At 43.0% G+C, this 288,358-nt stretch overlaps 1 protein-coding gene across 1 annotated transcript; it reads right to left on the bottom strand.

Annotated features, from left to right (window-relative positions):
• Positions 1–114,377: 114,377 nt before the first annotated feature.
• On the bottom strand, positions 114,378–257,532 carry EPHA4 (EPH receptor A4). The gene is made up of 17 exons (XM_047084238.1): positions 257,442–257,532; positions 254,308–254,375; positions 249,352–250,015; positions 187,238–187,393; positions 170,142–170,480; positions 142,973–143,097; positions 141,788–141,947; positions 140,491–140,602; positions 131,846–131,904; positions 129,932–130,045; positions 129,485–129,670; positions 125,030–125,091; positions 124,364–124,573; positions 122,323–122,472; positions 118,686–118,879; positions 114,930–115,085; positions 114,378–114,582 (listed from the first exon to the last, which is right to left on the bottom strand). Exons 1-17 carry the CDS (start codon positions 257,530–257,532, stop codon positions 114,468–114,470), a joined length of 2,961 nt encoding a protein of 986 aa, XP_046940194.1. The 3' UTR covers positions 114,378–114,467.
• Between the last annotated feature and the right edge of the window lie 30,826 nt (positions 257,533–288,358).

Here is a 288,358-nt window from a genome sequence, read left to right as displayed (position 1 = left end):
TTTTTTTTTTATAGAGGGAATAAAAAGATAAATCAGTCTTTCCTCTAACATGGTTAATTAAAAAAAATTAAGTTGATAGGCTAGAGAGTTTTATTTCAACTTCACAACTTAATATTGGTAATAACATGTGAGATTTTAGAATTGTTGTCAAATTTGAGAGAATAGTTTCATTTTTAGGTGAGTTGTAACACTCGAGCACACTTAAAGATTCTCTGTTCTAGGACGTGCCCTTAAACACTCTGGATAACTATCCCATATGACTCTCCACGCTGGATCGTACTAACGAAGGTGAGGAATTGCAAGACCATGAGAATACACTGCTAGGGCCCCTCATGCAAGAGAAGGACCCAAGTACTCAACTGCTTGAGCGTTGGAACCCTTAGAAAATGCCTTTTGCTGGTGGTGTCTTTGTCCCTTGGCAACCTGAAAGAGCCCCAGAGACACCCATTCGATGCTAATCTGATGACTTCTCAGAAAAATATTCAAACACATCTCAGGCCGATCTTACACGGTCCCCTGGCTACCAGGAGTGGTTGACAGTGTAAGCTCTGAGGAAGAAGGAGTCATTAAAACTTCCTGGTCTAGACATTTCTTTCCATTTGTCAGCAGAACCTTCTATGCCAGTTTCCTTCTGTGTATTTGTTTGTTTTTTCTTTCTTATTTCAGTTCATTTTCAACCCTTCCAGCAGCCAAACCACTCTTAACACCACACACACACACACACACACACACACACACACACACGTATGCTTCTTGGTTGTACAAAATGCTGGAATTCCCTGTCCTTCAGTTTTTACTGAGTGAAAACCTTTTTCTTTCCTTATTCCCTTTTCAGTGTGTGGAGACCAACACATTTTGTTTGCCATGATATTGTTTTTTAATTTAACAGCTTAAGCTATTGCTTTTTAACACATATACACAAGACACCTGCATTGTTTTCTAGTCCAGAGCATTGATGAAGGGATTTATCCGCCTCCCAAGCTCCACCACGCCTTCCTACTCATAGAACCTGGTGCGGATGTCATTTTTTTGTTAAGACCGTAGGTCTCGAGCAGGAGAACATAGCAAGCCTATTTCAACTTCAACCAGATCATGGTTCAATGAGCCCATAGAGTGAAAGTATTTAGTACAATGTACTGTTCAAAGTAAGAATTCAATAAATGCTTACGCTTTTTCTTGTTCCTCTGGTTCAAAGGTACAAAATATATGAGAGATTGACATTTTAAATGTCTACTGAAGTTTCTTTTCTTGGAGGAAAATGCGACCCAACTTTCACCTGCAAGACTGATGAAGTTCAAAAATACTCATTGTCTCATTTTCATTTATCTCTAAGTCATTCCAGAGCATACTTCTTAATTCCAAAATGTGCCGAGTAGCTTTAAATGAAGTTAATTGCTGGAATCGGTCGAAATATTTCACGAACTCGTCCCACCGTATTATGGCACGCTGGTTTTAAAGCAGTTAATAGTTCTCGAAAATAATGTATTAGCGGTTGAAAATATGAATCAATGATATTACTTTAATCCTATTTCAGAAGCAACCAGAATGGTTGAATTAATAGCGTCCTATTATTTTATTATTGCATAAGAATTTATAGCTGTGCTGACACCACACTAGGACTAATTCTCCCTTTTACGGGACTTTATTAGACAATGTAAGGCAGGGCCTTCTCCGGTGTCCCCGGGGAACCCACAGTGGCCCAGGCAAGGTCACTTCCCTTAACCCTCAGCCACTAGTAGATCACTCTTTCGCCTCTCCAAGTTCACACAAAGTTCATGCATAAAAACACCTGCCTAAACCAGAGGTCAGCCAATCAACAAGGTGGCATTTGAACACTTAAACTTCAGATCCGACGTGTACCTGATGAGACATATATTATGGGCTTTCTGTTAGCAACCAGCTTCGACAGGGTGATCTATCTTTAGATTTATACTTTTGAGCATTGACCAAGGCTGCTTTTCTCTGGCTGTACTGAACCTGAATTTGCCAACCTATCAGCCAAAGGTATGTGGGAAGAAGACTCCAATGGATTATAAACCGAACAAAAAATTCCCTTCAATGCCTCTTATTCAGCAAGGGATTTTGGGGAAATTTGGGGTGTCCGTACATTGGAAAGCTCACCCCAGTTGCCTTATCCTGTGAGGTAAACTTTAGGTTGGGGATTGTTACTGCCTTCTGGACCTATAGGACCTGCTTGTGGTCCAAGCAGTTGATCACAGAAACAGATCATCCCAGCTACCTACTCATTTAAGTGATTTTTACTGAGCACCCAACATGTACTAAACATCGTTCCAGTTATCAGGGATATAACATGAACAAGACATTATTCTCCTGGAGATTATATTCCAGCCTCCCTAACTAGCCCACTGATATAATTTACAAGACCCTGTCTTAGTCAGAGGTAGAATGAGCCGTTACAACCCAGAAACTTCCAGTGCCCCTTGTTTCTAACTTTAGAGGAGTCTTTTTTTCTTAAATTAAGTTTATAGACCCTTCATACTGCACAATGTTCACAGTCCACCCCCCACCCCCAAAATACAGCAATAGCCACTTCAAACCCATTGTCACGCTTTACATAGTTGATAAAGTTGTATTCATAGAAGAGAATGAAATTGTGGATGTGTCCGTTGACTCGCGTAAAACCTGAGAGCCAAAACAAGAGATGCCGAAATGGCTGTGGACAGCTCTACCGGCACAGACTCTTTCTTTCTACTCTTTCTTTCTATTCTTGGTTTTGATAGCTCTCGGGAAAATAAATACTCATGCATTTTCCAAAGAAACAAGACAAGCAAATACCGAATGACACGCTGAAGCTAAGAGAGGTCTGTGAATCGCCAATCCAAAACTTCCAACTTACATAGGAGAAAATGTTTTTTTCATGCCGTTTCCTCTCCTAGGATGGCCCCCCTCCCGCTTTTCACCTAGTGAGGCAGTCCTCACCTTCAGCATTATCTCCTCCAACTCCAAGACCAATTCCAGGGCTATGTTCTTTGCTATGTTCCCAATTCTTTTCTATGTTCCCATTGGTCCTGTGTGAACCTCCATCAACACGTAGACAATACTGATCCGGAATAATTTGTTCAGATAGCTCTTCTTTCTAAGAACACTGAAGTTTTTCAATGGCAGAAACGATAGTTCTTTGCTCATCTCTGTGTTTCAGGCTGCAGCAGAGACTGATCCATGGTGGGCACCTATGGGGCCTCTAAACTGATGTGAACTACTCAGCTGTATACGAGCCCTTAGCTGATGGAGGGCTAAGACACAGTTCTCCTAATCCTTGGTCATGGGTTCTTTCTACAACACCACACAAAGGAGTATGTGAGAGGAGAAATGCTCATTCATTGAAAAGGGAAGTTTTGAACAGTGCTCTTGAGGCCAAATTAACGAAAATGAATAGATTCTTTTGCCTCAACTCCTATGCCACCCACATGATCCCATGACTAGTCCTCAGCTGCTTAAGATGAGCAGTCTCAGCTCCAAGGGAAGAAAAACCACGGAAATCAATAGTTGTTGAGCACCTGCTATGTGTCAGGAACTTATCACATACTATCTCATGTAAAGCCAGGTTGCTGTGGAATTCAATGTTTTGATTTGCTTTTCTTTTATCTTTCCCAGTGAAACTCTTTTTAAATAGTGACAAAGGGGAAAAAAGAAATGATACCAAAAAGGTGTGGAAGACCCAAGGTTTCCAGGTAGCCAGTAGAAATGATAATCATATAACCTGCTAGAGGATTAGGTCAAAGTTAGAATGGAATAGAACTGGAATGGTTAGAACTGGAATAGAAGGAAAGGGAAAACCCATGAAAATGTCAAGTACAGCCAGATCAATGATGAGATAGAGTTCGTCAAACTTCACCTGGCTTAGAGGGCCTTAAATAAATAGCACACAGTCTCAAAACGGTGGGTAATAGTGTTAGTTGAGACAGAACCTGTTACTCTCTTGACTTTTCCTTCTGGATTATCAATTCACGATCTCAAGATGGCACCAGGTGTCCCCACTTGTTCAAGACAGAAAGACAGCGTGAGAAGTGCCAGCCACTTTCCTGTCTTCTATCAGGAAACCCCCTTCCCTTCATCAGGTTCTTCTGATACCTCATTCGTCAGAACAGTGACACAATCACCCCTGATTGTGTGGGAAGATGTAGGGGGAGAAGGACATTGAAAATAGCTGTTGGGTTAGCAGATAGGGAGTTTGTGCCTTAGGCTCTTCATAGTGAATTGAGCCTGGAGATTCTTAAGAAGCCTGTAAGTTTCCGAAGGCGAGTATTTATAATTTCCTTTTCCTTTCCTTGTGCCCTCAGCACACAGCAGGACTTTAATAAATGATGCACCCGTGATTCGATGGATGAATAGAGCTGGGAACCAGAGAAAGTACAACATAGACGCTCGAGAGAAATGGAGTATGCAATAGGAAGGAAACCAGGCTGAGGGCCGAAACTGCCAACGGGAGGTACTCGGAGTTGATGGGAAAGTTCACAGCTCATCTATCAAATCCCACCATGACACAGCGTTGCTATGCCATCAGTTTCCAGTGCAATCAGAAACCATCACTGGCCTACACCCAAAGCAACAAAAAGAAGAAAGATATTAACATCTGAAACAGAAATTAACATCAGCACAATTTGAATCATTCTTACTAGGTGAACTGGTGAACCAGTTAGCAGTTTCCAGAAAGCCCGAAGACACTTTTTGCTCACGGTTTTTTTTTTTTTTTCCTTCCCTTCCCTCTCTCCAACCCAACACATACTGGAAATTACGCGTATGCAATTATTTTTTTTTTTTTAATTTCAGTTCTTTTTATTCTGACTATATAGAAATGTGCTTAATTGGGCTTTTGTAATTCAGAGAGAGTGAACAGATGGAGGAAGGAAAATTATTAACTAAATTTCCCCACCTCATTGATTGAGCCCATCACAATGAAGATTAGAAAACTTGAGATTCCTTATCATACTTTAGAATATAACCATGTAAGCCACCCAGCAGTTTTAGGAATTCCTGAAACAAAGGTATTTAATTGTCATTATAACCAGCCTGAGCCACCTCCCCAGCTTGAGGATCAAAGACAATGTGGTTTTTTGCTTTTTTTTTTTTTTTTTTCTGTCAAATGTACTTATTCAACTCTGATTTTCCCACTCATTCCCCCAGAAGGCCAGTATCTCTGCATGGGTCTCCACTTGCTACTAAAATAAGCAAAATCAGAAGGTTACTTACTCAGTCCAATATAGAGTCCTACCTCTAAATACCTTCTAGAGAGGGGACTGGGTTTTCCCCTAAATCTACACATCAGAGATTCTCAACATTTTTTTTTTCAAAGTCATTCGTTTTACTTGTACTTTGCACCTTGCTATTTCCTACTACATCATATTTTTATTCCAAAAATATACTGGTTTTTGCTCACTAAAATGATTTTATTGCACCACCATTTCATTTCGCGGGGAGGGACACAACTTTCAGCTCTTGGTGTCACATGATGTTGCTATTGAGAGTAAACCCAATGGTGCAAGGACACCATCCGCCATTTTCCAGACGTCACAGACCATAGTGCTTCTTCACTCCTGGACTCCCATGGTTAGAACCCTTGAGTGCATTATCTCTGAAACATAAACACCATGCTGGGGTAGGGTGGGGGTGCAGGGTTGGGTCACCGGAGTAAGAGCCTGGCTTTAGTCACGCACTGGCCAAAACACGAGCCGTTCCCTCACAATCCTCTAGATCTGGGGTTGATCTAAATAGCATTCTGTCATGGTCAATTCCCTCTTGGGGGCCCACAGGAGCTTTTCCATGATGAGTGTAAAACCAGAATAATATTAAAACTCCCAAGGTACCTAATATTTACATAGCAACAAGGAGATGGGTCAAAATCACAAAATGGTAGCCTGCCAACGGGAAGCAGGGAAGGCACATTTTATTTTGCAACTTCACTTGATTAAAATAATAATAGTAATGATATTTCACTCAACCAGGCTTCCTGCTCTTTTTTTTTTTTTTTTAAGATTTTATTCTCGAGTAATCTCTACACCCAACTTGGGGTTCGATTCACAACCTTGAGATGAAGAATTGTATGCTCCACCAACTGAGCCAGCCAGGTGACCCTCCAGGCCTCCTGCTTTGCCACAGAAAGCCAAGCAGGGAAGGAGCAAGACTCCATTCAGTAAGACTCTATTCAATAAGACAATTACCCGATTGTCTTCAGTAATTCACATTGGTCAAGTCACTTCAGCTTTTCATGTTGCGCTTTCCCCACATCTCAGACGGAGATCATGAGATCTTTGCTGCCTAACTTCAAGGTTATTATAAAACCGGTGAGCTATCAGCGGTCACAGTGATGGAAAAAGCTTTAAAAATTATCCCGATACAAATACAATCATCAGTGTGACCTTTCAACTCTGTCTAAGGAAACTCTTCTACAAAAACATTGAAATGGGTATGGAAGAGGCCTTGTTTCTAAGAATTTACTTGGCTTAACTTTGGAAACCACCTTCCTAGCTGTGAGAATTCTAAGGATTTCATCATTATGACTTTTTTTTTTTCCCCCGGAATCAAAACTGCCTTCCCTACTCACCCTTGAAGCCACTTCAATAAAAGCTCTTCCTAGTGGGCACTCAGAGGAAGTCATTTGTTTGATGTATATAGTTAATATTGTGTACATTTTTGTGCCTCATCTGCAAATCCCACTTTCTATATTTATCCTGAGGTCCTCTAAGGACCTGCTGATTCCTTCCAAGCAAAAAGAATTCCATGGACCCAAAGGGAGGTTTAAAAAAAAGGGGGAGGGGGTAAATAGCAGATAGAAATTAAGGTCAAGGACAAGGTTTAATATCATCTTATTGCCTTTAAAGCTGAACTTTATAGTCAAGGCAAAATACTGGACTGATTTTCTTTCCCCCTTGATGACTTCATTGCTGGATTGGATATATAACATCTTTGCTTTGAAAGAACGAACGCTTTAGAGCAAATTTTCTCTAAATCATTTTTCAAGATTTCCTGTTACTTCATCTAAAGCTGCTTTCCATTAATAATTCCTCAGTACAAAGCATCTAGACACACAGACACCATAATTAGGGGGATTTCAATTACCTATGTGAGGAGGCAGGTAATTGACAATCTAATTAGTCTCATTTCAATTACCATTTTTCTCTTCATTAGAGCAGTTAGTTAGAGAGTGGTGAAGGTTTGTAAAACATTCCAAGACCACAGAATTTTCAAGCTAGATTTACTAAAGATTAAGGCTGGACCTTTCCAAGACCAAGGGAGCATAAGCTCTAGGAAGGCGGTGTCCAAGCAGCCGCCGTGTGCAAGAACCAGACAAGCGTATTGGAAGTTCGTCAACCAAGAATGTGATTCAAAGCCCTGGGGTAGAAGCTGGCAAGCGATTCAGATAGGACTCGTTCATTGTTCAAAAGAGAGGTTCTTTGAAACGGGCGTTATTTAGTGAATTCATAATCATTGTCATTTAGGGAGTGCTTGCTCTGGATCAAACATGCAGTGGTCTCTCATTTTCATGCAAACGTCAACTCTCTGAGGTTAATAGTATCATTCCCATTTTGCAGATGAGGAAACTGAATGGCAGAGATTGTGCAATTTTCTGCATCCAGACAAATATATTGACCCTGGATCTCACGCTCTGAAATTTTTCATTCATTTCCTGACCCGTGGAGGAGACCTTGGCTCTGGATTTCAACAAACCTGGGGGCCAACTCCATATATATATGTATATATATATATGTATATATATGTATATATATGTATATATGTATATATGTATATATGTATACATACACATATATACATATATATGCATATGCATATACATATATAATCACAAATACATACAGAAAATTAAAAGTATCTAAAGGACAAAAAAACCCACGGAATTTCTATGGACTTTAGGTAATAATGACGCATCTCTGCATGTTTATGGACTGAAACAAGTATGTCCCTCTGGTACTGGATGCTAATAGTGTGGCAAGTTGTATATATGTGGGCACGGGGGTTATCTAGGAAACTATGCTTTCAACTTAATTTTGCTGTGAAACTAAACCTTTTCTAAAAAAAAAAAAAAAACAGCTGATTGGAAAAAAATACGAAAACTTCAAGGTTAATGGCGACAGGAGACCTCTTAGAAGAAAACCCAAGATTAATCTAAGCCTGTAGCATCTCTTTTCTGAACACTACTCCTCAGTTGGGTACATCTTGCTCCCACTCACCCAGCACCCCCCGCGTCCCCTGTCATGGCCGGCATGCTGGGTAGCTTCTTTGTGCTTCGTAGCTCTTCTTCCCCTTCCCATCAGGACGTTCCTGCATCTTCAAGACACTTTCAAACTCCATGTTATCGTTTTAACTTTAAAGAACAGTTGACACTTAACAAAGCTAATCACTTCTGATGCAGTGTATATAGCTGTCGGGAACATACTGGTTTGTTTCTGGGAAATGCTAATCCCAGGGGCACCGGGACTCTCGACCATAGATCGAGATGTGTGTATTTCATCTAAAAAGACACTCTTTAAAAGAGGGAAACCAAGTCACAAAGTTGCGGGGCCACTGCTGTGCAACAGAAATATAATGCAAGCCATACACGCACACCCTGTACCTAAATTTATATTTTCTAAAAGCTGTGTGAAAAAAAAATAAAGAGAAAAAGGGGAAATTAATTTAAAAACATTTTTATGTAACCCAGGATATTCGAAATATTATCAGTTTAATATGTGATCAATAGAAACACTATTATTGAGGTATTTTCCATTCTTTTTCTTTGGACCAAATCTTTGAAATTTGGTGTGTTCTTTACAGTTTCAGCATGTCTCAGTTTGGACCAGCCGTATTTCAAGTACTCAATGGCTAGCTACGCCTGGCACCTACATAGCGGACAATACAGGTCTAGACTTCTCATAATTATTTTTTTTAAAGTAGGTTTCAAGCCCAACATGGGGCTTGAACTCAGAACCCCGAGATCAAGAGTCCCATGCTCTACAGACTGAACCAGCCAGGCGCCCCCCACCCCCGACCCTCCCATGATATCTTATGGATTCCCCAGTTAGCCATAGCCCGCAGGGGCAGGGAGGGGGGCGGTTATTCACCATCCCCTGCATGGGACAAGCTCCTCTGACACAGGGCCGAGTTCCAGCTCCGGCTGGAGTGCAGAGGAGGCAGGCTTGAAAAGAGGTGAACATCTACACGGAGCTGGGACGCTCTTACAATGCTTCGTCATGCGGTGTTTCCCTCCATCATCAGAGCCACCTCCCATTTTACAGTTCCCATTTCACAATTTAAGTTTCCACTGATTACTGATGCGTTCAAATACCACGTTCTCGCGTTGTGATTTTGGAAAAATTACTGAACCTCTCTGAGGCTCAGCGTTTGCACCTGTGTGATAAAGACAATAACCCCGGCACAGAAGCAAACAGTGAAGGGTAAGGAGATTGCATATAAAGTACCACCGAATAAATGCTCCAGAAGGGTAGTCAGTATCCAAATTGGGCAGACTCCTAGTCACATACTCTTTGCCCTAGATCATGCTATCTGTGGGAGCAGACAGGTCTGGAAGATTTCACCAAAAAAAAAGACAAAAGAAGCCCAGAATCCGGCAGAGCAATTTTTCAGCCAGATGATTCTTTGATGCTGTAACCATTGTTTTCTAAAAGTCCTTAGGGCTCAACCCTTCTACCTAGTTTATGACCTAACGTTTTAAATGCTCTGGCTTGGGAGGCTTGGACGGTGAAATATGCTCATGTTGGAGGACTCTCATTCTGATATTACCCTTGATGGGTCCGGATAGTTCAACTCTGTTAAGTGTTCAATTCTCTTCCATTGCCTGGACCATTAGATACCTTTCACCGAAAACCAAGAGTCTGACATTTCTTGACACAGCATCTGCCCTATCCCACTGAAACTGCCTCTGGGAATCAGAACTCTCTGTGGCATTGATCAGCTCAGAATAAAGAGCTCAGAAATCAGGGTGACACTGGCCGGTGGCAAAAATGCTCTGTGGACTCGAAATACTACTTCTACACCCAATATTACCTCAGGTGGGCGCCTGCTTATTTTAACGACACAGGAATCTTGTTCTAAGGTAATAAAAACCCTGGCCCTGGGCTTGACCTTCTTGGGTTTCATCAGAAATTTAAAATAAAACAAACAAACCGTACCCTGAGTGTTTATCTGTGCACTTAGTCTATACACGTCAACTTCTGAATGTTTGACAGTGTTTTTGTTACTTGAACGAGGGGGAAAAGAGGCTGGAATAAAGTGGATTTTGAACCTTCTTATTTGTAAATCCAAAATGCCCTCCTTTTCGTCACAACAGACTCATCTTGGATGGCAGTGGAATCTGAGGTACCAGGGGTAGCTGGGAGGAGAATAGCGTTTCAATACTGGGGGAGCCGTAAGAAGAGGTAAGGGCATAATAAAGTCAAGCTTGAAAGTTGGCAAGATTAGGGTAAAGAAACACGTAGTACAGACAGGAAGTCAGAAATCTAGGTATTCAAGATGAAGGTTAAATAATAATTAGCCTCTCAGATGAACTTCAGTCAGTTTTGTCTTTTTTTCTTTTTTATGCTACTGTTGCCTTTTTAGATGCTCTCAATTCTTCTCCATAGACTCCATCTGTAAGAAGCATCATCATTCTTTAGCAGGTGGTTCTTTGAACAGCAGCGTAAATCAGAGGTTGTTCACCTTACCTAAGCACCCCTGAGGACCGATATTTCTATTAATGTATTTTCGAGGCCCTGATGATTCTGAATAATAATCCCAGGGTTCAGATGACTGGAGATTTCTGACCACCTTCTTGAGCGAGACAGAAGCTCCTTGCTGTCTCCATGCAGAGGCTTGAAGTTGGCTAAGATCAAGCTGTGACCTTGGCTATAGATTTCCTGAACTTTCAAAGGATCAGCATGGATCTTCCACTATTGACCATGGCTCACACTAAGACTATCTACTGCTCAACTAGTATAGTTCCCCTTCTCAAGTACAGTCCTGGAACTCTTACCTAGTGGGTGTGAGGTTTCCAATGCGCTCTTTAGAATATGCTGTATATTATTTTAAAAAATGTGATTGAGCGGGAGACTTTCTTCCCTTTAGAAATACTTCAAAAGGGGAAGAACAAAAAGAACAAATCCATACCCAACAAAAAGACAATGTTCAGTTAACCTTTTTTTCCTTCAAATGCCCATGGCTTCTTTGGTTCATCAACTGTCATAAATTTGCTCCCTCCAAGCACAAAAGCCTTCTTTGAGGTTCAGAGGTTGAGTTTTATCTGCCCCCAGGGATACAGGGTTGCTCTCCTCTGCCTCGGAGAGCTCTGAGTACTGTTGTTGGTCTCTTTTGAGATGGGTTTGGTTTTCTAATGGATGACTTGTGAAATGAGTCCTGAGGCTCCCCAGGAAACGGACGGGGCTGCCTTGTCTTACCAACTTCGTCGACAGCATCTGTCTATTGCACATCAAAGCGAAACCAACACCTAAGCAAATCAATCCACCCCTAGAACTTCTGTAAAACATTAACTCCCCAGAGCAAGGCAAAGAACAGGACGGTGGAGTGACTCACACTTTAGGTAAAGAAAAACAGTGCTCAGTTTGCATCCTGTTGAAATTATTTTCAGGTGGTGAATCCTTTCTCTTGTTTGTTGTAACCGGACTGTTAACTAGGATGAACTTTTGGTGAAGTTAAGGAGTCAACATTTCAAAGGCATTCTCAGAATTAGAAAAATCAAGTGAAAATATGTAGGTTTCTATGGAGAATTCTGTACCACCAGGTGTCTTCTTGCCAGAGGATTTATATACCCTAGTATTTTTTTTCCTAAATTCAAGGGTAAGCAATAGAAATAAGGATGGGCAAAATCACATCAGGGATAAGAATAGAAGAAAACCTGTGATGCTTCTTGAGGTTCAAGTTCACTTTGCAGAGATTTCTGTTATTAAAAGTCATGGCAGGAAGGCACTGGGTGGCTCAGTCGGTTGAGAACCGACTTCGGCTCAGGTCATGATCTCATGGTTCGTGAGTTCGAGCCCCGCATCGGGCTCTGTGCTGACAGCTCAGAGCCTGGAGCCTGCTTCGGATTCTATGTCTCCCTCTCTCTCTGCCCCTCCCCCACTTGCACTCAGTCTCTCTCTCTCTCTCTCTCTCTCTCTCAAAAATAAAATAAACATTAAAAATGTAAAAATAATTTTTAAAAAAGTCATGGGGGTACCTGGGTGGCCCAGTTGGTTAAGCAACCAACCTCAGCTCAGGTCATGATCTTGCGTATTCGTGAGTTCAAGCCCCACATCGGGCTCTGTGCAGACAGCTCAAAGCCTGGAGCCTGCTTCAGATTCTGTGTCTCCCTCTCTCTCTGCCCCTACCCCACTCACACTCTACCTCTCTCTCTCTCCTTCTCTCTCAAAAGTAAATAAACATTAAAAAAAATTTTTTTAAGGCATGGAAATTAGACGCCCTGGCTGGCTCAGTCAAGTAGAGCATGCAACTCTTGATCTCAGGGTTATAATTTCCAGACCCACCTTGGGTGCAGAGATTACTTAAAAATCATGGAAAGGGGCACCTGGGTGGCTCAGTCGGTTAAGCAGCCTGACTTCGGCTCAGGTCATGATCTCACGGTCCGTGGGTTCGAGCCCTGTGTCGGGCTCTGTGCTGACAGCTCAGAGCCTGGAGCCTGTTTCAGATTCTGTGTCTCCCTCTCTCTGACCCTCCCCCGTTCATGCTCTATCTCTCTCTGTGTCTCAAAAATAAATAAACATTAAAAAAAATTTTTTTAAGTCATGGAAAATAGAAAGAAAAACAGGCAAACTGTGAAGAAAAGATAAGGGCTATTCACCTGTCATTCCCAATGGGGACTAGAAGATACTTGAAAATTGCAAAGTTGGGATGCTTTAAGCTGGGCTGCAATCTCCCATTGCAAGCTGCCATTAACAGACTAGATTCACTGAGCTCAACACTTAACCTGTGTTTAATACTTCCCAATCAAATACATTTGGGCTGTAGTCATTGCCGTCAACTACGAAACAGATTAGATTCTGTTTTGATAGCTGAAATAACAGAAACCAAACAGGAGCAATCAATACAGTGATTTTGGTCATTTCATTAGCCATGTGACTTCTCGATTGTTCAGCGATTGCCAATTATCACAGCTGAAGGAAGACTGAAATCCTCAGAGAATGGTTGCTTCCAAACTCTCATGCAGGGCAAGTTCAATTTCTCTGTACCTGCTTCTGGAAAATGTGAGGCGTATGGCACCATTTGCCATTTCTGGAAGCACATGGAGGATGTCCTTTCATTAAGCTTTCTTTTTTTTTTTTTTAAGTTTTTTTTTTCAACGTTTATTTATTTTTGGGACAGAGAGAGACAGAGCATGAACGGGGGAGGGCAGAGAGAGAGGGAGACACAGAATCGGAAACAGGCTCCAGGCTCAGAGCCCGACGCGGGGCTCGAACTCACGGACCGCGAGATCGTGACCTGGCTGAAGTCGGACGCTTAACCGACTGCGCCACCCAGGCGCCCCTCATTAAGCTTTCTAACAACACTTGTCAGAGCTTTCCCAGGGTTTTACCTGTTTCTTCGTCATTATATAGAAAAATTTCTATTAGTGGGACAAAGATGATTAAATACCTTCTGGTTTTCCCTATTTTTTTTTAATAATAAGCATCCGCGTTATTATTTTTCTGTTGTCCGTGTTTCTAGTAAGTCTCTTGCTTCAAGGCCCCTTGGGAAACTAGGGGTGTGGCTGACTCTTCAGCTAGATTATAGGTGTTGGGGGAGCCAGGCCATTTCTCACTTGTCTTCTATTGATCATAGAACCTGACACAGCACCTTGAACTCAGAGGGCAGTCCAATTTTTGTCAGATGATTGGATGGGTTTTCAACCTGGACTGATTTTCACCAGAGAATTCCAACTAATTTAAAAAGTAAGAATGATGGTGTTTGGCTAATTGAATAACTGTAGGATTATCTGGGATGAATAGCTCTCCCCAAATGAAATGACACCAGGGACCTCTCATTTCCCACCGGAATAGAGAAGAGGATGTTAAAGTACTGCAAACCACCGTGGCTTATTACATTTTTTATATTAGGATAACTTGGGTACTTTTCCTCAGTGATTGGCTTCATAAACTAGGCTCTACTTCGGGAGGCCTTTTAATCAGGGATAAGAATAATTCTTAGAAGACCGACTCTGTCTCATTTTAAACAATGTAAAAATATTCAGGTGACTGCAGCAATGACAAACCTCCATGATTATATTATGCACAATCAATTGTATGAACTACAGGGATATCAGTGAAGAGAATTCCAAGTCCTGTCAACATACAGCTGCCTCCGTTGATTAGGAATTCACAGGCTCCATTTTCTTATAAACTTCCATCTATGATTTTGCCTTATAGCATCTGCATCTGATACAAGTGGTTAGAAATATTTTGGAATCTTGACATTATAATACATATAACATTTACCTATCAAGCTAGAACTTTAGCATATTAAGGACTTTGATAATTCCTGCAGTTAAAAGGAACTGTCCCTGAGCACATTCAACCTACAAACTTGTTTATTTTCTTGCATTTTTGTAAAAACATCATTCGAGATACATTCTGTGCGATTCCTACTCTATACCAAGCCCTGTGCTCTGTGCTGGGATGTGGGATTGCATGAAATAGACAAGGTTCCTATACGCATGGATCTTACATTCCAGCAGGGAGAGGTGGGCTGTAAAAACACAAGAAGTCACTTTAAGGAGAATGAGACAGGCTTTGGGATGGGTTGCCCTACAATCTAACTAAAAAAAAAAAAAAAAAAAAAGGGCATCCATAGCATAAAATATTATTCAGCACTAAAAAGAAACAAGGGGTACCTGGGGGTGCTAATCTGGTTAAGCATCTGACTCTTGATTTTGGCTCAGGTCATGATCTCATGGTTTGTGAGTGTGAGCCCCACATCAGGCTCTGTGCTGATGGGCACAGAGCCTGCTTGGGATTCTCTGTCTTCCTCTCTCTCTGCCCCTCCCCGCTCATTCTCTTTCTCTTAAAATAAATAAATAATAAAAGAAAGAAAGAAGAAAAGAAAGGAAAGAAAGAAAGAAAGAAGAAAAGAAAGGAAAGAAAGAAAGAAAGAAAGAAAGAAAGAAAGAAAGAAAGAAGCTATCATACCACATCAGGATATGTAGGAACGTTTAAAACATATTGCTCAGTGAAAGAAGCCAGCGCGTAAGGCAACATACTGTATAATTCCAGCGAGATTACATTCTGTAAAAGGTAAAACTATGAAGACGGTGACATGATCAGTCATTGCCAGAAGCTTGGGGAAGGGAGAGAAGAATGAATAGGGGGAGCCCAGATGATTGTTAGGGTAGCGAACTATTCTGTATGACACCGGAATGGCAGTTCCACATCATTATACATTTGTCAAAACCACCAAACTTTCTGTACGACAAGTAGAGGGAACCCTAATGTAAACTATGGAGTCTACTTAATAACAAGTTAGCGATAATGATTCATTGACGCTAACATATGCCACGTTAATGCAAGATGTCAACAACCCCAGAAACTGTGAGCATGGGAGAAAGGAGGTATATGGGAACTCTCTGTACTATTTCCCCGATTTTCTGGACACTTAAAACTTCTCATTAAAAAAATTCTCCTTGGGGGTGCTCCTGGGTGGCTCAGTTGGTTGAGTGTCCGACTTCAGCTCAGGTCATGACCTCACAGGTCATGACCTCACAGTTTGTGATCTCACAGTTCCTGAGTTCGAGCCCCACCATGGGCTCACTGCTGTCAGTGCAGAACCTGCTTTGGATCCCCTGTCCCCCTCTCTCTCTGCCCCTCCCCTGCTCACACTCTCTCAAAGATTGAATAAACGTTTATTTAAAAATGTTCCTGGGGCACCTGGCTTGCTCAGTCAGTAAAGCATGCAACTCCGGATGTCAGAGACATTTGTTTCAAGCCCCATGATGGGCACAGAGCTTACCTTAATTAATTAATTAATTTAAAAATGAAAACTAGGGGTGCCTGACTGGCTCAGTCGGGAGAGCGTGTGACTCTTGATCTCAGGGTTGCAAGTTCGAGCCCCACCCGGGGTGTAGAGATTTCTTCAATAAATAAATATTTTTTTAAAAAATAAAAAATACTCCTGATACATCTTTTAAAATAAAGTATAACCGTGGCTGCAAAGCCCTGTGATTCTGCATGTGTATTCCGTATAAAGGAGCCCAACAATGTTATGAACACTGTGTTCTAAGTTCAAGGGGAGTGTTTGAAGTTGAGTTTCCTGACGTCTGACTGACCCCTTCCAGGAGGCGTTAGGCAAAACGGCTTTTCTCTTCCTTCTACCTATCCAAATGCTTAAAGGTTGAGGTGAGTTCTAACTGCCTCCTGTGTTACGTCATTTAAGGATCTTATAGTCCTACACTGTAGCTGTTTTGTTGCTGCCCTGGTTTTTAAGACCAGCTTACAAACTCTTCTATAGATGTTCCCGCTGCATTTTCTAGCAGGGTCAGCAAAATAGTCTGTAAAGGACTACATGTTTCATGTTACGGGTAGAGATCTACATGTGGTCTCAGCCACATACTTTTCTTTTTCTTAACCCTTTAAAGATGTAAAAACTCAGGGCGCCTGGGTGGCTCAGTCGGTTAAGCGTCCGACTTCAGCTCAGGTCACGATCTCACGGTCCGGTCCGTGAGTTCGAGCCCCGCGTCGGGCTCTGGGCTGAGGGCTCAGAACCTGGAGCCTGCTTCTGATTCTGTGTCTCCCTCTCTCTCTGACCCTCCCCCATTCATGCTGTCTCTCTCTGTCTCAAAAATAAATAAACGTTAAAAAAAAAATTAAAAAAAAAAAAGATGTAAAAACTCATTCTTAGTCCAAAGATAGCATCTGCACTAGATGTGACCCACGGACACAGTTTGCTGACCACTGTCTAGATTGTTCTAGAACCGTCTCTGTGACAGGCAGTTTTCTAAGAATGAGTGTAATTAGACTCAGGGCTTGTGCACGCTCACACAGGGTTGTTGACACACACAGATACACACACTCACACACCTGCCATGGAAGAATTTCATGTAAAGAAACAGATGTCACAGCAGTCCTCAGCCCTGGCTACACATTCAAATAATCTGAGAAGCTCCTTAAAAATATCCATGGGCAGGCCCCACTACATACTAATTGAATCAGAATGTCTGGACGGGAGCCCGGGCATCTGTGTTTTTTAAAGCTCTCCAGGTGATTTTATTTTGCAGCTTAGTTAAGAACGAATGTTTTAGGGCCGTGGTTGTCAAACATGAACTTGCATCAGAATCACCTGGGGCTTGTTAAAACTCAGCTCGATGCCCCGCCCCTACAGTTTCTGACTCAGTAGGTCTGGGGTGGGTCCTAGAGTTTGTATTTTCCAACAAGTTTTCCAAGTGATGCTGACGTGGCTGGTCTGGGGACCACACTTTCAGAACGTTGTCACAGACAATGGAAAAGTGATCTAGGTAAGAGCTTTCCTCTTTTCTCTAGGTGGATTTTTTTTTTTTTTTTTTTTTGGTTAGTTGTGTTGGTTGGTGAGTTAGTTGGTATTTTATTTTGCTTCTTCTTTTTCCTTAACTTAGAAGTTTCTGGGACTCAAATAAAAAGAAGTTAAGAGAGCAACCAAAAGGCAGGGACCGTGTGAAGGCATAGAATAAATACTTAACAAATATTTGTTTAATTTAGGACAAGGCAAGGGCTGACAGGAACGGGGGGGAGTTAAATGGCTTTTACTTTCTCGGTGGAGAAAGAAGAAATCCTGAGTAAATAGCAAAGACATTTCAAAGACTGCCTTGAACATATTTCCCAATCACATTGAGAATGCCCATGTCGAAGGAAACCTACCAAAGCCAACAATAGCAGTCGAAAGATTTAGTTGATTATATACTCTGGGCCCAAAGTTTTGAGGAGTCCATTCAAGGAAGAAAATACACTGAGAGTCAAGAAAGTCAATGCCATGAAAACTGGGGAAAGTGCCTTCTCTATTAAAAGGTTCAAGTGGGAGAATCTTACCTGTGCATGTAGACTTTATTTAATAAGTAGAGAATCCCAGAAATGCTACATGGCTTTAGATATTCTTCTCATCATCCCCTATAAGAAAGAGAACCTGATAAAAGCTTGCTACTCGGGGTGCCTGGGTGGCGCAGTCGGTTAAGCGTCCGACTTCGGCCAGGTCACGATCTCGCGGTCCGTGAGTTCGAGCCCCGCGTCAGGCTCTGGGCTGATGGCTCAGAGCCTGGAGCCTGTTTCCGATTCTGTGTTTCCCTCTCTCTCTGCTCCTCGCCCGTTCATGCTCTGTCTCTCTCTGTCCCAAAAAAAATAAATAAACGTTGAAAAAAAAAAAAAAAAAAAGCTTGCTACTCAAAGTGTGGTCCCTGGACCAGCTGCATTGCTATCACGTAGAAGTTAGAAACAGCTTTTCCTCATGACTTCACTGGGCCATCGGTGCGTCTGTTTTCATGGGTCCCTCTCAAGAGGAAAATTGAGAAGTATATTTTTACGATTATGCTAATATAAAGACAGATACATTAATGTTATATAGAAAACCTTTTCCTTCAACCTAAAAGTTCAACTGTTTTCCTTCAGATTTTAAAAGAAATTAAAACATTGTCTGAGGCCCCTTCGAGAGTATCCAATGGCCAATTTGGCCCTGGTGAGAAGCCCAGACTCTTAGGCTCCACCCCAGAATTACCAAATCAGAATCCACACTTTAATAACAAAATCTCCAAGTGACTTAAATGCACAATGGAGTTTGGGAAGCACTGTGTAGAAAGTTCTGGCTTTCTCACACTTTCTGAATCCTGAAAATAGGCTACCATATTCCCTGGTATATGGGCTACATATCAGCTGTGTACCTCCAAAGCCCCCAGTGGCCTTGGGTCTGTGCTGTCTAAATTAACCCAGGGCTCTACATCAGGGTAGACACAGAGAGTGTAAGGGGAATCACATCACAGTTCTCATCTTTTAACGTCACTACGTGGTTGCGGAGGCATGAGATTCTAGCACTCAGTATTCTAACTGCCTAGAACAGTTTCACAGAAACTAAGTGGAACCCTGATCCTCATTTTCTGATAATCCTGGTAATTCTAGACATTATTACAGGTAATGCTGGCAGTTATAGGTGAGTCTGAGTTGAGGTACCCGTTCCTCACTGACCATAAAATGGACTGGAGTTACGTAACAGATCTCAACATTTTCACTCTATTTTTCCGATAACATTTGCGACCATAATGAAAACACTGCACATTTGTGTTGAAATATAGCTTCACGGAGAAGAGAAAAAAAAAGTAGCAACTCAAAGTATGGAACTTACTACCCATATCTAAGACCTCTGTTCTCAAGCTCCTCTATCTCAATGATTCTCAAACCCTCTCAGTAGTAAACATAACTTCAAATTTTTAAATATCGGGGCACCTAGGTGTCTCCGTTGGTTAAGCATCTAACTCCTGAGTTTGGCTCAGGTCATGATCCCAGAGCTGTAGGATTGAGCCCTGCATTGGGCTCTGCGCTGAGCCTGCCTGAGAGATTCTCTCTCTCTCCCTCTGCCCTTCTCCCCTGCTTATGTTCTCTCTCTCTCTCTCTCTCTCTCTCAAAATAAAAAAAAAAAATTTAAGAATGTAAAACTAAGCAGAAATTAACTCCCAATGGGTCACAGACCTAAACATAAAACACAAAACTATAAAATGTGTAGAAAATAGAACAGGAGTAAATCTAGGTGACTCTGGATATGATGGCAATTTTTTTAGATATAACACCAAAAAAGTGTGTGCCACGAAAGAGAAAATTGATAAATTGGACTTCATTAAAATGTAAAACCTCTGCTTTGCAGGAGACACTTAAAAGAATGAAAAGGCAAGTCACAGACTGGGAGGAGACGTTTGAAAAGCACTTATCTGATAGAGAACTGCTGTCGGAAATATACAAAGAAGTCCTGAAACTCAAGAACAACCAGAAAATAAACAACCTAATTTAAAAGTGAGCAAAAGAGCTGGACAGACAGCTCACTGAAGAAGATACACGGATAGCAAATAAGTCTATGAGAAAGATATTCAATATCACATGTCATTAAGAAAATGCAAATTAGGGGCGCCTGGGGGGCTGAGTCGTGACGGAGGAATCTTAGATACATTTTGCTAAGTGAACTAAACCGATCTGAAAAGACTACTTACCGTATGATTCCAACTATATGACATTCCAGAAAAGGCAAAACTATGGTGACAGTAGAAGATCAGTGGTTTCCAGGGACTTAAAGGGAGGATGAGAAGGATGAATAGATGGAACCCAGGGAACTTTTTGAGCAGCAAAACTATTCTGTATGATCCTGTTGTGGCGGCCGTATCCACTATGACAACTGACATTATTCATTTGTCAAAATCCTTTGAACTCTACAACACAAAGAGTGAACCCTAACGTAAACTATGGACTTTAATTAATAACAATGTGTTAGTATCCTTTCTTCCACTGTAACAAATATACCACACTAAGATGATAACAAAAGGAGACGTTAATAATAGGGGAAACTGGGGGCGCTTGGGTGGCTCAGTCAGTTGGGCATTCAACTTCGGCTCAGGTCATGATCTCATGGTTCGTGAGTTCGAGCCCCGCGTTGGGCTCTGTGCTGACAGCTCAGAGCCTGGAGCCTGCTTAGGATAATGTGTCTCCCTCTCTCTGCCTTGCTCAGCTAGAACCCTGTCTCTGTCTCAAAAATAAATAAACATTAGCATGAAAAAAATAATAATAGACAAAACCGTGTAGGAGGAGAGAGATATGGTAACTCTACTCCCTGCTCGCTTTTTCTAGAAACCTAAGACAGCTCTAAAAAATAAAGTCTACTCGTTAAAAAAATGAAACAGCCTTGCACTACATGACAGAACAGAAGGTGCAGAATCTTCCGCCACTAACTCCTCCCGGAAGCCGTTACTCCATGTAGGCTGTTGAACTCCTCAAACTCTTTATAGCAAAACAAAGTGAAAATGACCTTCACTGAGTCCCAGATTTCATTCTTGACAATCCCTGGACCTGGCCCATGTACACAACTATTGTGCAACAAAACCCGTGTGAACGCAGCAAGTGTAATCACAGCCAGCACCTACGACGCAATAGAGCAACTATTTTGCGTTATTTTCTTTAATCTACACAATAATCTGTGACATGGATTGTAATATAATCCTCTTATAGGAAAAATAAAATAAAATAAAACAACCTCAGAGAGAGAATGTGATTTCCTCAGAGTTACAGAGCCGACTCTTGAGAATCACGTTTCAAACTGACCTGCTGTATATCCGTACGCTCTTGTATACCCATGCTCTCTTCCCATCATGCAAACTTTTTTTCCTCGAAATTCTGTGGGAGTTCCCCGTAGCTCTAACCCCAAGGTGCTTTGTGCAGGTTATTTTACATTGGCACAATCTACTTAAAACATTCTTCCAGCAAAACAGTAACATGTCTCCTCCAAAAATTTTGTGTTTGGTTGGTTGTGTTTCACGTGGGGGTCGGGGGGTGGGGAGAGGGTTCTTTACTTTTTAAAATTTCCTCCAAAAATTAACATTTGCATCCTACCTGACCTGTCTGTTGGTAATACACGTGAAGGCTAACTTGTCAACTTTCAAACATGCCCCTGCTCCAATCAAACATAACCTGGTATCTTGATCTTTTCGGGCAGGGGCAGCCACAAGCCACAGCAGAACAGAACAAGCCCAAGTTCTCTGTTGGAGATCCAAAATGGTAGCATACTTTCAAAGAAAGAGGTGAGTAAAGGAATCAGTCAGTAATATCCAAAAGATAGGCCAAAAAAAAAAAAAAAAATCAGGAATCCAGAGATCCACCTTCCGTAGGAGATGAACAACCCAGGAATATGCAGAAATAGAGCAAGATAAAGACAGAACTCAAGCCAGCCGGGAGATATGCCCAGCGGATGTGAGGTACCGAGCTATACTTCCTCGCGCCTGGAGCTTTTATGCCCTTCTGGGGAAGAGCTAATTCACAGATTGAAATATATGAGACGCACCTGGCTGGAGTGAACACATGGAGAAGAGGTGAGTTCCTACGATATTCTTTTCTTTTCCTAATAACGAGACCAATGATGGTTCTAAGATTTAACGATATGCTAAGCGCGATGCCAAATGATAGTCCCTTACGTCGTCCGGCGGTCATAGGAACCCAATGAAGGCGACAGCGTTTATCTCCACTCTATCGACGGGAAAGTATGTCTCCAAAAGCTTGAACAACTTCCGAAGAGTATGACCAGAGATGCAGACGCAAATCCTGTTCATCCTGAAAGGGGTCACGCTGTCTTGCTCACTGAATACTAGGCGGTTTAAAGATGTATTTCATTTATTTCAACAATAGTCATAGCTCTAGTTAAAACGGGATAGGCCTTCTGGGGGATGAAGCTTTAAGCCCTTAGAAAGCATTGCAGAATTACAGCCAAGCTACAAGCCTCTATATGATGCCACAGAGACCCTGTGTGGCCTGCCAGGCACTCTGGTAGGTGCCAGAAACCTCATCTTGTTCCCCTCCTGTGCCTCCAGCACAAGTACTTGCCCAGAACTTAAGTGTTTAAAAGATGTTTGATAAAAGGGTGGTAAACGTATACTATTCTCATTATAGTCAAGAGAGTGAACTCAAGGTCCAACATACTTGTGTTCAAACCCTAGTCCTCCTTCCACTTATTCAGTGCACGACCTTGGTCAAGTTACAGTCTCAGTGAGCCTTGAATTCCTTGTATGTAACATGGGCCATCATAATACCTACCTCATACTATGCTTTACTAGACATGTAAAGCATTAAATACAGTGCCTGCTATATAGAGAGCAATAAATAGTAACTCCTTCTTCGTCGTCTTTTCTATACAACCTGTTGTTTGAAAGATTCAAAAAAAAAAAACCCCACAAATAAACAAGCAAACATTCCCATGAAATAGAGAGCACACTAGCTTTAACATTAAACCATATACTCCTATGGTTGCTATGAGCCTAGTTTACTGAAGGTATGAATTTTCGGATACATTCGATGATTTCCTCCATGAATGTTAAATTACTGAAGTAACAAAGTCATCTTTGCAAATTAGAATCCCTGTCTCACAAATCTGTTATCTGTTCATCCTCTGAATCATCAAGCCTCGGTTCTTCAGGTTGTGGCCGTTTTATAAAAGTCACAACAAAACAGAGCTCTGATTTGTCGGTTACACTTCACAGATAGGAGGGCGCACAGATAAAATCTATTAAGCCAGCAGGGCACCCATTAATGTTCCAGTGGCAGTAATTAATTCCGGATGGAAAAATAACTACAAATATTTCCCCCAAACTGAACCAGATGTTTTGGCAACTGGAGGAAGGCACAAACCTGAAAAACTCCACATGCCACGGACAAAGGATCTTCAGAAGCGGACCTGATGTGAACCGTAGGCTGCACGCTGTCTCAGCCTGCCGGCAACAGTAAATAACAGCAAAAAAAAGAAAAAAAAAAAAAAAAAAAGAGTCCCCCTCCTGTGTAACCGCAGTCCCTCCCAGCAGACAAAGAAAGAACTGGAAGACCTGTCAGTTTATTAAAAGCTCCTCTAATAGTGAAGCAAAATGACTAACATATTTATATTTCCACGTGTAAGGCACCATCAATTCACAGTGGGGAACTTAGTCATGCCTCGTAGATCATCTTTCTAGGTAGCTTACGCAGGCTACAGGTTCCTAATTAATAAGCAGTAAAAATATTAATTATCACCATATTCATTTAGTGTTCAATTAACAAGTGAAAACTTAAAATGCATTTCCACGGCTGGCCAAAGGTGACCCGGGGGACCCCTGAATAACTAGCGTCCTTTTATGTCCTTATTTCTTTTACGTTGTTGCTTTTGCTTCCCTTTCCTTTCCTTTCCTTTCCTTTCCTTTCCTTTTCTTTTTTTTTTTTTCTTTTCTTTCTCCCCTCCTAGCTTGCTTCTCCGAAAACACCCACTGTGGCCCATTTCCCCTCGCAGCACATTATTTCAATATTTTGACAAAATGCTTTCCAGAAAGGCAGAGCTCACTCTGGTCATGGCATGTATATCTACCGTGAAGCTGTCATGATATCCTGTCATGAAATGAGATGAGAAAAGTTATTTGATCCACGGAGACTCAAATTAATAACGGTGGCGCTGGTTTCCATCAGCAGGGGCGGCAGAGGAGGGTGAGACCAACCTTGGGTCAGCTGGACTTTTCTTCAAGGCAGCGTCCTGAACATCAGGAAGGCAGGAATGAGCCGCTCGCCAGCCACGGCGTCCACACAGCACGGGGGAGTCCAGCAGAATGACACCGGCTACCGCCTCCTTAGGCTGGTGAATTTCATTCTGTCAAGTCAATTGCTACCCTGGTACCTATCTTATTAGTGTTAATTTATCTCCAGTGCTAAGGAGGTTAACGACACTGTTATTTTCTCTGCTACTGAGCTTTACTGCATGTCTTGTCGGCAGGATCATATTCCGAGTAACCTCGTCAGAGGAAGGAATCATAGAGAGGACCTACCTGAGCAATAAATAACCTTTAAAAAAGAATGTGTCCTTCCAAGAGAGGAAATAAGCAATATCACGTTAATTGTAGACACTGTGGAGGAAACATTTTTCATCCATCAAAAGAGACAGCATAATGGTTGCATTCCTTAAAACACAATATCGCACAAAATTCCACGTAAAGAACCGAAGCTACGCTTTCAAGCAGCTCCTATCCGTTCAAACTGAAATTCACTAAGGTAAGAGTTACAGACGTTTTCTGATTAGCCTTCATAGGTCTTCTTGCTTTATTTTCCTGTCTACCCCTGCTTTATAGACCTGAGGCTTCCCGAATGGAGAAGCACAGGCAAGGGACACATTACGTTACCTCCCTCAGTGCCAAGAAGCCATGTTTTCCAAATCAAAGACTTTCTTCAAGTGGAGATCAACTAAGTAACCTCACCTCACCTCCACCCACCCCAGATCCCTTACCTCCACCTCATGGGTTGTTTGTTGATCTGATAATAGCTAGCTTCCTAAAATTCACATGTATAAGTATTGACAGAATTATAAACACAACTTAGAATCTTCAGGTAAAATTATCATCTGATATAACTAGAGAAGACAGGTCGGGGTGCTCCATGGCTTTGTGATTTGATGATTCTCTTTGAAAACACTGTTCTTGAAATCCTTGAGGAGCCAATCCAGTTCATTATTATTCCCACTTTTGTTTCCCTTGTAAAACCCTGACCCCTTAACATCATATTAAATTCTACCCACGGAAAGAAAAAAATACATATATCCATCGTTCATGAACTTTTGCCAACCAACTATTTCCCTCGTACTATGACAGCAAACGATCCCAAACACAAACTGCAATGAAATGTGAATATAAATGTTAACTGACCTCTCTTTCAACATTCTCTCACCTGAGGAACAGGGTTGAGCTGGCTGAAGCAATTGCTAAAATGTTTTCATGTAGCCCTCCTTCTATGGAGGATAACCGTGGAACTTCACCAACTCCCAGCCAAGCCGTCGTGAGGTCCGATTCAACTCTAAGGCATCTGTTCTTTGGAAAACTCAGGCAGCTGTTGTTTTATTGGCTTTTGGGTTTTGTTTTGTTTTTTCTTGCACTTCTGCACTCTCTCTTGCCTTGTATTACCTGTATCTCTTCTCTTCTGGAGGTCTTTTCCCAGAAAGAAACTGTAATTCGATCACCTCCTAAGAATTGCAATATACAGGAGAAGTTACTAGAAAACAAGAGAGATGGGCTGAATTGCTGATGCTGGGAAGTCAGCTGGGTTTGTTCACTAGCTAAGTGATTTGCTCTCCCTCACCACCTTGGCAGGATACAGTTCGAACATTTGTATACTTTATTAAAACTACGAAGCACCTCATGTCATGGACCTCTGGGATCACGCTTAAATAATCAAAATTATAAATACTGGTTACGTGCATCCCAGTAGGCGCACGCAGACACACATATGTGTGTGGAATGTTTCCCCTGGTGTTCTGACGGGCAGCTCGTTGAGTGATCTTTCCCTCCATTTTCCCTTCCATCCAGACGGTGGTTTCCACCACACGCAGAAATTAACAGAAGTCGTAACAGAAGGGGAGACGACTTGGCCAACGTTTCTTCGGTCTCGACCAGGTGCTTTAACCTCATGAACTCTTATTACAACGAAAAGAGTATACGGGCTTCTCCCGGTGAACACATGAGGACAGTAAAACTTCGAGAAGCTGGATGATGGCAGGGATCGCACAGCTGTTGGTGCGGACCGACACGACTGCGAAGCTTATACGCTTCTTTCGGCGTCTCCCTGCCTCCCAATTTTGTGCACCTTGTGCTGATGTGCCCCCCCCCCCCCCCGGGAAAACAGCCAACATCTCCAGGCCGAACAGTTAGCCCAGACGGCAAGTATTCATTCCATCCATTTTGACAATGGTCGTTAACACTGAGCTCCCAGAAGAATCCGTTTGGGCTGTGAATCACTGTTTTGAAAACCATCCACATGTCCCCGGTAAGAATCGGAGACGTGAAGATGAACTTCGTCATTTCCCTTAGTACTATGGTGTGTAGGGCAGAATGTACCATCACATCCGTGTGTTACCGGTCGCGAGACTCCCACTTAAGTTAATTGAAGCTCTACCGATTTCGAGGAGGGACTGCTAAGGGAATCAACAGCGGAGGCGACAGGATCAGGATCAGAAAACGGGATGGAGGTCACGGAGGGTAGGGATGGAAAATGGCCTGGGATGAGCATTGTCACGAGTGCCACTGCACAGTTCTGCCGCCACTGAATACAGACTCCGACGTGTCCACCGCTTCTGCTGGACTGGACCATCTTTGAGGTGATCCACCAGCTCGACCTTCAAAATCCTGGGTGAGGGGGTCAGACCAGCTGAGCCTAGGTCACCTGCCTTTCCTCCGTCTGGCCTCCGGGGGATGGGGAGGAATTGGGTACATTGAGTAGTAAAGGAGTGACCCAGCTTCCCAGCAAGAGCTATAGAGCAGAGACGGCAAAACCAGAAAGAGGGTTCTTTCGCCGAGCGACCCTCCAGCCAAACAAAAAAGGCAGGTATCCACTGGAAATAGCCTTGAAATATTCGCCCAAATGGTTCTATTCCCCATAAATAATATTCGCATGTATTTGTTTATTTGGCTGAGTAAGAACATAGACGAGTCACGCTATCTTTAATTCTTGAACCGGCGACGTGTCTTTGTTTTAAACGCATCAGTAGTTAGCTTTCGATATTTGTTTCGGGTCAGCAGTGCAACTCATGATCGGTGTGTATGAGAAAGAAGGTCTTAGAGGTAAACTGATACCTCTTTTTTATTGTTGCGACTTGAAAACATGGAAAAAAATATTTCTCTTGGAAAAATCAGCACCCCGGGTGGAACTGTCACCTGATGCAGCTGAAGTCAAGAGACCTGCTTTTCCAATGCAGGTTCTTCAACCTACCGTCTCTGGACTGCGCTCAGAGCCCGTCTTCCTCATTTTTTTTAACGTTTATTCACTTTTGAGAAACAGAGACAGAGCAAAAGTGAGGGAGGGGAAGAGAGAGAGGGAGACACAGGATCTGAAGCAAGACTCCAGGCTCTGAGCTGTGAGCACAGAGCCCAACGCCACGGACCGCAAGATCATGACCTGAGCTGAAGTCGGACACTTAACAGACTGAGCCACGCAGGCTCCCCTTCCTCATCTGTGAACTAAGGTTAATGATGTCCTGGCAGGATGTCTCTGAGAACGAAATGTGGCAGTGCCTGGCAGATAGTAAGCACTCAATGTTTTTTCAATCTAAAGGTTTGTCCTTCTGCAGGATTGCATCCTGTGATTGTAAGCTATTAATCATCACTATTTCCTCCCGTAACTACTGTGTGCTCATAAAGGCGACTCTATATTCTCAGTATTTCCAAACCAGCAGCTCAGAATAGGGTTGTGTTTATTGCACTCTAAAACTTAAACTACAACTATAAATCACATTCATTTCAAACATCTTCTCTTCCAACCTTACTGTCATTGAAATTCTCTCTGAATGGACTCACTTTGCCAGGGGGAGCTCCATCAATGCATAAGCCGTCATAGTCATGGTGCCTGCTGTGTTTGAAGCTTTAAACAGGATAATGGTGTAGAAGGCAAGCACCAAAAATATAAAACATACTTCCTGCCCTCTTGGGAGCTTACAGTTCAGCTTAGCGAGGACCAAAGGCAGACACGTATGCATCCATACCAAGAGTAAGTTAGTTACGCATTTAAGTACATTAAGTCAACAAAGCCATTTTAGCTCAAGGATCATGAGAATCTAGAACAAGCAGAAAAGAGGGAGGTTGGAATTCATGGAAAATGTTTGCTCTTGAGAAAGAGGTTAATATTCGAATACACTTTAAGGAGGAGAGGAGAAAGAGAAGGTTAGCCCAGTAATCCAGGTTCAGATAAAGCAGGATGGGATAGGAATGTTTTAGTGGGTGGCAGAGAAAACCTTTTTTTCAATACCCAGAGCTTTCAGTCAACCAGAGAAATCCACGGATTTCCCCCTTTTCTCCCCTGTACGGTGAATTTCCCAACTCCTTCTTCACTAGGCCACCTCAAGATTAGTATTGATGTGTCATTTGGTCCTACAATCCTTTTGGTAACCTCTCTCATCCTGAATCTACACACTGATCAGAACCATGAAACCATTTTTGAATCCTACTACTATACTTTATATAAATTATCTTACCCAGTTTCACGAAGGCATGTCTCAAACTGTTCAGTTTTCTAAAAATCATTTTCCCCCAAACGGTTCTAGAATCACTGGAACCATTCCATGCATATTCCCCCAGGGCTTTTCTAAGTCGTTGAGTTTCCTCGTCCATACAGGGCAGAAAGGAAATATACCAAAAGGACACTTACATTTACAAAATAGAAGGTACCTCAGGGACTTTAATTGAGAAACCAAGAGGATACCTAACAAAAAACATTTCGTGAGCCTCTGTTTGAAATGTTATTTTTATGATGCCAGCTAGGGTAATTGTGCTGTCCCTGAAGTAATAGGTGTAGGTGGTTAATTTTCACTGTGATTCAGGCCATCATTGTTAGACTAGGTGTTCCTTGTCCTGACCTCATCAGATGACTGCTGATTATTTTTCTCAGTAGAATCATAAATGTTTTTCTTCCTCTTGGTACATTTTATTTTCCTTGCTTGGAACGTCTACTTATCTTTGATCCCATGGGACTTAAAGCCTACCTTTATCCTAAGTCCTGGTTATGGTCACGTTGAATGGGTTTGGGACGCCTGTGACCATTCACTTGCCAAATGTTAATTCCAACCCTCTCAACGTTTCAGTCTTTAGCTTCTAGACTCATTTTTCACACTGTCTACCTCTTTTTTCTTTAAAAATAAAAATTGGTCGTGTGGAGTAATTTTGCCAATAACACCCCTCGGGTTAATGAAATTATGCGTCTATTCTAATGGATTTCATCAAGACCTTCTGGGCTTTTGCTACTATGGCAAAGGGGTATTTAAGACAGCACAGACTTACTCTCATCGTGGTAGAGATGACACATGTACCACCATTGTTGGAGAAGCTCTCTGTTGAACTAGAATTCCATAAAGGTTTACTGAGTGAATATGGGTGATGAATGCTCTGAGACACAAACCGATGGCTTTGTTCAGTCACACTCTCATTTCATGAACACTAAAGAACCGGAGTAAAAGGCCTGTGCTCACAATTCAATATGCCCACGGCCACCGATATACACAGAACCGCGGTGAGTGAAGGCAGAGCAGAATCGATGTCGGAGAGAGAAGAAAAGAAACAACACAAGAAAATAAGTTGCTTTCAGTTTAAACACCTCTCCAGAGAGTTCTCTGGACTTTTCTGTTTATGCTGAGGAGGTATTCTTCACTCAAGTCTAGCCATCTGCTGCAGGTGGGTGGAAGGAGGAAAACTTTGCCTGCCTTATATTACTTTTTACTCTTTTTTTTTTTGTCAGCAAACGTACGTTGAAAGTTTAGCGTCATTCAATCAAGCTACATGCTGGCCTTCCTATACTGTAGAAGAAAAAAGACAAAAGAGAAAGAAGAATTGAGTCTGGGGAAGATGGGCAGTGAGGTAAAATGCTTGCATATCAACACCTACGTCCTTAACATTTTGTTAAAATGACCCCTTGAGTAGTCCAGATATATTAGTCGTCTATTGCCGTGTAACAAATTACCCCAAAATGTAGTAATGTGAAACAGCAAACATTCATTACCTCCTAGCTCCTGAATGTCAGGAATCCAGGGGTGGTTTATCTAGGTTCCTCTGGCTCAAAATCTCTCCAGAGGTTGCAAACCATTGTCTGTTGGATCAGTCTTATCTAAGACTTGACTGGGGGAGAGTTTTCTACCACACTATTCACACAGTTGTTGACAGTCCCCAGTTCCTTGTGAATTGTTGGACTGAGGGCCTCAGTTCCTTGGCCAGAGATCTACCTCAGTTCATTGTCCTATGGGTCTCTCCATGAGCTATATCACAGCATGGCAGCTGGTTTCTTTCAGAGCAAGCCAGCAAGCAAGCAAGAACGTGTAAGATGAGAGTTATGGTCTCTGTGTAACCTAATCTAGGAAATGACATCCTATCGCTTCTGCCATATTCTATTTGTTAGAAGCAAGTCAATAGGCCCAGCCCACACTCAAGGTGTAATAATTACACAAGGGCATGAATATCAGAAAATGAGACTCATCAGAGGAACTTAGAGGCCATCCATACACCTACCTAAAGGCTTCCGATGTTGAGACCGTTTGCTTTACTCATGTCTTGTGAAACAAAGTTCCTAACGTGGTCAATCTAGCTGAGGTGTCCATATGTCCTGGTTTTCCCAAGACTGGCATGATTCAAGCCTGTTGTCCTGGTAGGATTACGAATCACTCACTTTCAAAATGCCCAAATGGGAGTGATAAATTACACCAGTGCTGTTCAGTAACACTTTCTGTTCTCGTGGAAATGTTCTATATCTGTGTTCTTCAATATGGTACCTACTGGAAATGTATGGCTCTTGAACACATGAAATACAGCCAGTGCAATTAAACAACTAAACTGTAATATTTTATTTCATTTTAATTAATTTAAATAGATGCATGTGGCTAGTGACTACTGTATTGGACAGTGTAATATTCTTCGGTCAAGCCAAGGATAGCCCTCTTCAATGGGCTAGAGACTCTGAGATTGGAGGATGTCCACTTTGATCTCCTTTTGCTCAATGTGGTGATCTGGAACACATCACTTTAACCCTCTAGACAGCAAATGACGAACTCATATCTATAAAGGGAACTTGGCATAAGCTCTTACCTCTGATCTTCACTTTCTCTCTTGCCATTTCCATTACTCCGGTTAAACAGCTGTCCTCTACCATGACCTCCTGCACAAACCTGCTCTTTCAAAGGCCACAGATGGTCTCTAATTCTAAACATCCCAAAGAGGTTTTTAAATATCATCTTTCTGGAGCACGTTGGTGTCTCAATTGGTTGAGTGTCCCACTCTTGATTTCAGCTTGGGTCATGATCCCAGGGTTGTGGGATCGAGCCCCACATCGGCCTCTGCACTGAGGATGGAGCTTGCTTCAGATTCTATCTATCTCTATCTCTATCTCTATCTCTATCTCTATCATCTCTATCTCTATCTCTCTCTCCTTCTACCCCTCTCTCCCATTCACACGTTCTCTCTCTCTCTCTCTAATATAAATAAATAAATAAATAAATAAATAAATAAATAAATATTTACAATTTTTAAAGAATATCATCTTTCTACATTTCTTCTCCCCCCCCCCCCGGATTTCTGATCATTCCTTATTCTTGAAACATTTTCTTATAATATCTACTACACCCCTCTCTTGACTTTCCTCCTATGTCTCTGACTGGTATTCCTGTCTCCTTCATTATCTCTTCCTTTTCTCCTCGTCCTCTAAATTCAGCCATCTGGGTGGATCATGTAGATTCTAACTGAAAGATGTATCTCAAGTCAAGTCAATTCTTTCCATCTCTACGGCACTCAGAGCAGTGCAAGCTGCCGTCATCTCTGGTATCATAATAGTTTCGTAATTGGTCTGATGGCTTCTGTTCTTTTTTTTCTCCATTCAACAGTGACCTTTGTGAAATGCAAGTAAAATCACTCCCCTTCTTAAAACCATTCCAAGTGGATGTACAAGCCCCACATGACCTTGCTCCAGGGATTTCTAGAACTTCATCTCATGCCATTTTCCTGACCTCCAGCCAAAGAGGACTCCTTTGAGCTTCTCAGACACACCATGTATTTCCCTGTCCCGCGATCTTTGCCTGGTCTGTTTTCTCTGGTTGGACTATCCTTTCTTGACCTGGGTAACTCCTCTTTCTCCCTCCCTGTCAGGTTCAAGCTTCACTTGTAAAAATACTCCTTGTAAGATCACTTCAAACAAATTTATGTCCTGATTATTCTCTCAGAACAGCCTGGTCTTTTCTTTCATAACATTTATTACAACTTAATAGCTTTATTCATTTCGTGTGTGAAATTTTCCTCTAGATTATAAGCTCTAATTAGTAGGATTTTGTCTGTTTTGTTCCTTAGTGTACAAAATGTTGAGCACAGTGCCTGGCACATACTAGACGCTCAATAAATATATTTCAATTGAATAAACTTTCCTCCACAGTGTAGTGCACCATTTGGCTCAGCAACTGCTAGAAATTTTTCTGAGGACAGTTAAAGGTTGAATGCTCTTTGATGTTCCATCAGTATACTTTTCTAATTTATTCTTAACTTTTTGGCAGTTCTCATGATTGGAGAGTTGATGAGGGTTCTCTGGCCTCTTGGGGGATAAAAAGGACAGAGCAAAAGAATTCAACTTGAGTCATAGTCAGACTATGACCATCATTTTGTCCCGTTAAGACCATGGTCTTAGTTCCAAGAGAATCACCAAGCAGCTGATAAGAATAATGTGCTAAGTACCTGCTGAGTTCTTACTCAGACTTCAATTCGTCTGATTCTTATTACATCTCTGGCCATTCTCTTCTAAGCTGGACTTCTGTCCTTGCTTTTGTTGACTTCCTGAACAGTTAGATCGGTTCACTTGGATATAGACCTTGCTCATTTATATTTCAGATGTGACTACTTTAAACCTAAAAAAAGGATATACAGTCTACTTTGGTACATCCCCAAGACCTCCCACATCTCCGCCTCTCTCTCCACTCTTCCCTACCCTCTTCCCAACACAACTCCCAGTGTGTTGACTTTGCAGGCAGCTTCGGCTTGTTTTGGTATGGCCAAGCCCTGCCTCCCATCACCTAATCTCAAAAGGTGTCTTAAGCATTGTCTGCAGAATTCCCCCTCACTTACATAAGGTTTTGGTTTCATTAGTTCCCAGAGAAAAACTAAAATTCTTCTGTAAAAGCTAAGTATTAACCCATCAATAATTAGGAGATTGGGAAGGAGACTATTATTTCTAGCAGGAGTTTCTGCTATAGTTCATGTCACACAGACTGAATGTTTCACTATCCAGAAAGCCTCTGAGATCCTTCTCCTTAATCTTTCTGCCTGCAAAGGCTGACTCAAAGGACTCTAGAAAATTCCACTGGTTTCTTGTAATTTCTCATTGTTTTTACTAGAAAGAGCAAGATCTTGTTTAAAGAATGTTTCCAAAACAAATCCTCCCTTCGTTTTTTTTTTTTTGTATTCTACTACTGCAAAACATATTTCTATAAAAACATATCCATATGAATATTCATTACATATTCCATTAATACAAAAGTATCTAACCAGCATGCATTCTCTATTACTCCATAAGGTTTATATGCTCTACAATTCCCGGCACTGCTGAGCCCTCTATCCCTTAGCTAATGCCACTGTATTGAGATGTCGAATTATCAGTGTGTAACTTTGAACAACTTACATAAGCTTCCTGAATCTCAGTTTCCACATCCATGAGATGGACATAAATGGCACCAGCTGCCTCTCTGGGTTATGTGTACAAGATGCGGATACCAAGAGAGATACCGGAAATTCTGCAAGCCCCTCTTATGTCTAGAGATACAGACCAAATCACTTGGGAGCAAACCTTCTGTATTCAAGGAAAAATCTCTTAAATGTCTGACTTGAAGACATATTGGACTGAATATCCAACTACGAAGTTGGATAAACATAGGGTGAATAGATTCCCATTGTCTGGGATAAAAGGTGTAACAAAATCTTGCATGATTCAGCGAGGACTGCCCTTCCTTGAGACCTGTGATACAAAAAGCTGGTCACTGTGGAGGTACAGAGCAATTTGCATAAAAATTCCAGGGTCTTTGGGAGAGGAAAACCCAAGACCATGTCTCAGTAATACCATGTCACAGAGACACTGTTGGGATGGGCTGAGGAAACATTCAGGAGTCAGCATCAGGGAAGCGTGGGAATGTCAAGCTAGTATAATGGTAGGCTTTGGGCAAAGCAGTAAAGCAAGAAAGTATGAGTGAAGGAGCTCCCAACCTGCACCAAAAGAGGGTCACCACTGTGTCTGGGAAAGGACAAAGGGAGCAAGAGTTTTGCAGTAGCAGCAGCAGCAACAGCAACAGCAGCAAGCAAGCCTTATCTTTGGATGTGCATGACTGGTCTTGAAGGGAAGTTCTGACATTGCAACAAACAATAATAGTGGTTGACCTGATCCTATTCTCAACCCCTCTTCCCCTCCTCTTATTCTTTCTCCTCTTCCTCCTCCTCTGCTTCCTACCATCTTTAGTACCGTAAAAAGTGCCAGATCTCTTTTGACTAAATATACCCTAGTGTTCTTGGACGATTTTCAGGTAGAAGGTCCCATAAGGAACATACTACATTTCATGCGATTAATTTGAATAAGTAATTATTTGAAAACACATAGAGGTGACTATATTTATACCTTGAGCTGGGACAGAAGCCCACACTGTTTATAAGAGTAAATGAGTTTTGGGGCGCCTGGGTGGCTGAGTCGGTTAAGCGTCCGACTTCAGCCAGGTCACGATCTCACGGTCCGTGAGTTCGAGCCCCGCGTCAGGCTCTGGGCTGATGGCTCAGAGCCTGGAGCCTGTTTCCGTTTCTGTGTCTCCCTCTCTCTCTGCCCCTCCCCCATTCATGCTCTGTCTCTCTCTGTCCCAAAAATAAATAAACGTTGAAAAAAAAAATTTTTTTTTAAATAAAATAAAAAAAATAAAAAAAAGAGTAAATGAGTTTTAAGAGACTCTTGGATACGGAGAACAAACTGAGGGTTGATGGGAGGTGGGAGGGAGGGGAAAGTGGGTAATGGGCTTTGAGGAGGGCATTCGTTGGGATGAGCACTGGGTGTTGTATGGAAACCAATTTGACAACCAATTACATTAAAAAAAAAAGAGTAAATGAGCTTTGTAAATAATAACGTTCTCTATAAAACATGAGGATTTTTCCCAGCTTCTCCTGTGATCTTTTCCTGAGACCCAGTGTACTCCTAAATTGTCCCAGGTCATTGGCAAAGCTTTCAGAGATCAACCAAGATCTAGAATAAAAATAAATCTTCTCAGAAGTATGTAGAAGATGTTTGAGACAACAACTTTAGGCTAAGAAACACCATAAACCACTCAGCTTGGAGTTTGTATGGTAAAAGCTATATCAAGGCCTTTGTAATAGTTCTCCAGCTCCCATGTAAGTGCTAAAAAAGTAGTAGAGGAAACTCCAGATATCACTACCTCTTGGGTCTTGCACATCACTTCTGCTCTAAAGTGGCTGCCATGTCCTACGTGTCCATGAAAAGGGATCCAACATTGGGATCGGCAGATATCCATTCTGAGCCAAGATTCTGGCCTTCAGCTAGCTTCCCAGATCCCTCCCCAAGATTGCATCACAGAGACCACCATCTTTAGCCGAGCAACTCTGGCCACATTGCAGACACAGCCCATGGCTCAGTCATTCATTACTCAGTCCAGCCCAGCACTATGCCTCTGCCATGCAGCAACACAACTTCCATCTTTTTTTTTTTTCAATTTGTGTTTTCATTATTCCCTTTCCCTTACAAAACAACATAACAGTCCAACAGCACCTCTCTCTCAGTCTCCATATCCATGACCCTCTGTCATACCTACTCTCAAATTCCAATTTCTAAAACCAATTTCCTGTACTCTGCCAGGTATTCTGAAATTATCACCATGGTCTTATCGCGATAGCAATAGCCGTGTCTGGCACATATCACGTCTCCGGAAATATTTTTTGAATTAACTACTTTTGTTGATGAACCCATTATACGAAATGAATTGTTTGTATCCATTTTAGAATATTCAGCCTCGCTGTGATATCAATCATCTTCTTCCGAAATATTTACTGCCTTCGTCCTTCTCTCTTTCTAGCTGCACCTCATATTTCTACTATTATTATCAATAGTAATGATGGCTATATAGTATTTGTTTGTTAATTTATGTATATGCCACCCTGGTTATCCGTTCTGCCGAAGAACTTAAGATGAGTTATAAATAAGAACACCCGAAACACAGCAATATGACATCAATTTACAATAAGTGAAAAAAGGTGTGCCTGGGTGGCTCAGTCAGTTAGGCATCCAATTCGATCTCGGCTCAGATCACGATCTCGTAGTTTGTGGGACAGAGCCCCACGATGGGCACTGCGCTGACAGTGCAGAGCCTGCTTGGGATTCTCGCTCCCTGCCCTTCCCCCACTTACTTTTGTTCTCTCCATCTCTCTCAAAAAATAAATAAACTTAAAAAAGATCAAAATAAAATGAGTGGAAAAAAAAAGTCAGAAAAACAAGGGTACAGAAATAAAATGGGTTTGGAATAAAGTAAATGCAAAGCTTCATACCATAAGGACCCACATGCCTGCTCCGGGTAGATTACAGATTCGGCTTGCAATGTCCTAGGCACCAGCCCCAAAAGGTAAACTCAATCATTTTAACAATGCATCGTATTTTAAGAAAAAAAAAAAAGAAGAAGAAGAAGAAGTTACTCTGAAGAAACTATTATTTGAAATGTTAACATCAGGTAGGAAAGTCTCTCATGGGAGCTACTGCAGAGTCTTGAGTCATGGAGTGAACCACATCCACAAAGCACCCTTACAGAGCGCGTATGGAAGTTTTCCAGAAGTGTTTGAACAGTGTTCTCCACAGAAAGCCCATGACATCTTTCCCAAAGACAATGAAGGGTAAATATCCTGGTGGGCCCCCGATAGGAGCGATACGGTTCAGACAAACGGATCTTTAGTGACCTGACTTAATCCAGAAGTCAATATAAAATCCAGAAGAACAGATGCAGTGCGTAAGTTCTAAGAAGTTTCCCCTGGAGATTGTTTCTCTCAGCTGAGTTTTGGTTTAAAGTTGGATGCTAACCACTACCAGTAGAAAAACCAGCCACGTGTCAGGCACCGTCTACATTATCTGGGATCCTCAGATCAACCCACATGGTGGGTATTTCTATCCATATAGTGATGATGAAGGAGGTGAGGAGCTGAGAAGTTAAATAACTACTCGAGCTTCAGAAGAGCTAGAAAATAAGGTGGTGGGGATTTGAAACACAAGGCCTAATTCCAAACACATACACATTTTATTTAATTTTGAAAATTCTCAGACATTCAGAAAGACATAGAGATCAAAATAACAAACAGCCATATACCCACCAGCCAGATTTGACAGATGTTAACATTTTCCCCTGTTCTAGCCAGTATATCAAGTTTCTTCCTCTTAGTGTGTCTTTGGTGGCTAAGAGTTGGAAATTGACTTAAAAAAATTGGCAAGTGGCTTCTTTCCAACCATACCAACAGAGAAATTTTCCAGCTTTCTCTGTTACAAATCTCTAACTGCCCCAAATGGCTTGGGCTGCATTATTAAAACGCATTGTGCCTTCCCACCCCCTGCACCCCATTCCTTGGCTTGCATGCAGGTACAATTGCGAATAAAACTTTAATGCTTCTCTGGAGAAGAAAAGGCTCAGCTGTTGGTTCATCTGCCAACTTCTGATGCAAGTAAGTGCCATCTGCTCCACCTTCACCCCTAAAACATCCTTTGTAACTCAAAGCGCAATGTGTGATTGGCCCATTTCTTTTTTCTTCAGCTTGGCTGAATGTGAAAAAGACATGTTGTGAGAATATTCTTTTCAGAGGTGCCATTTTCTAGGGAAGTGAATTTTTTCATCTAAGTTCAATAGTGAAAGTTTTAATTTAGAAGATAAAGTGGATTCAGGGTCTCATAATCATGGGTATGTGTTGGTTTGAAATACCTTTTCTGGGCAGCCATGAAGAGTGGTTTGGAATTTTTCTAAACCAAAGATGGCCTAAATTTCAGAAATAAGAATGAAAAAATATTCTAGTTGTTTAACCCCTTAACTCACTCCTTAACTAACACCACTGGGAGAGGCTGAAGATCTAGGGAAGAACCTTGGCAGATAATAGATAGATAGATAGATAGATAGATAGATGATACATAGATGATAGATAGATAGATAGATAATAGATAGATAGATGATAGAGAGAGAGAGAGAGAAATTGAAATAGGTAGATAAGTAGGTAGATAGATTCTCTTCAAGTAACTGATATGAAACTGCACAAGGTGACCTACTTCTTGTTAATACATTTAAATTTTTAAAATGGTACAGCTTAATTCTCATAACTTTCATTGTGACTATTGTGTCTAAATCACCACAAATTAAGGAACTGTGGTAGATACAATTAACATTTGGGTTGGCAGTCCTGACTTCCAAATTCCTCACTATCGGCACCCAGAAAACTAACAAGAAATATCAACAACAGTCCTCAAAGAAGTCAATGTGCTTATCAATGTCGTATGCTCCAACTTGTCTCCACAAATATTTGAAGTCCTTTGCCTACTTCAGCCAAACTTTAAAGATTTGCATTCAATTCAATTTTTTAAATGTATTTTTAAAGCTTTCCCACAGTTGGCTTGCCTGACCTTAAATAATTTTCTTTTAGACCCTTTTTCCTTCCCAGGCAAGCAATAAATGCTTCGACTTAGCACCTAGAAATGACATATAGTGGCAGCTAGACATAGCATGCCTGTGTCTACTGAACTAGAACCGAAAAAAAAAAAATTATATGGATCATGGGGACAAAAAAAAGTCCTCATTTTGTGTGTATGCATGATTGTGTGTTTCCTGAAAATGTCAATTTGGAATTATAAATATTTGCAATTAGGAAGCCTTAGGAAGCCTTAGTGAGCGTAACGATTTTCCTTCATTTTTTAGAATTGTACACGGAGGCCAGAAAGTTTAAGTGGTTTGTCCCAAATCACATGACATGTCCGTGGCAGTCAGCGCATGAAGCGATCTTTGGATTCCACTCATCTCATCACAAAGCCTGCACTGGGTATTTCCATTTCCTGGGCATATTTCATTCTGTTTCCTCCTCCTCCTCCTTCTCTCCCTCCTCAGCCCTCCCCCTCCTCCTCCTCGTCCTCCTCTTCCTTCCTTTTTTTTTTTTTTTTTTTTTTTTCGATTTTCTACTTTGCCCTGTGTATGAAGACAAAGACGTGGCTCTGGTTTAACTCAAATTGCAATGACTTTTTGTAGCTGTTTAAAAAGAATAAATCTTCTATTGGTTTCTACTGTCAGGTTTATTCCTCCAGCCCTCGCAGAAGCAGCCACTGACCTCCTCTTTTCTTGAACCCAATAAAAAAGATGGTTAAGCCAGACGAAATATTTTTAATACCTTCCCCATCCCACCTCCCCCCAAAATAAAAGAGTATATGCAGACACCCATGCCCGCAAACATCAACACCCACACTGGGACAACAAAGAAGAATCACAAGAAACACACAAGACAATCACAAGAAACAATGCAGTAAAACACACAGAGAATCTTCTGACAAGGCCAGCAAAAGTCTTATTTCATCCCTAACTTCACACTCCTGAACTCTGGTTGATCCTGGCCTCATGGCCTCCCGTTGCCATTTCTTAGTGTCTTTGCTCCAGCCGGACACTGGATATGGAGCATGAATCTGTCCATTAAGGACACCGTGCCTGTAATCAAATACTAAGACAATATTATCTCAGAGTGTACATAGGGTATCACTTTCTTGCTCTTCTCAAGTATTCATAGCTAAATGATTTATGGGCACACAAATGGATATAATGTCCCATAATACATAACAGGACTAATATTTAATGTGTTTCTTTTTTACTTTGTTTGAATAAAATTCCCCAAAATACTTTTAGCAAATGATCATTAATTATGTGCATTGTCAAATGCTCTCGGGTTCTAATAAGCAGACCTCAGAATTTACGGTCCCCGGCACTCTGCCAGTGCCCATAAATCCAGTGTGGGTGATGGTACTCAATAAAAGAGCCCCATCACCGGAACAGAAACCTCAAATGGTTCACTTTTGGATATGACACAGATTTTTTTTTTTTTTGTTCCAATGCCTATAACACAAGCAGAAAATACCCTTTCCGGATGTTATTCCAAAGAAACTCCCAGATTATCTGAAGTTGTTTTTTCATACCACTCGATGACCCACAGGGGCTAAGTTTGGCCTTCAGCCTGTAGATTTTATCAAGTGCATCGTTTGGACAGATGGGTTACCTGGGACAGAGATGAAAACCACAGAGGCTTCTTAGGGAATATTTATCAGCAAATATATTTTCGCCAAAAATAAAGATGTTAAAGGAAAAATGTTAACATAGAGTTGTGACATCATGGTCAATTTACTTAATCTTCGATGTCTCTGCAAATCCATTATGCACTTGGGATGTCAGAGGGGTCTACAAATTACCAAGTTGTTTGAAGTCTGCTGCTTTCTGAAGTGGCTTTGGTCATTTATTTTCATAGAAATGTTATTTCTTCAACTTACAAGGTATGTAACAGCAAAGTCTTTGGAGACGGCTGTCTGAATAGAAAATGATCGTCCATGTTTCTAAAGAAAGACGATTTGTTCTTTAGATGAAGTCCTCCAAGGGGCATTTAACATTTTAAGAATATGAAAAGACCAAACTTCAATTTTTGAAGTCTGTAAGAAGCGTCCATGCGAAAAGAGAGAAAAAACAATGAAAGCATATGCTGCTTTGATCTGAGACAAGGGAGGAAACTGTAGTGTATTTAGTCTCGAATTACTTTTGTCTGAAGATCTCCAAGTACTGTAGACCAATGTAAGAGGGTACCTTCTTACACGGATACCAGACTGGGGACTGGAGAAATATTCGGTCCTCCAATTTAAGCTAAAACTAATGATTGGGTAGAATCAACTAGGTATTAGGCTAAGTGATTAATCCTATCGACATGTATTTTTTTCTTTCTGGGAGATCTATCCTGGAGAGGTTTAAAGTATCCCAAGTACAGGAAAATTCACCTACTGCCCTGCTTTTTATATGCCAGGAAACGGCATGATGCAACGTAGCAAGGAGCATTGCCACTAGAGATTTCATCTGAAAGATACACTTCTAATCAACCTCCAACCCAAACCAGCACAAGAAGCAACAACACAGCAAAAGAGGAAAGCACATGAAAGGTGGAAAGGTAAAGGAAAGGGACAAGAAACACCACCTGTCAAAAAAGCTTAAAGAAAATGCATGGAATAAAGAGTAAGAGAAATGAATTTAAGATCCCCCAACTCCAGATATAAGAATTTTCTGGGGAAACCCGCATCCAAGGGTGCAGAACACAGGTTTCCTGACTCTCTGGCAGGGGTTTTCTGCATTACAAGAGACTCAACCTTTGTAGAGCTCTGTTGCACGGCAAACCACAAATCATCTGGGCCCTTAGGTCAAGACGGCCCAGCTTCGGCTGGGACACAGCCTTCCAGCTTCTCTCTCCTGAATAACAGGCCTTTCCTGGTTTCATTCCGGTGTTGCTTAATGTACTGATACCAACTTCATCCGAAGAGCGACTCCTATCCCTGAAACTGCAGGAGCTCATCTCACCGACTGGGCATATTTGCATCAAAGCCATGGCAAACCTCCCGCCTTTTGTGACCAAGAAGGGACACGCCTCCCACCCCAGGAGAGTGGTTCACTCTGGTTTCCAGGACAGACAAACCTCTCTTAGGGCAGACAGGGTCATCGTCTATCATTATCCGCTACACCCTTTCTTTTCTCTTACTGGACCTGAAAATCAAGAATTTTCCTGGTTCCTTGAAAGAGCATCTGTTGTTCAGCCTTCTCTGTGTCCATTCAAGACAGTTTTAGATCTTTTAAGGAACCTGCTTTTAGAGTTCAGTGCTGCCAATCTGTCTGCATCACCGTCTCCGCATCTTGCTCGGCTTTAAAGGGACCGTGTTGAATTTATCTGGGACAGTCGGTCTGAAGGCACTGTGTCCATTGTTTCCCCCCAAAGCATTTTGTTTCCGAACTCTTTGATGGGAGAAGTTATTTATTTGGGTTTGAGGTTGTACTTTCAGAACGGGAAGAGGGGTTATGGGGGTCAGATGTCCCCATTAAGGAAGGACTTGTATCATTGAACAAGGGCACCAGAGTAGGATTCGTTATTTTCCGAGTGATTCACCCTTCAGGAAGGAAACATTTGCCTCCGCTTAGCAGAAAGGGATTGTTTCATAATGATCACTGTCGAAACTAAGGTAAAGAAGCAAGATTAAAACTCGACAGCTCTGAGTTGAGATATCGCAAGGAGATTTTTCTTTTGATTCACACAGTAATGATCAAGAGGTGCATTGGGGCTCAGAGTGGGTTGGAAATGGCATAATAATTCCTGTAGAATAACAGGAGGTAATTGATCCTGAAGGCAAAAAAGGTGCTTTGAAGTCAGGGTTTTATCTCCCCTATCCATGACGCAGAGAACCCCTTTTGGGTGTAAATTGTTCGAATAGTATCATCTGCCTGCAAAGCTTGAAAATGTTAATTTGTTTAGAGGGATAAGATCAGAATGATAATTCAATTCCTATCATGTCCACCCCTAAAGTAGGGACTCACGAACAAAAGCGTCTCCATATTTTGTCAAGTAGTCACATCTGGCAATTTCATTAGCCCGCAAGTTTTTCATCTAGAAATGGATCCAGATGTTTCGGGAGAATTTGTATTGGATCTGAAAGAATCTGGATCTTTTGGCAAAGTGCTATTTTGTAGACTGATATCAGACCCTTCAGCCCCATCTACATGAAAGGGTCCAGATTTTGTTTGTATATGATTTAAACCCATTGGAAAAGGAAAATGCTTTTTGCAACGTGTGTGCTCCATTCTGATGATTCTGATGTTTTCCTGGCTCTATAGACCACCCATAAAAGAAAAGAGAGAGACAGAGAGAGAGAGAGAGAGACAGAGAGAGAGAGAGAGAGACCATCCCTAGAGTTTAATGCAGAGTATAAACTTCCACTACTTTATTAGCTACGCCCTCCCCAAAATTGAATATTCTCCACTGAGCTAAACGAAAAGAACTTCAGTGACTCGGAAGGACCCAAGGACATGATCTATCACATCTCTCTCCTCACCTTTGGAACAGATTATATTTATAACTCTAACCAACAAAACCTTTTAAAACCTAGAGAGGCAGTTCTGAAATTATCATCGTTGTCCGATATAGTTCTTACAAACCCTCAATGAGAAGGAAATTCTCTCTACTGTGGTTTCTGAGGTATTCCAGAAAGCAAGAGAAGTATTTATATGGCTCGCTTCCCCTCTTTCCTGACCTTTAAGGCTATCTGATCCCACAGCTCAAGACATTGGCTACAAGAGCAGCTACTGGGTTAATCTAAGCCCATTGGCTAAGCTAAGCACTCCCCTGCGACTTTGGATGGTTGAAGCTCTGGGGTCAAACCAGACTCCCATTTGCAAGCCACGTGACTTTGGGCAAGTCACACAGTCGATGGTTCCATTTCTTCATCAGAAAATGGTGGTTAGAGTTGTATGTACATGTCTGATCAAACATGTTTTAGGGAACAAATGAGATTATTTATGTAAAGTGCTTCCTGTGATAAAGGATCAAAATGTGTTAGCTCTAATTACGTGTGTGTGTTTATAAAACTACCATCACTCACTGTGTCTCCCTTTACCCCCCGGTTCAGATGCCTCTCACTCAGATCTTAGATCCTTGACCACAAAATAGAGTTACCCTATAAAACCCATTTTGGGGCACCTGGGTGGCTCAGTCGGTTGAGTGTCCAACTCTTGATCTCAGCCCAGGTCTTGATCTCAGGGTCGTGAGTTCAAGCCCTGCATTGGGCTCCATGCTGGGTGTGGTGCCTACTTGGCACAAAAACAAACAAGCAAACAAACCGCAACAACAAAAACAAGAAACATTTCAGGGCAAGTGACAGTCCCAGAGCTCAGTCACGGGAAACTTGACATGACCCTGTACCCCACACCTTGGGGCTAACTTTTTACACCCTATGTCTCCCTAGTTCTCAGAACAACTCTATGATATATAAAGAACCAAAATAATCATCTCCATATTGCCAGCGAGGCAACTGAAGTTCACAAGAAATCGATAATTTATCCAATGCCACACAAAATAATGGGATCTTCCATGCGGTTTCACGTCTCTCAGACCAAGGCTTTTTCCATCCCTTTCCACAACCTCGCAATCATATCTGAAACTTCCAGTCTTCACGGTAACTTGGAGCCCTGGCACACCTGAGGGAAGGAGGTGTCTAAGGGGCACGAGGAAGAGGAGGAGGTGCCTCCCTCGTACTTCAGAGGACCTTGGTGTCTCTCATGCCTTCCTCTCTACCACAAAGTAAAATATGTTCTGGTTTAACTCAGCACATGCTGAAAGTTCCCCATTTCTTGGATTGTCCTCACTTGGGATATACAGCCCATAGCAATAATTCCCGAGATAAAGTGTGAATGAGAATCACTTACATTCAACTCAGTGGGTCAAGGACTGGGGTCCAGATATTTGAATATTCAGTGGACCCTCCAGGACATGTCGCTGCATGGACTCTCATTCCCCCATTGGAACAGAGGCTGCTCGAACCCTAGGACATTATAAATTCTCTATTCTTAGTTTCCCTTGGTGGTAGATACACTGTAATTCCCTTCTGCTGATTCTGCACCCACTCGCGATATTATTTTTTCACATTAAACTTGCTGATTATGTAATACGTGTAGGCATCGAGCATGTATATTATGTAGATCACTTTCCTCCAATATAGCAAGTCTGACATCGTCATAAAAGAAAATTAGAGTGGTCTGACAGGATTTAAGCAGTCACCAGCTATTTCTTAAGGTGATTTTAAACCAGATGCATTATCTACAGGGAATATTGGACGGGTCCTAAATTATTGCACTTGGTAATGGATAGTTTTATTTTATTATTTCTAAGATATATGGATCTGATAATATAGTGCAGGAGACAGTCAACAAAATTTGTTCCTTTATAGTACTACAGAAGTAAAAGGAACACTAATTCGGTTTACATCCAAAACCAGTGGTGTTCCAAACGCGTCTGGTCACAGCCTTCACCACTGTGCCCATCTTTGTAGAGCTGGTTCTCCTGACCCTTCCTTTGAGTTTTCCCAAGTGACCCCCAGGCTCAGAAGTTTGTGCAATCTGAAGGCTAATCTAAAATACAAGTCCCAGAGGGTGCCTGGGTGGCTCAGTCGGTTAAGTGTCCCACTCTTGATTTTGGCTCGGGTCATGATCTCACAGTTCATGAGATCCAGCCCCATGTAATTGCATATCACTGAATGTGTGTGTGTGTGTGTGTGTGTGTATGTATATGTGTCACACATATATATGTTATAACCCCATAACCCCCATGGGATTCTCTCCCCCTCTGCCTTTCCCCCATATGTGCTTTTCCTCTCCCTCTTTCCAAATAAATAAATGAACTTTTAAAAAATACAATTAAAATAAAATAAAAGTCCCTGCAGGTGTGTGTGATTACCTGTTGTGGGTCTCTGTGTTTGTGTTTGTTAATGTATTATAAAGGAAGGGAAAAAACGTAATCACAAAAATACCCGGAAACGTTTTATGAGACTACTTCTGATGAAAAATAGCGATGGAATGCCTACATAATATAGCACATAATAACATATATATGTGTGACACATATACATACACATTCATGTACATGTATACACACACACACACACACATATCCAGTGATATGCAATTACATGTTTAAGTACTTCTTTGTGGGGGAAAAGCTCTGGTTTATAACGTTTGCCAATTTCCATGGTGTAAATGCCCCCACGACGGCTGAATGAAAACTAGCCACTGTGACTGAACACAATCTGTTTCCCCGAGCTGAGGGGCTCCTACCACGCCACTGCTGTTTACCTTTCTCAATTTCTCTCTGTCAAAGAGGAGGATTTAACTAGCTGACCTCATTTCAACATTTAACATTATACTTTCTCTGTGTACGTATACGCGCTATAATTAATTGCCACGACTTAAGTAGGAAAGTAGGTGGTCCACCGTGCTTCTAATCCCACCGAAGGGGGGGAAAAAAAAAAGTTTATCACAGCAGAGATTTAAAAGCCACCACACAAATTTAGGGCTCTGAAATCCACTGAGATCCATTGCTTCTCCCAGCATTTCTAATCCCCTGTGTTGGCAGAAAGGGATTTTCACCTGGTCTATTTATCACGGCAATCATTTCTTCCCATATGATCTACGTATTTTGACGTGTGTCTTTTCCTTCAGGATGATTTCCTTTGTTTCGGAGGTGAAGTAAGAAATGCTATTCCACGCCCCACCAGAAAGAAAAGAGGAGACCAAGTTAATTGTATATGAACTGAAGTGTAACTATGGCCCTATTAAAGAGGTATAGTGATAGGCTATTGATCGCAGCGCACAGGAAAAGCTTGTCATGTAAAGTCAAGAGGTTAATGTAATTACAAGAACAGGCAGCAGGATCAGCTGTAGCCCAGAAGTGGCGAATAACTAAAAGCTGCTTTAGAGACACATAATGTTGTCAAAGCATAAATAATTCATCCTAGCATTCGAGAAGAAATTACTCCTCTGTTCCAGCATATTATTCCACCATTAAAATCTTGCCTTCTAAAGACTTTTGATGTAGTCCTATTTTCAGTTCTAAGTCACTGTGAGGCATGCCACCTTCATTAAGCCTCGTATTGCGTAGTTTTCAACGTATTAGGGAGGATGTGGAATAGACCCACCATTTGTTTAATAAACCACAGTACAGTTCAGATAAGAGGGAAGGGGCTGGGAGGGTTTAGGCTGCATCCAGTAGCTACGTGGAGACGATGAAGCCACACGGGGAAATTCCTAATTCTTGACCTGGGCCAAGTTCCATTTATTCCAGGTCCTGGCCAGCACCAGGTCCTTGCTCATCCAATCCCAGACACGTTTCTCTAGAGCCAAAGAATAAGCATGAGAAATAGTGGCCGGTCCCACACCTTCCCTGTGTGTATCATCAACATCAACTGCCCATTAGCTTTGCTCAACATCTTCTGGCAATGTGGTTTAGAATGGAATCTGCTTTGTTGTTGTTGTTGTTGTTACCGTTTTTCTTTCCATCTGTGCATTTAGAAGCAAAGTGTTGTGCTTTTATGGCAAACGGATAGCTCCAAGCCCCTCAGAATCATCAGTCAACTACTCTCTCTATAGTGATTACAACTATTCGTCCAGGTGTGCTCAGGGCGGAAAAGGCAGGACGTAAAACAATAGAAAAAGAGTGAATATTGAACGTGAAATCATAGCATGAAAAGTGACTTTAGAAGAACAAACGTGACTTCAACCCCAAATCTATTCTGTACCCTTCTCTGCCCTGCCCTCTGCCCCAAGAGAGTGAACCTGGATCCTTGATCCTCTGACTTACTTCTTTTTGGGGATCAGCCAGTGAAACACTCCAGCAGACCATCAGAGCGCAGGAGGAAAAAGGTGGGAACATCTCTTATCTCTTCCCTCCCTGCTGAAGTTCAGTTCTGGAGTGGCCGTGGCCTCTATAGGTTCTATTGAATGGCGCTTCTTTAACATTTCTGTTCTCATTCAAGCTTGGCAGTATTTTTTTTTTCAATGTTTTTTATTTATTTTTGGGACAGAGAGAGACAGAGCATGAACGGGGGAGGGGCAGAGAGAGAGGGAGACACAGAATCGGAAACAGGCTCCAGGCTCCGAGCCATCAGCCCAGAGCCCGACGCGGGGCTCGAACTCACGGACCGCGAGATCGTGACCTGGCTGAGGTCGGACGCTTTACCGACTGCGCCACCCAGGCGCCCCCAAGCTTGGCAGTATTTTTTGCCATCCCTTGCTCCGTAGACTCAGAAGATCTTACCACCATTGCAGGACTCTGAGTGGTTCAGCGTCACCGGTTGGTTCTTCTGTCAACAGTCCCTTTATTGAAAGTCTTCAAAACTCCCAGCTCAGTGTGCTGAGCATTTTCCCCAAGGATTCTGACCGATATGTACAACAAGACAGGGAGTCTGAGGACTGCTTCTCCTTAATACATTCCCTGGAAGAAATTCCTCCTCTTCAATTCTTAAGGCATCATGACACTTGCCAACCCATGATGAGAAAGCCTCAAAGTCATGTCAAAACAAGAGTCTGAAACACTCAAGGTCAGACACTCACTGAAAGGTTGTGTCTTTCTAATATTCTAAGTCATACCTCCGACCAGTTGGTTATCCTCTAACCACTCATACGGGGGGCCCTGACATCAGACCAGTTCCCTCCCCAATCGTGTTAGAACTGGATATCCCTCTGTTTCAATGCCAAGAAGCTTAACCTCCCCACCAGGGGAATCGACTGCATATCCTGCCCCTGGGTGAGCCCCACTAGTGACAGGCAACTCATTGTGTATTTTGATGCATTGTGTAGGACTCATTCTATACGTTGAATATCGTTTATTTCAATCATTAACAGGTTCCTCTGCTTACTTTTAAAGTTTATCCATTCTGAGAGAGAGAGAACGTGCCTAGGACAGGGGCAGAGAAGAGGGAGAGAAAGAGAATCCCGAGCAGGCTCCCTCCACCCTGTCAGCACAGATCCCCACACAGCGGAAACCAAGAACCAGACGCTCAACAACTGAGCCACCCCGGCGCCCCTCATAATCTTAGTTGAAAAGTAGAAGAATCTAGGGCGACTCTTGGTTTTGGCTTACAGCTTCACGGGTTGGAGCCCCATCTTGGGCTCTGTGCTGAAAGTGAAGAGCCTGCTTGAGATTCTCTCTCTCTTTCTCTCTCCCTCTCTCTCTGACCCTCCCCGACTCACGCTGTCTCTGTCTCTCTCAAAGTAAATAAACTTAAAAAAGTTAAACAAAAATCGTGTTCGCCTAGATTTCTCCTGGTTTAAATTTGCAAGAAAATAACATAATCCTCATCACAAGGAAGACGTATAAAGTATGTATTCAAAATGTCCGAGGCATTCCCACGTGTGGAATTTATCAGCGGGAATATCCTGGGCGGTACACGCGACAGCCATGACCCCAGTCGATGATCGCTTCAAACTCTGCCTAGCTACTCTCCCAGGACTAGTAAATATCTCTAGCATCAGCAACTAGAAGTCATCTTGTATTCCGTGTTTTTGTCACCTCCTTGGCAAAGCCATTAGCCTATCAGATCATTTTCATTTCTAAAATATAATCTACATCTCTCTATATTTCTACTACCTTTAATACCTGGCGCCATCTACCATCAGCTGTCGCCCGGATTAACATAAATGGCGTAACCTCACTGCTTCCATGACTGCTTACCAATAATCCCCTTCGTACACAGAGGGACTAGTGCGATGTTTCTAAAATGTAGATCGCATTGCCTCATCCCTCCTGGTGAAAACTTCCAATGGCTCCCTTGATCTACGAGGCCCTGACGTAAACTTGTAGTTCCCTGTCCTTGTTTCCCTCACTCGTGAGGGAAAGGCTAGCCTCACTGGCCTTCTTTCTAAGCCCCAAGCATGGCTTCCTCCCCCTCCGCCCCGCCCCTGCCCTGGCCCCCAGGTCTTCTTGTTCTTCCAACAGGGACAATCAGCTTCCAATCTTTACGTGGCTGACTGTCTTAATATTCAAATCTCAACTCAAGGGCCACCCCTCAGGGAGACCTTTGTTACCACACTCTCCAGCGCCCTGTCCTCAAGCTACGTCCCATCACATCTTACTGGGTGGCTTTCTTCTAATATTTATTACTATCTGAAATATATCATCTGTTTATTTATTTGTACTGCCTGTCTTCACATTTAGAATGTAGCTCCGTGGATTAGGAATCTTGCCTCCACTGTTTACTCCTTTCTGTCCAGTCCTAGAATGACCCTGACACAGAGGAAGGCCTCAGAAGCATTTGTTCAATTTGTCCTGCCTGTCCACTGTCACAGAGTGAGGCAAGGTGGAGTGGCTTCATGCTTATTGTTTTTTTTTGTTTTTTTTTTTTTTTTTTTTTTTTTACCAAACTTTATCAATCAGCTTCACTTTATGCTCTAATTATTTTGCTTCCCTCCTAGTAGACATCAGCTAAACCTTAACCGGCTCTGCTCAGTGATAGAAAATGCTAGAATGTGTGCAATGTGATATTGTTCTCACTTTCAATGACTGTCTCACGCGTGATTTCTAAAACTTTGATTCTTATACACAAGAGTAACCTACTTCTCAAGCGAAGAAGCGTTGGATTTAAAAACACACAAATGTGACAAAAGGAAAGAGGGATGACAAGAACAAAAAGACCCGAAATATGAGTACTTTCCGGGATGAGCAAATCCTCCTCACCCAGATCACCAAAGAGGAGCTGGAAAGGATGCCTCTGTCTGTGAATTTCAAAATCAAAAGGTTATTGCATACGATTGGGGATTTTTTTCATCTTGCTCTCTGCTCATACAATCTTTAACTTAGCAGCCAGTGGGAAAGTCTGAAGGAGAATATGCCTGAATCAGAACCCTCTATGGCATTATTAGACCTTGAGCATGTCACGAAACCTGGCTGAGACTCGTTGTCCTCATCTGAAAATGGGGCGGTGCTGATCCTCGCCTGCTGCTGGACAAGCGGCACAAGTGTATATGAAGTGCTTTGTGACATGTCAGTCATTACCGCTATGAGAGAGACATAAAGATGGAGACCAGGGGCGCCTGGGTGGCGCGGTCGGTTAAGCGTCCGACTTCAGCCAGGTCACGATCTCGCGGTCCGGGAGTTCGAGCCCCGCGTCGGGCTCTGGGCTGATGGCTCAGAGCCTGGAGCCTGTTTCCGATTCTGTGTCTCCCTCTCTCTCTGCCCCTCCCCCATTCATGCTCTGTCTCTCTCTGTCCCAAAAATAAATAAACATTAAAAAAAAAAAAAAAAAGATGGAGACCAGTGGTAGAAACCTACACTGGACATCACGAAGGATACTCCCCAAGTGCTAACCATTCACAGAGAAAACAGGGAAGACAGCACACCTTTGAGGAGGGGTAGGAGCTGGAAGCGCTCGGTCGAGAAGCTTCTCAGAGAGAAAATGACACTCGAACAAAGACCTGAAGAAGGAGAGAGCCGCCATTTTGTGGACAGAAACAGGAAACGATGATTTGAAAGAAGTGCCCAGAACGGCCCAGAGGTCAGGAATCTGAAAAAGCAAAGCAGAAGCAGGTGTAGGGAAATGCACTGCAGGTTTGTGGACGGGAAGACAAAAGCCTGAGTGTAACCAGAGATGAGATGAATTAACCTAGAGAGGAACTGAATGGTGGGAGGGCTTAAAGTCCCAGACAGAAGGGTTGTGACCAGCTCTGGAGACAGGCAAGGGCTTGATCAAACGAATACCCAGGACCGCTGAGAATCCTAACACCCTTCTTCTGCTGCAAGAGAAGACGTGTGCCTGGATAAAGGGGGCAAGAGAGCCCCACTGCACTCGGTCAAATCAGCCTGCATCTGAAGAACTGGGTTTTGTCTCAGGTGCCACGTTTTTCAAAGGACATGTCTTGAAAGCACCCAGAGGAGGGTGACTCGAGTGGAGAAGTTAACGGAAAGCATACCAGACAAGAAAGGGAGAATTGAAGAGTCTGGTTATATGCAACCCAGAAAAGTCAAGAAATGCGATAGAACCATTAAAAAAAAAAAATCTGGTTACACTAGAAAATCTCTAAAATGTTCACATAACTCGTGGCCGAGGCACAAGAAAATACCTCGATAGTTCGGTCTTGTACTTACCAAGTTAACCGGAAATATTAATTTTCCTGTTCCTCATTTGAACGGACCGAAAAGGATACAAAACAGAACAGCAGTTGATTTTTTTACTTTGAAATTTTGAAAATTAGCCAAAAGAATAAACACTTGGGAGTGTATCAGAATCCCTGTACCCGAGAGATCGTACCAGAGTCAGAGACGAAAATAAGGCACCGCAAGCGTGTCTCAGAGGGAGCGTACCTGGGAAGCCAGGTAAGAAGAAGTCACTCTCAAACTGTGTTCAACAGACATTTTGTGCTACAGACGGAATGTCTGTGCCCCCCACAAATTCACATGTGGAAGCCCTAACCCTTCGGGTGATGGTATTTGGAGGAGGGGCCTCTGGGCAGTGATTAGGTTTCGGTGAGGTCATGAGGGTGGAATTCGTGTCTTTAAAGGAAGAGGAAGAAAGGCCAGGGCTGTCCTTCTGTCTCTGTGCCATGTGAGGACATAATGAGAAGTTGCTGTGTACACGCCAGGAAGAGGACCCTCACCCCAAACCCAACCATGTTGGGGCACCAATCTCAGGCTTGCAGACTCCAGAGTTGTGAGAAATAAATGTTGTTTGAGCCACCTGGTCTATACCTTGTTACAGAAGCCAGAGCTGACTAAGACATCAAGCGTGTCTGGATGCTAAATGTTATTACTTCTAAGGGGAAGAAAGAAAGAAAGAAAGAAAGAAAGAAAGAAAGAAAGAAAGAGGGAGAAATAGAGGGAGAGGGAGAGGGAAGGAGAGAGAGGGAAAGGGAGAGAGAGACAGGAAGGAAGGAAAGGAGGGAAGGAGGGAGGAAGGAAGGGAGAGAGAAAGATGGAGGGAGAGAGAAAAGGAAAGGAAAGGAATGAAGGAAGAGAGAGAAAGGAAGAAAGGGAGGGAGAAAGGAAGGGAGGAAGGGAGAAAGGAAGGGAGGAAGGGAGGGAGAAAGAAAAGGAAAAAGAGAGAGAGAAAGGAAGGAAGAGAGAGAGGGGGAAGGAAGGAAGGAAGGAAGGAAAGAAGGAATGGGGGAAGGAGGGAGGAAGGAGAAAAGGAGGAAGGAACAAAAGAGTGGTAAAATAAATTTAGTAAATGATAAGTTCAACAAAACAAAAGTTTTCTTTATTGTAGGATTTTTCAACATGTTTCATATGTTCAAGGGTCTTGTGACTCAGGAGGGACATCGTACAAAGCAACTTCTTTTTTTTTCAAACCACAAAGGTGACCTTCTTCTTCACAATACCCACTACCTCCCCCTGCAAGCATTTTAGCAAAATGTTTTTCAAACAATACTTTACAGAAACCCCAGAGAACTCTGCCTCTGGGTTGGATGGTCCCAGTAGAGGTGGTAAGAATGGTGAACTCACCCCGTGGGACTAGAGCAGGGATCCCTAAATCAATCATTAAACACGAACAAAGTCCCTGCTACGTGTCCATGGTGGTAGCAGATACAGAGACTGAAAGCTCCTCTCACTATTCTCACTTTTCAAGATACGAAGAAAATAAAAATTTGCTCACATAAAAAGATAAATAACGGGGGGGCGCCTGGGGGGCGCAGTCGGTTAGGCGTCCGACTTCGGCCAGGTCACAATCTCGCGGTCCGTGAGTTCGAGCCCCGCGTCGGGCTCTGGGCTGATGGCTCGGAGCCTGGAGCCTGTTTCCGATTCTGTGTCTCCCTCTCCCTCTGGCCCTCCCCCATTCACGCTCTGTCTCTCTCTGTCCCAAAAATAAATAAATGTTGAAATAAATAAATAAATAAATAAATAAATAAAGATAAATAACGGTGTGAGACTCTCTTACTTGCCAAGTGTCCGAAAGAGCTGCGTGGACTGAGAGCATTGCAGGAGCATGGAAAGGTGGTGGGAGCCTCAGCAGTGAGGGCAGGGGAGGGGAGTGCGGTGGCGGGCTCTTGGATGATGAGCAGGACCAGACTGGTCTACGGCAAGAGTCAGACATTTTAGCAGAAAGAGGAATATGATCAAAACGATAGACAAACACCAGGGATGCTATGGGGCACTGAAGAGATGAGTCTGGGGCTGAAAGTTCTGGAACAGTGGCACATGATGCCACCGGAGGGGCAGGGAGGGGAGCTTATTAAAAAGAAACTCAAATACCAAACGTGGGACGTTCCAGCCACGCCATACAAGCAATGGTAAGATGCTAAAATTTTCGAGCAATTGTGTGACCTGATGGGAACGTTCATGCCAACCTCAGCTGCACAGAGACGACTCAAGTTGCCAACTACTCACTGGCCCCCCCATTTAGAGGCAAAGAATTCTCATTTCCGAAGCAAAGCGTTCACTCAGTTCCAGAAGGAATCCAGGGTGAAGGGGGGAGTTTCTGTTTTCTCTCTTCTTCTGGCAAATAAATGATCCCTCTGGTGGAGGAAAGGGCTGGGTGGGCTATTTTTAGCCTCCTGCCAGTGGACCCCAGTGATAGAAGACATAGATATGTTCTAATAAAAGATTCAGCTAGCTTCCTAGGCCGGCTCTGCACACTGTTTAAGCAAACATTCTAAAAATAATACAATAAACTTATATAACCAGGAGAGACAAGCTGTGGGTTGCAAAGTGATTTAAAGTGCTTCCTACTTCAGTTTGGAGATTTCTTTGAATTTCAGCCAAGACAAAGCCACGATGGTGTCTAAAGGAAGGAGCCTCAAAAGAAGTCTGGAGAGCCCTTCTTCCTCATGATTTCTAGATGAGCTGGACTGCAACACTCACAGCCTTCTCTGGCCCAGCAGAAGCCACCCCTTCGTGAAGGGCAGAGCAGGGGGGCCCCGGGCCCTCTTCATTTCCGTCATTCATGTCACTGCTCTGCCTGAGCCCAAAGAGAATTCCAGGGGGTGACTCAAGTCAAGCAACGGGGATGGAAATGGAGGAGAGAAAGAAAGGTGTGGAGCGTCTGGTCCTGTGTCATCCTTTTCCTCCTGCCCCATCCGACTTGGCCTCCCCCACCACCTGGTCACAGATACGGTAGGGCCGTGAAGCCAGTAGCCGTGCTCCGGGGAGCTCTTTCTGCCACAAAGGCTTTCCCAGGTGAGGGGGTGAGGGAAAGAGGTGGTCTAGGGAGCCAAAGCCTTACGCAGGGGGGCTAGACCCCTCAGTTCCTAGTTCTACCATATTGTCAAGGGTTACTTCAGGAATCTAAGTTTTTTCTGCGAATGGCCCTGGAGAGTACACATCGCTTCCACTTAAAATACCATGCATCCACATTGGAAAGGTTTCTTCTTTTCAAACTGATTTATGAAGGTCTGGGCTCCTCTTATACTTTAGTTAACCTAAGACTTAGGAGATCATTCCACTGGCACGTCCCGTCAGCGATAAAAGAAACAACAACAAACAAGAGACTGGCGTGGCTAGAAAAGTGAAACATCAGACATTCCGAAATTCTTTTTCGGGCTGCTCTGCTGACCTCCCAGAAAACCTCCAGTTTCCTCTGAGTGCCAGTTAAAAACCACCACTGCCCGCTGGGCCTGGGACTGCTCCCTCTCACCCCTCTGGCCAGCCCCCCAACCACAGAAGGCAGCCATCTTGGCAAGTGCCCGCGTTTAGCATCATGGATGGAGGCAGCTGGATGGAACCTTAAGCAAAAGGAAGTCCACCTAGCACAGACTGTGAGCTGAATATGCAGGTCTCACTCCCCCCCTTTGGAAAGGGGACTGCCTTCAGCTCCCCTCTTTTGAAGGATAAGCCTGAAAGTCAAGCACTGCACTGTTTCTGGGTTGCACTTGCTCTAAATAATGCATTCAGTCCAGGGCTGTCCGGGGAAGAGAGCACGGGGGGGTGACAATATCCAGCCCCGTCACTAGTCCAGACTCTATCCCAACGGAGCCCGAGGCTCCCCTGAAAGCTCATTTATGAAAAAAAAAATACAATCAAGCGGGGCTGCGAGGGGCTGCCCCTAGGGACCTTTCGTGTCATTGCCTTGAGGAGAAAGAAATTCACCTTGAGCTGCGCCGCACTGACGTTCTCTACATGCTGTTCTGTGCCTGATTGAATGCAGCGAATAATAAATCCAGGCTGCCCAGCTTCTATCCGCTGATGGCTATGTTGGAGCAAGGAGGCAGGCGAGATGATGTTGTATCCTAAGGACACCCAGCATTCATCTTTCTAAGACGATGAATCAGGAGACCCACTATTCACCCCGTTAGAAACAAGAATCTACAAACCGGGGAAGAAAACCAACAGCTCATTATCATTTCAAAACCACAAACTGAGCAGGGGCGGGGGAGGGGTGGGGAGGGGTGGGGGGGCAGGGAAGGCAGGAAGCCGAGGGGCAGCTCAAGGACACGTGCCCTCCCTGTAAGGGCTTGACAGAGTGAAATAAATCAGCCCCATTGAAGACACACAGCAGCTCCCACGGGCAAGGGAGTGGGGAGTGCATTTGCTCAGCCTGAGGTTTCAGAAGCATCTCCGAGGCTAGTCAACTGTGGAAGAGCCCAGACGAAAGAGAATCAGGATCGGGAGCGGCTGCCGGAAACGGTGATGAGCCCTCCTCTCCGTGAGCGCAGGGGCCAAGGGGCGGCTGTGTCCGAGTAACGCAGGGCCACGGATACTGAGCCCTGAGTCCTGGCACCCCACAGTTCTCTCCTACCGCGGCTGGGCTCTAACCCGGCTCAAAAGTGGATTCACCCGAGCACATGATTGGGGAACTGGCGGGAGTCAGCTACCTTAGGGGAGAACCTATGTATTAGAGCGCAGAGAGCGAGTCGCTGGCACTAAATGAGGAGGAAAGTGGGGGAGTGGAGGCCAGCAAACCGCTACCAGCCAGGCAGGACAGATGTAAGTGACCACGTGATCTGTCATCCGCACAGGGACACGTGCTATTAATAATTTTACCACCGGGAGTACCGGGGTGGCTCAGTCGGCTCGGCGTCCAAACCTCCGCTCAGGTCGTGATCGCACAGTTGGTGGGTTCGAGCCCCACCGTCCGTCGGGCTCTGTGCTGACAGCTCGGAGTCTGGAGCCTGCTTGGGATTCTGCGTCTCTCTCTGCGCCTCCCCTGCTCGCACGCTCTGTCTCTCGAAAATAAATAAGCATTTCAAAAATATATTAAAAACTAATTCTACAACCGGAGGAAAAGTAAAACGGTGCCAGCAAACTGGATAGCTTGTATGATTTGGGTCCTTCTTTCTTTTTTTTTATTCTATTTTTAAATTTGATTTTAAATCCAGTATAGTTACCACGCAGTGTTATGTGAATTCCAGGCGTGCAATATAGTGATTCAACACTCCTATATGATACTCAGTGCTGGTGGGGATAAGTGTACTCTTTTTTTTTTTTTTAATGTTTATTTATTTTTGAGACAGAGAGAGACAGAGCATGAATGGGGGAGGGTCAGAGAGAGAGAGAGACACAAAATCTGAAACAGGCTCCAGGCTCTGAGCTGTCAGCACAGAGCCTGATGTGGTGCTCGAACTCACAGACCTTGAGATCATGACCTGAGCCGAAGTTGGACGCTTAATCGACTGAGCCACCCAGGCGCCCCAGGGATAAGTGTACTCTTAATCCCTTTCACCTATTTCACCCCTGCCCCCCCACCCCCCTCCCCTCCGGTGACCACCAGTTAAGAGTCTCCACGGTTAAGAGTCTATTTTTTTGTTTATCTCTATTCTTTTCTTTGTTCATTTGTTTTATATCTTAAATTCCACATATGAGTAGAATCATATGGTATTTGTCTTTCTCTGACTTAGTTTACTTAGCATTATACTCTCTAACTCCACCCATGTTGTTACAAATGACAAGATTTCATTCTTTTTTATGGCCAATTAATATTCGGTCACACACACGTACACACTTCCTTATCATTCATCTCTCAGTGGACAGTTGGGTGCTTCGATATTTTGGCTTTTGTAAGTAATGTTGCAATAAACATAGGAGTGCATATATCTATTTGAATTAGTGTTTTCATATTCTTCGGATAAATACCTAGTAGTGCAATTGCTGGGTCGTAGGGTAGTTCTATTTTTAATTTTTTGAGGAACCTCCATACTGTTTTCCAGAGTGGCTGCACCAGTTTGCATTCCCACCAACAGTGCTTTTTTCCTCCACATCCTCATCAACACTTGTTTCTTTCCCGTGTTTTTATGTTAGCCATTCTGACAGGTGTGAACTAATATCTCATTGTGGTTTTTATTTGCCTTTTCCTGATGATAAGTAATGTTGAGCAATTTTTCATGTGTCTGTGGGCCATCTGTAGGTCTTTGGAGAAATGCCTATTCATGTCTTCTACACATTTTTAATTGCATTATTTGTTTTTTGGTTTTTTTTAGTGTTGAGTTGTATAAGTTCTTTTTTTTTTTTTTTTAATTTTAGAGACAGACAGAGAGAGAGCACATGAGTTGGGGAGAGGGGCAGAGAGAGAGAGAAAGAGAGAGAGAGAGAATCCTAAGCAGCACAGAGCCCAGTGCAAGGCTCAATCCCATGACCCTAGGATCATTGACCTGAGCCAAAATCAACAGTTGGACGCTCAACTGACTGAGCCACCTAGGTGCCCCTGTAAGTTCTTTATATATTCTGAATACTGGCCCTTTATCGGCTATATCATTTTCAAATATCTTCTCCCATTCAATAAAATTATCTCTGTTTTGTTGATTGTTACCTTTGCGTGCAGAACCTTTTTTTTTTTTTTTTTGAGTGTAGTCTTAATAGTTTATTTTTTCTTTTGTCTCCCTTTTCTAGGACTTTTATCGTTTCAGGTCTCATATTTATGTCTTTAATCCATTTTGAGTTTCTTTTTCTGTATGGTGTAAGACAGTGGTCCAATTTCATTCTTCTGCATGTAGTTGCCCAGTTTTCCCAACACCATTTGTTGAAGAGACTGTCTTTCTCCCACTGCATATTCTTGCCTCCTTTGTCAAAGATTGATTGACCATATAATCATGGGTTTATCTCTGGGCTCTGTATTCTGTTCTGTTGATCTAGGTGTCTATTTTTGTGCCAGTACCATACTATTTTGATAACTACAACTTTGTAATAGAACTTGAAATCTGGGATTGTGATACCTCCAGTTTTGTTTTTCTTTTTCAAGATTGCTCTGGCTATTGGGGGTCTTTTATGGTTCCATATGGATTTTAAGGGTTTTGTTGTTGTTGTTGTTGTTCTAGTTCTGTAAAATATGCTGTTGGTACTTTGATAAGGATTGAATTAAATCTGTAGATTCAATGCTTTGGGTAGCATGGGCATTTTAACAATATTGCTTCTTCCAATCCATGAGCATGGAGTCTCTTGCCATTTGTTTGTATCATCTTTACTTTCTCCCATCACTGTTTTATAGTTTTCAGCCTTCAGATCTTTCACCTCCTTGGTTAAGTTTATTCCGAGGCATTTTATTATTTTGGGCGCAATTCTATATGGGACTGTTTTCTTAATTTCTCTTTCTGCTGCTTCCCTATTAGTATGTAGAAATGCAATGGATTTCTTATATTGATTGTGTATTCTGCAATCTTACTGAATTCATCTGTCAGTTATAGTAGCCTTTTGGTGGAGTCTTTAGGGTTTTCTGTATACAATAGCATGTCTTCTCCAAATAGTGGAAGTTTTGCTTTTTCCTACCAATTTGGATGCCTTTTATTTCTTTTTCTTGTCTGGTTACTATGGTCAGGACTTCTAGTACTATGTTGAATAAAAGTGGTTACAGTGGACATCCCTGTCTTGTTCCTGACCTTAGGAGAAAAGCTCTCAGTTTTTTACCATTGAGGATGATGTTAGCTGTAGGTTTTTCATAAATGGACTTTATTATATTAAGATACGCCCCCTCTAAACCTACTTTGTTGAGGTTTTTTTTTTGTTTTTTTTTGTTTTTTTTTTCAACATTTATTTTTGGGACAGAGAGAGACAGAGAGCATGAACGGGCGAGGGGCAGAGAGAGAGGGAGACACAGAAACGGAAACAGGCTCCAGGCTCTGAGCCATCAGCCCAGAGCCCGACGCGGGGCTCAAACTCATGGACCGCGAGATCATGACCTGGCTGAAGTCGGACGCTTAACCGACTGTGCCACCCAGGCGCCCCTGAGGGTTTGTTTTTTTTTTTTTTATCATGCATGATGTTGTACTTTGTCAAATGCTTTTTCTGCATTTATTGAAATGATCATATAGTTTTTATCCTTCCTTTTGTTGATGTGATGTGTCACATGAATTATTTGTGAATATTGAACCACTCTTGGATCCCCAAAATAAATTACACTTGATTGTGCCAAGTGATTTCTTTAATGTATTATTGATTCTGTTTGCTAGTCTTTTATTGAGGATTTTCGCAACTATGTTTATCAGGGATATTCACCTGTAGTTCTCTTTTTTTTCTTTTTTTTTTGTAGTGTCTTTATCTTGTTTAGGTATAAAGATAATTTTGGCCTCATAGAATGAATTTGGAAGCTTTCCTTCCTCTTTTATTTTTTTGGAATAGTTTGAAAAGAATAGGTATTAACTCTTCTTTAAATGTTAGGTAGAATTCACCTGTGAAGCCATCTGTTCTTGGACTTTTGTTTGTTGGGAGTTTTTTGATTACTGATTCAATTTCATTGCTGCTACTCTGTCTGTTTAAATTTTCAATTTCTTCCTGATTCAGTTTTGGGAAGTTATATGTTTCCAGGAATTTATCCATTTCTTCTAGGTTGTCCAATTTGTTGGCATATAATTTTTCATAATATTCTCTTACAATCCTTTGTATTTCTGTGGTAGCAGCTGTTATTTCTCCTCTTTCATTTCTGACTTTGTTTATTCAAGTTCTCTCTCTCTCTCATGAATCTGGCTAAAGGCTTATCAATTTTGTCGATCTTTTCAAAGAACTAGCTCCTGGTTTCATCGATCTATTGGGGTTTTCTGTTTGTTTGTTTCTATTCTGTTTATTTCTGCTCTAAACTTTTATTATTTCCTTTCTTCTCCTGGACTTGGGTTTGGTTTGTTTTTCTTTTTCTAGATCCTTTACATGGAAAGTTAGGTTGTTTATTTGAGATTTTTCTTGACTTTTTATGTAGGCTTGTATTGCTATATACTTCCCTCTTTGAACCAGTCTTGCTACATCCTAAAGATGCTGGACCATTGTGTTATCATTTTCATTTGTCTCCATGCATTTTTTATTTCCTCTTTGATTTCTTGGTGGATCCATCCCATGCCATTTAGTAACATGTGATTTCACCTCCATGTATTTGTGCTCTTTTCAGATTTTTTTCTCGTGGTTGATTTTTAGTTTCACCGTATTGTGGTCAGAAAAGATATATGGTATGACCTCAATCTTTTTGAATTTAGTAAGACTTGTTTTGTGGCCCAATATGTGATCTATTCTGGAGAATGTTCCATGTGCACATGAAAAGAATATGTGTTCTGATGTTGTAGGATGGAACGTTCTGAGCGTATCTGTTAGATTTATCGGGTGCGATGTCTCATTCAAAGTGACTGTTTCCTTATTGATTTCCCACTTGGACGATTTATCCAGTAATGTAAGTGGGGTATTCAAGTCCCCTACTATCATTGCACTATTATTGATTACTTCCTTTATGTGTGTTATTAGCTGCTTCATGTAGTTGGGTGTCTCCACATTAGGTGCACAAATATTTACAATTGTTACATCTTCTTGTTGGATTGCCCCCTTTATCACTGTATAGTGTCTTTCTTTGTCTCTTGCTGTAGTCTTTTTTTTTTTTAAGTCTATTTTGTCTGATACAAGTATTGTTGGCTTGGTTGTCTTTTGACATCTCTTTGCATGATAAATGTTTCTCTCCTCTCACTTTCAATCTACAGGTGTCTTTAGGCCTGAAATGAGTTTCTTGTAGACAGCACATAGATGGGCCTTCTCTTTTATCCCTTCCATCACCCTATGTCTTTTGATTGCAGAATTTAGTCTATATACATTCAAAGTAGATATATATTATTGCCATTTTGTTACTTGTTCTGTGGTTGTTTTGTAGTTTCACTCTGATCCTTTCTTCTCTTGCTCTCTTTCATGGATTATTTGGGTGTCTTAGTGATATATTTAGATTGCCTACTCTTTATGTTTTGCATACCTGTTACTGGTTTTTGATTTGTGATTAGCATTCAGCTTGTATATAGCATCTTCTGTATATATCAGTCTATATTAGTTTGATGATTGCTTAAGTTTGAACCCATTCTTTCATCCTCTCCCCCCTCCATGTTTTAGATATAGGATGTTATGCTTTACATCCTTTCATTTTATGAGCCTCTTGACTGATTTTTATATGTACACTTATTTTCACTGTTTTTACGCTCCATATTTTTCTTACTCCTACTCATAGGCTTTCCTTTCCACTCAAAGAGTCCTTTAACATTTCTTATAGGGCTGGTGTAGTGACCACGAATTCCTTTAACTTTTATCTGTCTAGGAAATTCTTTATCTCTCCTTCTATTCTGAATGATACCCTTGCTGAATATTCTTTGCTGCAGGTTTTTTCCTTTCAGTACTTTGAATATATTATGCCCCTCCCTTCTGGCCTGCAAAGATTCTGCTGATAAAGCAGCTGATTGCTTTATGGGATTTTCCTTGTGTGAAACTGGTTTCTTTTCTCTTGTTGCTTTTGAAATTCTCTATCTCTACTTTTTGCCATGTTAATTACTATGTGCCTTGGTGTGGATCTCCTTGGGTTAATTTTTCGGGACGGCTCTCTGTGCCTCCTGTTTGTAGATTTCTGTCTCCTTCCCCAGATTTGGGGAGTTTTCAGCTATTATTTCTTCAAATAAATATTCTGCCCCCTTTTCTCTCTCTTCTCCTCTCTGGGATCCCTGTAATGCAAATGGTATTATGTTTAACAGTGTCACTCAGTTCCCCAAGTCTGTGTTTCATTTGGCATTATTTTTTCTCTCACCTGTTCAGCTTGATTGCTTTCCATTACTGTGTCCTCCAGATTAATGATCTTTTCTTCCACTTCTTCTGGTCTGCTATTCATTTTATCCGGTGTATTTTTAATTTGATTTATTACGTACTTTATCTCTGACTGTTTTTTTTTTTTTTTTAATGTCTTCTCTCTCTTTGGAAAGGGTCTCACTGAGGTCCTCCACCCTTTTCTCAAGTGTTGTGACTATCTTTATAATCACTGCCTTAAATTCTCCCGCAGGCCTATTACTTGTCTCCATTTCACTTAGGTTTCTTGCTGTGATTTCGTCCTGTTCTTTCATTTGAGACGGCTCCTTCCCTCTCCTCCTTGTGCCTCACACTCTGTGCCTGTTTCTGCGTTAGGAAAGTCAGTTGTGTCTCCTGCTCTTGAAAGTAGTGGCCTTATGAAGGAGAGGCCCTGTAACGCCCTGCCGTGCAGTGTCCCCTGCTCGCCAGAAGCTGGCCCTTCCAGGGTGTCTCCTGCGCGTGTTGTGCGCGGCCTACTGTGGTTGGCCGAGCTGCTGTTTTCCTCTCTGCCTGCGGTGGGCGGGGTTTGGCCCCTGTGTCGTTAGTGGGCCAGTCGGGGGGCCACCTTGGGCTTGAATCGTGCCAGACCAGCCATTTGCCAGAGACGAAGCAGCACCAAACTGCAAGGCGTGTCCCTGAGAAGGTTTTGTTGATGGGTGGGGCCTGCGGTCAGACCAGCTGTCTGCCCCCAGCCCACTGCTGAGCTTGTAGTCAGACTGGTGTGTGTGGTTACCTTCCCCTCTCCCCGGGGCGGGAGTCACTTTGGAGTAAGACTCCCCTTAGGGGTGGGGCTGGCAGTGTCTATGTAGGTTTGTGACCATCGGCTGTGGGAGGGGACCTGGAAGAGGGCCTGGCTGGAGGGGGTGTGTCTGAAGGGGAGCTCCGAGGGCGGGGCATATTGTTAGGAAGTGAGGCAGGGAGTGTGAGCACTGCCCTGGTTCTCTGTGTTTGGACTGGCAGGGTAGAAGAGGAAAAAGCCAGCTGCCTCGTTTTTGGAGAAGTCTCCCAAGGATCCCTGCCCCTCCAGTACATGCTCTGAGATGAGTAGACCAATCTCCCTCCCCTATGCCCCCCCCCCCAGGTGCTCTGCAAACTGCTGCTGCTATGCTGTGTATCTGAGGGGATGTTTGTTGTGCTGTCTCTTTAAGTGGGGGTGGGAGGTGCTCAGTTTCCTCCTGCCGTCCCAGCTCCCTCAGTGCCAAGGTGAGTGATTTTTAAAGTTCCAGATTGTAAGTCCTACTTGTTGTAAGAACTCACGACATTTAGAGCTCCGGCTTTCAAACCCAAATACTATGGAGATTTGTCTTTCCTGGGCAGGTCCCCTGGTGTCATAGTCTGTTTCTCTCCCTTCTGCCCCTGTGGCTCCCTCCCTCCAGCAGCCAGCCCCAAGGGGTTTGGTTTTCTACTGCATCTCTGCCCTTCCTACCCTCTTCCATGTGGCCTCTCTTCTACATTTCGTTGTGGACAGTCTGCCCTGCCAGTCTTTGGGCCATTTTCCGCGTTATTTACCACCGATGGGAACGTTGTCTAGTTGTATCCGTGAGGCAAGGTACACTTAGGGTCCTCCTACTCTGCCCTCTTCCCCCAGAGTCTGTCCCTCCTTCTTTCTTGGCTTATAATCTGAACTATTACGGAAGCATGAAAAACGCAGTCGTGAACCAAATACGGTAGTGATCACTGCCTGAAGGCCTCGTGATCAAATCACGTCACAATTAGACACAAAAATACCAACTCTGAGAAGTCACGTGGAGGAAAACAATGCGGGGCAGGATGAGAGAGAACCACGGGGTGAGTCTACTTTAGACAAGGTATTCAGGAAAAGACTCACAAGGAGGTAGTGCCCATAGCCTGTGTCCTAAATGACAAGGAGGAGGCGGCCCTGGGAAAGTGGGGCAAGAGCATTCCAGGAAGAGGGGAACCGTAGGTCCCATGTTCCTGACCCAGGCAAGAACTTGGCACATTCAAAGACCCTGAGGGAAGGTGGAAGGGGAGAGAGGCAGAAGGCAAAAGATTGCCCCAAAGTAAGTTTCCAGCAATGGGTAGTGGTCACACCGCAGAGGACCTTACTAATCATTCCATATATCTGTATGTACGTACACAATGTGTGCCTACTGTGTGCGTTTCTGGGCACCGTGTGTTTGAACTTCATAGAAAAGTCATGAAAAGCCATTCATGAGTTTCGAGCTCGGAAGAAGAGTGATCTATTTACATTTGAAAAGTATCTATTACCATTTGAAAAGTGGAAAATCAGTGGGGAGGGGGAGAAAAAGTTGAAAGGAGCAATTAGGAAACTCCTGCTGTAATTCAGGAAGGAGTGGATGGTGAGTTGGATGACAGCCATCCTGTCCTGATGGGACTGGAGAGGAGTGGTTGGACTAAAGATGTACTTGGAGCGGGTGCTGAGAGCACTTGGTAATACTGAGGGTGGAGAGGAAAAAGGAAGGGATCAAGAATAATTCTACTCTGAGACGGGGATGAATAAAGACCGGGAAAGGACCAGGCCTGAAAAGACAATTAAAAGGGCTCTGTGGATATGTAAATTTTGAGGTGTTTTTCAGATAATGAAGTGAAGAACTCAAGTAGGGAGGGGTGTGTATGAATCTGAAGCCCGAGAAAATATGTACATAATTGGGAGTAGTTGGAATGTAGGTGATGTTTAAAGACGAAGAGAGCTGCAATCATATGGAAAACCTGTAGAAAGACAAAAGGGCAACGTGTTAAAAGCATTCATTTCCCTTCAGTGACCCTAAAAATTATTTTTAGAATAACAATCAGTTTGATCTTTGGCAAAAAGAAGGCATCTCATCATTGGCCACTTGATTTTTTACTACCTGCCTTTTCCTGTATTTCCATTAGGATGGTCCTATTTGTGCTTCATGAATGTTCCCTGTACATTGAGGATATAGACTTTCACTACTTATGTTGAAACAGTTCCAGTCTGTCATTTATCTTTTAAATTTCTATACAAGATTGAGTCTGTTTCCATCCTTTTTTCAGTAGTATGATTCTGTTTGTTTGTTTATTGGTTTTGGTAAAGAAATTTAGACTTTCTCTTCATGATTTGGCCTTTGGCATAATATTTGTAAAATTCTTGCCCATTACCAGGTCTTTAGATCAAAAATATAGAACTTAGAAGTTTATTACAGCATGTTTATAACTAATTAAAAAAAAAAACTAGAAATGTCCTAAGAATATATCAAAAATTGATTTATTAAATGTGTAACTTTATAAAACAAAATGTTTCAGCCATTAAAAGTAATGTATGTCTATTTAACGACATTGAACTATCTCCAGTATGTATTTCATAAAATTTAAAAAGAGAGAGAGAATAGAACATCTCAGTTTAGGATGACTCCCTTTTTGGAAAACTTGTATTATTAACAGCTATATTTCTGTCTATTGCTATTTCTATAACAAAAGAGTAATCAAGGGGCGCCTGGGTGGCTCAGTTGATAAGCGTTTGAATTTGGCTCAGGTCATGATCTCACAGTTCATGAGTTTGAGTCTGTGTGGGGATCTGTGCCTGGAGCCTTTTTCTGATTCTGTGTCTCCCTCTCTCTCTGCCCCTCCCTCGCTTGTGCTCGGAGCTCTCTCTCTCTCTCTCAAAAATAAATTAACATTAAAAAAGAGTAGTCATCTTACTTATGTATATCTTATCTCCCAATTAATTCTTGAGATTGGATACTCTCCTCATATGCTCCGTACTCAAAAAAATAATCATTACTTTTTATATACATTAATAAGAGATCATTTCTGATTTTTTAAAAAAATGTGTACTATTAATAATGATGCTTCTCGTTTACTTAGCACATAATATGTGCCAGAGGCTGCACACACATACATCAATTTAAAAGGGTAGAGAACTGGCAACAAATACTTCAACAAACACAAAATGAAGTGATCATTGGCTCACACCTAATGAGCAAGTCAGAAATTTGGACGGATGCTGACTGCCTTTCATAAAAGTCTTCCAGTTTTTTTTTTTTTCCTTCAGACCATCAGGCTGGGAATTTTCCTCCTTTTCATGGCCAGGGGCAAACACGTCAAATAACCCATCCAAACCTGACATTGACAGCTTCCCACCTGCCTTTTTTTTTTTTTTTCCTCTCTCTCTCTCTCTAGACCCCTCTAGATACCCAGAGCCAGCAAGCTGCCCTAACCCTAGATTCTGTTACCTACTTAGATCCTGCTGTCCTCCCTTGTCTCCCTCCACCAGAGTCCTCTCCAACAAAGCCCCTCCGGCTGGTGGTCTCATTTCTTTAGCACAGCTGGTCTTATCTAGGACTTCTGGGGAGGCAATCTGAGTCAGTTTCTTCTGGAGAAGTTAACAGCTGACATACTTTTGATCTTCCAGGAGTCATCTGCATCCAAAATAAAATCAAGATGTATAAAAGGAGGGAACCCTGTAGCAAAAACGACTCTCATTGGTGAAATGTTATGGCCAATTGAAGTGGGAAAAAACATCCAGCAAATATCTCTGGACTGTCCTGCTCTGGCTGAGGGTCTAGCTGGAAGTGAGAGCGAGAACACAACAGAACTGGGAAAGATGTCGGGGGGTGGAGAGAAGAAGGGTCACTTTCTTTATGATGCTCTTGACTTATTTTATAATGTCTTCCTTGTCTACCTTTTGAGAACCATGGATCCTCTAAAGTCTCCGCATTTGGTCTTGTCTTGTTTTGTCTTTTTGTTTGCTTGTTTTTGTAGACCTTTTCCCTCACTTTGGTGGCAGTGAGATCTCCAGCCACAGAGGGGAAACAAGCAAGAGTTTTTGGCTCCTTGTGCCTGATAGTACCTCTCATGGGGAAGGTCAAGGAGATGTACCTTGCAAGAAAACCCCAAGCCATTTCACCCATTTTTACTCTTCATCCAACCTCACATTTCCTGTCTCCAAAGAGTCTCACCATATCCTAAATTGGCCAGGCCTTGAGAAAACTGAGAAACCACACTGTCTTGGTCCAAAGAAATAGAGACACGGGGCTTACATTTTTCTCTTCCATTAACATTCAAGTATTTTAATGAACACCAGATTTTACTATTTGTTCCTAGGGGAGGACGTTTGAGTTTTCTGTGGCTCATTTTATTTTTAATATTTAAAAATCTTTTCCCTCAATGAGGCATAACCATAATTGCATTTGTAAGAAGTAGGCTCTATTTGGTTAGTGGAACGATTTCATAAATGCGGTGACAAAAATTAACTTCATGTTCCTTTCGTAAGGTGCTTTTCTCTCCGTCTTTAAAAAATATATATATCAAAACCTGGAGGTTTTCAAGCCAACCCAGATCTTGTTATGTGTGAATACCAATGCAAGCCGGTGTAATACCAACGTAAGCAGTTCTTAACGACTGATAAGAAGCCATGTAAGCAGGTAGAGACAAAGAAAGACTCATGTGCAAAGGGTATTCAGATTGTTCCATCTCACCACAAAGAAGAGCAAATCATCCCCAAAGTATAAAGCGGTTTAAAGACAGGGAATTGAGAACTAAATTTGCAGCTGACATCTTGACAGTCGCATGACCTAGTTTCAGGCACAAAGCTATGCAGGAGAGACAAGTGAGGAAAAGGAAGGAGAGGCAGATGGAAAGAGCCAGAGAAAAGGAAGAAAAAGAGAAAGAGGGCGATGTGTGTCAGTGATGGGAAGAAAAGCCATCAAAAAACAATTAAGAATGAGAAAAAAACCAATTAAGGATGAAATAGTATAACAGAATATAGCAGATAGACTATCAACCTTATAGTTGTCCTTTGACAGGCAATTGATTCATGGGATAAGTCTTATACATTTAAAGATTTCTGATATATATTTATGAATATAAATTTACATTTTTCAATACACGAGTGACCAGTGCTCTATCGGGACAATAGCCCAGTGAAAACTGAGGGAAGGGGAAGAAAATTTTACATTAATTTTTCCAACATCTCAGATCGTGAACACCAAGCACTCCAAATATCGGAAGTTTTTTCCTATGTCTATGTTCTGTAAGGCTACATCTGTTCTCATGACAGATTCAAACAGGCATCTCTGAGTTCATAGAATAACCCTGACCGGGACCAGATTATAGGAAACAAAAGAGAGGCCCCAGGAGTAACCTCAATGCAAGGGCAGGAGGGGATACATCTGCCGGATACAACACGAAGGCCTGAGGATCATGGGAAGAAAACAAAGAAATGTTCTCGATACAGTGTGCAGGTGGTCTGAGAGCCCGGCCTGGCTCAGTCACCCAGGCAGCTACCTGGGATGGGGGCTGGAGGAAGATTCTCTGGCTGGTACCCACCCACAAATAGCAGAGATGGGTCTCCCAAACGTCCCATAGAACAATGGGATGAGAGAGAGGTAAGTCTTGCCTCAGTGAGACAAATTCATAGCATCGTCCATGTTGGGGTGCAGGGAACTGGGGCTGAATATTGCAGCTTGCTGGGGCAACAATGCCCAGGGTTGATGTACAGACTTTACGGGCAAACTTAGGAAACCTCAGAAATATTAAGGGAACGAGACGCTTAAATATGCTATATCTCTCAACATCAATCAGGTGAGGTTTTATAACCAATGAAAACTGGATATTAAAGTCAATGTAAGGCATTCATAATCCCAAATAGAGAAGGGTGAGTAAACTGGTTCCATTTGTATTGTTTTTGTTTTTGTTTGTTTTTTTGTTGGTTTTTTTTTTTTCCTGTTGCCTATTAGACAAATCCACTCAACAAAGGAAATCCTGAAGACTTAACTCTGAGTGGCTATTTTAAAGGCCCGAAATCCCTTTCGTTAATAGTCTCCAATTCACGCCTCCGAGATAGAAGGTTGTGTTTTGCTTTTAAAGATAAACTAGGATTTAAGATTTAAAAAATCTATGTATCTTCCGGATTAGGTGGTACCTAGGACCCTCAGTACTCAATGCTCATTCTTCTAGTTATGCTTTTCCCATCACTTCAGCAAGGCTGGGCATAGCAGGGAGCGTCGATGTTTAACAGTTTTGTGAGTACTACCTGTGGATTTCATTGTGGGGACTCAGCCCTGCCTTTTCCACATTCGGGCGTTGATAAGCACTATCTCAGTGGATTTGTCCATCGCTTCATTTCAAATTCCATTTAATGCCCTCCCAAGGTGTTTTCAAAAACGATAAGCCGGGGTTTCATTTAAATATAACTTGAGATTGTTCAGTGTTTTAGATCAAATTTGTCATAACATCAATGAAGCACTGGCTGAGATAAATGTTCTGTCTGGGGCACCACACACATTTTTCTGTAAAAAAAAAAAAAAAACAAAAAAAAACAGATTGGTAAATATTTTTGGCTTTGTGTGCCATATGGTCTCCACTCAACTCTGCCATTGTACCATGAATTATACAATGATAATATATAAACAAATAGGTGTGGCTCTGTTCCAATAAAACTTTATTGACACAAACAGGCAGCCAGCCCACGGGCCCTAGTTGGTTGCCTCCCATCCTAGGTCTTTACATGCTTCCACAGATATCTTTGTTTTGTTAACATCGTGTTCATAACAATGGTACCTGTTTTTAGAAGTGACGCATGAATACAGAAGCAACAACAGATTTCAGAAAATGAGAGCACAGCCTTAGAACCGAAATGCCAGCTCTGTACGAGAGCATTAGGTTGCTAAATAAACAACAAATGAAGCTATTTTAGTAAATAAATTACTCCTCCGTGTTAAGAAAAAAAGAAATCACAAAGCGCAGACTCTTGGTATTAAGTTAAAATAAAGATCTGGTACATTTGTAGCCTAATTATGGTTTTTTAAGTTTATTTTTATTTATTTTTGAGACACAAGCTTTTTAGCACTCTGTCAACACAAAGCCCAATGCGGGGCTCAATCTCACATCCCGTGAGATCACCACCAGAGCGGAAATCAAGAGTCAGATGTTTCTCCAACTGAGTCCACCCAGGCACCTCTGTGGCCTAATTATAAAAGCACATCCATACACACAGAGAAAAAAGGTGATGCCATACAAAAATGATCAAGGAATTACCTTATTATGTAGACTGATGAATATTTGAAATGCCTAGTTCAGAAAATCCCATCTCATCATATAAGCAACAAAACTGTCCCCTAATTGCTTATTAAGCCCATGAATTCTCGGGAATGATAGGCATGAACGGCTAAAGCCAAAGAGAGAAGCAAAATAAAAAGAATTTGCCTCACTTTGCTCTGGTGTCTGTCCATGACAACCATGCTCAATGTCATAAAAGGTAGGGAGAGACACCTATTAAAGGAAGCCAATGGTTCTTCATCAGCAAATGTCATTTCTAAAGATAATATGCCGATTTAAACTTTCAACTTTTGTCAGAAAATATTTTTTATAGGCCCACATTTTCGTAAAACCTCTTTTTCAAGCAATAAATATGCAAGGGGGGAAATGTGGCTTCTCTGTGGTTTCTATCATAATATAAACATAAATTCCTCATGTAATTCTCTGTTCTGCAGATCAGAAAACCGGTTTTATTCAAACTTGACAAATAAAACAGTAAATTCCTGCTAGCTCATCTGGTAGGCATTCAGTAGTTTCTGTGGCTTCTTTGTGCAGCTACGAAAAAACCCTTTTGCGCTGGTTTCTTTTGTAAAAATTACACTTGAGTTTTAAACAAAGAGTGGATTGTGTCAGATACTCTTTTCTGTGCATCTTCTTACCACTTTTTTAAAGCTTTAATTTTTAGGGGCGCCTGGGTGACTCAGTTAAGCATCTGACTCTTGATCTCAGCTCAGGTCGTGATCTCATGGTCTGTGAGTTCAAGCCCCACATCGGGCTTTGTGCTGATGCGCACAGAGCTCGCTTGGGATTCCGTCTCTCTTTCTCTCTGCCCCTCCTCAGCTTGGGCTCTCTCTCTCTCTCTCTCTCTCAAAATAAGTAAGCTTAAAAAAAAATAATAAAATAAAATAAATAATTTTTAATCAACATACAGTAAAGTTGACTTGGATGTAGAATTCTATGAATTTTAACACCTCTATAGATTTATGTAAACACCGGACAGTTCCAGCAAGCCCCAAATCCCCTCCTACTGTCCCTGACTGATCACTCCTTTCTCCATCTCTGTTCCCTGGCAACCTCTGATCTGTCTTCTGCCATGACAGTTTTGTTTTTTTGAGACTTTTCCCGTAATCCAAATCACGTAATCTTTTGAAATCGCCTCCTTTAACGTAGCATAATGCTATCGAGATCCAGCCTCATGAAGCAGTAGGTCGTTCTGTTTTATTGCCAACTAGTTTTCCATTATTTTGATGCACCGTGGATCATTTATTCACCCATTGAAAGACGTTTGGGTTTTTCCCAGGTTTTGATGATGATGAATAGAGCTCTATAGCTCTATAGCTCTGCTCACGTGCAGGTTCTTGTGTGAACCTAAGTTTTAACTTCCCTTAGGTAAATACCTAAGAATGGGATGCCAATGGATACGGTAAGTGTATCTTTAACTTTATCACAGATAAATAAAGTTATCTTTATTCATAAAAATTATACTTGAGCTCTAAACAAAGAGTAGTTTGTGTTAGATATGCTTTCCGCCCATCTTCTTACCACTTTTTTTTTTTTAAGTGGCTTTTTTTTAAAAAGCCGCTTTCCAAGGTGGCTGTACCATTTTGCATTTTCTCACAATAGGAGAGTTCCTGTTGTTCCTCAACCTCACCAGCATCTGTTCTTTTTAGTATTTTTGTTTGTTTGTGCTTAGTCATTCTAATTGGTATGTAACAGTGTCTCATCATCCTCCTTTAACAAAAATTGTTTTCTCTTTTTGGGTTTCTATTTTCTACTCTTACTACAAACTATGTCTTCTGACTCTCTGTTTTGTTCTAGTGCTAAAGAGTCTATGCCTTAAGGAACATTACACCCGTTCCTTCGGCATCTGTCTTTCCTTTTCCCCATTCTTGGTGGTTCCAAGCTGAGTGTAGATACAATTCCTATTTCCGAAGGAGTAGTAAGTAAGTGGTTAATAGACAATGAATCACCTACTTTGGAGCAACACCCTATTGGCCAGGGATTGGCCATGTTGATTCAGGTGTGTGTATAGTATTTTTTTAAGAAGCAGAACTGGATTGTCCCAGTAAGGTAATTCACCTACGAATTATCATATATACCCGGGCTTGCCATCCGAAGGAGATTCCTAACAAATACATCTCCATACTTGTTGACAATGTACCCTATGATAGGGTTACAAAAATAGCTAAGCACTAGAAGGTCAAACTTGCCTTTGCAACATCTGATTTTGGGACTGAACCCTTGTAGGCTAATAATCAATGGAAATGGCAAGAGGGTATAATTGGGGATTTCAGTGCAAGGATTCGTTGTGAAAACTGCCAAGGTAGAGAGGGTGGAGGGGACTAGAGTTATGAGAAGGGTGGGGCTGAGGGACAAGCCAGGGAGTAACTAAACCTGGTTCTGGATCCAGTTCCTTGGTTATGCAGTCTTTTAAAGTGGGCTTGGGGTAGCCTAGAAATGGACCAAGAGCCCTGGGGAAGAGGTGAGCTTTGCAGAAGTTTGGTGATGAGGACACACGTGGGGTGTTGTAGAGAAAGTGTGTTCACTGCACCCGTTGGAGGTTGTCAAGCCAGCAAATAACACACAATTAAAAAATAGTTTCAGAGAGGGACAACTCGACAGCTAGGATGGCTTGGAGAGCGTAAAACAGAAAGAAAGGAAACTAGCTGGGAGACTCTTAAAATAACCTTGGTCCCAAACTCTTAATAGAGACTCTGCTTTTTCTCTGCTCTCCCGTCAGTGTCAAATTCCTCTCTATTCTCTTCTTTTATATTCACATCAATCCCACCTCACCTAGCACCATGATGCTTCAATCTTGGGTTACTAATGGTTCCATATTTCGTCTGTTATTGTCTCCTGGAGAATGTTTGGAACAATTATCTCACGTAGACAGCATACATATGGATTACATTTAGATGGTGAAGGGGCAGTGGCTTAAAAAGTTTTCTCAGGATCTTGAGTGTAAACTTTTTGTTTTATACTTTGTTGTTTCCCAGTAAAAGAGAGATTCAAGTTCAGTGTGACGTGTGTCTGCCAAGCCCTTCAACCACTCCTGTCTACTGGGGCAGCAGGTTGCTGATGCTGCCTTGATTCCCTGCAGGTCCCCCAGAATCCTTGGAATACACTACACACTTTTCTCAGTGTGTTCGTTCGTTCTTTCTTTCTTTCTTTTTTAAAATTTTTTATGTTTATTCATTTTTGAGAGAGAGACAGAGACAGAGACAGAGCATGACAAGTGGAAGGGCAGAGAGAGGGGGAGACACAGAATCCGAAGCAGGCTCCGGGCTCCGAGCTGTCGGCACAGAGCCTGACGCGGGGCTCGAACCCACAAACCGCGAGATCATGACCTGAGCCGAAGTCGGCCACTCAACCGACTGAGCCACCCAGGCGCCCCAGGGCTACTTTTTTCTTGATGAATTTTAAGAGAGAAAGCTGGACTAGACTTGGACACTCCCAGGATCAGAATCCCAAGAGCTGTACAAACAAAGTCCATGAAAACGACCGGACTCAAAATTCCTGGTACATTTGGAAATTTGGCACAGGGCCTTGTACATAGTCGTTACTTAATGTGTACTTAATTGAATTGGATCTCACCACTTTATTTGATGTAACACTTTGCTCTATTTCTTCCTGGTGATAAGAGTAATTAGAGGGAAAGGTTTCTGAAAGAGAAAAATACTAACCAACTACATGCACAAATTTAAAATTATTATAAAACTCTTGGCTTGTGGAGACACAACTGTCATGGACCCAGATGATGATGCACTTTATGATATGTGTATACAATTCCCGGGTGTGAAGTTTGGTGATACACAATGAAATGTACTTTGATTTAAAGTTCAGAGGGAAATTTTCCATTAGAAAGTCTTCTGATAGGCTGCCACTGTCAGTTATTCATTCACTCGTATTTTCCACCTCTCAGTAGCTAGAGGCAATAGATCAGAAAGAACAAATCTTGGATCAGCCTATCTTCATTAGACCATCCTTAATTACATACACTTGGTCAACAGTTCATTAAATAAAACTACTGGAAAGTCAGCTAATGTTAATGCTACTCTGTAAGTATTACTTGGCTGTAAGCACTAACCTTCACCCGTTCAACGATTCCTTCAATCCATGACTTAATCCTTCTACATTTTTCTGAATGAATCTGTCCATCTAACTGATTGAAAACCGGAAAACATAAATCAATGTATTAACATCCGGGAAGAAAGGTGTTGGCATGGTCTTTAGAAAATATGTGGAATCAGACCTAATCTCGCTTTGGAGGTAAGAGGCTTTGCTTTTCTATACCTTCTTTATTATTATTTTTGTAATTATTTGTATTATTTTGTATTAATTATTTTATAATTAATGTATTATTTTATAATTAATGTATTATTTTATAATTATTTTATAATTAATGTATTATTTTGTATTAATTTGTATTTTGTAATTATTTGTATTATTATTTTGTAAGATGAGTGAACTAGATCCGCGGTTCATCTCTCTCTCTGGGGCGGATATCAGACGCCGGCATTCCTACAAGATAACCTAACCCGCTACCATACTGCCCCGAACAACCCACATTGGTAAATGGTATCTAGTTTTCCTACTTACTAGGGAGAGCGTTTTTAATTGGCCGCATCGTTAAAAACTTCTGCAGGACCCATTCTATCATTTTCAGTGTTATGACTACAATTTTCTTTTCTTTTTTTTTTTTTTTAGGCTCCTTTTTTGGAAAATCACAGCGTTTCTCTTACATTTCCATGGTCAGAATCTGAGTTGGAAATTTTAGAAGCTTTGCAAAGAACTACTCCCCCATGCATTTCCCCTGTTTCTTTATCCCATTTGTGTCATATAATTGTATACCTGAATATAATCTATCAAAAAGATTACCAAATATAACCCTGGGAAAATCCAGGATAAGTACACTTCCACAAATATTTATGGGATTTATGCCGGAGGCATTGCGCACAGACGTTTCCCCTTTTCATTCGTGCCAAGTTGTAGTAGGTCTGTATTATCAGATTCTAAAAGAAGAATTAAACAGACAAGGATTCTGAGTGACTTTAGGCAAATACGTCCTGACTCCCAGTTTCTATCTATAAACGTGGAGGTGGGTGGGAGATAGTTCTACGAAGGGGTCTTCAAGGCTCCTTCCGCCAGCTGTCTTCTGAAACTCCAAAGACAGGTCTCTTTCTGTGGTCGACCGATTGGTAATTATTACCCTTTAATTGGTAATAATTACTGACTGGTAATTAATTACCTGTAATCGTTTACCTGCGCAGCAGACAAGCCAAGACAGCGACACGCACAGCTTCATGGCACCATTTTTACGCTTACGCGCCAGCCCCTGGTGTCTCTGCATCATTTCCAAGCGTCGTTTGTCAACCGTAAGATGGCTCCCCCGATGAAATCCTGTGCTTAGCTCTTTCAGGTTGTTGAACTCATGCTTTTACGTCCCCCTCTGCCTCCATTTCATAACCTTGAAACTAGCCAGGTGGCCTACTCTAAATCACCGAGGGTTAATTAGTCACTGTTTATTTGTAAGCGTCGGTCCTCTCTGCTCCCAACATCTGCTTCTTGTACTCAATGTTTAGCATCTATCACGGCTCATCGTTACCTCTGATGAAGCCGGTTGGTCACGGGGGCAAAGTTTCAAGCCAAACTTTAAGTCAGTTTTCTTCACGTTGGCACATCGAACAAATATTTGTGGAATAATGACTGGATTTGGTTAGGGAGAAACCATAGGCTCATGTTGAGGCCGTGGTTTCTACTAAATGGAGTGTAAATTTTCTGTGTTTATGTTAGTCACTACCGTTGCATTGGCATAATAGTTGTAAAGAAAGATAACACAGTATTACAGGGTTCTTTTTCTGTCAGCTGCAGCGAGTGACTACTGAATCGCCGGGCATCTGCAAGGGGCCTTCATAAACCTGAGAGAAACCTGTGAAATTGACCCTCAAAAGATTTCTATCCTGGGACGAGACACACATCCCATCCCCCTCCAAAGAACTCTTGCCTGGCCTATGAGGCATCTTGGCTGCCTCCTGGATGGGGGAGTGCCTTGTCCAGGTTCCCAAGAATAGGTTGGTTAAGGTATCCTCCGAGAGGCACACGGAAGGATGATTCTCAAGAAACTTCATTTCTGCCCGTCATAATGTGGCTCAAAGTGGTAATCCCAAAGGATTTTGTTCTCTACTCTCACCAAACACGGAGCCGGAATCCTCCCAAAAGGAGAGAGTGGGAGAGAGAATAAATACTACGTGTATTTCCAACACTACATTTTTTTTTTTTCAGTTGGTGACCGAATAACTGCCCTCCACCCACTCCTCTCGGAATTTTAAAACCGTTGACCAAAAATGGAAGGACTTCTTATTTGCTCTATGCTCTGAGTTATTAGAAGTCTCAACTCCAAAGAATCAGGTCTGAACTAGCAGCCAATGGTGAACCCACACTTCTGCCCAGATAGCCTCAGCCCCGAGCTAGGAATTCAAACACAAGTGGAAGTGGACTCCATTTGTCTCAACATCAATAAACGTGTCTTTATAATGAAAGACAAGACTTGTTTTCCCAGACCTGTAAGAAAAACATATCTGTTTTGTGTACCGCAGAAAACCGGTCCATGGACAGTGTCGCTAAATGAAGGCAGAAGGTTTTCATGCCACAAAGAGAGGCCTAATGAATATCAAGGCCCTTGGCCATGGGAGGGTTGCCTGATTGTACCAAATGCTCTCAGCTGTTGCCTTCAAAAGAGGAACTTTTTTTTTTTTTTTAAATATACCAGTGATTTTCCCTTTTTAACTGGTCTTGAAACTTGTCTCAGCTTTGCCAGCCACAATCCTGGGGACTGATACCAAATCAAGACAGGCTGATTGACGCTGATTTGGAGTTTATACAAAGCAGGAAGAGTGCATACGCTTTCCATATGATTTTTTTTTTTTTTTACAGAAAAACATCTGACCCTGGATATGTTAATTTATAAGCGACGTCTTGAGATTTTTTTTATTTATTTATGCATGTTTGTCAGTTCTTTGAAAAGAAAGGGAGAGAAGCTGATTGCCTTTGCAACATGAATTTCGCAGAGACTCTCTAAAACGGAGCGAAACGTGCTGTTTCCAAAAGCCAAAATGTTTCTGTCGCTAAACTGTCCCGGTTGGCTGGAGTAAGAGAAAAATAATTTAATTAGGAAAAGGAACTAAGAAATGGCATGAATTTCATGACTCAAGTATGAAAATGAAGGTAAGAAAAAAAACAAACCCAAACGTGCATCAGCCAGACGCATTTTTCCTATTCATGAAATATACCATTTTCTTGTTTGGGCTTTTTAGAGAGTTACAGGAGCTGAGTGGGAAGGACTGACCTTGGTAGGAGTGGGAGCCTCAGTCCCGTAGGAACCTCAGTCCTGTAGCTGGGTTGAGCTGATTTTTTTTGCCTCGCTGCTCTACGTTCTCTGCTTTGAAATTCAACTATTCTGTCTTTCGTCTCTTACGAGAGGCATGAGACCCTGACACCAGACCTCTGAACTTAAGACAGCAATCATGTGTCTGTCCCTTCTTGTGAAATGAGTTACACCAGTTGGCCAGTACAGTATGATGGTTAGTGCGTAGGCCTCAGAAGCACAAAATCCTGATTTTTTTTTTTTTTAACGTGTATTCATTTTTGAGAGACAGAGAGAGACAGAGCGCAAGCGGGGGAGGAGCAGAGAGAGAGGGAGACGCAGAATCCCAAGCAGGCTCCAGACTCTGAGTTGTCAGCATAGAGCCCGACGCCAGGCTCGCAATCACGCACCGTGAGATCATGACCTGAGCCAAAGTCAGACGCTTAAATGACTAAACCACCCAGGCGCCACCCCACAAAACCCTAACGTAAATTCTGGCTCAGGCGCTTCTGTCTGGTTGAACTCGGGGAACATGTTTTTAGCTACGAAATGGGCGTAGTAACTCCCATCTCAGGAGGCATTGGGAAGACTGAACAAAGCTCAGTTGGGTTACTTGTGAGGTACTCCAGGATATCTGGCACATGTATTAGGCTCTGAATTTGGCGACGATAACGGAGTGTGTATTGTTTTATGTCATTTCAGAGAGGAGCATGTCAGAGACTCTACTAATCCTTTCTTTTCCATACTAGTCTAGAGATTAGTGCTTCTGTTCTAGCTATTGTTTATTTATTTTTAAAAATTTTTTTTTTACGTTTATTTATTTTTGAGACAGAGAGAGCATGAACGGGGGAGGGTCAGGGAGAGAGGGAGACACAGAATCCGAAGCAGGCTCCAGGCTCTGAGCTGTCAGCACAGAGCCCGACGCGGGGCTCGAACTCGTGGACTGCGAGATCATGACCTGAGCCGAAGTCGGTCGCCCAACCGACTGAGCCACCCAGGCGCCCCGCTATTGTTTAGAATATCAAGCAAACTTACTCCGCGAGTCACGAAAAAAATAAGACCTGTCATTGGAGGTGCCCTGGAGAAGCAACGCAAATATAGGAAATACAGCAATCCTTGAAACAGGAATAATCAAAACGAGACTGAGTCTTTCCTTTGTCACAACTTAAAATAATGGGAAAAAACAGAAGCGGATTTCTCATGAAGACCAAGAAGCTCAATTCCTGAGCCCTCGCTTCCTAGACCCTTCCTCAATCATCTATTTTCAGGCCTAACTTTGCATTCTTTTCCTCAAGGAAGACGCTCAGAATTGTATCACCGTCAAGCGGCCCGACACCCGGCTCCACCCTGCTGACGTTGTCTCTGATTAATTTTCCTCCTAGAATTCCTGCTCCTCTTCCCTACTGAGCTTTTGATGTAAAATGTGAACGCAAAGTTTGGAAACTGACGTGCAAAACAAACAAAAGACAACTGATCATCTGATTAATTGGCAAAACCCTCACCCTCAAAACACCCTGAGCACTGGCATATGTTCACTCAGCAGTATATTTGGGTGTTTCACACCCAATGCATCACATTTGGGTGTTTTCTTGCTCGATTATAAAGCAGCGTTTTAAATCATTTGGACTGACAAACGGCATACATACCAAAGGGTACAGAGATTATAAGTGAAGAGCTGGGCGGAATCTTAGAAATTAAAGACATCTTTGCAACAATCCCCCATGTCGAAATATATGACGTTCCCGACTTCCTAGAAAGCTCTTTTGTGCTCTGTCATTTGTTTATTTTCTCCAGTTTTTTTTCTACGTAAAAACTTCAAACCTGCAGAAAAAAAATGAAATAAGACAAAACACACAAGCACGTGGCTTAGCTAGATCCACTTAACCATTTGAGAATCGTCATAACACCTGACTCCTAAAAATCGATGTATTCCCCAATGGCAGGACATCCCCCGAATGGCCACAATACCATTATCGCAATAAATGACACGTCAATTAAGTGACATCACCTATTGTCAAGTCCATATGCAAATTCGTTCCCCAAATTTTCCTTAGACTTTTCTTCCCATCCAAGATTCAATCGGTGTTTCTGTGTTACTTCTGTTTGTCGTGTTAGCGTTAGTCATCTTTATTCTGTAACAGCCTCGCCACCATTTTTGCCTTCGGTATATTGAAAACACAAACAATATGTCTTACAGAATGTCCCAGAGCCGGGCTCTGAAACTGGGTCTTCCGACTGTTTTTCCTTGTTGTTGTGCTTGTTTTGTTTCTACTCCTGAGGGCGGTACGTCAAATGTCATGGGCAAGACCGACTACATTATTTCTGGCACCTGTGCAAAATGAAAACGCGGGGCTCTTGTTCGTAAAGCAGGAGGGGAAATGCTGTTTAAGAGAGGAAAACAATTACGTTTTTATCTTTAAAATTAGTTTACTCCTATGAAACATAACGAGTGATAGTATTAATACATGAATAACAATATCAATTTGCAAAATGCAAAATCATTGGTATCATATTATATAATAAATAATAATCCAAAAAAAGTCAGAACTTTATGAAATGTTAACATGCTATCTGGAGTGATCCTAAAAATGTTTCTGGCTGTCTTCATTGATTCAGTTTATTAGATCAGTCAAATTTATACTTTTAGCAAATTCACTTTCAGTCAATAGAATTGAAAGTAATTGGGGCGCCTGGGTGGCGCAGTCGGTTAAGCGTCCGACTTCAGCCAGGTCACGATCTCGAGGTCCGTGAGTTCGAGCCCCGCGTCGGGCTCTGGGCTGACGGCTCGGAGCCTGGAGCCTGTTTCCGATTCTGTGTCTCCCTCTCTCTCTGCCCCTCCCCCGTTCATACTCTGTCTCTCTCTGTCCCAAAAATAAATAAATGTTGAAAAAAAAAATTAAAAAAAAAAAAAAGAAAGAAAGTAATCAGTCTTGCCAGATGAAAGACAGCAACTGATTTTTGATCATTTTTAACCCTGACGAGGATCTTACGGTGATGTGTTACCAATAACTATTAAGGGCATCATTTTATAGACTGTGACAATATTGGGTGGAATTTTTGATAAGTTATTTTGAAATACAAATTTTTGTACATTTAGAGCTAATGATTCTTGAGAAACAATTTTTCTAAAAAGATGTAACTCTTCATACAAATAGGTTTTACGTAAGTTTAAATTTAGCTGTAAGTGTGAATTCATACAAAGGCATTCTGATGTTTCCTCTGTCATTTTACATAACGTGCGAAGGTCATACGAGAAACCAAAAGCGGCTTCACGGTTTGTATGTAATTCAAGTGCCTATTTATGCGTTATATCACTGTATCTTCAATTACAAGGAAAGACTCATCTTGAAATTGTTTTCTTTGGTTAATCCAAAGCTTCATATGAAAAGAGTGCTCTTTTTAAGTTTAATTTCGGTTTCTAAGCCTGTGGCTATTTGCTTTGCAATGGCACAGCGGTTTTTCAAACCCGCAGGTTCTAAACTCTTTTAAGAATAACTCCTTGATATCCTTTATTGCAATGTCCACGCATGTGCCTCTATCTTGTCTTAATTTACTGACGAAGTTGGCTGAATGCATTCCAGTAGTCCTGTGCTGGTTATATATAATCAAGTTGGCTGTTGACGCATTCTGTTGCCTCCTTGGGGACCCATGGTGCCCTGGACTGCCCCGGGCATGCACGTGTGCACCGGGTGGCCGAGCCAACTGCTCAGCGTGCGTGTCACCTGCTACCCTTCCCCGCCCATCCACCTGAGCCCATACATGCCCCCAACTGGTGTATTTCCTCTGCTCACACACATGGGTGTGTGACCTGTGAGGTCACATGGCCCTTCTCTCTCTGCTCACCCACATGCCCAATTGCATTCACTTACAAAGCACAAATTCAAAGGTAAAATTATGACCAATTTCTTTTTTTTTTTAATGTTTATTCATTTTTGAGACAGAGAGAGACACAGCATGAGCAGGGAAGGGGCAGAGAGAGAGGGAGACACAGAATGTGAAGCAGGCTCCAGGCTCCGAGCTGTCAGCACAGAGCCCGACGCGGGGCTCGAACTCACGAACTGCGAGATCATGACCTGAGCCAAAGTCGGACGCTTAACCGACTGAGCCACCCAGACGCCCCAAATTGTGACCAATTTCAAGACAGACTAGCAAAGCATTCATCCCAACTCAAGCCTGTCCTGAGAGTCGGACCATGTGACTGCACAGGTCACCCACTCATGAAGCTGACTGGCCCTAGGAACTGGCTAGGAGATTGTCCCCTAGGAGGTCGGGGGCAAGTGAGTATGTGTCCACACATTATTTCCACCACGGGGTGGGTGGCAAGCCGGAACTGAGAACCCTGCCCCGGGTACAGCAAGACCAGTTGGCCTGGTGTTCCGTTTTTGTCAGGAAAACACAAAAATCCAGATGTTATGTGAAATATTCCAGTTTAAAAATATATATATATTTTCTTGAAAGTTTTTAAACACTGAGCAAAACGTTTACAGGTTGAAGTCGGCCTGACTGTTGTTGGTTTACAACTCTCCCACTAAGAAATTTTGCTAGATTAGATGGAAATAGCACTCAAAGCCGTAATGTTTAAAAGTCTGGCAGGAAACTGGGTGGCTCAGTCGGTTTAGCGTCTGATGTGGGCTCAGGTCATGATCTCACGGTCTGTGAGTTCGAGTCCTGCATTGGGCTCTGTGCTGACAGCTCAGAGCCTGGAGCCTGCTTCCGATTCTGTGTCTCCCTCTCTCTCTGACCCTCCCCCGTTCATGCTCTGTCTCTGTCTCAAAAATAAATAAACTTTAAAAAAAATTTTTTTTAAATAAATAAATAAGCATAAAAAAATAAAAAGTCTGGTAGGAAATTGGGTCAGGGATACAATTTTTAAAAAGCCAGAACTAGTGGAAGTAGAACTGTATTATTTATTTTTTTGGATAAAACTGCCGTATGCCGTGATTTTCCCTCAGACTCTAGAAGAAAAAAAAAAAGCATGATGAGTAAATGCGTGGAATACCTTCAGACTTATATTATCAAGTTAAAAGGAAAACACACCTCACAAAGTAGACAGTGAGTGTCCCACTGCGGGTAGGAGTCCCAAGGGAAAATAAAGATACATTGTCTTTGTCTCAGTTTCATCTGAAATGTGAAAAGCCTAACATTAAGCCCTCTCTCCCCCACACCTCGACCTGCCTTGCCTTCTCACCCCCAAACTTCCCTTTATCACAAATCCTGTACATTTGCTTTCACAAATCCAATATTCAGCAGTTACAATTAGGGAGAAAAGAATGGAGACATCTTTCCCTGAAAGTGAAAAACTACAGCTGAATTCATTTTACTTAGCACCAATGAAAACACACTTATGAATTTATAAATATTTTGCAGCACGATTCTGCAAGTGTTTCTAATTTGGGCAATGACAGGTGTTTGTTGTTTAAAATGAATAGTGATCCTGGGGTCTTTTACTTAGGATTCAAAATAGGCCACTGTAGAAGAAGAAAATCGGATGCCAAGTTTTCTTCGGCAACAAGTTGTGGGGTGCCCTGCTTCCTTAACTCAGTTGACACGTATCAGGCTAGCAGGTGAAATGCCTACTATGTTTCACCTGCTGTTTCACCTACGTGCTGACTTCTTCCGAACAATTCTGAGACCTAGGTCTTAACCGTCCCATGTTATGGAGGAGAAAGCTGGGCTCGGAAAGGACAAACGACTTAGCCAAGATCGTACCATCAAGAAGCGGCAGAGATGGAATTCACACACAGAGCCTGAGTCTTACCCAGAGGGGTGCTCGCCGACGATCACCCTCGTCTTTGCCGACCGCAGCTCAGCTGAATGCCCGCAGGAGTCACCACCACAGAGCAAATGCCAGTCTTACATGCAGCTTAGGGGAGGGGAGACGGTGGGCTTCGAGTGAATGGTGTCCAGATGCCTCGTTGTATGTATTTTCAGGGGGCAATTGAGAAATTAAATCCTAGGGCGCCAGGGTGGCTCAGTCGGTTAAGCGTCCGACTTCAGCTCAGCTCGTGATCTTGCGGTTTGTGAGTTCGAGCCCCGTGCCGGGCTCTGCGCTGACAGCTCAGAGCCTGCAGCCTGCTGGAGATTCTGTGTCTTCCTCTCTCTGCCCCTACCCTCCTCTCTCTCTCTCTCTCTCTCTCTCAAAAGTAATAAACAAGCAAACAAAAATTAAAAATAAAGAAAAAAAAAGAAAAATTCAATCCTAGACTCTGAGGTCAGACTGGTTGCATTCAAATCCTATCTCTGTAACTTGGTTTATGACCTTTGGCAAGTTACTTGGCTGTCAAAAGCCTCAGTCACCCCCCTTGGTAGAATGGGAATGGTAACAGCACCCACACCTTGGGGCTGCATTGAGGGTACAACCAGGTAATGAGTAGAACTCGGTGAGTATTGTACTTGGCACGTTTGTGAATGTTCAACAAATCTTGAGCATCGCGAGGCTGCTCAATTTAAGGAGACCCTTGGGAGCACGCCCGCTCCCAAATATCTTACCTGCCCAAGAGTCACATCTGAAGTCCTGACAGGACAAATTTAGTCTGAGAGGTCACTAACCCCTCCTCCTACTTCAACAATCAGTTCAGATGTTTGTTTGTTTCTTTCTTTCTCCCGGGAAGCTTTCGCAAACATACCATACTCATTTGTCTAGCTTATCAGATTATACACCGTATTAAAGAAAACTATATTATTCTGTATTATGATGTATGCTATCATACTAGATAGGGTGCGACTAGAACTAGATTTTTGACCTACGAGACTGTGTGGTCGTTGAGGGCACATATCATCTTTCTCTCTTACCCACCCGCGGGTGTATCTATGAGTGCTGACTCTTGCCCTAATCTGCTGACATAGACTCTTACCTCTGCAAACCACTCCCTCTGGTGCATGCAAAGCACCTCTGTGAATCACTACCAATGTCACTCTTTCTGGCAAGCACCATGGCCCTACTAATGTCTGTGGACAACCCGGCCCTCCCTCTGGGTACCATCTCCTCTGTCCACCACAGTCACCACCTGTCAGGCACCTGCTGGAATCATCTAAGCAGCATCTAAGGAGTTGCCTGTGAACAAACGGGAATTTTCCTCCCTCTGTCTGCATTTTGCCATGTCCTAAAATATTCCAGAATAGTAGTGGGGCAGGAATGGTAGGAAATGGCAGTGGTTCACCTTAGGTAAAGGCAGTACGGGGATGAATTGCCTGTGGAGAATTAAAAATAAAGCTATCTAAAAGGTCGATCTGTACTTTATTATCACTGTGCCCTGGCAGTTTTTTTTTTTTTTAAGATTATTTATTTATTTTTAAAGAGAGAAAAAAAGCGAGAGAAAGAGAGAGAGGGGGTGAGAGACAGACAGAGAGGGAGAGAGAGTCCCAAGCAGGCTCCATACTATCAGCACAAACCCCGAGGCAGGGCTCAGTCTCACAACCATGAGATCATGACCGGAGCCTAAATCGAGATTCGGCCACAAGAGCGATAATCACATAGGCTTAAAAATTAGCAAGTGTTGTTACTTATATTTTAAGAAACATAGTACTCTACATGAAAGTTAATTCAGAGAACTCCCAGCTGTAAAATCGCCCTCCAAAAACACACACTCAACCGTACAATTTCATTTGAAGAGCTGAGAATCCTTTGAAATCGGTCCAGTTCACGTTGGGTGTGGTTTGTGTCTGCGATTTCCTAAATACTAAATATGTCTGCATTTAACCAGTAGGTTCAAATTAATGACCACATCGTGCTTGGAAAGATGCAGAGATAGACTTTGAGCTGCTTCAACTCTGTCATTCTATCTGATCACTTAGATTTTTTTGTGTCTGGTACCTAAAAGCAAGGAAATATAGTGCAAATAGCAAGCGTTGCCTCGTGGGTACAAATTTTAGTTCGTACATTAAATAATTTGTCGAATTTTAATATTAGCACTAAGGTGACGTTTCTTTTTCAATTGCTTTTCAAGCAAAAAGAACAAATCAAGAAAATAACGCGTTCGTTATTACAGAAAATATTTTTTTGAACTGGGGAGACCAAAGAAGTAATGCGCTCCAGGTATCAGGTATGTTGGGGATGTCATAAAAAGTTGTGCTGCCCAGGCCATGATATTTTACAAAGAATGATCTTTCAGATATTACTGAAAACCAGAAATCCACATTACAGAACAGAAAGAGAGATCATGTTACTGAACACACATATTACTGAAACGTATCATACTGGATGTACGTTATTACTAAAATCTAGACCAGATGCAACAAAGTCTGAGCTGGAGACAGAGGTCAAAACCTTTGTTTCTAGGTCAGGCTTGTCCTTCTCCTGGTCTTCCTCCACTTCCAAGGTTTCTTGGGCTTTTTTTGGCAAGGTCTCCTGCCCCACTCGTTCTCCCAGGTGCTCGGATATGTGGGCGCAAGGCCAATCATTCAGCTTAGCCTCAGACTGGGACCCCTCCACCTTTGTAACCGGCTTAGGTAAGTATACAGCCCAGACAGAGCAGGTGTACGATAAATGTCAAATGGATACATGAAAGAATGAAGTGCATGAAATTAAACCACATCAACATGATCCCACTGAATCAGAGCTATTTTTCTCTTGGCTGGATGGGGAAAGGGAAGGGAGGCTGGGTGGGTGTCAGGGAGTTAGGTGAAGGGTCCAGCCTAATGCTAGGCAATGGGGTAGTTTAGCTCACTTCCAGCCTGCCCAGGTTGGAGCCTGCGTGGGGTCATGTTTCAAGAACTGCTCTGCCCAGTGCTGGAGTTGAGCAACCAACAAGGAGAGTCCCTCTATTGTTGCTTTTCTGTTTCCATAGCACTTTAGGTTTCATGCTTTGCAACCATTAATTATTTATTCCGCGAGGCACTCCAGAGAGATTATAAACTAGGAAACATGCAGAGGAAGATCGAGTGCCATGCCAGGCCTACGGGACACTTCAGAGACAGTGAGGATGGCTGCCTCATGATTTCCACTCCTGTGCTCAGATCCCCAAGGCCCTTCCACCAGCCTTTTCAACCACAGGTGAAAAAGCGCAGCCTGGCCTCCAGAAGCCATTCAAACATTGACTCCACTCACTGTGCTTCATCATAATTGAAGACTTGTAGGAAAATGACTTTAGCTTTTGAAACTCATTTATTTTTGTTTATTTTTAATTTCTTTCTCCGAGAGCGTGTGTGCAAGCGGAGGGGAGGGGAAGAGGGAGACAGGAAGAATCTCAAGCAGACTCCGTGCTCCGCACGGAGCCCGACGTGGGGCTCGATCCCATGACCCTGGGATCATGACCCGAGTTGGACGATCAACTGACTGAACCACCTAGGCATCCCAAAATTAATTTAAAAGGAAACTAATTAAGAGGGAAAAGAAGGAGTCGTATATAAAATATCGAGCTTTGACTCAGTTTTTCTTTCCTTATCAAGCAGTGAGCAGGGGTGAAGCAAGATTTTATGGACTCTGCTATTTTGAGCCCTGAGGATAGGTGGTATTTTGATCTATCAACAGGGCAGGGAGTTAGTACTCAGCAAGCTAGAATTTCAGCAGGACTTCCAGAGTGTTCTGGACATCTCCAAAAGTGGATGGATGTCCTGTCATTTGGGCTGTGGCATCATCCATTCCTCTAGAGTGTCGTCTGTAACCCCTTGCACCACTCTAAGCAGGACTCAGGGAGTCCCATGAAGCTCCACGTGCTCCTAGTAAGATGGCCTCTCCTGCAAACATATCACCATCCACCTCCTACAAACTGACCAAGAACTTTTTTTTTAATTTCTATTTAATTTGTTTCTTTAATTAACATCCAAGTTAGTTAGCAAATAGTGCAACACTAATTTCAGGAATAGATTCCTTAGTGCCCCTGATCCATTTAGCCCCTCCCCCTTCCCACCCCACCCCTACAACCCCTCCAGGAACCCTCTGTTTGTTCTCTATATTTCAGAGTCTCTTATGGTTTGTCCCCCCCTCCCTGTTTTTATATTATTTTTGCTTCCCTTCCCTTATGTTCATCTGTTTTGTCTCTTAAAGTCCTCGTATGAGTGAAGTCATATGATATTTGTCTTTCTCTGACTGACTAATTTTCTTAGCAAAATACCCTCTAGTTCCATCCACATAGTTGCAAATGGCAAGATTTCATTCTTTTTGCTTGCCGAGTAATATTCCATTATGCATATATATATATCTATATATCTATATCTATATGTATAGATATAGATATGTCACATCTTCTTTATCCATTCATCCATCAATGGATATTGGGGCTCTTTCCATACTTTGGCTATTGTCGGTAGTGCTGCTATAAACATTGGGGTGAATGTACCCCTTCGAAACAGCACACCTGCATCCCTTGGGTAAATGCCTAGCAGTGCAATTGCGGGGTTGGAGGCTAGTTCTATTTTTACTTTTTTGAGGAACCTCCATACTGTTTTCCAGAGTGGCTGAACCAGCTTGCATTGCCACCAACAGTGCAAAAGGGATCCTCTTTCTCCGCATCCTCTCCAACATCTGTTGTTGACTGAGTTGTTAGTGTTAGCCATTCTGACAGGTGTGAGGTGGCATCTGATTGTGGTTTTGATTTGTATTTGCCTGATGATGAGTTATGTGAAGCATAATGTGTTGTTAATGTAATGATGAGTTATGTGTCTGTTAGCCATCTGGATGTCTTCTTTGGAGAAGTGTCTATTCATGTCTTTTGCCCATTTCTTCACTGGATTATTTGTTTTTTGGGTGTTGAGTTTGACAAGTTCTTTATAGATTTTGGATACTAATCCTTTATCTGATATGTCGGTTGCAAATATCTTCTCCCATTCTGTTGGTTGCCTTTTAGTTTTGCTGATTGTTTCTTTAGCTGTGCAGAAGCTTTTTATTTTGATGAGGTCCCAATAGTTCATTTTTGCTTTTGTTTCCCTTGCCTCCGGAAACATGTTGGTAAGAAGTTGCTGCGGCCGAGGTCAAATAGGTTCTTGCCTGCTTTCTCCTTGTGGATTTTGATGGCTTCCTGTCTTACATTGAGGTCTTTCATCCATTTTGAGTTTATTTTTGTCTATGGTGTAAGAAAGTGGTCCGGGTTCATTTTTCTGCATGTCGCTGTCCAGTTTTCTCAGCACCACTTGCTGAAGAGTCTGTCTTATTCTATTGGATATTCTTTCCTGCTTTGTCAAAGATTGGTTGGCCATATGTTTGTGGGTCCATTTCTGGGTTCTCTATTCTGTTCCATTGATCTGAGTGTCTGTTCTTGTGCCAGTACCATACAGTCTTGATGATTACGGCTTTGCAATACAACTTGAAGTCCTGGATTTTGATGCCTCCTGCTTTGGTTTTCTTTTTCAAGATTGCTTTGGCTATTTAGGGTCTTTTCTGGTTCCATACAAATTGTAGGATTGTTTTTTCTAGTTCTGTGAAGAATGCTGGTGGTTTTTGATAGGGATTGCATTGAATATGTAGATTGCTTTGGGTAGTATCGACATTTTAACAATATTTGTTCTTCCTATCCAGGAGCATGGAATCTTTTTCCATTTTTTTTTTTTTGTGTGTGTCTTCTTCAATTTCTTTCATAAGCTTTCTATAGTTTTCAGTGTATAGATTTTTCACCTCTTTGGTTAGATTTATTCTTAGGCATTTTATGGCTTTTGGTGCAATTGTAAATGGGATCAATTCCTTGATTTCTCTTTCTGTTGCTTCATTATTGGTGTATAAGAATGCAGCCAATTTCTGTGCATTGACTTTATATCCTGCTACTGCTGAATTCATGAATCAGTTCTAGAAGTTTTTTGGTGGAATCTTTTGGGTTTTCCATATACAGTATCATGTCATCTGCGAAGAGTGAAAGTTTGACCTCCTCTTGGCCAATTTGGATACCTTTTATTTCTTTGTGTTGTCTGATTGCTGAGGTTAAGACTTCCAATACTATGTTGAATAACAGTGGCGAGAGTGGACATCCCTGTCTTGTTCCTGACCTTAGGGGGGAAAGCTCTCAGTTTTTCCCCATTGAGGATGATATTAATGTTGGGTCATTCATATATGGTTTTTATGATCTTGAGGTATGCTCCTTCTACCCCTACTTCCTTGAGGGATTTTATCAAGAAAGGATGCTGTATTTTGTCAAATGTTTTCTCTACATCTCTTGAGAGGATCATGTGGTTCTTGTCCTTTCTTTTATTGATGTGATGAATCACATTGATTGTTCTGCGGATATTGAACGAGCCCCTGCATCCCAGGTATAAATCCCACTTGGTCATGGTGAATAATTTTTTTAATGTATTGTTGGATCCGGTTGGCTAATATCTTGCTGAGGATTTTTGTATCCATAATCATCAGGGAAATTGGTCTATAGTTCTCTTTTTCAGTGGGGTCTTGGTCTGGTTTTAGAACCAAGGTAATGCTGGCTTCATAGAAAGAGTTTGGAAGTTTTCCTTCCATTTCCATTTTTTGGAACAGCTTCAAGAGGATAGGTGTTAATTCTTCCTTAAATGTTTGGTAGAATTCCCCTGGAAAGCCATCTGGCCCTGGACTCTTGTTTTGGGGGAGTTTTTTAATTATTAATTCAACTTCTCTACTGGTTATGGGTCTGTTCAAATTTTCTATTTCTTCCTGTTTCAGTTTTGGTAGTCTATATATTTCTAGGAATTTGTCCATTTCTCCCAGATTGCCCATTTTATTGGTGTATAATTGCTCATACTCTTCTCTTATTATTGTTTTTGTTTCTGCTGTGTTGGTTGTGATCTCTCCTCTTTCATTCTTGATTTTATGTATGTGGGTCCTTCCCTTTTTCTTTTTGATGAAACTGGCTAGTGCTTTATCAATTTCGTTAATTCTTTCAAAGGACCAGCTTCTGGTTTCATTGATCTGTTCTATTGTGGTTTTGTTGTTGTTGTTTGTTTGTTTCGATAGCACTGATTTCTGCTCTGATCTTTATTATTTCCTGTCTTCTGCTTGTTTGGGGTTTTATTTGCTGTTCTTTTTCTAGCTCTTCAAGGTGTAAGGTTAGGTTGTGTATCTGAGACCTTCCTTCCTTCTTTAGGAAGGCCTGGATTGCTACATACTTCCCTCTTATGACTGCCTTTGCTCTGTCCCAGAGTTTCCTTGGCTTCCCTGCACTTTTTAATTTCCCCTTTAACTTCTTGGTTAGCCCATTCATTCTTTAGTAGGGAGTTCTTTAGTCTCCAAGTATTTGTTATCTTTCCAAATCTTTTCTCGTTGTTGATTTCGAGTTTCATAGTGCTGTTGTCTGAAAATACGCACAGTGTGATCTCGATCTTTTTGTACTCGTTGAGGGTTGATTTGTGTCCCAGTATGTGATCGATTCTGGAGAACCTTCCATGTGGACTGGAGAGAATGTATATTCTGCTGTTTCAGGGTGAAACGTTCTGAATATATCTGTTAAGTCCAACTTGACCAAGAACAATTCTAAGAAAAGGCTACAAGCAGAGTTTGTTAATCACCTTCATAGAAAAAGCCACCACAGCTCATCCAATCATGCTTTAAATTTCTGCTTACCTCAGCCACTTCCAGAAGGTTAGGACTTCTGGATTCCATTGTTACTTGGGCTTTTATGTCTCTGTAGCCTCATAATCTCCTCATCTGACCCAGTCTGCCACCACTTCTCTGCCTCTCAAACCCTTCCACTCTTACATCTGGAACTTAGAGGCTGTTATGAGCCAAATTCCTTTCATCACAACATTTACTCCAAGGGCAGAGGTTCTTTTTCCTTCTCTCTCTGATGGAATCTGGCCATTGTCTGACAGCACTACTTCTCCAACAGACATCACTACCAACAACAATGTTTTTCTATGGCTCCCTACTACCCTAGGGCCTGGACATGTGGTGTTATTTAACTTGCTCCTCTTGGTTATTTCCACATAATTTCTCATCCCTTCTTCTTCAAACACACAGACTCCTTTGAGCCACATCTATCAGGTAGCACCATCAACTATCCCTCCTTGTTTTACTCGTGTAATAAGTATTCAATTAGGCCTCCACATATATTGAAAATATTAGCACCCAGCTCACTGCCTTTCTTGCCAAAATTAATCCTGCCCCTGTCATCACTCTTGGCAGCTTCAACATCTAACAAGATAATCCATTCATCACTTTAGCTTCTCATTTCCAACAATCTTTCCTTCACTTCACCTTAGCCATCAACTCTCATGATCTTAACAACCTGGATCTCATAATCTCCATCTCCATAATTATATTACTTCCACTATCTTGACTTGAAGCATTGTACTCTCTGAACATCTGCTCTGTCTTTCTAGTTCACATATTCTAACACCTTCCCATTCCAACAATTCTTTGATCTTTATTGGGACTTCCACTCTATTGACTTTAACACACCTATCAGTCCCCCTAATGTAACGGGCTTACATTCTTTTTTACCCAGTTAGATTCTGTGGATCACACAGGTTCTATGGATCACAATCAGAGAGAGGTGGGTATTTCTGCCTCACAGTCTCTGGTGAAACTGTAGTCAAGACCATGGTCATCTGAAGGCTTGACTGGGGCTATAGGATCTGCTTCTAAGTTGGCTCAACCACATGGCTGCCGGCAAGAGTCTTCAGTTCCTCACCACGTGGACCTCTTCATATGCTGTTTGTCTTCACCAAGGGCAACTGACTTTGTCCAAAGGAAAGAATCCAATGGTGAGAAGAAGAGGAAGCCGCAATACCTTTTATGACTGAGTCTCAGAAGACACACACTGCTACTTCTACTATATTGTTAGAAAACAAGTCACTAACTCCATTGTACGCTGAAAAGGAGGAAAATTATACTCCACCTTTTGAAGGGAGAATAGCTAAGATCCTATGTTCATATTTTTACATACTGTGATGCGACAATGTGCGTATGTTACGTGTTCGTAGGGAGAGGGTGGCAGGTGAAGGAGCAGGTAGGATCATGAGTTCCTTTTACAAATAGAAGCTGTGTATCTTTTTAGGATAAGATGACAAAACTATATTGCATACTTTCAAACTGCTTCCATTGTTTAAAATTGTTCAATTGTTTGTTGACTAAAACCACCAGTGGATGCACATACCCGTTTCATTATGTGTCTAAAAATAAGCTTTCTAGTCTGTCCTAGATCTAAACATGTAGTTTCAGGCCAGACATGTTCTTTTCATCTTCACAATATGGATATGACTTATTTGGGGCTCTATTTTAGAACCACCTAGAAAATGGATCCAATCTCCCACGTGATCTATGGAACACAACGTTCAAAGGCAACGAATACAAATTAATCTGTACCAATTATCCTGCTTGTTCAGGCACTGAGCACCCCTGAAACTCTCCCCTACCCAGGCGTTTTTCGGATTCCCCAGGGGTAGTAACATCTCATGTGTCCTCAGCATTAAGTGCTCTCCTGCTCCCCTGCTCCCCGGCTCCAGCATTGTACCGAGGTAACTGGTCCCTGACTATTAGGCAAGAGGCCCCAAGAGAAATACTGCTTCACCACACATCAGGTCTCCACTGATGGCTTCTCTAAACGCTGGGAATACCCAAGCTGCACTATGATCTATGGCACTGTTTGGACCCTGAAACTCATAAATATTTCATGAACACGTGTCCTTTACTTTCGGGCTTTACCACCTGCGGTAGGTGATAATACCGTTCAGGAAATATTTACGCACTTCCCCCTCCCTCATGACAGGAGAATATGCCCCCCATCCATTGATGTTTGTCTCCGCCATGTGACTTGCTTTGACCTCATGGTGGATGGAAGGTACTTCCCTACCTCTGGCTCTTGAGCTCAGTCATGTAACGTGTTTTTGTTAAAAGGATGTTAGTGTGTATGACATACACGGAAGCTTGAAATGTGAGTGGCATTTTAGAGTGGCACGTATGCAGATCTTATGTGGCAATAGCCAATTTATAACTTCTTCTGTGATCTGAAAGTTAGTCTCTCAGGGGTGCCAGGGGGGTGGGTAGACACTAATCTGTCCCTTCCAATGTTTTGGCACACACTCTGTCCCCTTCAGACACTCCAGGACCAAAGTAATCAAAATGAAAGAAGGATCTAAGTCCAGTTTGAGACTCAAGTCAGGTATCTTGGTACATTTGATACTTAGCTGTCCTTGTTCTTTGTGAATGAGCTTGTAGCATTTCTTTAAAATAACATTTGGAATTAAAACTTCAGAACAACTTTTCACTACCACCTTCAAAAAGCACCTTTCCTATAGAGAGAAGTTTACTAGAGTTTTCTCTATTTAATTAGGCTCTCATGAATCACAGGATTTTCATATACGTGACCTCACCCTGCAGGGTCAGAGGTATCTTTGCTGGCAAATCTTTCACAAAGAAGGCATTTGTTTCAGAAACACACATTTAATTTAGATGAATTTTAACAGCCACAGTGCTTGATTCTGATGAAAATGTTTACTAGCAGCATCTCTGCTTTGGAACGATTTGTTTCTATTATTTTGACAGAAACAAAATTTGGTTGGTTGTTGTCTGGGATGTGAAGTGGTTTTGTAAGCATTTCAGCTTGATGCCCAGGCAGGCAGTCACAATAATTCTTCTCCAAATAAATGGGAACCACCGTTTTTCTATTCATTCCTTCAAGACGAAAAGTTTAACCAGTGAAAGGATTTGCAAAACACGGCCTTACAAAAACCCTAAAGTGAATCTCAACAAAAGTTAGCACATTGTAAATATTTTGCAAAGGACGGAGCATTCTTTTCCTTCAATAAATAGTTGTCTGCACAGTAAAGAAATGAAAAATCCACAGACGAAAGCGTGTCGTTTCTTTTATAGTGGGGAACAGCAAATATTATTGAATTCGGCAGGACTTCACGGTACGCCTTATGAGTTATACGTAAGGTGGAAGGGGGGGTAAATTTCATGCCAACATATTAAGTGACATAGAAGTGACTTCTGTAATTAAATCATTTTTTTTAATCATCAAAATTGAAAATAAGAGAAAACAACTTCTGAAGAAGTCCAGGGTCAATCAGCTAAATAAACTAAAGTCATTCAGTCAACTAGCATTGATTGGATTTTAGCAAGATGAAATTGACTTTGCTCCAACTCCACCCACTTCACGAACTAATTAAAAAAGCACATCAGCAACATCTTCAATCAGCGAAGCAAGATAAGTGGGCTTCAAAGCAATCAACTACAAAACTCTGTCAAGAATAGCAATAGATCCTCAAAGAACCTCCGAGAGCTTTCTGAAAGTTACTTGCGTCAATCGGAAGAATAAACCCTCACAGACATGGGCTTGTGACTTGGGGGGACCCTTTTGGACAAGGTGGCTGGCAGATAAAAAAGAAAATCACACACCAGCAGGGCATACGTTAGCATCCAAGATCTCCGTCGACTTTGGCCCACCGAAATTTCCATCGAGCACGAGTGATAACAGTGCTTGGATCAGAAGGTTTTGCAGGGTCATTGGACAAATCATTTAAAATGTCTAGAAAGGTACGAGCTCCTATAGGCCTTAAATGGAATAGAGGATTATTAGATTACCTTTTGCAAGGAGCACTAGCTGTGGGTCAGTAAAAGACCTTGCATTGTGAGTGTCCCACTCTCTCTCCCATCCAAAATACCACAGAATATTTTGTTCATTTTAGCATAGAGGAAAGAATAAAAGAAGCACTTTGAGTTCACTTAATGGCACAAGAAATGTTTTTCTTCTTTCCGTGTGTTTCCATTCTCAAAGTACTGGAAATCTAATTTCTTGATAAAAGATATCTAACTAGTCAAAGCTCTGTTCTATTGACGATCCTAGGTAACAGGTTCAGGAAAAATCTAAAAATAGAAATTTCTTCCCTTGAACTCTCCGATGAAGAAAAAAAAGAAGAAGGAAAAAGGAAGGAGGGAGAAAAAAGAAAGAAAAGACACAGAATGACGTAAGAGACCGTCCACGACTAGTACGGTGTTAAGTTTTCTGGTCAACCTTTGGGTTGGTTGGGTGGTGATCTTTCTTTTCTCTCTCTGTCTTGCTCTCTCTTTCTATCACCAGTGATTTGTTTGTTTGTTTGTTTTGTTTTGTTTTTTATGGTCCAAGTCTCTATTCACAATTTTTATTGCTTTATATGTGTGAAGATATTTTTAAACCTTTCAAAAAATAAATTTCTATGAAATACATGCATTCAATGATTGCAGGGCTGCATGGGTGATAATTGGGACAGCTCAGGCAACAGGGACCAGTCAGCGTGTCGTAGAACACGAACCATGCACCAGACAACCTGAAAGTACTTAAATATCATAACAGCTGCTACAGCAGTACCAGGGAATCTGCTAAATATCAGTGCTGCCCTTCTTTTCTGTGACTGTATATAAACACTCTTGCCTTCAGAAACTCATATCTAGGAACCAAGACATTTAAAACATATACTGCATTTTTGAGCTGGAAGATAGTAAAGATTGGGAAGCCCAAGTCCTGGTTTTAGAACAAAGAGTCAGGAGTGACATATTCCCACTTACATAGCTCTTTGTAGCAGAGTTCAGGCTAGATCTAGTATCTTCTAAACTGCATGGTATTATTTTCCAACAACATCAAGCAGAGAGTACCTATTACACTAAGTAGATTTCCTATCATGTCGGTGAATAGCTGGGGGAAAATCAATTTCAGGTCATCGATCAGAGAGTTAAAAGTCTTACTTAAGGTGTGAAATGTTACTGGTCCTCATGAAAACACAAATTTCCCTTACGTCCCACTCCTCCATCAAGGCGGTTAGACAGATAACAATAACGATGGGCATCTTATACCAAAAGAGCTCGGAAACGAAGAAAAGGCAATGTTTTCACAGGTCTGCTTTGTGGAAATGCTGTAGGAAGTCAACCAGTGAACAGCATCCCTCTCCAGCTCTGTTCTTCAAGAAGCACGATAGTATTTTAGGAACAGCATCATCTTTGGAGGCAGGTGGATCTCATCTCTTCCCAGCCGACTCCTGGCTGATAGCCTTCTCGAAGTTTTCTAAGTGTTTCCCAGCATCCTGTCTCCCGTGTCGTCCAGAACAGATCTTCCAGGTTCCTTTTGGTTTTCCTGTGCTGCTGAAATACTCATGATACCACACCTCTTCTGGGCAGGTACTTTTCACAACAAACCCTACTGCCTCCTCCCTGGTCTAACAGTGAACTTACGGCCTACCCAATTCCCCATATCACAGTTGGGAAAGGATTAGGGAAGATGTGGTTCACCCCAAATGAATTGAAGTTTAGGGTGACAGGGAATAACTCCCAACCGCAACCATCCCCGTTCCCAGATTTCTCATTAGATCTCCTTAATTCGGTTAACACTCTGCCTGTCTCCAGCTTGTTTCTTTGTGCAGCGACCCCATCCTTCTCACCACTCAAATACTCTAAACACTCCCATGGCTCAACTTTATTTCACCACTTAAGGCCTTAGGGAAGAAAATGTCCTCTCTGCTAGTCCCAGGGGGAGCTTCTGTCCAGCCCTGGAACTTCCTCCTTTCAGGAGGACTGACAGTGATCAACCTTCCATCCAGGGCAAAGTTGCCACCCGATGCATGTGACCTGGTGTCATAGTTCAGACGTGGCATTCACGAGAGTCAAAAGGATATTTCCCAAAGTCTGGCATATTCAATTTCAACACCACATGTAGGACAAGAGTCACTCATTCCCAGTTGCTAAGACTAGCCCAGTTTTTTTTTTTTTTCCTTCCCCAAAGTATGTCTTCCAAATTAAAACATGAAAATATGGCAATTTGTATATCATTTCTGTCATGGTCTGGCCTCACGTTCTGATTTCCTGTGAGCAAGTTTCGGTGCTCTGTGTGTGTGTGTGGGTGGGTGGGTGTGCATGGATCTAATAAAAAGGGAAACAAATTGAAGGGATCCAAAGACAAATCATAGCCTGACCCTGAAAATAAGAAACTTCTTAGAAACCTGTAAGTGATAGGGTTTCAGCTTGAAAAAACTGTTTTTGCCTCCAGTCCTCATGGGGGTATAGAGCAGTGTTTGTGGCTATTGTTAATCACAGTTGGATTAGTAGGATGAAACAGTAGTTTGAAACATCCAAACGAAGTAAACGGACATCAGATAATAAATCTCAAGTGATAGTTCTTAGGAAAAAAATAAAGCAAAATATGGCTAAGCTTGTAGGACATGAAGGTAAAGAGCCACCATTTCTTAAGTGCCTATTACCGTGCATCTGGCCATGTACCAATGATTTACTTCCACGTGGCAACCTTAAATGTTAGACCATTCCTATTTTACATGAGGAAAGCATGTAATTTGCTTAAGACTTAGGCAGTAAAGAGCGGAACTGGAATTCGTATCCTGTCTATTTGATACAAAACCCAATGATCTTTCTAATAGCCCTCAACACGCTCTTCCATTTGCCTGACACCAGGGCAAACGATACATGATGATAAAGATGGCAATACTAAAGATGAGAAAAAAATGAAGAAAACCAAGAGGTCAAGGAGTTTTAATAGCTTTTGGATGATTCACGTATTTAGCGTGAGGATATGTACTAAGGGTAATGACAGAGTATTTCTTCTTTCCTTGAATTTCAATGCAGTGAAAACAAATCATGAGGCTTTGTTAATTCATCCATGCAAGTAACCCGGCCAGCAGTGATTGAGAACCTATAATGTGGCAGGCATGCCTATATGCATGAAGATATAGACAAGAAAGTTAAAGATTTTTTTCTATTATTTCCAAGATTCTGTTGATTGTATAGTCTAGTAGGGGAACCGACAAGAAAATCAATAAGCACTCTGCATTGCTAAAAGCACTCTAGACAAGGTAGGCAAGGGGTGATAGGAGAAGTGACTTAGTGACTCAGACTCATAGGATAAAGAAGTACTCCATTAGGCGCTGACTCAGGATCCTGAAAAACGAGTAGGCATTAACTAGGTCGACAAGGTATATAAGGAGAGGAAACAGCATAGGTAAGGCACTGAAGTGTGGCAAGCCTTGGTGTATCTGGAAAATTGTAAATAGGTCTCTTTGAAACTTGGATAAGTGACACTTGTACTCTAAGGTTTAGTCTCTTCATGGGTGTGTTAGAAACCATCAAGGTATCTTCTCTGTGCAAGTGGATGGTTTGTTTGAGCGAAGCAGATTCACACTTAGCAGAGTTCTTGGTCCTTGGCAAAGTCTTCATTAATGTGAGCTTTTGTTACGGAGAAGGTTGCAGACAATGGTGGATTATGGTTTGGGTTAACAGTCACAGAAATCCTCTGGGTCAAACTGACGTAAACAATGGAGGAGATTTCTGGGCCTCCGATAGGAAAAGCGCAGAAGCAGGCCAAGCCTCAGGCACGGTTCAGTCAGAGGCACAGCTAGTGGAAAGCTGGGAAATGTTTGACAACCAGCTCCGGGGGAGAAAGGAAGGAGGAGGAGGAGGAAGAAAGAGGAGGAAAGAGAGAAGGAGAAAAAGAAACAGCAGCCCTCACTTTCAGTGTTTGCCCATGATTATGGTGTAAACACTACCACAGTGGCCAGTTGCAAGCTCTATGCCCAACGGGAGGCTTGAGCTCACATGCTCTACTGACTGAGCCGGCCAGGCGCCTCACACGCATCCTACAACTTTAACAATCAGCTCTCGGGAGCTGGTCGGTACAAACCGGCTCCAGTACACCCTTGGATACGGCTCTGTTTCTTTGAGATTCTCTTCATCTATGTGTCTGCCATCTTCATCCGGAGGCTGACTTCTCTCATGATTCCAAAATGGCTGCCAGAGCAAAAGTTGCCCTTTTTTGTTCACGGGGAGGAAGGGGGGGGCGGGGTGGGAGTTCAAGAAGGATTGCTTCCCATACTATGGGTAAGAAGTCTCAAGTTTCACCCTGAATGGACCCCTCTGGAGCAGCCATTGGTTCAGAGGTTTACTCTGGTTCAGACCCACGAGGATAATATAGCTAGGGATGGGTCAGTCCCACCCTAATGACATCAAGAGAAAACCTGGATCCTCAACAGATAGCTGTTAGGTGCTATCAGGGGGAGACCCCAGGGGGAGTGAATGCCACGCGAGCTACCGGAGTTTATACCCGGGGAGTTTATACCTCATTATGAGGAAGTTGCCCCCGGGGAGGCAAATCATTGAAAAATGAGTCTTTTAACATCAGATGCCTATCCTTATTTAACAAGCTAGCTCTGCTTTTACTATCGCGGCAGATGACATCAGGGAAAATTGTGTAGTACGTTAGCCTAAGTTTTAACTTCATATATTTTATAAACAGTCGGGACCTAACTTATAAAGAGGCAATTTACAAGGATCTTCTCATTTTGCAAATGAAAATTTGTTTTGATTCTCTAAGTTCCTGGCCATTTTGAGGAGGGGAAAAAAAAAAAATGAACTCAATTAAACCTTGACTGAATGGTAAATGAGGTGGTGATTCTATTATGTCATCCACAAGATAATGCATAAGCAAGAGCGACCTCCAGGGCAATTAGCCCCCTGAGAGATTCTAGTATTTCAATAAGTCACAGAAATAAATTCTGAGCAATTGAAAGAATAAGAGGTCTATTCATTGTAATGTTCTTTCGCCCAAATTTAAAAAAAAAAAAAATTGTTGTGCATGTGTGTCTTTTTGCCTTTTTCTTTTCAAGTATTTCTTGAACTTCTTCGCAACTTTTCAGCCCGGCACATTTTGCCTCGGGCTGATTTTAAATTATGCTAATTGGAAGAGGGAAAAATGCTGGTAATGGAATAAAACGGAACGCTATTTCTTATAGCATCTGGTGCAATCTGAGCCATTTAAAAGTGCATCTTACGGAATAGAGCTCTGAATAAGCGATGCCAGTCTGATTACAAACAACATGGGTCTCATTAGAATCCGTCAATCTGATTGCTAGGTAGTGACATACTGCAGATTACTAGGCCATAATTGCCTCTTACATATTATGTGTATAATATATAGTTTCTCTGGTGTATGTTTAAGCCACTTTCTCTCATGGCTATCTTTTCCAGCTCTACACAAAGCAATGACTATGTTCTACTAAGTTGATTTTAACTGGGTCCTTAGGTCCTAATTCTATTTTCTCCTAAGTATTCATCAAGTTTTCTACAACAGCACTGTAAACAAAGAATTATGTTCAGGGCGATCGCCAGAAACAAGATATGTCAGGGGTCTATTACCCATTCAATGGGGAGCCGTCCATGGCTGAAGGCACTTCCTCCAAAGGGAAGGGTGAACTAACTGAGGCCAGAGCCCACGGTGTAGCTACACGTCTTAGGTTGGTGATTGAAGCGTGTCGTGCATTTTTGCTTTGCCAAAATCTCTTTGGTTCTTTACTAGGACTAGAAGAAGTCAGGCATCTTAGCCCTGGTCATGAGTCCGGTGCAAATAGGTACTTGGAGTATGCCTTGGGTGGTGAAGGTAGAATGCATGTGGTGGGTTGGGGATCAGGAAACTTGAGCTAAAATCTGTACTTCAGGGGGTGCATCCCTTTGCTTTTCTCTCCTTCAGTCCTCATCTGAAATCCCAAAGGATAGACAGAGGACTTTGTTCCAACGAGACATGAAGAGGGTTTCGTTTTCAAATGTGTTTGGAAAATGCTACGTTAAATTGGCAAAACCAGTTTCTTCACAGCAGGACTTCTCAAAGCCCTCAATGTGCCAATGTGCTTTATGAATCTCCAAAAGAAGGTGATGGGATGCATCACGGTTTTCCCATCTTAATTGGCTGTAGAACCCTTCTTGCCCCAACCTGTACCATCCACTGGATAATATTCGTGAACGTCTTACCCATCTAATGTTTTATCAAAATATGCGTTTTCTCAGGGCACCTGGGTGGCTCAGTGGGTAAAGCGTCCCATTTCGGCTCAGGTCATGATCTCACGGTCCGTGAGTTCGAGCCCCGCATTGGGCTCTGTGCTGACCGCTCGGAGCCTGGAGCCTGCTTCGCATTCTGTGTCTCCCTCTCTCTCTGCCCCTCCCCGGCTCGTGCTCTGTCTCTCTTTCTTGCTCAAAAATAAACAAACATTAAAAAATTAAAAAAAAAAAAAAAACATATACTCTCGTGGTACATCTGGACCGCACCGACATTCACATGACCTAACTGGCTTGCGTAGACACCCATGTTTGCGGCTCCTGCTTCTTACGGAATTGATGACACTGAATTCTTGCAAGACCCTGACCAAGTAGAGAATTCTTCCTCTCGTTTCAAAGGTGAGTAAACTTAGTTTCGGGGAGATGAAGTGATTTGCTCAAGGTCGCCAGAGGGAGTGAGCAGCCAAGGTAGAGTTCACGTTAAATCTGCGTACTTTGTGATTACGTGATGCTCAGGCTCCACTTTCGTTCATTTTTCTCTTGCGCGTGGGGCCGTCTTTTGTTTCTGTTTGGTTAATGGTCAGCCTCTCTGTCACACACTGTCATCAAAGTGAAGAATGGCTCTTGAGAAGTGCCACCATCCGTGATTTTTATGCCTGGAACACAAACGTGATTATTACAGAAAATCACTACTTCCTCCCCCACTCCGTATCAGATAGTCGTATTTTAGTGATAATAGACGACACTCTGTTTTTAAGTGAACAGTAGACTTTGGAGATCAATTCTTACAAAACACAGTGCGTAAGGTGAACACTGTATTTCGGTTACAGTTTCTTTCAACTAGAGCTTACCAAAAGAAAAACAAAAATCAACATGACAAACCGATCAAAAATAAGCCACCTGGCAACAGAAGGGGAAAACAGTGCTTAAGAAAGAATGTACTGGCACCAAGGGGCGCGCCTGAGTGGCTCAGTCGGTTAAGCACCGGACGCTTGGTTTCAGCTCAGGTCATGATTTCAGGGTTTGCGAGTTCGAGCTCTGGGTCAGGCTCTGTGCTAACAGCGTGAAGCCTGCTCGGGATTGTCTTCCCCCCTCTCTCTGCCCCTCTTCTACTTGCATTCTCTCTCTCTCACTCTCTCTCCCTCTCTCAAAATAAATAAATATTTTAAAAGAAGAAGGCACGCTTACCTGCTAACAATGGCTTGTGGCATCAGTATCAAGCTGGAACATACCCGCCTGGAAAGCTGCTCAATCGGATTGAGTTTATCATACATGGGTCAGGGTGATGTAGAAGGTACAAGCAAATTGCTGGAGTCCAACTACTTGGGTTTAAATCCCAAATTCCAGCCCTATCAGCAAGGTGGCCTTGAACTAATTGTCTGACCGATCTGGACGTTAGTATTTTCAATCATGAAATGAACGCATGAGGCCTTACATCTCAGACACAGGCAGTTGCATTTAAACAAACAGAGCGTAATCCATGTCTGGCATGTAGGTAAGTGTTCAAAAATACTAAAGGGGATGGAACCCTGTAAGCCTGAGCTTTAGCGCCAGTTCTCAGGATGCTTCAGGAAGGACTTTAATTAAGGTCTTGCCCATCCGATCAATGTCCAGGGGTTAAGGTGTTAGGGTTTTGCACATTCTAGTCGTATCTAGTTGTATCGTTATTCAGAGGAAAAATAATGCTTCAAATCTCTTGCCCAGGATTAGGGGTTTTTCTATGTTCCCCACTCCCTTGCCTCATCCTAGGAGCACTGAGTGGCTAAGGCAATTAAAAACCTGAAAAGGCAGGAACTTTTGTATATAAACAGAAAGCTGTGACTGGAGAAAGCATAGAGATCTGTGTTATAGAAAGAAAGATGTTATCGCCGAAGTATCTGGGTAGACGAGGACAAGAATGCAAATGTGATAGCAAGTCTGAACATTGCTCATGCTTCTCTGCATTTCTGGGGAAATGAGCATTAGACACATTTATGGGAGAAAATCAAACCGCTTATAGATGCACTTGACTTCCCCAGGAAGCCTTCCCTGACCTCCCGTTGGTGCACGGTGCTCCTTTGTACTTGTGGTAGAGACTGGCTAGCTGCTCAGCTGATTTAATCCCTCTTCCTGTGCACACAAGATTCTTATTTCCGGCCTCCAAACAGTAGCTTAGGCCCATGTGATGTTTTGGCCAATAAGATAAGAGAAGTAGAAATACAAGCCCTTTCCAAGCCTGGCCATAAAACAATCATCTACCTTCTCTTAGGTGGTGTCCTTAGATGCCACAGATTGAAATAGCAGCCTCACAGGAGGAAAGGAGCTTGGATCCACGTCACTGTTTGCAAAGTTGCCAGAAAGATCCTCTGCATCCTCATCAGGCTATGATGATGTTTTCTAGAAACAACACTTCAGTGTGTTAAGCCCTGAAAATCTGGGGCCATTTATTACAGAAGCTAGCATTCATGACCCTAAATAATACAAATGTCTCATATGACACTACACTGAAATCGATCTCAAAATTATTTTTCAGATGACATGTGGCAATTTTGATACCATTCTGCCAGCTCATTCTAGAAAACCTAGGGGAGAATATTGGTCGCTGAGATGGCTAATTACGCGTCAACCTGACTGGTCATGGGGGGGGGGTCCAAATTAAACATTATTTCTGGATGTGTCTGTGAGGGTGTTTCTGGATGAGGATAGCACTTAAATTGGTAGATTCAATAGAATGCCCTCTCCGGTGTGGGTGGGCATCATCCAATATGTTGAGGGCCTGGATAGAATGATAGGCAGAGAAAGGCACCATTCCCCTCTTGTTTTCTGCCTTAACTCTCTGAGATAGAACATCGCATCTTTTCCTGCCCGCAGATTGGGATTTATGCCTTTGGTGTGGCTGGTGCTTAGCCTGTTGGAGTTGAACGGAACTACCCCACTGAATTCCCTGGGTCTCCAGTTTGCAGATCATGGAACTTCTCAGCTTTCATAAATCCATGAGCCGAGTCCCCGTAAAACGTCTCTCTCCATATATTTATAGATATAGATATAGATATATTTCTAATACAGTTGACTTTCTGTCTTGTTAAACAAGTGGGACAGAAAATACCAAGCCCAGTCAGTCTCACAAATATCTTATTGACTACATGTTAATATAGCTGAATCTCGAGAGATACTTAACTGAGAAAGAAACACAAAATAACCTGTTTTACATACCCCAGATTCTTTTTATTTCAAGATCTGTTTTAAAATGTCTCTGATGACACTAAACAGCATGCTCTCGTTCTCTGAAGCCAGCTGCTCTTAAGGGTTTTCATTAATACATTGTAATAAGTCTTGGGACTGATTTTCAATTAACAGGGGCTCAGCCAATTGATAGTTTGTTTAATGAAATGGTATAATGAGGAGAGTATTCACCCTTAAAAACCATGGCCCTTATTATTTTTGTATGCCACATTCATGTAGAAGTTGATGAAATTGATGGGCTTTCTCCCCATGAAAACACACATAGACATGTCACTATTAACATTGGGACCATCTTTTAGGGATACTCTTGGACCCCAATGCACTCTCAAAGATCCAGGAATAAAAGCTTGTGGTAAGGATGGGTAGCTGGTCACTTGGATCAGTAGCAAAGATGTTAGAGAGGGTATAGAACTGAGGATGTTACAGAAGACAGGTTATATCAGTAAAAATGCTCTTGAGACTACTGTAGTCCCCTCTTAGCCACGGGAGATACATTCTGAGAACCCCCAGTGGACATCTGAAACCATAGATAACGTCAAACTCCATATCTATGATGTTTTTCTTTCTGATGCATACAAGCCTATGCAAAAGTTTTTCAAATGTTTATTTATTTATTTTGAGAGAGAGAGAACACAAACAAGCGGGGGAGAGACAGAGGGAGAGGGAGGGAGAGAGTGAGAGAGAGAGCGAGCGAATCCCTAGCAGGCTTCATGCTGTCAGTGCAGAGCCTAACACGACGCTCAATCTCACGAACCGTGAGATCGTGACCTCAGCTGAAATCAAAAGTTGGACGCTCAACTGACTGAGCCACCCAGGTGTCCCTAAAAGTTTAATTTATAAATAAGGCACAGTAAGATATTAACACTAATAATAAAATAGAATGACATTATATATACAGTAACAAGAGTTATATGGATATGGTCTCTCATTCTCTCAAAATATCTTGTTTTCGGGGCGCCTGGGTGGCGCAGTCGGTTAAGCGTCCGACTTCAGCCAGGTCACGATGTCGCGGTCCGGGAGTTGGAGCCCCGCGTCAGGCTCTGGGCTGATGGCTCAGAGCCTGGAGCCTGTTTCCGATTCTGTGTCTCCCTCTCTCTCTGCCCCTCCCCCATTCATGCTCTGTCTCTCTCTGTCCGAAAAATAAATAAACGTTGAAAAAAAAATTAAAAAAAAAAAATCTTGTTTTCTAATAAAAATTTTTCTTTTAGTGTTTATTTATTTTGGGGAGAGAGAGACAGAACATGAGCGGGGGAGGGGCAGAGAGCGAGGGAGACACAGAATCCGAAGCAGGCTCCAGGCTCCGAGCTGTCAGCACAGAGCCCGACGCTCGAACCCACGAACTGTGAGATCATGACCTGAGCCAAAGTCAGCCACTCAACCAGCTGAGCCACCCAGGCGCCCTCTCTCGAAGTATCTTATTGTAGTACACTCACCCTTCTTCTTGTGATGATGTTGAGATTATAAAATACCTAGGTGACGAAGTGAGCTGAATGACATAGGCACTGACATAATATTAAGTTACTATTGACTTCCTGATGCTACACCAGAAGTTGGGTCATCTGCGCCCAGGCCATGGTGGACCGTTGGTCACTGAGACCACAGATGAAAGGAGGACTACTGTAATTACCATTTGCTGAGTTCTGGCTAGATCATCTGGTTAGACACTGTGCTAACGTTCTAATATATTTAGTCTTTATAAAAGTTTGTGATATTATAATTGCCACTCTACCAACCAGAAAATGGGCCCAGGAAGTTAAGAAATTCACCCTAGGTTGCATGGTAGGAGGGGACACTAAATTCCAACCAAAGTTCATTGTCTTAATTACATTGGGATAGGGGCAAAACTCATAGAACCTAAGTCCGATTTGCTAATGCATGGTTCTCAAGGGCCAGGGCCATTTGGAAGTCAACGTTTTTTATCCTCTAACTAAGCACACTCGATTGGAATTTAAGATCTTGTGGGCTAACCAAAGGACAACCAAGAATTCATGGATTTAGAAACAGCATGCATGTTGACAAATTATTGAAAAGAGACAACTAGATTCCAGGTCTGTATACGGCAACTACTTTATTATTTTCAAATGCAAACTCTTTGCATTTAGTTTGCTATTTTACAATTTTACAAACTAGGTATAAAAGACCATAAATAAATGACATAAGTTATGTGTACCTAAAGTTCATGAAGGGAAGAAAAATACCTTGACAAAATAAAACAAAATAGAAAAATCTATGTCTAACTCAAGAGAGCGCTCAAATTTTGGAACATGTACGAACCAAGCAGTGTTCTGTTAATTTCCTTTATGGCATGAACTAAATTATAATAGGCCTTGTACATTCTAATTTTAACCACAGTCCTTGCATATTCCAACATACTTGGAGTGATACAAAAAATAAATGCACTCTTCAGTGTGTATCAACGCTTGATGTTTGGAGAATGTTAAGTGAAAATATTGCTTCTAGAACTTTCCTTGACTGGTCAGAATTTGCGTGTCTTCGGACCAACATTGAGGCTATGAGCGTGTATGGATTAATACACATATCCTTCACAGATCGAATACAAGAGTTCTCAAAACATACACACCAGTAGTGTCGTGAACACAACCTGTCTCCAAAATAACTCTTTGAACACACCAGAACGTTTCATCCATGACTGTTAAAAATAATTTGGGGCCGGCAGACACATGGTGAAGCTACTCGATTTGGTGCAGGGGAACAGCTTAATACTGCCCTAATGGAAGATCTGAGCAAGATTCAGCATCTGAACTCACTAGGCCAGCACTCATGGGGCTAATCCAGTCCCTGAAGTTGGCCTCCTGCCCTGACCTCTGGGGAAAGATGACCAGCTCAGAGATTCAACCTCATTTCTTTATACATATTTTTCAGGCATCAATGCATAGGCACATCCCTTTAAAAATATAGTAAAGTCCCCAAAAAGGGGTGAATTCACTTTGTCACTCTGGCATAGCTATGAGAATACAATGCCACACACCCTGTCAGAATGTAATAAATATTTATTGATGATTTTCTCTACTTCTTCAATAGCATAGGGTTCGGAATCTTTTTTTTTTTTTCCCATTTTTCCCTGATTTGATGTTATAGCTTATGTAAATGGCCACAGTTTCTGCAACCGTAGCTGAGAATACGCAAGGCAGCCACTCAGATTATGAAAAAATGGCAGTATGTTGGCTGGAGTTTGGTACACGTGTCCTATCAGAACTGAATCTTCACACACTGGACCTCAGATTCTAGAAGGCTAAGGGCCATAGGAGTTAGCTGCATATGAATTAATTGTAGAACTCATCCTCTAAACTGGGAACCTGAAATCACTTGAGGACGTTTAATCCCAACTATGCCAACCTCAAGAGTCACTGGCATGTATTTTTCTGTGACATTGAGAGACAAAGTATTAATCCGGGACACATCATCTCAAAGCTGACACACGCGTCTACGTTCGTCTCCGAAAGCGCATGGGTTGCATATATTTGTTCGCATTCAACGAGTCCATTTATGCAGGAAAACAAAGGCTACTTCTATTCCACTTGGGGTCACCAGACAAATTCCATCCCCTTCTCTCTCTCTCCATCAAGAAATTGGTGATTCAGATGGGAAGTTCAGTCCGCATTAATGATCTCGACGATGGGTCGTCACCCGCATGGATTTATATTCTAAAATTACCCCCCTGCTAAGGTGAAAATGCCTCCATCCAAAGCTGTCGAATTACTTACTAAGGTTAGTGTGGCAGTTAGGAAACACACTTCTAGATACAGGGCATTGAACACTTCCGGGCTGTCTTTCTAAGGGGACGGGTGCGGTCTCCAGGCCCACTGTCGCACGCGGCTCGTAATCTCAGGACCGGTGGAAAAACCAGCACTCTCCGGGTGTAGCATTCCACAACATTCGCAGGCAGGTCTAAGCATGAGGTTAGACGCTCACGCGCGCACACACCCCCGCGCACTCGCACACTCACACGTATGTACACACATCAAAAGAGATAGTCAGCTCATATTTAGTCTAGGAAAAAAATATATTTATATCACTGCAATGGCACACCCTGGGTAAAATGTGACTTCAGCAATGCATATCATAGGCAGCTCAAGGGAACTGGCTTTGTTTTGCGTAGTGGCACCTGACCTGGTGTCCGTCGTAAGACCTGTAGCCTTGGGTCACTTGCTGTCGCACCAATGCAGCAGTGACGCACAGGAATGAGATACGGAAATACATATAAATAAAACCACAAGGAGTTTAGGAACAAGGGCTCTGCGGAGTTGGTGCCGCGAGGCAGTCCGTTCCTCAGTGCAACGGGAGAACAGGTGCTGAGCCTCGCACGTTTGCTGTTTCTTTCACTGGGAAAGGAGATTGGAACGTCAGCCGTTTGTTCTTTTCAGGTACGGGTGTTGTTTCATCAGGGTCTTTGCTCCAGAACTGGCAGAGGGGAAGCAGAAGAAACACATCTCGAAGGGACGGAGGAGGGTGTGTTCTGTTTTCTTCTGTGGGCTTTGTGATCGACAGGAAGGGCTGTGAGGCCAAGATAGCAGAATCTACTCCCTGTAGAGAAAGGAGCAAGATTTTAGACAAAACATCAGCCAATACGGCCAGCCAGTTGTCAGCCAACGTTACGGGCAAGAACAAAGCACGTAAGGGTCGGTGTGGCTCAGTAAGCAGCAGCTCAGGAGGGAGAGCATGAATTCCTGCTTTCCTCCTCTGAAACAGGACCACTATAGTAACAACAGCAACAACAGAAGTGTTTATTAGTAGCTTAATTATAACAACTTGGGGAAGGGACTCGTCTTCCTCCTATCACACGGATGAGGCCGTTGAATCTCAGCAGAGCCGAGCCATCTGCTCACGGTCATGTCACACATGGCGAAGGAGCAAAGCGGGGATTCGAACCCACACAGTCTGAGTCTATAGCCATGCCTGATCCACTGTGCAAGCAGCCTCTGTGGGATGAAAATTCTGACTTGGGATGATTCATCTGTGTCAGAGGAGAAAGGTAAAATGATGTGAAAGGCAAACTGTGTTACAGGTAAAGCCCCGGATACTAGCTCCCGGTATTTCCAAAAAGGGAAATTGTGTGTCGTGGGAACAGATCTGGAAATGCCACGATCTGCCGTTATTCAACGACATGATTGGCAAAAATGCAAACGAAGAAATAAAAATCACTGAACGTTTTTCTTACAAAGGAACTTCTAATGAGGGAGAGTATCTGGTAAAGGAGTCATACGAGTTGCATGGACCAGGCGCCGAGAGGGACCCTTTGGGCCGTGGCACGGGGAAACATTTGGTGTGCCAGTGAGAAAGGTTTTGGGGGCTCAAGCCCACCAAGAACTAATCAGTCACGACTGCCCCATCAGTCTAGCACTGGGCAGATCAGCGCGATGCAATGGAATCATCGTGGCTCTCCACTGTCCTCACAATTATCAACGTAAACCCGAATAAGCAGTTCCTCTTCTTTCTTTTGTGACAACTGACAATCAAGGTAGTTTTGGGGACTGTGTCTTCCACCACAACGGCCGTGTTTGGCAGCGAATGACCTCAGGTATCGAGAGAGCAAGGATTAAGGCCGGAACGTATCTTCAAAGACAGTTTAGCTCGTTTTATTAAACCAATCGTTTACATGCTGGTTTTGTACCTGTGTGTGTTTGACGTGTGTGAGATATAAATCCAGGTTAGTTTCTTTGAGGTCAATAACCATGATTTGGTCTTGTAGAGAACACTTTAGTCTATTTGGAGAGAGAGAAATAAAGTTTTCTTATAAAATACTCAGAGATTACTTCTTAAGCAACTTAAAATTATACATGTGGGTACGGTTATAACTAGCAAGCCCTCCCTTCAAGAAGCCTCTTGTCAACATCATTCATTTTGACAATTATGGGGGGGGAAAGAAAGAAAGAGAAGGATTTGGATCTACTTTTCCAACCGTGTCTTCTCTGGAAATTAGTACGTCTGTCAAATGTAGTTCCTGAAACCTGACTGTGCAGAGACTTAATCAGGCAGGCATGTATTTACATGCAGGACAAGGAGAACAGGAGTATGACCTTAAGACTGTTGGAACACAACCAACGCCATATGGATAGGCACACTTTTGGAAGGTGATTTTGTTGTACTGCTAGAAATCCCACTCTTAGAGGAGAAAAAGGAGTCCCAAAACACTTTTGCCCCCTTTCAGTTCCCCAACCCTCTTCTTCACTAAATGCCTGGATATAAATACATGTTATGAAAATAGTTTGTAATAGGAAGTGGGCTATTTGGGGACTCACTGTGTATGTGAAAAGGGTTGGATGTTTGAAGTGACAAGGGTAGGAAATATGAAGGATTGTATCTAGCTGATGCCAGAATATTCTAGGGTGGAGAAAAATAAACGTTAGCTCCTTTGAATGGAGACAACCTCTTTATCATGGGGAAGTATTTGGACAAAGACCAAAGCATGTGGTCTATGTGGCATCATGAGGGAAAGATGTGACTTTCACTGCACCTAAATAAACAAAGCATTGTTCCTCTGAATCCGTTATGAAGGCATCAAAGTGTCTTTACCATCCAGTTCCATTCGTTACAACGGGATCTGACTTGTGCATTTCATTTTTTTTTGTTTCAATTATAAAACAATGTCACGAATTTCAAGGCTAAGTGACAAAGGAGTATTTGGTAGGTCTACAAAGGTAGGTGTACCTTTTGTACAGACACACTTTTAAATCACATCCTCACGAATCCATTTAAGGTGAAGCGGCTTCGCGGGCACGGCTCCTACCACTGAACTTCATTTCACCTCACTCCAGCATGTCGCAATGCAACATTTGGGTTCGCGAGTGAAAGAGGGATGAGTAGCACTTGGAAAACCTTGGAGGAGGAAGAGCGCACCTTCCCTCCATGAAGTCCAGCGCGTTCTACATAAGAGCGTGTCACGTACGCTTACGACAACGCCGTGTGTTAGGAAAGGTGTTATTATTGAAGTTATCACCATCTCTAATTTACAGGTGGAGGATCTGAGTTATAAAGAAACATGGAGTGAATTTCCCAGTGTCAACATCTCAGCTGGCTTTCGAATCCATAGCTGTCTGGATGCCAGAGCCTGGCTCTGTGCCCTGGGAAACAATGCAACCTTCCCACTGTCCTCCTGTTTCTCTTCTAGAATGTGTAACTTCGCAGAAGCAGTGAGGTTTCACTTTTACAGCTACTGGATATTATTGTGGGCACTCGGAAGGCCCTCTGTTGGCCTTTCCACTGGCCTGGACTCTACCTCCTACGCTGTGTTAAAATGAAGATTCGGGAGGCAACCTTTGAACGTCGTAAGATTTCACGTCCCACCTTGCAATCCTTGCCTGATGAGCTCACGTACACAGATACGTGCTGAGAAAACAACACAACGACGGCCGCACAGTGTCCAGCATTAACTCGTTAGGGTATCTTAGAGCTGACACGTTCTCTTTTTAGAAACGTTCTGCTTTGAGTATGTTCAGCGTTTAGAAAAATAGCTCAAGTCTTAAGCTGCTGCCTCGAAGAAAGCAAGACTTCTAATTATTCGGTGTATGCAAGGAAACACTCTTTTGACTTACAAGATAATGTCATAATGCCACCTTATTTGAATTGCACCGTGGAGATTGAAAACAAAATACTCCACAGATTCCCTGAAGGAAAAAAATAAACATATACATTTTTTATTTTTTTTTACAGCAAGCAAAAAACCCCACCTACATTGTCAACTTTGAACATGAATATCCGGAACTCTTAGGGTTCAGCAAAAGTGGTGATGAAACAGAAATTGTTGGAGTAGTTTAAAAAAAAAAAAAAGAAAGAAAGAAATTTCACATTCCTTCTGAAGAGAAAAGCTTTTACAACCAGCGTGGCAAAAAGGTTTTTACTAAACTGTCATGATTTGACAGCATCAGATTGAACATGCCTTTTGCTCTATAAGAAATAGCTTTCAGCATAAAACCAAGGGTGGGGGGGCGGGGGGAGGAAGGTCATTAAAATCAACCAAGTTTTTGTTTAAAAGCGCAAATGGAAGCGTTTAAGAAGTTAAAATCTGTCCAGGCAAAAAAGAGTTAGGTCGTTTGTTTCTGACAATACACAAAGCCATTTAATTCACGTTGCACGAGGAAAATTCTGGGATTAAAATAGAAGGATCTAAGGCTCGCGGCCTTTACGGATGAGAAGCCACGTTTTCCGGTAGGTCACATTCTAATAGCGAGGACATCAAGGTAAGTTCCAAGTCTCACTCCTGACTTCGAGGTAAATCCTCCCTGGCTGACCCTGTCTGGTGCCGGGGCAACAGGAGCAGGGCAGAAAATAAGAATAATGGATGGACCTTCCAGGATTTCTCAACTGCAGCAAAGTCTCCAAAGAATGAGGCATGATCCCAGATTAGAGGTGATTACTTGGTACCCCAAAGATAGGAAGTATTTGTGGCCTGAGTGACGGGCACCAAAGGGTAAAAGGAACTCAGCGAGAGAGAGAGCCAGTGGGGGTCTAGGTGCCATGTTCCCAAACCTGACTTCGTATAGTTCCTATTTCACTTCTCCCCGAAGGAACAACAGGGAAGAACCTACTGGCTTCCATACCGGTCTCTACTCCCACAGTCAAGAGAGGACTAACATCCCAAAGGAACCCCTAACTGCCTGACAGTCATGAAAGAATATTTATTGGTTGGTGTTTCAAGTTGGATCGAGTTAAAAAGAAAACCAGAAAAAGAGTTTTCACTGGAGAAAGATCCATTTCGGATTCTTTTGCCTTACCTTGTAGGTCTGGGTTTGCTTCTTTAAAGGAGGGAAGCGTGAAAGTTCCCTATTCAAGATTGTCACGGTCCACTATCCATAAGGTAGTTACAAGAAGTTTGTAGAGTCCCAAAATACGACTTTATATGGCACAGCCTCAGGCCCAAAGAAACAGACCTTGTTTGTCCAGTGAGGGGGAGGTGTTTGGGTTTTATTATTATCATTCTTATTATTTTTAGTTTTTAAAATCCACTTTCCTTTTCTTTCCAGCCCCTTATGATGACTTTCAGGTCACCATAAGCCACCAGGTGGCCCGATGAGCTACGCGGTTTTCACCTAGGTTGTTTTCCGTGGTAAGAACCAAGCCTTAGAAGCTACGACTGAGTCCTTCCCAAATGTTCCTGGGCATGGTATTCATTCCGGTGAGAGCAAGAGGACGGTCATTTACACCACAAACAAAATACTGTAGTTGTAATTCCAAATGGAGAGAGGATCAAGGATGTCTCAGAGAAGCTCAGTGTCTGTCAGCAAATACTCATCAAAACCCGGAGGTGGTGTTCTATTTATACAGGTACGTGTATTTTACAAACTGGTGACGGACGGAGTACTTCTGAGACACAATGGGTTCCAGGTCTCGATTCGAGCGACGGTCTGTCATTTCCGTAAGCCCCGCGATCTCAGCAAAATCTGTACACCGGGCGACGCTGCAGGTTATTTTACTCTTTCTTTCATTTCAGAGGGCGAAGACGGAGTTAAAAAAAGTGCAGTTCTTCAATTAAAGTGCATGGATGAGGTAAACTAATTTCAAGAGTTCTGAGTTTATTCAACAGCACTGGCTCAGACAGGAACCATTCGGCCGTGTATCTGCTGCATTTGGGTTCTCATCGCCTGGACGCTGCTCAGAATCTTATTCTGATGTGTGACGGCTGTGATGCCGATTCTTGCCAGGTCACTGGATGTAGGGGGAGAAGTGAGAGGGAGAGAAAAAGGCATGAGGGCCGAGAATCTCGTTTCGGGGCTTCATGCAGACACACATTTGAATCAGCCACAGCTCATACGGCACAACAAGGCAGGTATGTTCTAATGTCTAATTAAGCAATTTAATGCAACAATGTAGGTGCTCGAGAGGCTGTGCAAAAATTACACGCGATCAAAATGAAAGGCATTCCAGTTTTTTTCTTTCTTTCTTTCTTTCTTTTTTTTTTTTAATGAGTAGGATGATAATGCAGCTCAAAGCAAGAACGGCAAATACTATTAAATCTAGATTTACCCTTTGGTGTTACATCGCTGAGTACTTACTCCTGGTTCATGTGTACTATAGCCTCTAGTGTGGTATAGCCGGCAGCCGTGAAGTTATCCTTATACCGGTCCATTTTAATGGCCTGGAGCCAGTCGCCAACGGATACCACGGCGGAGAACTCGGGAGAGCTCGGATCCAACAAGGCGGTGTTAGGTCTGGCGGTGGAACGAGAAAGTGTGGACAGACGAGAACCATCAGTGAGACAGCAAGACTCAGAAGTCAGATTGCCTAAGATAGGCATTGAAATGCCAAGGACGGGCTTTTTAGAGGACTGCCTGTTGTCAAATGTCATCGTGTGATGTTTTTTTGGGGTGTTTTTTTTTTTTTTTTACCCCTCATCGCACAAAGTCGCTAAAACATGTATCAATCGCCTTCTCTGCCCTTGATTCCACTTCCCACATTTGTTTCATGGGGACCTCTTGGTATACTAAGGATCATCCCAGTCTTTTCACATCTCAGCCTGGGGGGAAAGATTGGGGGAGACCTTGTGGCTGATACCCGTTGAGTCTTTGCAGGAAGAGGGAAATTCCTGCCAGCACTATTACATACCTCAGGACAGCAGCTATGGAAACCCTAGTGAAGTAGGAGTAAAACAAAAAAAAACAAAAAAACAAAACACTGTGAGCTTGCAACTCGCCAGACTTGATGGAGCGGAGAAAACAGCAAGAGTTCAAGTCCAGCGTGCTCCCAGCCAGGTCTGCAAGGCAGGCTCAGTGCATTCAAACAAACTTGGGGACAGCAGGGAGTTAATGCCCTCTTTAATCAGCCCATGCCTGACCAGCACGTGTGCCAAGACGGGAAGGAAGAATGGCCACTTTGATCACCGCGTGGATTACGGAATGCGCTTCTCGTCTTCCCTTGCTGGGGCTCTTAAATAATCATTTCAATGAACTCTAGGCACTTTTTATGAACTTATTTCTTAGTTTACGCATTTCTCAGGCCAGGTGTCTTACGTTAGGTCATTGTCAAGAGCGACTACACTTCAAGGCGGGAATTTTGCCATTCCTCGTGATACTGATAATACAATAATTATTATCAAGAGAAACGTAGTCCTCTTTATCATCAAACTACTTAATAATTATTGGGTAGACCTTCACCAGGTATTTTGTACCACCTTTACTTTAATCACCTGTAGAGCAACACGGCTACTTGTTTATTATATTTCCTGGAGCTCCCGTTTCCCTAGAAATTATAGAATGGGGTTGATCTTCACATTCTGACCTAGTTTTCCTCCTGAGGCTGCGCTGCTTAAATAGAAATGTTTAAATAGGAATATCATCATTACTGAATTTTTAGCCAAAAAGAATATATTCTCTTGTGAAAACAAAATTAAGTCGGTATAATGCCTTGATTAATTCTCTGCATGGCAAAATTAATCTAATTCCATTGTTTATTTTATAATTTTTACCTGTTATTTTGGTTTGCACAAATTCTTTCTTATGTAACTATTTCAAACAAGACTTGTTTTATCAATCAGTTTTGTGTCCAAATCGTAGCTTGCCACTGTGAATTTTTATGTCCGTTATTTCAATTAAGTCCAATTTTCTGAGTAAAATTGTGTGAATTTTTATGACAAGAATAATCAAGATTTAGCTCTTCCCCCAATAACAAGTAACATCACATAGAATTTTAGACATTAGTGTTCATGTTTATCAATAATATTCATCATTAGACAAGACCAATAGTTTGCATTTCTAACTTTAAGCCAAGAGCATGAATAGGGCAACATGTAGGCTCTAGGTACCCGACAAGGTCAAAATGACCTTAGGATGAAAATAACCTCATTCACTATCAATGAACTCTAAGGATTATTTGCAAGCTTGCTCTGGAAGTCTTTGTGCTCTCTGTGGAACACCATGACATCTGCCTAATTTTGTGCCGAATCACATACAATGTTATACTACATCCCATTATCAGCAAGCAGTAATCAGCATCAAAGCTACCGAAGTACCATCAGCGAGAAGAATTTAGAATTCTAAAAAAGTGTATCCAATAACTCAGTTTGTTCTCAATTTGTTCTGCATAATTGTACGAAGCACACATTATGCAATATCAGTGGCTGAAGAGTTTATACCAGCAGGAGAAGCACCAAATACCAATGAACCAGCCTTAGGACCTTCAGACAAAATTCATGGGATCCGGAGCTGGAGACCTAAAAGCTGGAGGAAATTCACCTTGGAATAGAAGAGGCCAGAATTGAACTGGATATCGGAGAATTAAAGAACAAAAAGTAGCCTGGCGATGCTAGGGAAAAAAAAAAAAATTTTTTTTTTTTTTTAGGTCACTTGGCTATCAAGTGGCAGAAATAAGATGTGAACTTAGCCCATCCCAAGAGTTCTTTCAGAAGAGCTTGATCATTAAGCTCTTGGGCTGTGGCAAATGCCAAGAGATCTGAAAGCCCAGAAGAGAACAGAGGGTGTCTCTGCTGCTTGTTCCAGATTCTTCGTGCACTGAAATAATCAGCGTATATACCTTCTCTTCCGCAACCATTAGGCTAAGTCTGCAGAAGACTGGAGGGGGAGCTCCCTGCACTGACCGAGACTGGAAGGTCTTGGACATTGTGGGGAAAAAAAACATCCTCCAATTTTTAACTCAGCGTCATGATGAAAGAGGAGCCTTGGAGAATTGCAGATTTGGAAGTGAGTAGATACCTTACTTCTTGCAGGCTCGAAGCAGCTGATTATCTTATGCTAGTCTTCATTTAAATCATTTAACTACCAGGGGCGGTCTATACTCTTTGGGGTGGGACCGGTATCAAGGTATCCGGAATCTTACACCAGGTTGAAAAGTTCCTATTGAATTAAGAGCACTCGGGAGTATCTGGGATCTTCTTTCTGGACTGATCACGCTTCTTCCTTTTGCCCTTTCCAATGAAACAACTACCTATTTTACAGATGGTTCAATTATATTCATTTTTAAAACCCTTCTCAAACATTCAGCCATATGCTTTGCAACTTGATCAGTTTCTATTTTGGTCCTGCTTCCTTCTACTCTTGAAAGACTCAGTAAAGAGAAATGTTAGGAACTGAAACCGAATGAATTTTGTGCTTTGTAAGCTTGTATGCGCCTATAACCCTTTAGAAGTCAACCTAAAACAGTGCCTGAAGAGGGGCGCCTGGGTGGCTCAGTCGGTTGAGCATCCGACTTCGGCTCAGGTCACGATCCCCCAGTTTGTGGGTTCGAGCCCCATATCGGGCTCTGTGCTGACAGCTCGGAGCCTGGAGCCTGCTTCAGATTCTGTGTCTCCTTCTCTCTCTCTGCCCCTCCCCCGCTCATGCTCTGTCTCTCTCTGTCTCTCAAAAATAAATAAATGTTAAACAAAAAATTTAAAAACAGTGCATGAAGAGCTATCCTCTACTCCTCATTTTTTACTAATCCAGTGTTCCTTTCCCTTCCCCAAGTATAGCATCTAGTGACCTGAATGTCTTCCCAAAGTACATTTTATCTTTCTTCCTAAATGTTCAGGTCCAGCATAATAAAGTAAGCACTTTAGCTATTTGTTGCTGGGTTTTTTAATTTTTTTTTTTTTATGTTTGTTTTTGTACTACTTTTTGAGGCCCGACAGGTGTTAGGCTCTGCGAAATGGTGAACAAAACTACCATAAATACTCCATTAACTGAGACAGAAGCCACCCAGGCTGCAGAGAGCTGTGCAGTGGCCTCTGACTAAAAGGCAGGAATTAAAAGTGAGCCACCGCTCGCCTGCCACCTCTAATGTATTATTTCATACATCACTATTAAGAAGGCATGGCCGACCTGGAGCTCTCGGTCCCCGTCCTCTTCAAGCTGTTGGGGTTGCGGATGAGTTTGTCCAACATGTTGACAATCTGCCCAAATTTCGGCCTATCACTTCTCTCCTTCTGCCAGCAGTCTAGCATCAGTTGATGGAGTGCAATGGGGCAGTCCATTGGAGGAGGTAGCCGGTAGCCTTCCTCGATGGCTTTAATCACCTATCAGAGAAAACAGAACGCTATATATTAAGCGGTCAGGGGAAGCTGCTGTCAGAGGTCCATCCTCCTGACCCGCAAGTTCCCCTGGATGTTCAGCTGCCGGCAAGCTCGAGCATGGGAACAGCACCAATTTCTTCACAGAAGCCAAAGCTGGACCTGAGTGTTGCTGGCAACGGGACAGGGAAGCCAGCTGTTGCCATGAGCTGTTCTCAGATGACAGGCAATGCCAATCTGAAATTCTAAAGTGAAGAACGCATCAGTGTTCCGAAGTGGTTACAACACAATCAGATCAACAGCCTGGTGTTGGGCTGGCTCTCGGAGATCACATGGTGACCGCCCTCCTCCTCCTGCTATCCAGCATCCTCTGAGCCCTCGTAACAAAAGACACTCTAGCCTCGCGTTACAGATCTTCCTTCAGAAGCATTCATAGTTGCGTCCAAGATGAACGTCTCGTTGTATCCTTTTAAGTCTGTATCCTCTTGCACAGACAGTTCATGGGTCAGTACAGGAGCCCTCCTTCCAGACCTCCCAATCCAGAAGACACTCCTTCTCTCTAAAATAGCACTCTCCTCAAACCCTCCACATGGCCAACCATTTTTTCTTTTGGAAGACCAAAATACACCAATATACCAACGCTACATCACATTCTTGGGTCTCAGCTGTCTGACAGTTGGCCCTGTTAAAAGGTGTTAGTAAGTGGATTAAAAAAAAAAAAGTAGTAGCAAAGAAAATTAAAAAAGAAAAAAATTCTTTTCGAGCATTCACATTCTGAAGGGGACCTCTCCACATCTAAGGAAAGAAGTTATAATGGTAGACGGTAATTGTCTCATTGCCCAGAGTTCTCCCTGCTTAATAAGACGTGAGTTAACTCTCTAACAGTCTTTCTTCTAATTCAAAATTTTTGCATCTGTCTTCACAGGTATTACAGTAGTTTTCTTATTGGCCTTTTGCAAAGCCCCCCATCTTTAGGGTATGAATCCCAGTAATGTAATATCGTAGGACTCATGCCAAATTTAAGGAGGGGGAGTATTTCATAATTTCTTGGCTACACATTAGCATCATTTATGGGAATCCGATGAAATTCTAAAAGTCCTTTTTTTTCTTTCTTTTTTTTTTTTTTTTTGGTCTGGAGATTTTTTAAAAAGTTTTATTCATTTTAAATCAGTTTCGTTTGGTTTCTATCAAAATGGGTAGCTGCTAATGAAACAACCAGAGCTCTAGCCATCTCAGTGGCCACATTGGATTCACCCCGCAGTGGGGTTTATATTTCCTGTTCAACAACTGGCCTTCCACAGCAAACAGTTCAGCTGGGTCCAGTTTCTATGTATGATTATTGTCTTTTCAGCTGGCACACAGTTTGACAGTCCTCTTGTGATTGATTAAGCCCCCTGATCCTTTTTCTCCCGTGTATTTTTGCCAACATCCTGTTGTATTCGTATTATTTACTACTCCTTGTAGAGTAAACTTCTACATGCTATCTTACTAAACATTAGTCTCTTTATTTCTGGCAATTACATGAAGTCAGTTTGATCTTCTGACTTTCTTTTATCTTCCCAGGTGCATGGTGTTGACTCTAGACTTGATGACAACATTTTACATTGAATTGATGAGAATGAGAGAAATATTGGGCTAACGCCAGGATAACACAATTTGTTACGAACCCTCAGACTGCTTAATACTCTTTCATTAGCCCCCTCTCCACTGCCAGCTTGGAAGATGGCTTGTGGGTTAACAAAGCATATTTTCTCAGTTTACTGCTGAATGCTTTTGGGGGGCTGAAGAGTAAAACAAACAAAAAACTTGGTAAGTTTGCCATATTTGCGACAGTTATTTTGAGTCCATTCACCATATGCCAAATGAATTCTACTCATGAAAGTGATTTCCCAGTTACATTTCCTATTGATTCCTGTCCTACGCAGAACCCAACGGAGACAAACACGCGGGAACGACAGCTCGACGTGATCTGTGGGAGAGAAATGGCTTCAAATGCTCCTCACGGAGAAAACCAGACAACTGAAAAGTTTAAAACAATAAAAATTATTTTAACGTAATATAGAAACTGCCAAAACCATGGGTCTGAAAATATTCAGGGCAGGGAAACGGACAGGATCTTGAGAGTCGATGCTCTTCTGAGCATTTGGTCACGACCGCCAACCGAAAGAGTTTAAGTATCACATCGTTAAAGGAGTCAAGGTATGCATTACTTGCTCATTTAGGTTGTTTTTGTCCTTCCGTCAAGTCTCTAATCCGAAAACAAATGTTGTTACAAGGTAGGTACTGGAAGGTGTCTGTAGCACAATCACATCAAACAACGCATTACACACCCCTCACTTCTGTAGTTTTTTTCCAGCCTGCAATTACCTACTAGTTATGGTAGCTGCTGGCCTTCTTCCTATCCGCTATGAACTTTTCTGTATAACTTAACAGATAACACAATGTCAACACCATCATTCCTCTTAATCTGGCTAGCGAATTCTTTTTTGCGCCCCTCGCCGTGGAGTGCATTAGTTTCTCTATCGCTCTGAACATTATTTTATTGATAAGGCAACCAGCATCCAATTTCTCGAGTTCTTCATCTAATAGCCAAGGCTGTGCAACCTCTTGCTGTTTCAGGACAAAGCAGATGGTCAGGTAGCATTCCACATCAGAGAAAATTTTTGAAAAGGAGATTTTTTTCTAAGCTGTAATTTTTACTGAGAAATTGAAGGCCACGCCTTTGGAAGCCCTGTGTGCTAATATTTTACTTCACACGTACAACTAACAAGTGTTCTGGGAAGACCCCTTGGTCCAAGTTTTTTGTTTTTCTGTTTTTTTCCTTCTTTTTCACTGGAGATGTTTGTAATTAAATTCTATTACTCTGGAATCTTATTAGTGTCATTATTGAATGCTTTTCTGAAATTGCAGGCATTGTGGATACTCCCTTACGCAGTAGTCCAGATGGTACATTTAAAGGGATGTGCATAATTTACAAAGGGTCATTTAGTGAAGCTTTATTTTAGAGTCCTCAAGGGGCAAGCTCTAATTACAACTATGCCAGCTTTAAAATATTCACTAGTTCTCTTCAGATAAACCCTTGGTGTCCATTTTTTCACATGTGAAATTTGCGTTTTTCATATATCCTTGTATTTTCCTAGAAATCAAAGTTGAATTGCATGCCACTGTGGATTGGAGCATTAATCACGTAAAAGATAAATCTATCGAATATAAATCTATAAATTTATAGATAAAAATATAAATCTACTGAGTTGGTCTCTCATACTACCCCCATTGAGGCGACGTAATTTTGGTCCTTGAAATCCGTGACTGTGAGGTTTAACGAGATTATTACACACATTTGTATTGAGAATCTTGAGTTTCAAGCTCAAGCCTACTCCGTCATACACTGATGCAATCCTTCCTGAATCTCAATGCAGAGACATATATTTCAGAACATAAAGACTCACGTCTTGATTGGACATATCCCAGTAGGGTCTCTCTCCATATGACATAACTTCCCACATAACGATTCCATAGCTCCATACATCACTCGCTGATGTGAATTTACGATAGGCAATTGCTTCTGGCGCGGTCCACCGGATAGGAATCTTGCCACCCTGTGAACATTCGAGCCATAAGTTATTCCCTAAGTACATCACTGATGTGCCATTTTAGTCCCTGAATGTTCTTACTGTTTGCCAAGCAGGACAACAGCATTCCTGAGATAGCTCTCCAAACAATAATAAGAGACTTGTTTATTTTAACTAGTCTTCTAAGTTGAGACACTTCTCATGTGTTTTCTTTGGTCACAGGGAAGTGAACAAGTAGTCTGTTTAATTATTTTTTAAAGAGCCTACCTATTTGAGTTCTGCTTCAGGCGATATTGTAGGAGAAAGGAAATCGCAGGATTTACAACATGCATATGTTATGACGGTATATCAGTGGATGCGTAGCTGACGCTCACTTTGACTTCTTGCTGAATTCTCTCACCCAGCAGCACAATAGCGATATTTAATATTGCTTCTGGAGTCATGAACTAAGGAAGTTAAATATGAAATTTTCTATCCTCCACACTGCCATCCTACTTTTATATAGCATGAGAAAGATGCTTAACATGGTTAGAAGATAACACATTACGCAGGCTCTTAGAGGAAGACAAGTAGCAGATGCTAATGTCATTACTGACTTTAATGGAGGGAGGGCACCTGCAAACGTGGCAAAGGAACTGACTATTACCCAGAAAAAGTTTAAAATTGGTGCTTGATTTTTTTTTTCTTTGCCCCAAATGTCTATTGTTTGGTTATTACACTTAGGTGAAAGGGGTTTTGAATCAAGTTTCAAATTTCCTCAGGTTCCATCTGGGGAAATTAATACAACTTAACTTGAGACTCCAGCGTTTCCAGAGAACATCATTTGAAAGCTTGCTTTACTGAGGCTGCTAAACAAGACACTAAACAGTACTAGAAATTACATTGATTCACTGTAGTGTGACTGAAACACTGAAAACCCAGCGTGTTACATTTCTACTTGTTCTATACAGAAGGACACTTGCGCTGCCTTCCACCTTCCTTAACTAGTTGGCTAAGGTTTAATCTACGTAAATGGATCATTCTCAAAGCCTCCTTTAATCTTCCTCTCCAAATAACTGGTAAAAATACAAGATCTTCAGTATTCACAAAGATGCATTCTTTCTTACATGAATGGACTTAGAATTCAAAAGTGGATATATGTGTCAGATTCAAAGCTAGAGCCACGGCCATAGAACACTACCAGGGAAAGAAAAGAAACCCACCCACCCACCCACCCACCAACCAAACAAACAAAAACAATGCTTAGGATTGTAAATGCAAAGTGAGCATCAAAGGAGGAAAATGTCTGCTTTCCGTTGATTTCAGCAGTGCCCAGCCGTAATGGCCAAACACTTTTAGGATTCTGTTTATTCCATTAGTATCTTATATTCAGATTGTCCAGCTAAGAGAGGATAGCCATTAACTGTATACTGATAACTCTTAACTGTGCCCTAATCCGGCCTATCTACCAGGAGTAAAACGAAGGCCATTAAAGTTGAAAATTCCTTCCACAGCGTAAATGATTTATAAATCCTGTGTACACATCCTCAGACTCAGTGGCCAACCAACTAGAAACGTTGCTCTACCTTGTTTAAAATAAGAAGACTTTTTAATAATAGAAAAGAATCAAATGGAAAATCTAAAACAGGAAGGAAGGAAGGAAGAAAGGAAGGAGGGAAGGAAGGAAAAGAAGAAAAATTAAGTGCAATAAATACAATAATTACTCAAAGCTCTAGTTTGCCGTTTTTAAAGCAGTCACACATCTTAAGGCGGTTTCAAAATCCCTCTCAGAAATACAGCTTGAAAATGAATGCGGGGATATGAAGAGGCTCGGAAGGATGAGGAAACTTACAAAATCACAAAGGGCTTAAACATCAAAGTGAGAAAAGAGGAACAGTTTCATCAGAGTCAAAACCCAGAGGTCGCAAATCCTCCTTACCCTGGTGGTGTAAGCTGCTTCCGGATCATCCTCAAGTACTCGGGACATGCCAAAATCAGACACTTTGCAGACCAAGTTGCTATTTACCAGAATATTCCGTGCAGCCAGATCTCGATGCACATAGCTCATATCCGATAAATACTTCATCCCGGACCCAATGCCACGAAGCATGCCCACCAGCTGAATGACAGTAAATCTGCCATCATTCTTCTGCATAGGAGAGGAATAAGGAAAAATCTCATTAGCATTAGGCCAAATTAATTTTCACCAAAGCATTTATTATTACTTAGATCTTTTTTGATTTCTGTATCAAGCCTGCAATGAAATGCCACACTATTTCCGGACCTTTCTGACCGAAGTCACTAATTCACTAGCAGAGTGTATCCTAAGAACTGGGTTTGCTTCCTGTGGTAGATGGAAATTATCCAACTGTAATGAATCTACGGCTCACATAGCCCCACAATGCAAGAATAAATCAAATACCACCCTCATTGAACATGGATTATTTAATAGCCTTGAAAAATCACATCATTCTCTATTTCTCCTCTTCTTCCCTTGCCCCATTAAAAAATTCCACGAATACAACTAAACAGAATGGACGCGAGGAGTCTGTTAGAGTTTTCTAAATACCGACATTCTTGGGTTTAATATAAAGTAGTCACGTACCCTGAGGAATGCATCCAAGGAGCCATTCTCCATGTACTCTGTTATGATCATTACTGGTTTACCTAGAGTTTTCAGAAAGAAAAACACAAACCCTTGATGAGCACTGCAGTTAATGAGATAAAAATGGGCTGTGCACAATTTTACTGCCAAGACACCTGTCTTGTGCGATCTAATTTAATTAAAACAAGCCAAGCTTATGCCTCAGCTGTGGGGAGCTAGGAATGAAATATTAAAAGGACGGGTAGGTTTAAATTCCATCTGGAAGGTTAACCCTTTGGGTGGCCTGTTGACAAGGTCTTTAACTAAAGTGGCCTCCGGTATCCAGGGAGCACATGAATGGATAATTGCTCTCTCAAGCAAAAGGGGAGGAAGATAAATGGGCCGGCCTGTTTAAAGGCGAAAAAATCTTTAGGATAATTAATTTATTTTGTCCCCAGAAGAGCCACTTGTGTGATGCTAAAGGAATCAATGGACAGAGAAACTTTTTTACTTATTTAGAGAAACTCAACTTTCTAAGAGCAGTAACTACGCGGGATACTTCATTACTCAGACACATCTTAAAGCTCAAGCATGCACAATATTAACCCCTCTCCTCCCCTCCCCCCCACGCCACCTTACTCAGATCGGGAGACATCTCCTTTCTTTTCCCTTTCCTATCTATAAAAAAAGTTATCCTATTTGGTCCTTTAAGCGGACAACTTCAGCAGCAGCGACAACAGCAACAACAACAAAAAAAACAAAAATCAGAGAAAAGCTGCAGGAAATTATTTCAACCGAGACAAGTTAATTCAGCACTAGGATATCCTTGCTCCCCCTTCACCTGTTTGTGTGTGTGTGTGTGTGCGTGTGTGTGTGCGTGTGTGTTTGTTTTTAGCAAAGAGAATAACATGAATTTAAGGTTTGGGAGAAGTGGGGGGGGGGGACTATACTTTTATTTTACTTTAGTTTTCTTTCTGAGGAACTTAGGAAATAGGAATCATTCTTTGGTTTCTTCATGGCTGGCAATGGACTCAAGATCTGAAACTCCTTCTTTTTAAATAGTGTTTGTGGGAGGGAATTGGGGTGGGGACGTAAATCCTCAATATTGTACTAAGGGAAAGGTTAAAGCAAAGAGAACATAAAAGATTCCCCGGGAGGAAAATAAAATGCTCGTTTGATAAATCAAAAATATTCACTTTCATTGCTATACCTGTGGACGGTTTGGACTTAGACATTCAGTCAGGGAAAATGGACCGGGGTAGGTCACTGCTGGAAAGTTCCTGTAACCATCCTAACTTAATACCTTTCCCACCCAGAATACACTCCGTTCTGATGTGCGGAGGGGGGAAATGTCTTTATTTCAGAGGCAAAAATTAGGAAGAAGAGAAATTTTCAATCTCAAAACAGTCCAAGTTATCATTTTTTAAAATCACTTGTTTATTTTTAATGTTTTTACCTTAAAGTTTATTTACTTATTAAACTTGTAAGAGAGAGAAGGGAGGAGGGGCAGGGTGAGAGGGAGACAGAGAATCCCAAGCAGGCCCCTCACAGACAGGATAGAGCCTGACGGGAGGCTCAAACTCACCAACGCTGAGATCATGACCAGAGATGAAATTGAGCCATCCAGGAACCCCAAACATTTTTTTTTTTATTGTGTTTTTGGTATCATGTCTAAGCAATCTTTCCGAGGTAAAACTTTTGGATGAGGAAATGATACCACGGAGAGTTTATTTTCAGCGATGAATGAAAGAAAGCCGGCAGAAAAAGGGGAAGTCGTGGCTTCGATCAAAGGGTGAGGAAAACCACTTCTGGTCTTTTCCCTCAGCTGGAGGGAGTCGTCTCTGAGCACCTTTTCTGTCCTCCCTCAATATAATAAATAGGAAGCTCTTTGCTTTACTTGTTTTATAAATTATTAAATAACTTTGTAATAAGTTAATTTTATTAATTTATTCTGACAGAGAGAGAGTGAGAAAGTACAGAGGGTGTGGGGAGAGGCAGAGAGAGAGACTCCTAGGCAGGCTCGGTGCTTGAGCCCGATGGGGGACTCGATCCCACAAACCCTAAGGTCATGACCTGAGCCGAAATCAAGAGTCGATGCTTAACCCACTGAGCCACCCAGGTGCTCCGAAGCTCTCTGTTTTAGATTCATTTACCCTCTACATCTGCGGCCACGGACATACCAAATGCATCCAAGTGAGTTGTAATGAACCCAACTCAATCAAAAGATACTTCGTCAGCCAATGAGTGAGATGGACTCTCTTGCATTAACACCTACTTCTACCTCACCAGATCCCTCTGGAGGTGTGGACAAGAGAGTAGAAGCCCCAGAAGAGAGTTGCAGGGGGAGGGGTGGTGGAGGGAATGTATCATCTCCCCATCAGTTTAAAGAGTTCTTCAAGTAACTGCTGGTAATGAATTCACACGCTCCCACATCACCTTTGTGCCCTCGCGCCTCCCTCCTCTGACTGTTGGCAGGTCTTCACGATTTTTCTACATTCCTTCTTCTGTTTATTAAAAGTATCCATTTGTCAGAATCTTTATGAGCTCTCCAAGAGAAATAAAGACGAATGTCTCCGTAAGCAGAGGGGCTTATAAAATGGGGCTCAGCTGGGTTCACGGAGGGAAGGTGGTTCCTCCCCTGAAACAGGCAGGGACGTGGTGGGGGGGGGTGGGGGGGGTGGAGTGGGGGAAGGGGCCAATTCCTCTGGTGGAAATTTTAAATCATTTTAACTCAGTGACAACTGCATTATGCAAATGCATCCAGTCGTTTATAACAGTTACAGCTGTAATAGCTATGGGTTTTAGAGGCGCGGTGGGACTTTAATACAGAGATCCCCTGGTTCTTCTCTCTTCTGCAGAGGTGCTACGAAAATCACTGTCTGCAGCAGGAAAAAAACACCCCAAGCTGAACAGAGCCTCCTTTTGAGAAACCGGACCCCTGCAGAAGTATTTAAACAGAATGTTATCTTTCAATTAAAGTAGTGAAGGGCTCTGGGCAGCTCCGAAGGCCAACGGGCAACAGAAAAATATCCTGTCTGCAAAACTAATCTTAAAAAGCAAAGAGAGGCATTCTGTGCTAATCATAGCCTTCGCCTTAGGTGGGAAATCATATACCCTTAGCACCAAGGTTCCGTTTTTGAGGGATTCTGATGATGGGGAAAGGTGTACTTCTTAAGACATAGCGTTACCATTTAACACTGAGGGAAGTTTTCTGTTGTTTAAATTCGCCAAGCATTATGCTAAACACGGGAAGTCTTTCATCCAAAATAACCTTCTTGGGCAAGTTCTATTTTCATCTCTATTTTGTAGATGAGGAAACTGAAATCTTGAGCAACTAACTGCTCACGACCACATGCTTTCCTAGCAGTGGCGTGGACACGGGAGTCTCCAAGTCCGGTGCCCTGAAGCCTTTGCCTCACCTCCCAGATCTTCAGAAATGTGAACGCATGGGCCCCACCCCACCTGAGGAATAAAACCTGCTCCAGGAAACTGTTTGAACACGTTTTCCAGAATTCTGATGGACGTTTAAGCTCGAGGAGGACCTCTGAATGAAGGCACACTTTCTCTCACTTTTTAGGAACCTCCTTATTGTCTCTTCTTAAAAGATGATGTGCTCTTGGGTCTTACTTTCTGCTCTACCCCAGAGCTAATGGCCAAAGTTTTACTCTTTTAACCTACTCTTCTCTCCCCACGGCTCCCTCTTACCACTCTGCACGTGTTCACTGAGGGTGCTTTTCACAGGCACCTTGAATCAAGTGAGAGGAACCTTGGCCTTCCTGGAGACACGGCCCCGGGGCTTATAAGATCTTTGCCGTGTAGTGAAATAGTAGGTACTGCGGCTCCTGGAACAGAGCCACCCTTCAGTAGTAACCGCTTCAGCTCACTGTCCATGTGGTGCCTTAAAAATGGGTCTTAGCCAGCCTTACAGATGTATTCAGGGTTTGCTTCACAAAATGCATCTGTTGAGCTGTGTCGTATTTTAACCGAAGCGTGGTTCGCAGGCTCCGCGAATGCTAATGGGCTAAAAAAGGAAGGTTCAACCAGGTGTTACTGTAAACAGACTTCCAAGATTCACTCCCCGCATCTGGAACTGAAGGTTCGAGCACGAGGCGTGGCGAGCTTTTGTTGTGTTTCATACGAAAAGCACTTAAATTTTATTTTGCTTACCATCTGCTTGCGCCTACCCTGTGACAATCAGTTGGGTCTAGCAAAGGTTTGAAAGATGGCGAGGCATACCAAAAATCTGCAATATTAATTTCCCTAAAATCTCACACAAGCTGCCTTGGAAATAGGGTATCAGCCTAAACCATAGACCCATTGAGAGCTGACGGCAAGATTAATGACTTGTCCTGCACTGATTTCCTCCCATTAGCAATCAGTGGGTCTGCTCCATCTGTCATTTCCCTGGAAAGAAAATGTGTGTTTAATTTGCCAGGAACTTCTAACGTGGCTTTGTAAAAGGAGCGCCCCACGTACATTTGGTGACAACGCCTTCCAAGTGAATTATATTCGGGTGGTCAAACTGTCCCATGATGCTGGCCTCACTCAGGAAGTCTCTCCTCTGTTTATCTGTATAACCAGCTTTCAGGGTCTTGATGGCCACACAGATCTCTCTCTTGCCAGGCACTTTGAGACGCCCACTGCATACTTCACCAAATTCACCTTTGGGAGAGAAAACGAATCAACGATGGGCCAGAAACACATTCAAGATGAAAGTAAGAGCTAACATTTGTTGCGTGCTACTTACATGCCAGGCACTCTGCTAATGTTTTACATAGATCAAGGGAATTTCACGTACGCAGATATTTACATATATACCTGTACACGCGATATGTTCGTACACATTTGTATAATCCGCATAGGTATATTTAACGTCCACAGAGAAAATAGGCTTGCTTGTTAGAGAGACACTCAAACACCTACCAACTCCTATGACTTTTTCAATCTTAATGCAGGATGCGTCGATTTCTTTGGCAAATTCTCGAACTGCTTGGTTGGGATCTTCATAGGTAAAGGGGTCCACGTAAGTTCTAACACCTAAGTAATAAACACGTGACAGGTTGGCAGACTACTTCTCAGAAACCGCTAACGAACTTAAGTTGTCCGCGTCTAAAAATATTTAGCAGAGGAAGTTTGCTTAGCATGACAAACATACTTAGCGATAGACATACAGAAATGTTTAAACTCTTGCTCTGGTTTTCATTAGTGGGTAAACAAAGAATTGTTAGCTACTTAAGAGGCCACAGCTCTACTGACTTCCTGGAATGTCTTCACCCTTCAAGGAGGAAATTTTAAAAACAACCCATCCCATGGAGGAAAAGAGAGTCTCTACAAGAAAATTTGGAATGTGTTAAGCTGAATACCTTTGTGCAAGTCGGTTGCTCGTGTCCCACCCACCATCTGCAGCTATATTCGCTCAGGGAAGATAATGGGAACTTCCTTTCTTAATCGGCCATGTTTACACGGTGTCCAATGTCTGGACCAATTAAGCACGTGACCAATAATTAACAAATGAAGATGAAAGCTAGGTTAAAATAGATAAGAGGGACAATGCTAGCTAGCTGACTGGAGAATATACACTCTGTATTGGGCTTCCACATTTATTCTGCTTTGGAAAGAAGGTGTTATAAGACACTGAACGTCATCCGGAAGCTGCAGTTGGAGAAAGTGTTATAGCCTAGTTGTGAATGGTTGGAATATCAGGAAGTGTCATTCAGCCAAACCCCACAGACAACTCGCAGCCGAAATTCAGAATGTCCCAGGGCTGCTGGGACAAGAAGCATCAGTAATTACTGGGAACTCTCCTTTCCCTGCCGGAGCTCCTAGGGCTTTGGGGCACAGAAAGGGTGTAGGGCACTGGTTGGCCTAATCTCCTTGATTTTCCGGAACTATCAGTCTTGTCCTCATCATCTCATTCAAATTAAAAAAAAAAAAAAAAAGTCATGTTTGTTTTTAAAAATATATATACCACATGCAAATTTTAAAAATATGGTTTTAGAAAGAAAATAAGGTGACTAAATGGAAGGTTGTCAGACATTCCATAGCCTTTATTGCTTTATATGCTGTAGCCAAGAAAATCTTTCTCAAGATGATTCTTCCTACCCCTAGTTTCTCTCTTCCTTCCACCTCCCTGTGCTGCTGTCCAATAGGGCACTTATTAGCCACACCTTGCTATTTACATGAAAATTACTTAAAAATCAAAGAAATTAAAAATGTGCTTCCTCATTCACACTTGCTCCTTTTCAAGTATTCAATAGTGCACGTGGCTACTGGCTAATGTGTTGGACAGGGCAGGTAGAGGACAACGCCATCATCTCAAAATGTTCTATTGGATCTTAAGAATCTTCTACCTCGTCAAGTCATTCTAGGGCCAGTTCTTTGAATTTATTCTTTGACCCCCGAATAAGCAGAACCCACTAAAGAGATATTAGTAGTCCTGAATGCCACAGCACATATTGTTGGGGGTAGAGCGATTACTGTTCGTTCCTTGTTCTTTTCCTCTCCAAAAACTGTATCTTACAAACATGAGAAAAACTGTCACCTGTTAAACCTTGTCACCCAGCTACACAAATGACCAGCAAGACCAATATTTTTCAGGGTAGACAGTAAAATAAGGAATAAGAAGAATCGAAAGGAAGTTTCCCCAACCCCCATCTTTAACCTCACTCGAAACAATCCCAAATCACTTATTTCAGTGGGAAATAAGTACATTACTTAGATAATTCTATGAAAGAGCTATAATACTGATAGCCACATGAATTTAATGCAGGCATTTCTAAACTGAAAACACGAGACAGAGTCTAAAAATAAAATTTATTCTTAATCCAATTGTTGTACCTTGATTCAAATGTTTCTCTTCATCTGCTTCTTGTTTAGCTTTACTGTATTTACTCCGTCTATTAAAAATTTAAAAAAACACACACACAATTATTTTCAAAAGTAGTAAGCCACAAGATAAGTTCTTTGCTACCATACTATATATAAGTCAGGCAAATAAAAATACTGTGCACATTTCACAGGCAAGTAAACCGAGGTTTATGGAAAGTTTGCTGGTGAATAATGGTTTCAAACACAATCAGAACTGATTGTGTCTCTGCCTTTTTTTTTGAGAGAGAGAGAGAAATCATTAGTGGGGGAGGGGAGAGAGACAATCTTAAGCTGAGGGCCGTGGAGCCCTCAGCAGAACTTGATCTCACCACTGTGAGATCATGACCTGAACCAAAATCAAGAGCTGGACGTTTAACCAACTGCACTAAACAGGTGCCCCAGAGTCTCTGCTCTTACCCACAATGTTAGAAACTAAGGTGATAAAGCAAATATTTTATAATATAATTTCAAATCTCCAGAATCAATTTCTCTTATTGAAGATAGATTATAAGTTTATTGGCTAGTTTTCCCATACATATTCCAAAGTAAAATAAGTTTCCATGGGTGAATTATGGATAAATCAAATGGCGATAATGTTCAGTATGTGATAAGTAATAGTAAGTCCTGTTGCTACAACCACAAAAACCACTACCAGAAAAAAACTCATTATCATATTATATGATATTCTTAAAACAATAGTGTTGTGGTTATTGACAAAAACCTCATTATCATATATGATATTCTTAAAACAATACTTTTGTGGTTATTGGTTTCAGCTGCTGCTTGCAAACTCCTAAATTATTAATGAAAATTTAAAAGGTAAATATTTGCGCTTTCTACTTGATCATGTTCCTTAAGAGTTTGTAGAAAACTTGAAAGAGTAAAAATGAGAAGTTTCCATTTGTAGCCGAAATCTCTTTCCAAAAAAATGGCGTATGGTCTCACATTTGGTATTCTGCTCTAAATGTCCTAAAGAAATGAGCTTTGGGTGTTACAAAAGTCTTGGGAGTCAGAAATCTTGAATACGTATCAATCTTAAATCAATAATTTTGATACGTTATATATGCATGCATGTGTGTATATATATGTGTATGTGTGTATATCACTGAAATGAATCAAAAGCTCAACTCAGTTGGTACGACGGATTTCTAAAGTTTGGGGGACGATGAGGTCAAATAAGTGAATAAGATGTGTACGTTTGTGTTTCTGTCCCAAATGTAAAGTGCACTGGAGTTCACTGGAGTTTATAATCATCTCCTAGTTTCTAGGAGCTTTACAGACAAGTTAAGTCCAGATTTCTCACAATGAGGAAACTGAGGCCATAAAGCATCTCGGCAGTGTGGTCCTATCAGAGTCTGGACCCCTGGACCCCTGAACTTTGAGCAAGTAGAGAAGGGTGGGACGATCGCGTAAAAGAGAGAACAGCAGAGAACCTAACGGGGCCGAACTGGACAACCGGAGATGCAGTCCCATCACGGTCCCCCATCAGCTCCTGATTGTCCTCGGTGCAGGATCCAGCTCTGCGATCGGGCCCTCAGGGCCTGCAGATGTCTCTCTGTGCGTTGTCATTTCCCTGCAAGTAATACCACCTTCCGCTTGTACACCGCATTTCACTTTTCAGAGTGTTCCGCACACGTTATCATCCCCTCCGCTAACTGTTTACAAAGCAGGAAGCAGCTTGGTCAACAGAGACCTCAGTCACTAGAGTTAACTGCCAAGCGTGTAGAATTCTTGCATTTTTACTTTGCTTTCAACTTTTTAAAGAGCGATCGTGTCTATTATTGAATCCTATCTTCACGACAACCCCAGGGAAGTAGGCAGCCAGACAGACATGCTCAGTTCCACAGCACACGGGGCAACTGATTCACCCACGACCCTCTTAGCAAGGACAGGAGTGCGTCTCCCCTGATCTGCTCACTATTTCACATGCCCCTCGTAGTAGAGATGAAGTTATATCAAGATATCTGATGAGAGTTATTGTAAGTAATACTGTATTTTGTATCAGTATATCCACTTAAGTTGGATTCCACTGCTTTGAAAAGCCATTGCTTCATCAAGGAAACACAACACATCGAAATGTCCCAAAACCACGCGTCTGGATGGGAGATGTAGTCCCCTCGGCCCCTCCCCACCCCCTTCCCCTTTTAAAGGAAATAGAAGTGTTAGTTCAGGGACTATGAAAACAAGATTTTATGTCAGGGAAACGCGTGGCGGGGTCCCGGGGGTGTGATAGGGTCCTGCCAGTCTGTGCGATTGTATCTTATCAGCATTCCTAAAAGCATGATCTAAAATTACAAGTATATCTCTCGAACCACTTAAGATTTCCGATACTGATTTGAATGTCTTTCCTTTAAAGAAGCAAAACAAGGCATAGAGCAGAGGAGAGCTTTGGTACCAACTTTAAATGGCCAGCGAGTCTGTCAAAAAGACCCTGAAATATCCCAATAGAAACAAGGGCCTCCAGCTGTCCAGGAGTGCAGTTATCTGTTTTACATCAAGCACCTCCATTAAATATGTGCAAAGCCAGAGGAAATGCAAAATGGCAGGGATCATTAATTATGAGGTGGCCACGCCCACCCCCTCCTCAGACTTCTAAACATAGAAGGAGGAAGTAAATTAGAGGGGAAGGTGTAGTTTTAAAGAAACTTCTTGACTTGCAGTGTTCCTTGGCGGAGAGGACCCTCCAGGAGTCCAGAAAATGCTGGGAAAGAAACACAAGAAATTACTGTTCAAAGACGAATGGTAGCCTGATTAGCTTTTCCATGATACACTGGAAACGGAAATGCCCAAGTCAGGATCCATCTGTGTCACCTGATGACTCTTTTTCCTTGGCTCAGGGTTGGACAAAGTGTACGTTAGCGTTCCAGGGAAGCCCACTGAAGTTGGGTTGGCCAGGCTGGAGGAAACCACACAGCCTAAAGAAGTGCTAACTCTAAACTGACATCCGAGGCCGATCACCTGAATGGCAGAAGGAATCCTTTGTTGCTGAAGATCTTCTAATTCCTGGGATTTGGGCAATCTGATTGTAACAGGGCGGGGTGGGGGGGGGAGGGGCTTGTTAGTGAATGCTCCAGAAGGAAGCCGGGACCTTTCATCTGCAGGAGGGAGAGGAAAGCCTCCCCTTCAGGTGGAGCTGGGAGGCAGAGCTGAGCCCTCCCCAGCCCTCCGTCAAAAGGGGGGCGGAATCAGCGTATTAGCAGGCATTGTTGAGGAACAGCGTGAGCCCCAACCACTGCCCTCCCAACCCATGTGTCCTTTTGGCACCTTGACTATTCAATAAAACAAACAAAACCTTGGAGGGGGAGCGTGGCAGGGGCCCAGCACAGGAAAACCCTGCTTTTATTAAAATACTAACTTCCCTGATCAAGTGGATGGATTTGATTGATGTGGTTCACTGTTCCAAAACTAATTAGCAAAAGGTAAGTAATTTATTCAGCTAAAGTGCAGATTAAAGAAGATAAAGCAATGTAATAACCAGCACGGCTCCAGGAGGACCCTTTGCAGCATTTAATGGCATCACCCATGAAGATTCATAGAGGCCATCCTTCTTTTTCCCCTTCCTTAAGCTGTCATTGTTCTTGCACCAAATGATGTCTAAATGTTCTTCATGAGCAACATTTTGAAATGGTTGGAATTGAACCGTACAATTGCACGCAAGTTGTTTAGAAATGTTCCCAGAGTACCATCTGCCCCCTCATTGTATGAATTTACATGACTCCATCAGAGCCAATTGAGGCTAACATTTGAGTGCATTCATTCTTATGTGATCATAATATTCCAATTAGGACACCAGGCAAGATAGATACAGACTGAATGGGAACTGGCTCAGCGTTACGCGAACAGTTAGCTCCAAAGTGGAAAATCGTAGCCTTCAATCGAAGACAAAATCAACGCGCCAAGTCTGACTTTATGGTGTGTGTTAGGCGTGCACATGAATTCACAGACTGCGACTGCTCCCACCAGCCCTGAGACTCCTGAAATCGGGGTCCGCTCGGACCGTCCACGTGGGCTTTTGACGTAGGTCAGTTTTTTTCAGTTCGGAAGACATGAAAATAATCTATGCCTGTATCGGTAGCCAGGGAAGATGGATTCCTGTCCTGATCAGGCGACTAAGTAGCTGTGGGACCTCGGTTTAGTTAATTGTTTAACCTCCTCGCCAGGCCTCGAGATCCTAATGCAGAAGATGCCAGTGTTAGAATTAAGCAGTTTCCTACACCAGAGCCACGGGTATATATGTTTTCAGAAATCTTGCGGCAACCACCTCATTTATTTTCTTAGAATCATTTCACTTGTTTTTTTTTCTTTAATTCTAATAAAAAGGGGACAGTCAGCATACCCCAACATGAATGGACATAACAATAACCCAGTAGAACCAGCCATCATTAGAAAGTCAGTATAAAAACCTCCATGCCTGGTTATCAGGCAATACTTGTCTCTGATCACCAAAAGAGAGAGGAGAGACTCATCTCGTATTCTAGCCTCTTCTTAGAAGTTTTTCTCGAATAATCAAATATCATTTGGGGGAAGGGCACACTGGCCTAAAGCAACCCAGATTAAGAGTATTTGGGATAACCTGATGAAATCACGAATAAAGGAGCAGGGATCAGAGAAACGTAACACATTCGATCATCAGTCCCGGAGGTGATGACCTTCTCGCTGCATTTTATGATGTCATTGTTAACAGTCCTTTCAAAAATCACTTTAGCTAGCAATAAAGTGGTTCCACTGCGGAGACCACAAATAAATACCTGCAGCAGTATGGGGACACGGTGTCATGCTTCTGAGAGAACGCACACGCGTGGTTTGGGAGAAACTTTCTAGGGACAGCATCGCATAGATACAAGGCGAACAGCACGTAAACGGCCCCGCAGCAAGGACAGTGTGTGCCCACAAAGCTGACACGGTCTTCTAATTACAACTCAAGGGCCGGAGGACACACGGACCGTAGACGCTTCTAAAAAAATGTAAGGTAATTAGCTTAAGATCACGTGGGTGGTAAAAACATACAATACGTCTTAAGCCAACGTACTCGGCGTATCATTTCAAATACGTAAATAAAGTTTATAAATGTGGGGGTTTGATGCTTTCCCTGAGCTCCCTGAATGGTTTATACACGCAAGTTGGCCGAAAGGAGAAAGGGGATCTTCTCATTGAGAAAGGAATGGAGATTACCCTGGCTCGCCTACAGCTCAGGCTTCTCAGTAGAAAGGAAATATAGTAAATGAAACAATTGCTATCAAGGGAAAAAAAAAAAAATTCTAGCAAGATACCAGCTGTGAGCCTGAGGCCGTTTCCTCTTTCCTCAATGACAAATTAGCACCAGACAGATTTTTCTTTGAGGTGATCAGAAGGGCTGAAACTTTTCTCGCTGTGTGGGTCCCTGCCCTCTACTTCTTAAAAAAAAAATCTCACATGGCATCATGTGGGCCTCCGTTGGAGGGGGATCACCTTAAAAGGGGGTCTCTCCGTCTCTAGCACTGACTCCGCCATCAACATTCTGTGGCTCTAAAACGTTAAGCAGCAGCCCTATCATTTTCCGGCCAGGATATTCCACGGGTTGGTTTCCAGACTGGTCGGCGAGATCATTTGGGGGTGCCGCTTACTACCTTTCGCACTGAAAGCACGGACCAGACTTTTGTCCGCACTACCCGTCTCCTCCCTCTTCACCTGTTCTTGTCGCATTGAGACATCTGTACTGCGGCGTGACAGAACACACAGCCTGCGTGCGGAGGACAAGCAGCTGAGTGTGCATCAGCGGGTGCAAAGCCTGTCAGCTACCTGGCTCCAGGCGGCTTTCCCGTGACAGCTTTATGGCCGACACTAAAGAAGAATCAATAGGAGGGCAAGGGGTTGACATTTCATTTTCTAAAAAGTGATCCATTGAGGACCAATCACCAAGCGGTGTTTATCAGCCTTGGGAAGTGACATTTTTTTTTTAATGGGGGAGAAGGGACAAGAATCATCGCTGGGTAACTCGACAGGCTCAATTCTCGAAGGTGGGGATTCGTAATTGGAAATCCGATGCATCCTCCTATCCATTCTGTCCTAAAGAATAAAGTGATCAATAAAGGCAGCACGGAAATCAAGTCATCAAGTTTGCGATTCTATGTTCTATAGCTCCAAGCTTTTAATGAGCCTGTCTTCCTGCATGACATTTTCATGCGCTTTTCCTTTCTTTTTGTCAAAGCAGAACATCCGGAAGAAACTTAGGATGGGGTGACTTCTTCCTAATCATTCCCGTTGCTTTGGTGTCGTTAAGGTAACTTGAAAAGACAAAGGTAACGCTAAAGAAACGCTGGTCGCATAGACGAAGGCTCCCATCAACATCAAAGAGGAGGTTGAGACACAAGACGAGACCCACTTTCTGCAAACGAGTATCCTCTCAGATGGTTCCGAGCATCACATGGTGCTGAATTTTAGCCAAATGTTATTTTGAGGTGGAGGAAATTAAGAATTTTTTTCGTAGTTTGAGACTTTTAAATGTCTTTCCTTTCTGTTAAAAATTATTGCGATGCACCGTCAAATTTTCAGAGGCGGAAATGTGTGATAATGAAAGCAAGAGCCCATGTGATTTTCATAACCCCCCCATCCCACCATCAGAAATGGATATAGATTATTGCACACAGTTGCCTGTGTGTTTGTGTGCCCGCCATGTGGACATACGCAAGACCCAAAGGCAATGGACAAGCAAGAGGTTCATCCTGACTGACTTCCACAATCAAATGCCAGGAAAGGTAAGTCCGTCTGGAATTCAAATTCTGGGGGTGCCCGGGTGGCTCAGTCGGTTGAGCATCCGATTTTGGCTCAGGTCATGATCGCGCGGTCTATGAGTTAGAGCCCCGTGTTGGACTGGCTGCTGCCCAGTGCAGAGCCTGCTTCAGATCCCCCTTCCCCTGCTTGCATGCTCTCTCTCTCTCTCTCTCTCTCTCAAAAATAAACATTTTTTAAAAAAATCTTAAAGAAAAAAAGTCAAATTCTGTTTAGGCCAAATTGAAGTTTCCAAAGACTGAGATATAGCAATATATGGGTACCACAGGCACGTCTATGTATGTTTCATGTGTGTAACAGAGCAAAAGGAATAAGCAGTTCGAGGTTCTTCGGGATGGAACTCACGGCTCTAATCAAACATGCTGCTGTGGACTTTGCACCGAAAAGAACAAACACAATGACAAATGTAGGTGGTGCCTGCTCACGATGAGTTCTTGTTCCATACTGTAGGAGAGTGACCGTGATTGATTTCTACAATACCGGACATTCGGGACAGTGGGAGAGGAGGCATGATATTAATAAATACATGTGACAACTGAGACCATCCAGGCAAATTAGGATATACAGTCATCACCCTAATTATAAAGTATCACAAAGTGAGGAAAAAGCACCATGGCTTGCTCAGGCCAGTGGCAATGGCCAGAGGCATTGTCGTGATATCACCGAGTTAGGTCACCAACAGCAGAGGCAGAGAGAGACAGGATACAACGGACCCTAGCCAGGGAGCCGAGCATGGCTGCTGGGTAAGCCAACAGTGGGTCTCCTATTAAGGCAACGCAATGATCCTAGACCAGTCCTGCGCCTTTCTGAGATCATTTTCCTCTTCCATTACATGAAAGCGGTTATGTTTAAGATGATCGTTTTTGACATCCCCAGGTTCTGCTTTTTTTTTTTTTTTAGTTTTTTAAATTTGTTTTGCCAAAAGCTCCACCTTGTGAAATAGTGGACAGCATAGGGGAGTGAAGGCTGGAGAAGCCTAGAAGTGGGCACATATTGGAGCTAAGTGGCCGTCCCTCCTCTCCCCTCCTCCCCCCCCGCCCATTTCCTCGGGAGCCTCTGGGGAGGGCAATAAATCAAAAACATCGGCTGCCTGGTCATTTTCATTTCTCCCTCTCTTTTCTAGATTGTTTTTCAAGTATCAAGTTAGTTTGTAGACTTTCACAGAAGAACAAGTAATCTGCTGTTTTAGATTCATCTCCAAGAACAGTGCGATGCCCACAGCCTACTTAACGGTTCTCCTTGTTGATGGCCTTTCCTGAAAGAAGATTGAGCGCGGAGCCCAATTATTTGCTTTGGTTGCAATTATTATTCACCGAACTCACATTGAAGCACCTACTGTGTGCTGACTTCTCTACTTTACCCATCAAAATTCTGTCAGTAACTCTTACGGGCAGATCTTCTAAGATCCTCTATCCCTACTTTATAAAAGGGGAAAAAAGACGGAAAGAGTTTAAGTAATACAGCTGACCAATGGTAGGGCTCAAATTTTGGACCCACGTTTTATATGGCTTCTTTTTTGCTTTGGCAGTAAGTCCGAGCTTAAGAGAGGTATAAATGTAACACCTTACAGCTCAGAGTATCTAGAAATCTCTCATTGGCTTGCTTTTCGGCTGGGTTTCCAGGAATTAGCTGGGTCTTTCCAGGACTCTCAGCTGCCACCAGTCACAGCCAACAGCTCCAGCAGGGACGTGGGGAGATCAAAGCCAAGAGCAAGGAGCTGGCCACCGCACATGCCCTGTTTATGATGTTAATCAAAAGCCTGGGCTTTGTGGGGAGGAGACAAAAAGCTCCCTCATAAAAACCCGAGATGGGGGGTGGGGTGGGCAGTGAGTGGCTTAAGTGCTTACCTCCTGCTGATGACAAAAGCCGCAATGAGAATGACCACCAGCACCACACTGCCTGAGACGGAGACCAGGAGGACTGTGGAGTTAGCCCCATCTCCAATGATCCGGGAGGGCACTGGGAAAGACAGTGACACAACAATCACTTCTGGGAAGGTCCCAGGAGCTAGAACGTCTGTCTGCCTGGGGCACAAGTTCCAAAGTGCTGAAGCCATGTGGACCGCTCAGAGCCTCTCTTGCCCTTCGGTAAGTGCTTACACAATGGGATTTCTAAGAGAGCTTTAATGGGATGAAGACGTTCTCTGTATAACTGCGTGAAGAACTTCAACCAGAAGATTCTTTTTAAATCCCTGGTAAACATTACCGCCCGTTGTTTTTTCTTCTTTCCGTTTCTAGTTTCAGCCCTAACGCTTATTTAATGATCTGGTGCGTTCCTTAGTGAGAAGCACACTTGGAAATTTCAAAAACGACAAGCAGGTTTGAATACTTACCCACCCCTCACCCCAAATCTATCAAAACCCTGCTTACTATTGCCCAGCTCAAAAGCCACGTCCTCTTTGAAGCCTTCCAGGAATATCCCCCCAAAATGTCAAAGCCCTTCAGATTCAATTCTAGAGTACTTCCTCTTCTGTTTTTATATTCATATTTTGTTTCACAACTTGTGAATAAAATTACTTTCTAGAACTGACATTGAAAATTCTTCTCCACCGTCTCCTTCTCAAGTAAGCTCAACTTTGGTTGGTTAATTACACAGGGGGAGCCATCTTATGGAAACTGCTTATTCATCGGGCATGTCCTTTGTTAACATTTTCCATTCAATCAATTAGTTGGTCCAACTCACAATGTTGAAAGATTTGATATATTGGTCCAAAGAGGCTTTTAAAAAAAACCAACCTGACTTGGTTAAAACAGATTCCCAGAAAGAAATAAAAGGGGTGGGGGGAAAGGGGCCCCTTCTTTACTCTTCCCAGGGAGAAAACTTCCTATCTTAATGCAAGAGAGCTATGCAAGGCTCAATCGGTCCACTTAGCAGCCCTGTCTTTCATCATTTATAGAAGACTCAAAATAAAAAAATAAAGAAGAAGAAGAAAACATTTTCAATCATACAAAAAGACAGGTTAGATAATAGGAAAAATGCTCTTTTCTAAATAGCATGGGATTTTCCAAGTTACAGACACCTTATTTCCAGGCAGTGTTCGTTGCAACAGAATGTTTGCCTGACCAAAAATGAGGTACAGCCCCTTGGATTTCACTGTAATGTGATTTCACCTAGACTGTAAAAAAGGGCCTCAGCAGCTGATACCTGTGTTGGTCGTGACCTCTAGGGGCTCACTGAAGTCTCCATAGCCGGCTGCTGTCCTGGCTCGCACATGGAACACGTAGGAAGTCAGAGGATTCAGGCCTTTGATATCCGTGTTTCTGGCAGCCGTCCGGACGATCCGGTAGCTTCGCTCATTCTGATCCTGCATCGTGGGGATGATAAAATTGGGGAAGGTGGTAAATAAATCCCTCACCTATTCTAGGCCCAATTTTAAAGGAACCAGGCCAGGGCACTCAGAAGTTGAAAGTAAGTAGAGATTGCTAAACTCTCTAAACCTTATATTCTCTTTGATGTGGGAAGTACCACTGTTACATGTTGGATGTGGAAAGACACGTGGAGTTCAGGTATGATCACCATTGACGCGGACCATATCCAGACCTTTACTTATAATCTTTTTTTGAAAAGAACATCAGACGATGGTTGGTGGCTTTTCTCACTCCACAGTTGACAATTTAAGAGAAATAGCTGTAAGAAGTTCTCTTGTCTTTTTCTATTTTCTGTCTAGAAAATGTCAAAAATGTTGTAATCTGGTTTCAGTGAAAAATAAATCCTGTCCCTTTTCTGCTTTTAATAAAGAAGCCAATAAGTGATTATCTTTAAAAAGAAAGAGAAGTCAATTGTTCATTTTCTAGACAATCTTGAATGCAAATAGCTCTCTTCAGAATCCTGTCCTTTATGAGAGACAAGTTATTTGTAAAAATAATGTCTTTCTATAACTTTAAGAGGCTGAAAAATGTAATTTTCCTTCCCCGATTTTCTATTAAAAGTCATCAAAACCCACACCTTGATTCTGAATAGCAGTGATCTACTTAAACAGATCATTATTTCGACTTTTATGAGTCACTCTCACTGATAGAAGGCTTATATATAAGAACTTCTTCACTATCTTGATTCCCATTACTCGAAAGAAAAAAAAAGTGGTTATATTAGAACACAATGTATTTTTCCTATTTTTCAAGATAACTGATTTAATACATAAAATTCATAATTGGATTCGATTGGGGAACAAAATGCATTTGGTTTTGAAATTCACTGGTACTCTGGATTTACAACTGGCTAAGAACTAGAGAGACAAAGGAAGAAAGGAGGGAAGGGAGAAAGGGAGGGAGGGAGGGAGGGAGGGAACAGAAAGAAGGAAGGAAGGAAGCTTGCTCATCCAAGTAATACCTTCTCGTAATACTTGACTTCATACTCCAAGATCACCCCATTGGGTCTATCTGGTTCCAGCCAAGCCAGAGCAACACTGTACCTTGTGACTTCTTTAGCCTGGACCAAAGCAATGGACGATGGTGCTATTGGGAAAACAAACAAACAAACAAACAAATGAAAACAAAAGACATCTTGCTTTAACGGGGAAGAAAATGGCGGTCTCAGTCAATAATTTCATTCTACTTAAGAAGAGTGTCAAGGATTGTCTTGTCGTCCCCCCCCCCCCCCCCCGTCCCCATTTCACTCCTTCCCAGGACAGAGGCGTACCAGTCGTATGATTCTCTTGAATACTGTGGCATACGGTTTGTCTTAGAAAGATAACCTCTGAAGTAAGAGCCTGGTCGGTCCACAGGCCTGTGGCGTCACCTCCACAGAGTTTGCAGCCATGTCTCACAAAAGGCTGGAGGTACAGAGAACACCGCCTGCTTCTTTATTTTGGCAAGCCAGGAAAGGCACTGGAAGAGCTCCTCTTGAGCTGAGGAACACTGCACCTCATCCCACCTCCAGAGTCATCTTACAGATCTTTAATTTTATACCAGCAGGGGAATTTGCAACTCTTCCCGGAGTACTGCAGGACACGCAAAGAATCTATATCCTTTCCAACATAGATAAAAGTACTGTTCCATTGTAGCTACGTCTGCCGTGTGGCACGATGATGCAAATTATGATGAACCCAAATAAAGCGACGATGTTCTCTCTGCACATGTGTGACGTTTGGCAGCTATTTTTACAGAAGCTGAGATCTTGCTTTTGCCACTTGAGGAGCAAACTTTCTTCATTCCCCGAAAACAGACACAAAAACGGTCCTCTACCGGGTGTGTTGTCGGTGGCGGGGGGGGGGGGGGGGTATTTTGAGATCTTTAAAACCAGGCTGCCCTCTTCTTCCTTGTGACGGTCACATCTCCAGCCCGCTGTTGTCGAGCTCTGCTGTGACTGACAATGACACAAATGTGCCATTACAGGGAGAAGAGGGGCATTCATGAAATCTGTAATCTTACCTAACAAAGCTGGTCTGCACAACCAGAGATTAGGGGGATCTTCCTAAATTGAATGCGTATTCTTGTTTGTCACCAAATCGGGGGAAAACTCGAAAACAGACATCAAACAATGGCCCCTGGGGAGCAACATCATAGTGTCCTGCTCTTTCCCAGCACACACACGACAGCCAAACCCTAACTCAGAGGAAACAAGAGAACAAGTGAAAATTAATTGTCACTAAAAATGAACTGGGGCTAACTTCAAACACGCTTGACCATATCTGACAGGTATCCTGATGGAAAGGAAAGCAACCAGAGATGCCATCATCCCACAAGGGAACCTTCCAGCTCAAGTTAATCCAGCAGGGAGCACCTCCGGGAGGCCTGGATTGGGCAGCCTGGCATCTCCCCTTAGGGGTGCTTCAAGAGGGCGCGTGCGCGTCCCCACGCGCGGGCACACGCACCCACCCTGCCCTATTTCTCTCTCCCTCTCCTTCTCCCCGGAAGCTATTCCAGACTGAATCTCAGGCATAAACACAAGTGAAAGATACAGTGGATACACATGTCCTCCATCAAAGGCAACCCCAAGGTTACTAACAATACCCAACTGGATGCATAAAGAGCTGTGTGCCGCAGCCATATGGAAGCCACTGAACATCTGAAGAAAATGAAAACCGGAAATGTGCTCATTAGCGGCATTAGGCTTCCCTCCCCCAACACACACAGACGCACACGCACGTTTTTCCTCTCTCTCTCTCTCTCTCCTTCCCGGTTGACACGGAAGCATTGTCCAGCAAAATGCCAGCAGCGACTTTCTGAAATACGGAGATCGCAAGAAGGCTAAGAAAGCTGCCCGGCTGTGAAAAGCTATTTCACTCCAGGCAATAAATACATTGCCTAACCGAGCACTTTAGCATACACTCCATAAAAAGGGGCTCTTTAAACTCCGATGTTCGGGATTGGAAAGTGAAACAGAAAAGCAAGGACTTTAGAAAGAAAGCGGTGGGGGTGGGGGTGGGGGTGGGGTGGGGGGGATCATAAAGTTATAAAATGGACTTTCTCTCAGAAACGGCCTGGGTCAGATCCTGATAAGTGGCAGATTCCTCGGGAAAGAATTGCGCGGCTGCCCTTGGGGCGCCCTGACGAACTGAGCTGGGTTTCTCTGTGGTTGGGTTACCGCTAAACTGCTGCACGTGGGCCCTGAACCTGATTTCCATTTTAGAAGGTGGGGCGGCAGGGTTTCCGTGCCCACTGAAGGGGAAGATGAACGCAACCGAAGTGCTCACAATATCGCAGGCAGGGAGTTCACAGCACAATCACGTGCACTAATAGAATATCCCTAATGCGGCTCGAGGCGGGGAATCCGTGCGCACAAATGTGCAAAGAAACCAACCGTGCGCGCTCTGGCTCGGATGTCGAAAACACGGGAGAAAACGAAGACAGAAAGAGAAATGCAGCGGCCCTCTAATTCCCGAAAGGTATTATGCCGTGTGGCTGTCATGTCTGAAGTCTTTCTGAACGGACGTGTTCAGGAAAGCCTGTGTACCAGGCCACAGGGACAAAGGCATTCCGTCGCCAAGTGAGACTGAGGGAATATACCAACTGCACAGCAGTCTAACAGGGCAGCCCTTCCTTCCCCGGAGGAGAGCGTCTTACCTTCGCTGGCACAAAGAACACCAGTCTGGAAAACTCTGGGCTTCACCGCACTGCCACTCTGGAGGAAAGAGGCAATCTGGGCCACATCGTAAGCCACGTAGGGGGTTCTTCCCTCGCCCTTCCTACCCTGCTTCCAAGCCAGCCTCCAACTCCACATCTGGAAGCCATCGCCTGCCACGTGGGCCCGGCTGCAGCTCGCTTCCCCAGATGAGGCAGTTGGCAATGGCACTTCTCGATCGTTCTCCTACCCCAGTGGTCCCCGAGCTCGTTTTCTCATGCCGTCCATGTAGCTGCTGCCGCATCCCTCTGCGACGGGTACTGTGCTTTCGGCGATATTTTTCATGAGCCAACACCCTCTATTGACTCGAGTTGTACTTAGAAAGAAAGCCCCATTCCTGATATACGTGAAATCTTGTTACCACTGGCAGTTAATAGCGGGTAGCCATAAAAATGAATATGGAAATAAACAATGCTATCAAGGTTGGCTGGACATTCTTGCCTCCTCTCCGTGCCTTACCAAAAATAGAGATTAGCCCCGGGGTGAGAGACGCATTGAGGATAATCCCCGCACCAGGTTGAGATTCTGGAGTCACTGAGAGAGAACTGGGAAGAAACAAACTTTCACACAGGGCAACTCAGTATTACAGAACGGTCCACGTGGACTTTCACTAGCATGATCTCTGACGCCACCATTGGGATGTTTCCACATTTTGGTAAATCCTGTCGAGTCCTTGTCAATTAGAAAGGTTTCGGATCCCGGGTCCAGACACCCCAGGGCTCTGTCCTCTGCTAACAAATTTGCAAGACGATCTACTGATAGAATAACAGATTGAACACTCTCCTCCCTCAAAGATAACAAATCGGTGCCTTAGTTCCAAAGAGGGCCCCTCACCATAGGGGAAATTTGGGTCAACATAAAAACACCAAGCAGGGGGTGGCTGGGTGACTCAAGTCAGTTGAGTGTCCACTGTTGGTGTCAGCTCGGGTCACGATCTCAAGGTTCGTCCGTTTGAGCTCCACGTTAGGCTCCGTGCTGTCAGTGCAGAGCCTGATTGGGATTCTCTCTCTCTCTCTCTCTCTCTATCTATCTTTATCTCCCCCTCCCTCCATCATTCTTTCTCTTTCTCTCTTAAAATAAATTAAAAAAAAAAAAACTTAAAAAAATAAAATAAAACACCAAGCAGAAAAAAGGTCCTGCTTGCCTCTCAGTTCTCTGGCTTACATTCTGAAAACCGTGGACACATAGTCTTTCCTCAGTACTGACTAACTCATCCACTAAGCACATACTTAGTGAGCACCAAGAGAACAAGGAAAAGCTAGGAAGGGGCAGACAAATCGGAATCAAATCCAGTCCTTGGTATCAAATTAAGACCCATCGTATCCATCAGCTTGTTTTTTAAGTTTATTTATTTTGCGAGAGAGAGAGAGAGAGAGAGAGAGAGAGAGAGTGCGGGAGGGGCAGAGAGACAGGAAGACCCAGAATCCGAAGCAGGCTCCAGGCTCTGAGCTGTCAGCACAGAGCCCGGTGCGGGGCTCGAACTCATGGACCGCAGATCATGACCTGAGCCGAATTCCGACGCCTAGCTGACTGAGCCACCCAGGAGCCAAAGGAAATTTTTATAATAGTCTCACAGAGAAGACACCCATTTTCTAGAACTCAAGAGGAGACAGTTCCTGGTAACCTCTTCTTTTCCAGATTCTCCCATAGTGACGGACAGAAGTACGAGGTGAGGTGGGTGCTTCCTTACCCCACTGTGGTTTTAGACACGCAATACACCTGCTGAAGAGTCAGAGGAAAAGTCGGGAGGAAGCGGAAGGCTGATGAAAGTATCCTCAGTTGAAGAAAAAGACACGTCTTAGGTTGGAAGCATTCCTACCTACCCACAGACTTCCCTCATAAAACAGATGTTTGCTTTAAGGAAAGTTTTGTGCCCCCGGACATAAGGAAGAATTCTTCCGTGGCTAGAGTTTTGGAATAACACACAACGAGGACAGCTGGTCATGCTAGTCAACAGTAACATGGTTGAGAAAGATGACTGATGGATGTGAAAATCACAAAGGCAAGAACTACTCTGGGGTAGTTTGAAAGAAAGGTTTGTGACTTAATTCAATTAAGTCCTTAATTTTCACGTGTTAGGAGCAGTATTTCCAATGACCGACAGATGTCCACTTTCCTGTCCTGAGATGCTGTCTGTCATCTGAGACCACATCCTATTAATCTCAAGGGTATTCGGTAGTTTTTAATCCAAACCATATTCTCTATTTCCTTTCCTTTTCGCTTACAAATCGCGCTGACATAACCGTTCAGTCATTCGACAAATGCCCTTTAAGCCTCTGCTCGAAGAACTTAAAATCCAAAGAGCTAAGGAGGCATTTATGTTTAGACAGTTAAGCGCTCTCTGGCCAAATAAAGATAGTGGCTGAGATGAGGAGACAGAATAGGTAGGAGGGCATCGCAAATTGCAGAAAGAACTCTGGAAGGATTTGGAGTAAAGCTGGTGAAACATGGTCAAGATTAGGAGGGACCGACGAGAGGCAGAAAGGGGAAAGACGGCTGAATAGAGGTGTACCTGCTCCAAGTATGACTGGAAATTTCAAGAAAACACTTAGCACTCTGACTCTGTGAGCACGGAGGGCTCATCTAGGACATGTGAAATGAGATAACGATGAAAATATATTTGATTCATATACTTACAACTATTCTTTGCTTTAGTAATTTGGTGGGAAGACCAATGACTTCTAGAAGGATTGGGGGCAAAATTCTGGGTTTGAAATTTACCAGCTGCCGTCTTGGGCAAGTCGCTCAAACTTCCTTCACTCCATTCTCCCATTTCTGAACCAGCTTCCTCTCAGATACAAGCATGTGAGTTACGAGAATGTACACTCCACAAAAGTAGGGCTTTCCCTTGTTCGTATCTATACCCAAACTATTCAAGACCGTGTCTGGCACACAGTGAGTGCTCTATAAATTTGTCAAACGAATAAAAGTGAACTATATGTGAAAATAGAGCTTAAAAAAATCTTTGTAGACACCGACATGTTTTCTAAATATAAAGTACCAGAAGTAAGTCATCCCTAAAACAACTTTTTATCTGCACCTGTTTCAGATGACCTTTTGTGGGTCTGGTTCTGCTATTTAAGTTAACTAAGCTATTGACAATTAGGACTAAAGCAAAGGACAATTCTAATTATAAACGGAGTCTCTGTTTTCTAAGAGATATGAGATGCTTCTGAACTTCTTTCAAGCACACAGGTTGTAAAATGTCACTCAAATGTGAGTTGACATTAAAACTAGTTTCCACTGCACCTGTTACAGACAGCATTTTGAGGGATTTGTTCTTTTGGTTGACGGAGGTGTTGACAGTCCTCTCTGGATTTCACCTCTATATCTGGAGGGTATGTAAATAGTTCTCCTAACCGCAAAGGTACCGTGGTGGTGAGATCTCTCCCACCAAGTCATAATCCTGAATCCAGAAAGGGCCCTAAGCATCTCTCTTGTTTTGTAAGACCAGAGTGATCTCCAAAGATGCGCTAATGTAAACAAAGTCCATCCCCGCCAGAAGAAGCCATTAGGTACCACGTGGATCCCCGAAATCCCACCAAAAGGACATCACTGATGAAGTGTCAGGGTAATAGAGTACAGAACCCTATGTAATCAGGTTAAGGGCAGCAAGATTAAGCATGTGGAACAGATATCTTTCCGCACACTCATTGAAAACAAGTAAAATGGTAGTAAAATATCATTTTTTTAAAGATGGACCAAAAACCATTGAGGATGAAAGAAAAAAAAAACTCACCAAAGCTTGAAGGTTGAATGATCTGAGCTTTCTACTAGAAGCCAACATAAATTATCCCCCCCCTTCAAATAATTCTGTATTCAGAATTCCACATATCCCTGGGAAATTGAGAATGCTTTCTGAATAGAATCCCCACTTGCTATGTACCTGTGGTTACGCTTGGTGGGAGACCTGGCCCCATGCACGCAGAAAGCACATGTGGGTTTTATCTCCTTGTGTGTTTTTGATAGACAGAAACAGCACAGATTCGGGGGCTCTATCATGACTCTCTAACGGTGGTACATTTCACAAGGAAGAATTACAGGAGATGCTTTGATGTCAAACAGAGGAGGCTCCTTTTAAGCAAATGGTAAATTTAACTTTCTTTGGTTCAAAGCTCAGCAGTTCTCCTTGCTCCCCACCGACGCGAGTGCTACAATTTTCTTTTATTCGCTTCCTCAATGACTTGCCATTAAACACCTACAAGTCATTTTACTGCAGCAGTTTGGTACTTCTGACACCCAAATAGGATGGAGAGGAGAAAAAAAAAAAAGAGATAAGGAGCAAAGAAAGGCAGGAAGGAGTTGCTGTGAATCACCGCGGGCCATCAAACTGTTTGCTTGGGTCCAGTATCAGGAGCGATGAATTAAAAACAGTTCGGAGGACTTGGGGCGGGGGGGAGGGGGAAAGCACTGAAACAGACCGACTGCATTTCACTACTGGCCCAAATTAGGAGGGCGGAGGGAGGAAGGCAGGAAATAAACAGATGCAGTGAAAGGTCTCCAGCCTGCAGGCAAGGAAGAGTGAAAACAGCCTTTTATGAAAGTCAAGAAACCAAAAGCCAAGGATGTCAGTGGTACAACAATGCCCAGTGCTTAGAGGGAAAAGGACTTCTTAACCACAGCGGGGTTCCCCCTCCCCAGGATCTGAATGTAAAGGGATGATGTTTACTTAAGGGGTCTTTCACGGATAGGAAAAATAAACCCGAAGTTTATACATATCTCTGCTTAATGCAAATGGCATATTTAAATTTAATTACTTGGAGCTTAAGGTGGTTTTTGTTCCCCCCTTTCTTTCTCATTTCAACACCGCAGCTCTGATTTGCTCTTTATCAAAGGTTTGTGCATTTTAAAACGCTGTCAGGCATCAAAATTAAATGCTCCAGAACACTAATGATATCCTTGTGATTAAGGGTTTTGTCGTCACAGCAATGCTAAGAACTCTCATGCTAATATTAATTGCTTTCTTCACATCCCACCAAAGGGAGGGAAGGATTTCTCCTCTGAGCTTTGTACGACCAACGGCATTGAACAACACTGTAATTTTGTTTTGTTTTGTTTTTTACTATTATCATTGCGGTCTTTTAGAGTACTCAACAGTGTGCCGTGTTTCATTTTATTTTATTTTTTTTAAGTTTATTCATTTCCTTTGAAAGAGATAGAGAGAGAGAGAGAGAGAGAGAGAGAGCACAAGCTGGAGAGGAGCAGAGAGGAGACTCAGAATCCAGTGCCCTCGGTGCACAGCCCTATGTGGGGCTCGAACTCAGGAACTTGAGATCATGCAAGAATGGAATGGTCCTGAGCCACCCAGGCGCCTGCAGTGTTTTCATATACACATGATTTCGTTTGCAATACACTCAACCAGCTGGGTTAGCCCTCCGTTATTTTTTAGGTAAAAGTCATTAAGACTGCATTCCTGTCCACCCTCCTCGATACATCACCAATGTAAGAACGCCACTCTGCACCCCACAGCTTTTAGCTGCTGTACCATTAATAAGCACCTAAGCACATTCTATCATAGTCAAGAAATAAATCTGTAAAATTGTTGTTTTTTTTTAAAAGGTACCGAGGGGCGCCTGGGTGGCTCAGTCGGTTGAGCGACCGACTTCGTTTCAGGTCACGATCTCATGGTTTGTGAGTTCGAGCCCCGCGTCGGGTTCTGTGCTGACAGCTCAGAGCCTGGAGCCTGCTTCGGATTCTGTGTCTCCCTCTCTCTCTCTGCGCCTCCCCCACTGTCTCTCTCTGTCTCTCTCTGTCTCAGAAATAAATAAATATCAAAGAAATTAAAAAAAAAAAAGGTACCGAAAAAGTTGATGATTCCAAAATCGATACTGAATTATTTTCCTATTCAACAAAAGATCTAGAACCAAATTCTCGATTGAAGCCTTTAGAAGACTCTGGATTAAATGAAGCTCATTTATATTTAAATATGGATGTATTAATATTAATTAAGCATACACTTAAAATATAGGAGGGATGCATTTTTTTTTCCAGAAGGTGATTTCTTTCCAAGGTCAGTACAAAGAGTCTATTTTAAACAAATACTATATAAAGTAAAGCAGGGCACCATAACACTTACCAAAAGATACAACAGACCCATGCTTACAACGATTTTCAGAATCTCATTTTGGGAGACTCCTGGTGCTTTCAGTAAGTGATCCAAGAGTAAGACTTTACAAAACATTAAGCTCAGACTCTTAATTTACTTAGTTTTCCAGGGGAATGGGTGGCAGGTGATCTTAGAAAAACCTTTTATAGGGAGCTATTAACCATATTTTAAATGACGGAATGTGATATTCTTCCCTTTCGTGTTAAGTATCTGCAGAAGAAAGGTGAAGGTGTTGGGATTAACCTCTGTGGCTAACTGCCCAGAAGATGAGAGCCCCCCTCCCCTAAATAACTGTTTCTGTGGGCGCCTGGGGGGCTCAGTCGGTTAAGCGTCCGACTCTTGGTTTCAGCTCAGGTCATGATCTCACGGTTCGTGAGTTCAACCCCTGCATCAGGCTCTGCACTGATAGTGCCCGGTTGGGATTCTCCCTCCCTCCCTCTCTCTCTCTCTCTCTCCTTCCCCTGCTCACTCTCCCTGTCTCTCAAAATAAATAAACTTCAAAAACTTTCAAAGAAAGAATAAATAACTGTTCTGGGATGGAGCTGCTCAGACAGGGACCACATTTCCCTTACATGTCAGATGGTTCATGTGACTGAATTTCAGCAAGGGAATGTGGGTTTAAGTGACTGTTCCTCTTCTAGGCCCGCGTCTTTGGGTTCTTCCACCCTCTCTAACTTACAGTCTGCCCACTGGATGTTGATGCCACGTCCGTCTTGAAAGCTTTCCCACCAACCCCTCCCTCATCACCACCCGCTGGCTGTAACTTGGGCAAGAAATAATTTTAATGTTCATTTATTTTTGAGACAGGGACAGAGCATGAACGGGGGAGGGGCAGAGAGAGAGGGAGACACAGAATCGAAAAGCAGGCCACTAGGCTGCGAACCGTCAGCCCAGAGCCCCACGCGGGGCTCGAACTCACGGACCGCGGGATCGTGACCTGAGCCGAAGTCGGACGCTTAACCGACGGAGCCACCCAGGCGCCCCTAAGAAATAATTTTAAATGTCAGTTAACCTACTCACTGACATTTGGGGTTACAGCAGATATTCATTCAGGTCAAGTGTAGCCATTTGGCAAAAAGAAAAAAAGGGCATTTTTCGAATACCGTTTTCATATAATAACTAACTAAAGTGTAGTGTGTTGTGGCTACAGAAGATTGAGCGGTGGTCTAAAGCTGCCTGATGGCCTTCAGGTCCCCTCTTGGGCATGCACCTATGACCATGCACCGTGAGCAGATATCGACGCACTCCTCTGGCGAGCGCGGCCCTGAGGTCGGCCCTGCCCGGAATAGAAGATGCAGGTTTGCAGGGACACGATCGGCCACGGGTCTTTTACCCGTGAGTGGATTCAGCAGAGTCCCACATTCCTGGGCTCAAAGATTCCGCTGAGTTCGTCTTAACGTTAAACGGGAAAAGACAGTGGTGTTCTCCAGATGGCTCGGTTGAGTTTTCTTTTCAGAAAAGGGTTCCTCTTCGTTGCCTAGTTACCAGCTGGCGTGGCCTGGGCCACGTGAATTGGAGGAAAACAGAGAAGAATGGGCAAATGAGCAAATACTGGTCTCCTCGGTGAGGCCCTTGGGCACACAGGCAACATCGCTTCATCCTTGCATCTCCTCTGAAGCGCTTATAATTATCCCCTTTGAATTCATATCTGCAAACTTAGGTAATACACGGAAGTTCAGTGATCGGACCAGCGCTATAAAATGAAATTTTTAAGCCCAAGAGTGCCTGCCTCACAAGCATACAATCCTCCTACCGTATGACGCGCCTGTAAACACACGCTCAACAAGTGAGCATTTATTGAGTAACTACTACGTGCCCAGCACTGTTTCAAAGGCCTTGAATAAATTAATCCTATCGCCCTCACGAAAACCCTATGAGGCAGGTATTATTATTGTTCTCCTTTTACAGATCAGGAAACGAAGGCACAGAGGGTTTGAAGAGCTTTCCCCCAGTGACAGCATATAAACAGTGAATTCACAAGTCCGGTCCCGGAGCCCACAGTTTTCAACCCCTGAGCCACAAAAGGCCTCTGGTCTCTCCCCTCCTTGCACTGGTAAGAAATGAGAGATCTGAACGTTAAATGGCTTGCTCTCCTGCAGCAGCGTTAGTAACAGAGCAAATCTTAGGTCTGCTCTACGTCAGTCAGGTACAGGGCCACCTATGTGCATTCCTGCTTGCCAGAAATCCAGAGGTAATTTAGACGTGACCTCTGTGTCTAGACAAAGCTTAAAGCTTTTACAGATGGATCACCTCATGAGAGAACTACTTAGAGGGCTAAGGGAAGAATTGTCTAAAATGGAAAAATTCAATTGCAAAATAAAACAACAGTATGTGAAGCTAGGGAAGGTGGAGGGAGTACGGGGCAAGCCTGTGGAAGGTTGGCGACGTTCTATTCTTTGCCCCGGTTTATGGCGGCACAGGTGTTCGCTTTGGGATAATTCATTGACTATATGTTTATGTCTCATCCACTCTTCTGTATGTGTGTATATTTCATAATCAAAAGGCTATAAAAGACAAAGAAAAGCGTTAACTAAGGGTATTAGGGATGGAATACGAAAATTAATATTAGACCCATCCAAAATGTTTAATCTTTTGGGTAAAGGTCTAAAGGTGTCATGAAAGATCTAAGTTTTTGCAACTTAGGACTTTTGTAACGAGTTAATGGTTCTGTTTCATATTTGAGCCGTACAGCAATCCCTGCTCTCTGTAGTAAAGAAAGTGTATTAATTAAATGCTTGTTTTACTATTTTTTAAGGTCTATTTATTTTTGAGAGAGAGAGAGAGAGAAAGCCTGCCTGCACGTGCACGAGGGGCAGAGAGAGAGGGAGACAGAAGATCAGCTGTCAGCACAGAGCCCGACGTGAGCCTGGAACTCACCAACCACGGGATCATGACCTGAGCTGAAGTCGGATGCCTAACCGACTGAGCCACCCAGGCACCCCTCACTTTTTAAAAATTAGTATCTTAGGGGCGCCTGATCTCATGGTTCCCAAGTTCGAGCCCCGGGTCGGGCCCTGCGCTGGCAGCTTAGAGCCTGGAGGCTGCTTCGGATTCTGTGTCTCCCTCTCTGTCTTCCCCTCCCCTGCTCGCGCTCTGTCTCTCTCCCTCTCAAAAGGAAATAAACATTAAAAACATAAAAAAATAAAATAAAATAACAATTACCATCTTAAATTAGCATTACTACCTGTATAGCCATACCGTCAGTTGTAGAATCACAAGTGAGTAACAGCTCAACTTGGAACCGAGGCATGTATCCCCCAGAATAACGGGATGGCTTAGGGGCACCGAGTGTCTCTGCTGTAGTTCAAGTGTGTATTCTGTTTCCTCTGAGAGCGGCTTGTTTTACTTTCTATTTGCTTACTAAGAAACTTGTTGGCAGGTTCCAATCAGGGTAGCCCAACATTTGCCAACAGAAACATGGCAGGATTCAGTGTGTATTTCCTGTTAAGTACGAATGCCAGTTTGAGCCAAATAGAAAAACAAGTCTTTCTACTGGAAGGCAATTTGTAAGAATTTGCCTGAGCAAGGCAACCGTTTTAAGATAAGGGAATGGGCAAAGTTTAGCAAGAATAAAAAATTAGATATTTTGTTTTCTCTGAATGCTGCTAGGAAGATGAACCTTCTCACTGCTTCTCAGGAGGTTGAAAAGTATCAAGGAAAAGCTCTTAGTTGCAATGAGTTTGCATGTGTCTTGATGAGACAGGAGGACGAGCCTTGGGCAACGTGAGCCCCTCCATGCCCAACAACGTCTGCCAAACTTATTCTGGAATCCGGAGGATGGTGGAAAGGAAAGGTTCTGTTTTGCTGAGCAGAAATACAGCATAGAGAGTAGCAAAGGGTTAGCTGCTCTGAACCAAGGCTTCTATTCCTCGAGCTGTCAACTCGGCTCTTGGAGAGCTTGGAGCCTTCCAAATCTGGAAAATAAAAGCTGTGCTGTGGGCTTCAGGTTGTCTTTGTTACTCAGACAGCTGCTAATCGTCCTGCTGTGTTTGGAACCAAGGAGACAATGCTGTAACATTTAGCTTTCTGACATGCGAAGCATCTAGATCAGTCCCCTATTAAAGATGTATTAATCACAAAGACTCTAAAAGCCAGGAAGATAGATGCGCCCAGTAAATCTTCTGCTCTCGCCTTTTACTTTCCACACTCAGGTTTCTACATTTACAGGCAGACATGAAACTGACCAATAAAAGGCCTTGTTCATGACTTTATATCAGATGCCCGATGATTTCCTACCCCTGAAAAGCCTTTCAGAAAGAGGTAAGACATTGATCATTCCGCTAAAAGAGTCGTCTGTTTCAATAAATAGATCCACTGTGACTGTTGTCATCTTGACTTTGTAAGTGCGATAACTGATTCAGGAGTGTGGCTTTCTTTGCCCCTTGCTACGGGGACATCCAAATAATGTGTGTAGTTAAAAAAAAAAAAAGAGTTATTTGATAAACTTCAGGGAACAAAATTTTACTACTCCTAGTACTACCAGTACTAATTAGCATCACTACTACTCATGCTAGTTCTCCTAATAATACGAATAATACCTGGCCTCCAAGTCAGGCCAGATTACCCTCAGGTCAAGGCTCCTAGTGAGAGTGAATAAATGGTAGCTTATTCTGGACTCAGACACCTGGAACAATGGAAAGAGTATGTGCTGGATGAAGCCTCGGAACCCTGTGTACTGAAATTTATTGTTAATAAAAGGTCTCAAAGTTACTTCTCCACCTTGGTCTTCATTTCACAAGAGCATTGAAGACAGACTTGCCACATTCTCCATAGCATGTGTTACGACTGGGTGACCTGGTGATCAACCCCAAAACAAAGAAAAAATTGAAAGAATAGAAACAAAGAGACTGCCTGATATTATCATAGAGGCCCAGAATGCAATTTTCTTTCTTTCTTCCTTACATAGAATCTTCATAGGAGGCATCCAATCACCATAATACGAGAGGAAGAGAAAAACCTCAACACACGAGGTTCCTAGACCTACAGAAAAGCAGCATTAGCCATTCTGAGTTATTGTAAATCTTTTGAAATTAGATTGCTACTTTTTTTTTTTTATTTCTGAGGCTAATGGAACCCATAAGAGACAAGTACAATATTTGTGAGGTGCCAGGTTGGTGCCAGCTCAAGGCCCTGAATTCCTTGGCTTTCGCTGGACTCTGAATATATCATGAATAACTCCTTCCCCATCACCGGCTCAGTGACAGTCCACCATCTTCCAAATTGAAAGAGTAGGAAGTCAATTAGTGTCACTTACGATGTGAACACCTGTCGACTAAGACCTGGACTGAGACCAATTTCATTACCACAGCCACTCAATGGCTGCCAGATGGTCAGGACTTGGACCACTTATGATGTAGTCCAGATTCAAGGAGGTGACCTAAAGACGGAAAGGTCTAGAGTCCCATTAGTCATCTCCTGAGCCATCCAATTCCCCAGCACATATACAATTGGAATAGGATACCTATTTTTCCTAATGGTCATTTAAAAAGACCACATGAGCTGCTAAAAAAAAAAAAAAAAGCAAGCTATGGTAACCTAAAATTGAGGATATTAGCTCCTTAAATAGTAAGCATCCTCACCAACCATGGTCATTTTAAAATCCAAAACTACTGGGTAATAACTCAATGTCCTTTTCTCTAATTGCAGTTCAAAACACATGGACAGAGCAGGAACAAACACACACACACACACACACACAAATGAAAAATATTTGACAAAGAATAAAGTGGAGCAAGAAATTATAAGCTACAGATTATCACTGACAGGGTAAGATAGATAGGCAGAGGGTACATTTCAATACAATTTTGGTCACGAATCTATGTGTACTGTGCTACTTGGAATTTTTCCAAGTCCAAATGTTGCTTGGCTTAAACAACGAGGGCTAAATGATGAGAAATGATGGCCATGGATGATAAAGTAGAGTGTTGCAGGTGGAAGAGACAGAGAGAGAGACTGAGAGACAGAGATTGAGAGGGAGGGAGGGAGAGAGAAACGGGAAGAAACCCAACCCTGAGACTCTCCATTTTATTCCCAGTTGGCTTCATACACGGAAGTCTGAGAAAGGTCTGAATACAGGGAAATCAAATATTCAGGGGCCAATATCCATAAGCCATAGAATGAATGATGAGGAGCTGGTTTTTAGTACTACTTAGGGAAAGCTTTGTTTCCTTGTAGCCAGATCTTTCTTGCCCAGTTTCTCGGTCGCTACAGAGACAAGCACAAAGTGACTGGTTAGTGGAGAGAAGCGACAGAGACCTTTGGGTTAAATTACAACCAGCACTTTTGGAAAATGCTTCATACACAAATGGTCACCACATGCTATGCTCTCAAAACTAGGGCCACGAAATGATATTCTTACAGCCCTCATATTTGAAACCCTATCTTTTTGGCAATTGTCGTAAAAGCTATGATCGAGGTTAGAGAAAGGAGCATAATTTATGAGAAGGAATTTTAAGCTTGGGAATTTGCAACCATAGAATTAATGTTTTTTTTAATATTGGGGTATCAGCCAGAAACTAAATTGTATGTGCCAGATAGTTTAAACTCCTACAGGCATTATAAGACCGAAGCTGAAACAGCGGACCTATTAAATTTTAAAATGTGATTAAGGCCAATAGATGTCTCCAACTGGATCTGTGTCTGAGAATTCAAGATAACTTCTGTAGTCTTAAAGAATAACAAAGAATGAATTAGGAAATCTCTCATTGTTTTAGGGCTTGAATTTTGTTTTCTTTCTTCTCTTTTTCTTTTTTAACTAGGAGGTTTCACAGCATCTCACCAGGACCCCTCTTTAACAGAACTTGCTGAGGTGTGAAATTCAGTATTACTGGCCCCACCCAGGAGTCACTCTGTAAATCCCAAAAGGACCTCATTAGAACAACACATCACCTAGAAAGAGTCCCACAGCATGGTCTCCAAGAAAGACAGTGGAGCAGGGCGCCAGCACACTACAGGCACTTTCCCGAAACTATTTCATGTCCTTCTGAAACAGGAAGGGAAGAGAGAGGATGGAGAGAAAGAGAAAAAGCTATCATCCGAAGCACGCGTACAATGAAGGTTATACTCTTGAAGAGTTTACAGTGAGATTTAAAGGGCTTCTCGTCTGTCATTCTTCCCCAGACAATACCCTCTTATATTACACAAAGATCCTTTAAATATGTCACCAGCCTCTTCGAGCCACACCTGAATTAGATGGCTACTCGCCATTGGTGTCTGCGATGAGGGCTGCGTACACAATTTATGCTTTTTAAGTTCTATGACACTAATTTTCCCAGGCTGCTATTCTGCCATGTTTGTACTCCCTGCTTTCGGTGGAAAACAAAGCAACAAGAATCCCAATTACATACTGTAATGATAATCACCACCCCGATGTTAAAATGGGGAGAAACGAGCTGATGTTAGTTTCGCGAATTCTCAAGTCTCCTAAAGGGTCCTCCTGGGAAGATTCCCCAAATCAGGCTCTGCTAGAGCCCTGTAGGATTCGGTGAGTTTCCGTGCAAATAAGGGCTACACCAACAACTCTTCAGATCATCTCAATTTTTCAGATGGAAAAAAAAAAATGGTCGTGATCATCTTGGAAAGTGGAGGGAACACTTGAATAAGCTTTCAGCTAGTTGCATATTCAAAATCTCTAGCCTGTTTATATGTGTGCCTCTGGCTTTGATGCAGGAACGTGGAAGAAGCTGTGCTCTCTGCCCACCTGGACACTTTCTATGCTCAAAATACACCCTTAGTATGCTAAAAAAATAAATTAGGGTTGATTCAAGAGGCAGATTGACAGCTTGCAGTATGTTATCTAGAAAATAGCAACCCTCCGGGGAGCCATTGTGAGCTTGCCCCATTCAGTGCTTGTGCTAATCGATGGATCTCACCCAAGTGAGCTCATTGGTGGCAGTCCCTATTTAATACCCACTGAGAAGTCGCAGTCACATTTTTGTCTCGTTGGGATGCACACATCACCATCAAAAGGTTCCTAGATAAGAAGTTTTTAAAAATCATCCACCCCAGAGCCTTCATTAAAGAGGCTTTTTTTTTTTGACAGTGAGCATCCCACTGCCTGAGAAATTCATACACCGAGCTTATCATTTGGAAGATGCCAGGCAAAGAGAAGTGGCCCACCCTCTCCTCCCTCCCTCTCCCTCTCCTTCCAAGAGGGATCACAAAATAAAACAAATATTTCAAATCATTGTCATTTACCCAGAAGATATTTTGGGTAGATTGGGTTTTAGAAAGGTAGTCCTCGTGCCTTGTAATTAAAAAAAAAACAAACAAAAAACAAAAAAAACAAAAACACAAAAACACAAAAACAAAAACAAAAAAAACCCAGATGGTTCAGGAGAGCCACAAAGAGTTCCTTTAGCACGAGCTGGCCAACTTCTCAGAATAGAGGAAGAAGGAATTTAATGCAAGGTTCTGTTTCTTCAGTTCTGTGCCTGTATTGATGGCCATTTTGCTGACCGATCAGCCAAATTCCCACAGCGCTCCGGGTACCAGCCTTCACACGTGAGATCCAATCATTAGTGACATTCTCCAACGAAGCCAGGGTGGTCCCCAGGGAAGTGGCCACACTGATGTGTGACACACCTCTCTTTTCTGTCACTGTAGTTCTGGGGCAGCCCATGGAATCTTTTTCATTCTTCCGGCACAGGCCAAGGAGGAAGGAGTACGGCTGTGTGTGTTGGGCGCAAAAGGTGGATGCTAGGGGAAGACCTTCTTAAAAAGAGCTATTTTTAGGGCGCCTGGGTGGCTCAGACAGTTAAGCGTCTGACTCTCGGTTTCGGCCCGGGTCACGATCTCACAGCTTCATGGGTTTGAGCCCCACTTCGGGCTTTGTGCTGGCAGTGTAGAGCCTGCTCGGGATTCTCTCTCTCTGCCCCTTCCCCACTTGTGCTCTCTCTGTCTCTCTCTCAAAATAAGTGAATTTTTTTTAAAGCTATTTTTAACACTGATGGATAGAGTTGAGGCTTGCTTATCTTGACTCATTAAAATGTAAAACCTAAAAAAAGAAAGAAAAAGAAAATCTTCCCAAGTCTTCACCTGAAGACAACATCTGGAATACTCTCTTGCTGTACACCCACGTGAAAACGGCACGCAGACGCTGACGTGCGGGGAAGGCTCTGTACGGCGGGGGTAATCTGGACACACATTTTAATGAGTCCCTGTAGATTTAAGATCTCTCCATGCAAGATTAGTCCTGCAGCACAGCTCTTGGTTTTCCTGGTGTTTAAAGGAAAAAACCCTTTAAAGATATTAGTAGGGGGCTAATGGGAGGTTTGATAAAGTTTCTCTGGATCTTTTTATTAATGTTCAATGCAAACTAGACTCTAGGGTCTCTCCTAGCTCCTCGGAGGAGGTAGTCATTAATTGAGCCAGTTGGAGTGATACCTCATCAATGTAGAAGCCCACCTAAAACCTTTGCTAGTCCTGCGCTGTTCATTTCTCATCTCAGCCAGGCACTTATTTTTCAAATCTCTTGATGGCTTCTCCAGAGGGTGCAAAGGCGGTGTTCGTGTTCGAAGTAATAAGCACAGCACTGAGAAATGAAAAACGAATCAGAATGAGGATGTCAAGTGTTTAGGGTGAATGCCGGAGAATGGATTTGCCTTCACACACACACACACACACACACACACACACACACGTATGTGAATATGGACATTTATGTAAGAGTGAAGGGATGGCAGTGGGAAAAAAGGTGTCCTCAGTCTTGGGTGTAAATAAAACTTTCATTTTCTTAGAGGGAAACCAGTTGACTGTTGAACAGCATGGGTTTGAACTGAGAAGGTTCACTTATATGTGGATTGTTTTCCATACAAGACTGTCCTATAAATGTATCTTCCCTTCCTTATGAATTCCTTAATAACATTTACTTTTCCCTAGCTTACTTTATCGTAAGAGTATAGCATATCAGATACATAACAGACAAAATAAGTGTTAATCGCTTGTTTATGTTATTGGAAGGCTTCTGGCCACCAGTAGGCTATTAGTAGTTAACTTTTGGGAGTCAAAAGTTGTATGTGGACATTTGACAGTATAGGGGTTGATGTCCTTCACCCCTGCAGTGTCTGAGAGTCAACTGTACCAACACCTTTTTTAAAATGCAACACAATTTTTATATATACAGTAATTACTAGTAGGCTCAATACACACTATTTGTCTATGCTGTTCAGTCAGCCTTGAAGCTGGATAATTTAGTTAGGTTCTTTTATTTTTTTTTCTCCCCATCAGGACTTGTGGCACCCACCCTGAGCATAAATTCATGGACCCTGGTGCCACACAAAAGAAGCTGTGTACCACTATACATCTCCTGGATTGTTTTATTCTTTTTTTAAATTTTTTTTAACATTTATTCATTTTTTAAGAGACAGAGACAGAGATACGAGAGAGAAAGGGAGACACAGATCCAAAGCAGGCTCCAGGCTCTGAGCTGTCAGCCCAGAGCCCAACACGGGGCTCGAACTCACGAACCGTGAGATCATGACCTGAGCCGAAGCCGGATGCCCAACCGACTGAGCCACCCAGGCGCCCCAAGTTTGTTTTATTGTTAGTTATGATCACAATTAGTGAGTATGTTTAATAATTATAAAGGCGGCAACAATATTCAGTAGACATGAAATTATTTTATGTATAACATTAGAATCAAGCGACTGTTCCCTTTCTTAAAAAAATAAAAATGTGCTGCATGTTTTAAAATGTACATTTCCTGGGTGCCTGGGTGGCTCAGTCAGTTAAGCATCCCACTTTGGCTCAGGTCATGATCTCACAGTCCGTGAGTTCGAGCCCCGCGTCGGGCTCTGTGCTGACAGCTCAGAGCCTGGAGCCTGTTTCAGATTCTGTGTCTCCCTCTCTCTCTGCCCCTCCCCCATTCATGCTCTGTCCCTCTCTGTCTCAAAAATAAATAAGCATTAAAAATTTTTTTTTTAAATAAAAAAATAAAATGTACATTTCCTAGGCATTGTGATGTAAACCAGGAGCCCATAGGAGGATCTGGGCTGTTAATGAGAAAACCATAGCCTGGCTTCTCTGAAGCCCATTGTGTGCCTGGTTCGGGCCTGTAATTACTCATGCACAGAAAGGACTCTAACCAGCTTCCACTCAGAAGTCCTAAGGATTACATACCAACCACTGAGGACTCGCAAACAACTTCCCAGCAAAATCTCTCAACAGAATTGCTCTACAGCTTGTTTAAAGAATTTTAAAAATGGGTCTTGAGAAAGATTTCCGACTTAACATTCAACTAGTTTCATCGCGTGTTTTTCCTCTAACTTTCTTAGGAGTTAGAAAAATAGAACATGATTTACAAGAGATCAAAGGCAAATGAGAGATCATCTCCACGAAGGGCCAAGGTATAAGAGAGCGTCTATGACTATTTAAGAAGGAAATCGCTGTCAGCATCTAGCAACCCAACAGTGCTCGGAATGCATATTTTCGAGAAAACTGAACATCGCCTGATCAGAACACTCAAGCAGGTTCTACATTATACCTTTAAACCTGAGGGTCACTGGGAAAAATGTCTGTGGTACAGGAGAGTGAAGGTATGCTTGAAATTCTACCTGATTCCCTGAGATCTTGTTTATGTAGCCCAAACCTCTGCAATGGAAGGGGTCTTGCCAATTAGGAAAATTGTCTCGAATGTGAGATTAATCTCAATGTTAATCCACCACAACCTTGACCAGGGTGGTTTCTGACAAATGACACCAGCATGTCAACACCTTCCCAACCTCCTTCCTGACTGGTCCTCTTTCTCGATTTAGTACTCCAGAGCAGGGATCGGCAAACCTTTTCCCACAAAGAGTGAGATGGTTAATATACACGCGGTATGGGCCACTCCCTCTCTTGAAACTACCCAGCTCTGCTCTTGCCCCGTGAAAGCCGTCTCAGGCAGTCCGCCAACGAATGAGTGGGGCTTCGTTCCCGCAAAACTTCTTTACGAACACAGAAAACTGAATTTTATATAATTTCCCAGTGTTGCAAAATATTCTTCTTCTTTTGGTTATTTTCAACCCTTTTGAAATAGAAAAAACATTTTTAGTGGGTTATATACACCACCTGGGAGACGATGGAGATTTGGCCCCTGGCTTTTGGTTTGCCAACCTCAAGGGCACTAACAGAAAAGTCAGACATCTATGCTTCAAAAATATCAACAGAACTTCCCCCTTGCTCCTCTCGCTTCTCAAACTTACAGAAAAGCGTCAATTCTGGTCACGTCCTATTTGGCTTAATATTCCATCACCATTCTCCAAGTCGCCAGGGGTGTGCTTTCTGCCTGTTACTTTGATTGCGAACCACACTTGAGGCCACTCCCATGCTGCCCCTCACGCCTAACTGTGGCCAGCACCATTCCAGAACGACTTTGCTCTCCAAGGCCTTTTCACACCGGGCCAAACTGGCCTTCCTGATCTCTCTCCCTTCTTCCTATTCCTTCCTACCCTTGGTTGCCATCACACAATGGCCCCATTACCTGACATCTGTGTTCATTTCACCCTAGTCAGGGGCAGAATTATACACACTGAAGCGAAAGAAGTTTGCACAGGTCCTTTCCAAAGCTCCGTTCTTCATTTGATATGTGCACTTTTGTAGGATATGTTTGAAATCGCACAAAAATTGTCTAAGCCTCAGACCCCACAAAGTCTGGTGCCACCATTCCTGGAGCACATTTCCTAGCTCAATTGCTCTAAGATGTTTCTGTTTCTCCCACCGTCTCCTTGAAGCCTTCCCCTTACCATGTAGAAGACAGGTAGCAATTATACCCAGTGGGGATGAGAATTCCCACTGTTCTCCATTATCCTACTCAAATAACATAATCTGTCTAATTAAAAGATGACAGAGAAAGAAAGAATGGGAACTTGCCAGTTGAGTAATAAAAGACAGTATGCCTCTTGTACTCAGTTATTTTCTTTTCTCTACTCATTATTTTGGTTTGATTAAATTTATCACTACTTGAGAAAGAATTCATTGATTGTTTTTGGCTATAAATAAACGTGTTAAGTGACAAACAGGACTTGAGTATCTGCTATGGACTTGTGCGGTGGCATTAATGTCGAGGTGTCCTGTCATTTTATTGGTGATGCGGTGGGTTCTGTTTTTGTTTCTGTTTTGCTTTTTCAGTCTTCTTGATCGTCCATCCTAGAGAACAAGGCTAGTATGACGAGGAGCACCAGTTCATGCAATGGCAAGGCAACTGGGATTCTTTCACAAGGGCCCCCAAAGGGCTGTTTATAACCCTCTAAGAGCAGCGTTGGAAGGATTATGTTCCTGGCATGGAGCAGTGGAAACGAGCAGAGACAGGCTGGCGATGGAACCCTTGGAAAGTCGGAATTTCTATGCAGCCATGAAATCTCCTTTTCAAATGTATATCACTAGAGTTTCTCTGTCTCGGCACCATGGGCATTTCGAACCAGATAATTCTTCATTGTGGGGGCGGTCCTACGCATGATGGGGTGTTTAGCACGTGTTTCACCCACGAACTGTAATGGCGCTCCCACCTGCGACAGCCAGAAAGATCTCCAGGCATCGCCAAATGTCCAGGGCGGCGTATGGAAGAACCATACTCGAGAGGCAGCTAGCTTACCGTGTTGCCCTTCCAAGGAAATACCTTGGTAGGTGTGAGTTTGGAGGGGTAGAGAGAAGGCAGGATTCAGGCGCACCCTGCTGATTCTGCGGAAGCATTTTTTGGAATTTCCCCCATCCTTGGAATTGCCTTGGGAGCCCATTCCTGAACATCCTGTGGGAATAAGCCCGACTTCTTCATGCCCATAACTCATGGCTGTATTCTCGGAATCACAGACTTTTGGAATTAGAAAAGATCTTAGAGATCAGCTAGGTTCAAATAATTATGCAATCCACCAAATATCTGAACTCCTCCAAACTCAGTGTGTTAAAGATGTTTGTCACTGGGACACTGCAGCTGTGCTGACAAGAGGTTACCAGATGCCATTTCATCGTCAAGGATTTAGAAGAGTATCTCATGCAAAGGAAAAATCAGAGTTGTGATCACTGGGGCGCCTGGCCAGCTCAGTCTGTAGAGCATAATGACTCTTGACCTCGGTCGGGGCGTCGTGAGTTTGAGCCCCGTGTTGGGTGTAGAGTTTACTTAAAGAAACAAAGAAACAATCAAATAAATAAATGTGCCACAGCTCGCTGTGCCAGGTGCAACTGGGGGTTAGGAGGGAATGAATACTACCCATAGCAGTTCGTAACGATGTAAAACAGACGAAAACAACCTTGAGTACGATTCGGGATTCGGCCGCAGAACTAAAAGACACTGGGGGGGGGGAGCGGGGCTTGGAGGGGGTGTGAGACGGTGCAAGCTGACTCTGAGATCTTCAGATCTACTGCTGGCTGCCATCTCAGCATGTCTTTTTGCAAAAAGGTTCACAGCTCGGTTGCTTGGCCAGGAAAAGGAAAAACCCTTGTTTCCTTTATACAGCCTCTCTCTCTCCTGGCGACACATCCTGTATTCATTTGCCCGAGATGGTCCACTTGAGTAAAAGTAAACCAGAGGAAAGCCATTTGGAAAACAAATCACCCGGCCGTCTCCGTATTCCCTTTTCATAAACACCAGAACCATCTTCTCCTAAACAAAACACGCAACAGTTGCCACAGGATGTTTGATGGAGGAAGGGACAGGTTCAGTTTTCCCGGGGACTCTCACTTTGTTCCTTTTGGACTGTAATGCAGGGAAGTGTCGGGAGGGAGGAGTTGACTTTTCCTGGTCTGTTCTTCTCCTACCGGGGGACTTCCGCGGGAGCTTCCCACCCTCACCCTCTTCCCGGCCTCTCCTTCCCACTCTTGGCATGGGGTGGGGGTGGGGATGAATTCTGTCACGGAAATCTGCTGTCTGACACCCTCCCACCTGCACAGAGTGGACAACCTCGGGGGCACAGGCTTGATCCTTGAGCCAGACCGTCTGGGTGACACTGGGCAAGTGTCTTTAAGGCCCTGGAAATAAAGCTCACATCCTTCAATCAGATGGTCGGCAATAAAGCTGACATCCTGAGCTCCGGGGGTCTGGTCCCCAGTGTCAATCGGGTTTGAATTCAGGAGGGGAGGAAGAGCATCTTGTTAGTTACTTCTTAAGACCCCAACAATAGGACCTGGGTGAGAATGATTTAAATAACCATGTGAGAACACCAGCCCATTCACACCACATTCCACAACTAAAGGATCAAAGGCCGGTCAGACCTACCTTTCTGGTGCCCAGATACTGGTCGCCTAAAAGGGGAGAATGCCAGGCTGAATACAGGGATGCTATTAATTATCCAATAATGGTAAAAGAAAGCAACTTTGTCCTTTCAGGAGCAGGGAGGGTGCTCGCTGGTTTCAGGTACTGGCCCTGACGTTAGCTCGGGTGAGTCAGGCCACCTTCCTGAACCTGTTCAGCTCTGAGCGTCTCAGAGGTCCTGGTGACAAAACCAGGTATCTAAGGAAGGCCCGTAGTGTTTGTTGTGGTCGTTAAATAAGTGACTGATGAGAGAAAGAACCCTGTGAAAACAAGGCAGAACAGGCGAGCCCCTAAACCGGGGCTTTCAGGTGGTAAATGCTAATATGCATTTATTCTATGGATTCCTTACAGAATGAGCCATCATTGCCTACAGGGGTCCCTAAGGAATTGAGTTGAATGAAATGATAGGAATGACTGCAATTAGAATATAATTGTGTGTACGTAAATACGCTTAGGGGAGCTTTGATAGAGTTTACGGTGGCCACATTCACCCAGAATTTTGGCCTGCGTTATTAATTTGCCCTACTATGAAGAACGGGTTTGTTAATCAAAGATAAACTATTCCGCTGATATCGAATTAGGGAACTCCAGATCCTGTAATGAGGCAGTGCTTCGCACATACACAACTCTCTGCTAAGCGAAAGCTTTCTGGCTGGCCACATAGGAGGTCTCCTTATTGAAAGATTTATTTTTAATTTTGAACAGCTTCCCAGCATTACCCTTCATGAAAATTAAAAGAGGGAGCTGGAAGTTTGTCCTGTTCAGCGAACCGCCCGGCGGGTCTGCTCACCACGGCAGAGAAAACCTCACCGTGTCAGAGGAATTCCCCCGTCCCCCCCCCCCCCCGCCCCTTCTGCTAGATCGAAAAGAATTACACCTACATTTTTAATAAAACTTAGACTTTCTTCCCCTCCCTCTCTCGTATTGTTTTTGCACGTTTTCTTCTTTCGGAGGCTTTTTAGCCTGCCTTCTTTGCACTCCTTGGGCCTTCTGGCCTGGTCGGAGCTGACATAATCCCTTGGCCCGCATTCTTACGTATACAGAGAGTCATAGGGGTCCCCCCACAAAATCTGTGGGAGCCAAGCCTGTCCTCAGCATGTCTCCCAATGGCTATTCTCGGCCAAAGAGAATGACTTCACCTTGTACAGCTGAGGCCTCAAAAAGTCCCTTCCTACTTTTAAATCAGTTAAGAACACAAAGTAGCGATGTGTCTGAGGATACGCCACGCCTCGGCCGAACATAAGAATATTGATTGAATCATAAACCAGATTCCCCAGCGGGCGCAGAGAGGCTGGCCCCGTCTAACTAGAGACAGCAGTAGCACCAATATGTTCCCCGGGATCCACGGGCAATATTTCCAAAAAAGAACCAATAAAAAGCTGGCAAAGACAGAGTACTTGCGATGCTATCAAAACCTCCTAAATCACACCAGTCTTTGTAGAAAAGTAAAGCCGATCACCGCTAACCGTGTTCAACACCCGAAAGCGCAGAAATAAAAGACCAGAGCAAAAGCAGACGATCTGTTCACACCACGTATTTTACAAGACGGGTCACATCTGTACACTTGAAGCTACTTTCCGGTAAGATTCGCCATTCGAGCCCCAGTTCAAAACCCCCACCCGAGTCGTAACTTTGTATTTATTCTAGAGAGTTCAGGGCAAGGGGGAAAATAATGGCTTTGGAGTGGGATGCTGGAATACTTTTCACTACAGGATCAATTAATACAGATATATTTGACTTAACTATTGAGTGCACTTACTGAAACATTCATTTGAGAGGGAAGTACAGTAAGAGGTGATAGGACTGCTTGGCAATTTACAATCCTTTTCGGGCGAAGTTTGTTGTTCTTAAGGGCCTCATGAAAGGATAAGCTATCGCTCTTTTTTTTTTTTTTTCTTCCTATTCCCCTTTAACTCGCCAGAAATAAATAACAGGGAGCCAGCAATGTGAAGCAGGTGGCAGAGACCCAGGATGGAAAATTAGCTGGAGAAAGCGTGAAAACGTTTGCAAGGGATGAGCGGGAACCAGTGGGTCAGGAGCTGCAATTTACAAACCCAGATTCGGCTTTGCTCTTTGAAACATTTTATAGATATTCGAGACTTTGTAACAGTTCTGCAATGAACTCCGCAGAAACTCTTCTTGAACAGAGAATGTCTTCAAGTCGGCTGAATTAGAAGAGGAAAGTGATGCGGAAAATGGGGTAAATGCACTCTCCCCCCACGTGTCAATTATGGATTCACCTAGCAAAGGGGCTGCAAACCTACTATGTGTCTTGAGGAAAATTCTGCCAAACCACACAGAGAGAGCTGCCCATTAATCTCTTCACCATCCACAGATTTACCTGATGACTCTAGTAGAGGCAGGTATACATTTTTTTTTTTTTAATTCAAACAAGATCAAAACATAGCCACTGATGCTTTTGTTGGAAAAGACAGCACATGCCAATATGGTGCTCTGCATTGGTAAAAAGCAATTTTATAAGCCAAAATAATCTGTTAAATGCTCTGATGTCCAACCATGGGCCTTGTGATCAAAATGGCTGATATGAATCCCTGACAAGAGAAGTCCAGCATGGAGTGACCCATCTCACCGACTGTCATCCCCTTTCAATCAGACAGCGTCTTTTAATCTCATGTGATGGTCACCACTTAGCATAGGGCATGCTATGCAGTTGGGTGTCCAAAACAGTATTGGTGAACAAATGATCATTCTTCTAAGAATCTTTTGTATTACAAGGCAGCTTGCAGGATTATAATCAGATCCATGGGGTTCCACTTTAATTGCAGAAGTCAAAGTTAATTCATGGATACCTACATAAGCCCTTTATCTCTGTACATTTATTTTTTTATTTTTTTAACTTTTGAAAATTTTTTTTTATTTTTGACAAAGGGAGAGAGAGAGAATGGGGGGGGGCAGAGAGAGAGGGAGACACAGAATCTGAAGCAGACTCCAGGCTCTGAGGTGTCAGCACACAGCCCAATGAGGGGCTCAAACCCACGGACTATGACATCACAACCCGAGCCAAAGTCAGACACTCAACTGACTGAGCCAGCCGAGTGCCCCCTCTCTCTATTTATATCATACAATAAAGTAGATCGGATTCCTACCTGCTTGGTTGGTTGTCACGGTGACAGACACCGACTGGTCCGGGCTGGGGTTATACTTGGACACCCCATTCACGGCCCAGATTTCGAATGTATAATTGGTGTGAGCCAGGAGGTCAGTGATGGAAACTTTGGTGGTCTTCAGGCCATTCTGCTGGGGGGTATAGTGGACCCCACTTCCACAGGGTCGGCACTTGCTGGAATCACCAGCCCCACATCTCTTGCACACCACATTGTAGGAGATGTCCTGGCGACCACCTGTGTTCTGAGGGCTGCTCCATTCCAAGTTCACGGACGTCTCATTGACGTTTGAGATCAAGTTGAGGGGAGCAGATGGTGGGCCTGGAGAAGGAAAAAAAAAACACACACACACACATACATTATCACACCAAGAACTTGAACTATCCTTTCGGAATCTCTCCAAATTTCTATTATTCTCTGCAGCGATGGGAAGTAAGGTGGGCCCATGTGGCAAAGAAAGCAGGAAGCCAATCAAGCCAGCGAGGAAAAAAAAAAAAAAGAAAAATCTTTTAAAAAAAGCACACCGTGAAAGAAGGCTGCTACATCGGTAACACTGACTGCTATCCTGAGACGGCGTGCATCTCGACATCAACATCAAACACGTTCCAAGTCCAGGCTTCTCTTTGAAGCGGCAGAAAAAGAAGATAGAACTTATCTGGTTTTTATCTCACCATCTGCAAACAGGCACATATGAGCCTGATTCAAGTTCCCAGGGCTAGTGTGGGACCCTGGTAGAGTAAGAGTTATGTGCCACTTCTGAAGATAAATCGGGATTCCTAAGTGCAGCGCGTCCTCAATGCGGAATAAAATTAACCGAATCGTATAGACACGCTTCTTCAGCCCAGCACGGCAGTTGGGAGTTAAGCTCGTCCTAGGTAATTAGTAGGAACTCGTGTAACCTGGTTGCAGCGATGTCAAAGGTAGAGTCGTTGGGAGATCCCAGCTTGGGGCAGGGATCGTGCAAAGGCTCTCAGGCCCCACGTCCTGCCCTTCAGCTAGCCAAGGCTGGACCAGGCCCTTTTGAGCTTACTCATTCCCACTGACATCAAAGAGTTTGTGAAACATGAACGGTGGTGGTGGCTGTTTGGAAACAGAACAACTGACCGCAAACAACATAGTGGTTGGTTTTAAAGATAGCAATAAAAAATAATAATAATAATAATAATAATAAGACTAGAGAGCCATGACGAACCCCCTTGTTTCTTGCCGGAGATTAGTCTACGTGCCAAAGAGTTGCAACGCAAACTGCCTTCAAGGAGAAGAATCTGGGTGGGAGAAGGGAGGGGATATTCCTGGACTGAGCCAGTACCAAAGGCTGGAAAGATATCTGCCCCACTCTGATGCCAAATACCTCCTCAAAGGGACATGTGGAAAGTCCTCTCTTCCTTTCTCTTCCCCATTTTGGTCTTCCAAGAAAAGAACCAGAGTGAGTTTTAATGGAAATTTCAGGTTTCTGGCTCACTCTATCTCTTCTAATGTATTTGCACTGAACTGCTTTAAGGGAAATGTGACCATGTTCCTCAGGAAAAGGAAGTTAACTGGAGGCCTGTGTGAACTGGGAAGAAGCTTTATCTAGTCAACCACAAAGGACTGCGTTGTTCCAAAGTAACCACGGGGACAAAATCGAACGAGGCAACCTACTAATAAGGAGTCATACCCAATATTTATTACTCAGCTCATGCTGTTGGACTGCTAAAGGATCTTGGTGGTAATGCTGAAAAGGGGTTAATCCAGGGCTTCCCGATCTCCCCTCGAGACTAATTATCAACAGCCTCTCTTAATTTTGAGATCTAGGCCCCGTCCAGTGTCGTAAAATTTGTTCTTAAAAGTAAGAGTACCCCCACAGAAGTCTGCAGAAGGAAAATATGAATTTCTTTCTTGCTGAGGTTTCATATTTATAGCTATGGTCCTTAGCTTAGTGACTGGAATATAATAAAGGTAAATAAGTGGTTTTTGAATACGTGAACAGTTATTTAAAATCATAGTGTCCTGGAGACAGACAGGAAGTTAAAGCTGATTTGGCCAAACAAATAACCTCATTTTAAAAAGACGAGGGAATTGAGATCCAGTAAGTGGACCTGATAATACTGAAATTCCATGCGACTTCATTAGTGACAGAGTCGGACTAAAATCCAAAAGTCCTAACTCCCACTCCGGGGTTATTTCCACTCCGTTATGTGGCTCCCCATACAGGTGTAGTAACAACAAAAGCAGTAGTCTCGGCCAAAGTTTAAGAGGTAAAGGTAAAAAGGGAGGGTGTATCGTCAATCCTGTTCAAATTTCATGGATGCTTGCCACCACGGTGAAATCCACTAGTAGTCTGCAGCTAAAACTGACCGCAGCTCGGTTTATACAATGGGTCAGCCACTGGCTCTTACTTTGCTATGACTTCCAGGGTTAAATACGAGTGACTCTTAAATCCATTAACCTCCTTGCCAAGGTTCCTGACCCACTTTCACATGGGAAAATGTGACACAATGAATCAAGCAATGCAGAAGCAAAAAGTCAGTAATTAGTATGTAGGACGGGGCATGGCAGTGTCTAAACAGAGAAGAAATGGAGCAGAAAACTAAATGGTCACAGGACTCAGAGATATAACACTGCCCCATGGGAAAGAAAGGAAAACAAAACAAAACAAAAAAAAAGATGCTGCAGGATTTCAAAATGGAGGGCTGGGCCCCAAACAAGTGGTGGCCTGGAACAGGCTTCTTTGGGCACCGATTCTTAAAGAAGACCCTGCGGTGGATGCTAACGGGAAGACAGAGGACTAGGCAAGTTCAAGTTCAATGATGCCTCCATGAATGGTTTGGTGAATTGTACTGCATATGTTTTGTTTTGCTGCCATAGGGAGTGATGTTATATGGGCTTAAAAATTGGACTATGGTAGAGTTTTATTTTGTGGGTTTTTCTAGGGGTGAGGGGTAGCAGATAGAAAAATGCCCACCCAGTACGATAATCACGGTGTTCTGCAAAGGCCTGGGAAAGAGTGCATGCTTTATAAATTAAAATCATAACGGTGGTTGTATTTTGTTTGCAGGATCGTGGTTTTCTTTCTTTCTTTGTTTTTAAACTCATGTCCATTGAAAGATGGTAAGTATATTTCCATTTACAAGGAGGTGCCCTCTTTCCTCAGAAAAGAAAGTATTCTCAAGACAAGAAAGTATACGCTTTAATACAACCCAAAACTCCATCCAGATCCAACAGTAATACCTAATATTAATAGTAGCACCTTAACACAATTTACCTGTAGAGATGGCTATAATGAAAAGAAAATAACATTCTGAGTAACATGGGCTGTCTCAGTAAATACAAGGCATCCAGAAGGAAAAAAAAAAAAACACATAACTCAGATCATCTTGTCTTCTGTTTACACGAAGTAGTGTATCTGGATATTTGGGAACCATTAAGTTTCTGACAAGGGATTTTGCCTGTCTCACCATAAACAGGTCAACTTGCAAGCAAGTCTCCAATTACAAATATGAGATCTGTGGGGCACCTGGGTGGCACAGTCGGTTAAGCGTCCGACTTCAGCCAGGTCACGATCTCGCGGTCCGTGAGTTCGAGCCCCGCGTCGGGCTCTGGGCTGATGGCTCAGAGCCTGGAGCCTGTTTCCGATTCTGTGTCTCCCTCTCTCTCTGCCCCTCCCCCGTTCATGCTCTGTCTCTCTCTGTCCCAAAAATAAATAAACGTTGAAAAAAAATTCTTTAAAAAAAACAAATATGAGATCTGTAACAAAACACGGTAATCATACTCTTTGTTTAAATTTTCTAGTCTCCCTATTGAGATCGCACCTACTAAGTACCTAGCCTCAGGTAGCTTATAGGTCATTATACCTTACAGGGTCTTGTCCTTTTATCCTTTCCAAAACTACCCACTACTAGCCCTTATGTAGTACCGTCAGCAATCCTGCTTATGGCATCGTCCCACCGTACAGGTCACGTTTATTTCTCTGTCTAACTTTGGACCATGTGACGGGGTCTTGCTGTTCAGACATACGCTGCGTTATCTGTTTCTGTCACCGGTCTATGTACTCCCCAAGAGAGCTGATGTCGTCATCGTTTCCCAGTGTCTACCCTGATTCCCACTTCAGAATAAGCACAGTAAACGTTTGAGGAGTTGACAAATGAATGAATGGCTGGATGGCAAACTAACAAAGTCCTGCAATGCACTTGAGGCCCCCTACCTACAGTGTGTGAATACAGCCCTCCCTGAGCTAAAGCTGGGAGTCAGTTCTTACACACAGACTCATTAGCATTAAGCCCTGGAGAGGGGTATCTCAATATACCTCGCTTAATTCAAGTCCCCCTGTTCTACACTTTAAAAATACTTTGCAAAAAGGAAGTAGGGCTGTACATCATATCTTAGTGATTACTTCCGTTGGGAGGGATTGTGGACTCATTCACATGCTTATTGTTTGTTGCCTGCTCTCGAAGACAAAGGGAAAGACAAATCAGACTCATTTTGATGCTTTCCTGGATACCTGAAGAAGGAAAGGGCAGGAAATCAGGGGGAAGGAAAAGACTAAAGGAAGCTAAATATGGATGATGTGAGCAGGAGGAGGTATAGTGCAGGCCCTGGACTCACTCTCATTTTTTATATCTCCATTACCAGCCCAGCATGGCCGGGAGCTTAAAATGTGGACTCCATGGGGTGCCTGGCTGGCTCCGTAGATCATGCAACTCTTGATCTCAGGGGTTGGAAGTTCGAACCCCACGTTGAGTGTAGAGATCACTTAAAAACAAAATCTTAAAAAGATAAATTAAAAAAAAAATATGTGAGCTCCCTCAATCAAAGTTTTGTTAATTTAGGACTGGTTATTACGACTTTCTTTCTCCATCTTGGTTCCAGTCGATGGTTTATTTGGTTCAGAAGCTGTGGGCAATTTTATACCTGAAGAAAGTTAAGTTTTACATTTTCAAAGGTAGGCTGGCATTTTCCTTAGTAGCCTTTCTAGAACCACAGTTTCCTGTACGTTTTATGTTTACCATCAACATTAAGACATTTTTAAATACAAGTCAATCAAATGCTGGAGTGTCGGTAGGGGGAAATAAATGTACTTCCTTTACATTTTTTTTAACTTCTTTGGAATTCATGTATATAAGTCCCTCCACGAATGGAGGTAGAATGTTAAACTCTTTTAAACGTCTCATGTTTAGAATGTCCTTCGTGTTCGAAATATAAGTTAGTGGCATAGATAATAACTCTGCTACCAGGGCCAAAGGTCAAATGCAATAATCTTTCACTTACAAATCCATTACAATAGTATTCAACAAAACTTTCTCTGTAAAGGACCAGATAGCTAGTCAGTATTTCAGGTTTTATGGGCCACTCATTCCCTGTAGCTACTACTCAAGTTTTCACTGTACCTCGAAAGCAGCCATAGACATCACCTAAACAAATGGCTGTGACTGCATCTCAAGAAAATTTCATTTTCAAAAACCGGGGCAGTTGAATTCGGCCTTCGGGCCGTAGTTTACCAGCCCCGGCTACAAAGAAATTGTTGGGAGAAGTGCACCCTCCCTTCAAAAAGATGCTCGTTAGAATCCTCACAATTTGGCACATTAATTCTAGGGACTTCAAGCATACCCTGAAACTATCTCGGGAGCTCAGTCCAAGAACCCCTGATTTATATCTTCCGACAGCCCTGGCTTCTAAGGTTGAAGTTACATCTACCCTCACGGACTCAGGAAGAAATAAAATATGTGCAATATTATGGCCTATTTCTTGAGTTTCTCGGTGCTCTGAAAGCAATGGGCACCGTATTTCCTGCCACTGTGAATAAATTGAATGAACATCCATTTGCTTCACTGGTGTGAAATACTTTCTCGATTGCACAGCAGGTACTTGGGAAAGGTGCTACAATGGGTAATTATTATTTTCTAGTGGGATGTCAGATTGCATTTGGTTGACAGGAGTTTGACAATATGAAGTCCCAAAGAAACCTTAGCCAAATTATAGCAAAAGCAAAGGACTATCATATCATATAATAAAATATCATATCATATTATATCATAAAAGGAATCTTGATCTCCCTTAACCCATCATGTACTCTCTTCTGGGAAAAGACAACCTTCCAGAAATAAAGCATACTCTATCTAGAGAAGTTGACTGAATGTGACATTTAAGAAGGGCAACATTCCAAGTATAAAAGAACATTCTAGTAACTCTACAAATCTTAGTTCTTCTCTCCTGTGCATTAGGCAAAAGCATAATTCCCGAGTAGTTTAGAGAACACACTGGTTTACGTCAGGATTTAAAGTAGCCCCATGTAGGAGAACCCAATGTTAACATATCCACATGAAATCTGTATGAGCCTTACTTATTAATAAGTCATTGAAAAGGGATCAGCCAACACTGAACCTAAAGTCATAAATGCCTCTGATGCGAAGGAGGAGCTTGGTGTAAACCATTCCAAGGAAAGTCAATGTCAAGCTAAGGGCTCTCTACGTACCCCACCCCCAACCCACAAGCCAGATAAAATGCTTTTTTTTTTCAATGTTAGAGGTAGCAATTGGTACTTCAGAAGAAGTTGGAAACCAAAAAGACGGATACTGTGATCACTGCAGCTAGAAGTGGGTTCTGCCGAAGGTTTATAAATCTATATGGATGCAAGGTATAATATGCTATATAAACCCAAAATTCGCAATGTCTTATAACAATTGTTAAAATGCTAACAGATTGTAAGGCTAGGGGCAAAAAGTCAAGTTGAAAATTCCCATTATTAGCACAACTCGAGACACGCAGCTCATATGTTTTAGACTTGGTAGTTCCACCTGCAATTCTCTCCCCTGGCTTTTCCAATAGCTGCCTCCTTACCCCTCAGGGGGTCCCAGCTCAGGTCCTCCCTCCTCCCTTCTCCCTCCACGCAAAATGAAACGCTTCGTTTCCTCCATTGCACTCTATCACATCATCTTTTTCCTTCTTGTGAGAATTTTTGATCATCCTATTTATTATTCATATTCCAATTAGAACAGAAATATTTTTTTCTGGTTCATGAGAGTATCCCCGGCCCTTAGGAAGGTGCCAAATTTATTAATAGATATTCATTAAGTATCTACTGAATAAATAAACGAATTAATGACGATTCCTGAACCCAGTCCAGCTCACTCATCAAAGGTGTCACCACTACAGCACTGGTGTATGTTGCAAAAACATATTCCAGGGGTGTATGGATGGCTCCGTTGGTTGAGCGTCGACTCTTGATTTTCGTTCAGGTCAGGATCCCACGGTGTGGGATCGAGCCCCACATTGGGCTCTGCACTGAGTGTGGAGCCTGCTTAAAATTCTCTTTCTCCCTCTGCACTTCTCACCCTTCCCCTCTAAAATAAAAAAAAAAAAATAGGGGCACCTGGTTGGCTCAGTCAGTTGAGTGTCTGACTCTCGATTTAGGCTCAGCTCACGATCCTAGAGTCAGGGGATCGAGCCCACATCACCCTCTGCATTGAGCGTGAAGTCTATTTAAGATTCTCTCTCCCTCTGCCCTCCTCCTCTGCTCTCACTTTCTCTATAAAAAAAAAAAATTTAAGAAAATAAATAAAATGCCACATTGCTTAAAATAAATAAAATAAAATAGGCTATTCCAAAAAAAAAAAAAAAACCAAAAAAAAAAGGCAATCACAGGCTAGAAGGTTGAAAAAATGCAAGCCTGCAACCAAAGCAATGAGATAGCTGATAGGAGAACAAAGTAGCTGGGCTCACGTCAAGAGTGGTTTCCAGAACCCTCACAGACATCTAATACTTAACGGATTTTTAATCACCATTTTAACATTCCACGCCCGAGCCACGAAATTAATTCTGGACGTGGAAAGAAACATCCCCCGGGAGCATGGGCAGAAGCCTGACTCTTAAATGATCAATGTCTTCAAATGCTGCGACTGTCACCCTACAAAAATGCCAAGGCAACAAGTACAAGACGTCTCTTCTGAGGAAGAGGGGCCGTGGGTCTCGAGTTCCACTTCATAAGGCTTCATTAATCACGTCCAACTTTTGGACTGTCAATGATACTTCAGTGCCTTAGCCGTAAAACCTTCCACCCCTTCAGATAAGCCTGTGTTAATCTCTCTCCGGCTGAAAGACAGGCTAGAACACAGAGTCAACAGTTGGGGTGTGTAAGTTTTGCCTGAAACGAAGCCCAGGCTTCCTCCCCCCGACAGTTGTGTATGTTGCCACTGTTAATCGCTTTCTCTCAGTCCCTGCGGCTGTGGGTCAGTTTACACAAAGACTGCTGTTCGGGGACACCTCTTCTGAGATAGATGAACAGTGCAGTTTCTGTGTTTCAACGATGAGTAGGGCCAAAGCGTAACTGCCCGTCATTAACAAATAGAACCATTTGGATGCACCAACCACTTGTTGCTCCGTGAAACATTCTTGGCTGCAATTCTGCCCCTGCCTCTTTTTCTGGCGTAACTATTCTCACATCGTCCTCTCCAGACACCTTCGTCTTTACTGGGCTCACGGAGGTTTCGGTTTATTTATTTGAGGACGACTGGTTTATGGCTCAAGTGCTTTAAAAGGAAACTCCCCATGAGTCATGAGCAGGCCACAGGGGGAAAGGCAGAGCAAGGCGCTTTGTTCCGTTTCTTCGAAATTTTGAGCAGTTCGCTTTAAAAGTAGCCAGGCTGTGAATTAATTTACATTTCTTGCAAGCTGGTTTTTCATACTTTATCTTATTTCATCCTCATAGTAAAATCTGACAAAGGGCATCGATCAGCCTCGGCAATCTGATGACCAAACCGAAGATAAGAAAAGTTTCGCAAGTCGCCCAAATGAATACGATCCAAATGCGCAAAGGTACTGTGATCAGAAAGTCTGATTCTGGGGCTATAATTGGCCCCTGTCACAAAGATACAAGCAATCCAAAGCGGGGGGGGGGGGGGGGGAGAAAAAGAAAAGAAAAAAGAAAGCACAACTCTGAGCTTTTTGTGGACCATTCCTCACTTTCTCACTTCCTCCCAGAATCACATTTCTTCTAGTTGCCTGTCCTTAAGGCTGAAATGTGCTGCCATGACTTCCTAGATGGTGCTCTTGTCTTAGTTGAGTTAACCTCTCTCCCTGGTCCTAACTTCCACTCAAGAGGGCAATTAGGAGTTTCTGTTAAAGGCTTTTCCCCTGGGGTGAGGGGGGCGGGGGCGCAGGGAGAAGGTCACACGAGGGGCGGGGGGCAATCATATCGATGCAAAGAAACTCTTCTCTGAGTTCATCTTCTGTTGAGCTGTAGATCACGTGTAGAATAAGAGTCAACTATGGGAGGAAAATCAAAATACTGAGAGCAAAGAAGGTATCCAGTTCTCACCCCAGGGGACCTCAGCACAAGGTATAATTGACCCTGTTTCATAGAAGCATGCTGGGCACAACCACTGTATGACTTCCATGACTAGTGTCAAAAATGCGATCCAGAAATGACAGGGCTCGACTGATAACAAGCCACTCTTACTCATTCATGGTGGTGGAAAAATTGCAATAAGCTGGCTAAATGGCGTTGGCAGAGATTATGCAAGTCTTTCACTTGGGCATATATCACATCAGTGTTCCTCAAACCTATGCACGTTCCAGTCGAATCCACGTTGTACTAGTAATCCCTATACAATGTCCACATTGGACTGTTGATCTGTATAAAATGAGAAGTAGGCTGGAGGGGAAAGAGAAGGCTAAAACAGCATTGTTTTAAAACACACAGTTCGAGGAGAGGACACTTGATCCTTATTAAATACCCTGAAGCTTTTTCAAATTTTATAAACAGCCCAATGGCAAGTGGTCAGACTGGGATGCATCCATCCTCTTCCAATAAGCACTACTTGGTGATCTTTCCCCCTGTAGCCCTAATCGTCTTTGGACAAGAATCACACTCTTGGCCTCTCCAGAGGTGGTTTTTTCTCTATTGGTAGTCAAAATGCCAAAAGGCAATCAGAAAGGGAGAGGCAAGGATGTGGGTTACTCATTACCGATACCAGACTCTGAACCACTGAGATCTACCCAAATAAGCCAACAGGTTCATTTACCTGTTGAAGACTGCATCCGAATCATCAAAATCTCTTTGATTGTTCTTATCTGTCGGGTATGGTCCGAGGACAGGCATATTAATCGGCTTAACAACTGATTACCGGGCGGCATGACCATATGTTGCGAACTAAAATCCCTGTCACAGAATCTGACAGCGGGACAGTTGGTGTCTCAATCTGAGTTTTTATCCCGCGACAAACGGAATGTAGCATGAAGTTGTACTCTCATTTCACAAATTCGATAAATGACATGAAGCAACAAATTCCCCTGTAAATTTCAGATCCAAGAATTTCCGTAAAAATAGGTTCACAAAAATGATTGATTACATGGCCGGTAAACTGGGATATGGTCAGAGATCAACGAATGGATCTCCTGCAACACTTATCAACGAAACTGTAGGAATCTTTGGCTTTTGTTTTCACTCCTACACCAACGGGTCTTTCACGACCGCTGACTACACTCTCATTGATCAATTTCATAGAATGTCCTGCCTTCCACCATTATATTGTTAGTTATTGGAAGCCCTAGAGCAAAAAGATATATGCTTTTGGGTGGGGGGAAAAATGTAGCTTACTTAAAACCGAAGGCTGGGGGCGCCTGGGTGGCGCAGTCGGTTAAGCGTCCGACTTCAGCCAGGTCACGATCTCGCGGTCCGTGAGTTCGAGCCCCGCGTCGGGCTCTGGGCTGATGGCTCGGAGCCTGGAGCCTGTTTCAGATTCTGTGTCTCCCTCTCCCTCTGACCCTCCCCCGTTCATGCTCTGTCTCTCTCTGTCCCAAAAATAAAAAACGTTGAAAAAAAAAAAATTTGAAAAACCGAAGGCTGCCTTTTATGCTATGGTTTATACATCAAAGACTCATGCTAGACATCCCTCCCCAAATCCCTTAGCCAGACTGTTAAGCATGTAAATCTTTGGGGCAGAGAACTGAACCGAACATCAGTGGCACCTTCAAGGGCTTGTTTGAAAATGGATGTGAGATTTCCAAAATTAAAGCGCTTAAAAAAAAAAAAAAAAAAAAAAAGGGTCTCTCTTCTCCTGACCTTGGAAACAAGTAAGGACGATGTTATTTTAATTTGCATTCAAGTTTTAACAACACAGTCACACAGCACCACTGGGATCCACATTGGGTTTCCACTGAAAATTGCTCATCATTTCATTATGGTTCATTATGTTGATAACTGTCAGAAGGCATTAGAAGTGAGGGCTTTGAGTAATAGACCTGAAATGGTAATTTTAAAACAATACACTTTCTGGAGGAAATAACAGTGGTGCACTACATTCAATTAGAAAAGGCAAATGTAGAAACAAAGTAAGTGATGTTCGCTGTTTGGAGCTAAGCTATTTCAGTTTCTCAATAACCTAAGCCTGCAGACCAGCGTTTTCAAATCAGGACGTTTCGTCATAGACCTTGGGAAGTTTGCCCTCATTAGCTCTAAGCTCCTCCAGTATAAATTGTCTTAAAAGCTGCAAATTTGGAGTATTTTAGGCCACGTCTGAGGATCAATCACTCTTTGTTTGTTTGGCACAGCTGACTGAATCATTCAAGGCCGTTGACTTGGAGACAGATTTGTGAAGACCCCTCAAGTTGGCAATCCAAAATCATAATCTCTTATTTCACAGAGTGCTCCAATCAGGAGGCTCTAATAAGTTTCATCCAACAAGTGAAACAAAGAGCACCCCAAAGCACAAGGACAGATTTCCAACTGAAACGTACAGAAAACCATTCTGGCAATGGTGTTCAGAAGTCAAGGTGGCAAAATAACAAATCAGCTTTTCCTTCCCAGATATCCGAAGCCAATTTACTTCTTCTAGAAGGCATTTTTGTCTAGTACATTTTGCAACACAGTAAGGGGTTGGCAAGTCACCTTAAATATGATATAGGTTCGGTCTCCCGGGGAGGGAAAGACCTTTCTCACTATCGTCACTGAACAAGCAACTAAATAACTAAGGTAATCAAAAATCTTCCTACACAGGCATGTAGTTGGCTTCTCCCACCACTGCTGGCTGTCAGACCACATTCCTGACTACAGAGAAAGGTAAGAGGGAGGTGAAAGAGATCTGGAGGGGAGGGGCTGGTTATCAGTAGAGTTAAATGACATGAATCTCTTTAATAAAAATCACATTCAAATTCCCTCTAAGAAATGATTCATGAGATCAAAATTTCTTCATCAGCTTGAACGGCATGCTTGTGTGTAGACAGGTATGGGAGTCTGTGTTGCTGGCAGTCACGAAAACCCTGTCACCTTTCTTGACTGATACCCGTGTCTGAGGTGAACATTGACATTTCCACTCTGAGGCAGTAACCTGGTGGGGACTGTGGAAGAAAATACAAACAAACAAACAAACAAAGCTCCATGGTGAGTGTATTTGATGATGTAACTCCAAACCAGGTTGGGTTTTCTTCTGGGAGACAAAGGAAGGATTCAATTTCCATCAAGTGAGAATGTCCCCCACCCTTGAAATATCTTCCTAGAGTCACCACTGAGCTGGAGAATAGGCCTGACAGTTACAGCCACAGAAAAGAGGGCCTCCTGTCTCCTGCCATCCATCAGGAAGGATCTAAATCCTCACCACCCGAAGATGGTCCACAGACCAGCAGAATCAGCAATAGCTGGGAATTTGTCACAAATGCAGCCTATCAGGCCCGACTTCTCCTGCTAACCCCTAGGTGACTTCCGGGTGCTTCCTACGCGCATTGATATTTAAGAAGCATTTCTTCTAACTCTATTCTAACCGGGGTGCGGATTATTTTCTCGAAAATATTCGTGATGCTTCCACGGAAATACAGCCTATCCCACAGGCGGCCATTTATGCTAACCTTAACCAGAAGCGCCAAGAGAGGCCCTCCTAAAGATAGTGTTTATTGGCCATTTAATCCTTTGAAGTTCTCAAGCAGCGTGCATGGTATGAAGACCTTCTTAGGTGTTTCCTTCTAAATTAGCCGATGCTGCTTGTGTTCACCTGGTCTAATCGTTCTCCGAGTGAACAAAAACCTGATTTTACAAACCAGTGGAGCAGAGTCTCTCTTTGGCTAGAAGAATGAGGCTCAGATAGTGTGTTTTATTTCTTCATTAGCGTGCCGTCACAGTGAGCGATCACTAAATGCAGGGCTGCATGAGAATGCTGGAGTTAAAGATAGCATAATGAACAAAGAAGGTGCCTGATTATCATGGCTGTCAGCACAAGGGAATTGGCTTTGTCACCTGGCTTAACCAACTGGTAAGAACTGATTAAAGGCTGGAGTTGGTTTGAAAGGATCCCTGATGTTTATGTTCCTTTCTCTCCCCCACATCTTGTCAAAAGAATCCGATAAAGCTGGGGCGGGGTGGGGGGGGGTGAGGCAAGGGGGAAGGGCTTCATTCTGTGGGTTATTTGAACAGGAGGTTCTTGGAGAAACTCCCACTGTCTTCTCTATTGAAATGCCTACTAAGTGCCGTCCAGGACTTTCTGCGATGGCAAAAATACTCCACAGAGGAGCTGTCCAGTATGGTCACCACTGGCCCCATGCGGCTAGGGAGCCCTTGAAATATGGCACAGCATAAATTGGAAACTGAATTTTAAATTTAAAGAGTCATATGCGCCTAGTGGCTACAGTATGGGACAGTGCAGGAAGGGAAAAACCTAAAGTGAGCTGTAAAGTAGAAGAGACTATAATTCTGCTGCTTAATTTACTAGTAAACCTATTAGCAAAATATGGTCACCCCCCCCCCCCAATTATCCTTGTCTCCAAGGAGGTCTTAAGAGTCTTATGTCGTTAATGTTTATTAAATTAAAAAAAAAAAAACACTTAAAAATAAACTCTGTAGAGAAGTGGGCTCAACTTTGTGTTTACAATGCAATTACAGGGGCAGCTTTTGAAAATGCTGATGCCTGAATCTTATCCCCAGAGATTCTGGAGTCTAGTGCAGCCACTGGGCAATTCAATTGCACGGTCAAGTGAGAAAAGCACCATAGAGAGGCAGTCAGATGCGCTGGCAGTGTGGTGTGGACGTGGTTTGGGGGAGGAAGTGACCAGCTGGGGACCCGAGAAGGGACCAAACATTTGTCAGATCCCTACCATGTGCCAGACCTTTACAAATATGTTCTTGTTTAATTCTCAAAACAACCCGACAGGCAGATCATGAGAATCCCAGCTGACCGATGGGTAAGCGGCGTCGAGGGGTTGAACAGCCTCAGAACTTTGTGGTGTTAACAGCACCGTGCTTCCTCCTAGCTCGAGTCAGAGGGACGCAATAAACTTAGAATAACACAAAGAGCTTGAGTCAGTCAAGTGTAGGCGGAGTACTAAGAGGATGGACCGGAGGGAAAAAGATCACATATTGCGTCGGTATTTTCATGGGTCTTTTATCAGTGACACAAAAAGCTGCCAGTTTTCCTTTCTTCACGTTATTGAAAGCAATCGCCGACAAATGCAAAAGTTACTTTAGCTCTGAAACTTTTTGATGCCCCCCAATTGCTAAAACCCATATTTTCTTTTTCTCATTTGGATCCTCAAGATACAGCCAACAATTTATGCCTATGCAAACATAAAATTCCAAGGGCTCGGCTACCACACTGACACACGCGGCAAAGCATTCCGGTAACTCAGGCAGGTGGTGACCTCTGGGGTCTCCCTAAACTGCTCCCACGTAGCAAGGTGCAGTAGTTACATGATGGGCCCATGGTCCTAGAATGCTGGTGACAGATCGGAATCATGAGACTGAAAATGCCTGGAGGCAAGAGCCAGACCATCTTGCCATCAAAGATGAATTTTATGAGGTTCTTAACACAGTCGGGCTGCAGTCTGGGGAAGGTTCTATCTGTATGGAAAGACAGACTGCATGATGCAAGGTGAAGGCAGCCATCACACGGTCTGGCCCCAATACTGCCCTTTGAGTGTTCTGGTGCCCTAAAATCCCACACCCAGGGAACTGTTGGCAGCCGGTGTGGTCAGAGGAGGAGAGTTTACCTGATCCCACAGAGTGGAACACGGGATGAGGATACTCAGGTTGGAAAAGAAAAAGCCTGGGACTTGAGCTTATCAAACATCATGGCCATCTAGAGAAAGTACTTAGTCTAGGGAAGGAACACAAAAAAAAAAACGAGGAAGTCTTTGCCCATTTACGCTTACACCCAAGGCTGGCCCTCGTATTCTCCTTCCCTCAGGAGGGAGTTTGAGTTTGACCTGGGGGGGGAGTGGGCAAGAGAGCCTGCCTGTGATAAGAAAAATGTCAGTCTTCTGGTTGTGCAGCTCTATCCCCAAGCTGGGGTGGGGTCCTGGGCTCCTGCTTAACATCTCTGAGCTGGCAATTACGTCGTGTATAAACGGAAAATAATGCCTATTTTATAGATTTGGTTTACTATGAGCCCTGTGATGAGGTGTATTGAAAGTGTCTGATACATTACCTGGGTATCATAAAATGGTTCTTCTTGTTTTTTGTTTTTTTTTTTTTTTTAAGTTTATTTATTTACTTTGAGAGAGAGAAGAGAGGGCAAGCTGGGGAGGGGCAGAGAGAGAGGGAAAGAGAGACAGAACCCCAAGGAGGCTCCACACTGCCAGCGCAGAGCTCAGTGCAGGGCTTGAACTCACAGAACCAGAAGATCATAACCAGAGCTGAAATCCAGAGTCAGATGCTTAACCGACTGAACCACCCAGGCACCCCGTTCTTCTTGTTATTATTTTTTTTTTTTTGAGAGAGAGAGAGAGATAGAGAGAGGAAGCTCACGTGTGTGAGCAGGGGAGGGGCAGAGGGAGAAGGAGAGATAGAATCTCAAGCAGGCTTCACGTTCAGCCCAGAGCCCGACACTGGATCATGACCTAAGCCGAAAGCAAGTCAGACGTTCAACTGACTGAGCCACTCAGGCGCCTCTGTGAAATGGTTCTTACTGCTGTCGTCGTTTATAAAAGAAACTCTGGAGGGTCCGGTAATCTCAGTCCAAATTTAGGATGGATCTGGAATCTCTTCCCACTCCTTTTAAGGCTGATACTTGCCTTAACCAGACAATGGCCTCACAGCCAGAAAATACTTCTATCTGGAGGGATGTTGGCTCCGGGCCAGCCTAGATGGAATTTGTAATAGGGAACAAAACAGTAACAGCCATAAACACAGTAAAAGCTAAAATACACTGAGTAGCGTCACTTTTTGCATTTCTGTGCTAACAGGGCCCACAGGACGGTGCTAAATACCAACAACGATGACGGAGGGACTATTTTTAACTCCATTCTACAGATGAGGAACCGGAGACGAAACTTAGGAGACTAAACTGCCAACCTGCTCTTAACTGTGGGGAGGGAGGGATGTTGGAAACAAAGACAGAACATGTGCGAACCCTGCGTGCCTGGCTCTGTCCCTCGACACGCTGACTCACGCGGTGGAAGCACCATGAGTGGAACGCCTGGGCCCCTCCCCGCACTCCCCGCTGCCTATTCTGGTCAAGGTCACAGCCACGGCAGGGTCTGCGAAGCCCACAGTGCTGGTGGAAGCAATGGCAACACTAGCAGCTCGGTCCATAGAAAGTGGGAGAACAGACTTCCCTGCTCCTCTGCATACCAAGGGGCCAACCCCATCCATTCATTAGCCCGGCATGTATTGAGTGCCTATCATTAAACAGGCGTTTATTAGGACCCGGGCCTAAATGTTATGAACACAAAACTATGAGGAAAGAGGGAAGAAGGGTAATGACAACGCAAGCCATGACCTCAGTGCCCAAACTGAAACCACAGCCCACACGTGATCCCGTCCCCGGAACCCTGCCCGGGACCTGTCTCCCCCGCAGCTGTCAGGCTTCCCCAAGACTCCCGAAGGAGACGGTAGAGCCATGTATAAATTCCAATCTCAGCTCTAATCGCACTGCCGGACAACCCCTGAGAGCTCCATCACTGCTCCAGAAAGTGGCCTGTGGTCAGCTGTGCGTTTTGAAGGCGACCCGGACAGCGAGACGGATCCTTCCTTTTCATAAGCATTCCTCCTGCTTTGAGTAACAAAAGATTTCACAGTCGATCTAACTTGCCCCCTCCCTGGTCATCTTGGGAGAAGACCCAGCCAGGCGGGAACGGCAGCCGTTGGCATCGAAGAAACGAGACAGAAGCACACAACTTACGGGTGCAGGGCATAGAGGCCGCGTCGTTGTCGGCTCTGAAAAAGCCTCGGTCACAGGTGCACGATGTGGCTCCTTCCCAGACAGAGTAGCTGTGGGGCGGGCACTTGGCACAGGTGGCATCCGTGGAGAGGGCCTTGTAATAGCCAATTTTGCAGGCTACGGGAAAGAAGGAAACACACACCAACATAAGCCACCACTAACAGAGCAGAGCAAAACGTCACCTCCTTGACCCAGCAGAAGGGGGACGTTTCTGTGAATCGCTAGTGATCACCTGGCTTGAGACGCAGGTAAAGCAGCGAAAAACATTAATCGGGTACAGTCATTCTTCAAAGGTCATTACATTCCCGGTCAGGGGGCAAGGAGCCCGACGGGAGACATTTTCTTAAAACCAGCGGTATCGGTCAAATTGCAGCTATGTTTCCCGAGGGCTTCTTGCGTGTAGGTACGCCGCTTACGTGCAGGATGGTGTCCAATCCCGACGAACAGCTTGCGCACACGTACTGTTATCAGCCCTCCCTTGGAAATTTGGGATGCTGGCTTTGAAAAGTCCATTCTTGGTGGCAGACCACGCGACAGGTAAAGGTCAGGGACCAGCTTGGACGCAAGTGTTCTCTCCCCCAAACCTATGCTCTTGGCTACATGCTACGGAATCTGAGAGCGTGGTCTTGAACCAACAGTCGGAAGCGTATCCAAACGCTCACAGAAAAATTATCGGTGATTATTTCCTAATTACCGGTACAGAGGGAACCAAAGCAAAAGGCCAACAAAGGCAACGAGGCATAAAAGAAAAGAGTTGGTAAGACATGGGTCACGGTTTCAAGGGAAAGTAATATAAAGTACCGACCGTAGATTCTGGACTATAACATACTAAGATTTTTTTTTTTTTTTTAAGATCAGCCGATATTTTATGTTCATTTTCAGATTAATAAAACCTTCTTGTTTTCCCCCTCTCTATTTTTTCAACACCCCCCGCCTCCCTATGCTCACACACCCTACGTGGCTGCTGCAGAGAACATGGGCCATATAGTTCTTTATGCACCTGACATGCTTTCCATGACTTCATCTTTGCAAACATCACGCTGACACCAATGGCAGCTTTTCCTAATGTGGAAAATCTCAATAATTCTGGGAAACCTCACAATAAAAAATAATTAATAGGGCCTTGCTCCCCCCCCCTCTGTTTCTCCCCTCTGCCCTTCACCATCACCTCCCAAATCTGTCTCCACTTGGAATAAAAATTGACCAACACCATCAGTAGTAAACCCACAGCGACAAGGTCATGAAAAATAAAGTTGTTTCGGGCAACCAGAGGTTTAAAAAAAAAAAGGTGACAGATACCCACCACCTTTCCAGTACGATTCACTTTCAATGTTGTCCATTTATCTCGTCCTTAAGATGTTCCTAAACTATCAAAGATACCAGCTGGGAGAAGAACCCGTTAGGCATTTGCCATCAGCCTGACCACGAAAGGAGACCGACCATGCCAGAAACCCAGCGGGTTTCACTCGAATGAGGAGACAAAAAAAGAGATCTGCAAAACTGCGTGATTCTCTGAGGAGATACGGCCACGTTCCCTTGTCTCATTACTCATCCCTCAAGCATCTGTACGGCTCCCAGTTGGAGTCTATTCCTCCCCTTTGAACAGCCTGTTGGTATTTTCTTAATCATGCTCTGGTAATGGCAAGCGGAAAGGGAGTTTAGCAGAAGCTCCAGAAAGGCACACGGTTATTTCACTATTATTAACTAAAGTTGTTTATGGAATTTCCTTTAACGAGCCAAAACTTTATGATGTGTGGAGCACCGACAATAAAAGTGCTAGGAGATCAATCTCTCCCTTATTTGCTTTCGTCTTTCACTGGACCGGAGAATCTTAGAAAAACAGGTTGCTCCAATGACTGAGATTTATGTGTCTCAAGTTTATACCCATCACATAATTAGGGATGGTTCAATATGCAAGGTGCTTTTTGGTCATGCTTAAGATGGCCCTAGGGTTTCGACTAAAATCAGAAACACCAGCTTGGGGAGAAAGATGCACTGAGGGTCAAGCTTGTCCTTCCCACATCAAACACAGCGAGTCCCTGAACTCAGAAACAAATCCACTGGGTCCTGGGGGGTTACTGAGTCACAGCCAACAAAGGCAAGTTGTGGAAACGTGCTGCAGGTTTGGTAGAGCTAGGACTGAGGAGAAGGCATAAATTGCTTTATTTTTCCACATCTGGATAGTGGATTGAAATCCTCTATGTTCCTGGCGCACCTGGGTGGCTCAGTCAGTTAAGGGTGGGACTTGGGCTCGGGTCATGATCTCGTGGTTTCAGGTTCTGTGCTGACAGCCTCAGAGCCTGGAGCCTGTTTCTGATTCTCTGTCTCCCACTCTCTCTGCCCCTCCCCTGGTTGTTTTCTCTCTGTCTCTGTCTCTGTCTCTCTCTCTCTTTCTCCCTCTCTCTCTCCCAAAACTAAACATTAAAAAAATTTTTTTTTATTCTCCACGTTCTTGATTATCCTTACGCACCTCCATTTCACCAGGCAGCAAAACCTAAAAACTCACAATGGAAGTGGAAGAGTGACAAGAAAAATTGGCCTATGACTTATTCGCCGCAACACGAAAACAGAGCACGTCGAGAAAGGTGGAAGGAAGAGAAAAACAGACTATTGCTATTTCGTCAACTTCTATTCTGATCAGACTACTTCCAGTTAAAAAATTAAATTCAGAGTTCACAGAAGTCAAATGAGAGGATGTCTTGAATTTCCTAAAGTTCAAAAATTAGTTGTATATTTATGTTAATTTCCGGGAAAAATGAGATCGCAAGTTTATAGTTTGTCTACGTTTCCTGGAAGCTGCTGGGAATGTGTTAGCAAGAGTTAGGTGTATGTGAATTCATTTGTGGAATACGGAGTTTTATACCCATTTGGAAAATCGAAGGCTGTTGTTTTTTAAACGCACTGACTATTTTTACTCTCTTTTCCTCTTGCTTTTACAAGCGCAAGGAAAAATACCACATTGTCATTGTGCTATTCTCGGCCACCCTTGCCGCCCTTAACACATTCCTTTGTCTTCAACTACATTAAGACCATGTTATTAATATTTCAGCATTCTTAGAAAGGCTCTCTCAAAATACAGGAGTGGTTTTTCATGCACGCGGCCATTGTGCTGCCTACGCTCAAAATGACCTAGTAAATTGATGGTTAGGTACGTTTCTTTGCTCTTGTGGTTCACAGTCGTCTAGCATTTGGTGCATGAATGTGGAAGTAGATCCCATATTTATTCACCACCTATTTGCATTTTAAAAATGTCACTACATCTTTCATTCCAAACAAAATCCCCACGAAAGGTGTATGTGGTCTAACAAGCATTGACATGTGTTGTGATTTTCCTTCATTCTCCCAGAGGTGAGAACTATTCCATTGTATTTTTTTTATGGCCAGGGCTTGGGAAGCAAGTTAGGAGTGAGTCAAATTGTACACTCTACACCCAAGAGCGTGTGTAATTCCTTCTGCCCCCTCGCTGGAGTACGGTGGGAAGGAGAGCCTTATTTGGCCTTTCAGATACGTCATTGTGGGAGGATGAGTTCACGTGTGCAGTGAAAACTCTGAATTCACTTCCTTTAGTTTTGCGGTAATGAGCTCTTTCTGCTGACTCTAAACAAAAGGAGAAGACAAGTGAGGACAAGAAGAGAAAGCAAAACACTTTTCTTTCATTGGCTCACCCAGTGCCATAACGGGTTGCATTTTAAGGATAGTCTTCTACAGAAGTTTCCCTGTGGAATACTTACACATCATAATTTCCGGTGAAACACAAAACCAAAATGTTCTTAAGATGATGTAGTACCTTCAGGATTTCTCGGTGCACAGATGATTGACACGAGGTGCAATGCCAAATTCAAGGAGCTAGTTAAACCCACTCTTTAAAAACATTGTATATAGATGGTGTGGTCGTTTTCCCCCTTCTTAGAGAAATAAAGACTGTCTTTACAGTTCATTTTTAAACCATTCTGGTTGTAAGAATATCTAACAATAATAGCACCTGTGATGATAGATCAAGCACTTAAGGTGTTCATAGGCATCGTTTCATTTCATCTTCACAAGAATCCCTTGAGCTTGAGACTTTATCACTATTCGTGTTTTGCAAGTGAAGAAACTGAGGGTTGTAAGTACCTTGCCTGAGGTCACACAATTAAGTGGAAGTCAGTATCTAACCCCGGCTCATGTGCTGATGAAAGTTTTTATGCAGTTACACAGGGTGAACACTGACCGTCAGCAAAAATCCGACACAGATGGAACAGAGTACAAAAGAACTGAGGTTGGTCCCAGCTTCCACTTGTGCCCCCAGACCATCCTGGGGTTGTTTTCACAACCAGTGCCAAGCTCTCTGCAACCTGCGAAGCAGTTTCTAAAGGCTCTCAGAGCTGCACTGGCCGGTACGACGGCTTTAGGCCATAGGCAGCTACTGATCTGGTCCAAAGCAGGCTATAAGCGTGAAATACAAGCTGGATTCCAAAGGCTTAGGGCCGCCAAAGCAAAGTCTCTTATTAATAGTTTTTATACTGATTACATATTGAAGCAATAATGCAGGGGGGTATAGCAAGTCAGAAAAATGTACCATTAAAATTAATTCCGCATGGTAGATCTCACCTTTTTTTTTTCATGTGGCTACTAAACTTGAACTTATCTGAGAGGCTTGCAATCTGTGTCTGTTGGACAGAGCTATTCTCAAAGTCCCTCACAGTAAGGCGCCTGTGGCTGCACGCAAGCGCACAGGGACTCTTGTAAAGGCGGAGCGCAGAAAGTGCTGGGACACGCGTCACAGTCACCCCAGCACCTTTATAAGGTTTGGCCTAAGCCCACCTCAGAGAATCAGAGAATCGGGTCAGTTTCTATTTAAGCGCTGCTCTCAGGCACCTAGCTAATTTGAAAAACCGAATTTTGGCCCAAGTACTCATAAATAGGCACAAAAGGGTTAAAAATTACCTTCCTAGGTAACAAATTTGCATTTTAATACAGAGTGTCCTGAAGGTCAAGGCTGAAATTTTAGCAGTGGCTCTCTGGGGGAAATTTGAACCTTGGTTTTTTGTTTTGTTTTGTTTTGTTTTGTTTTGTTTTAAGTTTATTCATTTTTGGGAGAGAGAGAGAGAGAGACGGAGAGAGAGGGAGAGTGAGAGGGAGAGAGAGAGAGGGAGAAAGGGGATCCCCAGTGGGTTCTGCACTGAGAGCGGAGAGCCCAAGGCAGAGGCGAACTCACCAAGGGCTGGAACTTAACTAACAGCGAGATCAGGACCCGAGCCAACCCACTGAGCCACCAAGGCGCCCAGGAAATAACAGATGGCGCTGGGGAGAGCCCATGGGTCCCTCCAGCCTCTTCGTGTAGGCATGCTATTCCGCACACACTTCCAAATAGGTTCTATGGGGACACTGCCCTCGGCGTACTGACTGGCTCCACAGTAGGTCTGGTAGGTTTAGGAAATCTACTTGAGAAATATCAGAGTCACTTTTAAAGGGCATTATCCAACTCAGTTCTCTGATTAACTGTTTACTTGCTAGACTATTATATGAATGATGTAAGAAAAACTGATGGGAAAGGAAAACAATCCGTCAAATAAGGTTTCCGCTTTGCGGTGTTTATAACAACGCAAGCCCCAGCCATCTTCGGGGAAGCCCTGAGCATGAACTGTTTTCCCACTGCATAGATGGGAAAACTGAGGCAAACAAAGTGAAGGATTTGTCCCAAGCAGGGTTGATTTTCTAACCTAGGCGGTGTGGACTGAATTACTGCACTCATGGGGGAGGACGGCGAGAGAAATGGGGCTCTGTTTGGGGGCCCATCTGATCAGATTTCACTCCCGAAGAGGAAAACACGGCTCAACACTGGTTTTACTGATACGCACTGAGAGTAACTGAACATTTGAGTTTTTTGAAGGAACCTTAAAAATCAACTAGTCCAGGGATTGGCAAACATTTCTGTAAAGAGCCAAACAGCACATAATTTAGGTTTTGCAGGCCAAGGGGAAGATTAAGAATATTAAGAAGGTATTTCTGGGGCGCCTGGGTGGCGCAGTCGGTTAAGTGTCCAACTTCAGCCAGGTCACGATCTCGCGGTCCGTGAGTTCGAGCCCCGCGTCGGGCTCTGGGCTGATGGCTCGGAGCCTGGAGCCTGCTTCCGATTCTGTGTCTCCCTCTCTCTCTGCACCTCCCCCGTTCATGCTCTGTCTCTCTCTGTCCCAAAAATAAATAAATGTTGAAAAAAAAATTAAAAAAAAGAAGGTATTTCTATTGCAAGATAAAATTCTAACACATTTTCTTTATTTTTTTATTAATGGGATTCAAAGTAAAATAGTAATAAGTCATTTTTAAAAAAATACAGATTTAGTATTGGTAAGGATGAAATTCTTTTTTTTTTAAGGTTTCTTTTTGAGAGAGCGACAGAGGGTGAGCAGGGTAGAGGCAGAGAGAGAAGAAGACAGAGAATCAGAAGCAGGCTCCAGGCTCTGAGCTGTCAGTATAGAACCCGACGCGGGGCTCAAACTCACGAACTCTAAGATCGTGACCTGAGCCAAAGTGGGATGCTTAACGGCCTGAGCCACCCAGGCGTCTCAAGAATGAAATTCTTATCTGGAAAGATAACATTTCACTTACTTAGGTATCAAAGACAGTGTCCCCTATTATGGAATTGATTGCAAATGTCATCTGTAAAAAACATTTTTGGCTCTCGGACCATACAAAAACAGGTGGTAGGCCTGAGGGCACTGCTTTGCTGACACTTGATCTAGTCCAACATACTCATCTTCGATGGTAGTTCCTTCTAGAGCATTCCAGGACTAGGTCTGGAATCCAAGGTTCTGTGGTCTCTGTTACCCTACAGGGCCTCCGTTAGTTCTGAATGGTGAAGCTTAATAAAAAACCCTTTGTTACTATTGCTGCAGAAGAAGAATAAACTTTCCATCAACCACCTTACTGGAAGACTGACCTGACTCAGTACTAGTATTAACTAAATCCACTTTTAAAATGATTCTCTTGGTTAAATGACGTTTAACCTGATTTGGGGGACAGTATCTCTTAGATGCTATACATTTTGGCAATTAGACGTTCTGATTGACTTTCACTTTCTATTGTGTTAAGGTTTTATTTCCTGGGAATCCTGAGCTCAAATTGTTTTCCTCTACACAATAAAAGAATGACACTCGCCTTTGCTCTTCGTGCCGCTAAAATCATAGAACAAATAAAACTAAAATAGGCCAAATTTGGCAAGGATGCCTAGCTTCTATTCCCGGGAGCGGTCACTCTCAGACTTTAACATCCACCAGAATGATTTGCAGGTCTCGTATAAAGATTAATTGCTGAACTCCAGTCCAAGTTTTGGATTGTTTGATGGGGCCCGAGAATTTGCATTTCCTACAAATTTCCAGGTTGATGACAATGTGGTCCGGGCACCACAGTTTGAAAACCACTGCCCAGGGGCGCCTGGGTGGCTCAGTCGGTTAAGCGTCCGACTTCGGCTCAGGTCACGATCTCACAGTTCGTGAGTTCGAGCCCCGCATCGGGCTCTGTGCTGACAGCTCAGAGCCTGGAGCCTGCTTCACATTCTGTGTCTCCCTCTCTCTCTGCCCCTTCCCTGCTCATGCTGTCTCTCTCTCTGTCTCAAAAATAAATAAACATTAAAAAAAATTAAAAAAGAAAAAAAAGAAAACCACTGCCCAACAGTAAACAAACAGACCCATCTCTCAGTAACAATGTCAAAGGACAGTTCATCTCAAATTAGGTAAAACCATCTCATCCTTTTTCTAGGACCCAAACGCTACAGGGAATGACAACTGGGCCTCATTATTATCAGGGGGAGAGTAATTGGGTTTGGGGGGTGGGAGAGAACGTGCCAGAAATGTGACATTTTTTGAAACTGAGAGAATGAAAGACTTCCATAGGAAATCGAAATTATTCTTCAAACCAGTATAATTGCACTTTGTAATAAACCCCAACATTATAGAACAGATCCTGTTGTAGAATGTTTTCATAAAAAATGGATTAATCCGACACGCCTGGATGGCTCAGTCAGTAGAGCATGGGACTCTTGATCTCAGGGTGGTGAGTGCCAGCCCCACGCTGGGTGTAGCGATGACTTAAATTTTTTTTTAAATCTTTAAAAAAAAGTGGATTAATCCAAAAATCTAAAGGACACTTACTAAACTAGCACTGTCTCCAATAAGTAATTGTCCCCTAATACCGGTACTATGAATTGCCCCTCTTTCTTTTGACATTGTGCTTCAAGACTATTAAATGGCATGTTTAATTCCTGTTTATTTGATTTCAGAACACTCTTCTGTTATCTGGATACTACGTTCAGGATGGCAAAACCCAGTGCTGTGTTTTGTTTTTTAAGTGATTAAATAATGGAACAATTACATAGAGATTTTTTTAATATACACTGGAGAAAAATACTTTCTGAAAGACAGTGGTTCTCGTTCTGAAAGGCCAGATGGGAATCAAGTCTGTCCCATCCGTGCCGAGGTACAAGCCTGTACCGAACACCTGAATAATACATAAAAGCTGTACGAATCGTAAAGGCTCTGACCTGATTTTAGTGACTTTGGGTCCTCACTACCCCCAGGGTATTATTTTGAGATGGCTTTAGGGGAGGTGGTGAAAACAGAAGGTTTCGGATAAAAGGAAAATATTTCATTTTGGTTATCTCAATCAAGTTTATAAAGGAATAGACTGGACATCCGTTTCAGGAACTTAAGATATTTAGGGCAGAGATGCTTCATAATCATCAACAAAAAGATTGTAAGTAAAAGTAAAAAATGACCAAAGGAAAAAGTAGTGCAGAAATAAATCACTGGTTACTTTTTTCTCTAACATTTCTACTCATTGTCTGACTTCTTTTTAGACCCCAAAAGAGTCTACAGCAGGGGCAGCAGGGGACAGAATGAGAAAGGCCAGCACTTCGGTCTAGAGTCCTCTAGACCCGTATTTGCTTCTTAGTCCCGCCATCTATTTGATATGTGAACTAGAACAAACTAAGTCCTCGGACTTCGACTTTCTCCTGCGCAGGGCTGATGTCATGATGAAATGAGACAACGGATAGGGGTGAAGTTTGGTGTCTGGCCTGTATTAGCTACTCATTAAAAGGGTGATTTGTTAGGGCTGCAGTGTCATGTGGGTGGCCTGCAACTGAGGAAAGTGTGGACAACCCAGGTATTTTACATAGTACTGGACACAATTTCTAAATCATCGCAAGATAACTTACTCGTAATTGTTTCATTTCCCCTGCTAACGTGATATAGAAAACTTTAGAGTGAGTTCCAGTTCATAGCATCTGCAGCTTATTTAGTGACCGCAGGTATCAGGTAAAAATTTCTTTTTTATTAAAAATATGTAAACACATTTGTAGAATGAAATAGATTACTGGTGGGGGGTGGGGAGTGGGGGAGGGGATTCAAGGTTTCTTCTTTCCACTGATAGTTTATGATCCAGACCTTCTCTTCTAGCTAGCCACAATCCTGTCCCATTCTCGCCATTCCATCTCCTTCTATTGTTTCCACTCTGACTTGGGAGCTAGCTTTCATAAAAACAGATGGAGGGAAAAAACAATGAACGAAAAATCTATGCTGAAAATTGAGTTGCTCTTTCAAGAAGAGAATGCAGTATAATCTCATAAATAGGTGGGTAATTCTAAAATGTCAGATGTAGACGGTTTTCACGTAAGATGCAGTAAATCCTCTGGAAGGAAGTTCACATAAAGCTTGCTCAATTTAAATTAACTCCATAAAAAATTATTGAACACAAACAAGAAGAATGCAGTGGAGAAATAACTTATTATTTCCCCTGCTTGCCTGGGAAACAGACAATCTAATTATGGAAGGAGCTATTTCTCTTTTGGTGAATTTGGAGGGAGTCAACTTGAACAACAGAAGGTCCGAAGTAGACAAAGTTCAATTAAACATGGAATTAATTAGCAGACTCCGCACGTTGACAAGACCTCATTGCATTGTCAGAAACTCTACACAGCCCTCCTCCTTATTGTGTAAAGTTAGTGATGGGAATGAAGATTTCTGGCTGTCATCTCTGTACCTGCAACTTTTGGCTGGTACGCCTGGGGCTCTCCCTCGTGGGGGAATTTTTAAGGGCTCCAACAAAGGCAATCAGGCTTCCAAATACAGATGTAAGTTACTTGACTGATAGATAAAGTGAAGGGCGGCTTTGGGACTTTTGAAAAAGACATAATCTATTCCGTTTGTTCTAAAAACCCCGAGGTTGCTACCAGGTTTGATTACAGTGTCGTTAGAAACTTTTATTTATTGAATCAGGACAATTCTAAGATAGAGTTACTATGAATTTGTAATGGATCACGATAGAGCACTGTTAGAAACAAATTACATCGGCTTGATAAGGGATGACAATTTCAAAGTAGAAGGCAGCACAGCAAATTACTATTTGTGATTATTACTGGAATTGCAATAATTTCTTTTTTTTATGTTTATTTATTTTTGAGACAGACACAGAGCATGAGTGGGGGAGGGGCAGAGAGAGAGAGACACACACAGAATCCGAAGCAGGTTCCAGGCTCAGCACAAAGCCCAACGCGGGGCTCGAACCCACCAACCATGAGATCATGACCTGAGCTGAAGTCAGATGCTTAACCAACTGAGCTACCCAGGCACCCCGAAGAATTTCTTTTTTAATGTGTAGTTTGTTAGATAAAAGATTCCCTACACTTACTCTAAGCCTTGTTCTTCTTCTTCTGCATAGGGCACTGAAAATTTTCTATGTGAAAAAAAAAGTAAGGGATTTTAACATTGACTTGAAAAACAATTAACTCAGGGAAACAATCTAATCCCTAAACTCTCCAAATTTTGTATTTTTTCCCTTTATCTCATACCTAAATTTCACATATCCATGACCATGACTTTCGTAAGTAAACTTCGAGATTGAAGAAATGTTAATTTGATATTTGTTTTCGATTTATCTATTCTACTTGAAGACATAATGTTCACGTATATGGAGCAGAACTTAATTGAATGACTTAAACAATATTTTAAGATTATGACAAAATGTAAGCTTATCGGCTTTTCTAATATGTTAAAATCTGTATGAAGAAAGGAAACAGATGGTTACTAAAAACACAAATGACCACCCTATAAAGAAAGACGATCAAGAACAAACAATACTTTAAGATGAGCTAAAGGCAGAAAGCGTTTAATCATGTTTTTAAAAACACCTAATCTCTGCCTTGAATTTGAACATAAATTACTGAAAATTGAAGGGAATACTTCGGAAAGATTTCGATTAAGTCCTGCCATATAAACTATCAATCCTCACCGTGGATAGTACATCACTCAGAGTGATGTACTATCCGTATCTAAAGCCATTAACATGGAACTTGATTACCCGTGACATTTCAGAGAGGGCCAGGTTTTTTGATGAGTTGCTATTGTCTCTTTCACCCTTTGGTATTTGGGTCCATAAAGACTGGTGGTGGCTCATTACATATCCACTGATTACAAATACCAGGTCAAGGCACTGAATAAAGGAAGCAGCTGTCTTATCTTCCACACCTAACGCTACCGCATCTGAATTTAATACTGAGTCTGTGTGATTAGCATCGGTATGTAGAAAGCTACCCCGCTAGGAGGCATGTGCATTTATTTGTTCACTTGGCCACTCATGTTTTAGCAAACATTTATTAAACCTTTACATAGTGACAGTAACTGTAATAACGATAGTGAATATTTATGGAACACGTACTAGGCTCTAAAAGGTGACAGAAGGGGCACCTGGGTGGCTCCGTCAGTTAAGCGTCTGACTTCGGCTCAGGTCATGATCTCGCGGTCTGTGAGTTCGAGCCCCGCGTCGGGCTCTCAGAGCCTGGAGCCTGCTTCAGATTCTGTGCCTCCCTCTTTCTCTGCCTCTCCCCCACTCGTGCTGTTTTTTTTCTCTCTCTCTCTCAAAAATAAAGAAACAGTAAAAAAAAAAATACTAAAGCACAAATAAAAGAAAATAAGATGTATTTCATAAAAAATAAAAAATAAAAGTTGAGAGAAATGTGAAGCTGTTGCCTTCAGGAACAGAACAGACCACTGCTCACCCTCACATCTCTCTCTTTTTTTTTTTTTAACATTTATTTATTTTCAAGAGACAGAGAGAGACAGAGTGTGCATGGGGAAGGGGCAGAGAGACGGGAGACACAGAACCGGAAACAGGCTCCAGGCTCTGAGCTGCTAGCACAGAGCCCGACGCGGGGCTCGAACCCACCGACCGTGAGATCACGACCTGAGCCAAAGTCGTTCGCTCAACCGACTGAGCCGCCCAGGCGCCCCTGCTTACCCTCACATCTTAAGGAATGTTCTCTGGCAGAAGTGCCCGCAGACTACTATGGGGTCCTTCCCTATGCACCTAACCCGGGCCATCTGCTTGTGGAAGGAATGGAGTAGAAAAATGGCATCTGAAAGAGTAAGCGACCCCTGTGTGGAATACTCCGAAAGAGTTTAAGCCAGGAAGCTACCCCGGAAGTTCAAAAAGGACAGCGACTGCCAACCGCAGCGGGTGCTCCCGGCATCCAGTAAGCTGACTGCGACAAGGACTGTCTTTTTAAGGAGCTCACAGCCCGACTGGAGACAGAAGTGGTTTCCTCATTAACTCCACGTACATCCTATACGTGCTCATTTGCTCCATTTAAAAGTCAAGGTGGTAAAGAAGACTGGGAAAGAATGAAATATGGTCTGAAGGCAGGGCCGGATCAAGAGAAACACGTGTTAAATAATTATTTGATTAACTCCAGCAGCGTTGCTCGTCATTGTCACCGCAACGACTTTACAGCCCGGGTTGTCACAAATCATGATTTACGCCGCGGGAATAACAGCACAGTAATAACTGCTTGGCGCCCCTTCTTCCTTTTTGTTATGTTGATGGGGCCTGAGGATCTCAAAAACAGCAACAAAAAAAAAAAAATAGCTTTAAAAGACTGACTTCCCCCATGTCAGTTATTAGCAACGCACTCACGATGCTCTGCTGAGGGTTTTGATCGTGAGTTCCTGTGCTGTTTGCCTTTTGAACACGATTGGGAATGTTTTAAAGAGAATTTTCAAATTCTGAGTACTCCTAATAAAAAGAGAGTGATTCATGTGTAACGGATGCGATCAGGTTAAACGTCTGCTTTTGGCACTGCAGGTAGTGGATTAATGATTTCTCAGAACTATCGGCCAACATTTAATATTCTATGTGTCTGACCATTCCGACACTGCTGATGTCTGAGGAGAACAAAATAAAAATTCCCAAGGAGCTCCCAGAAGAGTGCTAGTCTAGACCAAGTGAAATTTATGGGGAATCTGCACCGTCTGTTTTTGGTGCAGTAGAGTAGCAATCTAAGAGATGAGAGCAAGAACCAGAGAACCAGACGCGAGATAACAGTGATGCGTTTGCTACTATACAAAATAGCGTACAACCCACGCATTCTCTCCCACTGACTCAGTTACACTCATGCAGGCGGGGAGCATTTGATCATTTATTCAATGCCTTCTGAAGACATCCGGTCGACAGACCCGCGTCCTGAGAAATCAGTTTCAATTGCTAGCAGGAATGTGCAGGGGGACTTGGAGAGCCCGCATGCACCTGCCTGGACAAGGATGGCCTGGTACCTTGTTGGGGGCTTACAGGTGAGCTTCCTAAAGAACCACAGGAACAAGATGGGGCAGGGGACCTGTGCATTCACGGATCTGGACTCCACAGGTCCACAGCACTAGAACACACACATCCGTGCCTTCACTTGATCTCCTGTGGTAAAGCACAAAGGGCTGATGTCTAGATCCTCAGGATGGCAGGGCAGGTCGGGCTCGTCCCACCCCCCAGGGGCTCTGGGAGGTGCTCCCGGGGAAAGTGCTTTGGCAGCCTCAGCTTTCTCTGTCATCAGTCTGGATCCGTGGGAAAGAGCAAGATGCCAAAAGTGCTTGCAGGTGAATTCTTCGTCCCTTTCAAGTGCATCTGACTTACACTGATGATTTAACAAGTGTGTTTATCTTTTGCTGGGAAGGATTATCAGTTTGGTCGGTAAATCTTTCCCAGTTATAAATTATAAATCACAAAGAGGGATGTCAGGGGAAATACCGAGTCATAATCTGCTCGTGCGTCTGTGTCTCCTCCCAGATATCAAACATGAGCAACCGTGATGAAAATTGATATTAATACAATTAATACAAACAAAAATGAGACCCATGATGCTGACATGTTCCCACAGGGTTGGGTCATGAAGGAAGACAAAGTAGAACTCCCCCTCCTTTGTAAAATATAGATGGGAGGAAAATGAATGGTGATCCATCTGAAGAAATACGGAGGACAAATCACGCTGATTATCAAACACGAACAAACCGCATGTCTGTCACTAACATAAACTAAACTCATCTCAGATGCACAAAAACCTTTACTCATCCAAAACAAACTTCTAGACCAACCTTCAAACATGATTACGTACAGCATAGGAAATTGAAAACTTTTTCTAGGATTCGATTTACAAGACCTCCATCTAGGTATACGAAAATGGTTTAATCTCTTTGCTAATAACTCTTCCTTCCTATATAGCACAAAGCAATGGAAAATCATTAGCAAGTCCTTCCAAGCAGCCATCAAAAGTAGATCACTTTTGTGTCTAGAAAGCTGTGACCAAGAGAGGACCTGCATTTTGCGTATTAGGATATGAAACATTTTTTTCCTAGCCCTGAGGCTGAGTCATTCTGAAGGAGGCTTGGATTCGAAGGGAGGTGAAAAAAAAAAAAAAAAAAAGAAACAGAAAAAGAAAGAAAGAATGATGAAGTCATAAATACTTCCCCAGCCTGGCGGGGGAGGGGGGGGGAGGGAGGAAGGCATTAAAAAAAATTGGCAGGTGAATGATCATTTGCATGAACAAAATGAAGCTCTTTTTCCTCAAGGCTATGTCAAGGTTACACATGGTATGTTAAAAACACAACCAAGAATCCACTCCACGCTTACGTAGAAGTGCAGGAAGTGAATTCAGACAGCACGCCTGCCAGGAGGCCAGGCTCTGGAGACAGCAGACCTAGATCCCGGTCCCAACATTTACCAGCTTAAGATCTCCAGGCCTCGGTTTCTTAAAATGTATTTATTTTTAACACTTATTCATTTTTGGGAGCGAGAGAGACAGAGCATGAGTGGGGGAGGGGCAGAGAGAGAGGGAGACACAGAATCTGAAACGGGCTCCAGGCTCTGAGCGGTCAGCCCAGGACCCGACGCGGGGCTCGAACTCACGAATCACGAGATCATGACCTGAGCCGAAGTCGGACGCTCAACCGACTGAGCCACCCAGGCACCCCCGGGCCTTGGTTTCTTGTAAGGACACCAGACTTCTCCCTTCTGGGACTGGTGCAGGCTCATCCATAGAACTCAGGATCTAAGCTCTGCCACTTACCAGCTGTGGAACCAGGAGCAAGGGTCTGATTTACTGCCTCACAGAAACAACCTTTTTTTTTCCTCCAATAAATTCATAACATTGAACTTTTTTTTTCCATTAATTTTTTGTTTTGTTTTGTTTTGTTTTCGAGAGAGAGAGAGCACAGAGGAGATCGGCACAGGGAGAGAGAGAGAGAGAGAGAGAGAGAGAGAGAGAGAGAGAATCCCAAGCAGGCTCGAAGCTCAGCGTGGAGCCCAACACGGGGCTCGATCTCACGCCCCTGGAGATCACGACCTGAGCCAAAGTCAAGAATCGCATGCTCGATCGACTGAGCCACCCGGGCGCCCCCTAACTCTCAACTCTTTGGCGAACTTTCTCTTTACCTGTCTTGGCAGGGATTTCTGAGTGTCTCTTGTGTCCTTTTCGCCACTTATTAAAGTCAAAGAAAAGAGAATGGAGGAAAGAAATGTCTTTTCTTTCTGGTGTCAGGGTTCACTCAGTCTCCATATATCGTCGATCACTTACACGCGCCTGGCTCAGGAGGAGGACTGAGAAGGTCTGTGCTTCCAGTTGCGGACATTCGAGCGGCAGGGTGTCACTTAACAGGAGAACGACACGTGTGATGCGGCAGCGTGAGGTGGGGAGGGGCTGAGAACAGGTGCTGAGGAACCGCCCTTCATAGGGGACCAGTGAGTTGGGCGCTGAGCTAAACGGGCGTCAACACATGTGAAACTTTACATGGAGAAGCATTCAAGGAAAAAGAAAACGTCGCGGTGGCCCTGTGCTGAGTGGGTATTAGAGGGATGGAAAGACTAGCACTGTCTCTGGGCAACGCTTCAAGAGCGCTGAGACCAAGTCCCGAGTCCAGGGGGGTCCGCACTATAAGACGTAAACTCGGCGCACAGTTTCAAGGTGGTTCTCGACACGGCAACACGGTTTGCTGCAAACGTTCAAAAGATCGTTTGCTGGTGGAACAGGGACCAGAGGGAGGCTACGGGGGCCAGAGAGACGTGATGGTCACCTAGGGGAGGGGGAGACAGTGGAACTGGGCTTAATAGCTGGGTTCCGAGTAAGCCACGGAGGCGCTCAGTTCGCTCTCCCCACGGTCACAAGGTGTTCCTTGCAGTGGACTTAAGACACCAAACAAATGACCTAAGAAGGAACTTTGGAGTTTCCCCTTGGCTCCGTCCTTCCATATGAGTCATGTCTAGATGCACCTGAGCAGACCGGGCCATCACTTCCACCGTTCATTACCAAGCACCTCGTGCATTTGCTAACACAACAGCCTTTAGGAGCTGGTCGCCGGGCCCGGGGTTCAGGCCGCTTACGGCAGGCCACACCCGGATGGCGGCCACAGGACTGCACCCACTGACAGCCACTGGCCTAGGGGCCAGATTCCTGAGCGTGATTCAAACCGGAAGCAAGAGTGCAGCTGACAAGACCCTGTCAACAGCAGCAGAAGTAGATGAAGTTTATGAGGTTCCCAGCTGACATTCGGTAGCTCTTGGTGTGGGCCGTGAGCTGGTGTTTTGCAAGTGAGGACCTCGCCTTCCTGTTTCCGCACAGAACTGCTGGTGACCTAATTGGGAGACTAGCTGGCTGGTTACCAGGAAGGCTGAAAAATCAAAGTAGATTTGTTCAGATCCAGTACCATTCATGCCCATTTCCCTTGATTGCCCCTACGGTCATGGAACTCAGTCCTTATTCTTCAGTGTAAAATGGTCCGTATCTCCAGCTTGTAAGAAATGAGGATGGGGCGCCTGTGTCTCTCAGTCGGTTAAGCAGCCGACTTCGGCTCAGGTCACGATCTCGCGGTCCGTGAGTTCGAGCCCAGCGTCGGGCTCTGTGCTGACCGCTCGGAGCCTGGAGCCTGTTTCGGATTCTGTGTCTCCCTCTCTCTGCCCCTCCCCCGTTCATGCTCTGTCTCTCTCTGTCTCAAAAATAAAATTAAAAAAGTTAAAAAAAAAATGAGGAAACTTCCCATGAGAATGTCTCTCTCTTACAGACCCTCTTTATACCCCCTCCTTCGGCACAACTGTAATTAAGTAATGAACTGTGTATTTAGAGGTTTACTGTCCATTTCCCCCATAGAACACATCTTCCCCTGGAGCTCAACGGCAGCCAATATGCCCATCCTGTTTACTATGAGAGCTCTAATACTGAGGACAGTAGCTTGTAATGCTAGCCGCTCGGTATATGTTTATAGAGTGAATAGATGGATGAATAAATGGCTTCGTTAGCATCTGAACTTTGATGACCACCTCTAGAAGTTTGGACCCAGAAGGCAGCCCAGTCCAACTCTTGGCCGTGACTTTACAGAGCTCCTTTCGGGTTCGCTTTCCTGTTTCTGTGTTTCTTGGCCATTGGGACTGAGATTTCCCCTCAAACAGCCTCGCAGCATCACAGGCTCCGTTGAAAAGTTGTCAAAAGGGGAACAAGACGATCCTAACACGAGAAGGCAAGAAGGGCTGCTGCTAACATTTAGAGGGCAGAGGAGCAGGGGAGGCAGGATTTTAATGCTCTCTGTTTGTGAGTACCCGTCACTCAAAAGCGTGGTTCAGATCACCCAACAGAAAATGAATCCAGAGAACAGATTAGTTCTGAAAAGCGAAAATATTTAGATATGAATAACTTGGGGAGGAATGATAGCAGGAAAGGCTGGAGGGGTTGGGGCTGGTGGGGGAAGAAATAAGTCATATCAAAGGCAGCCCGGAGAGCTGAGACAGATAGGATAAGAGATAAGTCCCTTTGCCTAGTTAGTCACACTCTCCCACACACAATGCTCTTGGCAAAGGTTCCTTTACTAACAAAGCAGCCACATGTTTTCAACAAATCATAGTGCAGTATAACAGCTAGGGTGCCTGTAAGTGTAGTTTTACATAAATTTGTGAAAGCATCAAAGGGGTAGAAAATAACAAAACAAGATCTGTGCTTTGAGACTAGTAAATACTAAGATTATCCGGGTCCTGTGGCCACAAAGGTAACACAAATTTCCTCACTGTAACTGTAAATAAGGCATTGTTTTTGGAAAGGGGTGTTTGTACCTTGAGTCACGGGCAGCAGAGCTGATGTTAATCCCAGGGCACTATAAGGTGGAAAACAGCTGGTGGCTGAAAGCAAGACTGAGGGAAAGAGAGAAGAGGAGAAGAGGAAGGGACAATTGACATGGAGAAAATTCATTCCCTTTTCTGCAGTTCTTGAGGCTAATCCGAAAGAACTTCTCTCTTCTGTTCAGCTATAAACGCATCCTCCCCAGGAGACTCTGGTCTCTGAAGGTATTACCCCTGCTGGCACTCAAAGCTAGTCCTACAACTGTCCCTTAGGAAGGGAGCCTTGTCAAGTTTTATGGCAAACAGAACATTGAACGACCTGTGCGTAGTGGGGGAACCACCAAATCAACCTCTCAAATGGAAGGCAAAGGGAACGTTTTAAACTCACAGTCCGAATAAACCAAAGCAGGTTACCTCCAGCACAATCTAGAGTCCCAGCCATGCCTTTTCCATTTCTTGGAGGATTATGTTTCTTCCTCTGTAGTTTCTCAGTTTTTCTCTCTATCCTCACCTCTTTTGTTTCGTCTCCCCTTGCCTTTACTTGCCATTAATTTGACTTAATTTTTATAGATTTTTTTAAGTTTATTTATTTTGAAAGAGAGAAAGAGAGAGAGAGAGAGAGAGAAGGAGGGAGCACATGGGGAAGGGGCAGAGAGAGAGAGGGAGAGAGAGAATCCTAAGCAGGTTCTGCACTGTCAGCATGCAGACGGACAGTGGGGCTCGAACCCACGACCCATGCGATCATGACCTAAGTGGACATCAAGAGTCGGACACTCAACCGAGCAACCCAGGCACCCAAGGCTAATTTTTCAATACTCCTTTCACAAAGTAACTAAAATATAATGTTCACGCTCATGGTGACAAGCCTGTTTAAGATCTTTCATGCGCCCCATTGTATATACCATGAAAGTCAAACAGAAGAGTACAGAAACCCAAGAGCCCCAACATCCTGCCCTAATTTGTCCCTCAAATATCCTACATGCAATCACACCAGACTGCGGACCGTCTGATGTTACTCGAACGGTCCACACAGTCCCACTCACTTACAAATAAGAAAATCTTAACCTCTCTTCAAAACCTAAAACCAACCATCGCCTCTTCTATCAAGCATTGCTGCTTTCAGGAATCAGAACTCAAGTTTATTTTTGTGTACACAGCACCTTTATGCTGATTTGCACATTTATGCCCCTTATGACCCAGCAAGCAACTGATAAACTCAGAGGATAAGACTTATCCTAGACATAGTCACATCACACACACACACACACACACACACACACACACACACAGCTTAGTATCTTATCCTGAATATAACAGATGTGTTTTCAGGAAGTATGAATCCGAAACTCACTATTCAAGTGTTTCAAGGTTTTCAGTTTCTTTTTTTCTAATTTTTTAATGTTTATTATTCATTTTTGAGAGGGAGAGAGAGACAGAGCATGAGCGGGGGAGGGGCAGAGAGAGAGGGAGACACAGAATCTGAAGCAGGCTCCAGGCTCCGAGCTGGCAGCACAGAGCCCGACACGGGGCTCGAACCCACGAACCGTGAAATCATGACCTGAGCCGAAGTCAGATGCCCAACCGACTGAGCCACCCAGGCGCCCTTCAAGGTTTCCAATTTCAGTGTCTCTCCCCCAAATCTTACGTTTGAAAGTTCCTGTAAGCTCTGATTTTTTTTTTTTCCTATGTGCTGGTGCCCAAACGAAGGGAAGAAAGCCAATCACCCTTGCATCCACATTTCATAATATGACATCCTAACATTCTGAGAGTTGCACTTTCAGTATGCATTATCTGACATATTATACAATGAAAAAGGTTACTACGTATTCAGTGACTCTTTAAAAATCTATTTGCATTTTACGAGCCCTAATGGTATCTGCAGGTGGTTGAAAAGTAGAGATTGTGAGAGTCTGGTTATTCCACACACAGTGAGGTGTGGCTTGGTCCCCAGTGTTAACCCAGGGACATCTTGCAATAATTCCTTCCCTATTCTCACCCCCCCCCTCGGACCGTGACCTCCTACTGTGAACGTCAATCAAGCAGCTATTGCTTAACTTCAAGCAGCCAACTTCACCTCCAACTTGCCCTTGAATGGGGAAAGGAAGAAAGTCCTCTCCAACACCAAACCAACAGCAGTATCTCCCTTCCCATTAGATGTCTCAGAATATATAAAAAATGGGGGGCGCCTGGGTGGCGCAGTCAGCTAAGCGTCTGACTTCAGCCAGGTCATGATCTCGCGGTCCGGGAGTTCGAGCCCCGCGTCGGGCTCTGGGCTGATGGCTCAGAGCCTGGAGGCTGTTTCCGATTCTGTGTCTCCCTCTCTCTCAGTCCCTCCCCCGTTCATGCTCTGTCTCTCTCTGTCCCAAAAATAAAATAAACATTGAAAAAAAAAATTAAAAAAAAAAATGGGACTGAAATTGGCTTGAAGGTCTCTAGGCCAAATGCCTGAGAGAGTAGAGATATTTATAACCAAAACAGGGCCTAGAGAAGAGGAGTCAGGTTTGGAAGGAGGGGCGTGGAGTCAGTTAGGCGGTCACTGACTCAGAGATGTTTGCATTGAGATGTCGAGGAAGCAACTGGAAAGACAGGTGTGGAGGTCACTGCGACTGGAGACAGAGATGTGACAAACATCTGGGAAGCACACAAAACTCACAGGAGTGGAAGAGCCGCAGGTTCAGAAAGAGTTCAGGAAAGAATTAGAAATGCCAGATTTCAAAGGCAATCGGAGAAGAAGGAAGTGCAAAGGCAAGGCATACAGGAGACCGAAGAGTCAGAAGGACACTAGAATTTCCTGAGCACCACCAGAAACTTGCCTAACTTCAAGCAACCAACTTCACCTCCAACTTGCCCTTTAAACATGGGACCTCATTTAACCCTCCCCTTGTGCTCTCGACACGGCCACTGTCAGTTGTACCCACCGTGCATGCAAAGCACCTGAGGATTTCAGCGTCCAATGCCAATGGCCAAAGGCTATATATATTCATCATGGAGGAAACATGAAGGAAGTACAAAATTAGAATTTCAAACAGTCAAGGAAGCTGTCAAGGAGGATGAGGTCTAGCAAGAGGCTGGGATTGTCAACGTCAGAGGTGTTTGTAACCTTTGAGAACACGTGGCGCAGGTAGAAGCTTACTGCAGGAATGGTTCGGCTGATCCACCGCAATGAATCAAAAAGTTAGCTGACAACCCCTAGGCAATGACTAACCTAGACATTATATAAAGACGAAAGATTGCTATTACAAGAAAGCTCAGGGAAGCTACTGGAATTAACCCCGCCCCCCCTGAAATATCCAATAAACACCCACCCAAGAACATGGTTCAAACGGGGTCTTTCCCCACTTCATTTACTTGGGTTCCATTTTCCTCACATCTTCCCTTCTGAGAGTTCAATCGCATCCTTAATATCTTTACTTAGAAGCCACTACCTCCCTTGCTATAGATTAAAAGTGATAATAAAAATTAAATCCTAACAATTATTTGTTTTTAAAAAACTGTCTAGGACCATCTAGAATTTGAGAAGCTGGTTAATAGCCTGAGTAATATGAGCAGCAAAGTTACTGGGGCTCGGAAACACACTTTTGCTACTTTAACTTAGAGTTTGAGAGGTCAAACTCTAAGAAGTGTGAGTTAAATCAGTGAATTTACGGATTAACCAACTTATTGAATAAATACTTTTACACATCTAGCGTGTATCAGTGAGTGTTCTATGTGCTAGGAATAAATAAAAATTCCTTGTCAATTTGGTGGGGAAAGAGAATAACACATACATACAATAAAATAAAATAAAATACTCAAAGTATGTAAACAATGGTAGGTGGTTAGAAGTGTTTTGAAGGGGCAATACAAAATAAGATGTATTTCAATTGAGAAAAATGAGACACCCAAACAATGCTTGGCTTGTAGAGGGCAGTGAAATGTTTACTACGTGGTAGACTGGAGGCCAGAGGCAAAGAGAATGACTCTAGAGCAAGAGGCTTCTGGACATTCCTGTGTTCTGCCTCTTGACAGTTACCACCCTCACTCCTTAGTATCCGTACTCCACAATCCACAGGGGAGCATGAAACCCATCAGATTCTGCCCGAGTGGACTTCAACGGTAGGCTTCTGGCTAAAAGAAAGAAAAGCAAACTGAGAAACTAGAAAACGTATGATCACCTATGCACTATACTCAATAAGGCAAGTAGTAAGTTAAATGATCCTTCCTCCATATCTTTGCAGGTATTTTTGCCAAATCGAGAATGAAAGTGTAGGGCAACGTTTAGTCCATGCTGACTCGTGGTATATCTAGAAGTCATTATGACCCACCACGTTAGTCTTATAACCAGTCTTATATGAGAACGAACATTACCTGGGAAGTACAATTGTCATTGCCTGTGTTAAATGGAAAGGAAAACTAGAAAAGATAAGGAAATACGGTCCTAGATGCTGACCTTTCAGAATTTCCCAAAGGCTCAATTATCTACATAAACTTTAAATACAGTTGACCCTTGAACAACGTGAGGGTTGGGGGGGGGGCACCGCTCCCCCTCCCCTAAACATGTAACTGCTGATATCCTACTGTTGACTGGTAACCTTACCAATAACATAAAGGTCAATTAACACATATGGTGTATGTTATATGTATTATGTATTCTTACAATAAAAGAAGCTAGAGAGAAGAAAATGTTATTAAGAAAATCACAAGGGGAGCTCCTGGGTGGCTTGATTTCAGCTCACATGATAATCCCAGGGTCGTGGGATCGAGCCTCACGTTGGGCTCCATGCTGGGCGTGAAGTCTGCTTAAGATTCTCTCTCCCTCACCCTCTACCAGTCCCCTGCTCGCATATGCATTCTCTCTCTCCAAACTAAATTTAAAATTTTTGAAAAATTAAAAATAAATCAAGAAAATCGTAAGGAAGAGAAAACATATTCACAGCACTGTACTGTATTTATTGAAAAAACTCCACATGTAAGTGGACCCATGCAATTCAAAACCATTTGGCTGAAGACCAGCTGTATATCCTAATGGCTTGACTTAAGACAAGAAGACACAACATATAAGAAATTTGTGGGGTGTCTGGGTGGCTCACGGGGTTAAGCGTCTGACTCTTGATTTCAGTTCAGATCGTGATCTCACAGCATGGGGATTCGAGCCCCTGATCCAGCGTTGTACTGATGGTGTAGAGTCTGTTTGGGATTCTTCCTCTCCCTCTCTCTCTGCCTGCACTCTCTCTCTCTCTCTCTTTCTCAAAATAAATAAATAAACTTTAAAAATTTAAAAAAAATCGGGGCGCCTGGGTGGCGCAGTCGGTTAAGCGTCCGACTTCAGCCAGGTCACGATCTCGCGGTCCGTGAGTTCGAGCCCCGCGTCGGGCTCTGGGCTGATGGCTCGGAGCCTGGAGCCTGTTTCCGATTCTGTGTCTCCCTCTCTCTCTGCCCCTCCCCCGTTCATGCTCTGTCTCTCTCTGTCCCAAAAATAAATAAACGTTGAAAAAAAAAAATTTTTTAAAAATAAAAATTAAAAAAAAAAAGAAATCTGTACTTAAACTTCTGAATACTTGCAACATCTCAAGTATCAATTCAGATTACTACCACCTGGATCAGTCACCACATAAGAGATCTTCACTCGCATCCAAAAATCCAGATTTGATGAGATCGCATTTTATGGCTACTGCCAATAAATTAAAAATAAACACGCTCATATTTAAGGTATGTGTTGGCTCAAGTCAGAGATTGAGAATGCCGTTTTTAAAATAACAACCTTATTTATTTTTATAACGCTTTAAGTTCCCCGAAGGGTGCTTATCTCTTGTCTCATTTACCTGGGATAAATGCGAGGGAGAGGGGAAAAAAAAAAAAAGAGGGCAAATTTCCTACATCCATAAATATATAATTTGATAACCTTCTGAAAGAGTTGACGATTTTCAATAGTCACCAAATTACATGCCCATGATAGAAATTTCTGTCTCATAAAAGAATGTGATAAGCATTGATGATGGCAACTAGACCGATCGGTCAAGCGAGGCGGCATTCACCGAGGCCTCAGGGCAAAGCTTGCTGCCATCGGTCCCCCTCCCCCTGACGTCCATTAAGCCCCCTGAAATTTACCACTTAGGCGGATGCAAACCGACACCGGCCTCAATGTACCACGTATATATTAAGTTAAAAGGTTAATTTTCTGACTCGTGGTCTGGATATTAGAGCTGTGAAGGAAAACGAATCATCATATGCTTCCTAAATGAGCTTTCAAGTGAAACAAGACCGGGGGGGGGGGGGGGAGGAAGGAATATGTCTTCTGTGTAGTTCCATTAGTTCCAGCAATGGGGATGCTCACTGGGGACACCTGAGCCGCCTTCCATCGGGGGCGGTGAGGCCAGCGGCCCAAGTCAGGCTGGAATGGCACGAGGGAGCTGTCCTGTACAGTGACGTGGGGGACTTAACCCTCAGTTGTGTCTCCTCGGGGAAATGGGGACGTTATGTGAAGACCAATGAGAAACGGGCCACACAGGACTTGGCCTAGCACTCAAAATGTACTGCCATTAGGTGGCCCTGAGGTCCTCCCCGGGAAATGTAAACGTGGATCCTATACCCTCCACATAGAACAGGTTCCTCCTGACATGGGGATTCCCCTGAAAAGGTGTTGCCAAGAAAAGAGGCTTGGGGTGGGCAAGGAAGAAAAATCCTATTGAGTAGTTTCAGGCTCTGTGACCCAGTAGGGCGGGCTATTGCCTACGATCCCATCTGCAACTCTGAATTAGATCCTGCTTTTTCCTATTTGATTTTCACCACGACAAAACAAAGGTCCAGCGAAGGTGCCAACCAGTTAAATGGCCAAAGCAGGAGGCAAAGTGAGCTTTACCACATCCCAAAAATAATTACAGCTCATGTTTATCGGGTGGTTATAGCTCAGCGCTTAACATTATCTTATAAATACTTCAGATGATCTTACAAATGAGGAAACACATTACCTCTATTTTAAACTAAGGAAACTGAGGCAAGAAGGGTCAATCAGCTGGTTGAGAGCACATGGCTACTGGGTTTTGGAATCAGTGTCTGGACAAAGCAGTATAATTCCAGAACCAGGGCGTAAAACACAAGCATGCCTCCCGAGTATCTGTCTTTCCTCTAGGTGCTCAGGGACTAGGGTCCACGGTCAAGAAAAATTCACACACACACACACACACACACACACACACACACGTGTTTAAATTGAGAAGCGGTCTTCAAGTCCAGTCTACTAATCTGTCTTAGAACAACACAAAAGAATAAACTAGAAATGTGTGGAAGTCCAGTAAATTCACCAGCGCCCACTACTCTTGGTTCAAAGGATTTATATTAATAAATATGTTCTATTCCTCCATGACAAGCATCTCTGACTAACGTCCATGTGCACCTGCCCAGTGCCTCATGGGAAAACAGAGAGAGAAAGGGAGAAATGCAAAATATGACCCTGGAAAGAGGTAGCGGAAATGAATAGACACATTCTTCCAAAGTTGCCCTGGACAGACCTTCACGATCTCCAGATTTAGAACGATGACTCAGCCCCATGGGATGGAGGGGTCATAGCATGATGTGAAGCCGTATCACTCCACCGTCATTCCCACCGAGATATTTACAGCCAGGTGTGGTGGCCCCCAGCCCAGACAAGAGATCCTCATGGGTCTGCTCAGAGCCATAATATCTAGAAGCCCATTCTTTCGCAGGACCACCTTCACAAACCCTACATTAGGATTCCGCTCAAAGTAGGCACGGATCAGTCCTGCAGATGGTTTTTTTAAGTTTATTTATTTATTTGGAGAGAGAGCGTGCGCGCGTGCACATACAAGCAGGGGAGGGGCAGAGAAAAGGAGAGACAGGATCCCAAGCAGGCTCCATACCATCAGCGCAGAGCCCGACTGGGGGCTCGAACTCTTGAGCCAAGATCAGGAGTCGGATGCTTGCCTGACTGCACCACCCCGGTGCCCCAGTCCCGCACATATTAATGGCTTATATTTCCCCCACAACGGCCCTATGAGGCAGGTACTATTTTCATTACCTTTTTACCAAAGAGGAAATGGGAGCACAAAAAAGGTGAAGTTGATGTGCCCGGCATCTGGCTAAGGAATGGGTATGGCAGGGTTTACACCGAGGCTGTCCGACTTCAGAGTTCTTGGTGCTGCCCTGCCAACCCTTCCTTTTATTTTTTTTTAAATTTTTTTTTAACGTTTATTTATTTTTGAGACAGAGAGACAGAGCATGAGCAGGGGAGGGGCAGAGAGAGAGGGAGACACAGAATCTGAAACAGGCTCCAGGCTCTGAGCGGTCAGCACAGAGCCCGACGCGGGGCTCGAACTCACGGACCGTGAGATCATGAACCGAAGTCGGACGCTTAACCGACCGAGCCACCCAGGCGCCCCAACCCTTCCTTTTAATAGTCCTCCCGCTTCTGAGGCTCATGAGCAGAGACAAAGAAATTCTTTCGCGTATTAAAGTTGTTTATGTATCTTGCCCAGGCCTCATCTCCACCCAACAGGACTCCCCATTTCTCCTCCCCTCCCTTCTCCAAAACCTTATCTGTTGTTTAAAACACAGAGCTATGCCTGTCCTGTTCACTCCTGTGTAAATCCAGCAAGATTCCTGATACAGAAGCCTGTAATCCCTAGTAAATGTCTGATAAGAGTCTCTTAGGTGAGAGAGTAAACATATTAGCTTTAGAGGAGAATGTACCCATCCAGTTAAAAATAAACAGCTAAAGAAGAGAGAGCGCCCAGCATGAAGTAGCAAGTAAAATAATCCCAATTTCAGGCTGGATGACCACCTTAACAGAAGGCACGCATCCACTACACGGATGCATTAACAACAGCAACCACAAAAATCAAACAGACGATCTTTGTTTTTATCTGCCTGCCCATCTGCAGCTTCCAGCCACCTTTGCTCACTCTGTCCATATTCCCCCCGAGCCCACAAGGTCAAGCCCGAACACCTTTTTCAATTATAAAGTGATTAAGCTGCTTCTTTTGCAGGGCTGATCGACAGATCACTTTCATAAACAGTACCTCATTTAATAAACTGAATCGTCAACACAACGCAGAAAAGTAGGAGTTCTCCCATTTCCTGGATTAGGAAACAGCTTCAGCGAGGTTGTCCAGCCAGCAGAGCAGGAACCTGATCTGATTAGAAGAAATCCAGTGCTGCTCCTGTGTCACCCCCTCCGAGCTGGCGGCCACACCTCTCACGGCTTTCCTTTTCTATCTAGCTTGCTGCTCCTATGCTCTTTGGTGCCATCCCCATATGTGCTAGACCCCGGCATTTAAAATAGTTTTAAGTAGTCATGCAACTAAAGGCATGCTCTTAGCCTCTGTCAGATACAGCCCTCCGAAATAAACAGAGGCTCCGTGTTGGAGCCTGCATAAGATTCCCTCTCTCTCTCTCTCTGCCTCTGACCCTCTCCGCACACCCCACTCGTGCACATGCTCTCTCTCACACACAGATAAATCAATAAATCAATAATAAAGAAGAACATGCAGTTTCAAATAAATTAAAAGCAGAGAGAGAGAGAGTACAGGGGTGCCGGGGTGGCCCGGTCGGCTGAGCGTCTAACTCTCGATTTCGGCTCAGGTCATGATCCCAGGGTCAAGAGATCGAGCCCCGAGTGGGGCTCTGTGCTGAACATAGATCCTGCTTGGGATTCTCTCTCTCCCTCCCTCTCTGCCCCTCTCCCCAGCTCTCACACTCCCTCTTTCTCTTTAAAAAAGCAAAAACACAAACAGGGGCGCCTGGGTGGCTCAGTCGGTTAAGTGTCCATCTGACTTCAACTCAGGTCGTGAGTTCGAGCCCCGTGTCGGGCTCCTTGCTGACAGCTCAGAGCCTGGAGCCTGTTTCAGATTCTGTGTCTCCCTCTCTCTCTGCTCCTCCCCCACTTACGCTCTGTCTCTCAAAAAATGAATAAGCATTAAAAAATTATTTTTAAAAAGCAAAAAACAAAAAAGAGTTAAAAAAATTCTATTCATTTGCCCCCCCCCAAAAAGAAAGAAAGGAAAAAGAGATACCTCAAGAATATACACAGTATATTAACAATGGTTCTGTCTGAGTGATAGGCTCATGGGTCATTTTGTTCACTCCACTCCAGTACTTTCTTTATGCTTTCTAAATTTTCTGTAATTAGTATATATTACGCTGCCCTGGCAGGAGAAAATCATCTAAAAAATTGCTAAGCAAAGAAAACACTAAAATGAGGAGTCTCTTGAGGAAGGACAGAAAGGGACAGCGGTCACCGAGGGTCACTTTTGCCGGGTCCGAGGGAGCTGGGGGTGAAGGCGGTCACCACCATCCACAGAGCACAGGGGAAACTGACCAGAAGGCTCCCTCTCTCCACACGGGGACCGTGACTTCTGGGAAACAGCCACCCCTCCCTGAGGGCCGGCAATCCTTTCCGCCTCTGAACACCCTGACTTGTGCCAACCAGAGAATGCCTATCTTCTAAGACGAGTTTGCAGACGGTCTGGATCTGGGATGAGGAGTTGACTATCCTATAGGCAGAGCTAATTTTTTTGACCTAACGCTCGGAGATCCCCCCTGGTATCAAATCTCTGACTCAAATTCATCTCCAAGATCATCACACGCTACCTTTAAGCCTAGTCTTAGAGCAAATTTTAATGTTTCGTAGCTCTGCGGTAACGTCCCTGAATGTGGCATGAACGGTAAAGGTTTGTAGGCGCGACACTTGGAGCTTTGACACCCAAATCGAGCGCCCTTTTTTTCTTTTTCTTTTTTTCCTTCAGTTGGGCAAACCCTCGAGTATATTTTCCTCAACGTGAAGACAGAGCCCTGGAAACAGAAAAGGTGTTTTAATGTGAGTGTTGTTTTCACACGAGGAAATCCGACCTACCGCAAAACCAAGCTCGTGAAAGGGGAGAAAAACGGATTCAGGAAGTGAAATGATGTCCAGTGTTATGCTAAGTGAATATCAAAATAATAAACACCAAAGGCACACAGGCCAGAAGGAACAGGTAATAAATCAAAATCCTTGGGGGAATGGGACCTCATTAGGCTTGAAAGAGGGACCAGTGTTGCCCAAACCGGTTGTTAGCACAAGGCCCTCGCTACCTCCCTCCTTTTCTTCTTCCTCTTTGAAAAAAAAAAAATTGGGACCAAGGCCACGTCTTTTAAGACGTAATATAATTCCTTTCCTTATTGTACATGCCACAGCAAGTCGCCATCAGCTGTTATTTGTTATTGAGGATCTGTGTAAACACGAAGGCCAGGAGACTGACTCACCCATCAGAACAGGAAGAGAAAGGATGTGATCACACTGTTACTTTCAACCGCCTTCGTGTTAGCATTGTCCATTACAGAAGAGATGGCAGTCGACATTCCCTAACATCCTAACGTGAAGCGTTTGAGCCCATCGGGAAGCAAATTCTAGAATGGAACAGTGTAGCAGCAGGTTACCAGGGTGGGCTCGCAAACACAGGTTTGGGCACCTACCTGTGCCCGGTATGGCACTAGAGTGATTCTGCCACCAGCAGAAGAGCCCTGCGGGGCTACCTGGGGACACGAGGACCCTGCACATCCTTCGGTGGAACAGCCCAACCAGCAGGAAAGGCTGCTATGCTAGGAATCCTTGAATATGTGGGCTGACGGCTTGGTGTGTATGATGCGGGAATGGGACACACAGGGAATTCTGTTTTCCAGCCCCACGGGGTGTGTCCACAGCCCGTGGAGCCAGGAAGGGAAGAATCGCCGCAGGACATTGCGGTCTGCAGGAAGGCAGTTCCTTTTGTTGTCAAAAAGCAGCACGTCCTGGGGCGCCTGGGTGGCTCAGTCGGTTAGGCGTCCACTCTTGACTTGGGCTCAGGTCATGATCCCACGTTTCGTGGGTTCGAGCCCCATACCTGTCAGCGCAGAGCTTGCCTGGGGTTCTCTCTCTGCCCCTCCCCCGCCTGCTCGCTCTCTGTCTCAAAATAAATGAACTTGAGAAAAAGGCAGCACATCCTCCCCTCTGCCCAGATTCCACGACTCCCCTGTAGGGTGGGTAAATCTGATTCTTTAAGCACTGCCCCCCGCCCCCCAATGCCAAGTACCCTGGAAGTCCTTCAAATACCGGCTGGAAGTGGCTGAAGACACGTTGACACCTCAAGGGCCTGGGAATTAATTTACTAAGGCTAATTTACAGTCACTCGTTCATCCCAGTGCACCCAGCTAGAGTCAGGTTGAGAAAAGAATCGGATGTTAACTGGACTCATTGCGGTGATCATTTTGCAACACGTTTTGCAACACTTGGTTGAGCATCCGACATCGACTCAGGTCATGATCTCGCAGGTGACGAGTTCGAGCCCCACGTCGGGCTCTGTGCTCACAGCTCAGAGCCTGGAGCCGGCTTCCAATTCTGTGTCTCCTCCTCCCTCTGCCCCTCCCCTGCTCACGCTCTGTCTCTCTCTGTCTCTCAGTAATAAATAAACATTAGGAAAAAAAATTCAAATATCGAACCACTATTTTGTATACCTGAAACTAATGTAATGTTGTCACTTATACCCCAATAAAAAGAAGCATTGAAAAAAAGAGAAAAGAATACTACTATTTCAATTGCAGCAAATCAATGTCCTAAGACCACTCGAGAAAGCAAGGTCAGGCAAGAAGAATTACCAGCAAAGTCCAAGAAGGGCTTCTAACCATGCTTAGTATTGAAACTGCAAAATTAGAAACACTTTTAAACTTTCTCTCTGAAATAAACTAAACACGAAAATCCAGTTGGAAAATGTTTACACGGGCAGATTTATTACTCCAGTATAGATTAATAGATTAACCACTTCAATGCCTCCAAAATACTGATCATTTCTCACATTCTTCAAAGCATTAGACCTGTTTCTGCCTGCAGAAGCCATACGTACTTTTTGAGCTGAGAGTCAGCTTGCCTGGGACTCAAAATCCTCTTTCAACTCACTTTTGCATTCTGTAATTTTTACAAAATTCCTGGCACTCCTCAGGCAAGGATTTCACAGCGATCACAAATGGAAGTAGAAAAACAAAAAGATATTCTAATTCAAGACTGAACCATGAGAGAAAGGAAAAATATGCAAATTTACTTCCTATACAAATAAGTCCTTTTACCTTCCAACTCAGGGCTGATTCTGGGTGATATCCCTTTCCTTCTTTGATGTGCACGAAAAGCTATTTTTGTTTTGTTTTAAGAACAAAGGTGGGGCGCCTGGGTGGCGCAGTCAGTTAAGCGTCCGACTTCAGCCAGGTCACGATATCGCGGTCCGTGAGTTCCAGCCCCGCGTCGGGCTCTGGGCTGATGGCTCAGAGCCTGGAGCCTGTTTCCGATTCTGTGTCTCCCTCTCTCTCTGCCCCTCCCCCGTTCATGCTCTGTCTCTCTCTGTCCCAAAAATAAATAAACGTTGGAAAAAAAAAAATTAAAAAAAAAAAAAAGAACAAAGGTAATATAAATAGGATAAGTTACATCCATCTATCTGTATCATGCCAAATCTGGACTAAACAATTGCTGTGTTTCTAGATACAGACAAAAATATTTTATCTCAATGGCTATTTTATTTTTTACATTACAGCTACTCAAACCCAGCCAGAATTTTTCTTTGGGTAAAGGTCATGGCTGGATTTTCAGAGACTTCAAATACAAATGTTTGCTTGAAAGAACGGAGAAATGAATGAAGAGATACCACGTGCCGAATTTCCCAATGAAAATGCGTCAGCAGCGAGAAATTCTAAATGCATCACTGACCCTTTTCCTTCATCAAGGGAGTGACCGGTGCTCTTTGGAAGGGGGCTGATTGAGACAAAGCAAATACACTGGGATGCTTGCAAAGTTAATTTCAACCATGGATCAACTGTCACAAAGATATTTAAATTTATCCTATTGTGGGGCACCTGGGTGGCTTAGTAGGTTGATCCTCAGACTCTTGATTCGAGCTCTTATGATCTCAAACTCTAGGGATGGAGCCCTGAGTCCGGCTCGCTTAGTATGGATTCTCTCTCTCTCTCTCTCTCTCTCTCTCTCTCTCTCCCTCCCGCCCCTCCCCCAACATGTGCTCTGTTTCTCTCCAAAAAAAATGATTTGATTATTTATTATAATATACGAAGTATCTGATTTATTTATTTATCCTCTTGCAAGGTAAGAAAAGCTGAACAGTTAAGATTTAACAATCTTGGGGCGCCTGGGTGGCTCAGTCGGTGAAGCGTCCGACTTCGGCTCAGGTCATGATCTCGCGGTCCGTGAGTTCGAGCCCCGCGTCGGGCTCTGTGCTGACAGCTCAGAGCCCGGAGCCTGTTTCAGATTCTGTGTCTCCCTCTCTCTCTGACCCTCCCCCGTTCATGCTCTGTCTCTCCCTGTCTCAAAAATAAATAAACGTTAAAAAAAATTAAAAAAAAAAAGATTTAACAATCTAGTTATTGGCCACTTTAATTTGCTAAGTAGGCGCATGAATGAACTAAATCCCTCATTATTATAAGGGTAGAATATTAATTTCCAGCTCCTGCTCCAGGAACCATTTTGAGCCATTTTGTGAGCTTCCGGGGGATAAGCAAACACTCAAAGTAGTCATGTCAAAGTTGTCAAATGTCTCTGAGCCACACAAACAACCTTGGCATAGAACCTATGACAAAGTTACATTCAACAATGTGCACGCATTATAACAAACCCATTACTGATCCAACCCTCTACATCTCCAAATACTGGCATCTTTGCGCTCGAAATGGGTTACCGCCAATCATGAGCCTGGTCTCATCTGCCTTTGACTTGGTTTCTCCTTTCCTGCCTGTGGCTCCCTGTTAGAACGCTGGAAGGAGGAAATGGAGGTAATCCTTTCCCTGCCCCCACATCTGTATCGGTGAAGAATACAGATGTGCACATGACGAAGGGAGCTGATGGTTGAGGGAGGAAGATACTGTGTTCAAAGCATAAATTCAAAGGTGTGTCCCTGAGAGAAAAATGTTGAAACCCCGGTCTACACCCATCTGTGACTCCTAAAGTCAACACAGCTTCCAGACACAGAGGAAATCACACTGAACGAGTTCCAGGTTATGGCGTTTCAAAATATATGTAATAACGATGGCACCTGGGGCCGTGTCCCTTCCAAAAAAAAAAAAAATCAGTATGATTTCAAACACATCCTGGCAATTCGTTTTGTGACAGCTACGTCAAAAACATGCCTTTGAGGTAGGTGTCGGGAGGGACACTCTCTCCTACGAAAATCAGAACAGCCTTCCACAAGGCTATCACTTTCCAGACTCTGCCAACGTGAGAGCCACCCCAGAGGTGTGAGGGCAAAAGCCCCTCGGTGGGACCGCCTTTCCCCACACCTCTGTGTCACCACATGTGTCTCCGCCCTAAGTGAGTAAAATGTACGTTCACAAGAGTCCTAAGGGGGGCACCCACTGCTCTCTACTGCTGACTATTCAGTCTGTCTAATCCGGAAAGCGGAGACTCGACGGCAAACGTCAATCCAAATGCTTCCCTTGAAGGATAGCAGCAGGCCCCATTTCACCTAATTTCTTTACAAGGATAACTAAAAGGAAGATTTGAGAATGGCCCAGAAGGAGAAGAGCCTGCATCCCGCTTACCACAGAATGAATTTATGCAAAACAGACTTCCAAGAAATAAACACATCACCGGTGATCCAGCCACCCACAAGCGATTCGGGAAATTGCTCCGTTCCTAGCTCTGATGCTGGCCTGGATTCTACTTCCACTTATTGGGTCTTCTTGGCTAATAATCTACATCCAGCCCTGCTCCCAACAAGGTTTCTTTTTAACCAAATGCTTGCTTAACTCAAGAAAATTCTGATACCTTTTATCTACAAAAGCTCCAAATTCTAACACTGGGAAGGACCTCCCTCCTGGAACATTTACGTCTTGCAGGTGCCTGAGGGCCTGAAACGACCTTCCTCCCTGGTTTGGCAACAGTGTGTGGGGGGTGGCGGGGGGAGGGATTTCCCTAGTTTTTAGAGAGAAGAGAACAAACAACCCGCGAGCTGTGATTCCCCCTAGAATCCCTAGTCCCCGCGTTCGCTCTGAAAGTCTTAGTAGTTGATAATTTGCCTGGGTCTTCTTTTTTCTGCTATTTAGTTGATAACTGTTTAGTTGATTTGCAACAATTTTATGCCTATAACCCAAGTGGATAGCCTTTTACTTCTGTGGAGCTGTACAGATTACTCCTCCTCCCCTCCAGAAACAGTTTCCATAGAAAAGACGCCCTAGGGGCGCCTCGGTGGATCAGACAGTTAAGCGTCCCCGTCGGACCTGGGTCTGATCTCGCGGTCTGTGAGTTCGAGAACCACCTCGGACTCTGTGCTGACAGCTCAGAGCCTGGAGCCCGCTTCGGATTCTGTGTCTCCCTCTCTCTCTGCCCCCCTCCGGCTTGCTCTCTGTCTCTTAAAACTAAATAAACATTAAAACAAATTTTTAGAAAAGAAGCACTCGTATCGCTCCAGCAGACAGAACTGCTTCTCCCTTAAGCATCTACCTGAGTTTTATTTTTATTTGTTTTTTAATTAACTGGAAAGAACATTATTCAGAGCACCCAATCGAAACATATGTGGAACCGGCTGAATTCTACCTGTCTGGGATTGATCTGATTGGCCTAGATGGGTGCTGGTCCTGTACTTTCTTGGATCCACAGGCCTTTCTATTCCTACCAAGTTAAACAGAAACAAGCAACACGATTACCTCCCTTCAATCTTGTACTTGGTGGCAAGGGGGCCAGCAACTCACTTTCACCTCCGTGTCAACCAGGCTTCTCGGTGTGGGGAGCACAGGGGCTCACAGTGGAGTCCAAATTCTATTCTTCCACCTACCAGAACCACCTGGGGGCTTGTTAAAAATTCAGGTCACAAACTCAAAACTCTTGTGATGAGTCCTTAAAAATGTGTATTTATAGGGGCGCCTGGGTGGCTCAGTCGGTTAAGCATCCTACTTCGGCTCAGGTCATGATCTCACAGTCCGTGAGTTCGAGCCCCGCGTCGGGCTCTGTGCTGACAGCTCAGAGCCTGGAGCCCGCTTCGGATTCTGTGTCTCCCTCTCTCTCTACCCCTCCCCTGCTCATGCTCTGTCTCTCTCTGTCTCAAAAATACATAAAAACATTAAAAAAAAAAACTGAAAAAAAAAATGTGTATTTATAGCAAACACTCCAAATGATTCTAATGTACAAAACAAGGTTTCGTTTTGAGAACCCTTGGGGTTCATCATCAGGGGGAAAGCCCAAAAAGCCATCATCCTCCACAGAGTATTATGCCCTTCTTACAACTATGCAAAGTAACAACCATGGGCTGACCTTCTAGGACAGTTCCAAATTCCAAATCTAAATAAACATCGTCATTTGCTTAGTGCCCTGAACTACCCATCTACAAGGTAATAAAGCATCAATCACACCAAACCGAGAGCATTTTTTCTTTTTTTTTTACTTTTCCAACAGCTGATTTGTTATTTTCCCCTTTTGCTTAAATGACGCCATAACCTTCAGGTCAACTTTACTCTGAGGCTTTCCTTATCTTTCTTCTGCATACCTAAAGTGGCAGAACAAAGATTTTGGTAAACATTACAAATCTTGCTATCGGTGGCACCTTCCCTTCAGTTGGATGAAAGATCTAGACTCTACCGAGATCAATGGCTCTCAATAGCCCGAAGAGAGCAGGCAATCAATGAGTATTTGAGGAATGAGACAGAGCCAGAGAACAAAGCCCTCTGCTCCCCTTCAAAGTCTTCCCCAAATCCAGTCTCCTCAGCCTCTGAGGACGACAGCACTGTTCCCGGCTCAGGGACGCCCATTCCTCCTCCGTCGTCATCTTTATTTACCCACATTTTATTGAGTTCCTCTCTTGCTTGGAAGCCTTCCCAGATAACTCCAGTCAACATGGATGGTTCCTTCCAATCTCTAAGGAAACAAGATTTACTATCCTCTCACACGTTTGGGCACTGAAGAGCTAAAAGGTATTTTGCAGACGACTTATCCGAGCTAATTATTTTCTTGATGGGGAAACTGATGTGAGAAAGCTAAGGAATTTATCCACGATCAGATAACTGGATATTTTCAGAAGAAATCAGAAACTCAACGTCTTTTCACACTGAAGGACTCTTTCTCAGGCAGAGCGTAGGCCTTCTGGGAGCTTGGACTTCAGATGAGAAATTGTTTTTAATAAATGTTCTAGTGCTTACACTTTTATTGACGTCTGACCATCAGAGTACTTTCCGTAAGAGGGTTTACAGTAGAGCTTTGACTTTCTTTCTTTTTTTTTAATTAAAAAATTTTTTTAGTGTTTATTTATTTTTGAGAGAGAGACACAGCATGAGTGGGGGAGGGGCAGAGAGACAGGGAGACACAGAATCCGAAGGAGGCTCCAGGCTCTGAGCTGTCAGCACAGAGCCTGACGCGGGACTCGAACTCACAAACCGTGAGATTATGATCCGAGCCAAAGTTGGACGCTCAATGGACTGAGCCACTCAGGCGTCCCTAATTGTTTTTTAATGTTTATTAATTTTTGAGAGAGAGAGAGAGAGACAGAGCATGAGTGCAGGAGGGGCAGGGAGCGAGGGAGACAGAATCTGAAGCAGGCTCCAGGCTCTGACCTGTCAGCACAGAGCTCAAGGTGGGGCTTGAACCCACGAACCGTGAGATCATGACCTGAGCCCTAGTCGGAGACGTAACCAACTGAGCCCCCCAGGTGCCCCTAACTGTGACTTTCTTGAAAGTTATGTCCCCAAATCTCCACTAATTCTGAAATTAGGAAGTCACTCTATAAGCCATATTTCAGCTAATTCCCTTATCTCTGAAAGGGGGTTATTATATCCCCAGTTTAGGATGACTGAAATGTGAGAACATGTATCAAATCAGAAAAACAAAGATACACTGAAAGGAAGCAAAGAATCTTGGTTAAGATGTTAAGTCAGTAGCCAGACTTCTCCGGTTGAATCCAGACTTTCCATTTGCTAACTGTAACTTTGGGCAAATTGCTCTCCTTGTCTGAGCCTAAATTTCCTCATTGATGAGAAGATAGTAACAGTCACCCCTCCACCAGGTTGTGGTGCTACAAGGAAATACCAAAAGTCAAATGCTTAGCAGAGACCCCAGTTCTCGCCAGGTAGGTACACAGTGACCTCCACACAAACAATTTATAATTTTTTTAATGTTTAGTTATTTTTGATGGATAGAGACAGAGCGTGAGCGGGGCAGGGGCAGAGAGGGAGGGAGGCACAGAATCCGAAGCAGGCTCCAGGCTCTGAGCTGTCAGCACAGAGCCCCACGCAGGTCTTGAACCCACGAACCATGAGATCATGACCTGCGCCAAAGTCGGAGGCTTAATCGATGAAGCCACCCAGGCAGCCCAACAAATGATTTGAATTAATGCCAGAAAGTAAAAAAAGATAAACCACTATACGCCACGAACCTTTGCACGCCTTTGTGCACTGCTGTGAACACTCATGGACGCTTTCATTCACTGGGTCATTCATTTCAATAGCAACGACGCGTCAGGCTCAGCTCTAGGCCAGGAGGATTTGGCGGGAACCAAGGAGGCCCCGCCTTCACGCACATTGCATTGTGGTTGACAGATAAATCTAAAAATGCCACAGACCTACCACATCCTGATTCCACTGATGCCACCAACTTTCCAAATATACTTCTTTTGAAGCTGCGTTCAAAGCAAGTTAAAAGTTACTCTCGAAAAGAGTTTGTTACTTTGCAATCATGCCTTGTTCTTGATTTGAAAGAAAGCAAAATTAAACAGCACGCTTGATCCTCTCACTGATCGACAACCTTGTCTACGAGTTCCAAAACTTAAATCCACCTTAAAAAGCAAAATTGCCCAATGCTAAGCACATTTGAAAAGAAGGCATTAGACAGTTTGAAAAAGGCAGTTCCAAAAAGGTTCCAAAGTCGTGGTGGCACTGTAAAGATTCTAGAAAACCATCAAGGCGACCACTTTCAGGGATTCATTTGCATGAAAGACTCTGTATTTGCTCTTAAAAAAAAAAAAAAATTGCACTCCAGACTCACACAGACTTGTGTAAGCATTTTGCTCAGTAAAACTGAGTACTGGGCATACAGCAAGCACAAAATTTGTTATTTATTGAATTGAACCAGAGCCTAAAACATACTGGCATGAAATAGATGTGTGGTAAGGTTATAAGTCTTCTGTTCTAAGACACAAATGAAAATCTCCTTAGGGATACAGCTCTACCTGTAATTTATCTCTACATTATTCTTGTGTGTAATATTATTTTTGGCATGTTAATGCATTGTCAAAGAATTCCAATCTAGTGACATGACAAAAGCTGTATTTCATTTTGGAATGTAAAAAGTGTGAAAATCAATCGAATTATATATCAATGACACGGAATAAGGGTAACCAGTATATTCTGGGTAATGTCACTTTTCCGGAATGATTAGCAGCCTGGAGCTATTAGATTAATTACTAGAGTTTTATTCTTACTATTATAATCAGTTGGATTTGCTGAAGGGAGATAAAGGCTCAAAGCTCCCCCCCCCCAAGAAAGAAAGAGTGATTTGCCAGAATCCACATAATTCAGATGATTAACTTCTTTTCTTGGCACTTGACGAAACCCATGAGTTTATGCTGGCAAATAAAGTAAGTGCTGAAAGTTGAAGTCACTCTTTGATCTAGTAAATAAACCCACAGAAAATTCAGCCTCAATTACACTCTTTAAATTTATGACATCTCCAGTATCGTAACAAGACGGCGACAAATAGTGCTTTGTTACTCAAAACGCATGATGCATGCTCTGACTGTGCTTCAAAAACCAATGGACTGTTTATAAATAAACAAAATCACAATGACATTTTTTTTTCCTTTCCCCATGTATTTATCCATTCATTTCAAAACTCACATACAGAGTGCCTGGACAAAATAGGACCCTCCATACTACACTGTTTCAGGCGCTAGAGAAGACACAAAGATAAATGGAATATAGATTTATCCTGGAAGAACGAAGATTCTGGCACTGAACTGTATACAGCTATATGTAGCTATATGAGTTGTTCCCCGAACACAGGGCCACAACAACCCAGTAGTAATAAATAGTAGTAATAGCTAATATTATGTTTGAGTGACTACATGTTCCAGGCATGATTCGGGTGCTCTGAGAGTATTTACATGCCCAGTCTCCACAACAACGTGATAGGATAGGTATCGTTACTATCTACGTTTTACAGGCGAGTGAACTAAGCACAGAGCAACAAATGGACTTGCCTGAAGTCAAACCGTTAATAAGGTGCAGGGAGCTCATCTACTAAGTCATACTCTGTGCCCTGAAAAGTCAGAATGTGTCGATAGAAAATAAGTCACGTTACGCAATGTACTCAAAACACCCAGCAACGTATTTTGGTGTTCCGAAAGACAGTTCCAAGGGAGAAGAAAGTGCTTCTTCGACAGCGCCTTGAGGAATGTGTTCCACTGAGACAGGCAGGATGCGGGGCAGGTTGAACCGTGGAAAATCCCAGCAGCTGAATGCAGTGGAGGAACCGTTTAGAAAGAGCTCGGACCACCTTTCCCTAAAGGGCCATAGGTGAGGACCAGTTGTTTCAAAGTACGAGTATCTGTGATCAGCTCTCACGTTTAGTAATATTTACAATTCCGGTATATCCCTCTCCTACCGTAATTGTATATCCAGCGTCTATAATGAAGGCCGGGTAGGTCTGGAGGAGGGGAGCAGGTAGAGGAGGAGAGATTTGTCATCACGCCCCAAAACTACCTCATTTATTAGCACTTGTCTATTTTTACAAGACACTTTTCTTAATTAGTTCCATAAATTCTCTCTGTTCACGGCAAAACATCCAGCTCTTGGGATTACTTAAGTTTCTACGTGCAAGACAAAGCAAATACACATCCAACTAGTGATACCTGTAGTCAGTGAACCGAGTCATTTTCCACAGTTGTCTTCACCTCTGACAGAAGGTGACCCGTGGTTGAATTTGCCCAACGCAACTTAAGTTACCAAACAGGTTATGTTTGGTCACCTTATTATCCTTCCTCTTTTTGTGTTGATCCGACCTTTTTAAAACTCGGTCTTCTAGTCGGTGGGCATACCACCAACTGGGTACCAACTGGTCCTCTCCGCACAGGACGGGGGAAATAGCGAGAGAGTTTTTGTTGAATCTGTGAGTGGGAGGGGCAAGTCCTGTTGAATTTTAATAACCTTAAAATTATAAGGGACCAGAGTTCATTATTCCCGTCTTCCTTTGCAGCGAAGGATATTCGCTGAAGCTCCTCTTCCTAAAGACTCCCTCTAGTTTCGGCTTAAACACTTTCTGGGGCAGAGGGCTTAAGGCTTATCTTTGATGGGTTGGCTGCCCAGGCTTGTAGAAACCTCACCGACAAAGGCAGAGGGAGATAGGGGGTAACTGGAATCCAGAGGCACTAAGTGTATAGAAACAGATGTAGGGCCAAATTAGTGTCCCAAATCTTGCGGAAGCCAAGTCTTGATTTGGGACAATGTCAAACTCTCAGGACTCTGATCGAGAGGGTAGAGAACAGAAGCAGCTGGGGGCGGCGGGGGCGGGGGGCGGGGGGAGCCAAGAAGGTATCATATTGGAAGTCAGGTAGGCGATCCACATTCAAGCTCCTGATGATTCAGAGTAAGATTCTGTGAGATTGGGAAACAGGGTGGCAGCAGCCTAGGGGAAGGGAACGGCCGACTCATTCATAGAGGATTTCGGGATTACAGCCAAAGGTGCCGGTCCCAGTAGGGGCCTGGAATGCTGAGCTGGAAACAGACAGGAGTAGTTAGAGTTTCTGGGCCAATAAAGTGTGTGGGAAGCCGTAACACCACAGGCATGCCGATGCCAATATTCACCCCAAGCAAGACAGGAATGCAGTCTGCAGCAGCAAAATGAATCCCCACCCGGCAAGTAGGTGATTCTGAGGTCAGCAATGAACCACTTCCTCGGTCTGCCCTGCCAGGTGAGAGGAAAAGACAAGTCCCACCACGTAAGCAGAATAAAATCATTCTGTCTTTAGACACGTCCAGCGTGAAGCCAGAGAGGACAGACACCAGCATATTCCCGAAGAGGACTTCAAGTTTACTCGGCGTGTGAAAATGTATCTCTGCATTTTCGAAACGCTCTACAATGAACAGTAATGGTGTCGTGAATAAGAGGTGCTAATTCATTCAGTAGAAAAAACAATAGGAACATGGCTCTATATTTCATATTGCTAAGAGGTTAGCTGCAGAAAGCAGAATGAATGTGTTAGGTGCGAAGAAACGCACTCATGGTTTCATTGTCCGTGGAGACTCGGCGCTATTTCCAGACGGCAAGTTCCTCCAGATTAGGGCCAACATGTGTAGGAGCCTCTCACTGAGAAAGAGAAGGCCAAGAGGATTAGGAGAAGGTGGGAAAGAACCGATGAAACAGTTTCCATATTCCGTCCACGCAACTGGAAAAATAACTTGCAAGGTGCTTCGTTTGTTTCAAAATGGGGAAGGTGCAAAATTGAACTGGATAATTAATATTTCATAGTGAAAAAGCGGGTCCCCGGAGATAACTGCAGGAATGCTAGCAGAGGCTCTTGGATGACCTAGTTTAAAGGTGTTCAAGCTCCGAAGTGTAACAAGATGAATTTTAAGGTCACAGAAACAATTGATTACACAGCAGTCAATGCATTTAACTTCTAAAGAAGGGGAAACCAGCCAGTCCTACAGGGATTTGAACTCCTGGTTTCTACGTGTGTATTTTATTTATTTTTTTTTAATTTTTTTTCAACGTTTTTATTTATTTTTGGGACAGAGAGAGACAGAGCATGAATGGGGGAGGGGCAGAGAGAGAGGGAGACACAGAATCGGAAACAGGCTCCAGGCTCCGAGCCATCAGCCCAGAGCCCGACGCGGGGCTCGAACTCCCGGACCGCGAGATCGTGACCTGGCTGAAGTCGGACGCTTAACCCACTGCGCCACCCAGGCGCCCCTCTACGTGTGTATTTTAAAGTCCACGCACTGTCCATGAAGTCATTTTCCTTTCCAGCCGGTGAAACCCTGAAGGCATTCTGCAAAACTGCAAGGCAACATTGTCTAAGCGATTACATAAAGACAATCAGCCCCATCAAGCTCTCTTTAACAATGTCTTCTTGAAAGGCAGCATTTCTCTGGGTTTTAAGAGCAATGATGCTCCTTAGCGAGGAGAAGAAAAAACTTACAGTAGATTTATAGGCAATAATTTGCATCAGGTAGCTAAACTATATAATCCTTTATATGAAAGGTTATCCTTTACATTAAACGGTAACTGCCAACAGCTGTCACAGGTAGACAAAGAATCCCACATTTGTTTAAAACAAGCAGAAGTAATTGATTTTTAGCATGAAAAGAAAGGCTTTGTAGGCAAAAAAAAAAAAAAAAACACAAAGTTTTCTCACAGGCAAGTGGAATAAGTAAAGCTATCTCCCACTTCCGATAATGAGTTTTGCTTGGAAATTAACATGTAATGTCCCTAGAGGTGCCCCATTCCTCATTGTTTGTTTCAAGCTCAGGTAAGCAGCATCTCAAATCTGAGCCTTTTTCACGAGGTGCCAAAACTCTTAAAACTGCACAGTGTTTCAAACCAACGATTATGAGAAAATAATTCAGGCTCGATTTTGAGATTTTGCTGAGATGATATTCAGGGCGGTAGTATCCAAAAGCACCAAACAGAAAGCAACACATGTCCAACTCGAGTAGGCGGCTGGCTGAAGAAACTGTCCTACGTCCAAGCGAGAGAAAACGCTTCTTTCTTGATCTGGAAGGACGTAATGGTCATGCTACATGATCAATAAATCTTAGTGTGTGTATATGTTGTAGATATCAAAAAAAAAAAAAGTCTGAAAGCATAGGAACTAAAATGCTAAAAGTATGATTCTCATTATGTGGCGACATTATAGACGACGTTGCCAGTCTTTTTTTTTTTTTTACTTGCTTATGTTACTGCTTTTTTACAACTTGTGGATTTCTTGTGATTTTTTTCCCCGAATTTGATAACCTGTGATTCATCAGTTCCCTTGAACATGGCTTAAAACCATATTTAGACACCCCAGTAAGTGGTGTTTTCTATGCTATACCTGGCAGCTATGCACATAATAAAGCCAGCACACAATTCATGAGAAAGCTATGTCAGAGTCCGGTGAAGTACCAATGAGCTAAAATTTTAAAAATTACTATATTCTTTAACCAAAGACATAATACATGTATAATAAATGTAACACATACTATATATGGATCATATGAATTACACTGCAAAATTCAAAGTAATAGTATTTCCATTTCATGGATGAGGAATACATGGGCTTGGAGAGATTACTTGATTTGTAACCATAGAACCCTGGTCACTAGGTCCCTAGTTCTAGGCCACCAAGCTGCACTGTTTTCCAGAGAAATCCACATAGGCATAGATGGATATATAAAATAAACTCTGAGACAAGGTGACAGAAACATTGTAACAGACTGCCACATGGTCACATGTGTTTTACAGAACAGGACACAGACATGTTTCATCTCCTGTGATGGAATGAAAAGTGTCCTCTAAGGATTCATATGGGGAAGCCCGAACCCCTAGTGTGACTATATTTGGAGACAGGTCCTTTAGGGAGATAATTAAGGTTAAATGAGGTCATAAGGGCGAGGCCCTAATCCCACAGGACTGGTATCCTTTAAGAGAATCTCTTGCCCAACACACACACACACACACACACACACACACACACACAGGCCATGTGAGGACACAAAGAAAAGGCGACTGTCTACAGCCAGGAAGAGAATCAACCCTGATGGTACCTTCATCTTGGACTTCTGGCCTCTAGTACTGTAAGAAAATCCATTTCTGTTGTTTAAGCCTCGTTGTTGATGGTATTCTCTCACGGCAACCCAAGAAGCCTAAGGTATTTCCCAAAGGGTATGAAACAAAAGCCTCCGAAAAGCTGTTTTTCTACAAAGTCAAATTCAGAATTGAAAAGCAAAGAAAAATGTGATTGTCCTCCTTTCTTGGACCAACACTTTCATCCATTCATCCCTTCACGAGTATAAACTAAGCCTTCATCCTGCCACACCAAACCACCCTCCCTTAAAAATTACCACATCCTTGGGGCGCCTGGGTGGCTCAGTCGGTTAAGCGTCTGACTCTTGAGTTTGGCTCAGGGCATGATCTCACCATCTCACTCACGGTCGTGAGTTCCAGCCCCACGTTGGGCTCTGAGCCGGCAGTGCGGGGCCTGCTTGGGATTCTCTCTCTTCCTCTCTATCTGCCCCTCCCCCCCTTATGCCTTCGTTCTCTCTTTCTCAAAATTAAGAACTAAACTTAAAAAAAATCTTTAAAACCATGACCACATCCTCTAGGATTTTTTTTTTTTATCCCAGAATGAAATCACCATGCACTGAAGGACCAAGCCTAAAACTTAGAAGTTACTCAAAATTTTCTCTTTCACAAAACTCCTTGCTCCCACTGGTCGCCGTATCCATGAGTGGGTTTCATGCCATATGCATTTTTGCCTCCCATTGCCTGGTCCCAGTAGATGCTTAAGAAATGTTTGCAGTTGAAATCCTCTGCTGTTCAATACTCTGTTTAATTTTCCAAAAACATTCCTTCACACCTCATCTGCAATGATATTCAGCCTTCCCTCCTCCAGGACCTCACCGGGCTTTTTTCACTTATCAAAGATTATAAACAGTTTTACAAAGCCGCCTGCTCCCTCAGACTGTGAACTCTTTCGTGAAGCAAGCAGTGCGTAGAAAGCATGGAGAGTTCAGTATGTCCTGATGTGGACAGAGAGAGGAATAGTATATCCAAGGAGGCCAACTTTATATGGGGGGAAACAGTTTGCTGAAACCCCAATGAATGCAATCCAGGACGAAGTTTGATCTTTTCTCGAAATGGAGGAGTAGCTTTGGTGGCTCACGTCTTTTTTGAGTTTTATACTCCCTTTAGCGGGACAAAAAGGCAGGACTCTACAATGTCAGACTTCAGGAGCCTGTCCTTATTCATCTATTATATAGTTTATTAATTTGAGCCTCAGTTTCTTCATCTGTAAAATGAGAAGCATGATCTAAAAATGAGATTCCTAAGGTCTTTACAGCTTGAACATTCCCCACTCCTTTTTTTTTTAATGTTTATTTAATTATCTGGGGGAGAGGTGGGTGAGGGGCAGAAAGAGAGGGAGAGAAAGAATCCCAAGCAGGCTCCGCGCTGCCCCCAAGGTGGGGCTGGATCTCACAAACCGCAAGATCATGACCTGAGCCGAAATCAAGAGTCAGACGGTTAACCAACTGAGCCACCCAGGAGCCCCGAACATTCTCCACTCTTAGGAAGACAGATGTCCCACTTCATTAAGCAACTGTATGGAACATGGTTTCCCTTTGTCTCTCTCACCAACAGACTCCAACCTAGTGCATCATGCCATCAGGATAAGAAGGGAGGACCACGAGCCATCCAAGATGTTTCTGTTGCTTAAAGGACTATAAAGAAAGCTTTTGGATGAGCAACTGCTCAGCCTGGGCAAACACATTATGTTTTCTACGTGTGATGTTTGTGCAGAGAAAACCAGTATGTTAAAGTAATCGCCATGCTAAAGTAATGACCTCCTTTATTAATTAGGACTGCATTGCAAGCAAGAGAACACCTGATTCTAAATGGCTTGATCTAAAAAAAGAAAGAGAGAGAAAGAGAGAGAGAGAGAAAGAGAGAAAGAAACAAAGAAAGAAAGGGAAAAAGAAACAAGATTTTTTGTGAGTTACGTAACAATTCAGGCTGTAACTGCTTTTAGGTGCTGAAAGGTGAGCCATTTCCACTGAAAGCACAAAGTAGCAGCACAGTAGGGGGTCAGTGGATGTTGGGGGGGGGGCTAAAGGAATTGACAAATACAGGAGTCCCCCTTACCCCCGGTTCACTTTCTGTGGTTTTAGTTATCCATAGTCAACCACAGTCCAGAAGCCGACGATTTCCCTTCTGTCATAAGAAGGTCAGTGGCAGCCTAACGCTGCATCACTGTGCCTACATCACTCGCCTCATTTCATCTCATTGTGTAGGCATTGATCATCTCACACCATCACTCGATGAAGGCTGAGTACAGTGCATTAAGATTTTTGAGAGACCGACCACATTCCCCCAACTTTCATTACGGTATATTGTTATAATTGTTCTGTTTTATTATTAGTTATGTTGTTAATCTCTTGCCGAGTCTAATTTATAAATTAAACTTTATCATAGGTAGGTATGTATAGGGGGGAAAAAAGCATAGTATATATAGGGTTTGGTACTATTTGTTGTTTCAGGCATCCACTGGGGGTCTTGGAATGTGTCCAAGATAAGGGATGTTGTGGGGGGGGGGACCACTATACCACCATTTGCAATTGCTTCCCCATCTTTTTTTCCTCTTTCCCCTTTCTTATAGAAAGGTATTGCCTCCTGCATGGTTTCATTGCCATTTTTTTCCTGCACACATTCGCCAAGTAAATACTCTACCTGAATGCACATGCCCAACATCTATATAATTAAAAGTTCACCCTCCTTTGCAGGTTGATTTTCCTTGTAAATCTCCCTGGATTTATTATACCGCATTTCAGAAATCAAAAAGCTCTCGTTTGCATGGGCTGTGCTCCTGTTAGGATGAGATGATGCTCTGTCTTGTGTAAACTTGGGTCTATACTTACAACTCTCCTCTCTGCTGTGATACAGAGTCAAAATAAGAATAATTTGCTCAGTAACACACTCTGTGGCAAGGTCTTCAGCTTAATAATTGCAAAGTCACAATTTGCTCTTTGTAGGGCCATTCGAATAACACAAAGGCCACCCATTGGCAGATGAATGTTTGACAAATCTTGGGAGTCAACACAGGGCACTGTTTACATAAGTCTATAACCCAGGCATTTTAAATATTCTTCTTACCTTGTTAGAATAGAAGGTGATCCCATACTGTTAACTTGGGGATAGTTTCCCTTCTTTCTAACAGTCCTTACGTAGGGAAAGTATGGTGGAGAGTTGGCAAGTGTGGGGGCTACAGCCAGTCTGTCTGATTTCAAATCGGCTTGGGTAGTCTACATGACCTCAGGTACCTTCCCGTGCCTCAGCTTTCCCAGCTGTAAAATGGGCATAATAACAATAACAAATAGCCTTTTAAGGCTGTTCTGGGACTTCATAAATTAAACCTAGTAGAGCACTTGGTTGCTGGTCATTGCTATGGATGCTTTTATAAAGTGTTAGTAATTTCTTCCAAAAGACATTCCCCATCTCTTTTAATTGGTGCCTACTGGGAAAGCGTTATAGTGATTTTAAGACGTTATGGTGTTCAGTTAAACTGAAGAAAAATTAAAGTAGAGAGGTTGATAGCAGGTATTCTTTGAAAAGCTTTTCCATCTTTCCGCTACGAGATCCTAGACCCAGGTTACTTACCCTAAAGGAAATATTTAAAGCAGGGTACCAAATGTCCAAAGGTCTTAGAATCTTAGATCTTCTAGTCTGGTCCAGAAGTTTCCAATTGAGATTAGTATGCATGCTCAGGGTATTTGGAAATATGAGGGGAGGTTTGGGTCTGTCACAGTGACAGAGGACGCCACAGGCATTTCGTGCCTGGGGACGACTCAGGATACTAAATGCTGTGTAACATGCTTGCCCAGTGGGCACAGGACAGACCTGCAACTCTGGATGGAGTACTCAAGGAAGAAACTGTCCTGCCCAGAAGGACAACGGTGTCCCTTCTGAGAAACACAGGGTCTCTAGTCTCTAACTTGTTAGATGCCTTGGGGTCATCAAGCCAGTGCGAACACGTCCGAAGATATGGAGCTCATCGCCTCCAAAGGCATCGTACTCCACTCTTGCCTAGTTCAAAATACTAGATAGTTCTTCCTTCTATCGAGGCAACATCTGTCCTCTGGCCTTCGTTCTGCCTGTTGCAGCCTACAGAATAATCTGTCTGCTTGGTTAAATGAAAAATGAAACTTGCCCTTCCTCAAAACCGATATAAGATATTTACAAATTATTATGTCAAAGTTGTGGCTCTGAGGGACACCAGATGTTCCTGTAACAGTGGGTCTGTCATTTCACGTTCTGTCTTTCTCTCTCAATAAAAAAGGGGAGCAAAGTACCACAGCTCAGAGGGGCCACATCCACATTGACCCGCAGTGAAATGCAGCTTTCCCCAATGGGATATTAAATATTTTCTCAGCTAGATTCTCCTTAACAGCCAGGCTCCTGATTAATGAGTGGCTCAACCATGCCACTGCACTAACTCTAGGTTTAACGATCCCGTTCTCTTCACCTTATACATTTAAGATCCGCACAAGTAACACAAAAGCTCAATAATGAAATTAGGGATGAGAGCAATGTGACATCTTTGCTTTCTTCCTAAAGTCAGCGGAGGCTGGGAAAGGCCTGAATCAAAGTCAAAGAGGAGGTCTATTCTGTTAGGGTTGAAAAGCCATCCATGTGATTTGAAAGACCATCGAACAAAGTCCCAGAGCCAGCTTCCTTTATGGGGTTGTTGCACTTTTTATTGAATTCTAGCAAATATACAGAAAAGTGCCCAAATCATAAGAGCACAGTCGAGAGCCAGCTTTAATGGTGAAAGCTTTCAAACTCGCCGAGAAAAGCTAATTCTCACACACATTAACTTTCTGCGATGCCAATAAAAAATGGAAAACCATCAAAATTAACTTTATGAATCGACTATAATACCAAAACCTGCTAAGAATAAAATAAGAGAGAGGGGCGCCTGGGCGGCTCAGTCAGTTTAAGCATCTGACTCTTGGTTTCAGCTCAAGTCATGATTTCACAGTTCGTGAGTTCGAGCCCTGAGTCTAGCTCCACGCTAACAATGTGGAGCCTGCTTGGGATTCTCCCTCTCCCCCTGTCTCTGCCCCTCCCCTGCTTGTGCTTTCTCTCTCTCAAAATAAATAAATAAAACTTAAAAAAAAATAACAATGAAAAAGAATAAGATGAGAGACAGAAAGAATGACATACAGTTGGAAAGAGAGAGAAACAAGGAGAGAGAATATATAGGCTAATAGCAGTTGGATATTTCCTAAAGATTCAAGATAAACTAATAAAACTTTCCACATTTTATTGACTACCGAATAGATACCATCTCCCAAGTGAAACTTATGTACATTGTCCCACACGTTATGCGTATTATTTAATCCTAAGTATACCCATGGGGTAGGTATCATCATCCCCATACAACAGAGGAGAAAACGGAAGCTAAAGTAACTAGCCCATAGTCACACTGTAAGTGAAAAAGTTGAGATTAATTTTTTTTAATGTTTATTTATTTTTGAGACAGAGAGGGACAGAGCATGAGCAGGGGAGGGGCAGAGAGAGAGGGAGACACAGAATCTAAAGCAGGCTCCAGGCTCCGAGCCATCAGCACAGAGCCTGAGGCAGGGCTTGAACTCAGAGACGGCGAGATCATGACATGAGCCAAAGTTGGACGCTCAACCGACTGAGCCACCCAGGCGCCCCCAAAAAAGCTGAGATTAAAATTAAATTCTTATTCCAAAGCTTTGGCTCTTATCCACCATTTTCAATTAAAAAATGGAATTCAAAAAGCTTTTTATCAAAATTTACTGCCACCTAATAGGTTTTTTTCCCCCACAAATGCAAAGAGAATTTATGGACCATTTTCAGAAAAGCTGAATATATTTAATCTTATAAACACAACAAGTCAAAAGAGCCACATAACTAAAAGTGATACTTGAAGTAATTTAACCAAATTTAAAATTCCTTCTTTTTAAGAAGTGTTTCGATATTGGGAATAGGATATTAAGAAAAAAAATATCCCATAGCATTCGTAAATGATGCTCACTGAAATTGGGCATAAAATAAAGACAGCCACAACTGATACTATCATTTATTACTGGCCTGAAAATTCTGACCGATGTCGTAAGATAAAAGTCAGAAATAAGGGGTTTTATGTTTAGAAAGAAAGAAAAACTATATAATTTCATGCAGTCAAAACTATCAGTTCTCTAGAAAACTCTAGAGAATTAACTGAAAACCTATTAGTATTCACAAGACAGTTCAATAAAAAGATTGGATGGAAGATAAACATACAAAAATCAATAGCTTTCCTGTAGATCAGTGATAACCAGCAAGAAGACCTAATGGAAAATATTGGAAAAACTCAATAGGTTTGTGTTTTTCAGTCATTATCCGTAGCAGAAGTCAACAACCCTTTCCTCAGGGAGGGCTTCCTTTTGAGGATACCTATTTTTTAAAGTTGCAAAAGAAATGACTTTATGTCTCCCTAGGAGAAGAAAAAGAAAAGATCTAACAATGAACTTAAAAACAAAACCAAAAAAACAGAACCAAAACAATTCCAGAACAACCGCTGAAATCTGAAATCGCAGTGTAAGATTCTTACCGTATCAAGTACCCATTTACACATTACTGACATAGTCATAGCTACAATGTTTTGTGAATGAGAGTCCCAGAGTCCGTCATAAAGATTAGGAAAAATTATGTACTTGGCTTATTTTAGCTAAGTACAGTAGCCCTTTTCGCCCTGTGGAGAACTTCCAGAATGTAAGACCGTTTGCGACTCTCTGGCGGCGTGTTTCCAACATTTTTTTTTTTTAATGCTTCTTTTCATTCATGCAAAGATAACGTTCTCATTTTCCCATCAACATGAGTTCCTTTCACATAAAACCACACTTTTATATTGGTTTACTGGAGTCTTGCATCACCATTAATTTTAAACCCTAGGATACAGAACTGCTGAATTACTGCGTTGTAAACCTGAAACTAATAAAACACCGTATGTTAAAATAAATAAATAAACAAATAAAATAACATACAAATGAAAAACAAAGACAAAAAGTCTAGGATACAGACCGGGAGTTCCCAAAGACAACTTTTCAAATGGAAACTTGAACGTTCAAGTATTACTTTAGGCTGTACCTCTCTGTTGGCACCTCCTTAGAAAACAGAGTAATGACATCTCGATTTCTCCCATTAGTTAATTAGCCACCTTTGCATCTTAAGTACTGGAAGCATTATGCTGTTAATTACCTACCAGTCCACTCTCAAAAATCAGTCGCTTTTTTTTTTTGTATGCATAGATTTGCACAACCCTTAAAAAAAGAAAACAAATCTATATCAATGGCTCCTCTACACGCAGGCTAAATGTTACAAAAGGCAGTGCTCTAACGGTTGGCCAAAGGTGAGTCCGGTCAACTAGTGCCCTTACTTCTCTCTCATTTCTCCCAACACTTCTCTTCTAATCCTCTCCATAATTACATGAACTGCTACAGCTTTCCTGAAGCTGTCAATTCCTCCTGCATCCGTTTTCAAATGACCGGCGAACAATCAGTCTGGGCACTAGATCAAGCTGTCAATGTTCCCAACTCAGCAATGAAGGATCCTCTTGAAATCTCCCCCCGGCATATCTGTCAAGGGCCTCCCAGGGTTCTTCAAAACTCTTCCCCCTCGGAGGAGAGTAAGAAGGGTGGAGGAGCCAGAAAGGTATTGATCCATTCTTTTAACATGCTAATTTGCCTGAGGGCTGCTACAGTCATTGCCAACCTGGACCCTTCAAAAGGAAACAGTTTTCTCAAAGTGGAGATGTCTTTTTCAGACATTTAGAACTGAAAACAAATGAGCCCAAGCCTCAAGTTCACAGTGCAACATGAAGGAGGCTGGCCAATTAGAAATGGGATAGGTCAGGGGCGCCTGGGTGGCTCAGTCCGTTGAGCGTCTGACTGCCGCTCAGGTCATGATCTCGAGATCTGTGAGTTCGAGCCCCGTGTCGGGCTCTGTGCTGACAGCTCAGAGCTTCGAGCCTGCTTCGGGTTCTGTGTCTCCCCTCTTTCTCTGCCCCTCCCCCGCTCATGCTCTGTCTCCCTCTGTCAAAAATAAGTAAACATTAAAAAAAAAAAAAAGAAATGGGATAGGTCATATATGGAAAGGTGGTCTAAAACTCATTGATGGTAACAAAAAGTTTGGAAGTTTAAAAACAGATTTTAAACTTCTAAAGCCTGTGTGTGCATCACAACCAGTTAAGAAGTAGTCTATCGTATGGCCCGCATGAATCCTTGGGAGAAAAAGAAATAGGACTTTTATCATTAAACTGATGTAAAACATTAATAACATTATACTGGTGAATGCTTGGACGTCTCCATACATGATAAAAATGGAAAATAAAATTGATCGTTCATTTAATTACACCTCTAACCGGTGACACCCCATTAGGGCCCGACAAGAAAAAGGCGGAGGGAATAATAGCACCATTATTAAAGTATCTTTGGCTGCAGTCTTTGTTATCAGTTTATTATTTCATCAATGAAACATGCAGTGCAGATAAGACGACAAGACACGACCGCAGAGTGTTACCATATTAAGTTTGTGAAATTAATTCATTGAACGCGATGATTTGCTCATAGTTTCCAGGTCAGGTATTTCTGGGGATACATTGTTGAGTTGTGAATGGTTATCAATGGAAAATGCCACATAAAAGAGGCGGCGGTGCTCCTGATGAAGGATCCGCTGTGGAAAAACGATAGCTGGGAAACTTGGCGTCTTAAATCAGGGAAGTTCTTAAGGACAAAAGCCCATGAGAAAAGCATTCCTCACTGAGCTGTGTCTTAACTGATCATGAGGTTGGCCCATATTTACCTGCCATGGTATTATGGGAGGAAATCAGTATTCTGTTAACCTCTGACCCCTGGGATCTGAAGCAGACAAAGGACCAATCTGGAGCCCTGGGAGCACACGGCCAAATGTCAAACAGCAGGGAAGCGATTGTTACGGAAACATTTGGCGTGGGCACAGCCGGCTTCATTGGGGCAAACTGCTATTCACAAAAACAAGCCGTGAAGAGATAACGCCATAAAATATGAACAAAATGGAACCTTTTCTGTCTTGCTTCTAAATTGTTAGCTTTATGGGACATCATGCTGAACAGTATGAAAAAAATCCAATTTGCTTTGAAGCGCATTAGTCTGTCTAACATCCTAATTATTGTTTACATTGCCATTTGCCTTCTATTAAGAATTGAATAATTACCCAGCACTTCATAGTTTAAAAATACAAGCAAACAGGATTATCTGGGTAATTAAGAAACTGTACTTTAGCTTTGTACTGCTGCGGAAAATATCTGTACACGTAGGGGAAATGATAATTATCAATCAACTCACTTCAAATGGTATTTTAAGGATTTTGAGCAATTTGGGATCTGTAACTTATTAAGAAGAGGTTAGTAAGATCACCTTTAAGAAGTGTGGGTCTGTTTAAATCCATCCTTAGAAACAAGAGCCAGATAAGCAGCTGAATTTTCTCATCCACTAATGACACCAGAGAACACACGAAGTACAGAGCCTTCTGCTGTTCTTTAATCCTAATAATCCATCCCAAATGGACTTTGAACAGCATCATCAAACTTTGTCAGACCATGTGGAGCTCAACCAAAGCTCTTCCATATTTCGATGTTGTTTTAGCTGACCCTGCCTCCACTTAATTGCACTGCGAAGTCTGGCTATGCCCGCTTTCTGCCCTGTGAAATTAGCTCGAACTCACAACTAATCGAACTTCAAAAACATTTCATGCAAAGTCCTCTTCTTCTACTTTATAGGATGCATATGATCACAGCCTACGGAAGATAGCGCTGCTTTCAAGCAGGGTGAAGTCCGTTGGGTTATACACGCAGGGTGCTTGCATTGCCCTTCTAGGAGAATAAAGCAAAGGTTAAGTCAGTTTGGAGACACTGGGTGGGATGGGAAGACAGGAATTGGACAGGCGACATTCAACCCCCCGTGAGTGCACGTATGAGATACGGAACAGAACACAGTCAATACACCTTGTAAGGAAACTTATCTGGGACAAGTTGAAGATAAAATCAGACATGGGATTTTAATTGCGACTCTAGGTACAAAGCCTGATGGACTCATTCATCTATGTAGAAACAGATGAAAATGCCAACGGTGGTCTGCAAGTTATATGCCTTCAGCGTCTATTTGTTGAAGGAATGAACGGATTCCAGCCCACCAGTGACCTGACGCCTATTTCTGGAACTTCCTGAGATCTGACAATTGCTTTTCAAAGAATTTTATCTTTTTACTTTACAATTTTTTTTCCAGCCCTTTGTTGGGACACTTCTAAACATTCCTAGCATAATCTGAATTGTGCACTCAGAAAGAACGGCAAGATTCCAGCTGAAGCTGTCACTACACAGACAAGCTAAAGGCTTCACCAACACTAGGTTACTTTCCAAAGGTCAGAAAAGAAAAAAATTAGCAGCAGGAGCCCGGTTGTTTTGCAAGGGGCAAGGGGCCGGGGAGTGAGAAGCAGCCACCCTGGGGGGGGGGGAGGGCGCACAGAAAGAGCCCAGTGCAAACAGTGCACTCTCTGCCCCCGCCCCCAACCTCTGGAGGCATTCAAATCAAAACCGAATTCATTTGCATGGTGTCTACATCAGTGGGTTCTGCATAAACAGAAGGAGATTTCGGCTGGAGTTTCCAAAGGAAGCCCTCACCGCCTTTGTGAGAGGGGGGAAATGGGTGTGCTGTTTTGCATGAGGGCGCATACAGAAAATGCAAATGAAGACTGGGCAGCCTGGAAAAGCAACCCCCAGGCCGACAGCTGACGACCCGCATTCACCCACAAAACCCTCGGCGGCTCCAAAGGGAGTTGTAAGCGGTTCCGACAGGATTGTTTCCCAAGAAGCCGAAACAGACCCTGAATATTCATAAAATGTCCATTTAGTCATGGGACTATTAATTACCCGTCAGATCATGGAACTGGGTGACCTCACCTGCTCTCCTCCCCCCAAAACAGCTCAGAGGTACCAGCTGTAAGGCCCACAGTGAGAAAGGTTTTATGCCCCACAGTCTCTCCGGGTCCAGGGGACAGCTGAGGCCTTCATTAATCGTGCCTCCTCACAAGGACAATAAAACTAAAGAGCGCTGAGCCACCTTATTGGACACAGATAAGCAGCTTTAAAGGGCTAAAAGCTACAAATTGCTGTCTAAGTTGATAGAAACATCTAAAGGGTTGAATAAGTAAAAGGCCGTTCTTCTAAGCTACCTTCATCTCGCAGATTCTGGAAGCTTTCAGAACTTTCCTATTTCCTTTTCATTTTCAACGTGTCTGCAGCAAGGCAGAAGGGTGCATTCTACATACCGTCAGGGAAACTAAACGCCTGATGGTCTCACGACCCCTTCCCACTTCTAAAAATATTGAGGATGCCAAAATGCTCCTGTTTGCACGACTTAAAGCTATCGATAGAAATTGAAATTGAGGGACTTGAAAATTATTTCTTAATCCATTCTAAAAACCGGGGCGCCTGGGTGGCTCAGTCATTTGGGCTTCTGGGCTCCAGTCATGATCTCGCGGTCCGTGAGTTCGAGCCCTGCGTCGGGCTCTGTGCTGATAGCTCAGAACCTGGAGCCTATTTAGGATTCTGTGTTTCCCTCCTTCTCTGCCCCTCCCTCACTTGTGCTCTGCCCCCTCTCTCTCAAGAATAAATAAGCATTAAAAAAAAAAAAAAAGTTAAAGAAAATGGTTTTTAAACCATGGTTACGCAAATTACATGTTAATGAAAAAGTAACTATATTTCCCCAAAATGGAATTAGTGATGAGAGTGACACTGTTTTACATTTATTTATTTATTTGTTTGTTTTGCAAATTTCTTTAACGTGGACAGCTGGACTCTCATATTTGCCACTGCATTCAATTCAATATCTATCACTTATAGAAAAGCCTCTAGAAAACTCCACTCATGAAAGAAAAAGAGGTGAAAGGCAAATGATAGTTCAGTATTAATTAAGAAAGTTTTGACCTTGCAGATCACAAGAAAGGGTCTTGGGGAATCCAGCTAGAACACACTTTGAGAACCACTACCCTGGTACAATGATGGGAGGAACAGAGGATCTAAATCAATGCACGTAAGATGCATCATTTCATGTCACCTCCTACCCTTGCTTATGTGACATCTTCCCCCCCCCACTCCCCCACCAAAGAGAAACAAAAACAAACCAACTTCTACTCTGGAACCTAAATGAATTGCTTTCAGTGTTGGACAGACACTGGTCAAATAACCCATCCCTTCAACCTATTTGTATCTAACAACAATAAAATTAACAGTAACAGCTTCCCCTGACCAAGCGCTTAATGATTCTAGACGCTGCATGAAACCCTTTTCTCCAAACATGCTTATGGGTGCGTATCGTACATAGTAACATACCGTTGCCGCCAATTTGCAAACGTGAACTGGAGGTCAAGTTAGTGTCCGTGATCACACAACTGGTTAAGTAGCACCATTAGAAACTAAACCCAAGTCTCAAACTCCAAAACCAGGTCTTAGCCATTTTATAGTAAGAATTATGTTAACCCATGAGCTGCAGAGATTTGTGAATGTTCAGGCATAGAGATGATTCATAAACACGATGAAAAGAGAAGACCCAACTGAATTAGGAATTATAAACAAGGACCTCATTAATACATTTAGTCACATGCAAAGATTTTGATATAGCATGCTGACCCCATGAAACATTACTCCACCAACTAAGCATTTAATATGAAGCAGGCCACAGTTCCTTGGGTGGAACTAAGGAACTCATTCATTCAATGAACATTTAATGAGATCCCACTATGTTCCGTATTCATTACTGGTGTCACTTGTCTGCTTATGCCACAAAAATATTACCAGGAAAAACTCAAATCCCAAATATCTATCAATAAGGGAAAAATTACATATAATGTCGGATGTTCATGCTTCAGAATATTAATTATCCATCATGAAGGATGAAGAAAAGTCATATCCTCTAACACGGAGTAATGTCCATGATAAATAGTCAAGCGTCGTAAAAAACAAGATGATAATCAAGGGGATGATTCTATTTCTGTTAATTTTGTAAATACATGAAGATAGATGACATTTGGGCTGCCTGCCAAATTATAAAGAGTGGTCACACTCATAAAAAGTTGAAGAGTTTGAGGCATATAGTTCTTTGGTAATGTTAAATTCTTCAATTAAATGACAAAACGAAAAAGCAAACCCAAAACCCCGAGTGGTAAAGTTCAATGATAAGAAAGTCAAACTTCTCTCAGGACCACCTCTGCTTTACACAGTAGTAACTGAAAAGCCATTTACACAGTCTTTTTTTCCAAAGACTCAAGTCTTAACAGAATAACGACGTCTTAATTCATTTTTTGAAAGGTACGAGAAAGCTCGGTGAGACTCAAATAAGTCATCAAATCTGAAATAGCAGATTCAAAAGTCCCTAACTGAGATAATTTCCTATGTGATGCTCCGGTGAGCCCAAAATAGAGACCACTCCATGATTTCACACTTACAAAAGAACCCTGGTCACACGAAGAAGGGAAGAGTTAAGAAAAAGTATGACACAAAGAGGACAATAATTAAACCCTGCTCTTTTATATAAAGAATTGCGTCTTTCAGTGATCACAGCCAGGCTTCAAAGCTGAAGATAAAAGCAGCCATGTGATTCAAGTAATTGATTCTTAAAGATCTGATTCAAAGGTAGAAGAAAAATTTCAAAGGTGGAAAGGATATGGAACAACATTTCTCTGAACTATATTCGTAATGCTTCCTTTCCGGTACTTTTTTCTCCTAAACTCTTTCTACAGCATAGTAAGAAAACAAAGTAATTTCTTCTTCGTTGTCTTTTTTTTTTTTTTTTTTTTTTTTTTAAGATAACTCTCTCCCACTTTTCAGAGCACAAATCTGAAATATTTCTGTTATGGCCGTCAAAGCGTTTCTATCTTGTTCTCTCTCAGAAGAGCTTTTAATGATCCCTTTTGCTGATACGAAGGCATCACATTTTAATAACAGGTAATAGAGGTCCTAGATAGATATATATGAACCCAAACAATCTACAGCAAAACCGTGTATTTCAGCAAGGCTTGATTCCTATGTAGTTTAACTTTGTCACAGTTGTGATTCTTTGACTTTAAGAGTGACTCCAGAAAAAAAGAAAAAAGACTTTTTTTATTAGTATTATTTTTATATATACTCTCTAAAATATCTCTCATTAATATTTCACAAAGAGTAAATCTGTGACTTTCCTTTCATTTTTCAGCTTTTTAATTAAGCAAAGACTATACTAATAAAGAATCCTCTCCTCTCTTCTTCTGCTTAATGTTTCTGAAGGAATGCAGACAAAGGTATAAAACATCTGGACCATTTCCTCAATGGGGGGTACATGTGCGGCTCTGCGGGGAGGTGGGGGGTGGTCCAAGGTGTATATTTTCTTTTCCTTCTTCCAACAGCCTGAGGAGACCCGGCCACCAGACAAACTAGAACTTACTTGTCCTCTGCAGCCAATCACGAGGCAAGTTCACACCACTGCCTAAGCCAGCCAGGGGTAGGTTCTCCCGGAGGAGGAAGTGTCGTTCTGTCCCCAACTGTCCCCAGCGTCCCTGGAGGACTCCATGAGCATGGACTGCTTGGGGGTAAGAACGCCAAGAGGAAGTGTCGTTCTGTCCCCAAAGTCCCTTGAGGACTCCGGCAGATGACGAGGCTTAGATTCAAACAACAGCACCCCCCGGGCAAGCCCCCCCTCCCCCCGGCCATTTTTGCCCAAGGATCCTTTGTCAAACATGTAAGACCTGAATCCGTCTTCACTCTGACCCCCTGGACCCCAGGGAAGATGGATGAGGAAGCGGGTGACCTTTCACCTGCTTTAGTGGGCCTGCAACAGTAGGCCCACTGGAAAGACAATTGGGGAGGAACCTGTTGCCAGAGTTCTGAAGACTGCCAGTTCCCCCTTTATATCCCTCCTAAAGCTCTCTTTGCAACCCTGGTCTTTCTTGTCCCGCCCCCAAATCACTTTCCTCTCACTCAAAGGACAGCTCTCTTTCCTGCAGGGGAGAGATCAAATGACACCCTCCAGATATCATTTTCAACATGAAGTGTGAAAATAGACATTATTGTTGGTTAAGGCAAGGGCCCTGCTTCCTTCCTATCTTTAGCCTTGACGTCCCCGAGTGGCTGGGAGATTGAGTTTCTCTTTTACTTTTCCAACTCAATACCCTTAAACGTCCACAGCTTTGGGAAGAGCAAGTGATCAAAAACTTGCTAGCATTAACATGGGCTTAATGCTTTATGGTCTACAAGGTGACTTTTACTACTCCTACATCACTGTGTCCTCGTCGATGACTACAAGCTAAGTAGAGTTATCGTCAACCCATTTTACACATGAAGAAACAAAGCTCAGAGGGCTTAAGAAACGGGCTCGAGGTCACACAGTTAAGTGACCACACTGAGACACATTTCTTTGCCTCAGTGCTCTCTCTGCTCTACCTGGATGCGTCCCAGTAATGACGTCAAGGATGGAGACGACTATTTTTATTACTGTTAAGATTTTTACGGGCTTGAGTCACCTTTAAAAAGTTTCACTCAAGTTTGGATCTGAAGAATCTTGCCATTCAAGTTTTTCCTTCCTCCCTAAATGCATCAGCAAGTCCTCCCTGGTAGTATTAAAAACAAACAAACAAACAACGTGCAAGATCTTGGTCAAAAATGTCTTCTTGAAAGAGTTAATCATTTTATGAGCAGCAAAGAAAATACCAGAGTGAGAACAATACAGATTCAAAAGGAAAAAAAAAAAAAAAAAAAAGGCCTCAACCTCCCCTTCCATTAAATATCTGGCCTTGTGTTAGGAACAGTTTGCTTAGAAATAGACTGGACCTAAAACACGGAGCCCCACCCTTTCCATGAACCATATGATTAACTGGATTCCCAAGATTATTTCCATAAAGCAAACCACTAAAATGTTCAATTGCCTTTACATTCACTTCCCCCTCCATCTTTTTCTCTTCTTCTTCTAATTTGGGCTGTAAAACTGTCAAGGACTTTCACAGGGTAGCAATGTATGAGTTACTGGGCTCTGTGACAATTGAAAATCAATGACATTAGATACAGAGATGTCCTAATGCCAAAGCAGGAAATGGAAGACAATGGTGTTTTTTCTTTTTTCTTTTAAATATATATATAAGAATCTTGACATGGGAAGACGTGCAAGTCCTGTGTTACAAAAATCGAAGAGGCAGAATAATTTACTCTAGATGTGATGCGGTGTCATTGTCCTGTTCACGTCACTGTTCCTGCTATGATGATTGCCATCTAGGTGCCAATAACAATGCTCTCATATATGTTCTAATACTCCTACTAGAATATACTTCAGGGTTTCAGTTTGGTAGAGCCGATCTAGTAGCTGCTAAGTCAAGAGCCAACACAGTGACCAAGAAATTAATCGTTGTAAACAAACAAACAAACAACTTTAACAACCAACCTAAAAGTTTTCAAATTTACAAGTTTACCTTTTCACTCTGGGTCAACAGAAAAGGTTTATTGTTTTATTTACGATGGATTTACGACATTCCTTGTTAGCTACTCCTAGAAATAACTAGCAAATCAGGAGTGCCACTTTAAAACAGCATAAAGTATAAAGGAGAAAAATGCATAACCTATGACATCAAATTACCACAAATGCAACTTTCTTGAGGTTATAACTGTTGATTTCCAGTCAGTCAAGTGGATTGTCCCATGGCTAATCCCACCCTGTCATTAAGATGGTTGAAATGCCAGACAAATTGTTTGGCAGTCAGTTATTGCGGGGTCTTTAATCACCAAATCAGATGAACCATGTGGCAATCAGTCTACAGCTCAACAGTCACCCTGAGAACAGATTAATCGGATCCGTTCCATAGTCGGGACCAGAGTTACACTGTTTAGCAGTAACCATAAGATTGGTGGCAGCAGACTATTGATAACCACTAAAAATAAAACATCAAGCAAAAATAACAACGCTAGGCATGACTGAGTTTTTTAAGCCTTAATCCACACACAACACGAGCAATCCATCTAAATATGAACTTTTTTCATCCCCCTGCTCAGAAACAAAGCCGCTGCAAAGAAAACTCTTTTACAAAAACTCCCCAGGAAGGAGAAATAAGGGAAGGAAGAATTGCATACACTAAACTTCAGGAAAGAAAATCTTCTTGGTAATATGATAAGTAGTAATTAACGTGATAGAAAAAAAGTCTCGATTTCTTCAAAAACTCAATAACCAAAATGGATCACAATTCACTATGGCTTCCGACCATACAGATCAAATAAGACTCTCATTAGCTCTTTATCACCTCCTCGGGGAAATCAAGAGGTCTTTCATCAAGATTAATGTCACTTGCAGACCCTATCAATGGGTGCTCGGTGGAACAGAGTGTACTTGAAACTCTGTCACTCCATTTTGTCTATACTCCACTCCACTCGTCTACACTGGCCCATGAGACAGGAAAAACTGGACTTTCTTCACACAGCTCGATTTTAATCAGTGGGAGGGAATTGCAAGAATGCCTAATGTCACAGTTAAGTCGTTCCTGTACATACATACGCGACGAGAGATATTTAACCATTGCTGCCATTTTCCCAGGTCTGTAGACAGCAAAACTATGGTTTGAAAACGTGTCTGCCTGCTTAAAGTAAGGATCAATCGAGCCTGTTTCTTCCACTTGTTCATTTACATTTCAGAGGGCACATCAAGCCAGTTCAGATCTAAGTGCCTGTTAGCAAATGTGTTTGGCCTTCTGCTGATTACACAGCATCATTTATTTTGTCAGTATTAGAAATGTCTTAGCCTTGCCACCTGGAGCTATAGCACTTACTCATTAGACCCCTCTGTCCCACCACATCCCACAGGGGCTGCTAATTACTGGCTTTACTCCATTTAGTCTCATCTCTGATTTAATTACGTGCACTAAGCCCTAATGAAAAGTACAATATGGCTCTCCTTACCTTGGCATTCTCCATTCCACTCTTCATGCCCAGCATTGCATAGGCAGTTGCCAATGGGTACCAGCCACTCACCATCTGCCCCACAGTACATTTTTGGCACATCCTTTTCTTCTGAGTTGTTGACACAGGAGCCTCGAACTTCCACCAGGGAAGACGTATCAGCCCCTGTGATGGTGTCTGGAAATTGGGCCAGGTTGCGAACGGTGAGCGGACACTTCTTATAGAACACGCGGACCGATACCAGGGCAATGCAGGCCCCCACATCCTGAAAAGCCAGGTAAAACCCCTTTTTGCTCAGTGGCCCTACATCCCGGATCTCAGTGTTCAGCTTCATGATTCTGTCACCAATGTCCACTTGGGTGAAGCTCTCGTCGGCCGCAATGGTGTCAATCTTGGCAAACTGGCTCTCTCGGATGAAACGCTCTTTGTCATTGTCCGATTCATAGTAGTACAGGTTAAACGTCTCCTTGCAAGTCCCCATGACACCCGGAAGACTGTTGCAGTCTCTCAAGGTGAACTTGATCTCAATGTACACCCTCTGAGCCCCTTCTCGGGTGATCCAATCAGTTCGTAGCCAGTTATTCTGACTGGGTTCCATCACATTGCACACTTGGTAGGTTCGGATTGGTGTATTTTTTTCATCCATTATGCTCACTTCCTCCCACTGCAAAGATCCAGAGGAAATGTATCAATTACAAAATGTCATCATACAGTGATTTGTCCATTCCGTTTTACCCTCGCAGGACAGTGATGATTTTTGTTCCAGTGAGGAAGCAAACTCCTGAGCATCAACCCTCACTAATGAAACATCTTATGGGAGACAAGACAACATTTTATTGGGGAAGTATTTTTTTTATTTTTTGTTTTCTGGTTTGTGTGTGTGTGTGTGTGTGTGTGTGTGTGTGTGTGTTTGTGGTGGTTTCATTCTTTTGCCTAAAATCCAGAGGCATTGGTAGATGTATCGCTTATGAATTCACTAGCAGCTCCTTGTGGTGGTCTAACAACCTCAAATTCACCTATTACAACAGCTACAATTTCAAGTGGCAACAGTTCAAATTTACTCGTAAATGAAAAACTAGTATGTGTATTGTTTCAACAACTGAGCAGAGACCTGCAAATTAAGAGCAGGAAGAAAGAAGCTTGCCAAAGGAAGACAATTATCAGTTAATTAGTGGTGCTCCTGTCAGAACTTTGCTCTCTAATACCTAAAAAAAAAATGTCAGTTGATTTTTTTTTTTTTTTTGGCACCGTCCCTATTCTTTAAAGAGGTAAAGAAAATCTCACTCTTCTGGTTTTGGTAATCCTGGGAAGACAGAGAGCAAACTTTATGGTTGGATTTCTCAAATCCACTGTCATTCATAACAATGAGACACCTTTGCAGAGCAATGGATTCAATGAATTATGTATATTCTGATTTTCATATACGTATTCCTATTTTTAAAACACATACCCGTAAGGAAACAAGAACGTACATATGCCTCTTCCAAATATTCTGTGGACATTGAAAATACAATAGTAGGTGGTATCTATGATTGAAAGCCCAAGAAAATTAAAGAAGGCTTTTAGGGTTTTCTTTGCAATCGACTTCCTCACATAAAGATTCTACTGGTGGGACAGTCTGAACTCACTGTGACTAGAGTAGTAATTTCACTCTTGCCACAGCTTTTAAAAATAATCCTAAGAGCAGCAAGATTGTTTGGGGGCTCCTAGAGGGCTAGCAGGAAGCCTCCAATTCTTCCCTAATATCTACAGTGATGCATTTATATAGATCTGGTATAAATCAGCTTAAGTATCTAACACATGAATATAATTAGAAGAAAAAAAAGATAGTTTAAAAAAATTCATATTCCATAATAGCTCCACTTAAAGCTCCATTCAATCCAATGAAGTACGTACAACCATAATGTATCTTTTAACGGGTTTTCCATCTGTGCATTGGAAAACTATTAATGGATGGAAATGTTACTCTGTGAAGGGCCACACTGCATAAAATTCTGTATCCCTTTCATCTGCGACCATTATGAAAGTTGGAACTGGGAGGGATAAGTGCCCTGTGGTGATTAAAATTTCTTTTTATCCGCTAAGCAATAAATCACCAGTAATTTACTTATTTGGGGAAATTCATGTAAATCCAAAAATAGATCTCCACCTTCAAAAAAACCCTACTCAGCATGCTTCTCGTCTCAGAACAAAGGGAATACGGAAAAACACATTTATCAATGTAAATGAAAGCACACAGGGATATCTCCATAGAGTTCATACAGGATAGTTTGGGTCTAATGTGAATTTTCCAGCCTGACCTTAATTGTCTAAACACATTGATCAATTCACCAGAACAATGACAAATCTCGGCCTTAGTTTTGTATTTTACAATCAGTATCAGAAACTCAATAGACTCCTTTAAAGGACCGCTGCCAAGAAATTAGGTTTTTGCTACAATGTTGCCATCAGGAGCCATTCCTTTCCATTATTCTATGTTCTGCTTAGTTGTTCTTACAGAAAAAAAGAGAACAGGGAGTTGTCTCTGACTATATTTCATATCTGACTCTGTGGTATTGTTAAGTTTTCCCTTCCTCTTTAAAAATAACAATAACAACAAATAAAGGACAACACTTATTGACCAAACCGTGATCCCAAGTTTCCAGCCAAGAAAGATATAAGCCGTTCTCCCTGCAGGTAGAAATTTCAGAATAACCAAAAGATACAAATGTGCTTTTATATTTAGCTAGAAAGAACTTTTTAAAGCCAATCCATCCATACTTGGTAGATAATCCAATTCATACCTTCATTCTAAGCCTGAAAAAGTCTTCTTAAATTACAAGATCTACAGATTAATGAGACTTTATAATTCGGCACATAATTTCTCAATGGCTACTATATATTTTGGAATGACTAATTCTATTATACATAAACAAAATGTCATTTCCAGCCCCTTGCAATAATATCTAAAATGTTGCACCCCTAATACTTAAGGAGAGGGGGGAAAAAAAAAACAACTACATTCTGCATTCAAAAGTCCACATTAGGTCCATAAAAAGTTCTGGGTTGTACACAATCAGCTATATACGCACAGTATTATTTTAAGAGACTTCAAGACGACCGAAAGAAGTTTTGTGTTTAGAAAAAGTGAGCAGGTGTCCTTTCAGCAGTTGGGGGGTGGGTGCAGGATGTGGGATGTCTACAGCATATTAAGTTGCGGTAAAAGCTTTCCAGAAACTAGATAGACCATAGGCTGTACTCAGAAATGTGTCATTCCTTGCTTTTAAACAGATCACATGTATATTTAGTGTAGCAAGGCAGGTCCAAAATCATATTCGATGCCTTCTCCCTTCAAACTTGAGAGTGGCCAGTAAGAAAATAAGGCTCATTAAATTTTCAAAGTACTGATGCGTTCCATCCTCAATTTTGCTAGCAGTTCTAATACAGTCAACCTACAGAGCTATCCTCCTGGTACAGCATGGGAAAGCCTCCCTGAATCAGTGACCTTTCCAGGGTATAGGATTAACAAGAGGCTGACTCTCACAAGATAAAGCTGTACCTTTCTTCGCATTCAAAGGATGAGGGCAATTGCCTGCAATCAGCAGTGAATACAGCCTGTCTACACTGCCAGAGGCCTGCCAATCACTCTCCCTCCCTTTAAAAAAATGGTTTTGAGGCCCGACTAGAATTTTTCAGCAGAGAGCCAACCAAGTGCAGTCAAGTTCAGGCGGATAAACAGGAAGGCAAGGCGACCTCCGGTTTATTTCATGTGGATTACACGACCTCTTTTGGAAAAAAGGCCGCCTAAGAGTCTCCATTTGCCTTACTACTTTCTTGCCTTATTTTTGAAGCCCGCCTTTTACAAGTTTCTGTGAATCTTTACTTTTTTCATCCTTTATTGTTGATTCAATGGACAGGTGGTGTGAGGCACCATACCGGGAGCTGGCCTTAGGGCTTTCGCCTGCTAAACACTCCCTCTCGTTCACCTCCATTGTTTTTAATCAACTGACTCTGTCATAGATTATCAAGCATATAAAAGTAGAATGATCTACTTAATTTTTAAAGGATTTGAGAATTACTTTAAATTTGGCAGAAGCCAGAGTTAACAGGCTAAATGGATTTCTTTCCAAAGCTGATGCATTCTGACCTGTTCTGAAGGGCGGAGGGGGAAGATGTGGCCATTGACCTAACCGTGGTCTTAAATCTTCAGGAGGCAGGGATGGCACATTTGAGAAGAAATGAACAGTGATGAACTCTCTCATACTTTATCTTCTAGCTTCCCCTTTCCCAAAGATTCAAGATTCCAAATATGTAAACTTTCCACATTCAGCACCAACAATTCAAAAGCTTGTTGTTGTTGTTGTTGTTGTTTTGGTTCGTTCATTTGTTTGTTTGTTTCTGCATATATTGTGCCTCTGGCACAAGTTCATAGGTCTTTCTCTTTGTGTGCAAGAGAGCTGCAGATAGCAAGGTAAGGACCATCCCCATCACCCCCCACCCCCACCCCCGCCCTGTTGCTTACACCTAGAACTAAACCTGTACCTGCTGCAATCAGAAAATGTTTTCTCCCTGGTCTCTTTACTTACGCATTTTCCTCATCTGGAAACAGAACAATTGCTCTAAAATGAACCCTGTCAGGACTTCACGGCCATCATATTAATAGGCACGAATTCTAATTTGGTCCCTGGATTGTGTTTCTTGAGGGTATTTTAGTTTTAAATAGGCATCTAAGTCTATGCCTCCACCAATCTCCTAATTTTGAAACCCCTTTCTGCCCTTTTGGTTTCTACTTCTTCTATGACAGAGCCATCCAAAGGGAGTATAGGATTTCTCCAACAAAGCGTAATTCACTTCATAGGCCATGGTGGAAATCTGACCCCCTCACCACAATCAACAAGAATCAAGCCATTAGGACTCGCAGAAAGTTGCTAATCACTCCTTTTTACCCTTTGGATCAGAGAGCAACTCGGAACTTACCCCTCCTTCCAGAGGGCTCGCTATCCACCCAAGTTCTCCCTGAACAGACCTGGAATCCAATAAGGTAACTGCAAGAAAACAAAGAAAAAAAAATGGATTAATTTCCAATGGCAAAAAAACCCAATACTACAAAAACCATTTGCCTGAGCGTTTCCATATGTGCTGAGGGTGTGCATATCCAACTCTGATCAAAACCTAAACTTGGTCTCACTTATGTAAATAATCATTACTTACTTGATCTTCTCCCCTCTTTAAATCTGCACGTTCTTATTTATTTAACTTGCTTAGCATTTAAAATTCCATCCCAGGACTGAGTTGATTCATTTTCGAAAAAGGATGAATAGAGAATCTCAAGTACAATTCAAAAAAATAAATATATCTATGTAGGGCAGTTCCACTCCAGAGCAAAACCTGCATTCATCTCTGTGTGGTATCTACTAGAGTTATTTGTTTTTGCAAGTTTCAGATGACCACATAACTCATCATCAAGTGAATTCTAACAGCGAGTACTCAAAGGGTCATGAAAAGGCTCTCTCTATCATTTCTTTTCTCCCTCCCCCACCAAAGAAAGAGGCCCCGGATGTGGTATCCGCTCCTTTTTTTTAAAATATGGAAGTTTCAGAGAGGGGTAATGGCAGACCTGTAGAATTAAAATGCAAACACACTGGAATATTCTCTTCCCCAGGTCTTTTGGAGGACAACCAGAGACTTCTCCTCAGCCTAGAAGGACATCACCGGTTTGAATTTTAGGTGAGGGAGTGCTGTCTAACAGGTTTAGTGTCCTTGTGCTGCACCTAAGAGGGTGGGGGATGCGGGGGTGGGAAGGCCACAGAGCTGCTACACCCCACCCAGGCTGGAACTGTCCTAGGCACCGAGGACACTGAAAAGGACACAATGGATTCTTAACCTCTCCACATTCCCTTTCCCACCGAGATCTGCAGGCCTGGGGGTCGAAAGGCCCATCTCAAAGGAACCCCCGGGTTATTAATTTGATCAGTGAGGCTGGCTCTTTAGGCTGGGGGAGGGGTGGGAATAGGGAGCCCGCAACCTTGCTCCTGGGCACTCCGATTCACCATCTCACCGCCAGGCCCCTGAATTCTGCCCACCTTCCCTCGTTTCATCCCCAAGTCAAAGGGCTTCAAATCAGCGCTTTCTCCCGGTTTTCCCGAGGAGCCAGAATTCCTAGGGTCTCTTAATTATTTTAAAATGTAGAGCCCTACCCTGGGTCGCTCCCGCCCGGAGTTGCGCCCCCCCCCCATTCCCTCTTCTGGGTCCCTAGAGAAAAGCCCGCTACATCCATTTGGATTTATGTAAGGTGGATTAGGGACACAAAGGGAACAATAAGACCCAATTTACAAAAAAAGGGAGGGAGTAGAAAGGGAGGGTAAAAGGGAGAAAAGGAAACGTGATGGGAATAAAAAGCAACAAAATGAATTAATTTTTAGGGGGGAGGAGCGGCCGGAGGGGGGAGGGGAGATACCACCCCCCCTTCGTTCTACATCAGTCTACAGCTCCATCAACACCGTTTTTGTCTAGCGCTCCCAAGTTTTGCCTCCAAAAGAAAAAACAAGAAAAGGGTAAAGAAAAAGAAAAAAAAAGAGGAAAGAAAAAAGAAAAAAAAATCTCTGTTACGTCTGGTGCCAGAGAGGTCTTGAGGGACGTCCTAACAAGTGTGCGAAGTAGTCAAGAGAAAGCGAGATCCATGCTTCCCCTGAAAGGAATGACCCTGGGGATCGAGGGGCCTCAGCGACCACGATGGCACCAGAAGCCAGTAAGGAAGAAGGGAGGAGATCGAGAGGGTGGGAGGGCGCCCCTTTCCTCCAAACAGTGTCTGCCGGCAGGTGTGCGAATCTCTCCGAATCTCGCCTCCGTCTGGCGAGCTCCTGGGTACCGGATGCCCAGCCAAGGCTAAGTTGGTTTTTGGCTCCCTCCTTCGGAACAGGAAAAATGATAGATTGCGCAGGGACGCGTGGACGGATTCTGGAGAGATGGACGGATGAATAGATGGATGGATGGATGGATGGATGGATAGATGGCTGGGGGAGGCAGCGCGGGGCGGGGGTGTGTGTGCAAGAGTCGACGAGACGGGTGCAAGGCTAGATGCACGCTGACTTGAACACAAGCAGCACCGAACACAGGCGCACACAATCAGGACACTCACGCATAGGCACACACAATCGTCCGCGTCCACGCGGGCACCCGCGCACCCACACACACGCATTTGTGCGCGCGCGCATACACACACACACACACACACACACACGCATTCAATTCGCCTTTCTCTGAGATCATCAGAAACTAAATGATCAACCTCCACCTCTCCTACACGGATACAATCTTTCCAGCACGTCCGAAGAGACGCGCGGAAAATACACCCAGACGGGTCCGGTCGGTCTCGCACATTCCATCCAAACTAACCCAGTGTATAGTTCTGGGGGCAAAACCCGAAAACTAGTACGTTCAACTTGCCAGCGGGCTCCCGGGGTCTGCGGGGTTATCTGAAGAGCATGGGCGCCCTTAGGCCAGCGATCGCGCACCCGGAGCGCGCGGCCCAGCGGGGAGAAAGGTGTCTGACGCCGGGCGCTACAGAAATCAGGTCACTGGCGACCTGCGAGCGGCGCCACGACCGCTGTGCAGCTGAGGCCCCGCAGCCGGGTCCTGGGAAGCCCAAGGCTCGGGAAACTTTGCAGAAACCTGAGCTCCAAGGCTTTCGCAAGAACCCTGGAGCACCAAGCACTCACTTGGTTCCAGGCTTGCGTCCCCCCTTGACCGGGGCTGGGTTGGGAACCGTGGTAGGTCCATTTTTTTTTTTTTTTTTTAATCCTGGCGTTAGCTCCCGTGTATCCCCTGGGGCGCCTGGAGCTCGCCTCGCTGGCGGATGCTGATAAACTTTGTCCTTTCGCTACAAACTTGGGTAGCTCCGCCGAATGCACGGTCACCTCCCGGGGCAGGCTGCCCGGCAGCTTCCCCCCTCCTCCTCGCGGATCCCCTCGTCCTGGTCCCCTTCTCCGAAGTGGGGGTGCGCCACTCACGCCAGGATCCCCTCACACCCTCCGGCCTCGCGCTCCCGGGGATCATTCGCCCGCAGATCCACCTCTCTGCCCGGGACCGCAGAAGGACCGCCTCGCTCTTACCTTCATTCGCGGGGTACACCCTGGAACCGGTGACAGCGTCGCAAATCCCAAAGAGAAAGGAAAAGAGGACGAAATAGAAAATCCCAGCCATGGTTCGCCGGTGCCAACGCTGCTCCTGCCGCTTCTATCCCAGTGGAATAAATGCTTAAGTTAGGAGTGCAGCAGGCTGAAGACATTGCCAAGGGGGTGGGCCCAGCCCGTGACGTTCACCCGCCAGTCCGGGGCCCGCGGCCAATAGTGGCGCAGACGGGGCGGCCCGGCCCCGCCCCACTGAGCAGAGCCCGCCCCGAGGCCCCGCCCCCTCCGGGCTCCGCGGGGCGCGCTGTCTCCCGGGGCCTCGGGGCCCCAGCTCTGCCAGGTTCGCGCCCCCGCCGGAGGGAGACGGCCTGGTCCCTGGACGTCGCCTCAGGGGTCCAGCCCCTGAGCAGTGGAAGGAGCTTCGAAGACTGAATCGACTGGGGGTGGGGGGCGCGGTGGGGGGGATCCGATGAAGATTGGCAACCCCCTCTCCCCCCCGCCACGGGCGGTTTGAGATGGAGGAAAAGGTTCTTTTACTGCAATAAAATAAGTATAAAGTTGACCCTGCCGCTTTGCTGTCGCTTTTTTCTGAGGGTCGGAGCGTTCGCGTCTCGAGCGCCCGGGCTGGCGCACCGCCCCTGGCACCCTCTGCTACCCTGCCCCGTTTGTGTCTTTACGGCGCGTCTCCAGATGAATGCTCTTTGGGGGAGTTCTGTGATTTGATTATCTCTCTCTTCCCTGGTTCCCCAGCTGCCTGGACAGCAGAGACCCGATCGGTCCCCAACGTCCAGGGCAGCTCCCGGCGGGAGGCAAGGCTCAGTCACCGTCTCCAGAGACGGAACCAGTGACTTCTGAGCAACGGAGAAGAGCCCTCTGGTTGCACCTGGCGTTCACGCAGCGGGTCTCGCCCTGGCCGGGACAGGACTTCCCATCGCCGCAGGACGCCCGGAGAGGGCCTGGCCTGAGCTGCAGGGAACAGACTGCGTGTTACCCGGGGGGTCGTCCCTGGGACCAGGCCTGGTCAGTCCGGAGCGCCGGGGCACAAGCGAAGGGCTTCAAGCGGGAGCGGGGGTGCCTGCTGCTGCCCAGACCACGCAGGTGGGGACGCGGAGGCTGCCTGGCGCGGCCGCTGCAGCTCTGCGCTCCGACGGCTGCCGGCCGCTGCTCCGCACCGCTCTCCGCGCCCGGGCGCCGGTGGAGGGCTGCAGAGGCGGCGCAAATCCTCGCAGCTGCCCCTGCCCCGGCCCGCGAGTGTCACTGTCGACCTTTGGGGGAACGCAGGCCCCACTTGGGCCTCGGTCTGTTCCCAGATGTCCCGGCTGCGGGCGCAACCATCCGAGCGCCGCCCGGCGACTGTAACGCAGCGGGCGGCCCCGGGACGGGCCCCCCCGAAGCGACTCGGTGCGTTCCTCCGGACCTTTAAAGGGACCCCGGTTCCCGTTGAAGCCTCCTTCTTCCCTCCCCCAGGCCGCGCCTCCTCTGTCAACCTCCAGGGTAGGACCGGGATTTTCTCCGGAGCCTGGGTCCCAGCGGGTGGGCGACCGCGGGGAGGTGGCAGCGCCTTTCCCCGCGCAGGCAGCGGCTCATCATGAGGCAACCGCGCCACCTGCCGGCCAGGCGCGGGAGTGCGCGGCCCCCGCGGAAAGGCGAGCGGACAAAGACCCGCAACCTGCAACCCGCGGGGTGGAGGTGTGTCCGCGGGGTGTCTTTTCAACCACCCGCCCACGTCCCGCGCACCCCGACCGCTCCTGCGGTGTGGTGGCCGGCCGGGGTGCCGAGGACCCAGGGGCCGTGCTTCTCGCCAGCTGGGTTACGGAAAATGGAATCAGAACGCGTTTCAAGGAGAAACTCATAACCAACACCCCCAAGGTTGCTGGAGTCGCTTCTGTCCCTGAAAAACATAAAACGGAATCCTAGATCAAACAAGAGGTGGGGGTAGGGCGGTGTGGAGGAAAGAGGGGGTCCCGGCTGCGGTTTCGGGTCGTCGGGCACCGCAGCGCATCGGGTCTCCTCCGTGGCTGGAGAGCTGCACCCTTGCAAACTCCGCAGCGGGCTGATGAGATGGGCAAGTTTTATTTGAGCTCGCGGGGCGAGGGCGTGGGCCGCAGCTGTGCGGGTGGGTGGCCTAGAGGGACAGCTTGCGCGGGCCCCAGGTATTTTGGCTTCTCGGTGAAAGACCCGCAACGTCACAGTCTGAGGACGTGGATGTCAGTTATTGTAGCTACTGTTTTCACGCAAGTAAGAAGGGGGGGTGGGTAATGCAGACGGGAGGATGTACCCTTATGTGTATGTATCAATTATTTAAACAACTACACGGAGTCCCTTTAAGGGATTCACTTCTAGATGCTTTGTTGTGTTTCCCTGGGTTTTATAGAAAAAGAAAGGTGAATTTGGTCCTGGCCATTTGGCACAGCCACTGGAAAGAGGAAAGAGCGATTAACGTTTTGAAACAATAGTTGCCTGTTGCCTCTCCGCAAGAGTTTAAGTTTTAGTTAGTTTTCGTTTTGCGTGCACCTGTGGTTGGAATGGAAAATGGACTGCCTGCCTTCCTAAAAAACAGTAACATTTCTAGAACACGCACCGTTTTTCGCCTCCTGGGATACGTGCACTGAATTTTGAACATGGTCTTTCCAGCCCCGACTGCCTGAAAGCGAGGCTCCGTTTGCTGGGGTACATTCAGTGACTCCCCCTTTTTTTCTTCTCATTTTCCTTTTTCAGAACCCAAAGCGACCCAGTAACCTGGAAGACCAAGAGGCGGGAAATGCTGTCTTGGAAAACTGAACTGTTTCCTCTACTTAGAGGAAAAGGTCTCTAACCTAAGAGGCATGATTCCTGCCCCCAAATCGGGCAAAAGTGGAATAAAAGATGATGGTCCAGCCTGTCGTCAGCCTGGAACCACTTTACTGGAAGACACAAGAATTTTCAAGAAATCAATAATCCACTGGGGTCAGGAGCATACAATAGAATACCATAATATCAAAAAGTACCTAAAACCACCATCTTTTAAAATAAATTCGCTAGGCTTTAGAATAAAACAAGCCTCCTAAATGCTGTAAGAATTCAAGAGTATTGGGGTGTCTGGGTGGCTCAGTCAATTCGGCATCTGACTCTTCATTTTAGCCCAGGTCGTGATCCCAGGGTGGGGGGGATTAAGCCTCGCATGGGGCTCAGTGCTGAGTATGGAACCTGTTTAAGATTCTCTCTCTCTCTCTCTCTCTCTCTCTCTCTCCCCCTCTGCCCCTCTTCCCCACTCATGCTGTCTCTAAAATTAAAAAAAAAAATCTAAAAAATAAAAAAGAATTCGAGAGTATTTTGAACCCATTACAAGACATGTCAAAAGGTATGTGGTTATAAGCGTAATGAATATAGTAATCCAGTATTTCAAAAATTTGGATACATTTTTTTCCCTCCTGTACAGTGCCTATACCACAAAGACTTGAGCTACTTTTTAATTTGCAAAGACCTTTTAAAAAAGTGCCAAGTATCCCAGAGTTTCCACCTCTGAGTGGAGGGGCCGATTTCACCAAAGTGGTAACAAAAGGACCTTTGACCTCTGGACAAGTAAGCAATGACAAAAATACATAAACGCTAGAGAGAGGATAACACCAAGAAGACGAATCCACTCGGCCTTTTACTGAACACTGCCAGATTTCTTTAAAGCTAGTTTTGTTGGACCTCCTTGGATATCACTTTTTTTTAATGTTTATTTTTGAGAGGGGGGGGGAGAGAGAGAGAGAGAAAGAGAGAGGAAGCGCACAAGCAGGATAGGGGCAAAGAGAGAGGGAGAGAGAAAATCCCAAGCAGGCTCTGAGTTGTCAGCGTAGAGCCGGACACAGGGCTTAGCTCATGATCCCTGAGATCATGATCCGAGCTGAAATCAGGAGTTGATGCTTAACTGAGTGAGCCACCCAGTCGCCCCTGGCCATCAGTCTTTTTATCAAGGGACCCCCCACCAGTACTGCAATGACTCCCTGTCATTGCCAGAAGCAGGGTTTTCAAGACAGACCTCTAGCTGATCTGTTAGTAGCTGTGTGTCTTCGGGTAAGGCATTTAAACTCTCTGAGATATGGTTTTCTCATGTGTGAATTGCATCTAGGTTATGTGATTCTTCTAAAAATGGAGTGAATTTTGTAGAGTACCTGGTGTGGTCTCTGACGTGCGGTCGACAGTTATTATTACTCTCAAATAATATTTTACTAATAACTTTTTCATAGTTAATAACTTAATATTAATCATGTTATATCATCAATTTAATATTAATAATTTAATGTTATTAAGTGGGCAAGCATTTATTCAGCTTGAAGCTTCCCTTCCATGAGGAAAGTTGGCACTGTGATTTACACAGTAGGCTCCCTGAGAGGGGAGTGTTGTATTTCAGCACCTCCTGGAGTCGGGAGGGAAATAACTTCTCAATTCTTCCTTTCTTTCGTTGTTGATTTGTTACAGCTCACATTCAACCCACGTTCCTAGATGGTACAGTTGGATTTGAGCCTGAGGATTACACTTATCTCCAAATTTAATAGTTTCAAAAACAATTAAGTGAAACAGGTGTGGGGAACCCAACGCCCACCACCAAATCAAAATATCTGCGATCATGAGTAACCAATGCTCTGTCTGATGACACAGCCAAGAGGGCACTCCTGACCACAAGCTACCGCCTGAAATATGGTATCCTGAAACAACATTTGGTGGGCCTCGTAAAGCTCCCAGAAAACCCTTTTGGAGATTTCATCCTTTGATACCGAGACTTTGATGTTAACTCTGATGCAAATAAGAAGGCAGGACTCTTGTGAGCCCTTAACACCTGAGTGAGAAAAATGGCCCCAGAGCTCAGGTCCTGACCAGTCAGAAGAGTGAGGGCGGGACACAGAAAGAGGCCTTTCTGAGTCACTGAGAAGGAAACAGACAAGGAGTTCTCCAGGACGAAGGCTTTTCTGAAACTTTGGCACTGGACCCGAAGTCTAATTCAGCTTTAACAAACATTTGTCAACAGAGGTTTCTTGTCAGCCCTGATGATGCGTGATACCTACCACATGGGGATGTGGGGGCTGAGCGGATACCATCAGGAACATTCTGTCATCCTCAGGACTCCTCAAAGGGTGGTGGAGAGAGAGAGAAAGACACTCAGTTCAGTCCTGGGACAGCTCTGGATCCCAAGAACTAAACATTTTGTGGAGAAAATCAACCTTTGTTCAAGAGAATTTGGAGGAGATCATTTGCATCGGGTTTTGGCTACATTGGGAACAGGAGTTAAACACTGAAACTATTTTGCTTTGTTAAACACTGAAACTATTTCGCATGAAATCCATGCTCGCAAAGAAACAGAAAATGCTGTTTACTTGGAAACCTTCGAAGAACACCTTGAAATGGTGTCCACTCAGTGTAACTCAAAATGCCAACATAAGGCTTCAAGTTACAGTGATTAAATACTTTGATATTTAATAGTTATATTGATTTATGATCATTAAAAAACTTGAAATTATGGTTGTTTTATGATGAAATATTAATGATAATATATACGTGGATAACAGAAACTGGTGCAATTTTTTAAAGCCATTTTTACCAGAGAAATAATTATCTAGTTAGAGAACCAATTTATGGAAGTCCTGTAATAGCCCTCTTTCCCCCCCCCCCTGAAAAACAATGTGTAATTGCAATGAAATGTTGTAGGAAAAAGAACATAACCATGAACATACTTTATGATTTACTGCATAATGAGAATGTAAGTTTGGAAACCTAACTTTTCTTTTCCCCATGATAGTCTAAAGCATTTACAGAGTATTTTATGTCCCAAACATTTGTTTTATAATTTCCAAAGATCTCCGAATATTCTGACAACGTCTAAAATGACACGTAATGCATTTCCTTATGTACAACATAAATCCTGTAAATGCTTGTTTAGATAATGGAAACTTAAAAGTGTATTTATAGAGGAAATGTTACTTTTGAAATTATATTTATGTATCATTTTTGTAACCCAATCATTTATGCCAAACAGTAAATAGGAAAAGTCTTTTCTTTGCAAAAGACTAGTCCTCTTGACTGTTTATTCAAAGGGGCTAAGAGGAAACTCAGTCAAAACTCCGAGAAAACATAGCATATGCTCTTTTCTGCATCACATACTACGGGAGTTCCACTGTAAATTAATGAAACCTTATTAAAATCAATTGAACACAAATACATTCCCTATATGAAGAAATACAAGAGTGAGATTCATGAACAGGGTTCGGTTCAGGTAGCGTTATTTGGGGGCATTCTGGATGTATAATGTTGAAAACAATGAAGAATTTCTATAAAATAAATGCCAGCTCAGGAGTGTATGCATAAACCTGCATCACACAATTTTAAACGTACTAAGCAGCCCTCTGCCCCTAAGTTATAGGTAGGACCACCTTTTCTTAGACCTTGACTCTATCTGCACAAATAGACTGGGGTAAATTCAGACAAAAAATGAGTTTTATTTGAAACAGGGGGGTAAAAAGAATTCAGTTAATAGTGGATCATTTGACTCAAAGTGACATCTAAAGTATGTCAGTTCAGGAGCCCCTGGGTGGCTCAGTTGGTGAAGCACCGACTTCAGCTCAGGTTATGATCTCACGGCTTGGGAGTTCAAGGCCCGCCTTGGGCTCTGTGCTGACAGCTCAGAGTCTGGAGCCCGCTTCCAGATTCTGTGTCTCCCTCTCTCTTCCCCTCCTCCACTCATGTGCTTGTCCCCACCCCCCCCCACTCTCGCTCTCAAAAATAAATAAACATTAGAATTTTTTTTGAATCAAAACATGCACAGGTGGTTATGAGGGAGATTCCAACATATTTTAACTTTAAGAGTGAGGTTCTATCTCTGCAATTTCAACCAGCCTATTTATATTACATTGGACACTTATAGAGGTAATTGAACATTGGCAGGAAATCAATCAAGTCTCTTGCATCAAATGATCAATTGCAGCTCAGTAAAGCTGGGCCCCATTTCCTCTCATTATGCTCTAATCCGAAACTTTTACAGTTTTCCCTAGGATTGTTATCATTTAAAATACTTTGATAAATGCCTCCTTGTACCCACACTGCTTAGCAGGCCACCCTGGTTAAGTGACACACGAATCTAAATTTGCATTGCAGAAACCGCTGCAAAAGTAATAAGACAATTTAGGATGCTTTGGGCCTCTCCACTTCCAGCTGTCTTCAGCAATTTACTCCTTGTGCCCCTTTACAATATGTATTTATGTGTTGCAGATTTATTTATAAACTTGGGTGCTGTTTCAAAAACCTGACTTCGATTAAAAATAAGATTAGCTGGTTTTAAAACTCCTAAAGCCTTCTCCGTCTGGACAGGTCTGTGATTTAGAACCTTCCTCTTGCTGTGTTCTGATTTAATCTGTTCGGCTGTCTTTTTTTCCCCATGTCCACCTACACCCAGCTGTCCATCTTCCTGCAACCTTTTTGCTGTCAGTCAAGTGACAGTCTTCGATGGAAGCTTTGTGCACCAAGGCCTCCTGAGGCCCAGCACCACATTTAGATAGAAAAGGGTTGGGGGGGGGATATAACCAATTCTTCTTGGAAAACTGGGGGTGGGAAAGTACCAGTGGGGGAGTTTTGGCCCACAGCCCTTCAGAAAAGGCTTTCTCAAACACACGCAAAAATGCAAACACATATACCAAACCCCCACATCTGTAGCCCAGCACCAACGTGATGTAAAAGCACCCTGGGAGGGCAAGCATTCCAAGGCTTGCTGATGCAAAGAATAAAGCACCCTTGCTGAATTTTATCAGGGGTCGGAATCCAAGAATAGACCTAGTTTCTCTCCTAGTGTGACTGATCACATGTGTCTAGCTTCCCCGTCTTGGATTGACCGATTCTTAGCCAACTTGTAAGTACTAACATCTCTGCATAAAAATTGCCTGGGTATATTTATTTTTGCTAATTGGAGAGTAGCGGGAGGAACGTTCTGCATATGGCTTCGTATGGATTGCATCCTGCACCGTTTAACGTCTTAATATTGGGAGGAGGTCGCGTCCTATAATACGAAGCCACACTTTGGAGACATTTCTATTTGTACAGTAGATTACTTCCCTGAAAAGCCAGATAGGTCATTAGCACAAATTCAAATTTTGATCTCTAGAAAGAGAGCCTGAATTAAGATGTGGGCCTTATTTTAATTACTCTGTTTTTATTTGGTGCCATCGGCATTCTGATTATAAGCGTCTCTTAAATTTGACATCATTTTCTCAATCCGCTGAAGTTGCAGGATCTTTAAACAAAATGTTCCAGGTCTATGTTAAAATCACTGGGAGCCCTGATATTCTCTAAAAGTAAACAGATTAATTTTCACCTTGTCTCGGGAAATGAAATATAGTTGCCTCTGTTTCCACTAAAGTGTATGTCTTCCAAAATATTTTATACACTGTAACATCGTACAACATCGTCATGTATTACATTTTACTTTTTGTACTAGCTACATTCAAGTTCTACTTTTAATGTGTTCTTATTTTTGTTTTATTGGAGGTAAGAAGATCTGAAAGTAAAAAGTGTGATGATATAAATTTGAATATTATAATTTCCCATCCTACCTATAAATGGTTTTGCTGTCTGGGAGCATTGTTGCTTGTAACATTTGGGTTTGTCTTCTAGCAGGCAGAAGATAAGCCGCAGTTGTTCAGAGGCAAGAGTATAACCAATAAACCTGAGTCAATAACTTTATAACCCTGGAGTTTATTTGGGATGTTAACACAGATGCTTGGCAAATCCATGGGGAATGTTCGGCAAATGTTTGATTCACCAGTGCCTTAAACCTATCAAGTATAAAGCCAATAATTACCAAGAAAACAATTTTGTGATTTTTCTTTTTTCTTTTCTTTTTTTCCTTTTTTGCCTGAACAGAGTTAATCTTCAAAATCAGTGACTCTCTGGTACTTAGTATAAAAAATAAAACCAGTTTAAATGTAAAGAATTCTGGGAAATTATATACACACACAGCGGAAGAGTGGCAAAGAGAGCAGCCTTTAACTTTTAAAATCAAAGCCCTATTATTGATTGTTCTCAGTTTACATAGATCTTTTTCAAGGATAATTTACCTGTATATCATTCTGTAGTGTGTTTTGCTCTTCATGTTCTGATAAAATACACATGCATAATTTAAATGTAATATCACTTAGAGTTCAACTTTTTTGACGGTTGATCAAGTTTCAAAATGATGAAATCGGTGAGAACAAATGAAGTAATACTGGGAATTAATATTTTAAAGCTCTGGAAACCCCCAATAAATTACACTTGGTTGCAGGTAGAAAGAAAGCTTTTAGTAAATTGTCTTCTCAGTAAGATGGTGCCCAAAATAATATTGGTCTTTAGAATTCAGTTTGGGTTGATTTGGTATATTTCAATATGAAGCGTACCAGGAGATTATCTGTACAAATATCACACACACACACACACACACACGTACATGTGTGTGCACAAACTCACACAAACCCAGAAATACTCTTCGTACTCCACTAACGTCATTGTCCCTAAAGAACAGACCTTCGGGTAATCCTATCTCACCTTCTAACTCAAAATAAAAGCAATTTATATGGGGAAGGGGGGAAGGACGGTGGATTGTTAAGGAAAAAAAATAAACTCCTTAAAAATCGGCATCTGTATAAAATTGCCTCTTTAAACCTCAAAATAAGTTATTGATTTTCTCTTTTAAGTCCCTAATATTGAATTTCTCCTTAATTCTTTCTTCACCATAGAAAAGCATACATTTTTCCTTTTATGTTCAGTGTATTTAATTTGGAAGTAATAACCATAAAAGATGAATTTCAGTAGGTAGTCATACTGTGCATGGAGGGGTGTTTTCCTATATGTGTATTCATAATTAAATCAGGGTATAATTAATCTATGAAATAAAATTGAGCTAGCTGATGGTAAAAACTTCCCCAGAACTTTTGAAGGTTTGCTTCTTTTGTGTGACCACGTGAGATTTGCATTGACTCTCCTTATGAGGCCCATTCATTATAGCCATTTGGGGAATAAATGTAGATTTTCACACAATTACTTGCTTGTTGCCACACCAAAATGAATGGCCTTATGTTGTACCATATTGGACAAATGTGCCCACTTCTGTAAACAGAGTATCTAATTACATTCCCCATTGTCTCCTCAGTCAACTTTTGATTTTAGGAGCTTGAAGATTGTCCCCAAAAGCCACTGACATCGGCTTTTTTGCTAGCTGATTATTTGCCCTCAACAAAGAGAGGAATAAAACCCCAAACAAACGCAAATAGCTTAGCTATGTGTTAGCAAGTACGCTTAAAAGTTAGATGGTTTAGAAGATTCAAATTGCTGATTAAGATGAGATTTAGAGAAACTGATGCTTTAAAGTCATTTCCCCCTGTTCTCACTTTTTTCCAGAAGTCAAAGTTAACTTAGAATTCATTGACCTTTTGAAAATATTGTCAGAATTAAGCATTGCACAAAAATCTATTTCTTCATGGTATGGTGTAGCAGAGCCATATACAGACTCGACATGGGAGTTTTTGACCATTTGATTGACAATGGCATGTGATTTCTAACATCACTGAGACTCAAATTTAAATTATGCACTTTATAGCTAAAGCAAGAGAAGGTGCCATTTACTTAAAGGACACTAACTGTCCATCTGGCATTCAACCTCATCTCAGCTCTCATGTTTTCTGCTCTTCATCTCAAACACAACCATTCTCTCTACATTTTCCACATTCTAGTAGAGAAATACATGCCCCAGTGAGAGTCTCAGTTTCTTAATCTGTAAAATGGGGTTAATAATTGCACCTACTTCGGGATTGTTATAGGGAATAAGTGAGATACTCCACCTACTGCCATAAACAGAGGACCAGGCGCAAAATAATTGTTTTTTGTTAATAGTATTGTATCTTAATTTGGTGTTCAGTGAGTGAGGGGCTAAATAATTGTGGTAAGCCATTTTTTTTAATTCCACTATATTTTTACAATGTAATTGTCCAGAGGATTTTTTTAAAATATTTTTTAATGTTTATTATTTCTGAGAGAGAGGTAGAGAGAGAGAGAGCATGAGCAGGGGGAGGGGAGCAGAGAGAGAGGGAGACACAGAATCTAAAGCAGGCTCCAGGCTCAGAGCTGTCAGTAGAGAGCCTGACATGGGGCTTGAACCTATGAACCTTAAGATCATGATCTGAGCCGAAGTTGGACACTCAACTGATTAAGCCACCCAGGCGCCCTTAGATGTTTTTAAAGAGCCTGACAACTATTTCTCTGCCGATGATTATATTTTGATTTGTTACTAGTCTTAAATTCAGAGTTGGACTCATTGGTGGTCCATAATGGATTGCCTTCCTCCCATGCCCCATCTCTTGTAGATATTAGTCTGTTTTTATATTTAATCTGTACATTAGGCTTCTTCTATTGCAGAATGTGTGTGCACATGTACAAACTGCTTTTTTGCCTGACTGTCACAAAGTGTGAGCCATAACTTTTTCTCCTAGACCTGAAATTTACATGGAAATATAGATATCAGTCAAAACGGCTCTTTCTCAAACACAGATGACCAATTCTCAATTCGTGGAATGTGGATTCTGTTTATGATATTAAAAAGCAGAGTATGGAAATCAAACGATTCAGCTAAAGGGGCTGCAAACACATGTCAAACAATAAAAGGAATGCCATATTAGAAAGCAAAAGTCGTGGGCTGGTGGATGTTGGAGAAGTGTTGCCTCCCTGTGAGCCTCGGTTTCCAATGTAGAGCATCAAGATGGTTCCTTTCAACTCTAAAATAATATGATCCCAGTTCTAGCAACTTCCACACTTTTTCCTTGGGGAAGAATAAAGCTTCATATCCAATCACTTCCAAATAATTATCTACTATTCATGAACAAAGCAAACATCAAGTGGGTTGTATGAAACTTGATGTTTCTGTGTGTAAATCCTTTTAATTTCTGTACAAATTCTGTAAGGAGAATACTTAAAACCTATTTTGGATTTTACATTAAAAAGCTCCGTTTTCCAAAATGACACATGTAAAAACTCAAGCGTGTCAGAGAAATATATGAAATGCTCCGTGTAGTTAACTTCTGTTATCGTGTTAACCTTTTATTGTGTTTATGAATGTAAGCTTATGAATTCATAACTCTCAGAGTTAGAGGGTCTTCATAAATAAAACAGCCCACTTAGATCTGCATGTTTCAAAAAGCAAGGCAACAGATGGATGCATTTTTAATTAGTCAATCCATTGCTATCTTTTGGTTAGAAAATTTTCTTGCAGGTTGTACAAAATCTTCCGCTGAGTACAAAAACAAGGACAATCTCAGAATCACAGGTTTCCTGAGAGAACTATGTATTTCAATACTTTGATAACCTATTCAGATTTTGTATAGTGATAAACTAAACTAAATTATTGGTGGAGAAACAAATCAAACAAAATAATTTGAGGTTATTGTAAACCTGAGACATGAGTAAAATTAACATCAGTATCTAGTTTCTTTTATGTTTACTGATTTTAACAGAGTTAAGTAAGCCAGTATAATCCAATTCAATTCAAGGCCGTTTTTGCAATGCTAGAAGGAAAGAATCTACAATATTATGCTTCAGTTTTTAATTTGCATTATACTGACAAATAATTGTGGAAAAAGATTCTCTCTGCTTTGGAAAAATTACTACAAAAGTGAGAAGATAATCTTTATCAAAAGAAGCCAGATGCAAAATTGTGCCAGGTTTTCAGAGATTATATTGGGTGGTTCCTAATTTTAAATGCTGTCTTTTTCTAAGGAGAAAAGAAAAAAAAAAAAAGTCGTCTATCAGATTATCTTTTCATATGCACAAAGTAAAAGGGAATGGAGAAATAAAGTAATTATTTCCATAATTCGGGCACTTAAAACTTTCTTCTAAAATATCCCAATGATTGATATGATAATTTTGACTGAATTAATCAAATTACTCTTTCAGACTTTGCCTTCTCATTATGTGAGTAGATACAATCTAAGTGTGGATGTAACATTTATAGATGCAGAACACTGAACTCATAGGTTACAGTACCTTTCAAGATTCATCCAATTATACATAATCACTTACCTTTTGGCAACATAGATAGTAACAGGTTATCATCCTCTTCTCCAAAAGCACCTATGTTAGAACTTTTCCTCTGGGACCCTGTAGCGTCACTCTACAAGAGTTCCATGTATGACATTAGACCATTCTCGCCATAAAACTTTTGCCAACCGCTGCGGCATGTACGATATACAAAATACAGGTAATGACGTAAACATTGAGCTTGGAATTAAGTGCATAATGAGTTTAATTAGATTTTATCGGTCCATTCAATAAAATGTGTTAATGTCAAGAGCTTGTAAGCGTCTTCAGAAGCTACAAACACAAAAAAATAAAGGATCAGCCCTAAATCGGAAATTTGTTTCTTTAGAAATCTGATGATGATTTTGATAAAGGGTTCATTTTCATTGACTACGTTTTCACAACTTTGTAAGTTAGCAACATAGTACAAAAGGGGAAAAGAAGTTTACAAAACCTCTAGACGATCCACTAGTAAACCCAGGAATAGAAACCAAGAGAGCCTCTTGGAATCTAGTGTCATTATCTTCATGAAAATTCCACATTAAAAAAAAAAAAAAAAAGAGGTGGGGCGTCTGGGTGGCTCAGTCCTTGAGCGTCAGACTTCATCTCAGGTCATGATCTCAAGGTGCCTGGGTTCCAGGCCCACGTCCGGCTTTGCCCTGACAGTGAGGAGCCTGCTTGGAATTCTGTCTCTCTCTCTCTCTGCCCCTCCCGCACTCACACACACGTTCTCTCTCTCTCTCTCTCTCAAAAATAAATAAACATTTGGGGCGCCTGGGTGGCGCAGTCGGTTAAGCGTCCGACTTCAGCCAGGTCACGGTCTCGCAGTCCGTGAGTTCGAGCCCCGCGTCGGGCTATGGGCTGATGGCTCGGAGCCTAGACCCTGTTTCCGATTCTGTGTCTCCCTCTCTCTCTGCCCCTCCCCCGTTCATGCTCTGTCTCTTTCTGTCCCAAAAAATAAATAAACGTTGAAAAAAAAATTAAAAAAAAATAAATAAACATTAAAAATAGAAGAGGTGTACCTTTTGCCTTTGGAAAATGAATGAGACAGATTTGTTGGTCACGCCTGAGGAAAGATGTTTTAATAACAAAAGAGAAGACAGAAGACCTAGTTAGCTTCATTTTCCTTCTTTTTCGCTGAAATGAAGAGATAGGCTTTCACAATGGAAAAGGAAGGAACAAAGATTGAAAATTTAAGCAGCCAACAATTAAGCCTTGTGTTAAGTGCTCGGCTACAGTGATAATGAAAGCAGATAGCCTCCCCAGGACGGGGAAAAGAAAAGAGAGAGCAACTTCAAGTAACTAGAAATCTTCAAGTGCCATTCAGTTCTTCCCCTGAAAAACAAAATAACTTACAGGTATGATTGTGGAGTCATGGTCGATCATCTTTAAGACACCCTGAGAATGAATGGGATATGAAAAAAGTGGCAAGCGACATATGGCATTCTGCTATTTGCAGAGCGAAAAGGCTAGACTACAAAAATGAAAAACCAGTAAGATTAACAATGATCTCTGGCAAAATGTCCTAACAGTCCTAACAAGTTGTTAAAAATACAGCTTGGGAACATATAGGGATGGAAGAGAGGATCGCTAGGCATTAGAATTGCTTCTTTTTTTTTCAACGTTTATTTATTTTTGGGACAGAGAGAGACAGAGCATGAACGGGGGAGGGGCAGAGAGAGAGGGAGACACAGAATCGGAAACAGGCTCCAGGCTCCGAGCCATCAGCCCAGAGCCTGACGCGGGGCTCGAACTCACGGACCGCGAGACCGTGACCTGGCTGAAGTCGGACGCTTAACCGACTGCGCCACCCAAGCGCCCCTAGAATTGTTTCATTAGGGGTGCCTGGGTGGCTCGGTCGGATAAGCATCCAACTCTTGTAACAGACTCTTGTAACCAACTCTTGATTTCGGCAAAGGTCGTGATCTCAGTTAGTGAGTTTGATCCCCACATCTGGCTCAGCACTGAGAGTGTGGAGCCTGCCTGAGGTCCCCTCTCTCCCCTTCCACCCCCTCTAAATAAGTAACTTTTAAAAACTAGAATTGTTTCACTAAACTCAAGTCACACCTCAGTGCCTCACTAACTTCTGGCACATAGTAGGCACACAATAAATTGTGTTGACGACTCTTCTTTTCTGGTGGAATAGTTTGATCAGATAACACCACAGTGTATCTTTATTTTAGAAAGACAGTTCACAGGATTTCTCATATCGTAATGGACAAGATGGCTCTGTCCAATTTAACACATTTATCAGTGATTAAGATGAAATCAGAAGCCAGCTTACCATGTCTTTGGTACACAGGTGAGAACAGCTAATTTACTGAGCAGGAATCGGGTTTTAAATGATCTCGGTCTACTGAAACAGTGGAATAAAGCCCCAACGTGAAATTTACTGAGATCAACATAAAGCCTTGGGTTTAGATTTTTAAAAATCAATTCTATAAATCTGTGATAAAAAAAAAATTATGACTTCGTACCAGTTTATGTGAAGAAAAGATCTGTTAGGTATGGTGGATGGAAAGCTCAACACGTGTCTGCCATGAAGGAGAGGAGGTGATAAAACAAACGCAACGTTGGGGCTAAATAAACCAAGTTCCCGTGTCCAGATGAAGAGATGGAAGGTACAGTCCTACTGTCTTCTACATAGCGTGTACCACATCTGGAGCTGGATGTCCTTCTTTGGACTCCACATTTTTACAGGGACGTTGACAAATGACCAAAATCCGGAGGAGGGCAGCAGGATGGTTGAGCCTTGAGGCCATGACTTGTGAGAAATTGTTGAGGAGAGTGGGTCATGTTTAACAAAGAGAAGCTTAGCTTAGCAGACCATGACAGCTGTCTTCAAGGAAATGGAGGGCTGTCATGTGGAAGAGGAGAACCTTTACTCTATTTTGTTCCAAGGGCAGAAATGAGATCAGCGGGTAGCTTTTACAAGGAAACAGATTTCTTGTCAATGTGAGAAAGGAAACTTTCTTACAACTGGGGTTTTTCTCTATCTGATGTTCTGTGAAGCAGTGACCTGCAAGGAAAGACTCCTGCAGAACCCGGTTAACCATTTATCAGCTTGGCTTGAAGAGGAAAATCCTGCTGAGAAAATAGAATTCCTTTATCTCTAAGAGCATTCGTGAAATGATAGCTAAAATAAACAAATTGCGTGGCCATCCAGAAAGAATTCGGGCTGGAAGTTTTGCATGGAATGACTGCTATTGTAAATTATGTAAAGATCAAGGAGGCAGTATTTGTCAAAGACCTGGAAGAGGGATCTATGATCAAGGACAGGACTGCCCATACAAATATAATATAGACCATATATATGAGACACCTCTGTTACCTGAAATGTTTTGGCGCTGAACTTTTAAAATAAAAAGAGCTAGGTAAAATGAACCTTAATTATATATATTTTTAATGTAACCCCACGTATCTGAAATCTTTCCATTTCAATAGGTACTCAAAATTAAGAAATGTATGGGGCTAATTTACACTTTTTTTTTTGTATTGTCTTTGACGACCTTTGTATATACGACGCCTACAGCATGCCTCAGTTCTGATTGATCCGGTTTGAAGGGCTCAAAACTATATGCAGTGAACGGCTACCGCCCTGGGCAGCAAAGACTAGGAGCTTAAGTCCCGGAGCATGGCTAGTTAAAATGAAGGGAGTTCTCAGTAAAAACCAGGCAGAACAGGTTACCAAGAAATTCCAGAGACACGGCCAAAATAAAGAGGGGAAAGCTGCGGAATGTTTTCATTCTGGCAACCACCAGAGCGATAAGAGCCAGGAATACAGGTGGAGTTTGACCGAACAGAACCGAGAATCCATTTGAGGCTGAACTGCACCTGCCCCACTCCTGGTTGCTCTGGCAACCAGACTCCCTCCCCATGCTAATGACATTATAATGAGAACATCCACATGCAAATGAATTAAGCAGTAATTACAGGCAGATCCTCACTTGTTCTACGAGCTCCACTTAAGGGGGTGGTGGTTGAGAGAGGAGTTGGGGAGAGCCTGGGACTGCATGGAAGGGATCGCAAGAGGGAAGGATTCCAGTTGCAAAAGAGAATGGCTATCGGGAGCCTCTACACCAGGCGATAATGTCGTGTGGTTACACATCCAAGTTGCCCCATTTGTTTGGCTTTCTCCGCTTCCTACCATCACTCAGGGGAGAGAGACCACCCAGGGGAAGGAGAGGAAAGAACGGGATTGACAACAGCAACTTTACAAGGCAGGCACAGGGTTTAGGGAGGAACGCAGATTCCGTCAGCCCCACCGATTTCAAAATAAATTCTTACGAATTGTTCTGCCTCCCAACCCACCCAGGGGGAGCTACCCCGAAAAACATTGAAACTCTGGGAAAAGATAAAAAGGAGAAAGAAAGCCGATGCTTTATTCTTGGGTCTGGTTTGCTCTTAATTGCTTTTTACAGTTTCCCCAAGTAGATCAGAGCCCCATATTAATTAATAGTGAACAAGTTGAATACTGAACTTCAGAAACTCGATAACCCTGGCAACAAGGAGAACGTCTCGGATGTGGGAATAGTGAGTATATTGAGGTTTTGCATCTGGTAGCCGTTTTCATGTTTCCAGAATCTTTCGGGGCCTCTCAGAAAAACAAGACACTTAAATATCTGGTGGATGGTATTTCTGGAAAATTCTCCACAACTGATCAAACAATTTAGTGCCTTGGAGGGTGCGTGGCTTTAGCTATCACACCAGTAGTGACAACAATATTATTAACACCCTGCATCAGTAATATGATGGAAAGAGAAATTACACTGAAGTGTGTGTGTGTGTGTGTGTGTGTGTGTGTGTGCGGGGTGATGGTCGTGGTGTAGCAATGAGATTTCACAAAATCAGAGTGGGTAAATGGTGGTGAAGAGATAGTGGTGATGAGTCTAGCTTAGTCTTCAAATGTGGGTTTATGAAGGAAATAATATAACACTTTTCTTTTGGAATAAGAGTGAATAATTATCTAGTGCTTATTAGATACTGGGGACTATTCTAAATTATGCAGCAACCCTATGTGCCAGGCATTTTTGCTAGCCCATTTTACGGGTGAGGAGATGTGGTTACTGGCCCAACCTCACAAGTGACAGAGACAAGACCTGATTCCCAGTTAGCTTGGTTCCAGAACCCTTAGATATATTCCAAGATGTCTGCCATGGAAACTTCAAAACAATAAACCAAGTTTCATTAATGAGGGTAACTAATCAACTATTTTGTTATCGAAAAGAACTACTAATGTAGTGGAATTATTGACTTGGTTATGACATTTAGGACAGAAATGAAATGAGTAGGCCAACTTGGCCAGAATGGAAGGTTCGCATATGGCCTATAGGAGGGAGGTGTGGTAAGGGTCCAACTGCCAAAGAATCCTAAAAGAGCGAGGCTCCAGAAAGGTGCCATTGAACATGGCTTATGTGAGGAAAACAGTATCTGAAGGCATTGAATTTAGCAGCAGCATGTCAGGATGGGAGGGAGAAGAAACTTGAGCTACTGAGACCAGCGAAGCGTATATATTTTTACCCAAGTGCACGCATGTAAGGACAGCAGTAGTAGGAATCGAGGAAATAATCACTGGACAGAAATTTCCAAGGAAAAAACCCAAGTGAGACTCTGGATAGTAAATGGAGTGAGCAGCATGAAGAAAACAGAAAAGAAGGACAACCCAGGATTAAATCCAGTTCATTCTGCCAAAGCGAGTAGGTGACAGAAAAGTCCTCCTTTCTGTGATACATGAGGACAGAGTTTCAGCCTGGATGCTATTCATCTTTGGGGCCAGAAAATTCTTTGCTGTGGCACTGTCCCGTGCCCTAAAGGATGTTTAGCGTCACCCTTGGTCTCTACCCACCAGAGGCCCGCAGCACCCCTGCTCAGTGTGGCAATGTCTGCAGACATTGCTAAATGTTGCCTGCAGTGTTCTGGGGGAGAAAGGGGGCAGCAGCGAAATCACCCTCCGTTCGGAAGCTGCACTGATTTAGGAAACAGAACACGAGGTTAGTGGACTTTGAGGTAGTGGTGGGACAATCAGGTAAAATACCCAGGAGCCCTGGGGAGTGCCTTAATTGAAATTCCAGGGAGAGATAAGAGCCCAAAGGGAAGATGTTTGTATTATCTTGCAAAGAAGCAATAGTGGACAGGATATCTGAAGAGAAGGTTTAAAACAAAGAGACGATACATACATAATACAGGCAGACAGACATGCAAAATAAAATAAAAGGCAGAGGCTCTGGAATAAACAAGAAAGGAAAGAAGAAAGAATACCAATGAAGGGAACAAGGAGTATCTTAAGGCCAGGAGAAGGAAGCCAGGTTGAGCAAGAAGAGAATCCCCAAGGAAGGAGCTGCTTGGAGGTGGGGGGGGGGGTGGGGGATGGAGGGGAGGGTGGGGAGGGGAGGGAGGGGAGGGAGGGAGAGCCTGGGGAGCTGCCAGCGTGTTAGACACTGTTGATTAGGATGTCGTGCGGGTCACAGTGATTCTGGAAAGAGAAATTACACTGAAATCTGTGTGTGTGTGTGTGTGTGTGTGTGTGTGTGTGCGCGTGTGTGTGTGTGTGTATGGGGGGTGATGGTCGTGGTGTAGAAATGGGATTTCACAAAATCAAAGAGTGGGTAGAAGAGATAGTGGTGATGAATCTGGCTTAGTCTTTAAAGAGCTTTGGTGCTGATGACTACAGGAGAACCAATGTACCTGGGGTGGGGGAGAAGGGCGAGATTGATGAAAGAATCCCTTTTTCAGATACGAAATCATAGAGAGAAGTTTTCCATCAGGCTGGCAGGCAGGTGCCATTGAATACAATGGAAAGGTCAATGTATTGGGGGAAAAAATCAGAGGCCTTAGTTTGATCCTTAACTTCTGGGATGAACATTGATCTATAAACACCTGTTCCTCGAAACTCCCAAGACCAAAACGGAGAACAATACAAATTTGCTTCTTGGTGAAACCGGGGAACCAACTCCAAAACACTTTGTAAGGGAAGGGGGTTATTGGCAACATACCTTTGGGGCTTTTTGCTGTTTGACTCATGTAAATGTCTATTAATTTTTGCAAAAAAACAAATAAATAATTTTCCTTACAGAAAGGCAAGAGCTAGAATATAAATATCATGCTTTTTCGGTCTTCTCTCAAGGAGAGAATTCTAGAATTACATTGTACACAATGTTCAAAACACATTATCCTTGGGTATGGTACTGATAAATTTGGTCTCCTGCCAAATGTCTGAGTTATTTGGTTTTTGAAGTCAGGCACCCATGGTGGTTAGTAATAAGCTGAAGGGAAATATCTTAGACAATTGGTAAGAAGTGTAAATTCTTAAGTTTTTGGAATCCCCCCCATTTTTGTCTAGTTTGTCCCAAGTATCATCTCAAGTCTCCTAGAAGAAAAACTTTTCAACAGCCTAAATCTTTTATTACGGAACTTACTTCCTTTTTTATTAACATTTCCATCTATCCACACATTTAGAGCTAACTAGAATTAGAAGTGCTTGCCACATACAAGATTTTACATTGTTTTTAATTTATTATAAATTATTCTAAAATTATGCACATTCTTGGAAACTTTTAAAACAGTTTATATGCTACTCTCTGTGATTAGGAAAATCTCCCCATTCATCACTGTAGTTACCTGGGTGGCTCAGTCGGTTGAGCGCCCGACTTCGGCTCAGGTCATGATCTCACAGCTTATGAGTTCGAGCCCCGCATCAGGCTCTGTGCTGACAGCTGGGAGACTGGAGCCTGCTTCAGATTCTGTGTCTCCTTCTCTCTCTGTCCCTCCCCCACTTGTGCTGTGTGTCTCTCTCAAGAAATAAAGAAACATTAAAACTCAGAAAATCTAAGTATCGAATACAACATACCGAACTTGGTTTCATTTAACTGATTTTATGGGCCTTCATTTCTTGAGTTATGGATTACTACCTTAAGGATCTCAGAAATGTTAATCATAAAGCTTTGCTATGTTTTGTCTCTAACCTTCTTTCACACTCCCTTTTCATTTGCTCTCCAAAAAAGCACTTATTGAAAATGATTTACTGAAAAAGATTATTTGTGCGATGCCTACTAAACCATTCTGGGTGAAGCGCTCAATTTGAATGAAATATTTTATATTACAACTGACACTCTAAGATCCTAATTACACACACGCGTAGCTGTCTTGGTGTCCTTCATTCATCTGCTTCTAAAAGAACACGTGTATTTCATACATATTCAAACGTTTGCACGTACTTCTTGAGGGTCAGGCACTGACACTGTGCAGTGCTAGGAATCCTGTAGGGACCAAAGTAGCAAAGTCTCTGTCGCCCTAGAGGTAAACCAGTGGGGGGGGGGGGAGGGGGAGAACAAGGCAAATGCGCAAATCACGTAACGTCATAAATGATAAGGGGAGTCGCAGCCAGAAGTGGGGGACCATGGCTGCTGCAGGAATAAGATATCAGGGAAGGCCACTCAGATAAGGTGATACATGCCTAGATGGAATATCTTCTCGTTGTATGCGTAATGAATATGCTATATATATATATGTATATATACACGTGTATATATATATATACAGATATACACGTGTATATATATATACGTATATATACGTATACACGTATATATATATACACACGTATATATATGAATCTATTCATTTTCTCTATGCAGAAAACCTGGAATGTCAGTCTCCAGGTGCCTGATCAAAAAGGCGCAGATTTTTTTTAAATATAATTTATCATCAAATTGGCTCACGTACAACACCCAGTGCTCATCCCAGCAAGAAAGGCACAGATATTTAAAATACTGATTAATTCCTTTTACCACAACCTCTTGTTTGCAGTGAATCTAGTCACTTCAATTATAGATTAAATCTAACAAGGAAACATTATTTATAGGAAATATACATTAAGGAAATCCTTTCTGTGCTCAGGTTCATATTTTTGGTTTGACCTGTAGTTTAAGAATTGGGTCAGACACGCTATCTTCAGTGTGTTCAACACATCAACTTGTTCGTAAGAATTACTGACAATCACGTGCTTGATTTAGTTCTGTTACTTCTCCCACCCCACATTTTCGTCCACCATTTATAAATTGGAGCTCAGTGGAAAGTTTCCATCAAACAGAGTAAGAATCTGTCATTGCCATCAGGTCCTGTTGACAACGAGTACACATGATAAATATGCAATATTTTTATCGCATCAGTGCCCAAAATATAAGTTGTTTTGGATGCAATACAACATTGAAATGGTACCAAGTTCTGGAACTGAAACAAGAGAATATATTCAAGGAATGGATACAATTACCTGACCTCAATATAAATGAACGCTCCTTGCATGTATGGTAAAGGTTCACAAGATGTTAGAAGAAACACGATTAGATAAGATCTCGAAAGATCTGGACGTATTCAAAAGATATTGGAATAGGGATGAAAACAGTACGTGATGCCCAAATTATATGGATTTTCCCAGATAAAGTTGAAGGGCTGGCTTCAGGGTATGGTTGCTATTTTCCTAGGGTTGTTTCCAAACACTACAACTCATTCAGTCAGCAAGAGTCCCAGTGTCCCAATTATTTTGCACCCCAACAAGTTATTGCTCTGGAGAACTGTCCTTTATTGTAGTTTTTATGGGTCACTATGAATTAGTAACAGAGACACCTAAATGCACCGCCAGTGGGCTATTTATACTGGGGCATAAACAAGCCTAGAACGTGAAATGTTGGCACAATATTTAGGATATTAGCCTGTAAAATCATTGTGAACAAGCCTAGGAATTTCAGGCTACTAATATCCTCCATTCAAGTGATAAAATTTAACTGCTTGGCTTTATATTTCTTTAACCTGGTCCCAGCTAATAATTTCCCACCTTGGTTTTTTTTTCACGCTGCGTGCTGTCTTCAGTGTTCTTCTTTAGCCTTTGGAAATATTACAAACAAAAACCACAACAAACCCGTTTGAAACCGACTGATTAGTCATCGAGCAACTAGTGTGTGTTTAATATTGACTTAGGCCCCGTGAGGGCCAAAGGGCACCATTACCCACGGCCCCTGCACTTGGAGACCCTGCCATTTCATTGGGAAGATGAGATAAAAAGAGTCCACAGAAGTGAAAGCCAGAGAACATAATACAAATTTAATTACAACTCGTTCTGATGTTTGTGTGCGTGCGTGTGTGTGTGTGTGTGTGCGTGCCATGTGTTCCTTCAAAATTAAAGAGCAACCCTTGGATGTGACAGGTTGCTGTCACACAGTGATGCGAAAACATAGCTTATATATTTTTCTTGCTCATCTTAACCCAATCTGCATTTGATATTCCGAGATGAGTACTTTCAAGCAAGCCCTGTACGGAAAACGGAAAGAAGAGGAGGGAAGCTTCGGCCTAATCTCCGTGCCTCTGAGCCGCTGTCCGCATGGGAGCTTCCGAGCGGCCCTGTGTCCCCGCCTGGGCCACATTGTTCTGACCGTCTCAGAGCAGCGTGGTTGGGCTAACCCAATTTAGGAGCTTCGGCAACATCTGGTAGCGTTGGCATCCCTGCTCGGCTCTGATTGTCACTCCCTGTCACGGGATGAATGTGTCCCGAGCGCCTGGGGGGGGTGGCCTGTGAGGCTAAAGCCCGCGTTAGCAAACGTTGGGGTGGGGGGCGAGCAGAGGCATTCTTGGGCCTCCCCACGCAGCGCAGCCAGAGAGGGCAGGTGGCAGGGTGCACAAAAGTGCTGATGCCAGAAGGCCTACACGCTGCAGGCGGTGTGTGACATCTCGTGGCTTTTGGCTGTTGTTGGGTGTGATGTGTGTCACGGGCATGATGGATGACTTTCAGATCTTTCCCATTATATCATATCTGTAAGCAATCCCCTCTTCCTCAAATGCCCTTTTGTTTCCCCACCCCGGAGCTACAGATGGCATCTACCCACACGTTCCCATTGTGTGAAGCCCACAGAGGACTTTACCATTCTTCAGGGATCCTGCTCATGGTTCAGTTGCTAGCATTCAATTAAGACTTGAAATTATGTCTTTGGGCACTTTGACCTCTTTTAACACCAGAGGACTGGTAGCGATTGTGGCCATTTCGGAATTTCCAGAGGTGCCGCGGATAGAATTCATTAAGGTCTAAACGGAGAGACTCGGTAGACAAAATACACACGAGTGTGTTTTCCACCCACTTCAGAATTCGCGTCTTCGTTAGAGAGAAAAACATATTCTCTTTGTGCGTGAAGCCATCTGTATACACGCATGAACTCCCGACAAAAGGTGGAGTGATCTCTCAAGTGCAAAATTCAGCCCAACGGTATTCATATTAGATGCAGAAGTGAAACGTACATGAGTTGATAGAGTCCAGAGTAATAGCTTCTTCTTTCTTTCTTTAGCTCAATGACATAGACTGCATGTCTCATTGATGCAGCAAATATTTTTTTTTTTTTTACTTAAGAGAGTCTGCGAGGATGAGTAATGTAGAAAGGAACAGATTGGTTATGCACACAGTCTTTCCTGTTCTTTTCTTACAATTGTTCCAAGCATTCTATAAAAGATAATACAAGCTGTAGTTATGGATAAGCCAGCGAATGAGCACAGAGATTCCTTCTGAATCGTAGAAAGAAATCAATATGTCGTCTGGGTGCTCTCAGGTTCAACATATCCCCCACGGCAGGTGCAACGTGTGGGTGGTTTAGACCACTCAAATGGAACACTCCAAACTAGCATTTAAATATTTGCGGATTGAAGTGACATTAGTTCTGGAGGGTGAAAGCCACACGGATGCCTGGAAAAGGTAGATAAATTTTAAATAATCAGTCTTAGGCTCCAGGTTCCAGGTTAATTGGGTCTAGAGAGTAGGATCAAGGAGCGTACCTTGATAGTTATCAACGGAATGCTAGAATTCCCAGGAAGGGCTCCTGTGTGCACAGATAAAGAATTAAAGGACTCTTGGGAAAGTCAGTATCAGGAGGCACACTCAGTTAAAAGGAGAGGGAAGAGAGGAGCCAAAATAGGAGAGTTACTGAAAAAGAGACAGGAATGTGGTCAAACACCGAAGTAAAAAGATGAAAGGATATACTAAATACAAGTGGCTGAAAAGGCTAATGGCTTTGGAAGGCTCACCTTGTGAAATGATACAGACACTTGCTGAAGTATTGCATATGCATCACACAACCTTTTGAAGGGCAGCTACTCAATCCATTTATAATTTAATATGGTGTCTTTTGTGGTCTCCAAATATGTGCGTTCTCCTATGGCACTGTCTCCCAAATTACCAAATCATATGGCTCCCTGGGTGCTATTCAAAAATATAGATTTTTAGGGTCTTCCCAGAGAGGTCTGGGTGGAACTAAGTGTCTTTTCTTTTAATAAGCAATTCACATCATTTTTATGCTGAGGACATTTTGGAAAGCACTGACTTTGAGAAAAGTAAAAAGTTGTGTAGTTTTTTTGTCGTTTTGCTTTTCAAGAGAATACTTCGACAACCAGAGATAAGCCTAGCAAAAATATAGACTTTACATATATATTTGGCGGTGGATACTCAACACATATCTTTGACTAATTGTATGAAAACCAAAGATTATAGAACATTACTAAAGGAAGGTAGCCTAAAGCTCAAGGGCAGCCTCACAATTGGTAAAAGGAAGTTTTCAAATAACCAACTTGCTTGATCCTTTTTAATTAGAATTCTTAGAAATCAATGACCAGTGACGAATACGTTGCACGTCACCAAACGACTTGGTGACCTACTGTGCTGTGGATCCGGCCACAATGTGTGGATCAGTGATGGTTTCTGACACCATAATGGCGTCCAAGGCCATTTCCTTCACCGAAGTACGAAACATCTACAAGAAGGTGCTGCATTCTAATGGGATGGCTGCACAGATAAGCTCTAAGCCTCCTTTATCAACTTCAAATCATCTAGAATTCTGACTTGAACTAGCAGGACTCTATGAGTCAAAAAGACTAGAAAAGAGCGTATTATTTTTTTTCGGGAATCCCCACCATAGCGAGTCCCTCATTCAAGAAAACTATTTGAGCTTTCTGAGAAGATCGCCAGAAGTCTACCTTTGTGTAACAGGAGAAAATGGCGTCTCAAGGTGGCTGAAAATCACTTCTCTTTTTTGGAAAGGACCTAATTCGTCAACATCAAATAATTTCCAAGGCAATCACGTATCATGTCCCAAAAGTTCCCACGCATGGAAAAGTGTGGAAGTGTTGTCTGTAAAGCTGCCAAGCCATTTCTGGGCGTCAGACCCTAATCGCGAGAGGGACGCAAAAGAGAAACGACAGGGTGGAGAATCACTTCATTCCAACAAAACGTATAGGCTTAAGCCAGGGTGCTAAATTATGAATTCAAACCTCAAGCTGAATATTAATAAAAGTTTAAAATTTCAATACATGAATTGGAAGCATCACAAGCACCATTGCTGTAAATGGATCATGAATACATGATGGTTACCTGAGAAAAATTGTGATTTGGTTGCCCTTAAGGAAAGCATAAACTTCATCTCTTGGTAAAAATGTTCCCATGAAATCCAAGGATAAGTCATGGGAACTGCATTGCGGGACGTTACGCGTTGTCTCTGGTCTCTACCTCCGTGATGCCACCAGAGCACCTCACCTTATTGTGACAATCAAAAATGCTTCCAGGCGTTGCCAGGTATCCCCTGGTGAGGGAGGGAAGATTGCCTCTGGTTAAGAACCACTACTCTAAAGTGAGCATCACTCAAAGGAATGCTCTTCCATTTTACCAGACCACTTTGTTGCTTGTGAAGAAAAGGGCCCCCAACTGTCAATATAACATTGTACTTTTTGGCTGTGAGACAACGTCCATTTTTTTAAAAAGCTTATCCTGGCATGTCTGACGTCCCTGCCCATGGAGTCAATCAAATTCCTCCAAAGCAGCCTGCCCATAGTCACGTTAACGTGCATAGATGGAGGGAGGAAGGAGTTCTCTTAGAAATTCCAGATACTGCAGGAAGAGAATTACTTCTTCAGGAGTACAAAGCATGTAAAGACTTTAGTCACAATAGAAGTCCGATGATACTCAGGATCTAGAATAATATGAAAATCCTGCTCTTTGCAATGATACTACAGTATAAGAAATTGTCTCAACATGAATTCAGGCACATTTGTTGGGGACAGGAGCCTCATAGAAAGAGATTGCTCCAAAATCGCATGAGTTTTTTAAAAAGGGGGGCACCGGGCTGGCTCCATCAGTAAAGCATGTGACTCTTGATCTCAGGGTCGTGAGTTCAAGCCCCATGTTGAGTGGAAAGCCTACTTAAAAAATATATTTGCAATTATTATATTTATCTTCTAAGGGTAAAAAAGAATGTATATGTTAATGTACATATTTAAGACTAAATATCATTAGGAAATATATTGCCTCGTGAATGTTTTTTTGCTTTAAAGAATCAAGTTCAGAAAATTTACCTTCAGCACTAACATATCTGCTCAAAGTTTACCTTGAATCATAAATTTGTCCTCCCCCTAGTAGGCTAAATAGAATCATGGATTATTAATTTGTTATTTTTCCTCCTTCTGCAGGCATGAGTTTGCATTCTGATAACTAGCCGCTCTCCCTCACTGTTTCAAGCTCCCTGTCCCTCTTTCTCCTGCACGCTGTGCCTACAGAGGGTAGAAAAGAGTTGGGTTCATTGACTTGAATGAGATGAAAGTTCTATAAGGTCAGGGACAGAGACACATTTTTAAAAGACCGAATTACTTAAAATTAAGCACATGCTGTAAGATACTCAAAGAGAAGTAGCTAAGAAGCCCAAGAACTTTTCTTCCAAGAAATCAGCAACCGTTATTTAGTGTAGAGTGCTACTTAATATTCACTTCAATCAATGTCCCATCTCTAATGATTGCTTTTCTGAGTGGCATCCACCGGGGCTCCAGTGATAAATATTTAATAAAGGGAACTCCCTTTACTTTTTTTTTTCTTTTTTCCCATATGCATTAAATTAATTACTTCATTTTCACAAGCAAAGCTGCCCTCTCGAATGTTACTGCCTCAATATTTCACACCCTTGAAAACTCTCTGTACCGGGTTGATTTACAGTGAAACACATTTAAAGATTGAAGTTTTGGGAGTGGATTTTGACAGAAAAAAGAAAAAAAAACAACACGAAAGATGCTTAGCCCCCAGAAAGGAAAGGGTCTCTATGCTTCCCTCCTTCAGATTACACTGCTCTGTATTCAGTCATTTCAGGGAAACGACATAGAAATTTTGCTTACTGCAAAGGGAAAAATAAAGACATCTTACTTGCTTTGCAGAGGGCCTGATTTCCCAGAGACTTTTTTTCTCCCTTCCCCTCCTCCTCCTCTTCTTCTTCTCCTTCTCCTTCTTCTTCTATTTTCTCTTTTTGGTAGAATTCTATGTATGCCGAAGACATTCTGTTCTGGTGAGCTCTACACTGCTTATTCATGGCAATTCTGTTCACATCTTTGATCTTGGAGGAGATCTCTTGTGCATATTTTGTTCTATTTATGTCTTTGATCTGGTTTCTTGTGATTCTTTTTAAGGTTGTGCTTTTACTCGAAAGACGGTCAGCCTACAATATTTAAAAAGGAAAAAGGGGTGACATTTGGTTGAGCCAGACGACCTTGTCTTTTCAGGCATGTGGATAAATTAGACTCTCTCTGCACCTCTCGGCTTCTTCTTCCAATATGCTGATAATTTGTGTTTTTCAGCTGTCATAACACCAAAAAGCTCAACAGTCAGATGAATTGCAACACGGTTGATCAAATTCAGCTCAACAGTTCTGCCATCTTGTTACTCCATTTGTCGTAAAAGAATCAGATGGGTCCTCCAGTGACACGGACGGTGACATAGCGAGGCAATGGTAAGGGAGTGAATTCACAAAGCCCCTGCTTATGGCCGGCTTAAGGAGTCTTATTTATTTGTTATTATCATTATAACATTATCTAATGTGAATTTATTTTCTGGTTTCTGTAACATATCATTTATACTCAGGTTTCAAGAATTCACCCAGGTAGTTTAAAGGTGATATGTATTACTAAGGGGAGATTAGATAATAAGACAGCAGCTAGCGGTCGCTGTAGTGATGGCAAAGTGCTATGAATAAGGAGGCCGCACGGGATCTGGGAATATACATGACAAAAATTGGTCACCATGGCAACATTTGAACAGTGGGAGACAGGAGCTGAACTGAGCAACGCAGAACTGCAGTGGCCTGATTGAAAAGAACTGCCTATAATTTAGCTTGACTGACTTGTTATGTAATATGTTTTCTGTTCTATGCAAATGACTATACAAATGTGAGAATCCAAAACAGTCTATAAATTCAGACTGCCATAAAGAACGTACACCTTTCTTTGGGGGTAAGATTAGGAATTCCAATTTGTAGCAAGCCAGAGAGTTCTTTGTTCCTAATAACAGTTGACTGTGAGCATTATCTCAGGTATTTCTCTACAAGGCCATGTCTATAAACCAGATTTCCATATTTTAGAGGCCCATTTATGCAAACGCTAAACATCATTTTATGAAAGCAAGTAAAGGCAGAGTTAGAAGGCATAGAAAAGGGGCACAAATAGAAGAAATTGCTAAGTTGAACAGCTCCTTGGTGAGCTGTATCATAGAAAACGTGATTCAAGAAAGTTTTTCTTTTAATTATTTCCAGCAAATGTTTGCTCTTTGAATGATGGGGATAACTATCCTTGCTTTTCTTTTCAATTAGTGTGTGTGGCATAGAGTCACAGAGACATAAGGAGCCTCAAAGAACCATATGATATGATAAACAAAGGCTAAATGGCATTTTTCAGTTTTATATTTGCATATTAAGACTGGGGACCTCTAAAGGGCACTCACAACGTATGTGTAGACAAGGACAATCAGAATATGGCCTATGAAAATGTTTTAAGGACAACGACTCTCGGTTAGTAAATCTTCTAAATATGAAGTCTTCCCAAGGTTCAGTGATACTGAGCATAGGAGCACTTTATAAACCATGTAAGCCAGAATTATGAAGAATCATATAGTTTAATGACGATATCCCTCCTAAACTGTGCATGTGTTAATAATAATAGTAAAATTTCAGTAATTATAGAAATAATTAGACCTTAAATTAACTGAGCGTTGTGTACATGCCAGGTGCTCTGTGGAGTCATTAATCCTCCCCAAATCACTGGAAGGTGGAAACAAACATTCTCCCATTTTGCAAATGGGGGCTTAGAGAGCTAATTTGCCCAAAGTTACACACGTAGGAAATTGCTCTGATTTGAACCTAGAGCTGTCTGGCTCCAAAGCCTAGTTTTCTAAATACAGCTTCTTTCTGCCATATATTCAGATTACGTCTTTTTTTTTTTAATGTTTATTTATTTTTGAGACAGACAGAGAGAGAGAGAGAGAGAGAGAGAGAAAGCATGTGCCAGCAGGAGAGAGACAGTAAGAGAGGGCAACAGAGGATCCCAAGCATGCTCTGTGCTGATGGCAGAGAGCCCGAGGTGGGGCTTGAACTGAGGAACCATGAAATTATGACCTCAGTTGAAGTTGGACGCTTAGCTGACTGAGCCACCCAGGCCCTCCATATTCAGATTACTTCTTTTTTTAAAAAAAAAGATTTATTTTTGAGAGAGAGAGAGAGAGAGAGAACAAGCAGGGAAGAGGCAGAGAGATTGGCGGGGCAGGGGGGGGGGAGAGAAGATCTGAAGTGGGCTCTGTGCTGACAACAACGAGCCAGATGCAGGGCTCAAACGCACAAACCATGCGATCATGACCTGAGCTGAAGTCGGACGCTCAACCGACTGAGCCACCCAGGTGCCCCTCAGATGACTTTTTAATGAGGGCTTTCTTCTCTATTCCTATTACCAACACTTTTCTCTGCCCATCTCCTCTCTTGTCAGTCAATTACAACCCTTCCTGGATGAATCTCAGCTTCAAGTAA

Source organism: Lynx rufus, unplaced genomic scaffold (genome assembly GCF_022079265.1).
Source record: "Lynx rufus isolate CCGP_SWC_20201006 ecotype Redwood Valley unplaced genomic scaffold, mLynRuf1.p SCAF_2, whole genome shotgun sequence".
Classification (NCBI taxonomy): Eukaryota; Metazoa; Chordata; class Mammalia; order Carnivora; family Felidae; genus Lynx; species Lynx rufus.
Note: the sequence above shows the minus strand (reverse complement) of the source record. Positions and strands in the feature narration are given on the sequence as shown.

Coding starts and splice junctions, on each gene's coding strand:
- EPHA4 (XM_047084238.1), bottom strand. CDS start 257,532: ATGGCTGGGATTTTCTATTTCGTCCTCTTTTCCTTTCTCTTTGGGATT. Junction 131,905..140,490: donor GCTTTTGTCATCAGCAGGAG/GTAAGCACTTAA, acceptor AATTTTTAATAG/ACGGAGTAAATACAGTAAAG. Junction 129,671..129,931: donor TGAAAAAGTCATAGGAGTTG/GTAGGTGTTTGA, acceptor TCTCTCCCAAAG/GTGAATTTGGTGAAGTATGC.